Here is a 274,563-nt window from a genome sequence, read left to right as displayed (position 1 = left end):
GTTACACACAGGGCTCCCACTGCGCGTTCAGATACAGCTGCTCCACTACTGCTCTACTGTTACACACAGGGCTCCCACTGCGCGTTCAGATACAGCTGCTCCACTACTGCTCTACTGTTACACACAGGGCTCCCACTGCGCGTTCAGATACAGCTGCTCCACTACTGCTCTACTGTTACACACAGGGCTCCCACTGCGCGTTCAGATACAGCTGCTCCACTACTGCTCTACTGTTACACACAGGGCTCCCACTGCGCGTTCAGATACAGCTGCTCCACTACTGCTCTACTGTTACACACAGGGCTCCCACTGCGCGTTCAGATACAGCTGCTCCACTACTGCTCTACTGTTACACACAGGGCTCCCACTGCGCGTTCAGATACAGCTGCTCCACTACTGCTCTACTGTTACACACAGGGCTCCCACTGCGCGTTCAGATACAGCTGCTCCACTACTGCTCTACTGTTACACAGAGGGCTCCCACTGCGCGTTCAGATACAGCTGCTCCACTACTGCTCTACTGTTACACACAGGGCTCCCACTGCGCGTTCAGATACAGCTGCTCCACTGCTGCTCTACTGTTACACACAGGGCTCCCACTGCGCGTTCAGATACAGCTGCTCCACTACTGCTCTACTGTTACACACAGGGCTCCCACTGCGCGTTCAGATACAGCTGCTCCACTACTGCTCTACTGTTACACACAGGGCTCCCACTGCGCGTTCAGATACAGCTGCTCCACTACTGCTCTACTGTTACACACAGGGCTCCCACTGCGCGTTCAGATACAGCTGCTCCACTACTGCTCTACTGTTACACACAGGGCTCCCACTGCGCGTTCAGATACAGCTGCTCCACTACTGCTCTACTGTTACACACAGGGCTCCCACTGCGCGTTCAGATACAGCTGCTCCACTACTGCTCTACTGTTACACAGAGGGCTCCCACTGCGCGTTCAGATACAGCTGCTCCACTGCTGCTCTACTGTTACACACAGGGCTCCCACTGCGCGTTCAGATACAGCTGCTCCACTGCTGCTCTACTGTTACACACAGGGCTCCCACTGCGCGTTCAGATACAGCTGCTCCACTGCTGCTCTACTGTTACACACAGGGCTCCCACTGCGCGTTCAGATACAGCTGCTCCACTACTGCTCTACTGTTACACACAGGGCTCCCACTGCGCGTTCAGATACAGCTGCTCCACTACTGCTCTACTGTTACACACAGGGCTCCCACTGCGCGTTCAGATACAGCTGCTCCACTGCTGCTCTACTGTTACACACAGGGCTCCCACTGCGCGTTCAGATACAGCTGCTCCACTACTGCTCTACTGTTACACACAGGGCTCCCACTGCGCGTTCAGATACAGCTGCTCCACTACTGCTCTACTGTTACACACAGGGCTCCCACTGCGCATTCAGATACAGCTGCTCCACTGCTGCTCTACTGTTACACACAGGGCTCCCACTGCGCGTTCAGATACAGCTGCTCCACTGCTGCTCTACTGTTACACACAGGGCTCCCACTGCGCGTTCAGATACAGCTGCTCTACTACTGCTCTACTGTTACACACAGGGCTCCCACTGCGCGTTCAGGTACAGCTGCTCCAGCTGCTCCAGCTGCTCCACTACTGCTCTACTGTTACACACAAATCGCTGAGCTACAACTACTGCTCCTGCTGCAGCTCTCACAGCTGCTCCTAGAGGAGTAAATACCACGGCTACTTCTGTTGACACTCCTGTTCCTGCTACTGCAGCTACTGCAGCGATCACCACTGCTGTTTCTCATAGTGCAGTTCCTGCTGCTACTACTGCATCTCCTAATACTACAGCTCCAGCAGCTGCAGAAGCCACTCCTACATCTAATACAACTACTATTGGCACTACATCCACTACTACTACCTCATCTGTTACAACTACATCCACTAGTACAACTACTACTACGACCACTTCAACTACAGCTACTCCTACAAATACAACCACTACTACAACAACCACTATTACAGCCACCACTACTACAACTACAACCACAACCACCACTACTACAGCCACTACCACAACTACAACTACCACTACTACAACAACTACTACAACTACCAATACTACAGCCACCACTACTACTACAACTACAACCACCACTACTACAGCCACTACCACAACTACAACTACCAATACTACAGCCACCACTACTACTACAACTACAACCACCACTACTACAACAACTACTACAACTACCAATACTACAGCCACCACTACTACAACAACTACTACAACTACCAATACTACAGCCACCACTACTACTACAACTACAACCACCACTACTACAGCCACTACCACAACTACAACTACGAATACTACAGCCACCACTACTACAACTACAACCACTACTACAACAACAACTACAACTACCAATACTACAGCCACTACAACTACAACCACAACCACCACTACTACAGCCACTACCACAACTACAACTACCAATACTACAACTACAACCACTACTACAACAACTACTACAACTACCAATACTACAGCCACCACTACTACAACTACAACCACCACTACTACAACTACAGCCACTACTGCTGCAATTACAACCGCTACTACCACCGCTACTACAACTACAAGTCCAAGCACTGCAGCAGCAGCCATGTCTGCAGTGTCCAGTGCCACTCCTGCAGTCTGCCCTCCAGCTGCCCCTGCAGCGGTTCGGCCCGGGAGGCCCGATCCGGACAGCACCGCCAGGGCAGGAAGGACACTCCGGAGCACGGGCCGACCGCCGATCCTGAAAGACGGGCCCGGCCGACCCGACGGACTTCTTCAGAGTCGGCCGCAGGGCAGGACCCGAGGGGCACAGGCGGAAAAGCAGCGGAAATGCTTCTAGAACTGCAAGCGGGAGGCAGGTCTTTACGCAGAGGGCTGTGGGGGCGTGGAGCAAGTTAGTGAGCCACGCTGCTCGTGTAATTAAAGGAAGCGTCAGGCATGGAACTGCAGGAAGTGTGTGTGTGTTTTGTAAAAGAGCTTTGTTTTCCCAGGGTGTCAGGACACACACAGACACACTCTCACACACCCTGGACAGGACACCAGTCCATCACAGGACACACACAGACACACACTCTCACACATCCTGGACAGGACACCAGTCCATCACAGGACACACACAGACACACACTCTCACACACCCTGGACAGGACACCAGTCCATCACAGGACACACACAGACACACACTCTCACACACCCTGGACAGGACACCAGTCCATCACAGGACACACACACACACACACACACACACACACACACACACACACACACACACACACACACACACACACACACCCTGGACAGGACACCAGTCCATCACAGGACACACAGACACACAGACACGCACTCACACACCCTGGACAGGACACAGACACACTCTCACACACCCTGGACAACTCAGCAGACCCAGTACCCATGACACCTGGGAAACTGCAGCGCTGTGTCAGCAAGAGACCAGAGAGAACTTCGGTGCCTCATCATCTCACTCCGCTGAGGGCGATCAAGTAGTGCTGGAGAACACGCACTCGCCTACACCTGCTCTTCAGAAGGAGGAGCACTACACTGACGGCACTGCGCCTACGGGTGAGAATCGGAAGAAGCATTTGGAGTTCGCAGACTCTACAGAGCCCAGACAGCAGTGGCCTGGGGTTCGACATGGCTGAACCCAATGTGGGTAACCGGCTATTCCCCAACTCTCACAAAGTATCCACCACCAGGGGGCGCTCATCGTGAGAGGACATCTCCCTGCTGACAGGTGACCTGAGTCTCTTTAGTCTGAAGGGGGTGTCCCACACTGACAGGCTGGAGGAACTGAGTCTCTACAGTCTTGAAAACTGAAAACAACTTGAGCAGCCAGAGTGCAAAAGCAGAGACTACGTGGAAGAGCATTTAAAACTGAGCAGAGGGAAAAAGATAAGATTGCAGGACTGAAGCACGTCTCTCCACTGCTGGTATTTTAATGAGTTTAACTCAGGTTACGCTGTGTGAAACCGTGTGATATCAGAACAATTCTACCATCCCCAGCGACCACTCTGTCTCTTATCAATGATAAACGAAACCTTGTGTGCAGCAACAACAGTATTCGCTGATCCAATCAGCAGTTTCCCTGTGACAGAATTTCTGCAGAGAAATTCACAGGACACACACAGACACCGACACACACTCTCGCACCAGGGCCAGCTGTCCCAGAAGCCAATCAGCCCACCAGCATGTCTTCAGACTGTGGGAGGACACTGGATCACCCAGAGGAAACCCACACAAACCCAAGGTGAACATGCAAACTCCACACAAACAGCACCCCAGGAATTGAGCACAGAGCAATGCTCCCCACCGTTCCAATTACACAAACACGTCTCGCTTCGCTTCACAGGCCACGGTGAAGCCCAGCTGCTGTTCTGTGGTCGTGTTGTGTTTGCGGTGCTAGCGTCAGCCTGCCGTTTCCCACCAGCGACGCGCTGACAGGAGTTCAAAGGTCATCCCTGGGCCCAGGGCCGTCACCGGCTCGTTGGTGACTCGTTCACCCGAGCGTTAATCAGTGTTGATCAGCGCTCCGTGGTCTCCAGCGCTCCTCGGACCTGAACTTCAGATCAGAGCGGGGATCAGAGTTCAGATAAACAGCCCCACGCGCACACACACACACACACGCGCACGCAGCCTGGCACCGACCTGCGCGTGCGTGACCGGCCCCAGCTCTTCCTCTCTAGTCCTGGGGTCTCTCTCTCTTGGGGTTCAGTCTGTGTGTGTGAAGGGTGACGGGGGGATTGGGGTGTCTCTCTCTTTCTCGGGGTTCAGTTTGTGTGTGTGAAGGGTGACGGGGGGATTGGGGTGTCTCTCTCTCTCGGGGTTCAGTTTGTGTGTATGAAGGGTGATGGGGGGATTGGGGTGTCTCTCTCTCTCGGGGTTCGGTCTGTGTGTATGAAGGGTGATGGGGGGATTGGGGTGTCTCTCTCTCTCGGGGTTCAGTCTGTGTGTGTGAAGGGTGAGTGGGGGATTGGGGTCTCTCTCTCTCTCTCGGGGTTCAGTCTGTGTCCGTGAACATTTTGAAGACATGACCTATCAGTGACATTGTGTCCTGGGGTCGTCTGTGTTGTCGATATGTGTGTTGTAGTGATACAGTATGTGTTGTTGTGGATATGTGTGTTGTAGTGACACAGTATGTGTTTTTTTGTGTATTTGGATATGTGTGTTATAGTGCTACCGTATGTGTTGTTGTGCGTGTTTGGGATATTTGTGTTACAGTGTGTGTTGTTGTATGTTTTAGTGATACAGTGTGTGTTGTTGTGGATATGTGTGTTTTAGTGATTCAGTGTGTGTTGTTGTAGATGTGTGTTTTAGTGATTCAGTGTGTGTCGTTTGTGCTGATCTAAGCTCTGTAGCAATCTCAGGGCTGAAGTCTAACTGGAGCTATCAGCCTGTTTACCTCTTGTGAAACTTACAGGAGTCGGACCAGCTCAGTGTGGCCACTCACTCTCACTGGAAGAGAGAGTTTGTGTGTCAGTGTGTGTGTATCAGTGTGTGCATCGTGTGTATGTGCCAGTATGTGTGTATCAGTGTGTGTGTCAGTATGTGTGCATTAGTGTGTGTGTCAGTTTGTATGTCAGTATGTGTGTATAAGTGTGTATGTCAGTATGTGTCCATTAGTGTGCGTGTCAGTTTGTATGTCAGTATGTGTGCCTTAGTGTGTATGTCAGTTTGTATGTGTCAGTGTGTATTAGTGAGTACGTGTCAGTATGTGTGTATCGGTTTGTATGTCAGTATGTGTGCATTAGTGTGTGTCAGTGTTTATCAGTGTGTATGTGCAGGTATGTGTGCATTAGTGTGTATCAGTGTGTATGTGTGTGTCAATGTGTGTCAGTATGTACACAGTGCCCTAGAAAACATGTCCTGGGACAAGAGATCCAATTAGCCCTTTGTACTGTAGCTGTAGGCTCAGGAAATCTGGATTTCAAATCACAAGACGAACATGAGACACAAACAGAAAGTATCCTCTTTCACCTGTGGGTATTGTTATGCATAAATGTTTTACCATAATACAACAACAGCACTTTTCTGGTTCGACCGCAAGTACTGGGACAAACGAGTCCACAGGTGTTTCTGATTGACCAGGGGTTCCACATCGCCTACATTTCACACCCATAGAAGAGCTGGGAAGGTGGAGGCATGGACCTGCTCCTGAAATCTTTCCCTTGCACTAGTCTGCAAAAACCAGGACGGAGACAAGAGAAGAGAGAGAGAGAGGTCACCTTATTGGCTGTTACGTCCCAGTGTGTGTTCTGTGTGTGTTTTTTCTGTTATGTCCACACTGCTGACCCTTGATTGTTCTCCCTTCCCCATTGGCCCACCATTACACCACACTTTCAGTATGATGTAATCATCAATAAGCTCTCAGCCAATCAGAACACATTTTATTTACTATATAACATGGCGGTTTTCAGCAAGGAGAGGCCTTTCGTTTGACTTTGGTCCCGTTTGGTTTTGGTTTTCGCTTCGCTTCGCTTCGCTTCGCTTCTGGTTGCAACAGCGAGCAAAGAGTGCTGGAGTTGTTAAGACTGTTTCCCGTCCTGCTATTCCTTTGTCTAGTGAAAACAGTCTCCCTGACCCTAGTTATCAACCATTTATTATGGAAGGATTGGTTTCGCTAACAGGTAAACCAGAAGACCAGAAAACAATTCAAATATTAAGAGATACAGGTGCAGCCCAGTCATTTATTGTTGCGGATGCACTGCCCTTGTCTGATCAGTCTTTTTGTGGTTCAAATGTATTAGTTCAAGGCATCCAAATGGGTTTTATGAAAGTGCCTTTACACCATGTACATCTACAATGTGGTTTAGTTACTGGATTTGTTAGAGTTGGGGTACATCCTTCGCTACCCGTTAAAGGGGTAAGATTTATACTGGGAAATGACCTGGCTGGGGGTAAAGTCTAGCCTATTGTTTGATTGGTTTTGTGGTTTTCGCTTTGTCCAAACATTAGATGTTTGTTTTTATGGGTGGGGGTGTTACGTCCCAGTGTGTGTTCTGTGTGTGTTTTTTCTGTTATGTCCACACTGCTGACCCTTGATTGTTCTCCCTTCCCCATTGGCCCACCATTACACCACACTTTCAGTATGATGTCATCATCAATTAGCTCTCAGCCAATCAGAACACATTTTATTCATTATATAACATGGCGGTTTTCAGCAAGGAGAGGCCTTTCGTTTGACTTCGGTCCTGTTTGGGTTTTGGTTATCGTGTTGCTTCTGGTTATTGCTTCGGCTTCGTTTGTTGTGTTGTGTTGTGTTGTGTTGTGTTGTGTTGTGTTGTGTTGTGTTGTGTTGTGTTGTGTGTGTATAGCTTTGGCTTCGTTGTTTTGTTGTTTTTTTGTACTTTCGTTTGTTTGTGTGTTCATCCTTGTTTTGCCATTTCCTTGCCCCAGTGTTACATGTTCAACGTTTGTGTTCTTTTGTACCCTGCTCCTGTTTATTACTCTTGTTTTCCCTTATTTGTCTTCCTGGTTCACTTGTGTTTTTGTGTGAACTTTTGTATATAAGGTTAGTTAAGGTTGTTGGGTACACTTTACACACTTAGTTGATTTTGTATTAGTACACTAGTTAGTACGGGTGAGTGCCGTTTGTCTTGTAGGGTTTTGGGTAGTCAGTGCAGGTTAGCTAGGGTGTCGAAGACGCAGAAGACCGTGTGTTTCGGGTTTTCTTTTGTAGTCAGGTTAGCTTTCCCTCACTGTCCTAGCCAGCTCCATTTTGTTTGTTTTCTTTTCTTTGGCACCACTCTAGTTCCTTACCCTTGTTATCACGCTTCCTAGTCCCTCACCAAAACCCCCCTGCTTCCAAAAGAATTATCCTAAATGTTACACCCCTTTACCCCTAGACACTTGGGGTCGTAACATTGGCCCTATACAATCTCTTGTATCAGGAATGTGTCTTTTCACAGACCCCAGCTTGCTCTCCATGAGACACACAGACAGGGAGAGAGAAGCTGGGGGTCAGAGCGCAGGGTCAGCCATTTATACAGCAGCCCTGGAGCAGCTGGGGTGAAGGGCCTCGCTCAGGGGCCCATAGAAGTAGGATTCCTCTGCCGGCCGTGGGGTTCGAACTGGCAACCTTCCAGCACACAGGCACAGCTCCTGAGCCACAGAGCCACCACTCCGCCTGTCCCCGAAAGCGGAGAGTCGTGGCGTGGGTTTGTATCCCTGCTCCTGGAACAGGCTCACTGCTCTCTGTAGACGACTTAACTGGAGATGGCAGCAGCAGCAGGAGGAGTTCAGCGGTTTAAAAAAACAAAATCGTAAGATACTGTATTTCCATAGCACTGTCTCACAAAGGAAACCTTCTCACCCACCTGGTGAACGGTCTGACGAGGTGCGAGCTTCACAAGCCCTGACGACTGTCCGAGTGGGGGTGATGGTCCGTCATCAACCCGTGCAGGTGGACCACGGGGACGGACTCGCGCTTAAAGAGTCGCTCCAGGCCCTGCCGCTCGCCGACGTCCGCTAGTCCCCGTACCGCGGTATACGGGACGAGTCCAGGGACATACCGACAGATCCCGCCTGCGGCTGTGAGAGTTCCCGTACCGCGGTATACGGGACGGGTCCAGGGACATACCGACAGATCCCGCCTGCGGCTGGAAGAGTCCCTGTACCGCGGTATACTGGACGAGTCCAGGGACATACCAGCAGATCAGGTTTTTTGTCCCAATACTTTCAGGCACTGTTTATCAGTGTGTATGTGTCAGTGTGAATGTATCAGTGCAAACACACTCTATTGTTGCTGTACTATCACACTCTAATCTCCCACAGTGCACTATGGACTCTGCAGGGCTGTACACCACACACACATGGTCTTATACTGCATTTAGAACAGGGGTCTCCTAGGACCCCCAATCCAGTTTGCACATGGGTCCCCAAGGCTGAGACTAGAGACCCCTGCACCGACTGCACTGGGGCTCTCTCTGACTGGGGTTGGGGGTCTCTCTGCGCAGGGCTTGGGTCCTCTGTACTAACTGGACTGGGGCTCTCTCTGACTGGGGCTGGGGTCTCCTGTACTAACTGGACTGGGGCTCTCTCTCACTGGGGTTGGGGTCTCCTGTACTTACTGGACTGGGGCTCTCTCTGACTGGGGCTGGGGTCTCCTGTACTTACTGGACTGGGGCTCTCTCTGACTGGGGCTGGGGTCCCCTGTACTAACTGGACTGGGGCTCTCTCTGACCGGGGCTGGGGTCTCCTGTACTAACTGGACTGGGGCTCTCTCTGACCGGGGCTGGGGGCTCCTGTACTAACTGGACTGGGGCTCTCTCTGACTGGGGCTGGGGTCCCCTGTACTAACTGGATTCGGGATCTCCAGATCATTTGCCCAAGATTCCTGATCAATTATTTACTATTGATCAATAAAAAGAGAGGAGTGAATGATCTCCTCAACCCTTGGAGCCGTTCCATACCGAGCGATTGTAAAGCCGTGTTTGATAAAACCCCCAGTTCGGTGAGAGGACAATGAGATCCCTGAGCTATTGAGCAACAGCTGTGAGTGAGTGGAGCCCGGGACTGCGTCAGCCCAGAGACTGAGCAGATAAGGTTACATTCTGCTTGCAGAGTCATGACAGAGAGGGGCTTGCAGAATCTGCCTTGAGGCAGGGCTGTCCAGCTCCAGTCTGGGAGAGACAGAGACAATCAGTGTGTCTGCAGCAGGAATCTCTCCACTAGAGAGACTGTAGTGAATCCTGTTCACTAGAGGAACTGTAGTGAGTCCTGTTAACCAGAGAGACTGTAGTGAATCTTCTTCACTAGAGGAACTGAAGAGAATCCTCTTTACTAGAGGAACTGTAGAGAATCCTCTTTACTAGAGGAACTGTAGAGAATCCTGTTCACTAGAGGGACTGCAGTGAATCCTCTTTACTAGAGGAACTGTAGTGAATCCTGTTCACTAGAGGAACTGTAGTGAATCCTCTTTACTAGAGGAACTGTAGTGAATCCTGTTCACTAGAGGAACTGTAGTGAGTCCTGTTCACTAGAGAGACTGTAGTGAATCTTCTTCACTAGAGGAACTGAAGAGAATCCTGTTCACTAGAGAGACTGTAGAGAATCCTCTTTACTAGAGGAACTGTAGAGAATCCTCTTTACTAGAGGAACTGTAGAGAATCCTGTTCACTAGAGGGACTGTAGTGAATCCTCTTTACTAGAGGAACTGTAGAGAATCCTGTTCACTAGTGGGACTGTAGTGAATTCTCTCACTAGAGGGAATGTAGTGAATTCTCTCACTAGAGGGATGTAGAGAATCCTCTTTACTAGAGGGAATGTAGTGAATCCTGCTCACTAAAGGGACTGAAGTGAATTCTCTAGAGAGTGTAGATAATCTTCCATGAAGTAGCTGACATGGAAAAGGTGTGTTGGTACCAAAGAGTGGAGAGTCTGTTAAGCGAGGTCATTTAACATGAATATTTTAGTTGATCATTTCAGGTGATTAACTGCGCAAAGCCAAAATCTGAATAATAAATTCAAATAACAGAAGCAGAAATTCTTTATTTTGTGAAAGAGAATTATCTGATTCTGCAGTCTTGACCTAATTCATCAGTGGCAACGTGTTATCTCCAGATCACTCCCCTTCAGCCACGTCCGGTCGCTCGGTGTCCCGGAACGACGTGGGCGGGTGACGCCTCTGCCACCTGGTGGACAACCCGGCAAACTACAGCTCGGTCCCGGAGCGCACTGCAGCTTGTGAAGACGTGACACGCGGCACGAAGCGCGCCCTGCCGCTCTGCAGTTGAGACACGGCGTCGCAGGCACCGCCGCAGGTGCTCGGGTCCGAAACAGGGTCACTCACAAGATCAGGGGTTCCAGTCCTGGTCTTGGGGAGCCCCAGTCCCCAGTCCCCAGTCTTGTAGGTCAGAGGTTCCAGTCCTGGTCCTGGGGACATAATTACAAATCTGGGGTGAGTTTCCCCGAAAACGCTGAATCATAGAGACTAACGAGCAGCATTACGATGTACGTACTACTTTTTCGCGCGTTTCCCAAACCCCCCCTTAATCGGTCATTTTAGAGCGAGTATAAAGTACTTCTTTGCTCACCCCGCCCCTGAAGTCGCTTAGCAAAATTGCTGATAAAACAATCGATCGACGATACGTTCATTATATGGTGTCGGTTTTGGTCCTTCAGTGGGTTGAAATGAAGTTGTGAAAAGGAATATGAAGTAAACACGACATCATAATTTAACAGCCATTCAAGCGAAAGCGTATCGATAGGCACAAAATGGGACACTTATTGTTTCTAAGAGAAAAGAAAATAAATGACTGACGTGCCGTAAAAGAAAACCAAGACTGACTGTGTGGAGAGTGTATGCATCCTGCACGGCGTCTTCGATTTAAAGCAATATTTTTTTAGCGCGCTGCCGCTGTTAAGAATCACAGTGTTTCATGAGAAAATACTGCTGTTATTAATAGTTATTGGGTGTATTTGAACTAACCAGGCTTGGCACTAAACTCAACAAATACAGGACCAATAATCAAGTTTGAAAAGAAGCAGGTCTAAGCTTTACCGTCATCAATCACGACAGAACATAAAACGGTATTGGACTTTTAAATATGGCATCGACCGCGGGTTTCGGTAGGGAAAGGAGCGGGCGTGGGACTCGGGGAATGGGGTTGAACAACACATTTAATCACCAGAAACGAGGAAAGGTGCATACACAGGGACAGGGGTTACAGCGCTGAACCGGCACTGACACACACACACACAGGGGCTGGGTCCAGAGTGAGCCCGGGGCTGAGGGGGGAGAGAGAGGAACTCTAACACTCTCACACTCTAACACACACACACACGAAGGGAAGAGAGTGTCTCCCAGCCTCCGCCCGGCTCTACACAGCCCCGCAGTCCCGCCCCCGGGCGCTGTTCTCAGTCCGCCCTGCGTGCGCCTGCTTACGCGCCCTGCGTGGCGCAACAGTATAAATACATGTGAGACCCAATGATTTCACTTAAATAAGGCATTACTGCATTTCATCGCGGCAATCATATCATCTAGTCAAGTATAAGACTTAGCCGTTTTTATTTTTTAATGAAGTGTATTGTAACGGATTGGGGTTCTCTGGGCATGCGCCCTCGCCGCTCCCGTACAAACAGGTAGAGGGGAAATACAGATGAAAGACAGACAACATAAACAGAACAAAAACACAATTAACTGCCAGCGGGAATGAGGTGAATATTTATGTAACCAAGCTAAATGTTTACAAATATCAAATGTTTTCCTTGCTTAAGCATTTTTGCACGTTCTTTATGGAATTTAAATCCAGTTTAAACTCCACCTCAAAGGTACTAAAGGAGGGAGTATTTTTGGACCATTTGACTAATAAATTCATTACTGTATAAATAAATGTTCTTTTTCCAAATTTCCTCTTACATGGTACAGCAAAATATCAAACTCCTTCATATAAACTCTTAGTGTCCTATATTCCCAGAGGATGCCCCTGCCGTGAAGTGACGGTGCTCTGTCTGGGATCTCTGGCGCTCAGGGTGGGCAGGAGGAGGCCAGTTTAAGAAGCCCTTAGTGATGAAGGAGCGGGTCGTGGAGCACGTCGAGTGCGAAGGGTTTAACGTGCTACTTCAGTAACGACGGATTTGGGGAAACACTCGTCAATTAACGATCGATCTTAAGCTCGAGTTTACGATGTTCTCAGCGTCTTTATAGTGTATGGCTTAAGCAATAGCTCATCTCCAGCGTTAGAGTTAGAAGCGGGGAGTAGCATCGGAGCCTTTTTTATTTGTTTTTTATTAAACATATAAAGAATTTACAAATACAACTACAACCATAGGATCCGAAACAGACAGGTACGAGAGAAAAAAACACAAACAGAAAAAAAAACATTTAACCGCCAGAGGTAGTGAAGTAAATGATGTGATCAAATTGTATTTTTATATATATCATGTGTTTTCCTTGCTTCATTATTTCTCAAATTTATTATAGAATTTAAAAAGTGTTTCAGCTCCACTTCAAAAGCACTAAAAAGGGGAGTACTATTAGACCATTTTGATTTATGAATGTGACATTTACCATGAATGACTTATAGATTTTCTTTAAATAAATGCTCTTTTTCCAAATTTTCTATTCAACAGTACAATAAGCGTCGGAGCTTGTGGGGACAGGGACGTCACAGGGTGCCTCGGTCGCCGTGACGTCACGACAGCAGCGAGCCGCCGAGACGCTCTCGGGTACCGGAGCGAGTTCAGAGACTCTCCCCCCGCACGTAACACGAAAAGTGATTATTCAGCCTCTTATAAATAAATATTGCTCCTAAATCAATGCGGGTTGGCATAAGATCACAAAAGACTATTACTGAAGAAATAAATACCTGTATAATATGCACATGATTTAGAAAGTTAAAGATACGGACGAAGCTAGGCATGGGAGTTGTAGTTCCTTTGCGCCGCTTTCGACGCTTCAGTCAACCGGGACGGCCGGGGCTAGAAGACTACAAGTCCCTTCGTGCCTTGCGCAAAGAGGGCGATGCTCAGAGTCGAAGTCGGAAATCCCCATGAGTGAAGTTGAGTTTTTTGTTCTGTTAGTTCGTATGTTCGGGTTTCTCCATAACTTTCGGTTTCACTTCGACAGTGCTGACTAACCGTGTCTGTCGAGGCCTGCAGCAGCGCACATCTTCAGATAACATTCACCTTCGAAGGGGGTATAATCGCACGGTAAATTGCACGATAGCCAATTGTAACGCAGGTGAACTTGCTGTCGTGATAATAGCGATAGTCGTGACAGTAATCGGTGTTTCCAGCAGCAAAGCCCGGACGAGACCTTACTCAAGTACCGCACCGCGATGAATCCGCTGGAAATGAAGCCAGAGACGAAGAAACAGGTTATTGTTGTTGTTGTTGTTGTTATTATTATTATTATTATTATTATTATTATTATTATTATTATTGAGAGATGAGGGGGCAGTAGTCTAGGAAAGAGAGAGACAGACAGATCTCGGAGTGTGCGAGTGTAATCCGACTCTCTGTGTCTGCACCTCCTGAGCTACACCTGTCAAAACACTGACTCCTAGACTGGGAGAGAGGAGGAGGGGGTTGTGAGGGGTCTGGAGAGGAGAGAGGGGTGGGGAGGAGGAGAGAGAGATGAGAGAGGGGATGTGAGGGGTCTGGAGAGGAGAGAGGGGTGGAGAGGAGGAGAGAGGGGGGTTGTGAGGGGTCTGGAGAGGAGGAGAGAGGGGTTGTGAGGGGTCTGGAGAGGAGAGAGGGGTGGAGAGGAGGAGAGAGGGGGGTTGTGAGGGGTCTGGAGAGGAGAGGAGGAGGGAGAGTGGAGAGAAGGAGGGAGAGGGTTTGTGAGGGGTCTGGAGACCCTCTGGAGAGGGATTAGAGAGGAGAGAGGGGAGAGACTGAGGAGAGAGGGGAGGGATTGGAGAGGGGAGAGACTGAGGAGAGAGGAGAGGGATTGGAGAGGAGAGAGGAGAGAGGGATTGGAGAGGAGAGAGGGACTGGAGAGGGGAGAGAGTGAACTGTGAGGAGTTGGACGATGATGTGTCTCGCTGTGTTTTGCAGGTCGATGGATTCTGTGCACAGCTGTCCAAAGAGGTGAGCCCACTCAGAGCGCATGGCAGGTCACAGGAGTCCCCGCTGTCTGCTCGGCTGCTGTGTATCAGCTGTGTGTCGCGTCTGTGCTGTGTGCATTTTTGCTGTGTTGTGTTAACTGTGGGTCACGTGGACTTGTGCATTAGCTGTGTGCAGTGTTCGTGGGGTGTTATAGTTGTGTGTTAATTGTGTGTTGTGTGTTGTCTCTGTGTTGTGTTAACTGTGTGTCACTTGTAGACTTGTGCATTAGCTGTCGCCAGGTGTCGGGGGCTGTCCTGTGGTCAAGCTCCTGCGGTTCAGAGAGGGGCAGCGTGGGGCTGTCGTGTGGTCAAGCTCCTGCGGTTCAGAGAGGGGCAGCGTGGGGCTGTCGTGTGGCCGAGCTCCTGCGGTTCAGAGAGGGGCAGCGTGGGGCTGTCGTGTGGTCAAGCTCCTGCGGTTCAGAGAGGGGCAGCGTGGGGCTGTCGTGTGGTCGAGCTCCTGCGGTCCAGAGAGGGGCAGCGTGGGGCTGTCGTGTGGTCGAGCTCCAGCGGTTCAGAGAGGGGCAGCGTGGGCCCCAGCGAGCCGGACTCCTGCACCCCTCCAGCAGACAGGAGAGGCTGGCGAAGTGTTTTGTTCAGGGAACTGTCGCTCTCAGAGGGAGGTGCACCCAGACTGGGGGATGGCTCCGTTGCCTAGTTGTGTGAAGTCCTGGGGTGGGCGCTGGTGAGGGCAGAGTAGTTGGAAATTGGGGTGTAAACGTGCTACAGCTGAGCAAGGCGCCCCAGAAGGCCTCCGAAGAGACAGAACAAAAATTGTGTGGTGGTGTGGTCTATCTCTCCGGTAGTGTGGTCAGGCTCTCCAGTGGTGTGGTCAGGCTCTCTGGTGGTGTGGTCAGGCTCTCTGGTGGTGTGGTCAGGCTCTCTGGTGGTGTGGTTAGGCTCTCTGGTGGTGTGATCAGGCTCTCTGGTGGTGTGGTCAGGCTCTCTGGTGGTGTGATCAGGCTCTCTGGTGGTGTGATCAGGCTCTCTGGTGGTGTGGTCAGGCTCTCTGGTGGTGTGGTCAGACTCTCTGGTGGTGTGATCAGGCTCTCTGGTGGTGTGATCAGGCTCTCTGGTGGTGTGGTCAGGCTCTCTGGTGGTGTGGTCAGACTCTCTGGTGGTGTGGTCAGGCTCTCTGGTGGTGTGGTCAGACTCTCTGGTGGTGTGGTCAAGCTGTTTGGGAAGGGAAGCCAGGCTGCGGTGCAGTCAGGTTACTCCTGAAAGGGTGTCCTGGGGGAGGGAGAGCCAGGGCTTGGGGGCGCCCTGGAGCTGGAGCTGGAGCCCATGTGAGCGGTTTGGGGTCCGAGCAGGCCCCTCCGCGCCCGGCCGGTCGGGTGGCGCGCTGGTGTGGGGGATCTGCCTGCAGGAGCGTGCTCACGGGCTGCCCTGACGTGTCTCTCCTCGCAGGCCGAGAATCTGGTCGCCTCCTTCTTCCCCCAGAAGATCGCGGAGATGGAGGCCCTGCTGCTGGTACGGACTGTGTGACTGTGTGTGTGTCCTGGTGCAGTTCAGTGTGTGGTACAGCGCAGTGGAGTTCCCTGCCCACTGCTGTGCTCTGTGCGACTGCACAGTATAGTGTGTTATACTGCAGTACAGTACAGTGTAGTACAGTGCAGTGTAGTGTAGTATACTACAGTGTAGTGCAGTGTAGTGTAGAATACTGTAGTACAGTGTAGTGTGTTATGCTGCTGTAGTATATTGCAGTACAGTGTACAGTACAGTGAGGTGTGCAGTGTAGTGTATTGCAGTACAGTGTGTACAGTACAGTGAGGCGTGCAGTGTAGTATTTTGCAGTACAGTGTACAGTACAGTGAGGTGTGCAGTGTAGTGTACTGCAGTACAGTGTACAGTACAGTGAGGTGTGCAGTGTAGTGTACTGCAGTACAGTGTACAGTACAGTGAGGTGTGCAGTGTAGTGTACTGCAGTACAGTGTACAGTACAGTGAGGTGTGCAGTGTAGTGTATTGCAGTACAGTGTGTACAGTACAGTGAGGTGTGCAGTGTAGTGTATTGCAGTACAGTGTGTACAGTACAGTGAGGTGTGCAGTGTAGTGTACTGCAGTACAGTGTACAGTACAGTGAGGTGTGCAGTGTAGTGTATTGCAGTACAGTGTACAGTACAGTGAGGCGTGCAGTGTAGTATTTTGCAGTACAGTGTACAGTACAGTGAGGTGTGCAGTGTAGTGTACTGCAGTACAGTGTACAGTACAGTGAGGTGTGCAGTGTAGTATTTTGCAGTACAGTGTACAGTACAGTGAGGTGTGCAGTGTAGTGTACTGCAGTACAGTGTACAGTACAGTGAGGTGTGCAGTGTAGTGTACTGCAGTACAGTGTACAGTACAGTGAGGTGTGCAGTGTAGTGTATTGCAGTACAGTGTACAGTACAGTGAGGCGTGCAGTGTAGTATTTTGCAGTACAGTGTACAGTACAGTGAGGTGTGCAGTGTAGTGTACTGCAGTACAGTGTACAGTACAGTGAGGTGTGCAGTGTAGTATTTTGCAGTACAGTGTACAGTACAGTGAGGTGTGCAGTGTAGTGTACTGCAGTACAGTGTACAGTACAGTGAGGTGTGCAGTGTAGTGTATTGCAGTACAGTGTACAGTACAGTGAGGCGTGCAGTGTAGTATTTTGCAGTACAGTGTACAGTACAGTGAGGTGTGCAGTGTAGTGTACTGCAGTACAGTGTACAGTACAGTGAGGTGTGCAGTGTAGTGTACTGCAGTACAGTGTACAGTACAGTGAGGCGTGCAGTGTAGTATATTGCAGTACAGGGTACAGTACAGTGAGGTGTGCAGTGTAGTGTACTGCAGTACAGTGTACAGTACAGTGAGGTGTGCAGTGTAGTGTACTGCAGTACAGTGTACAGTACAGTGAGGTGTGCAGTGTAGTGTACTGCAGTACAGTGTACAGTACAGTGAGGTGTGCAGTGTGTTATACCGCCCCGATCAGCTGGGCTCTGTGCTCTGTGCACCAGGAGGCGACGCTCAATGTAGGAGACCTGTCCACCCTGAGGGCTGAGCTGGACATCCCCATCCCTGACCCGGCCAAGGAGGAGCTGAAGAAGAAGAAGGAGGAGGTGGGGCAGCCAGCCTGTTTCTCCTGTCCCTCTTTCCTATCCCTCTCTCCCCTCTCCCCTCTCCCCTCTCTCCTCTCCCCCCTTTCTCTCTCCTCTCTGTCTTCTCTCTCCTCTCTCTCTGTCCTCCCTGTGATGTCCTGCTCTGCTTCCTCACAGAAAGCAGAGAAGGAGGGGAAGGACGGCAAGAAGGACAAAGACAAGGACAAGGACAAGGATGAGGAAGATGAAGGTGAGGGATGAAGCTGTGCAGTGGCTTTTACACTGGGGCCTGTCTGCAGTGTTACTGTACTGTAACAAACTCCACCCGCCTTTCCTGTACAATACTGGAGATACTGGACTGGAGTGCACTGCACTGAACTAGCTGTGAGGTGGTGCTGTGCTCTTACTGCACTGCCCTGTGCTGTAGTATAGCCCACTGGCCTGTGCTGTAGTATAGCCCACTGCCCTGTGCTGTAGCATAGCCCACTGCCCTGTGCTGTAGTATAGCCCAGTGCCCTGTGCTGTAGTATAGCCCAGTGCCCTGTGCTGTAGTATAGCCCACTGCCCTGTGCTGTAGTATAGCCCACTGCCCTGTGCTGTAGTATAGCCCACTGCCCTGTTCTTTAGTATAGCCCAATGCCCTGTGCTGTAGTATAGCCCACTGCCCTGTGCTGTAGTATAGCCCACTGCCCAGTGCTGTAGTATAGCCCACTGCCCTGTTCTTTAGTATAGCCCACTGGCCTGTGCTGTAGTATAGCCCACTGCCCTGTGCTGTAGCATAGCCCACTGCCCTATGCTGTAGTATAGCCCAGTGCCCTGTGCTGTAGTATAGCCCAGTGCCCTGTGCTGTAGTATAGCCCAGTGCCCTGTGCTGTAGTATAGCCCAGTGCCCTATGCTGTAGTATAGCCCACTGCCCTGTGCTGTAGTATAGCCCAGTGCCCTGTGCTGTAGTATAGCCCAGTGCCCTGTGCTGTAGTATAGCCCACTGTCCTGTGCTGTAGTATAGCCCACTGCCCTGTTCTTTAGTATAGCCCACTGCCCTGTTCTTCAGTATAGCCCACTGCCCTGTTCTTCAGTATAGCCCAGTGTCCTGTTCTTTAGTATAGCCCAGTGTCCTGTTCTTTAGTATAGCCCACTGCCCTGTGCTGTAGTATAGCCCACTGCCCTGTTCTTCAGTATAGCCCACTGCCCTGTGCTGTAGTATAGCCCAGTGTCCTGTTCTTTAGTATAGCCCAGTGTCCTGTTCTTTAGTATAGCCCACTGCCGTGTGCTGTAGCATAGCCCACTGCCGTGTGCTGTAGCATAGCCCACTGGCCTGTGCTGTAGTATAGCCCACTGCCCCGTTCTGTAGTATAGCCCTCTGGCCTGTGCTGTAGTATAGTCCACTGCCCTGTGCTGTAGTATAGCCCACTGCCCTGTGCTGTAGTATAGCCCTCTGGCCTTTGCAGTGCATGGTGATACAGTACACTGTACTGAAGTTGTATTGTTCTCTCAGCAGCGCCCCCTTGTGGTCCTGTCAGCTCTAACGAGAAAGTGGAGTCTCTGCTGAAACGAGTCAAACCTGAGATCCAGACACTGAAGGAGAAACTGAATGTGGTCTGTCTAATCTACATCTTTTACAGCATACCTGTTACTAACCCTCTCTCTCAGTGCAGTGTTAATGTACTGGAGTGTCCAGTCAGTGTGTCTGTATGAACCCCTCTCTCTCAGTGCAGTGTTAATGTACTGGAGTGTCCAGTCAGTGTGTCTGTATGAACCCCTCTCTCTCAGTGCAGTGTTAATGTACTGGAGTGTCCAGTCAGTCAATGTGTCTGTATGAACCCCTCTCTCTCAGTGCAGTGTTAATGTACTGGAGTGTCCAGTCAGTCAGTGTGTCTGTATGAGCCCCTCTCTCTCAGTGCAGTGTTAATGTACTGGAGTGTCCAGTCAGTGTGTCTGTATGAACCCCTCTCTCTCAGTGCAGTGTTAATGTACTGGAGTGTCCAGTCAGTCAGTGTGTCTGTATTAACCCCTCTCTCTCAGTGCAGTGTTAATGTACTGGAGTGTCCAGTCAGTGTGTCTGTATTAACCCCTCTCTCTCAGTGCAGTGTTAATGTACTGGAGTGTCCAGTCAGTGTGTCTGTATTAACCCCTCTCTCTCAGTGCAGTGTTAATGTACTGGAGTGTCCAGTCAGTGTGTCTGTATTAACCCCTCTCTCTCAGTGCAGTGTTAATGTACTGGAGTGTCCAGTCAGTGTGTCTGTATTAACCCCTCTCTCTCAGTGCAGTGTTAATGTACTGGAGTGTCCAGTCAGTGTGTCTGTATTAACCCCTCTCTCTATCCAGGTATCCATGTGGGTTCAGCTTCAGGTTCCGAAGATAGAGGATGGGAACAATTTTGGAGTGGCAGTGCAGGTCAGCACAGAACCGGTCTCAGCAGTGTGTTTGGATGGAGACAGTGGGATCCACAAAGTGTTTTATTGGATTGTCACTGGAGAGTGTGGGCTGTATGTGTATGTAATGATTTTGGGTTGTGGGTATAAATGTGCAGCATGGCGGCACAGTGGTGAGCACTGCTGCCTCACAGCGCTGGGGCCCTGGGTTCAATTCCTGGGGTGCTGTCTGTGTGGAGTCTGCATGTTCTCCCCGTGTTCGTGTGGGATTCCTCCTGGGTGCTTCAGTTTCGTCCCCACAGTCCTAAGACCTGTTGGTAGGTGAGTTGGCTTCTGGGAAGATTGCCCCTGGTGTGAGTGTCTGCATTCGTGTTTGTGTGTCTGTGTCGTGCGATGGACTGGTGTCCTGTCCAGTGTGTGTCCTGCCTTGTGCCCAGTGCTTGCTGGGATTGGCTCTGGCCCCCCCGCTAGCCTGTACTGGAAGATGTATCAGGAAAGTGGGAATGGATATATCATGTTTCTAGACCTATGTACAGTACAGGTTTGGTCTGCTGATACTTTTGGTGTGCTGACACTGTGTTGTTGTGTTGCAGGAGAAGGTGTTTGAACTGATGACCAACACGCGCACTAAAATAGAGGGATTCCAGACCCAGATCTCAAAGTACAATTTAATTGATTATATTCCCAGTGTGCTGGTGTGTCAGTACAGGTGCTCAGTGTGGAGTGTGTGCTGTGTGTTGTGTGTTCCAGGTGTGTCAGGTGATTATTATGATATTCTCAGTGTGGAGTGTGTGCTGTGTGTTGTGTGTTGTGTGTTCCAGGTGTGTCAGGTGATTATTATGATATTCCCAGTGTGCTGGTGTGTCAGTACAGGTGCTCAGTGTGTGCTGTGTGCTGTGTGTTGTGTGTTCCAGGTCTGTCAGGTGATTATTAGGATATTCCCAGTGTGCTGCTGTGTCAGTACAGGTGCTCAGTGTGGAGTGTGTGCTGTGTGCTGTGTGTTCCAGGTGTGTCAGGTGATTATTATGATATTCTCAGTGTGGAGTGTGTGTTGTGTGTTCCAGGTATTTCAGTGAGAGGGGAGATGCTGTAGCTAAGGCCTCCAAACAGCCGCATGTGGTAAGTTGTGTGTCGTCTTGTTAACCTGCTACGTGCCACTCTCATTTTTCTTTTAAGTCTTTGTTGTTGTGTTTTGCTTAGTGTTGTGTTGAGTTTGGATTGTGGCTACAGTCCCATGTTGTTTTTGTACTGTGCTCAGTGTTTTTAACTCTGTGCTGTGTGCTGCGCTCAGTGCAGTGTTAATTGTGTTGTGTGCTGTGCTCAGTGTCGTATTAACTCTTTGTTGTGCGCAGTGCTCAGTGTTGTGTTAACTCTTTGTTGTGTGCAGCTGGCTCTGTGTTGCGTTAACTCTGTGTTGTGTGCTGGGCTCTTTGTTGTTAACTCTGTGTTTGTGTTACAGGGGGATTACAGACAGCTGGTACACGAGCTGGATCAGAACCAGTACTGTGAGATCCGGATCATGGTCCTGGAGGTTCGGAACACCTATGTGAGTGTGACTCTCATTCAGAAGTTCTTGTCTGATCTCTAGATGAATTCATCAGCCTCTTGGAGATCTGCAGTTTGACTTCTTTTCCTGGGAGCTGCATTTCTCCCGCTGAGCCACTGTGGGGCGCTGTGCCTCAGTGACTCACTGTAATGACGCTTAGTGCCAGGACTGTCGGCCCTGACCCTGGGTCCTGTCTGTATCTAGTGCAGTACTTGGTTGCCATTAACATCAGCAGTCCTATAACGGGGGAAATGGTAAAAACAAAACATGAACGCTGGAAAATATCCATTACAGCGTCTGTAAGTATTCCTGCTGTTCTACTGAGGACTGATCACACGGTTTACGGACATACACAGGCTACTGAACACAGCTCTGATACAGCGCCCGGTAACTACACACCCACACCTACTGAAACCAGGGACTGCACACGGTCTGAGAAGAATGAACAGATCTCATGAAGTATGGCGTCGTATTTCGGTGATGTGGCGGCTGTGGTGATGTAATAGTGATGTCCCTCTTGGCTCGCTCCCTGCAGGCAGTGCTCTATGACATCATCAGCAAGAACTTCGACAAGATCAAGAAGCCCAGAGGAGACGGAAAGGCCCTCATATACTGAGACCCACGCCGAAACACACAACCCCACTCTCGCCAACTCACACTGACGCTGGAGAAGGAGCCCACTGTCCATGCAGTTCAAGAATAAAGCAGAAACCTTTGATTAAACCCCTGCCTGTGTCTGTGTTTGTAACCGTCTGTGTGTATGCGTGTGTGACTGTGTGTAACCATGTGTGTGTTTGTGACCGTCTGTGTGTATGTGTGTGTGACTGTGTGTAACCATGTGTGTGTTTGTGACCGTATGTGTGTGTGACTGTGTGTAACCGTGTGTGTGTGTGACCTTTTGTCTGTCTGTATGTGTGACCTTCTGTCTGTCTGTGTATATGTTTGTGTGTGACCTTTTGTCTGTGTGTATGTGTGTGTGACTGTGTGTAACCATGTGTGTGTGACCTTCTGTCTGTGTGTATGTGTGTGTGACTGTGTGTAACCGTGTGTGTGTGACCTTCTGTCTGTCTGTGTATGTGTTTGTGTATCTGTGTGTATGTATTTCTCTCCATGCACATATACACGTGTGTGTGTTAGTGTGCAGTGTGCGGGTCACGCACTGTCTGTAAGCGTCAGGCTCTCAGGAAGCTGATTAGTCTGTCACACTCATGAGGTGCCTCATGGGGAATCTCAGCCCCACGTGTGGATCTTGAGGGATCAGCTTTCCCAGTGTGCGGATGAGCCTCCACACTTTGTGTCTTTCCGAGTGTGCGGATGAGCCTCCACACTTTGTGTCTGCTTTCCCAGTGTGTGGATGAGCCTCCACATCTTGTGTCTGCTTTCCCAGTGTGTGGATGAGCCTCCACACATAGTGTCTATAAGTGCCTGTGGACCTCCGTCTGTCCTCACTTCAGGAAGAGCTTATCATCTCCTGAGTCTGAGGAGGATGTTTCTTGTCTTATTTTGAGGGGGTTAATCCTCTCATTGCTCAATGGTCATTTCTCTTCCTCAGATGAAGCTTGGGTCAGCACGGCCGATAATATTGATCAGTCTGATCTCTCGTTCTGACTGATCACACTGTGGAAAAATAAAGCTCACAGACAGCATTGCTGTATTAGATCCTCTTTAATTCAATCATTGTTGCACATTATTCTGTTTGGTATTGGGGGACCTCATTTTCCATAACAGTCATACAAGACACGGGACAGTCAGTAATGCCCTCCGAGTGGGTCTGCCACTCTCACAGTGTTGTCTGAGCCCTGATTGGACCATATTCACTCCTTTCTGAAGTGAGCTCAGGTCTCACAGCTCTGTCTGAGTCCTACTGTACACTGACAGTCCCAATTCAGCACAGATTCACTCCTCTCTCAGCCCTGTATTGTACTCAGCACTGTCCGATCCCTAGTTCTGCGCTAATTCACTCCTCACACCCCTGAACTGAACTCATCACAATCTGATCCCCCAATTCAGCAGATTCACTCCTCTCTCAGCCCTGAACTGAACTCAGCACTGTCTGATCCCCAGTTCTGCACTGAGTCACTCCTCACAGCCCTGAACTGAACTCCGCACTGTCTGATCTCCAGTTCTGCACTGATTCACTTGTCTCTCAACCCTGAACTGAACTCAGCACTGTCTGATCTCCATTTCTGCACTGATTCACTTGTCTCTCAACCCTGAACTGAACTCAGCACTGTCTGATCCCCAGTTCTGCACTGATTCACTCTGAATTGATGTTAGTTTTCACGCAGTGTCAAGGAATTATACAGTTGTCAGTAGTGCCGATCAGGAGGATGAGCCTCCCTGCTCTCTCTCTCGATCTAGTGGGAGGGCAGTGCAGTGGCCCAGTTCCGGACAGCTGCAGTCTGGAGGCTCAGCTCCCAGGAAAGGGTATCGGAGTCGGTGTTTGTCCGCGCCACCTTGAGTCCCTTTCTCCTGAGTCCAGCGTGACCCGTTAGGATCAGAAGTGCTGGGGGGGGGGGGCAGTTGTGGGAGGGGAGGGGGAGGTCTGCTGTGAACCTGTGTTTGCCCTGTCCCCCCACCCCTCCTGCCCCTCCTGCCCCTCCACGCTCAGTCCGCAGTGAAGAGCCCCACGCCGGGCCGGCCCGGGCACAGCCAGCCTGGCGGCCAACGGTACCAGCCCTGGTACAGCACCCTCCAGCCCAGGCAGCCTAGAGCGCCCCCTAGCAGCTGGGTGGGGAAGCGTGGGAAGTGGGCCAGGAGGCAGAGGAGGAGGAAGAGCCAGAGGCCGAGCAGAGCCACGCAGAAGAGGAAGAGCAGGCGCAGGGGGGCCCCTCCGGAGCCGCCCAGGGCCAGGTAGGGCCCGAACACGGCGGTCTCCTCCGCGATCAGCAGCGCGCACAGGCAGAGCAGGAAGGCGTCCTCGGAGACCTCGTACCCGCGCCACACCAGCCCCGCCACCTGGCAGCTGGCCTTGTTCTCCCCCTCCCGGAGCAGCAGCAGGGGCAGATCCGGGTCGCCAGGGGCGCCGCCCGAGCCGAGCCCCAGGGTGGTGCCGGCGGACAGGGGCTCGTAGCAACTGCCCGTGGCGTTCTCCAACGCCGCCATCCCCCGCCGGAAACCGGCCCACATGGCCGCGGCCACCGCCAGGCGGGACAGGTGGCGCAGAGTGACCGACAGGCTGCCCCGACTGCAGTAGGACAGCAGGAACACGAAGGAGCCGCAGAAAACACAGGTCCACCCCCACCCTGATCGCAGGAACGCACTGAGACAGGGAGAGAGAGAGAGGGGTTCATACAGACACACTGACTGGACACTCCAGTACATTAACACTGCACTGAGAGAGAGGGGTTCATACAGACACACTGACTGACTGGACACTCCAGTACATTAACACTGCACTGAGAGAGAGGGGTTCATACAGACACACTGACTGGACACTCCAGTACATTAACACTGCACTGAGAGAGAGGGGTTCATACAGACACACTGACTGACTGGACACTCCAGTACATTAACACTGCACTGAGAGAGAGGGGTTCATACAGACACACTGACTGGACACTCCAGTACATTAACACTGCACTGAGAGAGAGGGGTTCATACAGACACACTGACTGACTGGACACTCCAGTACATTAACACTGCACTGAGAGAGAGGGGTTCATACAGACACACTGACTGGACACTCCAGTACATTAACACTGCACTGAGAGAGAGGGGTTCATACAGACACACTGACTGACTGGACACTCCAGTACATTAACACTGCACTGAGAGAGAGGGGTTCATACAGACACACTGACTGACTGGACACTCCAGTACATTAACACTGCACTGAGAGAGAGGGGTTCATACAGACACACTGACTGGACACTCCAGTACATTAACACTGCACTGAGAGAGAGGGGTTCATACAGACACACTGACTGACTGGACACTCCAGTACATTAACACTGCACTGAGAGAGAGGGGTTCATACAGACACACTGACTGGACACTCCAGTACATTAACACTGCACTGAGAGAGAGGGGTTCATACAGACACACTGACTGACTGGACACTCCAGTACATTAACACTGCACTGAGAGAGAGGCGTTCATACAGACACACTGACTGGACACTCCAGTACATTAACACTGCACTGAGAGAGAGGGGTTCATACAGACACACTGACTGACTGGACACTCCAGTACATTAACACTGCACTGAGAGAGAGGGGTTCATACAGACACACTGACTGACTGGACACTCCAGTACATTGACACTGAAAGTGCCAATAGCAGGGATTAATGCTATAATACATCAGTTAAATAAGTCAACTTTAGCAATGAGAAAGAGCTAGAGTGAGTGTTCTCACCGATAGAGGTACTGCCCCCTGTTGGCAAAGATGCTGTATTGTGAGACCCAGAGACTGAGTGCCGGGCCAAACAGAACCAGTCCTGACAGGAGCAGGTGGAAGTGGCGCCGGAATGAGGCGTTGCTGAGGATCCGGGCCGCGCAGTTCGTCACCAGCACCAGCAGCGTGTACAGGAACATGACTGGACCTCCACAGCACCGGGCCTCGGTGTAGTCTTCTCTAGTGGCCCTGTTCGGTGCGGTTCTGAATTGGAGTGCTACCGGACTGCGTGGTGTTCCGGACCCGAACGGACCTCTGTGAAGGTGGGCAGTAATCCAGTGATGGTAATCCAGGAGTCTCGGCAGTCAAGGCGCAGTGATCCAGTGAGCCTCAGTAATCCTGCGGCAGTCTCTGTGATCCCGGAGAAACCCTGTGAGGCAGGAACACACAGTGAGATCAAGATGGAACAAGATGGAATGTGGATTTGTCTTTGAGATTCAGTTACAGTGATCTTGTGGGTCACAGTGGTCCAGATTCTGTGATCCGGTAAATGTGATCCAGTCAGTGTCACCGAGCTATTCCCAGTGATCCGGTGAGTGTTGGTGATCCAGTCTCAGAGGTCCAGACTCAGTGCCTCCATGATGAAGTGGAGTCTCAGGGATCCGCCCTATGTAGTCCAGGGGCAGTAATCCAGTGAGTGTTAGTGATCCAGTCTCAGAGGTCCAGACTCAGTGCCTCCGTGATGAGGTGGAGTCTCAGTGATCTGCTCTAAGTAGTCCAGGGACAGTAATCCAGTGAGTGTTGGTGATCCAGTCTCAGAGGTCCAGACTCAGTGCCTCTGTGATGAGGTGGGGCCTCAGGGATCCAGTCTCAGTGATCTGCCCTATGTAGTCCAGGGACAGTAATCCAGTGAGTGTTGGTGATCCAGTCTCAGAGGTCCAGACTCAGTGCCTCCGTGATGAGGTGGAGTCTCAGGGATCCAGTCTCAGTGATCTGCTCTAAGTAGTCCAGGGACAGTAATCCAGTGAGTGTTGGTTATCCAGTCTCAGAGGTCCAGACTCAGTACCTCTGTGATGAAGTGGAGTCTCAGGGATCCAGTCTCAGTGATCTGCTCTAAGTAGTCCAAGGACAGTGTCTGTGTGAGCCTGGAGCAGTGATCTGTTAATCTAACTTGTGTCTCTTGCCGACATAGTTCTGAAACAGCGTCTCTAGCGACGATGAAGATAGTCCTTTGCAGTCTGTCTCCCTCCTCCTCTTCTGCTCTGTCTTCTCCGTCTCTGTGGAAGTTAGAAAGAGGACTCTCTGTCCGCCCCCTGTCCCTCTCTCTCCCTTCTCTGCCTCTCTCTCTCAGGGGAAGTACAAAAAAAGACACATGCCCTCTCCTCTCTCTCCACCCATCTGTCTTTCAGCGCAAAGGTCACAGCTGACTGCTGTGTGTGTGTGAGACCACAGTCTCAGACGAGGGAGACTGTACTGCACTGTAGCACTCCACAGTGCCTGTACAGAGTGCCACAATACTGTGTTTTACTGCATTCAGCATGTACACTGTATAGTACTGTAATGATACTGAGAGACACTGAGATAATACTGTATTGTATTGATAACTGATGATGCTGTAGTGCACTGTCACTAATGATGCTGTGTGCTGTATTGAACTGTACTAGACTATAGTACACTGTCACTGATGATGCTGTGTGTGCTGTAGTGCACTGTACTATACTATAGTACACTGTAACTGATGATGCTGTAGTGCACTGTACTGTAGTACACTGTCACTGATGATGCTGTGTGCTGTAGTGAACTATACTAGACAATAGTACACTGTCACTGATGATGCTGTAGTGAACTGTACTAGACTATAGTACACTGTCACTGATGATGCTGTGTGCTGTAGTGAACTATACTAGACAAAAGTACACTGTCACTGATGATGCTGTGTGCTGTAGTGCACTGTCCTAGACTATAGTACACTGTCACTGATGATGCTGTGTGCTGTAGTGCACTGTACTAGACTATAGTACACTGTCACTGATGATGCTGTAGTGCACTGTACTGTAGCACATTGTCACTGATGATGCTGTGTGCTGTAGTGAACTGTACTAGACTATAGTACACTGTCACTGATGATGCTGTGTGTGCTGTATTGAACTTTACTAGACTATAGTACACTGTCACTGATGATGCTGTGTGTGCTGTAGTGCACTGTACTATACTATAGCACACTGTCACTGATGATGCTGTGTGCTGTAGTGCACTGTACTAGACTATAGTACACTGTCACTGATGATGCTGTGTGTGCTGTAGTGCACTGTACTATACTATAGTACACTGTCACTGATGATGCTGTGTGCTGTATTGAACTGTACTATACTATAGCACACTGTCACTGATGATGCTGTGTGTGCTGTAGTGCACTGTACTAGACTATAGTACACTGTCACTGATGATGCTGTGTGTGCTGTAGTGCACTGTACTAGACTATAGTACACTGTCACTGATGATGCTGTGTGCTGTAGTGCACTGTACTAGACTATAGTACACTGTCACTGATGATGCTGTGTGTGCTGTAGTGCACTGTACTATACTATAGTACACTGTCACTGATGATGCTGTGTGCTGTATTGAACTGTACTATACTATAGCACACTGTCACTGATGATGCTGTGTGCTGTAGTGCACTGTACTAGACTATAGTACACTGTCACTGATGATGCTGTGTGTGCTGTAGTGCACTGTACTAGACTATAGTACACTGTCACTGATGATGCTGTGTGCTGTAGTGAACTGTACTAGACTATTGTACACTGTCACTGATGATGCTGTGTGCTGTAGTGAACTGTACTAGACTATAGTACACTGTCACTGATGATGCTGTGTGTGCTGTAGTGCACTGTAATGTACTACACTCTGCTGTAATTGGTGCTAGCTTTCTTGCGCTTGAAAGCAGTTTGCTGCCCTTCACACGGCCCTGCTCCGCGCTGTGCTGCAGCTCAGTGTGTGTTTTGTAAAACACTCAACACTGCTGCATTGCAATGCCAGCGCGGTACCCCACCTGCCCCCATCTCCATTCCCGGGCACAGAGCTCTCTGTGTGTCCTGGACGTCTGTCTCCGTCAATCACCCCTCCCTCCCTGACACGAGCAGCTGGAGATGTCTGCCGCCCCCCAAACACTTCATTCCCTCACTCCCACGTCCCACAACCCCAAACTGTCGCTGTATTTTTAGTCTAGAACCTGCAGTCCTCCCATTCCAACACTCTCTCCGTGTGGGAGTTCGCTGTTGTGCTTCTGTGTCTCTGCTACGTTTCAGATTTCACCAGCTCCTTCTTTTGGGAGATGGTAACATCCGCGCCGACTCACAGCCTCCCAGCTCAGCGAAGGACATTAACGGCACTTGTTCTCAATCCAGCTCACCGAAAAAAAAAGGACAGGCCTTGGACTTAGTCATGGTCAACAACTCCTTCGTTTCCCACTTCTCTTCTCCTGAATCCGTGACTCCTGAGCTCTTGGCTGTTCTCTTTGATGTAGGATTTCCTGCCTCAGGCTCTTCAGCCTCACATTGTCGCAGCCGGGGATCAGCTGTTCATAATCATCATCATCATCATCATCTTTTATTTACAAAGTGTCTTTCCAAGCCCAAGGATACTGTATATAATAAAAAGTTAAAAAAAACAAAAACAAAAGAAGTGTATCCAGGTTTATACAGATAGAACGGAGGGCGGTCAGACTTGAACTTGAACTTGAACTTGAACTTTATTGCCATATGTAACCGGTACTGGTACAATGGAATTCTTACTTACAGAAAGTCTCTCGATTATAAAACAAGTGTAAAAAACAAAACAAAGTGCAAACAGTGCATCAAGACAATGTACAAACAAACAATAGACAATGTGCAAGTAAACATGCAGACAGTTTGACTGTAAACAATACAGACGTGTAAACAATGACTGGAGACGTACAATAAATAAATTACAATGAGGTAGATGGTGATGGAGTAGGTGTGGTCCGAGGGGGATGGCTAAATGTGTTCGCCAGTCTCACTGCTTGTGGATAGAAGCTATTGAAGAATCTAGTGGTAAGTGTCCGTATGCTCTTATATCTCTTGCCTGAGGGCAGTGGGGTGAAGAGCTCATGCCCGGGGTGGTGACTGTCCTCTGTGATGGCCAGAATTCTACCACGGCAGCGGTCCTCATAGAGCTGTTTAATCTCGGTGAGACCGCAGCCGATGATCTTCTGGGCCATATTGACCATTCTCTGCAGTGCCTTTCTTTCTCGCGAAGAGGTGTTGCCATACCACACGGTGATCCCGTTGGTGAGGACGCTCTCGATAGTGCAGCGGTAGAAGTTCACCAACACATGTATTGGCATCCCCCATCGCTTGAGGCACCTCAAGAAATAAAGGCGCTGCTGAGCCTTCTTCATGATGGAGTCAGTGTTCACAGTCCAGGTTAGATCTTGAGAGATGTGAATTCCCAAAAACCTAAAGCTGGTGACTGTTTCCACTTCCGTTCCATCAATACTGAGTGGGCTGTGAGTGTGTGGCCTGTGTCTCCGAAAGTCCACTATTAGCTCTTTCGTTTTCTTTATGTTCAAGTCCAGGTTATTGCTATGACACAGACCCTGGTTAAAAGGTGCGTTTCGAGTTTGGATTTGAAGAGAGTCCAAGACTCCTGTGGGGTCCGAGGAAGGTCATTCCACTGCACACTGCAGCGGCGACGGAAAAAGGCTCGGTCTCTGAAAGTCTGAGAGCTAGTCCTGGGGACAGCAAGCAGAGCACCCGCCTACAGATGAGCGGAGCCTACAGATAAGATCAGATCACTTTATTGGCTATATGCAATTTCCTGCATCAGGAATGTGTCTTTTCTCAGACCCCAGCTTGTTCTCCATGAGACACACAGACAGGGAGAGAAGCTGGGGGTCAGAGCGCAGGGTCAGCCATGTATACAGCACCCCTGGAGCAGCTGGGGTGAAGGGCCTTGCTCAGGGGCCCAACAGAGTAGGATTCCTCTGCCGGCCGCGGGATTCGAACCGGCAACCTTCTTGCACACAGGCGCAGATCCTGAGCCACACAGCCACCACTCCGCCCTGCAAAGGGAGGGTGGAAGGGAGGTTTGACACGGAGGAGCTCCGAGATGAATGATTATGAGCCATTAAACAAGCTCTGTGGAAAAGATCAGATCTGACGTCTCTCTGTTAACTACAGAGATGCTCGATACTCTGGCTTTTCTGAAATCTCAAGCCATCTCTTCTGATGTCAGAAGGTCCCTGGGGCTGATCTTCCAGCCCCCTCTCCTCCGTCTCTCATTCACGTGTTTCGCGAAAAGCAAAATCCATCTGGGACGATCCTTCACCCCCCTTGTTTAATCATTTCCAGTTAAACCCATCAGAACACAGATACCGACTCCCCAGCTCCCAAACCAGCAGACTCAAGTCCTCATTCGCACCTGCATCCATATCCTTACTTGACACTTGAGCTTCTGTGGACATACGTGTGTCTATCGCAAAGGAACAAGTAAAGGTTTATTCCATAACTCAAAAAAGGCAGAAAGAAAACACAACGTTTCGGCCGCTGAGCCTTCGTCAGGTGTGAGCAGGCTCCACGGCCGAAACGTTGTGTTTTCTTTCTTCTTTTTTTCAGCCTGGAATAAACCTTTCCTTGTCCCTTTGCAGCCTGCGCCTGCTGACGCAGCTCCCCGCCTGATGTGTGTATTTGACGTTCCTGTCGTTTGTCTTCTTCTGTCCGTCTGTCCACCAACACTGCTGCTGTAAAACAACTCCCCCCCCAGGGATGATCAAGACACTCTCTCTCTCTCTCTCTCTCTCGGCTGCGCTCGTCCTGCTGCAGGTACACTGACCAGCCGTGCGCAGTCTGTCGCACACCAGAACTTCAGGCTGGAACGCACATCTACAATCCTGCCAGGAGCTCTGGACTGAATACAAGAGAGGCAGCAGAGTCTGCTAGATCCTGCTACTTCTCCCACATCATGGAGGACGACCTGAACGACCCCAGACAGGTCTCCTCCACCATCACCAGACTGACTGGCCCCACCCGCATTTCGGCACCTGGCTCACCCCGGCTTTCTTGCAGGGTTTCACAGGCCGGATCGCCCTCGTGCAAGGTCACACTCTCTCCACCACGCGCGTCACTCCCACACCTCCTCCTGTTGTCCGTCTCCACGGGGTCTCTGCCTTCCTTCCAGCGTCTCTCTGCTCGACACCGCGTGCCTCAGGAAACCGCTGTCACGTATGAACATCCGCCAGCCGCCTGCGAGATCGTGTTCCTACTGTCTGGTTTCAGTCCTGTTTTCCTGCTCTCTGCCCTCTCGCACTGGGCATGATCACTGCGTCCTTAAGCACTGCTATGGTACAGAAGGCCTTAAAAATGGCTTCAGTTACAAACACGAGTTAACAAACACGGCTCTGGACAACCTCCACAATTCTCGTCCTATATCTAATGTGCCCTTTTTTTTTTTACAAACATTTTATAACGTGCTGTTGCAATTCAATTGAACAGTCATTTTATTGCAAATATCCTCTCCAATCTGGTTTCTGACAATCACACAGCGCTGCCTCTGCCCTCGTTTAAGCTACCAACACTCTTCCTGTGGCTTCTGGTTCTGTCCTTCTTCCTCACCTCTGGGTTTCCTGGCTGGTGAGGATGTGGGCCTCTGGGACGCCCTGCTAGTATGTTCACGCTGTAAATAGTGTAGCGTGTGTGCGCTGGATGTTCACGTCGTGTGCAGTGTAGTGTGTTAGTACATTAGTACGCTCCACGCCACAGATCACTCGCACACCCCCCTCTCCCAGCGCCAGGGCAGACCGGGGCACGGGCTCCACACCACTAACCCCTCGCACACCCCCCTCTCCCAGCGCCAGGGCAGACCGGGGCACGGGCTCCACACCACTGACCCCTCGCACACACCCCTCTCCCAGCGCCAGGGCAGACATGGGCACGGGCTCCACACCACTGACCCCTCGCACACCCCCCTCTCCCAGCGCCAGGGCAGACCGGGGCACGGGCTCCACGCCACTGACCCCTCGCACACACCCCTCTCCCAGCGCCAGGGCAGACATGGGCACGGGCTCCACGCCACTGACCCCTCGCACACCCCCCTCTCCCAGCGCCAGGGCAGACCGGGGCACGGGCTCCACGCCACTGACCCCTCGCACACCCCCCTCTCCCAGCGCCAGGGCAGACATGGGCACAGGCTCCACGCCACTGACCCCTCGCACACCCCCCTCTCCCAGCGCCGGGGCAGACATGGGCACAGGCTCCACACCACTGACCCCTCGCACACACCCCTCTCCCAGCGCCAGGGCAGACATGGGCACGGGCTCCACGCCACTGACCCCTCGCACACCCCCCTCTCCCAGCGCCAGGGCAGACATGGCCACGGGCTCCACACCACTGACCCCTCGCACACCCCCCTCTCCCAGCGCCGGGGCAGACCGGGGCACGGGCTCCACGCCACTGACCCCTCGCACACCCCCCTCTCCCAGCGCCAGGGCAGACCGGGGCACGGGCTCCACGCCACTGACCCCTCGCACACACCCCTCTCCCAGCACCAGGGCAGACATGGGCACGGGCTCCACGCCACTGACCCCTCGCACACACCGCTCTCCCAGCGCCAGGGCAGACCGGGGCACAGGCTCCACACCACTGACCCCTCGCACACCCCCCTCTCCCAGCGCCAGGGCAGACCGGGGCACAGGCTCCACACCACTGACCCCTCGCACACCCCCCTCTCCCAGCGCCAGGGCAGACCGGGGCACGGGCTCCACGCCACTGACCCCTCGCACACCCCCCTCTCCCAGCGCCAGGGCAGACATGGGCACGGGCTCCACGCCACTGACCCCTCGCACACACCCCTCTCCCAGCGCCAGGGCAGACATGGGCACGGGCTCCACGCCACTGACCCCTCGCACACACCCCTCTCCCAGCGCCAGGGCAGACCGGGGCACGGGCTCCACGCCACTGACCCCTCGCACACCCCCTCTCCCAGCGCCAGGGCAGACCGGGGCACGGGCTCCACGCCACTGACCCCTCGCACACCCCCTCTCCCAGCGCCAGGGCAGACCGGGGCACGGGCTCCACGCCACTGACCCCTCGCACACCCCCCTCTCCCAGCGCCAGGGCAGACCGGGGCACGGGCTCCACGCCACCGCCTGCTCGTACACCCCCCCTTGGCCTTGGAAGAGTAGAGCGAATGTTTCTAGACCAGACCCGCCACAGAGCAGCGCGGACACCTGGGAGTCTGGGGCCGAACCAGACAGCAGAGGCGTGCCTCAAGGGACAGGCCTGGGGACCCACAGTGCAGGACGCTCCACTGATCCACACACCTCCAGCGCCTGCCGCGTCTCTCTCACCACACAGACAACAGGGGATACGGGAAATATCTTGTGAATTTTATTATTAATGTACATTTTAAAGGTGAGACCCACACACACTGAAACCTGGTACCTCTTGCAGTGAATATACACTGACACGCTGACATACACACACACTGATCCACACAAATAGACCCACATTCACTCGCACAAACACAAACGCGGGTGTACTCTAACACTACACACAACCTGATAGAAACACTCAGATGCGCTCTCTACACACTCACAATGATTGATCGCATACACACCTGCACACTCGCGCACACCAACACAAGGTCAAACACACTGGCACGGTCAAACGCACACTGATCAATGTGCTCAAACACACGCACTCACTCACACAGACCTGTGCTCAAACACACTGACCCACACCTACACACAGACCTGCGCTCAAACACACTGACCCACACCTACACACAGACCTGCGCTCAAACACACTGACCCACACCTACACACAGACCTGCACTCAAACACACTGACCCACACCTACACACAGACCCGAGCTCAAACACACTGACCCACACCTACACACAGACCTGCGCTCAAACACACTGACCCACACCTACACACAGACCTGAGCTTAAACACACTGACCCACACCTACACACAGACCTGCACTCAAACACACTGACCCACACTTACACACAGACCTGCGCTCAAACACACTGACCCACACCTACACACAGACCTGCACTCAAACACACTGACCCACACCTACACACAGACCTGCACTCAAACACACTGACCCACACCTACACACAGACCCGAGCTCAAACACACTGACCCACACCTACACACAGACCTGCGCTCAAACACACTGACCCACACCTACACACAGACCTGCACTCAAACACACTGACCCACACCTACACACAGACCCGAGCTCAAACACACTGACCCACACCTACACACAGACCTGCGCTCAAACACACTGACCCACACCTACACACAGACCTGCGCTCAAACACACTGACCCACACCTACACACAGACCTGAGCTCAAACACACTGACCCACACCTACACACAGACCTGCGCTCAAACACACTGACCCACACCTACACACAGACCTGCGCTCAAACACACTGACCCACACCTACACACAGACCTGCGCTCAAACACACTGACCCACACCTACACACAGACCTGCGCTCAAACACACTGACCCACACCTACACACAGACCTGCGCTCAAACACACTGACCCACACCTACACACAGACCTGCGCTCAAACACACTGACCCACACCTACACACAGACCTGCGCTCAAACACACTGACCCACACCTACACACAGACCTGCGCTCAAACACACTGACCCACACCTACACACAGACCTGCGCTCAAACACACTGACCCACACCTACACACAGACCTGAGCTCAAACACACTGACCCACACCTACACACAGACCTGCGCTCAAACACACTGACCCACACCTACACACAGACCTGCGCTCAAACACACTGACCCACACCTACACACAGACCTGCGCTCAAACACACTGACCCACACCTACACACAGACCTGCGCTCAAACACACTGACCCACACCTACACACAGACCCGAGCTCAAACACACTGACCCACACCTACACACAGACCCGAGCTCAAACACACTGACCCACACCTACACACAGACCTGAGCTCAAACACACTGACCCACACCTACACACAGACCTGAGCTCAAACACACTGACCCACACCTACACACAGACCTGCGCTCAAACACACTGACCCACACCTACACACAGACCTGAGCTTAAACACACTGACCCACACCTACACACAGACCTGCGCTCAAACACACTGACCCACACCTACACACAGACCTGAGCTTAAACACACTGACCCACACCTACACACAGACCTGCACTCAAACACACTGACCCACACTTACACACAGACCTGCGCTCAAACACACTGACCCACACCTACACACAGACCTGCGCTCAAACACACTGACCCACACCTACACACAGACCTGCACTCAAACACACTGACCCACACCTACACACAGACCTGCACTCAAACACACTGACCCACACCTACACACAGACCTGCGCTCAAACACACTGACCCACACTTACACACAGACCTGCACTCAAACACACTGACCCACACCTACACACAGACCTGCACTCAAACACACTGACCCACACCTACACACAGACCCGAGCTCAAACACACTGACCCACACACACTATTGCCCACGTTTGCTGCCATCTATAGGCAGGAGAATTTTACAATAGTTTACAAAATATTGTGTTCAGCCCTCCAAGTATTTTCTTTATAATAAAACACTGAACATGAAACCCTACATAAAAGATCAGAAGAGCATCTCTCCAGCTGCTCGTTAACTCCCCCTCCGTTCTCCGTCCTGCAGTTCTGTGTTCGGGGGTAGCGGTCCTGCACACCCCACTCTCACTCCGTCTCCCCCTCCTCCTCCTCCTCCATGTCAGGCGCCCTCTCCCTCTCCCGCTCCTCGTCAAACAGGTGGCTCTGCCTGTGCTCCCAGAGACGCACCCCTCCGTCCCACTGCGGGAGAGACAGACAGGGAGGCAGAGAGGTCAGGCGCGAAAACAGACCGCAACACCGGAACACACGGACACCAACAGGGCACACATACAGTCGGGCACACAATCAGACATGCATACAGCCCGACATGCATACAGCCAGACACACAATCAGGCACGCATACAGCCAGAAACACAATCAGGCATCCATACAGTCAGACATGCATACAGTCAGAAATGCTTACAGTCAGAAATGCTTACAGTCAGACACACAATTAGGCGTGCATTCAGTCAGATGTACAATCGGGCAAGCATACAGTCAGACACGCACGCATACAGTCAGAAATGCAATCAGGCACGCACAAATTCGGACATGCATACAGCCAGACACACAATCAGGCACTCATACAGCCAGACACGCATATAGTCAAATGCACAATCGGACAAGCATACAGTCAGACACACAATTGAGCAGCCATAAAGTCAGAAGCGCACAGCCACACAATCAGGCATGCATACAGTCAGACACTTGCACAATCACGCACACCTACAGTTAGACATGCACAACCAGACATGCATGCATTTAGATACACACACGAGCAGACACACTATTGGGCATGCACACGGACAGATTTACAGTCGGAAATGCACAGAGTCAGACACACACAGGCGGAAAGGCACGAGGGCATGAGGAGAGAGAAGATATGAACAGTCAAACACATGATCAGCCACACACAGAACTCACAGAACTGCTTATGATGTTTGCCTCATAGGGGTGCCAGCTGACATCTCGAACACAGGCATCATGGTCGGAGAGCCGGGATACTACGCAGCCAGTCAGCACATCGTAGACTGAGATTGAGAGAGAGGGGTTAATACAGACACACTGACTGGACACTCCAGTACATTAACACTGCACTGAGAGAGAGGGGTTCATACAGACACACTGACTGACTGGACACTCCGGTACATTAACACTGCACTGAGAGAGAGGGGTTCATACAGACACACTGACTGACTGGACACTCCAGTACATTAACACTGCACTGAGAGAGAGGGGTTCATACAGACACACTGACTGGACATTACAGAACACCTTTAGGACCTGAGACAGACAGCAGTCAGCAGAGAGACGGGGAAAGACGGGGAGAGACGGACTCACTGACGACTCTGCCAGTCGAGCACCCTGTGTAGATGAAGCGCTGTCCGGTGCTGAACTCCGGAGAGAATCGGCAGCGAATGAGTGTGTGCAGGACCCCGTGACCCCGGTAGGTCATGACCGAGGTGTCACCCGTCAGCTTGTGTCTCTTCAGGGCTGAGGGGGGAGAGAGAGACAGGGCATGAGGAGAGAGGTCCTGCCGCTTGCGCGGTCCTCTGTGACCCGGAGCAGCACAACAACTGTCCAAATCACGGCGATCTGACAAAATCACCCCCAGTCTGAGAGACACAGAGGTGCCGGTCTATGAGGGTGCAAATCGGAGGAGAGACAGAGCACACACTGGCAGCCTGGTGCAGGACTGGCCCAGAGCCCTGCCGAACCCCAGCCCCCCGTCGCCGCCTCGGCCTACCTCTCTGGGGGACCTGCTGCCAGCGGTAGTCCCAGTTCTGCTGCGTGACGGCCAGGCGCGAGGCAGCCAGGCCCTCCTTGGGGGAGAAGCGCCGCACGTCCCACAGCTTGATGGACTGATCCTTAGAGTTACTGATCAGGTAGCGACCATCACCCTGACAGAGAGAGAGGGGTTCATACAGACACACTGACTGACTGGACACTCCAGTACATTAACACTGCACTGAGAGAGAGGGGTTCATACAGACACACTGACTGGACACTCCAGTACATTAACACTGCACTGAGAGAGAGGGGTTCATACAGACACACTGACTGGACACTCCAGTACATTAACACTGCACTGAGAGAGAGGGGTTCATACAGACACACTGACTGACTGGACACTCCAGTCCATTAACACTGCACTGAGAGAGAGGGGTTCATACAGACACACTGACTGACTGGACACTCCAGTACATTAACACTGCACTGAGAGAGAGGGGTTCATACAGACACACTGACTGACTGGACACTCCAGTACATTAACACTGCACTGAGCGAGAGGGGTTCATACAGACACACTGACTGACTGGACACTCCAGTACATTAACACTGCACTGAGAGAGAGGGGTTCATACAGACACACTGACTGACTGGACACTCCAGTACATTAACACTGCACTGAGAGAGAGGGGTTCATACAGACACACTGACTGACTGGACACTCCAGTACATTAACACTGCACTGAGAGAGAGGGGTTCATACAGACACACTGACTGACTGGACACTCCTTATGTATTGGTATATTAACCCCACCCTGGAGAGTACCTTGCTGTGTATGAAGGTGATGCCATCCCGGTGTCCGGCCAGCTGGCCCACAGGCTGTGGCCTGTCCTCTCTGAGGGTCCGCCTGTCCCAGACCTTGCACAGCGCGTCGTCGCTGCCCGACAGCACGATCTGCGAGGAGCCGTCGGCGAACGCCACGGCGTTCACATCGTCCTCGTGGGCGTCGATCTGGGGCGCAGAGAGGGAGAGCGGTCAGCGCCACGCCCACCGACAGCACCACTCACACTGATCACACTGACCCCGGGGACACTGCTGGACGTCACGGGCACCTTCAGTGTCCTCCTGTTCTGCTCCCGGTCGTAGACGTACAGGCAGCCATCGTTGGCCCTGAAAGAGAGAGACAGGCAGCTGACTGAGTGCCCCGAGAGAGAGAGACAGGTGAATGAGAGAGAGAGACAGGCAGTTATCTGACTGCTCTGCGAGAGAGACAGGAATCCGTCTGACTGCTCAGAGAGAGAGAGAGACAGGCAGCTGACTGAGTGCCCTGAGAGAGAGACAGGTGAATGTTAGACTTCTCTGAGAGAGAGAGAGACAGGCAGTTATCCGACTGCTCCGAGAGAGAGACAAGAATCTGTCTGACTGCTCCGAGAGAGAGAGACAGGCGTCTGTCTGACTGCTCCGAGAGAGAGAGACAGGCGTCTGTCTGACTGCTCCGGGAGAGAGAGAGAGGCAGCTGTCTGACTGCTCAGAGAGAGAGAGACAGGCAGCTGACTGAGTGCCCTGAGAGAGAGAGACAGGTGAATGAGAGAGAGAGACAGGCAGTTATCTGACTGCTCTGAGAGACAGGAATCCGTCTGACTGCTCAGAGAGAGAGAGACAGGCAGCTGACTGAGTGCCCTGAGAGAGAGAGACAGGTGAATGTTAGACTCCTCTGAGAGAGAGAGAGACAGGCAGTTATCTGACTGATCCAAGAGAGAGAGACAAGAATCTGTCTGACTGCTCCGAGAGAGAGAGACAGGCGTCTGTCTGACTGCTCCGAGAGAGAGAGACAGGCGTCTGTCTGACTGCTCCGAGAGAGAGAGACAGGCGTCTGTCTGACTGCTCCGAGAGAGAGAGACAGGCGTCTGTCTGACTGCTCTGAGAGAGACAGGTGAATGTTAGACTTCTCTGAGAGAGAGACAGGCAATTATCTGACTGCTCTGAGAGAGAGAGGCGGGCAGCTGTCTGAGTGCCCTGAGAGAGAGAGACAGGCAGACAGACAATAGAGGATAGATCTAAGGACTGTGAAAGCTACCCAGCACACACAACACAGAGACAGTGACACTTGCACACACAAAAAACAGAAAGTGACACGCAAACGGCTACAACACAGAGACAGTGACACGCACATGCACAACACAAACGCAGATAGGAACACACACAACACATTCATGAGATTGTGAAAAGACACACACAACACACAAGCTCTGAGAAAATGACACACACAGTTACAGCAAGACAACACAAAACACATACAAACAGAGATAGTGACACTCAAAGACAGAGTCAGTGATGTTCAAAACATACACAGCACAGAGACACAGTAACACAGAGAGACACTGACAAACACAGATAATTCACATAATGGCAGAAGAGCACACAAACACACACCCTTAGATAAGAGCTAGGCAAAGAGAAAGACATTCACAGAGACACAACAGACGCAGAGAGACAACAACACACAGACCTACCCTCCCAGAATCTCTTTTCCATCCGACGACACGGTCAGAGAAAAAACGCAGAATCTTCTCTCGTCGGGACTGAGACACAGAGAGAGAAACACAACTCCTTCAGCAGCAGCACACAACACCACACAACACCCCACAACTCCTTCAGCAGCAGCACACAACACCACACAACACCCCACAACTCCTTCAGCAGCAGCACACAACACCACACAACTCCTTCAGCAGCAGCACACAACACCACACAACTCCTTCAGCAGCAGCACACAACACCACACAACTCCTTCAGCAGCAGCACACAACACCCCACAACACCCCAAAACTCCTTCAGCAGCAGCACACAACACCACACAACACCCCACAACTCCTTCAGCAGCAGCGCACAACACCACACAACACCCCAAAACTCCTTCAGCAGCAGCACACAACACCACACAACACCCCACAACTCCTTCAGCAGCAGAACACAACACCACACAACACCCCACAACTCCTTCAGCAGCAGCACACAACACCACACAACACCCCAAAACTCCTTCAGCAGCAGCGCGCACAACACCACACAACACCCCACAACTCCTTCAGCAGCAGCACACACAACACCACACAACACCCCACAACTCCTTCAGCAGCAGCACACAACACCCCACAACTCCTTCAGCAGCAGCATGCACACCACCACACAACTCCTTCAGCAGCAGCGTGCACAACACCACACAACTCCTTCAGCAGCAGAACACAACACCACACAACTCCTTCAGCAGCAGAACACAACACCACACAACACCCCACAACTCCTTCAGCAGCAGCGCACAACACCACACACCACCCCACAACTCCTTCAGCAGCAGCGCACAACACCACACAACTCCTTCAGCAGCAGCACACAACACCACACAATACCCCACAGCTCCTTCAGTAGCAGCACAAAACACCACACAACACCCCACAACTCCTTCAGCAGCAGCACACAACACCCCACAACTCCTTCAGCAGCAGCGCGCAACACCACACAACACAACTCCTTCAGCAGCAGCGCGCACAACACCACACAACACAACTCCTTTAAAAGCAGTGCGTACAACACCACACAACGCAACCCCTTCAGCAGCAGCGTACATCAGCACACACAATACAACACAACTCCTTCAGCAGCAGCCCGTACAACACCACACAACACAACTCCCTCAGCACCGGCGCACATCAATATACAACACAACACAGCTTCTTCAGCAGGAGCTTGCACACATCAGTACACAACACACCACAACTCCTTCAGCACCAGGGCACATCACCACACAACACAACTCCTTCAGCACCAGCACACACATCAGCACACAACAACTTCTTAAGCACCAGCACACACATCAGCACACAACACAACTCCTTCAGCACCAGAGCGCACATCACAACAAAACCCAACATATCACAACATACAAGTACAAAACAAGTACTTCACAAAACAACACACCACAACTTCTTCAGTACAACACATCACAACACAACTACTTCAATACCAGCGTGGATGACCTCCATCACAACAGAACACAACTTCTTCAGTAAAAACATGCACACCAACCATCACAACACAACAGATCACAACGTAACTACTTCAGTACCAATGCACACAACCACCGAGTGTCAACACAAAACACCATACCACAGTCAGCACAGGACTTCCAGATTACACAACACACCCAGTAAAGGATTATTAATACAACACACAAAACCTAACAACACAACCGGCCATCGATCATTCACACAATACAGCTGACTCAGGATCACTCAGACAACAAAATTAGCCCAGGATGATTCTGCTGTAAGCAAATCACTCTTCCACACACAACACAACACAACACACACTCCTGTTGTTCAACATGACACTATACTCACTTGAGATCCAGCGCTGTGTGAGTCTCATTGTCGCCATCCAGGCTGCACACATGAACTGCAATCAGAGACGCAAAATCACCCACTGGGCTTCCTCCATTCCCAGCCTGCACCTGCGATTCCAACCAATATCCCAACCTGGACCCACGATTCCCACAGACATCCCAACCTGGACCCCCGATTCCACAGACATCCCAACCTGGACCCCCGATTCCACAGACATCCCAACCTGGACCCCCGATTCCCACAGACATCCCAACCTGGACCCCCGATTCCCACAGACATCCCAACCTGGACCCCTGATTCCACAGACATCCCAACCTGGACCCCCGATTCCACAGACATCCCAACCTGCACCTGCGATTCCACAGACATCCCAACCTGGCCCCCCGATTCCCACAGACATCCCAACCTGGACCCCCGATTCCACAGACATCCCAACCTGGACCCCCGATTCCCACAGACATCCCAACCTGGACCCCCGATTCCCACAGACATCCCAACCTGGACCCCCGATTCCCACAGACATCCCAACCTGGACCCCCGATTCCCACAGACATCCCAACCTGGACCCCCGATTCCACAGACATCCCAACCTGGACCCCCGATTCCACAGACATCCCAACCTGGACCTGCGATTCCACAGACATCCCAACCTGGACCCCCGATTCCACAGACATCCCAACCTGGCCCCCCGATTCCACAGACATCCCAACCTGGCCCCCCGATTCCACAGACATCCCAACCTGGACCCGCGATTCCACAGACATCCCAACCTGCACCTGCGATTCCACAGACATCCCAACCTGGACCCCCGATTCCACAGACATCCCAACCTGGCCCCCCGATTCCACAGACATCCCAACCTGGACCCCCGATTCCCACAGACATCCCAACCTGGACCCCCGATTCCACAGACATCCCAACCTGCACCTGCGATTCCACAGACATCCCAACCTGGCCCCCCGATTCCACAGACATCCCAACCTGGCCCCCCGATTCCACAGACATCCCAACCTGGACCCCCGATTCCCACAGACATCCCAACCTGGACCCCCGATTCCACAGACATCCCAACCTGGACCCCCGATTCCACAGACATCCCAACCTGCACCTGCGATTCCACAGACATCCCAACCTGGACCCTCGATTCCACAGACATCCCAACCTGGACCCCCGATACCCACAGACATCCCAACCTGGACCCCCGATTCCCACAGACATCCCAACCTGGACCCCCGATTCCACAGACATCCCAACCTGGACCCCCGATTCCACAGACATCCCAACCTGCACCTGCGATTCCACAGACATCCCAACCTGGACCCGCGATTCCACAGACATCCCAACCTGGACCCCCGATTCCACAGACATCCCAACCTGCACCTGCGATTCCACAGACATCCCAACCTGGACCCTCGATTCCACAGACATCCCAACCTGGACCTGCGATTCCACAGACATCCCAACCTGGACCCCCGATTCCCACAGACATCCCAACCTGGACCTGCGATTCCACAGACATCCCAACCTGGACCCGCACCAAACAAAACCCAAAGCTGGACCTGTAAATCCAACCTGGACACGCGATTCCAACGGAAAACCCAACCGTCACCTGCGATTCCAAGTGAAATCCCAACCTGGACCCACGATTCCAACTCAAACTGTCCTTCGAAGCAGACTAAAACTTGATTAAATACCATGAACAAGGGGCTCTTATTTACAAAAGGGCCGTTCCCGACTCGATATCCGGGGATTCCACAAGGACAGGCTGATGGATCGCTATTGGTAACCCAACATGCTGGTGGAATTTTGGGAGCCCCCTCCCCCTCTCCCCATCGCAACTCACTGTAGTCAGACCAGCTGGAGTACAACAGGTTGTGTCCGTCTGGGGTGAAGGCGACATCCAGCACACTCCAGCCAACATCACGGGCCTTCACTGTACGGATCACTCGGAACCGGCCGGAGCTGGTGTCATACAGCCGCACGTTCTGATCTGAGAGAGACAGGAGGGTAAGACGAGAGGGGTTCATACAGACACACTGACTGACTGGACACTCCAGTACATTAACACTGCACTGAGAGAGAGGGGTTCATACAGACACACTGACTGACTGGACACTCCAGTACATTAACACTGCACTGAGAGAGAGGGGTTCATACAGACACACTGACTGGACACTCCAGTACATTAACACTGCACTGAGAGAGAGGGGTTCATACAGACACACTGACTGGACACTCCAGTACATTAACACTGCACTGAGAGAGAGGGGTTCATACAGACACACTGACTGACTGGACACTCCAGTACATTAACACTGCACTGAGAGAGAGGGGTTCATACAGACACACTGACTGACTGGACACTCCAGTACATTAACACTGCACTGAGAGAGAGGGGTTCATACAGACACACTGACTGACTGGACACTCCAGTACATTAACACTGCACTGAGAGAGAGGGGTTCATACAGACACACTGACTGGACACTCCAGTACATTAACACTGCTCTGAGAGAGAGGGGTTCATACAGACACACTGACTGGACACTCCAGTACATTAACACTGCACTGAGAGAGAGGGGTTCATACAGACACACTGACTGACTGGACACTCCAGTACATTAACACTGCACTGAGAGAGAGGGGTTCATACAGACACACTGACTGACTGGACACTCCAGTACATTAACACTGCACTGAGAGAGAGGGGTTCATACAGACACACTGACTGGACACTCCAGTACATTAACACTGCACTGAGAGAGAGGGGTTCATACAGACACTGACTGGACACTCCAGTACATTAACACTGCACTGAGAGAGAGGGGTTCATACAGACACACTGACTGACTGGACACTCCAGTACATTAACACTGCACTGAGAGAGAGGGGTTCATACAGACACACTGACTGACCGGACACTCCAGTACATTAACACTGCACTGAGAGAGAGGGGTTCATACAGACACACTGACTGACTGGACACTCCAGTACATTAACACTGCACTGAGAGAGAGGGGTTCATACAGACACACTGACTGGACACTCCAGTACATTAACACTGCGCTGAGAGAGGGGTTCATACAGACACACATTCAGAAGGAGAGAGACACTGACCCTGGCAGGCCGAGAGGAACAGTCTGCCATCCTCAGAGTAAACTCCACAGAACACCTTCTGCTGATAGATGTCCTTGTACGTCACATAGTTGGGCAGGAAACTGGAAGGAGAGCAGATGAGCAGACGTGACTCCCGGCCGCTCGCTGTGGGATCGGGCCACTGTGGGAGCGCAGGGGCAGGTCACAGGAGCGACACCTAGAGGACGAGCTCTACGGCCCAGGGCAACAGCAAACAGCGCCCCCTGCAGCCAGGAGCTTCCTGCGCAGGCTTGCCAGGCAGTGTGCGCTGTGCAGTGCTGTGTGCTGTGCAGAGATGTGTAGCAGTGTGTGTTGTGTATCAGTGTGCGTTGTACAGTGTTGTGTGCTGTGCAGAGCTCTGTATCAATGTGTGTTGTGTATTAGTGTGCGCTGTACAGTGTTGTGTGCTGTGCAGAGCTGTGTATCAGTGTGTGTTGTGTATTAGTGTGCGCTGTACAGTGTTGTGTGCTGTGCAGAGCTCTGTATCAATGTGTGTTGTGTATTAGTGTGCGCTGTACAGTGTTGTGTGCTGTGCAGAGCTGTGTATCAGTGTGTGTTGTGTATCAGTGCATGTTGCACAGTGTTGTGTTCTGTGCAGAGCTGTGTATCAATTTGTATTGTGTATCAGTGTGCGCTGTACAGTGCTGTGTGCTGTGCAGAGATGTGTAGCAGTGTGTGATGTGTAGCAGTGCCGTGTAGCAGTGTGTGTTGTGTATAAGTGTGCGCTGTACAGTGTTGTGTGCTGTGCAGAGCTGTGTATCAGTGTGTGTTGTGTATCAGTGCATGTTGCACAGTGTTGTGTTCTGTGCAGAGCTGTGTATCAATGTGTATTGTGTATCAGTGTGTGCTGTACAGTGCTGTGTAGAGATGTGTAGCAGTGTGTGATGTGTAGCAGTGCCGTGTAGCAGTGTGTGTTGTGTATCAGTGTGCGCTGTGCAATGTTGTGTGCTGTGCAGAGCTGTGTATCAGTGTGTGTTGTGTATCAGTGCATGTTGTACAGTGTTGTGTTCTGTGCAGAGCTGTGTATCAATTTGTATTATGTATCAGTGTGCGCTGTACAGTGCTGTGTGCTGTGCAGAGATGTGTAGCAGTGTGTGATGTGTAGCAGTGCCGTGTAGCAGTGTGTGTTGTGTATCAGTGTGCGCTGTACAGTGTTGTGTGCTGTGCAGAGCTGTGTATCAGTGTGTGTTGTGTATCAGTGCATGTTGTACAGTGTTGTGTTCTGTGCAGAGCTGTGTATCAATGTGTATTTTGTATCAGTGTGCGCTGTACAGTGCTGTGTGCTGCGCAGAGATGTGTAGCAGTGTGTGTTGTGTATCAGTGTGCGCTGTATAGTGTTGTGTGCTGGGCATCAGTATGTTTTGTGTATCAGTGCTGTGTATCAGTGTGTGTTGTGTATCAGTGTGCGCTGTACAGTGTTGTGTGCTGTGCAGAGCTGTGTAGCAGTCTGTTGTACTGTATATCAGTGTGTGCTGTGCAGAGTTGTGTGCTGTGCAGTGTTGTGCAGCAGCATGTGTAGTGCAGGGCTGTGTAGCAGTGTGTGCTGTACAGCAGTGTGTGCTGTGCAGTGTTGTGCGTACAGTGTAGCAGTGTGTGTTGAGTATGCTGTGCAGGTTGTGTACTCACTGTGAGCGGATGTTGCTGCACTCTCCGTGAGAGAAACTGGAGCCCAGGCAGCGACCCTGCTCCCTCTGGAACAACAACACAACAGTCACACAACACAACCATCACACAGGGAGGTCACTGAACCACAGCACAACAAATAACCGCACAACTGAAGAAAAACAACCACCACACAACGCTGCCCTGAAACTGCCGGCGCACACAAACACACAATTACACCAATACCCACCCATCCCTGAGCTCTCACCTCTCTGAGCATCTGAGTGAAGCTGCGGGGACTCCGGGACCCTGAGGAGGCCGTGGCCAAGAGGATCCGAGTCCTGATCTCACTGCAGTCCACTTCCTGCGTGTCAGGGTGAGCGTCCACTGACACAGACAGAGGGGTTAATACACACTGCACTGAGAGAGAGGGGTTCATACAGACACACTGACTGACTGGACACTCCAGTACATTAACACTGCACTGAGAGAGAGGGGTTCATACAGACACACTGACTGACTGGACACTCCAGTACATTAACACTGCACTGAGAGAGAGGGGTTCATACAGACACACTGACTGGACACTCCAGTACATTAACACTGCACTGAGAGAGAGGGGTTCATACAGACACACTGACTGACTGGACACTCCAGTACATTAACACTGCACTGAGAGAGAGGGGTTCATACAGACACACTGACTGACTGGACACTCCAGTACATTAACACTGCACTGAGAGAGAGGGGTTCATACAGACACACTGACTGACTGGACACTCCAGTACATTTACACTGCACTGAGAGAGAGGGGTTCATACAGACACACTGACTGACTGGACACTCCAGTACATTAACACTGCACTGAGAGAGAGGGGTTCATACAGACACACTGACTGACTGGACACTCCAGTACATTAACACTGCACTGAGAGAGGGGTTCATACAGACACCCTGACTGACTGGACACTCCAGTACATTAACACTGCGCTGAGAGAGAGGGGTGAATACAGACACACTGACTGGACACTCCAGTACATTAACACTGCACTGAGAGAGAGGGGTTCATACAGACACACTGACTGACTGGACACTCCAGTACATTAACACTGCACTGAGAGAGAGGGGTTCATACAGACACACTGACTGACTGGACACTCCAGTACATTAACACTGCACTGAGAGAGAGGGGTTCATACAGACACACTGACTGGACACTCCAGTACCATAACACTGCACTGAGAGAGAGGGGTTCATACAGACACACTGACTGACTGGACACTCCAGTACATTAACACTGCACTGAGAGAGAGGGGTTCATACAGACACACTGACTGACTGGACACTCCAGTACATTAACACTGCACTGAGAGAGAGGGGTTCATACAGACACACTGACTGACTGGACACTCCAATACATTAACACTGCACTGAGAGAGAGGGGTTCATACAGACACACTGACTGGACACTCCAGTACATTAACACTGCACTGAGAGAGAGGGGTTCATACAGACACACTGACTGACTGGACACTCCAGTACATTAACACTGCACTGAGAGAGAGGGGTTCATACAGACACACTGACTGACTGGACACGCCAGTACATTAACACTGCACTGAGAGAGGGGTTCATACAGACACCCTGACTGACTGGACACTCCAGTACATTAACACTGCGCTGAGAGAGAGGGGTGAATACAGACACACTGACTGGACACTCCAGTACATTAACACTGCACTGAGAGAGAGGGGTTCATACAGACACACTGACTGACTGGACACTCCAGTACATTAACACTGCACTGAGAGAGGGGTTCATACAGACACACTGACTGACTGGACACTCCAGAACATTAACACTGCACTGAGAGAGAGGGGTTCATACAGACACACTGACTGACTGGACACTCCAGTACATTAACACTGCACTGAGAGAGAGGGGTTCATACAGAAACACTGACTGGACACTCCAGTACCATAACACTGCACTGAGAGAGAGGGGTTCATACAGACACACTGACTGACTGGACACTCCAGTACATTAACACTGCACTGAGAGAGAGGGGTTCATACAGACACACTGACTGGACACTCCAGTACATTAACACTGCACTGAGAGAGAGGGGTTCATACAGACACACTGACTGACTGGACACTCCAGTACATTAACACTGCACTGAGAGAGAGGGGTTCATACAGACACACTGACTGACTGGACACTCCAGTACATTAACACTGCACTGAGAGAGAGGGGTTCATACAGACACACTGACTGGACACTCCAGTACATTAACACTGCACTGAGAGAGAGGGGTTCATACAGACACACTGACTGACTGGACACTCCAGTACATTAACACTGCACTGAGAGAGAGGGGTTCATACAGACACACTGACTGACTGGACACTCCAGTACATTAACACTGCACTGAGAGAGAGAGGGGTTCATACAGACACACTGACTGACTGGACACTCCAGTACATTAACACTGCACTGGGAGAGGGGGGTTCATACAGACACACTGACTGACTGGACACTCCAGTACATTAACACTGCACTGAGAGAGAGGGGTTCATACAGACACACTGACTGACTGGACACTCCAGTACATTAACACTGCACTGAGAGAGAGGGCTTCATACAGACACACTGACTGGACACTCCAGTACATTAACACTGCACTGGGAGAGGGGGGTTCATACAGACGCAGGATATGAGCACTGCACTGTGTGTGTCAGTATCATTTTACAAGGCACTTAAGGTCAGAGGTGAAAGGACGCAGCAGTGTGAGCGCAATCACAGCACAGAAGGAATACCTGAGCTCTGTGCGATATAGGTCAGAGGTGAAAGGTCACAGCAGTGTCAGCACAGTCTGAACACACGAGTCGTGAAGCACGTGAGGGGGCAGGGCAGAGGGAAAACAGCGCTCTGCTCTACTGGACAGAGGAACCAGAGGCAGCGGTGGGAACGGCCTGTGGACAGGAGCACGCTGCCGTACTGGGTCTGTGTGCGCGCGCGGGTGTGAGATCAGGTCGCGGTCGGCGAGCTACCGGGCGGGTTGTAGCGGTCTCCGAGGCGGCCCTCCCACGCCCCCTCGCTGTCATCGTCGGAGTCGGAGTACGATTGGACGAGCTGCAGCCCCGTGGCCCCGCTCCCATGGACCAGCCGCACCTGTCCCCTCCAATCAGGAAGAGGGGCGGAGACAGAGGGAGCAAGGGAAGACACCCACTAAACACCACAGAGACGACCGGGTGTCAGGGTGCCAGTGTGTCTGCACAGTGTGTCAGGGTGCCAGTGTGTCTGCACAGTGTGTCAGTGTGTCAGTGTGTCTGCACAGTGTGTCAGTGTGTTCTCCTAGACTCAGTGTCTGGACAGTGTGTCAGTGTGTTCTCCTAGACTCAGTGTCTGGACAGTGTGTCAGTGTGTTCTCCTAGACTCAGTGTCTGGACAGTGTGTCAGTGTGTCAGTACAGTGTGTCAGTGTGTTCTCCTGGGCTCAGTGTCTGGACAGTGTGTCAGTGTGTTCTCCTAGGCTCAGTGTCTGGACAGTGTGTCAAGTGTGTTCTCCTAGGCTCAGTGTCTGGACAGTGTGTCAGTGTGTTCTCCTGGGCTCAGTGTCTGGACAGTGTGTCAGTGTGTTCTCCTAGACTCAGTGTCTGGACAGTGTGTCAGTGTGTTCTCCTAGACTCAGTGTCTGGACAGTGTGTCAGTGTGTTCTCCTAGGCTCAGTGTCTGGACAGTGTGTCAGTGTGTTCTCCTAGACTCAGTGTCTGGACAGTGTGTCAGTGTGTTCTCCTAGACTCAGTGTCTGGACAGTGTGTCAGTGTGTTCTCCTAGACTCAGTGTCTGGACAGTGTGTCAGTGTGTTCTCCTAGACTCAGTGTCTGGACAGTGTGTCAGTGTGTCAGTACAGTGTGTCAGTGTGTTCTCCTGGGCTCAGTGTCTGGACAGTGTGTCAGTGTGTTCTCCTAGGCTCAGTGTCTGGACAGTGTGTCAAGTGTGTTCTCCTAGGCTCAGTGTCTGGACAGTGTGTCAGTGTGTTCTCCTGGGCTCAGTGTCTGGACAGTGTGTCAGTGTGTTCTCCTAGACTCAGTGTCTGGACAGTGTGTCAGTGTGTTCTCCTAGACTCAGTGTCTGGACAGTGTGTCAGTGTGTTCTCCTAGGCTCAGTGTCTGGACAGTGTGTCAGTGTGTTCTCCTAGACTCAGTGTCTGGACAGTGTGTCAGTGTGTTCTCCTAGACTCAGTGTCTGGACAGTGTGTCAGTGTGTTCTCCTAGACTCAGTGTCTGGACAGTGTGTCAGTAGTGTGTCAGTGTGTTCTCCTGGGCTCAGTGTCTGGACAGTGTGTCAGTGTGTCTGGACAGTGTGTCAGTGTGTTCTCCTGGACTCAGTGTCTGGACAGTGTGTCAAGTGTGTTCTCCTAGGCTCAGTGTCTGGACAGTGTGTCAGTGTGTCAGTACAGTGTGTCAGTGTGTTCTCCTGGACTCAGTGTCTGGACAGTGTGTCAAGTGTGTTCTCCTAGGCTCAGTGTCTGGACAGTGTGTCAGTGTGTTCTCCTAGACTCAGTGTCTGGACAGTGTGTCAAGTGTGTTCTCCTAGGCTCAGTGTCTGGACAGTGTGTCAGTGTGTTCTCCTAGGCTCAGTGTCTGGACAGTGTGTCAGTGTGTTCTCCTAGACTCAGTGTCTGGACAGTGTGTCAGTGTGTTCTCCTAGACTCAGTGTCTGGACAGTGTGTCAGTGTGTTCTCCTAGACTCAGTGTCTGGACAGTGTGTCAGTAGTGTGTCAGTGTGTTCTCCTGGGCTCAGTGTCTGGACAGTGTGTCAGTGTGTCTGGACAGTGTGTCAGTGTGTTCTCCTAGACTCAGTGTCTGGACAGTGTGTCAGTGTGTTCTCCTAGGCTCAGTGTCTGGACAGTGTGTCAAGTGTGTTCTCCTAGGCTCAGTGTCTGGACAGTGTGTCAGTGTGTCAGTACAGTGTGTCAGTGTGTTCTCCTGGACTCAGTGTCTGGACAGTGTGTCAAGTGTGTTCTCCTAGGCTCAGTGTCTGGACAGTGTGTCAGTGTGTTCTCCTAGGCTCAGTGTCTGGACAGTGTGTCAGTGTGTTCTCCTAGACTCAGTGTCTGGACAGTGTGTCAGTGTGTTCTCCTAGGCTCAGTGTCTGGACAGTGTGTCAAGTGTGTTCTCCTAGGCTCAGTGTCTGGACAGTGTGTCAGTGTGTCAGTACAGTGTGTCAGTGTGTTCTCCTGGACTCAGTGTCTGGACAGTGTGTCAAGTGTGTTCTCCTAGACTCAGTGTACAGTGTGTCTGGACAGTGTGTCAGTGTGTTCTCCTAGACTCTGTGTCTGTACAGTGTGTCAGTGTGTTCTCCTAGACTCTGTGTACAGTGTGTCAGTGTGTCTGTACAGTGAGTCAGTGTGTCAGTGTTTCTGGACAGTGTGTTCTCCTAGACTCAGTTTCTGGACAGTGTGTCAGTGTGTCAGTGTGTTCTCTTAGACTCAGTGTCTGGACAGTGTGTCAGAGTGTCTGCACAGTGTGTCAGTGTGTTCTCCTAGACTCAGTGTCTGGACAGTGTGTCAGTGTGTCTGGACAGTGTGTCAGTGTGTTCTCCTAGACTCAGTGTCTGGACAGTGTGTCAGGATGTCTGGACAGTGTGTCAGTTTGTTCTCCTAGACTCAGTGTCCCTGCAGGAAGCCCGTGAGAGACACAGTGCTGCACTCTTACCTCCTCAGTAGGTACGCCAGCACTTGCGCTAAGTCGACGTCCTCCTCTGCTGCGGACCCTCTGTCGCTCTGCTCCTCTGCCCCTCTGTCCAACTGTCTCCTCGCCTGTCTGCGGCTTTGCTGGCCCCGGTTCTGGCTGCGTTCTGGCTCTGTCTCGTCTGGGTCACCACTGGAGGCCCGACCGGACATCCCAGAACTGGACTGAGAGCCCATAGACCGACACTTTGAGAAAGGTAAAGACAGGAATTAACACAGACACACTGACTGACTGGACACTCCAGTACATTAACACTGCACTGAGAGAGAGGGGTTCATACAGACACACTGACTGACTGGACACTCCAGTACATTAACACTGCACTGAGAGAGAGGGGTTCATACAGACACACTGACTGACTGGACACTCCAGTACATTAACACTGCACTGAGAGAGAGGGGTTCATACAGACACACTGACTGACTGGACACTCCAGTACATTAACACTGTACTGAGAGAGAGGGGTTCATACAGACACACTGACTGGACACTCCAGTACATTAACACTGCACTGAGAGAGAGGGGTTCATACAGACACACTGACTGGACACTCCAGTACATTAACACTGCACCGAGAGAGAGGGGTTAATACAGACACACTGACTGGACACTCCAGTACATTAACACTGCATTGAGAGAGAGGGGTTCATACAGACACACTGACTGGACACTCCAGTACATTAACACTGCACTGAGAGAGAGGGGTTCATACAGACACACTGACTGGACACTCCAGTACATTAACACTGCACTGAGAGAGAGGGGTTAATACAGACACACTGACTGACTGGACACTCCAGTACATTAACACTGCACTGAGAGAGAGGGGTTCATACAGACACACTGACTGACTGGACACTCCAGTACATTAACACTGCACTGAGAGAGAGGGGTTCATACAGACACACTGACTGACTGGACACTCCAGTACATTAACACTGCACTGAGAGAGAGGGGTTCATACAGACACACTGACTGACTGGACACTCCAGTACATTAACTCTGCACTGAGAGAGAGGGGTTCATACAGACACACTGACTGACTGGACACTCCAGTACATTAACACTGCACTGAGAGAGAGGGGTTCATACAGACACACTGACTGGACACTCCAGTACATTAACACTGCACTGAGAGAGAGGGGTTCATACAGACACACTGACTGACTGGACACTCCAGTACATTAACACTGCACTGAGAGAGAGGGGTTAATACAGACACACTGACTGACTGGACACTCCAGTACATTAACACTGCACTGAGAGAGAGGGGTTCATACAGACACATTGACTGACTGGACACTCCAGTACATTAACACTGCACTGAGAGAGAGGGGTTCATACAGACACACTGACTGACTGGACACTCCAGTACATTAACACTGCACTGAGAGAGAGGGGTTCATACAGACACACTGACTGGACACTCCAGTACATTAACACTGCACTGAGAGAGAGGGGTTCATACAGACACACTGACTGGACACTCCAGTACATTAACACTGCACTGAGAGAGAGGGGTTAATCAGTAATTCGTCTAGTTTCCTCACTCGCCAAAATCGAAACGGCAGTTGTTCAGTGTCAAAATGCTTTCCTTATACTCCTCGACTAATTAACCAAGCTAATTATCTAATCAAATTAAATGTATCGTTATGTTACACCGACGACACGGGAAGACTCGCGTCTATTTCAGTGAATTAATCCCCTTCCGAAAATGACAATCATAAAAAGGCTCAATGAACACTTAACAAGAAACTCAACAGATAAATAGAAAATACAGTACCTGGTGAAATTTGTATTTAGGGCTTCGTTCGCGGATCGCGTTGTTGTCTTGCACGTTCTTCCTTTAACAATCAATAAGCTTATCAATACTAGCGAATCGATACTGCTTGGGTTTTTTTTATTGTCACTGCTTGAGTTTACGTTAAGGAATAATCCCCAGGTAGGCCCCGGTCTTTTCTCTCCGAGTCGCCATGTTGTTTACATCGACGAGCTTTGCCCCCGCCGCGGTCACATGACCGGCCCATCGCCAAGGACACCCAGCCACCGAAGGGCGCCATTTTGCTTCCTCGTTGACATGGATTGCCAGCGCGCAGTTGGAAACTGGAGCCAAAATGGCCGTCCGACGGGTGGAAGCGGAGCTCCAGAACTGTCACTCTCTGAAGTGACATCAATCCGTCTGTCACCGTATCCCACACGGTGATTGGCTGATCCTGACGTCACCTCGCAGTAAGTGGAAGGATATGGTCCAGTTAATTTATTTTTCCTCTTTTCTGGTTACAAATTCAAGAGTTAACTGAAATGTGATACATAAGTGCAATTAATTTAAATTCATCAGACAATGTGCAATAGATATTGCAACCTGATACATTCTGGGGTTTGACAGTTTCGTACACTGACAAATAGAGAAGCCTATGAGTTTTCCCTTCTTTACACAAAGAGTGGTGGGAGTGTGTAACAAGCTGCCCAGCCATGTTCCTGAAACCGATACCCTGGCTGCTCTCAAGAAACAGCTGGATGAGCTCTTGGGGTTAATGAGCCACTAATTACAAAACTAATTACCAAACAGGTTGGATGAACCGAGTGGCCTCGTCTCGTTTGAGACCTGTCTTGTGTTCCATCCAACTTTATCAGGTACAGGGTCGTGTGGGAGAGCTGCAGCAGGCAAGGGCCACAAGGAAGAACACACCCTGGGCAGGACACCAGTCCATCACAGGACACACACAGACACACACTCTCACACACCCTGGGCAGGACACCAGTCCATCACAGGACACACACAGACACACACTCTCACACACCCTGGACAGGACGCCAGTCCATCACAGGACACACACAGACGCACACTCTCACACACCCTGGACAGGACGCCAGTCCATCACAGGACACACACTCACACACACTCTCACACACCCTGGGCAGGACACCAGTCCATCACAGGACACACACAGACACACTCTCACACACCCTTGGCAGGACACCAGTCCATCACAGGACACACACAGACACACGCTCTCACACACCCTGGACAGGACATCAGTCCATCACAGGACACACACAGACACACACTCTCACGCACCCTGGACAGGACGCCAGTCCATCCCAGGACACACACAGACACACACTCTCACGCACCCTGGACAGGACCCCAGTCCAGGTCAGGTGTGTGGGAGCCCCTGCAGTAGACATTATTATATTATTATTATTATTATTATTATTATTATTATTATTATTATTGTTGTTGTTATACCAGGACTTGGAGCCCTGCTGTAGACACTAGTCTACAGCAATAACAGATTATTATTATTGTTGATGATAATAATAATAATTGACTGGGAGCCCCTGCTGTAGACACTGGTCTAGCTGCTGTCTCATCATCCAGCTGCACATTGTCCCATATAAGTGTAAGGAATTATTTTATTATTATTATTATTATTATTATTATTAATCCAGGACTGGGGGCCCCTGCTGTAGACACTGGTGCTGTCTGGTGGGCAGTGGGCTGTTCGGAAGCTCTAGACACCCGTACCCGTTCCTAAGAGGACTAGACTTGACTTGAGGCCAACAGCTCTGGCTCCATGAGCGAGCAGGACTCTTGAAGAAGCAGGCCAGTCCCATACCATGGTATACCGCAGTACAGTCAGGTCCCGACCCCCTCCAGTTGGCCTGCCGTCCTGGAAGGGGAGCCCATGATGCTAAGATTTTTCTTTTAGAAGTCCAGGTCCATTCTCGAGGACCCCAGTCATCCCAGTCACAAACTGTTTTCTCTTACGCATTCGGTCAAAGTCCGACAGATCAGGGAACAGCTTCTACCTCCAGGCAATAAGACTGCTGAACAGCCAAGCTGCAGCTCCTTCAGCAAATCACCTGTACTGGCTACAGGGACACACAGTTTCACTGTATTCAGCATAACTGCACTACTGGGACACACTGTACTGCACACACCCTGGACACAGAGCAGCTCCATTTATATCTATACTGAGCTCTGTCTGACTTTATCTCATTCAATTTCTAGTGCACTATTATCGATCATTATGTCACCTCATTTTGCAACTTTAATTTTGTGATTCCCCCCCCCGTGAGCTTGTAGAACAGACATTTCACTGCCAGCAACTACTGCTGCACGTGGTATTGTTGTGCGTTTGATAAATAAACTCTGACTGATTGATTGAACCTTTGATTGATTCTGTATAAGCACTTAGAATAAATCAGCTGCCAGACTTGTGTTTGCTGTGTCCTCATCAGCCTTTCACACAATGCAGCCACACATTTTGGTTGAAAACCTAATCACAGGTTTCAAATGGGATCATCAGCTGATCATGTGCATCGTTAGTTTTCTGGCCAATAAAACACAAAATGTATCTGTTAATGGTTTGGCCTCTGACTCCATTTGTAGTTCTGCTGGATCACCACCAGGCGGTGCTATTTCCCCCATCTCTTCCTCTTATATACCGATGGCGGTAGCCATCGAAGCAACTCTGAAAATCATTACATCACCAGGCCTGCTGGTGAGAGTGTACTAGTGTCCCTCCTCTCAGAGCCTGGATGAGCACACAGACCCAGTCCGGACGAATTCGGCAACTGGTCTGATACTTCTTACCAGGAGATGAAGTGTGGTGTGGTGGCTCTGTGGCTCAGGATCTGCGCCTGTGACTGGAAGGCTGCCGGTTCGAATCCCACGGCTGGCAGAGGAATCCTACTCTGTTGGGCCCCTGAGCGAGGCCCTTCACCCCAGCCCCTCTAAGGGTGCTGTACAAATGGCTGACCCTGCGCTCTGACCCCCCAGCTTCTCTCCCTGTCTGTGTGTCTCATGGAGAACAAGCTGGGGTCTGGGAAAGACAAATTCCTAATGCAAGAGATTGTATAGGGCCAATAAAGTGATCGTATCTTATTTTATAAAGGTGTCAGAAACAAAAGAAATGACTGTTGATTTGAAAAACATCATTCCCACAGCGATCCATGGTGGGGGGTCTGGTGGTGTAGTCCACTGCGTCGGACGATGAACTCAAGTTTCTTGTGGAGTAATCGCATACAGCGCTGGTGTGGTCTGAGACACCGAACTCCTTCGGAGCCCGCAAAAGACTTCTCTCACCATTCTGTAGCACTTTTATCCCAAAGTATTTTAGATCACATCAGATCACATCAGATCGAACGTCTGCTGGTTCACATCACTCGGCCACCATTGACCAACTCGGCCTTAGAACACTGTGGCCCTCAGCTGTCGAGGCCCTGGAGGGCCTTTCAGACCCCTGTGGCAGCTGGGAGCCCAGCAGGACGCCACCACTGAGCACCCACCTCGATCCCACAGCCCTCTGCAGGCTCCCGGGCAACGGGCTTCGGGAAGAGCTTTCCTCTGTCCGCAGGGCAGGACGAGCAACGGGACCTTCAGCTTGGTTTCCAGAGGCCAGCCGGCTCTCAACCGATCAACAGGTGTAAGTAAAGAAGTTTCAATAATCCTTACTCTTCATAATCCTTAATCCTAAATAATCTATAGCGCTTTTCTGGACACTCCCCTCAAAGCTCTTCACAGGTAATGGGGATCCCCTCCACCACCAGCACCAGTGTGCAGCCCCACCTGGATGATGCTCCAGTCTGCTCACACACACCAGCTCTCAGTGGGGAGGAGAGCAGAGTGATGAAGCCAGTTCAGAGAGGGGGGTTATCAGGAGGCCATGACTGGTAAAGGCCAGGGGGAAATTTGGGCAGCGTGCTGGGGTAACACCCCTACTCTCTCCGAGAAACACCCTGGGGTTTTTAATGACCACAGACAGTCAAGACCTCCGTTTTGTGTCTCATCCAAAGGACGGTGCCTGTTTACAGTCTAGTGTCCCCGTCACTGTCCTGGGGCATTAGGACCCACACAGACCGCAGGGTGAGCGCCCCCCAACCAAATGTACACATACTTTTATACTTTCTTAAATATCAAATGATCTGATTATTATTTCACTTGTAGTATAGGACAGAGTCCTCACCATGCACACAGCTACCTTCTTGATCATTTTATGGTCTGTTTGCTGTTTGTGTTATTTTTCTCTCTCTGTGTATTTTTTCTACTATGTGTTTTTACGTATCATGTCTTTTTCACGTATTCTTTTTCTTCAAAGTGTTGTGATACTGTGTTCCTCAGCAGCTGTATTTATAATGTGTTGTACAGTACAGCATGTTGCACTGCTTGCTGTGTAAGTCATCCACCCCCCGCCACCGGGCACGATTGAAGTAGTTTGAATTGAATTGAAAAACAAATGGAGAAGTGGAGGGGGAGGGGCCGTGTGCCGAGGAGGCGGGGGTTAACGCCGGTTGGCACGATCTGACTGGATGGTGAGAGCACACGGGGGCGGGGCATGCCAGCCCCGGGGACAAAGGGGCGTGTCTTAGATACGCAGCCGTATCTGCCGTCACAGGGCTTTCTAGTCGTTACGCTTCTAACTAACTCGCTTTCTGTCTGCAGGTGCTCTGGAGATGCGAGATACTGGCACATGGCACACGCGCACGTGCTGTTTTCTCTCCTGGTTTTTTTGGGGGGGATGTGTACACCCCGGTCCTTTGAGTCACTCCGTTTTGGTTCAAACCTGGTATGTCGGTGGAAACACAAGACAAGACACCTGAGGTGCTCTCTCATCTTACTGGCGTTTGCACCGCAGCCCACTGTCCCGGGTCACGTTTCTCTCTGTAAAAACTGGTATGTCCACTCCCACTGGTAACAGCGGGCAGCCGCAGTAACGGGAGTTCAGTTCACACGCAGGAGGACACTCGCACCCGGACACACACAGCTGTGGGGGGGTGTGAGGTTGTGAGTGTGTGTGTTGTATGGGTGTGACTTTGAGGTTATGGGTCTGTGTATGTCGTGGGTGAGGTTGTGAGTGTGTGCGTCATGTGTGAGGTTATGAGTGTGCGTGAAGTTGTGAGTGTGTGTTGTTTGGCTGTAAATTTGAGGTTATAGGTGTGTGTGTCATGTGTGAGGTTGTGATTGTGTGTGTCACGTGTGAGATTGTGAGTATGAGTGTCGCGTGTGAGGTTGGGGGTGTGTGTGAAGTTGCAGGTGTGTGTCACGAGTGAGATTGTGAGTATGAGTGTCGCGTGTGAGGCTGTGGGTGTGTGTGAAGTTGCAGGTGTGTGTCAAGAGTGAGATTGTGAGTATGAGTGTCGCGTGTGAGGCTGTGGGTGTGTGTGAAGTTGCAGGTGTGTGTCACGAGTGAGATTGTGAGTATGAGTGTCGCGTGTGAGGTTGGGGGTGTGTGTGAAGTTGCAGGTGTGTGTCACGAGTGAGATTGTGAGTATGAGTGTCGCGTGTGAGGCTGTGGGTGTGTGTGAAGTCGCAGGTGTGTGTCACGAGTGAGATTGTGAGTATGAGTGTCGCGTGTGAGGCTGTGGGTGTGTGTGAAGTCGCAGGTGTGTGTCACGAGTGAGATTGTGAGTATGAGTGTCGCGTGTGAGGCTGTGGGTGTGTGTGAAGTTGCAGGTGTGTGTCACGAGTGAGATTGTGAGTATGAGTGTCGCGTGTGAGGCTGTGGGTGTGTGTGAAGTTGCAGGTGTGTGTCACGAGTGAGATTGTGAGTATGAGTGTCGCGTGTGAGGCTGTGGGTGTGTGTGAAGTTGCAGGTGTGTGTCACGAGTGAGATTGTGAGTATGAGTGTCGCGTGTGAGGCTGTGGGTGTGTGTGAAGTTGCAGGTGTGTGTCACGAGTAAGATTGTGAGTATGAGTGTCGCATGTGAGGTTGTGGGTGTGTGTGAAGTTGCAGGTGTGTCACAAGTGAGATTGTGAGTATGAGTGTCGCGTGTGAGGTTGGGGGTGTGTGTGAAGTTGCAGGTGTGTGTCACGAGTGAGATTGTGAGTATGAGTGTCGCGTGTGAGGTTGGGGGTGTGTGTGAAGTTGCAGGTGTGTGTCACGAGTGAGATTGTGAGTATGAGTGTCGCGTGTTAGGCTGTGGGTGTGTGTGAAGTTGCAGGTGTGTGTCACGAGTGAGATTGTGAGTATGAGTGTCGCGTGTGAGGCTGTGGGTGTGTGTGAAGTCGCAGGTGTGTGTCACGAGTGAGATTGTGAGTATGAGTGTCGCGTGTGAGGTTGGGGGTGTGTGTGAAGTCGCAGGTGTGTGTCACGAGTGAGATTGTGAGTATGAGTGTCGCATGTGAGGTTGTGGGTGTGTGTGAAGTTGCAGGTGTGTGTCACGAGTGAGATTGTGAGTATGAGTGTCGCGTGTGAGGCTGTGGGTGTGTGTGAAGTTGCAGGTGTGTGTCACGAGTGAGATTGTGAGTATGAGTGTCGCGTGTGAGGCTGTGGGTGTGTGTGAAGTTGCAGGTGTGTCACAAGTGAGATTGTGAGTATGAGTGTCGCGTGTGAGGTTGGGGGTGTGTGTGAAGTTGCAGGTGTGTGTCACGAGTGAGATTGTGAGTATGAGTGTCGCGTGTGAGGTTGGGGGTGTGTGTGAAGTTGCAGGTGTGTGTCACGAGTGAGATTGTGAGTATGAGTGTCGCGTGTTAGGCTGTGGGTGTGTGTGAAGTTGCAGGTGTGTGTCACGAGTGAGATTGTGAGTATGAGTGTCGCGTGTGAGGCTGTGGGTGTGTGTGAAGTTGCAGGTGTGTCACAAGTGAGATTGTGAGTATGAGTGTCGCGTGTGAGGTTGGGGGTGTGTGTGAAGTTGCAGGTGTGTGTCACGAGTGAGATTGTGAGTATGAGTGTCGCGTGTGAGGCTGTGGGTGTGTGTGAAGTTGCAGGTGTGTGTCACGAGTGAGATTGTGAGTATGAGTGTCGCGTGTGAGGTTGGGGGTGTGTGTGAAGTTGCAGGTGTGTGTCACGAGTGAGATTGTGAGTATGAGTGTCGCGTGTGAGGCTGTGGGTGTGTGTGAAGTTGCAGGTGTGTGTCACGAGTGAGATTGTGAGTATGAGTGTCGCGTGTTAGGCTGTGGGTGTGTGTGAAGTTGCAGGTGTGTGTCACGAGTGAGATTGTGAGTATGAGTGTCGCGTGTGAGGCTGTGGGTGTGTGTGAAGTTGCAGGTGTGTGTCACGAGTGAGATTGTGAGTATGAGTGTCGCGTGTGAGGCTGTGGGTGTGTGTGAAGTTGCAGGTGTGTCACAAGTGAGATTGTGAGTATGAGTGTCGCGTGTGAGGTTGGGGGTGTGTGTGAAGTTGCAGGTGTGTGTCACGAGTGAGATTGTGAGTATGAGTGTCGCGTGTGAGGTTGGGGGTGTGTGTGAAGTTGCAGGTGTGTGTCACGAGTGAGATTGTGAGTATGAGTGTCGCGTGTTAGGCTGTGGGTGTGTGTGAAGTTGCAGGTGTGTGTCACGAGTGAGATTGTGAGTATGAGTGTCGCGTGTGAGGCTGTGGGTGTGTGTGAAGTTGCAGGTGTGTGTCACGAGTGAGATTGTGAGTATGAGTGTCGCGTGTGAGGTTGGGGGTGTGTGTGAAGTTGCAGGTGTGTGTCACGAGTGAGATTGTGAGTATGAGTGTCGCGTGTGAGGCTGTGGGTGTGTGTGAAGTCGCAGGTGTGTGTCACGAGTGAGATTGTGAGTATGAGTGTCGCGTGTGAGGCTGTGGGTGTGTGTGAAGTCGCAGGTGTGTGTCACGAGTGAGATTGTGAGTATGAGTGTCGCGTGTGAGGCTGTGGGTGTGTGTGAAGTCGCAGGTGTGTGTCACGAGTGAGATTGTGAGTATGAGTGTCGCGTGTGAGGCTGTGGGTGTGTGTGAAGTTGCAGGTGTGTGTCACGAGTGAGATTGTGAGTATGAGTGTCGCGTGTGAGGCTGTGGGTGTGTGTGAAGTCGCAGGTGTGTGTCACGAGTGCAGAGTGATTGCAGTGGTCAAAGTGCAGGAGGGCAGGGAGCAGAAGTCACATTCGAGAGGAGACAGAGAGAAACATGAAAGAAGAGAAACAGAGCAGAACTCAGAGACAACACAAAAACAGTAAGTGATTTTAACATCTCTTTGCTTGTGCATCTCTCAGCGCATCACTAATTTACTGTAATATCCAATCAGTGTGTCTGTATGAACCCCTCTCTCAGTGCAGTGTTAATGTACTGGAGTGTCCAGTCAGTGTGTCTGTATGAACCCCTCTCTCTCAGTGCAGTGTTAATGTACTGGAGTGTCCAGTCAGTCAGTGTGTCTGTATGAACCCCTCTCTCTCAGTGCAGTGTTAATGTACTGGAGTGTCCAGTCAGTCAGTGTGTCTGTATGAACCCCTCTCTCTCAGTGCAGTGTTAATGTACTGGAGTGTCCAGTCAGTCAGTGTGTCTGTATGAACCCCTCTCTCTCAGTGCAGTGTTAATGTACTGGAGTGTCCAGTCAGTGTGTCTGTATGAACCCCTCTCTCTCAGTGCAGTGTTAATGTACTGGAGTGTCCAGTCAGTCAGTGTGTCTTTATGAACCCCTCTCTCTCAGTGCAGTGTTAATGTACTGGAGTGTCCAGTCAGTCAGTGTGTCTGTATGAGCCCCTCTCTCTCAGTGCAGTGTTAATGTACTGGAGTGTCCAGTCAGTGTGTCTGTATGAACCCCTCTCTCTCAGTGCAGTGTTAATGTACTGGAGTGTCCAGTCAGTCAGTGTGTCTGTATGAGCCCCTCTCTCTCAGTGCAGTGTTAATGTACTGGAGTGTCCAGTCAGTCAGTGTGTCTGTATGAACCCCTCTCTCTCAGTGCAGTGTTAATGTACTGGAGTGTCCAGTCAGTGTGTCTGTATGAACCCCTCTCTCTCAGTGCAGTGTTAATGTACTGGAGTGTCCAGTCAGTGTGTCTGTATGAACCCCTCTCTCTCAGTGCAGTGTTAATGTACTGGAGTGTCCAGTCAGTCAGTGTGTCTGTATGAACCCCTCTCTCTCAGTGCAGTGTTAATGTACTGGAGTGTCCAGTCAGTCAGTGTGTCTGTATGAGCCCCTCTCTCTCAGTGCAGTGTTAATGTACTGGAGTGTCCAGTCAGTCAGTGTGTCTGTATGAACCCCTCTCTCTCAGTGCAGTGTTAATGTACTGGAGTGTCCAGTCAGTGTGTCTGTATGAACCCCTCTCTCTCAGTGCAGTGTTAATGTACTGGAGTGTCCAGTCAGTCAGTGTGTCTGTATGAACCCCTCTCTCTCAGTGCAGTGTTAATGTACTGGAGTGTCCAGTCAGTGTGTCTGTATGAACCCCTCTCTCTCAGTGCAGTGTTAATGTACTGGAGTGTCCAGTCAGTCAGTGTGTCTGTATGAACCCCTCTCTCTCAGTGCAGTGTTAATGTACTGGAGTGTCCAGTCAGTCAGTGTGTCTGTATGAACCCCTCTCTCTCAGTGCAGTGTTAATGTACTGGAGTGTCCAGTCAGTCAGTGTGTCTGTATGAGCCCCTCTCTCTCAGTGCAGTGTTAATGTACTGGAGTGTCCAGTCAGTGTGTCTGTATGAGCCCCTCTCTCTCAGTGCAGTGTTAATGTACTGGAGTGTCCAGTCAGTCAGTGTGTCTGTATGAACCCCTCTCTCTCAGTGCAGTGTTAATGTACTGGAGTGTCCAGTCAGTGTGTCTGTATGAACCCCTCTCTCTCAGTGCAGTGTTAATGTACTGGAGTGTCCAGTCAGTGTGTCTGTATGAACCCCTCTCTCTCAGTGCAGTGTTAATGTACTGGAGTGTCCAGTCAGTCAGTGTGTCTGTATGAACCCCTCTCTCTCAGTGCAGTGTTAATGTACTGGAGTGTCCAGTCAGTGTGTCTGTATGAACCCCTCTCTCTCAGTGCAGTGTTAATGTACTGGAGTGTCCAGTCAGTGTGTCTGTATGAACCCCTCTCTCTCAGTGCAGTGTTAATGTACTGGAGTGTCCAGTCAGTCAGTGTGTCTGTATGAGCCCCTCTCTCTCAGTGCAGTGTTAATGTACTGGAGTGTCCAGTCAGTCAGTGTGTCTGTATGAACCCCTCTCTCTCAGTGCAGTGTTAATGTACTGGAGTGTCCAGTCAGTGTGTCTGTATGAACCCCTCTCTCTCAGTGCAGTGTTAATGTACTGGAGTGTCCAGTCAGTCAGTGTGTCTGTATGAACCCCTCTCTCTCAGTGCAGTGTTAATGTACTGGAGTGTCCAGTCAGTCAGTGTGTCTGTATGAACCCCTCTCTCTCAGTGCAGTGTTAATGTACTGGAGTGTCCAGTCAGTGTGTCTGTATTGACCCCTCTCTCTCTCAGTGCAGTTTGTGATCAGGAAGTACCAGCCTTCAGACCACGATGCTGTTGTCACTCTATTCCGCTCCGGGATCACCGAGCACGTCCTCCCAGCGTTCCGGCAGGCGCTGTTCCACCCTGACAACGTGGGCTGGGCCCTGGGCCTGGCCGTGGCGGCTGTGGTGGTGTCCCGGGGCAGCCTGTGGCCGGCCGCGGCGGCCGTGGCGGCGTGGGCCGGCCTGCTGCTCCTCGTGTGCCACGAGACGTTCCACGGCTACGTCCGGGCGAAGCTGCGCACGGACATGAGCGACATCCCGGCCCACTTCCTGTCCCGCCCCGACCGCTGCTTCTGGGTGGCGGAGGCCGAAGAGGCGGGGGGGTCCAGGGTGGTCGCCGGGACGGTTGCCGTGGCGAGGCGGGGAGAGTGCGGGGAGGTGTTCCGGCTGAACGTGTCTCCCGCGTTCCGCCACCGAGGCCTGGGGTCCCGCCTGACCCAGGTCGCCCTGGAGTTCTGCCGGGCCCGGGGGTTCTCGCGCGTCGCCCTGGAGACCTCCAGCATCCAGACGGACGCCTGCCGCCTGTACCGCGCGCTGGGCTTCACGCACGTCCGCACTCAGCTCACCCCCACCCTCCCCCAGTGGGCGGCCAGACTGAGCCGTGTCACTGTCCTGAGCCTGGAGAAGCTGCTGTGACACTCCCTGCGCCACGTCTCCTGGGACAGGACTGTTCTCCTGTACTGGACTGTAGCTCCTACTGTAACAGGACTGTTCTACTGCACTGGACTGTAGCTCCTATTGTAACAGGACTGTTCTCCTGTACTGGACTGTAGCTCCTATTGTAACAGGACTGTTCTACTGTACTGGGACTGTAGCTCCTATTGTAACAGGACTGTTCTCCTGTACTGGACTGTAGCTCCTATTGTAACAGGACTGTTCTACTGTACTGGGACTGTAGCTCCTATTGTAACAGACTGTTCTCCTGTACTGGACTGTAGCTCCTATTGTAACTGGTCTGTTCTCCTGTACTGGACTGTAGCCCCTATTGTAACAGACTGTTCTACTGTACTGGACTGTATCCTTTATATCAACTATACTTGTATCACTCCTCACTGCTGTTATATGACAGGCAGACCTCTCTGTGTTGGGGGGTCTGGATGTCTAAAAGCACTAATAAAAAACAACTGAAGAGCAGTCTGAGCTGCAGCCGTGTGATCGCAGGAGTATGGACGCGCCGTGCTGGAGTACTCTCAGTCTGTGTATGCTGGGACACTGACCTGTGGGCCTGTGTTGGCGTTCGCGCGATCTGTCATGTTCTAGCGACAGTAGAAATCACAGGCTGGGAGACACCACTCCGTGGCCACATGCTCTTTTATTTCATCCTCTGATGTCACTGAGCTTGACCTTGGCCAAGGAAAGCAGTCTGAACAGACAAGTGGAGAACTAGGGAATTTCCTATGAATAAGAATGATTAACATCTACGCTGCATGGAGCCCATGTTACTTCCGACTCCTGCTGTCAGAGCACGTGGGCAGAAAGCAGTTTCCCATAATGCTCTGGGCGGAACTTCTGTAAATAAGCGTCCATCTTCCCTGGAACCTTCTGATCCCCAGACAGACCTGCAGACACACAGCCAGACAGAGAGTTAATACAGACCTGAGACACACAGTCAGCCAGACAGAGTTAATACAGACCCTCAGACACACAGTCAGCCAGACAGAGAGTTAATACAGACCCTCAGAGACAGTCAGCCAGACAGAGAGTTAATACAGACCCTCAGACACACAGTCAGCCAGACAGAGTTAATACAGACCCTCAGACACACAGTCAGCCAGACAGAGAGTTAATACAGACCCTCAGAGACAGTCAGCCAGACAGAGTTAATACAGACCCTCAGACACACAGTCAGCCAGACAGAGTTAATACAGACCCTCAGACACACAGTCAGCCAGACAGAGTTAATACAGACCCTCAGAGACAGTCAGCCAGACAGAGTTAATACAGACCCTCAGACACACAGTCAGCCAGACAGAGAGTTAATACAGACCCTCAGACACACAGTCAGCCAGACAGAGAGTTAATACAGACCCTCAGAGACACAGTCAGCCAGACAGAGAGTTAATACAGACCCTCAGAGACAGTCAGCCAGACAGAGTTAATACAGACCCTCAGACACACAGTCAGCCAGACAGAGTTAATACAGACCCTCAGACACACAGTCAGCCAGACAGAGAGTTAATACAGACCCTCAGAGACACAGTCAGCCAGACAGAGTTAATACAGACCCTCAGACACACAGTCAGCCAGACAGAGAGTTAATACAGACCCTCAGACACACAGTCAGCCAGACAGAGAGTTAATACAGACCCTCAGACACACAGTCAGCCAGACAGAGAGTTAATACAGACCCTCAGACACACAGTCAGCCAGACAGAGTTAATACAGACCCTCAGACACACAGTCAGCCAGACAGAGAGTTAATACAGACCCTCAGAGACAGTCAGCCAGACAGAGAGTTAATACAGACCCTCAGACACACAGTCAGCCAGACAGAGAGTTAATACAGACCCTCAGAGACAGTCAGCCAGACAGAGTTAATACAGACCCTCAGACACACAGTCAGCCAGACAGAGTTAATACAGACCCTCAGACACACAGTCAGCCAGACAGAGAGTTAATACAGACCCTCAGAGACACAGTCAGCCAGACAGAGAGTTAATACAGACCCTCAGAGACACAGTCAGCCAGACAGAGAGTTAATACAGACCCTCAGAGACACAGTCAGCCAGACAGAGAGTTAATACAGACCCTCAGAGACACAGTCAGCCAGACAGAGAGTTAATACAGACCCTCAGAGACACAGTCAGCCAGACAGAGAGTTAATCCAGACCCTCAGAGACACAGTCAGCCAGACAGAGAGTTAATCCAGACCCTCAGAGACACAGTCAGCCAGAGTTAATCCAGACCCTCAGACACACAGTCAGCCAGACAGAGTTAATACAGACCCTCAGAGACACAGTCAGCCAGACAGAGAGTTAATACAGACCCTCAGAGACACAGTCAGCCAGACAGAGTTAATACAGACCCTCAGACACACAGTCAGCCAGACAGAGTTAATACAGACCCTCAGAGACACAGTCAGCCAGACAGAGAGTTAATACAGACCCTCAGAGACACAGTCAGCCAGAGTTAATCCAGACCCTCAGACACACAGTCAGCCAGACAGAGTTAATACAGACCCTCAGACACACAGCCAGCCAGACAGAGAGTTAATACAGACCCTCAGAGACACAGTCAGCCAGACAGAGAGTTAATACAGACCCTCAGACACACAGTCAGCCAGACAGCCAGTCACACAGACTCATTCACAGTCACACAGACAGTCAGTTACCCAGTCTCTGGGCTGTCCTCTCAATCTTCCTGAGTGCAGAATCCATCTCCTCTGGGCTCTGGACCAGCACCTCGATCTCACCAACACAGAACCCAAAATCTGTCCGGTCCAGATCGATCCGCGTCCCCCCTCCCTCCACCTCTTCCTCCTCCCCCTCCATGGGCAGGATGTAAGAGCACCTCTCAGTGGTGAACTGAGCAAAGGGGAAGAGGCCGAGTTCTCGAACCCAGGAGGGGCTACTATTCTCCTCCTCTCCCCCTGACACCTGACTTCCTGTGGGAGGGTCTTCTGTATCACTTGTCTTGATGTCACTTCCCGTGGGTGGGATTTCTGCATTTCCTTGCCCGATGTCACTTCCTGTCCCAAGGCGGGCTCCAGTTCCAGTCACCTGTGTCTCTGTTGAAACTGGGCTTTTTCCTTCTCCCCCTCCATCTTCCCTCATCTGTCCGTCTCGAACCCTCGCTGCTTGCTCGTGGTCTCCCTCTCGCAGCTCCTCTCTCACCCTGGCGATGACCTCTGCCAGCTCTGTGATCTCCCGGTAGCGGGTGCAGAGCGCGTCCCCTCCTCTCTCCTGTTGGCGGCTCTCCGCGGCGCTCCGGCGCCTTGTCGCTCCGTCGCGACACTTCAGCTCCCAGCTGCCCTGGCGGCGGCGCAACCAGACGTCCCGGAGCGTGAGGCGACAGTCAGGAGTGTCAAAATACTGGTCCAGGAACTGAGCGCGTCCCAGAAACACTGCTACTGTCAGAGAGGGGAGAGAGGCGAGATGGGCGAGAACGCGAGGAAAGAGAGAGGGGAGAGAGAAGGCAGAGAGGGGGCGGAGATTTAAATTACAGCTACTACCCTGTTCCTGTCTCCAGGATTTGTGATGTCATTTGTGATGTCATTTTCTATGTCACTGTTATGTCACCTTTTAGGTCAATTGTCAGGTGAGGAAAACATGCAAGTAAGCACTTCATAGAACTCAGGTACACGTGACAGACTTGAACTTGAAAGGAGAGAGCGAGAGCAGTGACAGGGAGCGAGAGGAGAGAGCAGGGGAGTATTAACTACATGAGCATGACGCCTGGACACAACAAGCATTTTAACTGTGGCTCTGACAGCCAGCAAGCAGTAACCTCCTCCTTTACATTTTGTGAAACACTCTCCCCTGTCCCCGTTTCGGGGCTGACTTGGACCGGGGAATAGGGCAGAGCGGACGTCCAGCTCATCTTCCCACACTCTCGGGGCTCCGCCGGGGAGGAGGGAGAGCCGCCGCGACGATCCGAGAGAGCCCGCGCTAACCTGGTCACGGATAATCCGATTCATCCGCATTTGATTACAATTCCTGGCTAGACCCGCGGGAGCTCACCTGCCAAATCGTTCAGTCTGGTCTGGATATCCGGGCCGCACACAAACTTCCTCTCCACCTCCACACTCATCCTCCCAGTGCGCTCTCTCCTGCACAGCAACATTGATATCTGACAGCCCAGAACAAGATAAGGACGAGTCCAGTCCAGCCTGGAGAGTCTCACACTGCCCTGTCAGTGTCAGTGGAGTCTGATTATAATCCCAGTTAATCACTAATCAAGATCACAGTCCAGTCAGTCCAGTCCAGCCTGGAGAGTCTCACACTGCTCTGTCAGTGTCAGTGGAGTCTGATTATAATCTCAGTGAATCACTAATCAAGATCACAGTCCAGTCAGTCCAGCCTGGAGAGTCTCACACTGCTCTGTCAGTGTCAGTGGAGTCTGATTATAATCTCAGTGAATCACTAATCAAGATCACAGTCCAGTCAGTCCAGTCCAGCCTGGAGAGTCTCACACTGCTCTGTCAGTGTCAGTGGAGTCTGATTAAAATCTCAATTAATAACTGATCAAGATCACAGTACAGTCAGTCCAGTCCGGCCTGGAGTGTCTCACACTGCTCTGTCAGTGTCGGTGGAGTCTGATTCTAATCTCAGTCAGTTACTAATCAAGATCACAGTACAGTCAGTCCAGTCCAGCCTGGAGAGTCTCACACTGCTCTGTCAGTGTCTGATTATAATCCCAGTTAATCACTAATCAAGATCACAGTACAGTCAGTCCAGTCCGGCCTGGAGAGTCTCACACTGCTCTGTCAGTGTCAGTGGAGTCTGATTAAAATCTCAATTAATAACTGATCAAGATCACAGTACAATCAGTCCAGTCCAGCCTGGAGAGTCTCACACTGCTCTGTCAGTGTCAGTGGAGTCTGATTATAATCTCAGTTAGTAACTAATCAAGATCACAGTACAATCAGTCCAGTCAGGCCTGGAGAGTCTCACACTGCTCTGTCATTGTCAGTGGAGTCTTATTCTTATCTCAGGTAATAACTAATCAAGATCACAGTACAGTCAGTCCAGTCCAGTCTGGAGAGTCTCACACTGCTCTGTCAGTGTCAGTGGAGTCTGATTATAATCTCAGGTAATAACTAATCAAGATCACAGTACAGTCAGTCCAGTCCAGCCTGGACTGTCTCACACTGCTCTGTCAGTGTCAGTGGAGTATGATTATAAATCTCAGTTAATAACTAATCAAGATCACAGTAAAGTCAGTCCAGTCCAGCCTGGATTGTCTCAGACTGCTCTGTCAGTGTCAGTGGAATCTGATTATAATCTCAATTAATAACTAATCAAGATCAAAGTAAAGTCAGTCCAGCCTGGAGAGTCTCACACTGCTCTGTCAGTGTCAGTGGAGTCTGATTATAATCTCAGTTAATAACTAATCAAGATCACAGTACAGTCAGTCCAGTCCAGTCTGGAGAGTCTCACACTGCTCTGTCAGTGTGAGTGGAGTCTGATTATAATCTCAGTTAATAACTGATCAAGATCACAGTCCAGTCAGTCCAGTCCAGCCTGGAGTGTCTCACACTGCTCTGTCAGTGGAGTCTGATTATAATCTCAGTTAATAACTAATCAAGATCAGAGTAAAGTCAGTCCAGTCCAGTCTGGAGAGTCTCACATTGCTGTCAGTGTCAGTGATTATGATCTCAGCTACTAACTAATCAAGATCACAGTAAAATCAGTATCAGTTCATAAAAAGAATGAATGCATTAAAAGAGTATACAGGTATTTCTACCTTTCTGAAGAGTTTAAATTGAACTCATCTGTTGTTTTACGGCGGTACGATTATTATTATTATTATTATTATTGTTGTTGAAGTAGCTGCATAATAGAATCGTTGTTTTTAATATAACTGCATGTCTATCATCGCAGTAACTTGGACTCGTCTCTTTAACAAACCACAAGTAATATCAGTACATACCAAAATACACAGGCAAATACCGACACACCAGTGCACCTTGAAACTATTCAGGCAATAATCGGGCACCCCAGCTCGGGGCCTCACTGGCCGTTTCCATGTGCCTTGTGGGATTGTAGTTTATTTTAGATCGTAGACTAAACAAATAAATTGTGAATTCAGATCGCAGTTGCGCCTACAATCTCGGGGGCGTGTTGTTTCGCTCTCGCAATATGCTTTGAAAAAAAAAACATTTTTAAAAATTACATTTGGGCTTTACCGTTTTAATGCCGACCTTAAACTACAGTTCCCAACAGGAATCGCGCCTCCAACATTTCTACTTCCGTCTCACGGAGCCTCCGCATCGCGGGGCCTTCTGGTCAATGTAGTTTGCGCCGGTGGGATTAATGGAGCTTTACGGCGGAGAGGAATGGCAAGGAAATGTGTACGAAGTGAACGGGTTCATTGAGGCATAGAGGCCAGTTATTGACACGTGAACCGCAAGGTGTCGGGAGAAAGGAGAACGGAAACACCGATATGGAAAGGAAAATTATATATATATACATGGGATGTTATCATAGGAACGTACATACTCTGTATGACTCCAGAGGCACACGGAGACTCGCTTTACCACCGCCGGCTTCGTTTAAATAAAACGTTTTCTCGTGCGTCTCCAAACAGAGAAGCTGGGGGAAAAAAAAACCCAACCACTTGTGCCCACGATTTAATTTCCCCTCCCCTCCATAGCCAGAGCAGATGCGCGTTCGCCTTTTCCGACACCTCCCCGCCGGTATCGCGCAGAGCGGGGGGGACGTACCTCGGTCTCTCCGGCGGCAGCTCAGCGGCTGCTTTCCAGAGTCGCCCAGACTTGAGCCCAAGCGGGGTCTTTTTCTTTTTTTTTTTATTCCGGCGTTTTTTTTTTCTTGCCTGCGCCTCGGGAGCTGGGGCACTTTAATGGGAGGTGTCGGGAGGGGGCGAGGGGGGCGTGAGGTGTGAGGTGGGGAGGCGGCCGCACTGGGGAGCTGTCGTCTGTTTACTACGACAGAGAGGGGAAAGACGGGAGAAAGAGAGAGAGAGAGAGAAAAAAGTTTTCAGTAGGTTTTAAAGAGCAAGAGGAAGCGTGCGGGCTGAACCGCCGACCATGCAGGTAACTGGGCTCCCGTTGCGCTGCCGCTAATTAAACCAGAATAGCGCCGCTCCTAAAACCGGGGGAGTCCGACGGATCCTGCTTGCGCCGTGCAGCCGCCGGGAGACCATGAGCGCCGGACCCGAAAACGTAAATTTGGACGTGTGTATTTCGGTGCGTGTGTGTGCGTTTTGTGCAATCGTGTGCCTGCCTGCCAGAAATTCCCAAACTTTTTCTCCTCTTTTCCGTCTCTCCGAGCTGAGCTCCCCTCCTCCTCCTCCTCCTCCTCTCTCTTCCCTCCCCCGGGTCGCGCCGTGTCCGGGCGAGATCGGGCTCGACCTGGCGGTGCGTGTTTCTCCCCTCTTCCCCGACACGGTTGCTGGGACGTGGGGTGGGGGGGCTCCGTGGGGTTGGGAAGCCGTCAAAAGTAAATGAACAGACCCGCACGGTCGCTTTTTTTTTCCCTCCGAGAGAGGTGGTAGTACCGGGAGCGGAGGGTATTCGGGGGGAGGGAGACAGTTGAGGAGGGGGGGTGTTAATAAAAATATATTTTTATGTTTTTGGAGGTGGTCGTAGGGTGGGGGTGCGTGGATATATATGTGTGTGTATTTGTGGAGGAGCGGTGAGGGGGGATCGAGAGTGTTTTTTTCGCGGCACATCTGCACGGAGCCAAATTTATTAATTACAGCAGGAGGCGAGCCGACGGTAGGCCTCCGCTGGTGTCGGCGCCCGGCCGGCGGTCGGTGAAGCGCCGCTCGCCGGCTGACAGCGCTCAGCCGCGGGGTGAGGGCACTACTCGAGGCCCAGGATGGGAGAGGGTCCCCTTGCTGGTCAAGGAGGAGAGGGGGGGGGACGTTATGTTGTTTTTAATTTTGGAAGTCGTCCGTGTTATATAACCCTGCTTGTGGTTTGATGCCTTTTTCTGTGGTTATGTTTTCAATATGTGTGTTTAATCTGGGCTGGTTTTGATAACATTGGACGGAGTTGTTGTTGTTGAGTTGTAAGTGTGAATTGGGGTTGTTGTTTTTTAAAAAAAAACATTTTCCCCCGATTTCTCATTAACGCGATGTGGTCACTGTTAAGTTAAAAAAAGATCGGTATTCCTTACGCAAACCGAGGCTGCGGTCTCCCCGCTGATGGTACGGTAATCCGGGTGTTCCGTCCCCGACCGAGACGGCTGCCGGGCGGGACTCGGGAGAGACTCTGACCCGGCCGGGTCCCCGCGTCTCCTCGGTCCCTACCTGGTATGTGGAAATCGCGGTGAACCGGTTGGGTTGAAGATACGGGCGAGAAAAACCGGTATCCTTGTCGCTTTGATGGCAAGACCACCCGTCAAGCTTTTTAAAAAGCATTCTTGTGACCTTTTTTTTTTGTAGTGAGAAAAGAAAACGGTCGTAGGCGCCCTCGCAAGAAAATAAAGCCGAGGAAACATTAGGCAATTAGGCAAGGTGGGATGAATTAATTAAGCCCTGGTTTAATTGGCAGTGGGGCGTCTGTCGTTCGCAGGCTGTTGTGCTTGGGAGTCGGTGCCGTATTTTGAAGGGGTTAAGTGTCCTCAACTGGCAGATTGCGGTGCGATGGCGATTATATGATAATTTCTCTTTCAGCGGGACGTTATCACATTGCGAAATTTCCCTGCTGTTCAGTAAAAAATAACAGCGAGAGAGAGAGACAGCCACGCGTTTATGAGCCTGTTTTAATTTACTGGAGCACACCGGCGGCGAGTTTTTATGTAACACTTCCCACATTGAGTTATAATGCCCCACTCCAATTCTTAACTTGTAAAGTCGAGAGACTGGGGGGGGGGGGGTTGGATAATCAGGGACAGATTTGTCTTTTTTTGTGTGTGTGTGCGCGCCGGAATCGTGACACTTCAATGTCGCCCCCGACGCGACTTCGTCTGGAGTGAAAATGCGAGTTCGGGATCGGTTTATTTTATTTTTTTTACATTTTCTTTTTCTTCTTTCTAGTTGTTGATCTGTGCGGTCGGGGCGCTCTGTGGTGTCTGCGGGCTCCTGGGCCGCTCTCTCTCTCGGATTGTGTTTGTTTGTGTTTGTTGTTGTTGTTGTTGTTGTTGTTGTTGTTGGCGGCGGTTGCAGTTGCGGTGTTTGAAATCGGAGGCGAAGGGCAGTTCTGTTCACGCGGCCCGGCGCGTTCCCAGCCGATCCGGTCCCGCGCCGGGCTTTGATCTCCCCGGCCCGGCCGGGCTGGAGAGGGAGAGAGGGAGGGGGGGCGGCTGATGACGCGGTTACTGTAAGGAGACCCTTCCTCCCCCGGGGCTGGGCTCCCGTCACGGGCCGCTCATCACCTGTCCCACCCACCCCGCCTGTCGCGCGCGCGGGTGTAGAGAGGTCATGAATGCACGCGCCGCGCCGGGGAGGCTGCTGGAGAGTCCGTGGGTGCGGTGGGGGGGGCTCGATTCCCAAACTTTCCCAACTCTTGTGTCGGTGTGAAAACTCGGGATTTGAGGAAGACGACGTCGACTGGGAGGGAGTTCGACTCGAGCGTCCGGCTTTGGGGATCAGAGTTGCGGGGGTCGGCTGGGCCCGCCCCTCCCGCCGGCTTAATGACTTAATGGGTTCAATTACGTGCGCAATTGGATCTGTTTCGGCTGCGTCCGTGTTTCTCTCTCTCTCTGTGTGTGTGGGTGAGAGGGAGAGAGATGTGCCGGTTCAGGAGAAGCGGGAGAGACGCACCTGTCCGGTCTGGCGCGGTGATGAAGTATAACTGAGATCTCCGGATCTCTCCTCTACTCTTGGCTTTTCAGCTCGTCTTCCTCTGTGGGCTTCTGTGCCGGGTTCTGGTGTTTTTTAAAAGGGATAATCTGATAACTGTTTTCCGCGGAATTTGAGCTCTGAAAGAGAGCTTTAAAAAAAAAAAGTTTTAATGCATTCCCTAACGTTATTCTTTTAGTATTCAGTAAAATAAAGAATTACAGCAGTGCTGTTTTTTCAGCAGTTTTAAGGACAAGAATAGAGATTTAGACTTCTGTGTCCTGACTGGTCAGTACAGACCCCAGGACACTGTCAGTAAGAGTAGGTGTGTCCTGACTGCTGGTCAGTCCAGATCCCAGGACACTGTCAGTAAGAGTAGGGGTGTCCTGACAGCTGGTCAGTCCAGATCCCAGGACACTGTCAGTAAGAGTAGGGGTGTCCTGACTGGTCAGTCCAGATCCCAGGACACTGTCAGTAAGAGTAGGGGTGTCCTGACTGGTCAGTCCAGATCCCAGGACACTGTCAGTAAGAGTAGGGGTGTCCTGACTGCTGGTCAGTCCAGATCCCAGGACACTGTCAGTAAGAGTAGGGGTGTCCTGACTGGTCAGTACAGATCCCAGGACACTGTAAGTGTAGGGGTGTTTTGAGATTTTGTGAGGGGTGGACAGACAGAGCTGTCTGGAGGACAGATTCTGCGATTAGATCTGAAAGAAACCAGTATCCGCTTTCAGCAAAGTGTGGTCAGTCGGGGTGTCTGTATTAACGTCCCCTCTCTCTCTCAGGAGGTCTCGGGTGCGAGTGTGGACGGCCGTGGCGATAGGGCGACTGTGTGGATCTGCCCCCTGTGTCAGCGCAGCCTTGGGGACAGGCAAGCCCTCTCTGACCACCTGACTGTGGGACACAGCGTGCTGCCTTCCTGTCTGAACAGACTGCTGGAAACTGTGAGGCTCGCTCTGTCTGTCTGTCTGTCTGTCTGTCTGTCTGATCTCAGTGGTGGGACAGTGAGTCACTGGTGTGTCAGTGGTGGGACAGGGTGTCTCAGTGGTATCTCAGTGGTAGGACAGGGTGTCAGTGGTGGGACAGCAAGTCAGTGGTGTCTCAGTGGTGGGACAGGGTGTCTCAGTGGTATGTCAGTGGTGGGACAGGGTGTCAGTGGTGGGACAGCGAGTCAGTGGTGTCTCAGTGGTGGGACAGGGTGTCTCAGTGGTATGTCAGTGGTGGGACAGGGTATCAGTGGTGGGACAGCGAGTCAGTGGTGTCTCAGTGGTGGGACAGGGTGTCAGTGATGTCTTAGTGATGGGACAACATGTCTCAGTGGTGGGACAGCGTGTCAGTGGTGGGACAGCGTGTCAGTGGTGTCTCAGTGGTGGGACAGGGTGTTTCAGTGGTGGGACAGGGTGTCAGTGGTGGGACAGCGAGTCAGTGGTGTCTCAGTGGTGGGACAGGGTGTCTCAGTGGTATGTCAGTGGTGGGACAGCGAGTCAGTGGTGTCTCAGTGGTGGGACAGGGTGTCTCAGTGGTATGTCAGTGGTGGGACAGCGAGTCAGTGGCGGGACAGCGAGTCAGTGGTGTCTCAGTGGTGGGACAGCGTGTGTCAGTGGTGTCTCAGTGGTGGGACAGCGTGTGTCAGTGGTGTCTCAGTGGTGGGACAGCGTGTGTCAGTGGTGTCTCAGTGGTGGGACAGTGTGTCTCAGTGGCAGTCAGTGTTGTGTGGTGATTTTACAGTCTTTCTCCCTCTGCAGGCAGCCCCAGTGTCCCGGGCCACTGGAGAGGAAGAGACCGGGGCAGCCAGCAGCGGAGGTGAGGGACTTCTTGGGGTCAGGTGTTATGAAGAGACGGCTACCTATGCTTGATTCTGCTGCATGTCTTCCAACTGTCCCTGTCCATCAGCTGTTTCTCTGTTCGTGTCCAATTCTCTTCTCATCTCGGTCAGTATGTGGGTCAGTCTGCCCTCTCTCTCTCTCAGTGCAGTGTTAATGTACTGGAGTGTCCAGTCAGTCAGTGTGTCTGTATGAACCCCTCTCTCTCAGTGCAGTGTTAATGTACTGGAGTGTCCAGTCAGTCAGTGTGTCTGTATGAACCCCTCTCTCTCAGTGCAGTGTTAATGTACTGGAGTGTCCAGTCAGTCAGTGTGTCTGTATGAACCCCTCTCTCTCAGTGCAGTGTTAATGTACTGGAGTGTCCAGTCAGTGTGTCTGCTACCAAATATCCATCTCCTTTTAGGAATGCCAATAAAGGCCAAGATAAGCTGCCTTCTAAACCAAACCTGTGGTTAAATCTTTCTCTGTCGACCCAGACGCCCCCCAGTGACATGGAACCCATCTCCCTTTCCTAAAAATACACTCGCAGGCCGGGAGAGGCCATTTTTAACTGAGGGATTCTTCATACAGGAAATCAGACTTCCCTAAAATCCCCAGAATAGCAAGCTCTGTTCACAGGGTTCAAAGTTCTTGGCTCCAGCCTGGTCTTGCCAGGTGATCTCTCTCTCTCTCTGTCTCTTGTCCCTTATCCTCCTTCCCTTCATTCTGTCATTCCCCTCTTCCTGTCGTCTTGTACCCGGAGGCGAGTGACCCAGGGTGAATCAAGGAGAGCTTCAGGAGTGCTGTGATGGGTGGGGCTGGGGCGTGAAGCTGGAGATGGTGACACAGGCCAGGCGTTACCCCTCACGGTGTTGTGATGTCTCCCCCTCTGCCTCTCAGGTGCTCCCCCTTCCCAGACCGTCTCCGATCCTCCGCCCTCAGTCACAGCGGCTCGGCCCTGCTCCCCCTCGCCCCCTGAGCCGCTGCAGAGGTCCCCGGACCCCGGGGAGGGGGGTCCCACCAGCCCGGACGGGGAGGGAACGCGGGTCACAGTAGCCGCCCGCCCAGACAGCCCCGCCGAGGAAGAGGAGAAGGTGGAGGACGGCGCCGTGGCCCCCGCGGGAGTGGACGGGTCCCGGAGCGAGCCCGCGGCGTCCCCCGGCGCCCCCGAGGGCGAGCCCCTGAACCCCGCGAGGACCGGGGCGCCCCCGCCGGACGCCGCGCGCCCCTTCAAGTGCAACGCCTGCCTGGAGTCCTTCCCCTCCAAGAGCGCCCTGGGGGTCCACTACAGCTCCCCCGGCCACCTGCAGCGCATGCACGCGGGCGAGGAGGGCGCCGCGGCGCCGCCCCGCCCCTTCCTGTCCAGCAAGCCCTACCAGTGCGCGCTCTGCCGCGTCTCCTACAACCACGCCTTCACGCTGGAGAGCCACCTGCGCTCCGTGCTGCACCAGACGCGCTGCCGCGACGCCGGGAATTCTGGGAGCGCCAAGGGCGCCGCCGGGGACCAGCAGCAGGCGGCGGCGGCGCCCGTGACGACCAAAGAGGGGGACAGGCGGCGCTCCGCTGCACTCCCTGCGCCCCTGCTGTCTTCCTCCCCGGCCCTCTCGCTCCTCTCCTCCCCCGTGGCCTCCGCCCAGGCCGTGTCCGCCTTCCTCACCCTCCTCACCTCCTCCTCCTCCTCCTCGCCCTCGCCCTCCCCCTCCGCCCCCGCCGCCGCCGCCCCCCCGCAGCAGCTGCTGCTGCCCCTCTTCCTGAACGGGCTGGCGGCCGGCGCCGGCCAGGACTCCCCCGCGGTCCTGGCCCAGTCCCTGCCCCTGCTGGGGCTCGGCCCGGCCCAGCAGGCCCTGCTGAACCAGAGGCAGGCCTGCGCGGCGGCGGCGGCGGCGGGAACCGCAGCACCGCCCCACACGCCGGAGGAGAGGGGCGGGGCCGAAGGGGCGGGGTCCACAGAGCCTGAAGGGGAGGGGCCGCCAGAGGGGCGGAGTCCCGAGCTCGGGGGCGAGGCGGAGGGAGAGGAGGGAGGGGAGGAAGGAGCGGGAGCCGAGGCGGAGAGAGAAGAGGGCGAGGCGACCCCCGCGGGAGAGCAAAGGAGCCCGGAGCCCGGCGGGAAGGAGAGGGAGGAGGAGGAGGAGGAGGAGGAAGAGGAGCAGCAGCAGCAGCAGGAGGAGGAGGAGGAGGAAGAAGAGGAGCAGCAGCAGCAGCAGGAGGAAGAGGAGAGGTTGGAGGGAGAGGAAGATCGCGATCCTGACGCCAGCGGTGAGGGAGAGAGCAGGAGCGCGGCGGCGGCGGCGGTGGCGGCGTGCCGGGAGGCGGGAGAGGGCCGTCCCGGGACCCGGCCCGAGCTGTCGGAGTTCCAGTCGCAGGTGCTGTGGGCCTTCCTGGAGTCGCGGCGTGGGGCCGCCAGCCCCCTGCGCGACGAGGACTGCGAGGCGCTGGCCCGGGTGGCCGGCATGAGGCAGGGCGAGGTCAGGCAGTGGCTGGAGGCCGCCCGGAGCTGGGGCGGGGCCAGGGAGGAGAGCCCCGCCTGCGGGGGCGGGGCCAGGGAGGAGAGCCCCGCCTGCGGGGGCGGGGTCAGGGAGGAGGGCCCCGCCTGCGGGGGCGGGGCCAGGGAGGAGGGGGCGGGGGACCAGCTGGCCATGGACCTGTCGCGCGGCCGGGAGCGGGGCCGGGAGAGCCCGCCGGAGTCCTGCCTGACCTCGGACTCGGAGCTGGACGGCGTGTACACCTCGGTCATCGTCACGGACGACGAGGGCAGCTCGGAGGGCTCGCTGAGGGAGGGGCCCCCCAGCCCTGGGGCCGAGGCGGAGGACAAGGGGCGGGGCCGGGGCATGGTGCTGCGCTCCTCCACCGTCTTCCTCTCGGACGCCGAGGAGGAGGAGGAGGAGGAAGAGGGGGAGGGCGGGGGCGAGAGGGCGGCAGCCCCCCGGCGGGCGAGGAGGAAGAGGAAGGAGGAGGATGAGGAGGAGGCGGCCCTGAAGAGGGAGCGGATGGACTCGGACGTGGACCTGGAGCTGGATGCCGTGGCCGACCCCCCCGCGCCGCCGCCGCCGCCGCCCCCCCCGCCGGGCGCCGTGGTCTTCGTCCCGCAGCGCGGGGTGCTGCAGCCCCTGCCCCTGCGGCTGCCCTTCCTCAGCCCCTACATCATCTCCGTGCCGCCGGGCGCCGTGGCGCTGGGGGGGCTGGCCGACGCCAAGCGGGACGGGGGGCGCGGCCGCAGGAGGCCCGGGGGGCCCCCCGCCTTCCCCACCCCCCCGGCCATCACCCGCTGCTCGGCGCCCTTCCCCGACCCCCTGAACGCGCCCCCGCCCGCCCCGCCGGGCCCCGCCACGCCGCCACCGCTCCCGCCGCTGCCCAACGGCGCGGCCTGCGAGACGGCGCTGGACCTCAGCCTGGGCAAGAGCCACGGCTCCTCCTCTTCCTCTTCCTCCTCCTCCTCCTCCTCTTCCTCCTCGGGCTCTGCCGGCGAGCGGGCGGCCGCGACGACGACGGCGGCGGTGGCGAGGACGACGACGGCGGCGGCGACAGCGGCTCCGCCCCGCAGGGGGACGGGGGCGGCCGACGGCCCGCCGCTGAGCACCGCGGCCGCGCGGCTGAAGCCGGAGCCGGTTGGCGGGAGCAGCAACGGCGCGGGAGGCGGCGGGAGGGCCGGCGCGCTCCTGCTGCGGGACGAGCGGGACAAGGAGCGGGAGCGGGAGCCCAGCCAGAGGCACCCGCGGGCCCGGCGGTACCGGGACATGCGGCGCTCGCGGACCATCATCCAGAGCGAGCAGCTGGACGTGCTGTACGGCTGCTACTTCAAGGACCCGAACCCGGGCAAGCACGAGTTCGAGCGCATCTCCGAGTGGGTGCAGCTGCCCAAGAAGGTGGTCCAGATCTGGTTCCAGAACATGCGGGCCCGCGAGCGCAAGGGCGAGGTCCGCTTCATCAGCGACGGCACGCTGGCGGCCGTGGGCAAGCCGCTCATCAAGTTCACCTGGCCGCTCACGCTGCCCATCTTCACCAGCAGCCCCGGCGCCACCGCCGCGCTGGGCCCGCCCGCCCGCCGGCCCGAGCCCGGGGGCGCCGAGGGGGACGAGGCCTCGGGCAGCTGCGCGCGCGCCGGCGCCAGGGCCGCCAAGCCCGAGGGCGCCAGCCCCGGCCCCGTCGCCCTGGCGCCCAAGCCCCTGCCGGACGGCTCCTCCGTGCTGGTGGTGGCGCCCAAGCCGCTGGCCCGCCCCGCCGCGCCCCCCTGCCCCGCGCCCAAGCGGAAGAGGGGCGCCGGCGCGGGGCGGGGGGGGGCGGAGGAGGAGGACGACGAGAAGAGCGAGGAGGAGGAGGAGGAGGAAGGCGCCACCGAGAGACGAGGAGGGGGGAGCGGCCGGGCGCCGGCGAGGGCGCCCCCCGCGGCCGAGCACCGCTCGGCGTGGCCCAGGAGGAACGGCTGGCCGGCGAGCGGCGGCGGCGGCGGAGGGGACTGGGGCCGGACCTCCAGCTTCAAGATCAACACGCTGTCCCGCGAGCAGCTGGGCCTGTCGGCCGCCCGGGCCGCCGCCCCCGCGCCCAGCCCCGCCCCCGCCAAGCCCCAGCCGCCGGCCCGCGCCGCGGCCGGCCCGCAGGGGGGGGGCCTGCTCGTGCAGCAGGCCGCGCCGCGCCGGCCCCGCACCCACCTCACCTCGCTGCAGCTCTCCATCCTGCAGTCCTGCTACGAGACCTGCCCCAACCCCAACGCGCTGGAGTGCGAGACGGTGGGCGGCGAGCTGGGCCTGCCGCTGAAGGTCGTGCAGATCTGGTTCCAGAACACGCGCGCCAAGGAGAAGCGCTGGCGGCTGCAGCAGCAGAAGCAGGTGAGTCCGCTCCGGTGCGCCGCGACCCGCTCCGGGTCTTACAGTGCTGTAGTCAGACTCCAGTGTGCAGCTCCTCTCCGCTCTGATCCGCTCCGGGTCTTACAGTGCTGTAGGTCAGACTCCAGTGTGCAGCTCCTCTCCGCTCTGATCTGCTCTGGGTCTTACAGTGCTGTAGCTCAGACTCCAGTGTGCAGCTCTGCTCCAGGTCTTACAGTGCTGTAGCTCAGACTCCAGTGTGCAGCTCCTCTCTGCTCTGATCTGCTGCGGGTCTTACAGTGCTGTAGCTCAGACTCCAGTGTGCAGCTCCTCTCCACTCTGATCTGCTCTGGGTCTTACAGTGCTGTAGGTCAGACTCCAGTGTGCAGCTCCTCTCTGCTCTGGGTCTTACAGTGCTGTAGGACAGACTGCAGTGTGCAGCTCCTCTCCGCTCTGATCCGCTCCGGGTCTTACAGTGCTGTAGGTCAGACTCCAGTGTGCAGCTCCTCTCCGCTCTGATCCGCTCCGGGTCTTACAGTGCTGTAGCTCAGACTCCAGTGTGCAGCTCCTCTCCACTCTGATCTGCTCTGGGTCTTACAGTGCTGTAGGTCAGACTGCAGTGTGCAGCTCTGCTCCAGGTCTTACAGTGCTGTAGGTCAGACTCCAGTGTGCAGCTCCTCTCCACTCTGATCCGCTCCGGGTCTTACAGTGCTGTAGGTCACACTCCAGTGTGCAGCTCCTCTCTGCTCCGGGTGTTACAGTGCTGTAGGTCACACTGCAGTGTGCAGCTCCTCTCTGCTCTGGGTCTTACAGTGCTGTAGGTCAGACTCCAGTGTGCAGCTCTGCTCCAGGTCTTACAGTGCTGTAGCTCAGACTCCAGTGTGCAGCTCTGCTCCAGGTCTTGCAGTGCTGTAGCTCAGACTCCAGTGTGCAGCTCTGCTCCAGGTCTTGCAGTGCTGTAGCTCAGACTCCAGTGTGCAGCTCTGCTCCAGGTCTTGCAGTGCTGTAGCTCAGACTCCAGTGTGCAGCTCTGCTCCAGGTCTTGCAGTGCTGTAGCTCAGACTCCAGTGTGCAGCTCTGCTCCAGGTCTTGCAGTGCTGTAGCTCAGACTCCAGTGTGCAGCTCTGCTCCAGGTCTTGCAGTGCTGTAGCTCAGACTCCAGTGTGCAGCTCTGCTCCAGGTCTTGCAGTGCTGTAGCTCAGACTCCAGTGTGCAGCTCTGCTCCAGGTCTTGCAGTGCTGTAGCTCAGACTCCAGTGTGCAGCTCTGCTCCAGGTCTTGCAGTGCTGTAGCTCAGACTCCAGTGTGCAGCTCCTCTCTGCTCTGATCCGCTCCAGGTCTTACAGTGCTGTAGGTCAGACTCCAGTGTGCAGCTCCTCTCTGCTCTGGGTCTTACAGTGCTGTAGCTCAGACTCCAGTGTGCAGCTCTGCTCCAGGTCTTGCAGTGCTGTAGCTCAGACTCCAGTGTGCAGCTCTGCTCCAGGTCTTACAGTGGTGTAGCTCAGACTCCAGTGTGCAGCTCCTCTCTGCTCTGATCCGCTCCAGGTCTTACAGTGCTGTAGGTCAGACTCCAGTGTGCAGCTCCTCTCTGCTCTGGGTCTTACAGTGCTGTAGCTCAGACTCCAGTGTGCAGCTCCTCTCTGCTCTGGGTCTTACAGTGCTGTAGGTCAGACTCCAGTGTGCAGCTCCTCTCCGCTCTGATCCTCTCCGGGTCTTACAGTGCTGTAGCTCAGACTCCAGTGTGCAGCTCCTCTCCGCTCTGATCTGCTCCGGGTCTTACAGTGCTGTAGGTCAGACTCCAGTGTGCAGCTCTGCTCCAGGTCTTACAGTGCTGTAGCTCAGACTCCAGTGTGCAGCTCTGCTCCAGGTCTTGCAGTGCTGTAGCTCAGACTCCAGTGTGCAGCTCCTCTCCGCTCTGATCCGCTGCGGGTCTTACAGTGCTGTAGCTCGGACTCCAGTGTGCAGCTCTGCTCCGGGTCTTACAGTGCTGTAGCTCAGACTCCAGTGTGCAGCTCTGCTCCAGGTCTTACAGTGCTGTAGGTCAGACTCCAGTGTGCGGCTCCTCTCCGCTCTGGGTCTTACAGTGCTGTAGCTCAGACTCCAGTGTGCAGCTCTGCTCCAGGTCTTACAGTGCTGTAGCTCAGACTCCAGTGTGCAGCTCCTCTCTGCTCCGGGTCTTACAGTGCTGTAGCTCAGACTCCAGTGTGCGGCTCCTCTCCGCTCTGGGTCTTACAGTGCTGTAGCTCAGACTCCAGTGTGCAGCTCTGCTCCAGGTCTTACAGTGCTGTAGCTCAGACTCCAGTGTGCAGCTCCTCTCTGCTCCGGGTGTTACAGTGCTGTAGGTCACACTGCAGTGTGCAGCTCTGATCCGCTCCGGGTCTTACAGTGCTGTAGCTCAGACTCCAGTGTGCAGGTCTGCTCCGGGTCTTACAGTGCTGTAGGTCAGACTGCAGTGTGCAGCTCCTCTCCGCTCTGATCCGCTCCGGGTCTTACAGTGCTGTAGGTCAGACTGCAGTGTGCAGCTCCTCTCCGCTCTGATCCGCTGCGGGTCTTACAGTGCCGTAGTTCAGACGCTGGCCTGTGCTTGTGATGTAGAAAGTGACCTCTGACCTGTATCTCTCCCTCGCGCAGGGCTCGGGCTCCAGCCCGGGGGAGGCGGGCCGCAAGGTGGACACCAGCTCGGGCGGCTTCCTGCTCTACAACGCCCTGCGCGCCAACCGGCCCATCCTGCCCAAGCCCGTGCAGCTGACGGTGGTGGAGCCGGCGCAGCCGCCGGCGCTGGGCCAGCCCCCGGGCCGCGAGACGCTGCGGGGGCGCTGCGAGGCCTGCGGCGTGAGCTTCGAGTCGCGGGCGGCCGGCCGGGCCCACGTCTTCTCGCCCGAGCACCTGGCCACGCTGCGCAAGACCAACTTCGGCCAGCCGCCCGCCCTGCTGCCCGCCGGCGCCGGCGCTGGCGCCCTCTCGTCCTCCGCCTCCTCCTCCCCGGCCACCAGCGCCAGCTAGGGCCCGCGGCGCGGCCCTCTCAAGCGGTACTGACTCTGGTACTGGTCCGAGCCCCGGCGCCGCGCGGCGGCTCACAGGCAGTGGCGACGCCCGGAGGTTTAAGAGGTACCCGCGCGGATCTGTTTTTAATCGCGTCGTGAACTGGCCTCCAGCTGACCTTCGACCCCTGCCTTTGAACACCCCCCACCCCCACCCCCCCGACTCCCCTTGATTTTTGTATTTATTAACTATCGGCCGACTGTGGGGGTGATCACGTGACACCTGGGTTTGTTCTGGGGTCCCTCTTGGTGTTACCGGACCGGCCTGTGATGGGTTCGAGCAGCCCCTTCCGGAACGCGAGACCGCCTGAGCCGACATCCTCACGCCCTCCCCCCCACCCCACCACCCCCCTGCGTTTTAGCGAAGACTAACGGGATTAATATTTTTACGAGTTTCCTTCACGTTTCCACGCCCGCTTCCTGGACCTGGACTCGATTCTTTTCTCTTGTTTTTAAAACCAGTTCTTCAGATGGGTCTCGTCTGTACACACTACCGGGCCCCAGCAGAACTGGACCGGGCCCCCAGCGGGCACCACGACTCGCCCCGTGCAGAACTGACCCAGATGGGACTGGATGTGGACAATCTTGTCTTTTATAAGAAAGTATATATATAAAATGTGTATGTATGTTTAAATATTGATTCTAAACGGGGGTTCAGACAGAACTTTTTGAAAAAAAACTGGGTCAACTTGTCACCCCCACCCCCCTGCGCCCCCTCTCCTCTATCCCCGACCTCTGACCCCTCTGAGCCCCCCTCTGGTGCGCTGGAGGGAACTCTTTTTTTAAAAGAAAAAAACGGGTCGACCCATTGTACCCCAAAAACAAACTAAAGAACTACCTGCACCTACCTGCTCCGAAACCAAACCCAGATGAGAACGAAGGAAAGTGAGGTAACCGAATGAGCAAGCACCCCCACTCTGTCTCCGTCTGCCTCAGATTAATGGGGTTCACAGATGCACCCCCACTCTGTCTCCGTCTGCCTCAGATTAATGGGGTTCACAGATGCACCCCCACTCTGTCTCCGTCTGCCTCAGATTAATGGGGTTCACAGATGCACCCCCACTCTGTCTTTTTCTGCCTCAGATTAATGGGGTTCACAGATGCACCCCCACTCTGTCTCCATCTGCCTCAGATTAATGGGGTTCACAGATGCACCCCCACTCTGTCTCTGTCTGCCTCAGATTAATGGGGTTCACAGATGCACCCCCACTCTGTCTCCATCTGGCTAAGATTAACGGGGTTCACAGATGCACCCCTACTCTCTCTGTCTGGCTCAAAATAATGGGGTTCACAGATGCACCCCTACTCTGTCTCGATCTGGCTCAGATTAATGGGGTTCACAGATCCACCCTTACTGTCTCTCTGTCTCCGTCAGGCTCGGGATGATGGGGTTCACAGGCACCCCCACTCTCTCTGTGTCTCGTTTTTTTTGGGGTGGTTCTCTCAGGAGGACGGGGTGGTGTCACGGGCTAGTATAGGCACGTGGTCATGTGACACAGCTCAGCCACTCACAGGCTGCGGTTTCGCATGTGTCCCCATCAGCTGGGTCTTGTGTGTCTCCTGTGGACCTGGAGGGCAGGGAGATGCCTGGTCTGGCAGGCCTGTCCTCACACGGGCATGTCCACTGACTGACATGTCCACACTCGCGTGCTGGCCTGTCCACACACTGACATGTCCACACTGTTTATTTAAAAGACTCCTCTCTGCTGTCCGGCATTCAGAAGGGGACCTTTTTTATGACCCGCCCTGTCATAAAAAAGGGGGTCACCTACTCTTGGGACACCTGTGACCTAGCTGGTCACATGACACAGGCCCGGCCTGCCCCCGGTGCGATGCGATTAAGTCAATTAAACAGTGGGGGCTGGTCACATGAGCCAGGCTCGAACCTGGGTCTGCTCGCGCGGGAGGCTCCAGATCTTGCCTGCTGCCCGTTAGGAACGCGTCGTCTCCGCGCACACGGCCTGTCCCCCAGGAGCAGAGCCTGTGCCCCACGTGCACTTGTACCATTTCCCAGCTCCTGCAGCCCAAGCGCCGCTGCTCGTTCACCACTTTCATTACAGGAGAGCTCTCTTCACTGACGCACACAGCCCCATCTGCTCAGCGTGGTCCCCCGCAGAGTCCACGCACTACAGGACAGGAGACACAGTGAGAGAGAGGAGATCACCGAGAGGCCCTCAGTAATAGACACACACAACAGGACAGGAGACACAGTGAGAGAGAGGAGATCACAGAGGGGCCCTCTGTAATAGACACACACAACAGGACAGGAGACACAGTGAGAGAGAGGAGATCACAGAGGGGCCCTCTGTAATAGACACACACAACAGGACAGGAGACACAGTGAGAGAGAGGAGATCACAGAGGGGCCCTCTGTAATAAACATGCAACAGGACAGGAGACACAGTGAGAGAGAGGAGATCACAGAGGGGCCCTCTGTAATAAACATGCAACAGGAGAGGAGACACAGTGAGAGAGAGAGGAGAATCCCTTAGTAATAAACACAACAGGACATGAGACAGTGAGAGAGGAGATCCCAGGGAATTCCTTAGTAATAAACATGCAACAGGACAGGCCGTAAGGGAGATCGACACTAATGAAAATCCTTTAACACTTGATTCTCACACTACAGTATGTCACAGCTGGGCTGAGAGAGACACGGGTGGAGGAGAGATTCTTTGAAGGACACATCAATAAAAAATACTAAAGATAATTTTTGGTTTTAAGTTGTATATTATTGTTATTAATAATATTGCTGTTAGTAATAAAACAGACAAACCATGTTTTCATTTTTTTAAAACTATAAAAGCCTGTTATTCCAAAGTTGTTATGTTCTTCTGCTGTTTTCTGTTGTTGAGAAAACCAAAAAAAACCAATCGATGATGGTGAGGAAGATGTCTTATGCGCCGTGATGGCGGTCTGTGGTCCGCCCGGCCTGTGCATCAACTTTATACTCTAATCGAACTGTTTTCCATCGTTAGCCACACTATTCTAATGACTGCGACTGTGGACGATCGGACTGGCATTGCAGCCTGGGACCTCAGAATAATTCGTCTTTCTTTTCCTCCACTTGTAACTTTTTTGTGTTCGATCTGTTTTGCTTTTGGTTTTCGAAGAAATGAAAAATAAAAAAACTGTTCTGACTCTTTTTTTTTTTGGAGAAAAGCAGTAGTGCTGCAGCGTGTTTTGTCTGTGTGGCAGCTGGTCTGCTCTCTGCAGGGACAGTGCTCTATCTGTCTGGCCTGCTCCGGCCTCGGGTAGGTCACCTGTTTGTCTGAAACCCTTGTGTTGGCTGTTGCAGCTGTGTTTGTACAAGGCTATTGTCTGTCTGCTTGTTCCCCCGGAGACACTGCCCCTCCACTAAGATCTCACTCTGTCAGTGAGACACACTGCTCCTCCAATCAGGGCTCACTGTTACTGGGAGACACACTGCTCCTCCAATCAGGGCTCACTCTGTCAGTGAGAGACACACTGCTCCTCCAATCAGGGCTCACTCTGTCAGTGACAGAGACACCCTGCTCCTCCAATCAGGGCTCACTCTGTCAGTGAGAGACACACTGCTCCTCCAATCTGGGCTCACTCTTTCAGTGAGACACACTGCCCCTCCAATCAGGGCTCACTCTGTCAGTGAGACACCCTGCTCCTCCAATCAGGGCTCACTCTATCAGTTTGACACACTGCTCCTCCAATCAGGGCTCACTGTTACTGGGAGACATACTGCTCCTCCAATCAGGGCTTACTCTGTCAGTGTGACACCCTGCTCCTCCAATCAGGGCTCACTCTATCAGTGTGACACCCTGCTCCTCCAATCAGGGCTCACTCTGTCAGTGAGACACACTGCTCCTCCAATCAGGGCTCACTCTGTCAGTGAGACACACTGCTCCTCCAATCAGGGCTCACTCTGTTAGTGAGACACACTGCTCCTCCAACTGGGGCTCACTCTGTCAGTGAGAGACACTGCTCCTCCAATCAGGGCTCACTGTTACTGAGAGACACACTGCTCCTCCAATCAGAGCTCACTCTGTCGGTGAGAGACACTGCTCCTCCAATCAGAGCCCACTCTGTCAGTGAGAGACACTGCTCCTCCAATCAGGGCTCACTCTGTTAGTGAGAGACACACTGCTCCTCCAATCAGGGCTCACTCTGTCATTGAGAGATGCACTGCTCCTCCAATCAGGGCTCACTCTGGGGTCAGTGTGTCTGCAGCAGGGCTGTCCAGTCCTGGTCCTGAAGGGCTGGTCAGTGTGTCTGCAGCACCTGTCAGACTGGGGGTTGGTTGGTTCCCCAGGATCAGGACCTGTTACAGTAAGTCAGCAGCCTTGTAAGGTTTAATAACTATATGTTTACAGTAGTGTGTTTCTGTAACCAGGGACTGAGCATTGGAAGCAGTTAGCAAAAGGCCTAATCAAGAAAGCAGTTTAATTATGGAGATCAATAAGCTTGCTCAGCTGGAGGACACAGGGGTCCTGAAGAAACAGTCATTTATTTTCATGACTGCACTCCTCCAGAGTGGCCAGCAGGTGGCAGTAAAGCACAGCTTGAGTCCTCCTGGGTGTCTGTGACTGTAAGTTTATATAGATAGATAATACTTTATTAATCCCGTAGGGAAATCGATGTGTTACAGCAGTCCAGCCCAAGACAAGCAAAACAGACATCAGAATAGTTATAAAAAGAAAAGACAACAAAATAAATACAAATAAATAAATACATAGGTGTGTGCGAAATGTGCTGATCATAGTCACTGTAAAAACAATAAAATATGTGCAAAGTGTGCATAGGTTTATACAGACTGATTGTCCAAAAAGTACAATGGAGGAACATGCTGTCCATAGAGGAGCAGACGAAGGGCTAACAGTCCTAGCCAAGGGCAGTGTTACACACCCTGACAGCCACCGGGAGGAAAGACCTGCAGAAATGTTCCCTTGAACACCGTAGCTGGAGCAGTCTGTTGCTAAAAGTGCTCCGCTGCCCAGTAACAGTCCCATGAAGCGGATGAGAGGTGTTGTTCATGATGGCTGAGAGCTTGGTCAGCATTCTCCTGTCAGTCACCACCTCCATGGGGTCAAGGCTCATCCCCAACACAGAGCCAGCCTTCTTAATGAGTTTATTGAGCCTATTTGCATCTCTTGTCATGATGCTGCTGCCCCAGCACACAACAGCGTAGAAGATGAACGGCGCCACCACTGATTCATAAAAAATGTGTAGCAGTGTTCCACACACACCAAAGGACCTGAGTCTCCTAAGAAAATAGAGTTGGCTCTGACCTGATATACACTGGTGACATCTGTCCGGCAACACAAGCCCTCAGTCTCAACACCTGAAGAGACCAGGTCCTAAATGAGGACATATCAGAACTTGAACAGTATGGAAACACGAGCCCCACAAAACAGAATCCGGCCTCTTGCACCTCCACAATCCAAAAGCTACAAAGACAGCTTGACGCTCAGAGGAGCGCTCAGAAAGCGCAGCCCCGCCCTGCTCCTGCCCGCCTCAGAGCGACACTGGACAGGGTCAGTGTGGCCTTCTGGGGCAGGACCAGGAGCAAGCTGATCTCCGGACGGGCTGGTGCAACATGGGGCTCTGTCACCCTACATCGTATTGTCCCATTGTATGGGCGACAGGGCCTTCTCCTGTGATGCCCCCAAGCTCTGGAACTCTCTCCCAAGGATATCAGAGAGTCACCTTCTCTAAACTCCTTCAAATCCAGACTCAAAACCCTCTTCTTCAGAAGAGCCTTTACTGAACTGGTTCCATTCTTCACCCCTCTGCTCTTCTTAGTACCACCTTCCACGGTCTCCTCTGTATATTGTAATTGTGTTTAATCTTGTGTATTATTTTTATTTATTGTTGTTGTCATCCTGTAAAGCGCTTTGAGAAGCCACCTTTAAAGGCGCTATATAAAATACAGTTTATTATTATCGTCACCCCCCTGCGGCCCTCGTCAGGTCAAGATCACGGCGTGCTCCCAGAGCCCACAGCCACTCTCGTCCTCACGGGAGCCCTACTCTCCGCCCAGTCCTCCGGCTCGTCCCGGCGATCCCGATGATCCCCCATCCCCTGTGCTGTGAACCAGCGCGGCGATGAGAGAGAGAGAGAGAGAGAGAGAGAGAGAGAGAGAGACAGTTTGAAAGAGGGAAGTGGGAGGGAGGCAGGCCCGGGACAGCCCGGGGCGTTTGAGGAAGTCCCGTGGGGAGGTTGGGTAAGGGGGGGCTGGCCTGATCGAGCACTGCTGCTCTTATAGAGCGGTGTGCCGCCCCTGCGGGACACAGAGAGACGCTGGGACGGGCGCAGAGACGCTGGGAGCAGACGCACTAGGTGAGCCACCGCCGCCGCCGCCGCCTCACACGGAGGGGTGACACCCCCCCACTGCTCCCACACCACCAGGTGATTCAGGGTCCCTCGGGGGTACGGGGGGCACAACAGCAGGACTGCTGCTGTCTTCACTTCCAGCAGCGGGAGAAAGTCCTTAGTAACAGTAACAGTAACAAATAGTCAAAGAGCTCAGAGTGCTTCTGCTGCAGAGTCTCTGTGCTCAGACTTGCAGTATAGCTCACCGCTGCCCTGCGCTGCTCCTGCAGAGTCTCTGTGCTCAGACTTGCAGTATAGCTCACCGCTGTCCTGCGCTGCTCCTGCAGAGTCTCTGTGCTCAGACTTGCAGTATAGCTCACCGCTGCCCTGCGCTGCTGTAGTCAGAGTCTCTGTGCTCAGACTTGCAGTATAGCTCACCGCTGCCCTGCGCTGCTGTAGTCAGAGTCTCTGTGCTCAGACTTGCAGTATAGCTCACCGCTGTCCTGCGCTGCTGTAGTCAGAGTCTCTGTGCTCAGACTTGCAGTATAGCTCACCGCTGCCCTGCGCTGCTCCTGCAGTCTCTGTGCTCAGACTTGCAGTATAGCTCACCGCTGTCCTGCGCTGCTGTAGTCAGAGTCTCTGTGCTCAGACTTGCAGTATAGCTCACTGCTCTCCTGCGCTGCTGTAGTCAGAGTCTCAGTGCTCAGACTTGCAGTATAGCTCACCGCTGCCCTGCGCTGCTCCTGCAGAGTCTCTGTGCTCAGACTTGCAGTATAGCTCACCGCTGTCCTGCGCTGCTCCTGCAGTCTCTGTGCTCAGACTTGCAGTATAGCTCACCGCTGCCCTGCGCTGCTCCTGCAGTCTCTGTGCTCAGACTTGCAGTATAGCTCAGCGCTGCCCTGCGCTGCTGTAGTCAGAGTCTCTGTGCTCAGACTTGCAGTATAGCTCAGCGCTGCCCTGCGCTGCTGTAGTCAGAGTCTCTGTGCTCAGACTTGCAGTATAGCTCACCGCTGTCCTGCGCTGCTCCTGCAGAGTCTCTGTGCTCAGACTTGCAGTATAGCTCACCGCTGCCCTGCGCTGCTGTAGTCAGAGTCTCTGTGCTCAGACTTGCAGTATAGCTCACCGCTGCCCTGCGCTGCTGTAGTCAGAGTCTCTGTGCTCAGACTTGCAGTATAGCTCACTGCTGCCCTGCGCTGCTCCTGCAGAGTCTCTGTGCTCAGACTTGCAGTATAGCTCACCGCTGCCCTGCGCTGCTGTAGTCAGAGTCTCTGTGCTCAGACTTGCAGTATAGCTCACCACTGCCCTGCGCTGCTCCTGCAGTCTCTGTGCTCAGACTTGCAGTATAGCTCACCGCTGCCCTGCGCTGCTGTAGTCAGAGTCTCTGTGCTCAGACTTGCAGTATAGCTCACCGCTGTCCTGCGCTGCTGTAGTCAGAGTCTCTGTGCTCAGACTTGCAGTATAGCTCACCGCTGCCCTGCGCTGCTCCTGCAGTCTCTGTGCTCAGACTTGCAGTATAGCTCACCGCTGCCCTGCGCTGCTGTAGTCAGAGTCTCTGTGCTCAGACTTGCAGTATAGCTCACCGCTGCCCTGCGCTGCTGTAGTCAGAGTCTCTGTGCTCAGACTTGCAGTATAGCTCACCGCTGCCCTGCGCTGCTGTAGTCAGAGTCTCTGTGCTCAGACTTGCAGTATAGCTCACCGCTGCCCTGCGCTGCTCCTGCAGAGTCTCTGTGCTCAGACTTGCAGTATAGCTCACCGCTGCCCTGCGCTGCTGTAGTCAGAGTCTCTGTGCTCAGACTTGCAGTATAGCTCACCGCTGTCCTGCGCTGCTGTAGTCAGAGTCTCTGTGCTCAGACTTGCAGTATAGCTCACCGCTGTCCTGCGCTGCTCCTGCAGTCTCTGTGCTCAGACTTGCAGTATAGCTCAATGCTGTCCTGCGCTGCTCCTGCAGAGTCTCTGTGCTCAGACTTGCAGTATAGCTCACCGCTGCCCTGCGCTGCTCCTGCAGTCTCTGTGCTCAGACTTGCAGTATAGCTCAGCGCTGCCCTGCGCTGCTGTAGTCAGAGTCTCTGTGCTCAGACTTGCAGTATAGCTCAGCGCTGCCCTGCGCTGCTGTAGTCAGAGTCTCTGTGCTCAGACTTGCAGTATAGCTCACCGCTGTCCTGCGCTGCTCCTGCAGAGTCTCTGTGCTCAGACTTGCAGTATAGCTCACCGCTGCCCTGCGCTGCTGTAGTCAGAGTCTCTGTGCTCAGACTTGCAGTATAGCTCACCGCTGCCCTGCGCTGCTGTAGTCAGAGTCTCTGTGCTCAGACTTGCAGTATAGCTCACTGCTGCCCTGCGCTGCTCCTGCAGAGTCTCTGTGCTCAGACTTGCAGTATAGCTCACCGCTGCCCTGCGCTGCTGTAGTCAGAGTCTCTGTGCTCAGACTTGCAGTATAGCTCACCACTGCCCTGCGCTGCTCCTGCAGTCTCTGTGCTCAGACTTGCAGTATAGCTCACCGCTGCCCTGCGCTGCTGTAGTCAGAGTCTCTGTGCTCAGACTTGCAGTATAGCTCACCGCTGTCCTGCGCTGCTGTAGTCAGAGTCTCTGTGCTCAGACTTGCAGTATAGCTCACCGCTGCCCTGCGCTGCTCCTGCAGTCTCTGTGCTCAGACTTGCAGTATAGCTCACCGCTGCCCTGCGCTGCTGTAGTCAGAGTCTCTGTGCTCAGACTTGCAGTATAGCTCACCGCTGCCCTGCGCTGCTGTAGTCAGAGTCTCTGTGCTCAGACTTGCAGTATAGCTCACCGCTGCCCTGCGCTGCTGTAGTCAGAGTCTCTGTGCTCAGACTTGCAGTATAGCTCACCGCTGCCCTGCGCTGCTCCTGCAGAGTCTCTGTGCTCAGACTTGCAGTATAGCTCACCGCTGCCCTGCGCTGCTGTAGTCAGAGTCTCTGTGCTCAGACTTGCAGTATAGCTCACCGCTGTCCTGCGCTGCTGTAGTCAGAGTCTCTGTGCTCAGACTTGCAGTATAGCTCACCGCTGTCCTGCGCTGCTCCTGCAGTCTCTGTGCTCAGACTTGCAGTATAGCTCAATGCTGTCCTGCGCTGCTCCTGCAGAGTCTCTGTGCTCAGACTTGCAGTATAGCTCACCGCTGCCCTGCGCTGCTCCTGCAGTCTCTGTGCTCAGACTTGCAGTATAGCTCACCGCTGTCCTGCGCTGCTGTAGTCAGAGTCTCTGTGCTCAGACTTGCAGTATAGCTCACCGCTGCCCTGCGCTGCTCCTGCAGTCTCTGTGCTCAGACTTGCAGTATAGCTCACCGCTGCCCTGCGCTGCTGTAGTCAGAGTCTCTGTGCTCAGACTTGCAGTATAGCTCACCGCTGTCCTGCGCTGCTGTAGTCACAGTCTCTGTGCTCAGACTTGCAGTATAGCTCACCGCTGCCCTGCGCTGCTGTAGTCAGAGTCTCTGTGCTCAGACTTGCAGTATAGCTCACCGCTGTCCTGCGCTGCTCCTGCAGAGTCTCTGTGCTCAGACTTGCAGTATAGCTCACCGCTGCCCAGCGCTGCTCCTGCAGTCTCTGTGCTCAGACTTGCAGTATAGCTCACCGCTGCCCTGCGCTGCTCCTGCAGAGTCTCTGTGCTCAGACTTGCAGTATAGCTCACCGCTGCCCTGCGCTGCTGTAGTCAGAGTCTCTGTGCTCAGACTTGCAGTATAGCTCACCGCTGTCCTGCGCTGCTGTAGTCACAGTCTCTGTGCTCAGACTTGCAGTATAGCTCACCGCTGCCCTGCGCTGCTGTAGTCAGAGTCTCTGTGCTCAGACTTGCAGTATAGCTCACCGCTGCCCTGCGCTGCTGTAGTCAGAGTCTCTGTGCTCAGACTTGCAGTATAGCTCACCGCTGTCCTGCGCTGCTGTAGTCAGAGTCTCTGTGCTCAGACTTGCAGTATAGCTCACCGCTGTCCTGCGCTGCTGTAGTCAGAGTCTCTGTGCTCAGACCTGCAGTATAGCTCACTGCTGCCCTGCGCTGCTGTAGTCAGAGTCTCTGTGCTCAGACTTGCAGTATAGCTCACCGCTGCCCTGCGCTGCTCCTGCAGTCTCTGTGCTCAGACTTGCAGTATAGCTCACTGCTGCCCTGCGCTGCTGTAGTCAGAGTCTCTGTGCTCAGACTTGCAGTATAGCTCACTGCTGTCCTGCGCTGCTCCTGCAGTCTCTGTGCTCAGACTTGCAGTATAGCTCACCGCTGTCCTGCGCTGCTCCTGCAGAGTCTCTGTGCTCAGACTTGCAGTATAGCTCACCGCTGTCCTGCGCTGCTCCTGCAGAGTCTCTGTGCTCAGACTTGCAGTATAGCTCACCGCTGCCCTGCGCTGCTGTAGTCAGTCTCTCTGTGCTCAGACTTGCAGTATAGCTCACCGCTGCCCTGCGCTGCTGTAGTCAGAGTCTCTGTGCTCAGACTTGCAGTATAGCTCACCGCTGTCCTGCGCCGCTGTAGTCAGAGTCTCTGTGCTCAGACTTGCAGTATAGCTCACCGCTGTCCTGCGCCGCTGTAGTCAGAGTCTCTGTGCTCAGACTTGCAGTATAGCTCACCGCTGCCCTGCGCTGCTGTAGTCAGAGTCTCTGTGCTCAGACTTGCAGTATAGCTCACCGCTGTCCTGCGCTATTCCTGCAGAGTCTCTGTGCTCAGACTTGCAGTATAGCTCACCGCTGTCCTGCGCTGCTCCTGCTGTCTCTGTGCTCAGACTTGAAGTATAGCTCACCGCTGCCCTGCGCTGCTCCTGCAGTCTCTGTGCTCAGACTTGCAGTATAGCTCACTGCTGCCCTGCGCTGCTGTAGTCAGAGTCTCTGTGCTCAGACTTGCAGTATAGCTCACCGCTGTCCTGCGCTGCTCCTGCAGAGTCTCTGTGCTCAGACTTGCAGTATAGCTCACCGCTGCCCTGCGCTGCTGTAGTCAGAGTCTCTGTGCTCAGACTTGCAGTATAGCTCACCGCTGTCCTGCGCTGCTCCTGCAGTCTCTGTGGTCAGACTTGGAGTATAGCTCACCGCTGTCCTGCGCTGCTCCTGCAGTCTCTGTGCTCAGACTTGCAGTATAGCTCACCGCTGTCCTGCGCTGCTCCTGCAGTCTCTGTGCTCAGACTTGCAGTATAGCTCACCGCTGTCCTGCGCTGCTCCTGCAGAGTCTCTGTGCTCAGACTTGCAGTATAGCTCACCGCTGCCCAGCGCTGCTCCTGCAGTCTCTGTGCTCAGACTTGCAGTATAGCTCACCGCTGCCCTGCGCTGCTCCTGCAGTCTCTGTGCTCAGACTTGCAGTATAGCTCACCGCTGCCCTGCGCTGCTGTAGTCAGAGTCTCTGTGCTCAGACTTGCAGTATAGCTCACCGCTGCCCTGCGCTGCTGTAGTCAGAGTCTCTGTGCTCAGACTTGCAGTATAGCTCACCGCTGCCCTGCGCTGCTCCTGCAGAGTCTCTGTGCTCAGACTTGCAGTATAGCTCACCGCTGCCCTGCGCTGCTGTAGTCAGAGTCTCTGTGCTCAGACTTGCAGTATAGCTCACCGCTGCCCTGCGCTGCTGTAGTCAGAGTCTCTGTGCTCAGACTTGCAGTATAGCTCACCGCTGCCCTGCGCTGCTGTAGTCAGAGTCTCTGTGCTCAGACTTGCAGTATAGCTCACCGCTGCCCTGCGCTGCTCCTGCAGAGTCTCTGTGCTCAGACTTGCAGTATAGCTCACCGCTGCCCTGCGCTGCTGTAGTCAGAGTCTCTGTGCTCAGACTTGCAGTATAGCTCACCGCTGTCCTGCGCTGCTCCTGCAGAGTCTCTGTGCTCAGACTTGCAGTATAGCTCAGCGCTGCCCTGCGCTGCTCCTGCAGAGTCTCTGTGCTCAGACTTGCAGTATAGCTCACTGCTGCCCTGCGCTGCTCCTGCAGTCTCTGTGCTCAGACTTGCAGTATAGCTCACCGCTGTCCTGCGCTGCTGTAGTCAGAGTCTCTGTGCTCAGACTTGCAGTATAGCTCACCGCTGTCCTGCGCTGCTGTAGTCAGAGTCTCTGTGCTCAGACTTGCAGTATAGCTCACTGCTGCCCTGCGCTGCTCCTGCAGTCTCTGTGCTCAGACTTGCAGTATAGCTCACCGCTGCCCTGCGCTGCTCCTGCAGTCTCTGTGCTCAGACTTGCAGTATAGCTCACCGCTGTCCTGCGCTGCTGTAGTCAGAGTCTCTGTGCTCAGACTTGCAGTATAGCTCACCGCTGTCCTGCGCTGCTCCTGCAGTCTCTGTGCTCAGACTTGCAGTATAGCTCACCGCTGTCCTGCGCTGCTCCTGCAGAGTCTCTGTGCTCAGACTTGCAGTATAGCTCACCGCTGTCCTGCGCTGCTCCTGCAGAGTCTCTGTGCTCAGACTTGCAGTATAGCTCACTGCTGTCCTGCGCTGCTGTAGTCAGAGTCTCTGTGCTCAGACTTGCAGTATAGCTCACCGCTGTCCTGCGCTGCTGTAGTCAGAGTCTCTTTGCTCAGACTTGCAGTATAGCTCACCGCTGTCCTGCGCTGCTCCTGCAGAGTCTCTGTGCTCAGACTTGCAGTATAGCTCAGCGCTGCCCTGCGCTGCTGTAGTCAGAGTCTCTGTGCTCAGACTTGCAGTATAGCTCACCGCTGTCCTGCGCTGCTCCTGCAGAGTCTCTGTGCTCAGACTTGCAGTATAGCTCACCGCTGCTCTGCGCTGCTGTTGTCAGAGTCTCTGTGCTCAGACTTGCAGTATAGCTCACCGCTGCCCTGCGCTGCTCCTGCAGTCTCTGTGCTCAGACTTGCAGTATAGCTCACCGCTGTCCTGCGCTGCTGTAGTCAGAGTCTCTGTGCTCAGACTTGCAGTATAGCTCACCGCTGCCCTGCGCTGCTCCTGCAGTCTCTGTGCTCAGACTTGCAGTATAGCTCACCGCTGTCCTGCGCTGCTGTAGTCAGAGTCTCTGTGCTCAGACTTGCAGTATAGCTCACCGCTGCCCTGCGCTGCTCCTGCAGTCTCTGTGCTCAGACTTGCAGTATAGCTCACCGCTGCCCTGCGCTGCTCCTGCAGTCTCTGTGCTCAGACTTGCAGTATAGCTCACCGCTGCCCTGCGCTGCTCCTGCAGTCTCTGTGCTCAGACTTGCAGTATAGCTCACCGCTGTCCTGCGCTGCTCCTGCAGAGTCTCTGTGCTCAGACTTGCAGTATAGCTCACCGCTGCCCTGCGCTGCTGTAGTCAGAGTCTCTGTGCTCAGACTTGCAGTATAGCTCACCGCTGCCCTGCGCTGCTGTAGTCAGAGTCTCTGTGCTCAGACTTGCAGTATAGCTCACCGCTGCCCTGCGCTGCTCCTGCAGTCTCTGTGCTCAGACTTGCAGTATAGCTCACCGCTGTCCTGCGCTGCTGTAGTCAGAGTCTCTGTGCTCAGACTTGCAGTATAGCTCACCGCTGTCCTGCGCTGCTGTAGTCAGAGTCTCTGTGCTCAGACTTGCAGTATAGCTCACCGCTGTCCTGCGCTGCTCCTGCAGTCTCTGTGCTCAGACTTGCAGTATAGCTCACCGCTGTCCTGCGCTGCTGTAGTCAGAGTCTCTGTGCTCAGACTTGCAGTATAGCTCACCGCTGCCCTGCGCTGCTCCTGCAGTCTCTGTGCTCAGACTTGCAGTATAGCTCACCGCTGTCCTGCGCTGCTCCTGCAGTCTCTGTGCTCAGACTTGCAGTATAGCTCACCGCTGTCCTGCGCTGCTGTAGTCAGAGTCTCTGTGCTCAGACTTGCAGTATAGCTCACCGCTGCCCTGCGCTGCTCCTGCAGAGTCTCTGTGCTCAGACTTGCAGTATAGCTCACCGCTGCCCTGCGCTGCTGTAGTCAGAGTCTCTGTGCTCAGACTTGCAGTATAGCTCACCGCTGCCCTGCGCTGCTGTAGTCAGAGTCTCTGTGCTCAGACTTGCAGTATAGCTCACCGCTGCCCTGCGCTGCTGTAGTCAGAGTCTCTGTGCTCAGACTTGCAGTATAGCTCACTGCTGCCCTGAACTTTAATTTTGGAATAACGTTGACTGAAATATGAATTCTGATGATTCTGATGTTTTGCAGGACCGGGACTCTCTGGAGAAGGATCGCTTTTCACAACCCATTTCACAAGGACGACACGGCCCGGGCGCTCGTCGTGCTCGGACTCTCTGCGCCCCTCACTCCGCATGTCCAGCGGGCCGAGCTCCTCCCCTGCCACCATGTTTGTCTCCTCCGGGCCTCTGCCCGCCTTCAGCGCCTCCAGGATGCCGGCGCGGCCCCTGGCGCCGGACGCCTCCGCTTTCGGGGACCACATGGCTCCGGCCCTCGAACCCTGCACCCTCGCCGAGCCCCCCTTCTCCTCCGCAGCCGCTCAGCCCTTCCGGATGGACAGGATGCCTCGCACCCAGGTCTCAGCAAGCGGCGTGACTCTGTCTCCCCCTGCTGTCTCCAGTGGGAACTGTGGGTGGGAGAGGGAGAGGGTATCTGAAGGGGCCGTGATGGGGGGCAGGGTTCTGGGGTACACCTCCCTGCCCTACTCACTGGGCTCCCCACCCTTTATCACTCCCAACACTAAAGACAGAGCTGGGCAGCTAAGACAAGTGTTGCAGCAGGTCAGTCTAACTTACTACACCCTCAGTGCAGTGTTAATGTACTGGAGTGTCCAGTCAGTCAGTGTGTCTGTATGAACCCCTCTCTCTCAGTGCAGTGTTAATGTACTGGAGTGTCCAGTCAGTGTGTCTGTATGAACCCCTCTCTCTCAGTGCAGTGTTAATGTACTGGAGTGTCCAGTCAGTCAGTGTGTCTGTATGAACCCCTCTCTCTCAGTGCAGTGTTAATGTACTGGAGTGTCCAGTCAGTCAGTGTGTCTGTATGAACCCCTCTCTCTCAGTGCAGTGTTAATGTACTGGAGTGTCCAGTCAGTCAGTGTGTCTGTATGAACCCCTCTCTCTCAGTGCAGTGTTAATGTACTGGAGTGTCCAGTCAGTCAGTGTGTCTGTATGAACCCCTCTCTCTCAGTGCAGTGTTAATGTACTGGAGTGTCCAGTCAGTCAGTGTGTCTGTATGAACCCTTCTCTCTCAGTGCAGTGTTAAAGTACTGGAGTGTCCAGTCAGTCAGTGTGTCTGTATGAACCCCTCTCTCTCTCAGTGCAGTGTTAATGTACTGGAGTGTCCAGTCAGTGTGTCTGTATGAACCCCTCTCTCTCAGTGCAGTGTTAATGTACTGGAGTGTCCAGTCAGTCAGTGTGTCTGTATGAACCCCTCTCTCTCAGTGCAGTGTTAATGTACTGGAGTGTCCAGTCAGTCAGTGTGTCTGTATGAACCCTTCTCTCTCAGTGCAGTGTTAATGTACTGGAGTGTCCAGTCAGTCAGTGTGTCTGTATGAACCCCTCTCTCTCTCAGTGCAGTGTTAATGTACTGGAGTGTCCAGTCAGTGTGTCTGTATTAACCCTTCTCTTTTAGTACAGTGTTAATGTACTGGAGTGTCCAGTCAGTCAGTGTGTCTGTATGAACCCCTCTCTCTCAGTGTAGTGTTAATGTACTAGAGTGTCCAGTCAGTGTGTCTGTGTGAACCCCTCTCTCTCAGTGCAGTGTTAATGTACTGGAGTGTCCAGTCAGTCAGTGTGTCTGTATGAACCCCTCTCTCTCAGTGCAGTGTTAATGTACTGGAGTGTCCAGTCAGTTAGTGTGTCTGTATGAACCCCTCTCTCTCAGTGCAGTTAATGTACTGGAGTGTCCAGTCAGTCAGTGTGTCTGTATGAACCCCTCTCTCTCAGTGCAGTGTTAATGTACTGGAGTGTCCAGTCAGTCAGTCTGTCTGTATGAACCCCTCTCTCTCAGTGCAGTGTTAATGTACTGGAGTGTCCAGTCAGTCAGTGTGTCTGTATTAACCCCTCTCTCTCAGTGCGGTGCTAATGTACTGGAGTGTCCAGTCAGTGTGTCTGTATGAACCCCTCTCTCTCAGTGCAGTGTTAATGTACTGGAGTGTCCAGTCAGTCAGTGTGTCTGTATGAACCCCTCTCTCTCAGTGCAGTGTTAATGTACTGGAGTGTCCAGTCAGTCAGTGTGTCTGTATGAACCCCTCTCTCTCAGTGCAGTGTTAATGTACTGGAGTGTCCAGTCAGTCAGTGTGTCTGTATGAACCCTTTTCTCTCAGTGCAGTGTTAATGTACTGGAGTGTCCAGTCAGTCAGTGTGTCTGTATGAACCCTTCTCTCTCAGTGCAGTGTTAATGTACTGGAGTGTCCAGTCAGTCAGTGTGTCTGTATGAACCCCTCTCTCTCAGTGCAGTGTTAATGTACTGGAGTGTCCAGTCAGTCAGTGTGTCTGTATGAACCCCTCTCTCTCAGTGCAGTGTTAATGTACTGGAGTGTCCAGTCAGTGTGTCTGTATTAACCCCTCTCTCTCAGTGCAGTGTTAATGTACTGGAGTGTCCAGTCAGTCAGTGTGTCTGTATGAACCCCTCTCTCTCAGTGCAGTGTTAATGTACTGGAGTGTCCAGTCAGTCAGTGTGTCTGTATGAACCCCTCTCTCTCAGTGTAGTGTTAATGTACTAGAGTGTCCAGTCAGTGTGTCTGTGTGAACCCCTCTCTCTCAGTGCAGTGTTATTGTACTGGAGTGTCCAGTCAGTCAGTGTGTCTGTATGAACCCCTCTCTCTCAGTGCAGTGTTTATGTACTGGAGTGTCCAGTCAGTCAGTGTGTCTGTATGAACCCCTCTCTCTCAGTGCAGTGTTAATGTACTGGAGTGTCCAGTCAGTGTGTCTGTATTAACCCCTCTCTCTCAGTGCAGTGTTAATGTACTGGAGTGTCCAGTCAGTCAGTGTGTCTGTATGAACCCCTCTCTCTCAGTGTAGTGTTAATGTACTAGAGTGTCCAGTCAGTGTGTCTGTGTGAACCCCTCTCTCTCAGTGCAGTGTTAATGTACTGGAGTGTCCAGTCAGTCAGTGTGTCTGTATGAACCCCTCTCTCTCAGTGCAGTGTTAATGTACTGGAGTGTCCAGTCAGTCAGTGTGTCTGTATGAACCCCTCTCTCTCAGTGCAGTTAATGTACTGGAGTGTCCAGTCAGTCAGTGTGTCTGTATGAACCCCTCTCTCTCAGTGCAGTGTTAATGTACTGGAGTGTCCAGTCAGTCAGTCTGTCTGTATGAACCCCTCTCTCTCAGTGCAGTGTTAATGTACTGGAGTGTCCAGTCAGTCAGTGTGTCTGTATGAACCCCTCTCTCTCAGTGCAGTGTTAATGTACTGGAGTGTCCAGTCAGTCAGTGTGTCTGTATGAACCCCTCTCTCTCAGTGCAGTGTTAATGTACTGGAGTGTCCAGTCAGTCAGTGTGTCTGTATGAACCCCTCTCTCTCAGTGCAGTTAATGTACTGGAGTGTCCAGTCAGTCAGTGTGTCTGTATGAACCCCTCTCTCTCAGTGCAGTGTTAATGTACTGGAGTGTCCAGTCAGTCAGTCTGTCTGTATGAACCCCTCTCTCTCAGTGCAGTGTTAATGTACTGGAGTGTCCAGTCAGTCAGTGTGTCTGTATGAACCCCTCTCTCTCAGTGCAGTGTTAATGTACTGGAGTGTCCAGTCAGTCAGTGTGTCTGTATGAACCCCTCTCTCTCAGTGCGGTGCTAATGTACTGGAGTGTCCAGTCAGTGTGTCTGTATGAACCCCTCTCTCTCAGTGCAGTGTTAATGTACTGGAGTGTCCAGTCAGTCAGTGTGTCTTTATGAACCCCTCTCTCTCAGTGCAGTGTTAATGTACTGGAGTGTCCAGTCAGTGTGTCTGTATGAACCCCTCTCTCTCAGTGCAGTGTTAATGTACTGGAGTGTCCAGTCAGTCAGTGTGTCTGTATGAACCCCTCTCTCTCAGTGCAGTGTTAATGTACTGGAGTGTCCAGTCAGTCAGTGTGTCTGTATGAACCCCTCTCTCTCAGTGCAGTGTTAATGTACTGGAGTGTCCAGTCAGTCAGTGTGTCTGTATGAACCCCTCTCTCTCAGTGCAGTGTTAATGTACTGGAGTGTCCAGTCAGTGTGTCTGTATGAACCCCTCTCTCTCAGTGCAGTGTTAATGTACTGGAGTGTCCAGTCAGTGTGTCTGTATGAACCCCTCTCTCTCAGTGCAGTGTTAATGTACTGGAGTGTCCAGTCAGTCAGTGTGTCTGTATGAACCCCTCTCTCTCAGTGCAGTGTTAATGTACTGGAGTGTCCAGTCAGTGTGTCTGTATGAACCCCTCTCTCTCAGTGCAGTGTTAATGTACTGGAGTGTCCAGTCAGTCAGTGTGTCTGTATGAACCCCTCTCTCTCAGTGCAGTGTTAATGTACTGGAGTGTCCAGTCAGTCAGTGTGTCTGTATGAACCCCTCTCTCTCAGTGCAGTGTTAATGTACTGGAGTGTCGGGTCAGTGTGTCTGTATGAACCCCTCTCTCTCAGTGCAGTGTTAATGTACTGGAGTGTCCAGTCAGTGTGTCTGTATGAACCCCTCTCTCTCAGTGCAGTGTTAATGTACTGGAGTGTCCAGTCAGTGTGTCTGTATGAACCCCTCTCTCTCAGTGCAGTGTTAATGTACTGGAGTGTCCAGTCAGTGTGTCTGTATGAACCCCTCTCTCTCAGTGCAGTGTTAATGTACTGGAGTGTCCAGTCAGTCAGTGTGTCTGTATGAACCCCTCTCTCTCAGTGCAGTGTTAATGTACTGGAGTGTCCAGTCAGTCAGTGTGTCTGTATGAACCCCTCTCTCTCAGTGCAGTGTTAATGTACTGGAGTGTCCAGTCAGTCAGTGTGTCTGTATGAACCCCTCTCTCTCAGTGCAGTTAATGTACTGGAGTGTCCAGTCAGTGTGTCTGTATGAACCCCTCTCTCTCAGTGCAGTGTTAATGTACTGGAGTGTCCAGTCAGTCAGTCTGTCTGTATGAACCCCTCTCTCTCAGTGCAGTGTTAATGTACTGGAGTGTCCAGTCAGTCAGTGTGTCTGTATGAACCCCTCTCTCTCAGTGCAGTGTTAATGTACTGGAGTGTCCAGTCAGTCAGTGTGTCTGTATGAACCCCTCTCTCTCAGTGCGGTGCTAATGTACTGGAGTGTCCAGTCAGTGTGTCTGTATGAACCCCTCTCTCTCAGTGCAGTGTTAATGTACTGGAGTGTCCAGTCAGTCAGTGTGTCTTTATGAACCCCTCTCTCTCAGTGCAGTGTTAATGTACTGGAGTGTCCAGTCAGTGTGTCTGTATGAACCCCTCTCTCTCAGTGCAGTGTTAATGTACTGGAGTGTCCAGTCAGTCAGTGTGTCTGTATGAACCCCTCTCTCTCAGTGCAGTGTTAATGTACTGGAGTGTCCAGTCAGTCAGTGTGTCTGTATGAACCCCTCTCTCTCAGTGCAGTGTTAATGTACTGGAGTGTCCAGTCAGTCAGTGTGTCTGTATGAACCCCTCTCTCTCAGTGCAGTGTTAATGTACTGGAGTGTCCAGTCAGTGTGTCTGTATGAACCCCTCTCTCTCAGTGCAGTGTTAATGTACTGGAGTGTCGGGTCAGTGTGTCTGTATGAACCCCTCTCTCTCAGTGCAGTGTTAATGTACTGGAGTGTCCAGTCAGTCAGTGTGTCTGTATGAACCCCTCTCTCTCAGTGCAGTGTTAATGTACTGGAGTGTCCAGTCAGTCAGTGTGTCTGTATGAACCCCTCTCTCTCAGTGCAGTGTTAATGTACTGGAGTGTCCAGTCAGTCAGTGTGTCTGTATGAACCCCTCTCTCTCAGTGCAGTGTTCATGTACTGGAGTGTCCAGTCAGTCAGTGTGTCTGTATGAACCCCTCTCTCTCAGTGCAGTGTTAATGTACTGGAGTGTCCAGTCAGTGTGTCTGTATGAACCCCTCTCTCTCAGTGCAGTGTTAATGTACTGGAGTGTCCAGTCAGTGTGTCTGTCTGAACCCCTCTCTCTCAGTGCAGTGTTAATGTACTGGAGTGTCCAGTCAGTGTGTCTGTATGAACCCCTCTCTCTCAGTGCAGTGTTAATGTACTGGAGTGTCCAGTCAGTGTGTCTGTCTGAACCCCTCTCTCTCAGTGCAGTGTTAATGTACTGGAGTGTCCAGTCAGTGTGTCTGTATTAACCCCTCTCTCTCGGTGTGGTGTTAATGTACTGGAGTGTCCAGTCAGTGTGTCTGTATGAACCCCTCTCTCTCAGTGCAGTGTTAATGTACTGGAGTGTCGGGTCAGTGTGTCTGTATTAACCCCTCTCTCTCTGTATTATCTCTCTGTCTTCTCAGAGTTCCATCAGAGTTGACTTCTCCAGCCCTTACACCTCCCTCCTCCCTCCTCCTCCACCTGCTCCTCCTGCTCACCCCTCTGTCCTGCGGTCGCGGAGGGGCGTGGCGAAGGACAGCCCCGAGTACCGCCTGCGCCGCGAGCGGAACAATGCAGCCGTCAGGAAGAGCCGAGACAAGGCCAAGCGCAGGATTCTGCTCACCCAGCAGAGGGCGCTGGAGTTGCAGGTGGACAACCAGCGGCTGCAGGACCTGATCGAGAGGCTGTCCCGCGAGCTGGAAACTTTGAGGCAGCTGCTCCTGCAGCGCCCCCCGCAGCATGGGGACAGAACTGCGCACAAGCTGGACTCTGAGGACCATAGCTAGAGAGGCTCCTATTGAAACTGGACTGTAGCTCCTATTGTAACAGACTGTTCTCCTGTACTGGACTGTAGCTCCTATTGTAACTGGACTGTTCTACTGTACTGGACTGTAGCTCCTATTGTAACAGACTGTTCTCCTGTACTGGACTGTAGCTCCTATTGTAACTGGACTGTTCTCCTGTACTGGACTGTAGCTCCTATTGTAACAGGACTGTTCTCCTGTACTGGACTGTAGCTCCTATTGTAACAGGACTGTTCTCCTGTACTGGACTGTAGCTCCTATTGTAACAGACTGTTCTCCTGTACTGGACTGTAGCTCCTATTGTAACAGGACTGTTCTCCTGTACTGGACTGTAGCTCCTATTGTAACAGGACTGTTCTACTGTACTGGACTGTAGCTCCTATTGTAACAGACTGTTCTCCTGTACTGGGACTGTAGCTCCTATTGTAACAGACTGGTCTCCTGTACTGGACTGTAGCTCCTATTGTAACAGGACTGTTCTCCTGTACTGGACTGTAGCCCCTATTGTAACAGGACTGGTCTACTGTACTGGACTGTAGCTCCTATTGTAACAGGACTGTTCTACTGTACTGGACTGTAGCTCCTATTGTAACAGGACTGTTCTACTGTACTGGACTGTAGCTCCTATTGTAACAGACTGTTCTCCTGTACTGGACTGTAGCTCCTATTGTAACAGGACTGTTCTACTGTACTGGACTGTAGCTCCTATTGTAACAGACTGTTCTCCTGTACTGGACTGTAGCTCCTATTGTAACAGACTGTTCTACTGCACTGGACTGTAGCTCCTATTGTAACAAGACTGTTCTACTGCACTGGACTGTAGCTCCTATTGTAACAGGACTGTTCTACTGTACTGGACTGTAGCTCCTATTGTAACAGACTGTTCTCCTGTACTGGACTGTAGCTCCTACTGTAACAGACTGTTCTCCTGTACTGGACTGTAGCTCCTATTGTAACAGGACTGTTCTACTGCACTGGACTGTAGCTCCTATTGTAACAAGACTGTTCTACTGTACTGGACTGTAGCCCCTATTGTAATGGGACAGTTCTCCTGTACTGGGACTGTAGCTCCTATTGTAACTCAGTGGGGAGGAGAGCAGAGTGATGAAGCCAGTTCAGAGAGGGGGGTTATCAGGAGGCCATGACTGGTAAAGGCCAGGAGGAAATTTGGCCAGGACACAGGGGTAATACCCCTACTCTCTTCGAGAAACACCCTGGGGTTTTTAATGATTCAGGACCACGGTTTTATGTCTCAGTCAAAGGAAGGTGCCTTTTTACAGTAGAGTGTCCAATCAGTATACTGGGGCATTAGGACCCCCACAGACTGCAGGGTGAGCGCCCCCTACTGGCCCCACTAACACCTCTTCCAGGAGCAACCTCAGATTTTCCCAGGTTTCTCCCCTCCAGGTACTGACCAGACTCACACCTGCTGAGCTTCAGGTGCTGAGAGGTGTGAGTTGCAGTATAATATGTATGCTGGCAACCTGATGAAATAAGGCTCATTCTTTGAGGAATGGGAAGTAAAAATATTAATTGATTTTGTAAAGTTTGACTTGTTAATATTTCGTTGGTGTCACACATGCAGTCATATGAAGTTTGTTTTAAATCTTTTTATTAAAATTTCTGTATTAAAAATTTCGTGAGACTCTGTTTAGTGTAGAAGTATTTGAGTTAGTGCTGATGTGTGAGAATCAGTGTATTAGTGAATGTCAGCACAGACGTGTGAGAATCGTGTATTAGTGAGTGTCAGCGCAGAAGTGTGAGAATCAGTGTATTAGTGAGTGTCAACACAGACGTGTGAGAATCGTGTATTAGTGAGTGTCAGCACAGACGTGTGAGAATCGTGTATTAGTGAATGTCAGCGCAGAAGTGTGAGAATCAGTGTATTAGTGAGCGTCAGTGCCGAAGTGTGAGAATCAGTGTATTAGTGAGCGTCAGTGCCGAAGTGTATGAATCAGTGTGTTAATGAGTGTCCGTGTATCACTGTGTTACTATTCTGCATCAGTGGGTCAGTGCCACAATGCAGTATCAGTAGGTCACTGTATTGAATCAGTGCATCAGTGTGCCACAGTTCTGGGTGAGTGTATCAGTGGGACAGTGTATCAGTGTGTCACTGTGCTGGGTCAGTGTGTCAGTGGGTCCTGTGCTGGGTCAGTGTGTCAGTGCATGGGTGTGTAACTGTGCTGGGTCAATGTATCAGTGGGTCAGTGTGTCAGTGGGTCCTGTGCTGGGTCAGTGTGTCAGTGCATGGGTGTGTAACTGTGTTGGGTCAATGTATCAGTGCGTCAGTGTGCAGGGTCAGTGTGTTAGTGCGTCAGTGTGTCACCATTCTGGGTCAGTGTGTCAGTGGGTCACTGTGTTGAGTCAGTGTGTCAGTGCATCAGTGTGTCACCGTGCTGGGTCAGTGTGTCAGTGGGCCACTGTGCTGTGTCAGGGTGTCAGTCGAACACAGTGCTTTGTCAGTGCATCTGTGGGTCACTGTGCTGTACAGGGAATCTGTTACTTGTCTCGGCTGCCCCAGGTTGCTAACAGACATGATGACAGGGGAGTTTTTTGGTGGCAGAGCTGTTTGTGGGACGGGTAAGATTTCAACACCATGGGACAGAGAGAATGAGATAGCATCAGCACAGAGGAGTGCAAGAGCCTTCCTGTGGGTTTGCACTGTACTGACAGACCTACACACAGGGGGACAGACAAAACAGCACTGTACTCCTCACACATCAACAGGTGCAGATCGGTGTCTAACTCAAGAGAGTTATAATCCACAGATTCTGGTAGCGTCGGTACTGACTCTCATTGGACACACTCTGATGGTGTTTCTATTGTTGCAGGCGATTTTAATCAGGGAAACCTTAAATAAGTTCTACCTAGCTACCACCAACATGTTGATTGCCCCACCAGAGGAAACAACACACTAGACCACATTTATACCTGCGCCTACAAAGCAGTACCTCACCCCTCTCTTGGACAACCGGACCACATCTCCCCGTTCCTACTCCCGGCCTACAGACAGCTTCTGAAACGCACCAAGGCTTCAGTTAGAACTGTAACAGCATGGACTGAGTGCACAGACTGGAGTGTGTTCAAAGATGCAGCCCCCCATGGATCCCACACCGATATCTGGAGACAGTATTACTGGAGACACTGTACACACACACCTGTACAGACTCTTACTGAAGACACTGTATATACACACACACACCTGTACAGACTCTAACTGGAGACACTGTATATACACATACCTGTACAGGCTCTTACTGGACACACTGTATACACACACACACACACACACACACACACACACACACACACACACACACACACACACACACACTTGTACAGACTCTCACTGGACACACTGTATACACACACACACCTGTACAGACTCTAACTGGAGTCACTGAATACACACACACACCTGTACAGGCTCTAACTGGAGACACTGTATATACACACACCTGTACAGACTCTTACTGGAGACGGTGTTTATACACAGTACAACTCCAGGATACCTCTTACTGGAGAATGGAAATAAAGCTGTCTTACTCTTGGCAGTGAGATGTTTGAATTTCAGTAATATGGCTCACAGTGGCGAGCTGCTGCAGATCAGTGTTTTGTGACACAGGGTTTATGAGAGTGTTTTTAACGATCCTGTGTGGGGCAATCTGTGGTCCCGGGACTGAAATTTGTCCACAGAATTAGGAAAGACACTACTGCTCCCCTCAGGGTGTTGCATAATCCTGAAAGAGAGCACAGAGAGAGCAGACAGGGGGAGAGAGACGAATCAGACTTCTCTCTGCCCCAGTACACTAAAACAGTCCCATTACAGTAGGAGCTACAGTCCCAGTACACTAGAACAGTCCCAGTATAGTAGAACAGTCCCATTACAATAGCAGCTACAGTCCCAGTACAGTAGAACAGTCCTGTTACAATAGGGGCTACAGTCCAGTACAGGAGAACAGTCCTGTTACAATAGGGGCTACAGTCCAGTACAGGAGAACAGTCCTATTAAAATAGCAGCTACAGTCCTGTTACAGTAGGAGCTACAGTCCCAGTACAGGAGAACAGTCCTGTTACAATAGGAGCTACAGTCCCAGTACAGGAGAACAGTCTGTTACAATAGGAGCTACAGTCCAGTACAGGAGAACAGTCTGTTACAATAGGAGCTACAGTCCCAGTACAGTAGAACAGTCCTGTTACAATAGGAGCTAAAGTCCAGTACAGGAGAACAGTCCTGCTCCAGTAGGAGTTACAGTGACTGCCTTAGTCATTCTGATGTTTGTGTCGCCACTCTGTGGCAACAGAAAGTTCCTGTTGTTCTTAGTAAACTGGAAATGAATGTTGAGGCAGGTTTCCCTGAAAACCCACACCTCCAAGAGTATTTTGCTGTCCGGACAGCTTGATAAACAGGCGAAGCCTGAAGAAATTAAGAACACGACTCAGCCTGACTAAAGTTTCTAAAAGTTTTTTTTTTTTTAAGAATGACTAAGCTTAAATTTGTTTTAAAAAAATACCTCTGAAATAAGAACCAGGGGTTTTACGGGTTTCGGAAGCCAAAGGTTTTTCAAACTTTTCAGCCCCTCGGTCCAATTACAGAAATCTAAAAACCGGAGGGCCCACCGCCGGGCCGTGACGTTGTCCCGAGCTGGAGCCGCCTCACCTGCCCGGCGACACACGGGGCTCTCGCGCGTGCGCCTGGCTCGCGCCTGAGGAGAGGGCGCGCAGAGCGACGCCTCAGCGAACCCGTTTATATTTTCAAATCGCGTTTTATTCCGTTTATTTTATATATATATACACATAGTTTTCTCCTCAGGCAACCTTTCGAAAACGCTGCAGGAAACACCGAGTCGTGACGGGAGCCACCTGGTGTGGAGAAGCTCAGACGGAGACACATCTCCAGAGCCCGATATTATTCTACCCGGCCTACTGGCGATGATGAGGTGTGCTAAACTCATCCAGCAGTCACTGAAGAAGGGGGAGAAATTACTCAAGAAATCGGTTTTTCTGTTCCAGGTAGTTCCGGAAACAAAGAGGCACCAGCGTCATAGTGTATCCCAATCCCTGAGGTTGTCTTTAATCCAAGTGAGAATTTCCTTACGCTGGTATCTGTCCTCCATCCAAGACCCGTTTAGGATTTTGCCATCAGCCCTCTGTAAACGGTGAGCGGTAGTTGTTACCTGATGTCCGGTCACTGGGGTGTGCGGCCGGATCTCTACAGAGAGACCCCTTCTCTCCGAGCAAGCGTTTGAGACGCTCATCCTCGGGGGTCTGTCCACAGCCTCACCACCCTCGCTAGCTGCGAACACACAGGCTGCAGGAGGTGGATTTCAAAGCTTCTGTGTGAAATTTAATAACTCACCGCAACACAGGGCTTAAGTTAAAAAAATAACTTTTTATCAACAATATTTCTCAATTCAGTTTCATCCAAAAAAAGCTTCAAATGTTCTCCCCCACCTGTTTGAATCAAGTCACAGAGACCTGTGTACATTTTTAAAGAGTACAAGATTTAAACGATGCAAAACCCCACACCATTCCTCACGAAGTGCAAAATAAAACAAATGGTACATCATTTTAAAGAGGAAAACATTAACAAGGCTTCGTCAGTTTCCGGAGAAGGTGAAGAACTGTGGTTCACCACTCCCTCCTGGGGGGCGCGGCAGAGGTCTGGGGCTGATCCCCCAGCAGTACCTGGGTAGTGTCGCACTACAAGACAGACACTGTGGGTTTCGAACACGGAGGAGGAGAACTTTTCAACTACAACAGCCAGCATCAAAAGTTGTCTGCCACATAAAAAGTAGGTATATTTCACACAAAGGTTACAAAATACAATATCACAACGTGACTCGTTGCTGAAGTTAAAAAAATAAAAACATTTAAGCACAAGATGTCATCATCCAGTGTCATCCAACAAAGCCTTACAAGTTCGCCGCCACTCCATGTACACACCCTTTAACTTGTTAAAAAAGTTACAACTATACAATAGACTACACCCACCCATCCACCCCCCAACACTTAAAGTCATAAAAATGGGTGTGTACTTAAAAAAAGGAAAAGACGTGAAAAGTGCAGAATTCACTTCCTGAAGGAAGCCGGGATCTGCAGCTCCTCTCCTCCCCACTGGGGGAGCGTGGCAGAGGCCTGGGGCTGGAGAGGAGCAGCGCTGCACTCGTAGCCGATGACTTTGCCGCTGTATCTAATGGGACCGTTCAGGCTGCCATACTTGAAGCGCCCAGCAGAAGGCAGCGCCCAGCTCTCCAGAGACCCAGCGGCCACATTCACACGGGAGGGATAACAGGGCTGAGAGGGGTAGTAGGGTGGTGGATTCTTCTTGAAATACCCCTGGTTCCCAAACCGGCTTGTGGAGTAAAAGCCCCGAAACTGAAAAAGATAAAGAACTGTTAATACAGACACACTGACTGGACACTCCAGTACATTAACACTGCACTGAGAGAGAGGGGTTCATACAGACACAGACTGGACACTCCAGTACATTAACACTGCACTGAGAGAGAGGGGTTCATACAGACACACTGACTGACTGGACACTCCAGTACATTAACACTGCACTGAGAGAGAGGGGTTCATACAGACACACTGACTGGACACTCCAGTACATTAACACTGCACTGAGAGAGAGGGGTTCATACAGACACAGACTGGACACTCCAGTACATTAACACTGCACTGAGAGAGAGGGGTTCATACAGACACACTGACTGACTGGACACTCCAGTACATTAACACTGCACTGAGAGAGAGGGGTTCATACAGACACACTGACTGACTGGACACTCCAGTACATTAACACTGCACTGAGAGAGAGGGGTTCATACAGACACACTGACTGGACACTCCAGTACATTAACACTGCACTGAGAGAGAGGGGTTCATACAGACACAGACTGGACACTACAGTACAGACTCTCTCATCCAGACACAAAAGTCACACAGCCAGGCTGATTCATCAAGAAACACAGAGCTGGGGCTTACCTGCGGTGGAATATAGGGATACGCAGAGCTGGGGCTTTCTGAGATACGAGGTGGAATACTGGGATAACAACAGCTGGGGTTTACCAAGACCTGAGGTGAAATATTGGGGTACACAGAACTGGAGCTTTCCAGGGGCTGATGTGGAATACTGGAGTAAGGACAGGTGGGATCTGTCAACATCTGAGGTGAAATATCAGGGTACACAGAGCTGAGGCTTTCTGAGGTCTGTGGAGAAATCTTAGGGTACACAGAGCTTGGCCCTTTTGATGCCTGAGCTTGAATACTGGGATAGACAGAACTGAGGACCAGCTCCCCCCCACTGGTCATTTTCTTCTGCAGCCTCTTTTCTCTCATCCTGCGGTTCTGAAACCAGGACTTAACCTGCAAACACACACACACAGAGGGTGATAGGGTGCTCTGTACTGGTCTGTCACACAGACACACAGACAGGGTGCCCTGTTCTGGTCTATCACACACAGACACAGACAGGGGGTGACGGGGTGCCCTGTACTGGTCTATCACACACAAACAGACAGACAGGAGGTGATAGGGTGTGACAGACCAGTACAGAGCACCCCGTCACCCCCTGTCTGTGTCTATGTGTGACAGACCAGTACAGAGCACATAGACACACAGACAGGGTGCCCTGTACTGGTCTATCACACACAGACACAGACAGGGGGTGACGGGGTGCTCTGTACTGGTCTCACACATACACACAGACAGGAGGTGACAGGGTGCCCTGTACTGGTCTGTTACAGACAGACACAGACAGGGGGTGACGGGGTGCTATGTACTGGTCTCACACACATACACACAGACAGACAGGGTGCTCTGTACTGGTCTCACACACATACACACAGACAGACGGAGGGTGACAGGGTGCTCTGTACTGGGGGATGGAGTGACTCCGTTACCTGTTTGTAAGACAGTCCGATCTTGTCAGCCAGGCTCTTCATCTCTGCTGGAGTGAGGTACATCTTGATCATGTAGCACTCGCACAGCACCATGACCTGTCTCTCCGAGTAGGCCATGCGGAGTCTGTGGGAGCGTTTCCCGGCCGCCAGAGCCGGGCCTGGCTCCAGCAGAGCCCCCTGCTCCCCTACACCTTCAGCCTGGCTGCTGGACGCGGGCTCAGCCCAGGCAATCTCAGCCGGGCTGCAGGGCGCGGGCTCGGCGCAGGCAGTCTCAGCCGGGCTGCAGGGCGCGGGCTCGGCGCAGGCAGTCTCAGCCGGGCTGCAGGGCGCAGGAGGGGGCCTCAGGGCGTAGCTCTCGTCGGTGCTGGGCGAGCTCCAGGAGTCTGGGACACAGAGAGTGGAGGAGAGGGTCAGGGTCAGTGTCCACACGGAGCCTGCAGGGACCCTCTCCCCTGTCCCAGGGGGGCCTTGGACCAACTAGTCCAGGGGTCTTCAGCCCCATTCCTGGGGAGACCCATAATAAACAGCTGGATCAGGGATCCCCAGGACACATAAAAGCAATGTAAATAGACACACAATCGTCTAAAGTGACGGATTCATTCCAACTGGAGACAAAGAGTTATCGGCCCTCTCTCTGTTCCCACTGAGTTCTCTTACTATCCTACTACATACTTTTTGTCAAATTGCCCGTCTCCTCTCTGTCCCCCAAGCCCACCTACGCTCTGGGGGTGACAGGGCCTTCTCCTGCTGCGCTGCAGAGCTCTGGAACTGTCTCCCCAGGGGTATCGGAGAGTCACCTTCCCTAAACCCCTTCAAATCCAGACTCAAAACCTTCTTCTTCCTCCTGCTGTATTCCAAACCCTTATTGTGATCGTGTAGTCCTGCTGTCTGTCTCTCTTCTCATTGTGCGTTTCTGACTGTAAAGCGCTTTGAGAAACCACTTCTCCAAGATCGAAATGAAAGTTTTACATTTGGGATTGTTGTGCTTCTCCCTACGGGCACGGGGGGGGAGGGGGTTGGGCGCCAGACTCCACACTGTCCGCATCAAGGAGTGGCGGCAGCCGAGCCTCCGCGTAACGGAAAGAGACGAAGAAGACAGGGAAAAACAGGAAAAGAGAGAGAGATGGACGCATCGCCACCTGATCCCTCCGAGGACGGCGTGAGGTACCGCGGCGTGGAAAACGCACGCACCCCGTGTCCAGCAGGAGGACAGGCGCTGCAGGTGGGTGAATCCACGAACTGACCCACACAGCGAGACAGAAAGCTATCGCTGCGCTGTGGAGATGCGGGATTGCTTCCCGATAAAACCGGTTTAATCGGCCGCGCACGGTCCAGTTAGTTCGGTTTCCCTCAAAAGACTGACGCCGACCTGCAAACTAGAGGCCGCAGCGCTTTTCACACGCACAGCTACATCGTGCGACTTTTACGCGAAAATCCGGCGCTTTCAAATACAAAACCAACTCGGGCAAGAAAGACACGCAGCCGGTGAAGGCGGCAGAGAAAGTCTGAGAAACGCGTCTCCCTGCTTTTCCACGCCGCCGGCAGTGCGGATAAACAACCGTGTCTCTGGGAACCGCCGGAGACCCAGACTCGGAAAACACGCGTGTACAGAAACACTCAGATGCGAATAAAAAGTGACAATACGGGATATTAGAGAGAAAGGGCTCGCCGGGGACTCACCGGGGGTGCTGGGCTCCGTCTCGCTGGAGGAGTCGCTCGGGGATCCAGCCAGCGGGACCCCGGGAACACGGGTGGCGTCCTGAGGCAGGGCATTCTGGGGTGCCGTCGGCGGGACGTCTAGGAAGAGGCCGTCCGAGCCGGAGGGGGTGAAGCCGGTGCCGCTCCAGCCCAAGGACGGGTGATTCTGGACGGGCGGCGGCGGGTAGGTCATGCCGTAAGCGTAGGTGTGATAGGCGGAGCTGTAGTTCGGCAGCGAGTTCCATTCCTCCATTTCTCCCGGTTCCGTCGAAAAACCGAAACTTGATTTTTTTTTTGTTAGTTTGTTATACAAATTAGTCGAATCTGCCGTCATTAACCGCCTCTTCGTCTCGGTGTCCTCGGAAAGCAGAGACAGGCGGGGAGCAGCCGTGGTGTCAAAGGCGACTCCGGGTTCGTTCCGACAGCACTGCGGTGGCCGGCGGCGCCGCGGGTGTTTAAGGGCCGAGGCGGCGTGCGGGGCCTGCGGGGGAGGGGGGGTTGTCTGTGTGCGCGTTACCTGTCATCATTTTGGATTTGACCGAGGGTGGTAGATGACCACACCTCCGAACCACACCCACACTTGCGCCACGGCGTCGCTGGGTCCCTGCATTGAGCCTCAGTCAGATTAAAGAGCTCTGAATTGGTTCAGAAATTCGTGTCGCTTGGCACCATTTAGTTTGAAGATGTGGAAAAGAGGTTGAAAGAAATATTGTTGCTTGTAAAAGCAAACTCCAGTTTGAAGCATAGGTATTAATACAAATAGAGCAGAATCAACAATGACTTTTATTAAGCAAAGTGTGTTATCGAATGCCTTTCTTGTTATCAGGTGCCTTTCGAATGGGCAGTGTTTCACCATTTCACAGCCTGGGGGTCACACAGTAGTATCCCTGCACAGAGACATAACTGGGGCTCACAGTCTTAGTGTGGGACTCTCCCTTCAGACCAAAGAGACTCAGTTCCTCCAGGCTGTCAGTGTGGGACACTCCCTTCAGACTAAAGAGACTCAGTTCCTCCAGGCTGTCAGTGTGGGACACTCCCTTCATACAAAAGAGACTCAATTATTCCTGCCTGTCAGTGTGGGGAACCCACTTCAGACTAAAGATAAACTAAAGTTTTCTGACCCATCTAATTAGGTATCATCTGCAGAACTGACTAGTTCACCTGTGAACCTGACTAGTTCACCAGCTCACTAGTTTGCAGTTGACTCAAGTTGCTGGTGTGTAGGGTCTGAACAGTGGGAATGTTTCCCGCTGTTCTCAGACAGGGAGTCCTGCGTTGGGTAGATACTGGGGGCTCTGCTCTGCAGAATCGGGGGTGACGACGGGGGAATAATCTCAGCTGGACGTGCTGTGGGTGAGACCGGCTGCCCTGGAGCCTCTCAGTGCTGATGTCTGACCAGGCCTGTATTTTCTGCAATGATAATCGTGACATATTTTACATGGTGAATGTGAAATAATGTTTTTGTGTAAATGTCCTGTTAATTGTAGATATATCCATGTGTGAATTTACGCACATAGTTTTAAAATCTAGTTTTTTTGTTGTTTTAATACAGTTTGTGAATCTAATGTTGACGTAAATATGTTGCAGGTGAAATGCAAGTTATATTGTAGTTGAACTGGGTTAAATAAACATGTACTGTGCTCACAGGACTGGAGAGGGTCCGCGTTTGCATCCCCAGAGGAAAAACAAACAGACAGAGAGCGCGCGTATCACGGCAGCAGGGTGGGGAGATCGGCCCGCGGGTCCGCGGGGCGGGAGGCTGGGAATCTAAAGGACAGCTGGAGGAAAGGAGGAGAGATTACGGGGAACAGAGAGGAAGTGGAGGGGCGATACCGGATTGGGGTTGGGAAAACTTGTGGAGGGGCTGCAACACCGTTCAAGGCAAACACATTCCTTCTGCAACGAGAAGAAACCGGGGATCTGCGGATCGCAGCGGAGAGGGCAGCGAGCTTCCCGATCGTCAGAGGTTGTGAGTAAACCCGCCGGCTCACAGCTGGCAGCGCTGGACACGGGAGGCATATTATTTTCCCTGGACTGCTTGATTTGTGTGAGTAGGGACTTAAATCTGTTTTACCGTATTAATAATAATAATAATAATAATAATAATAATAATAATAATAATAAACTTTATTTTATATAGCGCCTTTAAAGGCGGCTTCTCACAGTGCTTTATAGAGTGGATTATCACGGACGAGCGTGTTTTTTTGGTCTGACTTGACTTTCACTGTCCAGTATTAACAAAACACGTTTCTTTGGAACAAAGATAGTTTGTGACATAACACAAGTTGGGGACGTCAGCCTTTCTCCCCTCCACAAGCGCACCCACAAATTTAGTTTTGGTTTGGTTTAAGAGACTGAGTGCATTCCTTTATGGTAAATGTTTGTTTTTTTATGGGGGGGGGGGTCTCTAATGGTTATTTATATATGTTGTTGGGTTTGGGAACTTGCACAGTGTAACGTGGTCCATACGTGTTTTTGAAGTTTGTATTACAGAAAGTAAGGAGGTTGTTTGTTGATTTGTAATATACCGCACAGTAGAGGGTAAAACTGGGCGCACACACCTGAGGTCGGGTGGAGTCATCCTGTGATCAGTCGTAGAATTACGGTTGAAATTCCTGAGAAGCCTGATACGGTTACAGATTGATTCATAGGCTGTTGCAGGTGGAGGCACTGCCAAATTAAAGTTTCATTTTTTTGTGCGATTGACTGAAGTGGACCACAGCATCTGCCACATTAAGAGCCATGTATTGTGCCATGTATTATATACTATTATTATATTATGTACTGTCTGAGTTTAATTTTATACCTCCGGTTATGGTAACATGAATATTCTGCAACACTGTAATTCATTGATCACCTCAATGAAGTGCTTTCAATCTGACAGGTGGAGAGAGAGTGCCCCCTACTGGTGCTTTCCAGGACCAGCTTTAACATTCAGAGTTCTGATGTGACCTGGCTAAGGAGAAAAGCAGCTCAATTAATAATTTTTAATTAAATCTCAAACAATAAAGTTTAAAAAATAAAATGGGAAAAATAATGTTGATTATCCAAACCTGTACGTTTCCACTTCTATGTGAGACCCACTGGAAGCATCGTTTTCAGATTAAAAACAATTTGAATGGAAAGACTGTCTGATTAATGATTAAAGACATGTCTCTGTGCGCTCCCCTGCCTGTCTGTCTGCCCTCTGCAGAGACAGGGGGCACTGTGCAACAGGTTGGGGGCTGGTCAAACTGTCTTGGGAGCTCTGTGTTCTTGGAATTTTGGTGGGCTTTCCTCTCTCTTCAGTACAGTCCTGTTACAATAGGAGCTACAGTCCAGTACAATAGAACAGTCCTGTTACAATAGGAGCTACAGTCCAGTACAGGAGAACAGTCTGTTACAATAGGAGCTACAGTCCAGTACAGGAGAACAGTCTGTTACAATAGGAGCTACAGTCCAGTACAGTAGAACAGGCTGTTACAATAGGAGCTACAGTCCCAGTACAGGAGAACAGTCTGTTACAATAGGAGCTACAGTCCAGTACAGGAGAACAGTCCAGTTACAATAGGAGCTACAGTCCAGTACAGGAGAACAGTCCTGTTACAATAGGAGCTACAGTCCAGTACAGTAGAACAGTCCTGTTACAATAGGAGCCACAGTCCAGTACAGGAGAACAGTCCTGTTACAATAGGAGCTACAGTCCCAGTACAGTAGACCAGTCCTGTTACAATAGGAGCTACAGTCCAGTACAGTAGAACAGTCCTGTTACAATAGGAGCTACAGTCCAGTACAGGAGAACAGTCCTGTTACAATAGGAGCTACAGTCCAGTACAGTAGAACAGTCTGTTACAATAGGAGCTACAGTCCCAGTACAGTAGACCAGTCCTGTTACAATAGGAGCTACAGTCCAGTACAGTAGAACAGTCCTGTTACAATAGGGGCTACAGTCCAGTACAGTAGACCAGTCCTGTTACAATAGCAGCTACAGTCCAGTACAGGAGAACAGTCCCGAAACAATAGGAGCTACAGTCCCAGTGCAATAGAACAGTCCAGTTACAATAGGAGCTACAGTCCCAGTACAGTAGAACAGTCCTGTTACAATAGGGGCTACAGTCCAGTACAGTAGACCAGTCCTGTTACAATAGGAGCTACAGTTCAGTACAGGAGAACAGTCCCGAAACAATAGGAGCTACAGTCCCAGTGCAATAGACCAGTCCCGTTACAATAGGAGCTACAGTCCAGTACAGGAGAACAGTCTGTTACAATAGGAGCTACAGTCCAGTACAGTAGACCAGTCCTGTTACAATAGGAGCTACAGTCCAGTACAGGAGAACAGTCCCGAAACAATAGGAGCTACAGTCCCAGTGCAATAGAACAGTCCAGTTACAATAGGAGCTACAGTCCCAGTACAGTAGAACAGTCCTGTTACAATAGGAGCTACAGTCCAGTACAGGAGAACAGTCTGTTACAATAGGAGCTACAGTCCAGTACAGTAGAACAGTCCTGTTACAATAGGGGCTACAGTCCAGTACAGTAGACCAGTCCTGTTACAATAGCAGCTACAGTCCAGTACAGGAGAACAGTCCCGAAACAATAGGAGCTACAGTCCCAGTGCAATAGAACAGTCCAGTTACAATAGGAGCTACAGTCCCAGTACAGTAGAACAGTCCTGTTACAATAGGGGCTACAGTCCAGTACAGTAGACCAGTCCTGTTACAATAGGAGCTACAGTTCAGTACAGGAGAACAGTCCCGAAACAATAGGAGCTACAGTCCCAGTGCAATAGACCAGTCCCGTTACAATAGGAGCTACAGTCCAGTACAGGAGAACAGTCCTGTTACAATAGGAGCTGCAGTCCCAGTACAGGAGAACAGTCCTGTTACAATAGGAGCTACAGTCCAGTACAGGAGAACAGTCCTGTTACAATAGGAGCTACAGTCCAGTACAGTAGACCAGTCTGTTACAATAGGAGCTACAGTCCAGTACTGGAGAACAGTCCTGTTACAATAGGAGCTACAGTCCAGTACAGGAGAACAGTCCCATTACAAGAGGGTCTACAGTCCAGTACAGTAGACCAGTCCTGTTACAATAGGGGCTACAGTCCAGTACAGTAGAACAGTCCTGTTACAATAGGAGCTACAGTCCAGTACAGGAGAACAGTCCTGTTACAATAGGAGCTTCAGTCCAGTGCAGTAGAACAGTCCTGTTACAATAGGAGCTACAGTCCAGTACAGGAGAACAGTCTGTTAAAATAGGAGCTACAGTCCAGTACAGGAGAACAGTCTGTTACAATAGGAGCTACAGTCCCAGTACAGGAGAACAGTCCTGTTACAATAGGAGCTACAGTCCAGTACAGGAGAACAGTCTGTTACAGTAGGAGCTACAGTCCCAGTACAGGAGAACAGTCCTGTTACAATAGGAGCTACAGTCCAGTACAGTAGAACAGTCTGTTACAATAGGAGCTACAGTCCAGTACAGGAGAACAGTCTGTTACAATAGGAGCTACAGTCCAGTACAGGAGAACAGTCTGTTACAATAGGAGCTACAGTCCCAGTACAGGAGAACAGTCTGTTACAATAGGGGCTACAGTTCCAGTACAGGAGAACAGTCTGTTACAATAGGAGCTACAGTCCAGTACAGGAGAACAGTCTGTTACAGTAGGAGGATTTTCATGAACACCCGCCACGCCTTTGAGCGTACTGCATTTGCCCGTGTTATTTCGCAGACACGCGTGTTCCTCTGACTCGTCAAGGCGGGCGAAGGAGAAGGATGGAAAGCAAAGGCCGAAATCTCCTGCTCGCTGAAGACAAACGGAAGATCACCCCTCAGAGGGAACAAAGCTTCTTCGGAACCAATACCAGTAGAAAGGGCTGGAGGTTTACGGGACCTGGAAGCAGGTGTTATGCGGTCTTTTCCGTCCCCACCGGACGGAACTGCACGGCCCATCGCCCACAGACACACAGACACCAAACACGGCCAACCCGTGAAGTTGTCACGACTCACCGGTCCGGCTCGCTGTCGCGCGAGCGCCGCGCTTCCCGCTCTGCGCCTGGCGCGCGCCTGTGGAGAGGACGCGCAGAGCGCCGCCTCGGCGAACCCGTTACCGTACACGAGCCGCGTTTTATTCCGTTTATTTTTTTGTTTATATATATTTATAAAGTTTTCTCCTCAGGCGACTTCTGGAAACCGCAGCAGAAGATAGCGAGTCGTGACGGGAGGCACCTGCTGTGGAGAAGCGCTGACGGAGTGTTATTCCACTCGAGAGGGGGTTGAAATTACTCGGGAAGGCAGTTTTCCTGGTCCAGATAGTTCTGGAAACAGTGTGGGACTAGAGTCACAATATATCCCCCCCTGGACCTTGTCTTTATTCCAGGTGAGTTCATTGCAGGCGCAGGTTACAGCTCAACACCCACACTGTGGTCTGTAACAAGGACGGACGCTGGCAGTCAGTGTGACGACGATAAACATTTATTTTTAAGGAGGGCGCCCCCTTGAACAGATTCGAATCGAGGAGTAAAACGTCAAAGCTACCCCACAGGATGCAGGTAAAAAAGTATGAGACAACATTTCACCGCGAAATGGAGCTGAGGTGAATTTTCAAGAACAAGATTTTTTAATCCAGTTTCGTCCAACAGCTTGATTCTGTTCTCCTCAGTCCGTTTCGGTCTCCGGTTCAGTTGATACACCCTTGAACATTTTTTAAAGTACAGAATTGTAACGATACAATAAAAACACAACCCCCCTCCCCCCAAAGAAAAATTGAGATGGCATATTTTTAAATAAATTTGGCATATTTTTTTTAAAATGAAAAGCATTAAAAGAGGAGTATTCACTTCTGGGAGGAAGTGAAGAGCTGCAGCTCACTCTCTATCCACTGGGGAGGCGGTAGAGGTCTGGGGCTAATTCCCCATTAGTACCAGCACAAGACTGGTGCCAGCAATTCCACCGCCAGCTCTGCAAACAACGAGGGGCGCTCTAGCTCACCTCTAGGACAATTTAAAGACTTCTTCTGATTCCCCATGTACAAGAATCGGGGGCAAAAAGTTATCTACCACGTAGGTATGTACATCTGACACAGAGGTTACACATTACAATGACTCACCCCAACTCGGTGGTGAAGTTCATTTTTAAGATTTCTTAATCCAGTATAATCCAAAACAGTTTTAAAATGTCTCTGCACTCACTGGTCATACAGTCCATTTCTGTCTCCGTGACTTCATTAACAAGCCTTGAGCGTTTTTATTTACAAAATTCTAAAAACGGCAACTCCTTCTCTCCTCCCCCACAGAAGCCAAAAAGATGTGCAATTTCTAAAAATAGGCGTTTAATTTAAACAATTAAAAACGTGACAAGTGCAGAATTCACTTCCTGAAGGAGGCCGGGATCTGCAGCTCCTCTTCTCCCCACTGGGGGAGTGTGGCAGAGGCCTGGGGCTGGAGAGGAGCAGCGCTGCACTCGTAGCCGATGACTTTGCCGCTGTATCTAATGGGACCATTCAGGCTGCCATACTTGAAGCGCCCAGCAGAGGGCAGCGCCCAGCTCTCCAGAGACCCGGCACCCACATTCACACGGGAGGGATAACAGGGCTGAGAGGGGTAGAAGGGTGGTGGATTCTTCTTGAAATACCCCTGGTTCCCAAACTGGCTTGTGGAGTAAAAGCCACGAAACTGGAAAAAAAAAAAAAAGAACTGTTAATACAGACACACTGACTGACTGGACACTCCAGTACATTAACACTGCACTGAGAGAGAGGGGTTCATACAGACACACTGACTGACTGGACACTCCAGTACATGAACACTGCACTGAGAGAGAGGGGTTCATACAGACACACTGACTGGACACTCCAGTACATTAACATTCCACTGAGGGGTTAATACAGACACACTGGACACTACAAGAGAGACTCTCTTATCCAGACACACAACTCACACAGTCAAGCAGAATTATCAAGAGAAGAAGAGCTGGGGCTTACCTGCGGTGGAATATTGGGGTACGCAGAGCTGGGGCCTTCCAAGATATTAGGTGAAACATTGTTGTACAGAGAGCTGGGGATTTCCGAGGTGACAAGTGGAATATTGGGGTAGGGACAGTTGGGGTTTACCGAGAACTGCAGTGAAATATTGGGGTACACCGAACTGGAGCTTTTTGAGGTCTGAGGTGAAACATTGGGGTACACAGCAGTGGGGCTTTCTGAGGTCTGAGGTGAAACACTGGCGTGCACAGAGGTGGGGCTCTCCAACGTCTGAGCTTGAAAGTTGGGGTAGACAGAGCCCAAGTCTTCGAATGACTGAGTTTGAATACTGGGGTACGGAGAGCTTTCTGAGGCCTCAGCTTGAGCATTGGGGTACGCAGAGCTTTCCGATGTCTGAGCCTGAATATTGGTGTAAGCAGAGCTAGTGCTTACCAAGGCAAGAGGTGGAATATTGGGGTACGCAGAGCTGGAGCTCTCCAAGAGGAGAGGCTGAATAATGGGGTACCCAGAGCTGGGGACCTGCTCCTCTCCCTCGGTCAGAGTCTTCTGCTGCCTCTTTTGTTTCATCCTGCGGTTCTGAAACCAGGTCTTAACCTGCAAACAGACAGGGGATGGTGAGAGGGCGCTCTGCACTGGTCTGTCCCACACACACAGACAGGGCGCTCTGTACTGGGGGATGGAGTGACTCCGTTACCTGTTTGTAAGATAGTCCGATTTTGTCAGCCAGGCTCTTCATCTCTGCTGGAGTGAGGTACATCTTGATCATGTAGCGCTCGCACAGCGCAGTCATCTGCGTCTCGGAGAAAGCCGTGCGGAGCTTGCGGGCACGTTTCCCAGCTGCTGGGGCCGCACCTGGGTCCATGTCCAGCAGAGCCCCCTGCTGCTGCCCCTGCTCTTCTGCACCTTTGGCCCAGCTGCAGGGAGCAGGCACGGGCTCGGCGCAGGCAGTCTCAGCCGGGCTGCAGGGCGCAGGAGGGGGCCTCAGGGCGTAGCTCTCGTCGGCGCTGGGCGAGCTCCAGGAGTCTGGGACACAGAGAGCGGAGGAGAGGGTCAGACCCCAGGACACATAAAAGCACCGTAAATAGACACACAATCGTTTAAAGTGACGGATTCATTCCAACTGGAGACAGAAGATCCACCGAAACGTGTTACATCCCCTCCCGTTTACCGCCCCTCTCTGTTCCCACCGAGTTCTCCCGGCGGCCACGGGGGGGCGCCAGACTCCACACTGTCCGCACCAAAGAGTGGCGACATAACGGAAAGAGACGGAGAAGAGAGGGAAAAAGAGGAAAAAGAGAGATGGACGCGTCGCCACCTGATCCCTCCGAGGACGGCGTGAGGCACCGCGGCGTGGAAAACGCACGCACCCCGTGTTCAGCAGGAGGACAGGCGCTGCAGGTGGGTGAATCCTTGATTTGACCCACACAGCGGGGGCACAGTACTACATCTCTCGCTGCGCTGTGGAAATGCGGGATTGCTTCCCGATAGAAACCGACAACGCCGACCTGCAGTCTAGGGGCCGCAGCGCCTCTCTCTGAAACACGCAGCGCTTTTCACACGCACAGCTACATCGTGCGACTTTTACGCGAGAATCCGGCGCTTTCAAATACAAAACCAACTCGGGCAAGAAAGACACGCAGCCGGTGAAGGCGGCAGAGAAAGTCTGAGAGAAACGCGTCTCCCTGCTTTTCCACGCCGCCGGCAGTGCGGATAAACAACCGTGTCTCTGGGAACCGCCGGAGACCCAGACTCGGAAAACACGCGTGTACAGAAACACTCAGATGCGAATAAAAAGTGACAATACGGGATATTAGAGAGAAAGGGCTCGCCGGGGACTCACCGGGGGTGCTGGGCTCCGTCTCGCTGGAGGAGTCGCTCGGGGATCCAGCCAGCGGGACCCCGGGAACACGGGTGGCGTCCTGAGGCAGGGCATTCTGGGGTGCCGTCGGCGGGACGTCGAGGAAGAGGCCGTCCGAGCCGGAGGGGGTGAAGCCGGTGCCGCTCCAGCCCAAGGACGGGTGATTTTGGACAGGCGGCGGCGGGTAGGTCATGCCGTAAGCGTAGGTGTGATAGGCGGAGCTGTAGTTCGGAAGCGAGTTCCATTCCTCCATTTCTCCCGGTTTAGAAGCGTTACAAAATACGTTTTTTTTTAATTTAAAGAAAAACGCGTTCTTTCCACCCCACCACCACCACTCCTCAGAAAGAACTGATGCCAAATCCGTCGTCTTGAACCGCCTCTCCCCGCCGGTCTTCCCAGAAAGCAGAGACGGGCGGCGAGCGTCCGCGGTTTCCAACTGCCGGGGCCCTGCAGACGCCAAGTGTCAGTTCGTCCTCGCCGCTCGACTCCGGGTTCGTTCCGACAGCACTGCGGTGTCCGGCGGCGCCGCGGGTGTTTAAGGGCCGAGGCGGCGTGCGGGGCCTGCGGGGGCGTGTGCGTGCGCGGTACCCGTCGCAGCCAATCCGCGAGTGGGGCGAGGCCTCCCGCCATTTGCATCTGTTTGGACTTGACCGAGGCCGAGAGACGGCCCCACCTCCACACCACTCCCACTCCCACTCCCACGCCCACTTCTGAGCGGCTGTGCTGGTGGCTGCTGTCGTCCCGTTTTATTCAAATTGAAATTCACTGTAATGGCTCTTGACAAAGGGGGTGGAGACCAGAAACTCATGTTTTCATGTTTTTGGGCACTATTCGGTTTGAACTTCTGGAAAGCGAGCGTGTTACCCGCTGCGGTTGTTAATAATATTCCTGTAGGTTAGTGAGGATTCTGCTGTTGTTGCATTAGATAGATAATACTTTATTAATCCCGTAGGGAAATTGATGTGTTACAGCAGTCCAGCCCAAGACAAGCAAAACAGACATCAGAATAGTTATAAAACAAAAGACAAACAAGATAAATAAAAATAAATACATAGGTGTGTGCAAAATGTGCTGATCATAGTCACTGTAAAAACAATAAAATATGTGCAAAAGTAATTCCTATGCTTAAAACTGGAGTGTGCTCTCACAAGCAAGAACTTTTTTTTTCGGATTTCTTCTGCTTTTTTAGATCTTCAGATTGAAAAGTGTCCAAAAAGATGAGATTCCAGTCCCTCCCCCCTCCCCCTTCGCGGAGAGCCGTCCCGGGGAATTTTAATCTGAAAGAGATTTTTGTAAAGGCAGGCCTCGTGGTCTCAGCTGTGAGTGCTGTACCTTGTTCAGGTACAACAATCGCACCGATTAGTTCCTGAAAATGTCTGCTCACAGGCGAAAACTCACACGAGCGACACTAAATCCCCATTAAAATCCATGTAGAAGACTCTGAATTGTTCCAACTGCTCACGACTGGACACGAACCAGCCAAGCTCAGGTGCTCTTCTGGTTATGTGAGCAGGTTGGCACCACCAGTTGTTAAGAGTGTGTTACAGCGAGTCGAAAGCACCACTGTGTCTCCTTTCTGCCAGCTGCTCTGTTCAAGTGGGTGACAAAGCAGGAGTGTGGAGCGATCCCTAGTGCACGTGAACAAGAAATATGATGTGAACTAACCAGAAGTTCACAAAACTACCAAACAAAAATGGTTGATTATGTTTGTGAATAAATCCTGCCCAGTTGAAGGTGGAATAATGCCGAATACAACTGTAAAAGACAGAGCACCAAGCTCCCTGTCAATACTGTGTGTTCGTGGAGGACATAATAATAATAATTGCTTACACTTATATAGCGCTTTTCTGGACACTCCACTCAAAACGCTTTACAGGTAATGGGGACTCCCCTCCACCACCACCAATGTGTAGCATCCACCTGGATGATGCGACGGCAGCCATAGTGCACCAGAACACTTTTTATAATCAAAATATGATCAGGCCATGAGGCTCTTATTCAGTCACTTCCCAGCGTCTCCCCGTTTCTCCTGGCTCTCTGACGGCAGGAACAAGTGTTCCTGGTTCTCCTGTGTCCAGACTCCTCTCTCACACCAGGGCCTCTGCACAGATCTGAGAGGCAGTGTGCCTTGCCGGTCCCGGGTTTCACTGTGTGTTTGAACAGAGGAGCTGACTGGAGCTCAAAGGGGTGAGAGAGCAGCGCTCGTGAGCCACAGACTCAGAGCTGTTAGTGTCGTGTTCGGCTGTACTGGACCCACCGGTACTGTACTGATCACACACGGCTGGGCCGGCTGGCCAGCTCTCCTTCTCCCTTTCTCACATTCTCCCTCCCAGCCTCCCACACACACACACGCACACACAAACACACACCGGGGCCAATTGTCCCAGCAGCCAGTCACGGGAAAGAAGGGAAGAACATGCAAACTCCACACAGACAGCACCCCAGGAATTGTACCCAGGGCCCCAGAGCTGGGAGGCAGCAGTGCTCACCACTGCTTATAATGCACCAAAACGAGTACACTAGAATGTTATGTAGAATAAGATATCACGCATAATAGATCTGAATTCTAATATCTGAGTGGGAAGCTGTGTTGGCCAGGAGGGAAAGTGGGGATGGGAAAGACGTTTGGAGAGGGTGTGGAGACTCCTTTATTTTTTTTAATTGTATGATGTTAGCGTGCCCAGAGGGGTGGGCAGCCAGTGGACCTTGGACCTCTAGAGGTTTTTTTCTCCTTACTGAGGAGTTTTTGGTTCCTCTGCTCCGTTGTCTTCTGGTCTTTTCTGCTCTGTATCCACAGCCTGCCTGGTCACTTGCTTTGTCAAGCGCCTTGGGGCAGCCTTGTTGTTGTGTGGCGCTATATAAGAATACACTGAATTGAATTGACTCCTTCAGGGGTCTGAAGAAGGCCCAGCGGACCACACACAGTCCTCTCCTTTCTTCTCTCCCCTTTCTCTCCTCTCTCCTTTCTTCTCTCCCCTCACTCCTTTCTCCCCTCACTCCTTTCTCCCCTCTCCCTTTTCCTCTCTCCTTTATCCTCACTCCTTTCTCCTCTCCCCCCTTTCTCCTTCCCCCCCTCTCTCCTTTCTCCCCTCTTTCCTCTCCCCTTTCTCCTCTCCCCTCTCTCCTCACTCCTTTCTCCTCTCCCCTCACTCCTTTCTCCTCTCCCCTCTCTCCTTTATCCTCACTCCTTTCTCCTCTCCCCTCACTCCTTTCTCCCCCCTTTCCTCTCCCCTCTCTCCTTTCTCCACCTCTCTCCTCTCCCTTCCCCGGCGCAGGAGCAGTCTTCTTGTGGCTGTTGTAATGAAGACCACACGGCCCGCTCCGCAGCAGGCGTGAGGCGTGAGGGGTTCCCACAGTCAGAAATGACAGGACTGGGATATGGCCGTTCAACAGCCGCGGCGCTCGGGGTCCATTTCAAGCCCCTAATTTGCTCAAATGACCTTATTGCGGTAACGAGCTGTGATCGACTCGAGCCTCCGGACTCCCCGGCGTCGCAACAAACCGCTCACGACCTGTTCTCACCTATAACGCTGGCTGAGCCCCCCAGGCGCACCAAGAGTTTAACACCTTTCTCGGACCCGACTCAGGGGCCGGCGGGCACAAAAGCAGCGCCGGCGAACAATGCGCGGGCGATCACGGCCGCGGGTTTGAAACACCACCGCCGGAGGGCGGCCGAGAAAGAGCGAAACGGCGGGTTTTGTTCTTCGAGTCGGGTTTGAATTCCTGAATTCCGGGGTGGCGGTTTTTTTTCTTTTTGAAAATACTGGAAGAAAGGAGGAGGGGGGCGCGAGGTCATTAGCATGTAGAGAGCGGCCGGAGAGCACCTGACCGGAACAATTACAGGCTCATAGGGGAGCATTACTTGCTCAAACCCGAAAACCGCAGACACCGTTTCTTGAAAGCCCCCTCGTCTTCAAAATAACTACAGCTATTCTAAGGTAGAGTGAGGAGGAAGGGCGGGTCTGTTCTGTGGAATGACGGGCCAGGAATTGTGAAATATAGGGAAAAAAGACAGCCTATATCACAGTCGGATGAGCTAGTACAAGCTTATCTCTCAATATAATAATTCAAATGACTCAGTACTCCAAAATCAAGGATTTGTTATTGAGTACCTAGATACACTAAGTGAGTTTAATAATAAAATACAAATGATATGTATACTACGTTCATATTCGAATTCATTTTAAGCATTACATTCATTTTAAAAATAAATACGATAGTAACTACACTATGAGTAAACGGAAACCACCGTGAAAATGAGCAGTGGAGTTGTTTTAACTGATTGAAGGCAGTTTGCCAGGAGGGACAGATGCAAGAGAAGGTGAAACAGAGCCGGATAAAGATTTATTCCTTGGAAACACAGTGACATGTTTGGGGCCTTGGGTGGCGGGCGTCGAAATTTCAGAAAAGAAAAGAGAGGAAACAGATTTTTTTTTGCGCTTGTTGAGTTTTTTATGCCTGAAATCGAGCCTGAGACCCGCAGCCACTCGACTCGGGACACTGGCTGGACTCTGTCTGCTCTCGTTCGCAACACGAAGCAGAGGGGTCAGATTTTCGTTTCGTTTGTCCTGCCTGCCAGTACCCAGATCAGAGCTGGCAGACCTGACACAGCACCGGGCAAAGATCTTCTGATCCCTGCGTTCAGCGCTGAGGCTCCTGCTTCTGGAAGACACGGGTGTTTTAATAATAATAATAATAATAATAATAATAATGGAGAAGTAAAGGTTTGTTCCAGGCTGAAAAGAGAAGAAAGGGGACACAACGTTTCGGCTGTGGAGCACCACAGATGAAATGTTGTGTTTTCTCTCTTCTCTTTTCAGCCTGGAACAAACCTTCACTTGTTCCTTTGCAGCCTGCACATGCTAATGCAGCGATATCCACCTGGACTAATAATAATAATAATAATAATAATAATAATAATAATAATAATCATAATCATAATCATAATAAATATACTGTGAGGTCACATGAGATAATAATTCTTGCCTCTATACAAGGGAAGATGGGAGCTCCAGCACATGGTGAGGTTTGGTTACTCATGGGTGCTAATGGGTCCTCCCCAGGACAGAGCAGGGGGAAAGAGCGCTTGTTTCCTGACACCGCGCAGCAGAACGGTTCTCAGGGCTGTGGACGGTCTCCTGTCCTAAATGTGTTTACAGTCATCGCAGGGACGAGCAAAGCAGCCCTGGACAGGCCGGCAGTCCAGGCCGCTCGTGTGTCTTCGGTAAAGGTCCTTCTCCGGACCCCTGGGAGGGTTCAGGCTCTGGAAGCCGACTGTCCACAGGTAGGCAGCGGCCCTGGAAGACTGAGCTCGGGAGGCAGGGGGCGCAACGGGCTCTGAGCAGAAAGACGGGAGTGGGGTTGCAGAGCCCGGCCCCCTTCTGCTTGGGCGCACCGCGAAGCCCAGGCTGTCCAGCCGCGGACGGCCGGTGTCCGTGCGGCCCGCGGAGCGCGCGCTCTCCCGCGGCCCGCCTCTCTGCCCCTGTGAGGCCCGTTCCCTTGTGAATCTCTGGGTTTGTTTCCGTATCCCTGCTCCGTCGGCCCACGCAAAACGGCTCTCGTTCCAATTTCAGGGCATCTGATAGAAACGCAGTTTCTGGTTTTAAGGTTTGAGTGTAAGAAAAACTGAGACGTGAGCTCTTAATTCCCCGGAGAGACTCTGTTTTTCTCCCTGCGTTTGGATATTCCTGGCCTGTTATTCCGTGGAGAAGACCTGTCCTTCCTTGCCATTCCCCTGTTTTTTTTTGTGTACATTTAGGGGATTTACCAGAAACGGTGTCTTTGGTTTTAAGGTTTGAGTCAGGTATTATAATCCTTCAGCTGTTTTTCTCTCTGTTCCAGGATAGCCTGTGGGCACTGCTTTTCCATTGTACTGCAGTGTATGAGCACTCCTGCTCTATTATACTGTCGTCTGTGGGCACTCCTGCACCATTGTAGCCTATGAGCATTGCCTCTCCATTGTAACCTATGAGCATTGCCTCTCCATTGTAACCTATGAGCATTCCCTCTCTATTGTACTCTATTAGCATTCCCTCTCCATTGTACTCTATTAGCATTCCCTCTCCATTGTACTCTATGAGCACCCCATTTTGTCATTCATTTTTAGTCTGACCCGACAGCTGGCAGGAGGGGAGACCGTCAAAAATAACTTGAACTTTCTCTCCCCTGGGAAAAGGTGTTTCTCCAGACCCCGGACTGCACCCGGCACGTTTGGTGTTTTATGCTCTAAATGCTGACTGTCCGAGTTCGGGGGCTCTAGACCGCAGCGGGCAGTCTCCTCTAGGAGAGGTGTGTCAGAGCTGGGGGGCGCTGGGAGTGTTTATGATACTAAACGCCAGACAAGCTTGAAATGCTCTTCCTTCTGGTGCGGTGGGGACGGTGTGTCGCTGTCTTGCCCAGCACTCCCAGTGTTGTCTTCTGCAGGGTGTACAGGATGTCCGAGGGCGGTTTCTCCTGCTCGTCACCGGCTCGTTACACAGTAATCAACTGGTGACAGAGAACACACAGCAGCATCGGTCGTGACTTTCACAGACACCCGAGGTCCATCGGGCTGTATCTGACCCTCTTCACCTGTCTCTTGAGCAATCCCGAGATATTTAAAACGAGCGCTTCTTAATGCGCGCGACATTTCCAATATCTTCAGACTCCTGTGTCTCCTCTCCTCCCGAGAGAGCCGTACTCTGAATTCCAGGGTCCCGTTCTCATCCGGCGGAGACGATCTCGGGCGTTTCCCCGAGAGTCTGCCCCCGGTATGCCTTCATCACGTGCGCGATTCGCCAGGAGCTGTTCCCCACGAGTCCTAACTCTCTGGCCGGTCACGCCTGGCTGGTAGCGGGGCCGTCCCGAGCTCCCAGCTATGAAGACTGTGCGTGTCCTCTCCACGCAGGAGAGCTGGTGGTCTCCTGCGGTAGTCTAACAGCATGCCTGTGCCTGCCTCAGTTGCTGGTGCTCACCTCCTTTTCCCATTTGGATCTTCCTCCTGCCTCTCCCATGCCTCCTGTATTTGCTGATATATTTATAATAATAATAATAATAATAATAATAATAATAATAATAACAACAATTGCTTACACTCATATAGCGCTTTTCTGGCCAATCCACTCAAAGCTCTTTACAGGTAATGGTGATCCCCTTCACCACCACCAGTGTGATGATGCTCCAGTCTGCTCACACACACCAGCTCTCAGTGGGGAGGAGAGCAGAGTGATGAAGCCAGTTCAGAGAGGGGGGTTATTAGGAGGCCATGATTGGTAAGGGCCAATGGGAAATGTGGCCAGGACACAAGGGGTAACACCCCTACTCTCTTCGAGAAACACCCTGGGATTTTTAATGACCACAGTGAGTCAGGACCTTGGTTTTACATCTCACCCGAAGAACGGCGCCTGTTTACAGTCTAGTGTCCCCCGTCACTATACTGGGGCATTAGGACCCACACAGACCACAGGGTGAGCGCCCCCTACTGGCCCCACTAACACCTCTTCCAGCAGCAACCTTAGTTTGTCCCAGGAGTCTCCTCTCCAGGTTACTGAACAGACTCACACCTGCTGAGCTCCAGTGGGCTGACAGTGTGTGATCTGCAGGGTGACATGGCTGCTGGCCTGATATCTCGTATACACCACCTGATAACAGAGCGCCTGGCGGTCTTGCTCCCTCGGCTTCCCAGCCTGTGTTGCGCCAGGGGGTCGGCGCGCTCCGGCCCGGCCCGGCCCGGTTTCCGAGACGCCTTCTGCGCCGTAACTCCTGTGGAAATGAGAGAGCCGGGGCCAGGTTTCTCTCCCAGTGGGCTGCGCCACACTGCCTCCTTTGTCCATGAGCTGACGGCACACACTGACCGTTCCTTAAGAAGATGGATAGATCAGGCTTTATCAATCCCGTAGGGAAATTGACGAAACCCCTCTGTTCTACCGGATATAAGCAACAGGGCGCTGTGCTGTTTCTCCCACAGGTGTTCTACCCTGCTGTGGATTTTTAATTATTTTATTTCTGGGGCGCGTTCTTCTGCCTGTGTGTTTAGCACGTTGTGCGCTCCCCGGTCTCTGCGTGCGCTGGAAGGGCTGTTGTCTGAAGCGAGATGTCTGCTGCTTCCCCCTGTGGGCGCGTTCCTGTCCGTAGTGCTGAGGAGGCCGGGCTGCGGCCCTCGCCCAGCGACACCTCCCTTCTCTTTGGAGAGTGTGAGCGTGTCAGGTCTTACCGCTGGTGGTCTGGCCTCCCTGGAGGAAGCCAGACGAGCGTCGCTCCCTCCATCTGCATGTATCCAGCCCGACTGGGATCGGTGAGGTCTGGAACACAAGCAGAAATGCGGGAAGGGAATTCCTGTGGAGGAGCCTCCATTCCTTCCCCAGAGCGGGATTCTCCGACCTGTGTACACGATGGCCTCAGCTGTCTTTCCCACACTTCGGCTGGTTCCGGGGAAATCTGTTTTCCAGCTTTCTGGGTGTCGGAACTGCAGAATCTTTTCTCTGATCCCGACCCTGATTGTTCTGGGAATTTCATTTGGGATCTGGAAAGGTAGGGTCTCCCGCTAACCACGGCTCCGGGCTTTTCCCTGTTTCATTTTCTATCCCGAGAATCTCCCGTGCTCCCTCCGGGAGAACAGGGAGGGATGTTGTTGGAGTTGTGGTGTTATCGAAGGACATCGTCTTCTCTGTGTTTCTCCTGCTGCTGGATATCGGTTCCCTCTGCGTCCCCCTGCTGTCTTCTGCTGAGTGAGATCAGTGGAGACCTTGTCTCGTTCCCCATGTGTGATATTACAAGGCTCTCCGACTGAGTCTCATTCGACAGCCAGTACAGAACCAGATTGTCCACAAGTTTCAAGCATTAAAAGGCCCCTTTGCTCTGCATCCAGAGTCAATGCCAGAGCTTGTGTTTTGATTTGGGCTGCACACATCAGGTTGTTAATTTTCTGTGGCTCAGGATCTGTGCCTGTGTGCTGGAAGGTTGCAGGTTCGAATCCCGCAGCTGGCAGAGGAATCCTACTCCGTTGGGCCCCTGAGCGAGGCCCTTCACCCCAGCTGCTCCAGGGGTGCTGTATAAATGGCTGACCCTGCGCTCTGACCCCCAGCTTCTCTCCCTGTCTGTGTGTCTCATGGAGAACAAGCTGGGGTCTGGGAAAAGACACATTCCTCATGCAAGAGATTGTATATGGCCAATAAGGTGATCTCATATCTGATTTTGTTTTTTAAATGTTTTATTTATGCTTAACAAAAGAACACAAATTACAATACGAACAAGAGGACATATAACAATTCAAGACAAAAATATAGTCAGGGGTACATATTACTACATAAATTCAAGTTATGAATAAAGATTAAACAAATTAAATAAAAATTACGTCCGCACTGCTTTCAGATTTTTACACTTCGAAATAGTCTTATCTCATATCTGATTGATGGTTAATTTTTAATGACCTCTCTCGCCGCTCTCTCCTGCCCGTCTATCCGCCCTCCCCTCCGCCAGGGGGCGCTGTGGCGGAGGCTCGGGGCCCCGGCGCTCTGTGTTCCTCTCGGACTTTCTCTGGTCTTTCCTGCCAGCCGGGCCATGTGCGTCCGCGCTGAGGCTCTCGCTCAGCCCGGCACGCGAGTCGTCCCCCGAGGCTTGAATCTCAACCGCCGCCGCTCGGGCAGCCTCAGTCTCTCTCGGCCAGGCGGAGAGAGCGGTCAGATAGGGGAGTCCCGCCGCACTTGGCCCGCTGCCGTCCATCCGTCTTACCGTACAGCCGCCGAGCGGGCTTACTGCCGTGACTTCGGGATACTTTTATTTCATTTACCGTTGAGAAACCACCGCCTCCGGCAATGACCGAAGAGCTTGAACACATCCTCTCCCAGCTCACCCAGCCGGACAACGCCGTCATCCGACAGGTACAGCGCCGGCCCCCGCCCGGTTGTTCCTCCACACAACTTTAATTTAAGCTTTTTTAAAAAAAAGTCCTCGGTGTGGAGGGCTGATATGTGTTTCTTTTAGTTATTTGTTAACTCGAATGGCCAGTGAATGTGTGAAAGTTCGAGAAGTTTGAAATCTAAGGTGCCTGTCACCACCGACTGAAATGGAAAATCCTGTAGTTTAATACTTCATACGTGACGTGAAGAGTCGGTGTTGTACCGCAGAAAGTGGTTTCACACGGGCTCTGTAAAGACGGTTTTCATTTCTTTGAATATTTAGGCCGAGGAACAGTTATCCGTCCAGTGATCTGAGTCATTCGTCTGGTCGCTGTCTGACCAGTGGTCTGCCCGTCTCTGTCACTGTGTGTCACTGTCTGACCAGTGATTTGTCTGTCACTGTCACTGTCTGTCCTGTCACTGTCTGACCTGTGATCTGTCTGTCACTGTCACTGACTGACCAGTGGTCTGCCTGAGTCTTTTTAGACTCTCTGAAGGGAGTGTCCCACACTACAGGCTGGAGGAACTGAGTCTCTTTAGTCTGAAGGGAGTGTCCCACACTACAGGCTGGAGGAACTCTTTAGTCTGAAGGGAGTATCCCACACTGACAGGCTGGAGGAACTGAGTCTCTTTAGTCTGAAGTGTGGAGAGTGGAAGCAGCTGCCCTGTGAAGTTGTTGAAGCCGATACCCAGGTTTCTTTCAAGAGATGGGTCCTCTTGTTTGTGACCTGTGTTATGTTCACAGACACAGCTGATCCAGACCATGAGGAAAAGTACCCAGTCAGAGCCAGGTGTGGGGAGTCCTGATTGACTTTATACCCCCAGTTTATAAGCCTTAGCAATGATTTAATTATCTACAGAATGTCTCCCTATCTCTTCACGTTCCTTCTTTCACGGGCAATATTTCTAATGTCTAATGTGCAGGGTGTGTGAGAGTGTTTGTCTGTGTGTGTCCTGCGATGGACTGGTGTCCTGTCCAGGGTGTGTGAGAGTGTGTGTCTGTGTGTGTCCTGTGATGGACTGGTGTCCTGTCTAGGGTGTGAAACCCGGGACCGGCAAGGCACACTGCCTCTCAGATCTGTGCAGAGGCCCTGGTGTGAGAGAGGAGTCTGGACACAGGAGAACCAGGAACACTTGTTCCTGCCATCAGAGAGCCAGGAGAAACGGGGAGAAGCTGGGAAGTGACTGAATAAGAGCCTCATGGCCTGATCATATTTTGATTATGTCCTCCACGAACACACAGTATTGACAGGGAGCTTGGTGCTCTGTCTTTTACAGCTGTATTCGGCATTATTCCACCTTCAACTGGGCAGGATTTATTCACAAACATAATCAACCATTTTTGTTTGGTAGTTTTGTGAACTTCTGGTTAGTTCACATCATATTTCTTGTTCACGTGCACTAGGGATCGCTCCACACTCCTGCTTTGTCACCCACTTGAACAGAGCAGCTGGCAGAAAGGAGACACAGTGGTGCTTTCGACTTGCTGTAACACTCTTAACAACTGGTGCTGCCAACCTGCTCACATGACCAGAAGAGCACCTGAGCTTGACTGGTTCGTGTCCAGTCGTGAGCAGTTGGAACGAATCAGAATCGTGGCGGACATCATCAAAATAAATAATTTCCCTGACCCACTCCTTTCACAGCCACAGATGTCACAGCGAGCTTTCAGCAGCTAGTCCGCGAGTGCAGTGACGGTTCTCAGGGCAGACAGGGCCGTGGGGCTCTCATTCAGTTTCCCCGTTCTCTCAACGAGCTCGCGGACAAAGCATTTCATTTGCCGACAACACCGCTGTGTGCTGTACTGCTCGTGCCTTGATAAATAAACCTTGATTGATTGATTGACACGAGCTGTGAAGTGAGTAGGCTGTGGTGGGCGGAGGTCTCTGCAGGTGAAGTCTCAGTGGGTGAAAAACAACATCGGAACGCGTTCCCTCCCCTCGCTGTGCAAACGGCCCTAGGCTTCACTGCGGCGCGTGGCCTCTGTACGGCCGCTGGAGAGGCGAAGAGCCCCCCCCCCTGCTGTGACCCTCCTGTCCCCAGAGGGCGAGAGCCCTCCGGCAGGACGTGTCTATAGCAGGGCTGTGCTGCTGGAGTGTGCAGTTAGCACTCCCATTCACAGCTCTAACTGGCTCGTTAGCATCTGAATGCGGGCAGCTGTGAGGGTGATGGGCCCCCGGGCTCGAGAGAGGCTCTCCCCTGCTGTGCCAACCCCGGGCCCTGTTCCGTTTGCCCTGCTAATGTGAGCGTGCGGACACCTCGGAGTTCCTCGGCACAACAAACAAACTCTCCTCCGCTCGGAGGCCGGTCTGCCTCGGGGCCTTGAGTGTCTTGACGGTTTCCGTGCCGGTCTGGTTAGGGCAGGCAGGCAGGAGCGGATGTACAGTAGTTCAGGTGGGGAGCTGTGTCAGGCTGCAAAGGAACGGCTAAAAGGTTTGTTCCTGCATCTGTGGGTGAAACAAAACGTTGCGTTTCTTCTCTTTTCAGCCAGGAATAAATCTTTTACCTGGTCCACTCAGGAGAGGAGACAGCTGGAGAGAGTGGTCCACACTGCCTTGGAACAACTGGCTGTGGCCCTCTAGTGCTCTGATATAGGCGACACACTTCCAGCGGAAAGCTCTGAGGACTATGAGTTTCCGCTGTTTGAGCTGCCTAGGGTGTATCAAGTCTAGAACAGAGCACCTATCCTGAGGCTGTCGTCTCTCAACTCGACACTCTTAGAAAAGTATTGAAGTATTTGGGGTTCGCTGTATTTTCACTGTAAGCGTCATCTTGTGTTTTGTATGTCATTCTTATGGTTTGTCTTTCTCTTCTTGTATCTGTCCTTTTGTATCTCTTTTATTTCGAGCTCCCCACAGAAAGTTCCCGACGAGCCCAAGGGAGGGCTTGCGTCTTGCTGAGTGACCGCTGTGAGGTCCGGCGCGCGGTCTCCACTTCCCAGACCAAGCTGCTGCCACTCAGTCCCCCCTTCTGGTCCCAGTTATCAGACATCTCTTTGTGTTTCCCCCCCCAGTCTGGCCTAACCCAGACTTGATTACTGGGCCTGGCCACTGAATTCCCCCCTTTGGAAGAGAACTGGGTACAGCACAATAATCCCACCCGTCCCTGAACGATGAATTACTGCCATTCCAACAGCTCCAACCAAACTTCAGGCTCCAGGGTGGTACAGTACATTCCCACCGAAGACATGCGCTGAATAGAGCTAGAAATGTCAACCCGCTTTCACAGCAGCCTTCCCCCTTACTTCAGGACCTTATCCACGTGTCTGAAGGATCGGGGGAAAAGACATGATCAAATGTATACAATTCTGCTTTCTCCCACAGAGTCCACGGCTGGTCCTTCAGCGAAATGGGAAAGGGGATACAGTAAAACACAGTAATTCCACATATCATTGGTTTCATTTGATGTCTGAACGCTTCTCTTTCGATGAGCTCGTCACAAGAGTATTGGTCCGCTTGGTGCAGCTCGGTCACCTTATGTGTAATAGTCTGCTAATACACATCCTCTGAGCCCTTGCTTCACCTTGAACTAGCCTGATCTCTGTCTTTAACTCACAAGTGCTCAGCACTCATCTTCTGTGTTCAGTTTTCTCAGTGGGGTCCTCTAGTTGTGGCTTGACTTTTGTGTTTGATATTGTGTATGCTGTTAGGTGTGTGCGGTGTAATATAAAAAAAGGAGGCCATCCAGTCTCTTGGCTTTCAGACTGCTGGAGTGTGTCCCCTTACTGGTGTCGAATCTGTGCCCCAGAGCACTTCAGTGGAAGGGCTGTGTGATCAGTGATTCGTGTTCCATGCTGTGCTCTCCCCTGCCTGGCGGAGGCGCTGTGGAGAGGCTGGGGGCTGCTTGAGGTGCCTGTACAGGTTATACAGCAGGAGCGTGTCGAACCCGCGCTCCAGAGGTGGCGAATGAAGAATCGGGTGGGAGGCCAAAGCCTCGCTTGACGCTGGTGTAATCCACTTGATGGCAGAGTGTCCCAACACGGATGGGCACTGAACTCAAACATTTCTACCCTGCTGTGGTTTAAGCTGAGCGTACTAAAATCCTCCCCAAACAGAGCTGAAATTCTCCACATTCCACACCCCTGTGCAGCTTTGGATCTGGAGTAGACATTTCTCTGGTACAAGGCAGACACGACGAGTTTCACTTTGCCCTCCCGCTACCTCTGCTTGTCCCAGTAGAGGCCCTGCCGTGGGAAGGAGGGCAGAGCAGACCCCAGTGGGTGTTGACCGCGCGCTGCTGTTTCTCCGCAGGCCACGGCCCAGCTGAAGCAGGCTTTCAAAGACCCGGCAGTGATCCCGGCCCTGTGCGCCGTCATGACCGGCTCGCAGAACCCCCAGGTGACTGACCCCGCCCCCCCCACCCCGGCTCGCCGGCACCGCGCCAGCGTCGCCGTGCCGCCACGCGCTCACGGGCTCCTCTCGTCTCGTCTCGTCTCTCCGCCAGGTCCGGCAGTCCGCCTCGGTGATGCTGAGGATGAGGGTGAGCAAGCACTGGAAGAAGATCGACCCGGAGCACAGGGAAAGGTCTGAGCTTCTGCCTCTCCCGCTGGCTCTCCAGTGTCCCGGGCCTCCGGATTGAATCCTCCACCTTCGAGCATCTCCGTCTTTCACATCGTCATTACTGCACTTTCTGTAATTGCTTCTCTGAGCTTGTCCCCGGGAGCAGTGGGCACAAGGCGGGATACACCCTGAAGGGGGCGCCAGTGTCCAGGTCCTCCAGGGGGACATGAGGTCACTGGCCGGACAGTTCGGTCAATCAGTCAGTCAGAGTTTATTTATCAAACGCACAACAATACAGCGTGCAGCAGTAGAAATGTCTTTTCTACGAGCTCACCTAGGAGATATAAATATCACAAAATTAAAGTTAGAAAATGAGGTGACATAATGATAGATAATAGTGCACTAGAAATTGAATGAGATAAAGTCAGACAGAGCTCAGTACAGATATAAATGGAGCTGCTCTGTGTCCAGGGTGTGTGCAGTACAGTGTGTCCCAGTAGTGCAGTTATGCTGAATACAGTGAAACTGTGTGTCCATGTAGCCAGTAGAGGTGATTTGCTGAAGGAGCTGCAGCTTGGCTGTTTAGCAGTCTTATTGCCTGGAGGTAGAAGCTGTTCTGTAATCTGTTGGACTTTGACCGAATGCTTCGGTACCGTTTACCGGATGGTAGGAGAGAAAACAGTTTGTGACTGGGATGACTGGGGTCCTCGAGAATGGACCAGTTCCGAGGACGCGAACAGAGCCTCCACACGGGATCGTCCTGTTAGCACCCTGGCCGAACGGGGTACAGTTCAGGGGTTTCCTGCAGTTGAGTGCAGGTGAGAGCTGGCCAAACAAACGCATGAGCGCCCATAAAAAGGTTCACAAGAATCCGTAGTGGAATACTGTTTCACAGTAATCCGCAGGTCTTCGCCACACAAGCTAAACTTGTTCCTGTGGAAAAGCTCTACTGTACAGCGATCTGGGCACTCCTAGAGTGTGCCGGATGTAGGAACACAGCCCACCGGCTGTGACCCCGGCCTAAAAAAGTCCTTTGCGTTGCAGAATCTCTTGGCGGGACAGGAGAGATCTGTTTCCGTCCAGGCGGGTGGAGTGGAACAGTAGGTGTAATGAAGTGGAAGGGGCAGCAGGTCGCAGAGTTCACTGCACAAGCCCCGAGAGAATGGGCTGGCTCACTCGGGACTGGCACTGTCCAGTCATCACTCCGAGGCCCCGTCACCCGAGCGATAACCTCTCATCCCGCGTGAGGGCCTGAGGAATCGCATGCACGTTGCTTGTGCAATCGCACTGTGACTTACTGATTATATCTCTGATTGTTGATCTGATTTACCACTCCATACCTTCCCACAGCAGAGGTAAACAGAGTGTTCTGTGGACTGTGAGCCGAGCTCAGATCTCTGCGGCTCTCCCTGTCTGTCAGTCTGAACCCTTTCTCCTCTCTCCCTCCCCAGCCTGAAGTCCGTGGTCCTGCAAGCTTTCCAGCAGGAGACAGAGTGAGTACTGCCCGCGTCCAAGTCTTTCTCCCGTGCTGGCGTTGCGCTTGCTCACCCTGTGTCCCCCCCCCCCCCCCCCCCACGCTCTGCTTGCAGGCACAAAGTGCGTCACTCTCTGTCCCAGCTGGCTGCCGTCCTGGTGAAGCACGAGACCCCCGACCGCTGGCCCGCCCTCCTCGCTCTGCTTAACCAGTCAACGAAGAGCAACAACCCGCAGGACAGACAGGTACCCACTCCCTGTCTGGACAGACAGACACACAGCTACAGCGCCCCCTGCCTGGACACAGACACACAGCTGCAGCGCCCCCTGCCTGGACACAGACACACAGCTACAGCGCCCCCTGCCTGGACACAGACACACAGCTACAGCGCCCCCTGCCTGGACACAGACACACAGCTACAGCGCCCCCTGTCTGGACACAGACACACAGCTACAGCGCCCCCTGCCTGGACACAGACACACAGCTACAGCGCCCCCTGTCTTGACACAGACACACAGCTACAGCGCCCCCTGTCTGGACAGACAGATACACAGCTACAGCGCCCCCTGTCTGGACACAGACACACAGCTACAGCGCCCCCTGCCTGGACACAGACACACAGCTACAGCGCCCCCTGTCTGGACACAGACACACAGCTACAGCGCCCCCTGTCTGGACAGACAGACACACAGCTACAGCGCCCCCTGCCTGGACACAGACACACAGCTACAGCGCCCCCTGTCTTGACACAGACACACAGCTACAGCGCCCCCTGTCTGGACAGACAGATACACAGCTACAGCGCCCCCTGCCTGGACACAGACACACAGCTACAGCGCCCCCTGCCTGGACAGACAGACAGACAGACAGACAGACAGACAGACAGACAGACAGCTACAGCGCCCCCTGTCTGGACAGACTGACAGCTACCGCGTCCCCTGCCTGGACAGACAGACACACAGCTGCAGCGCCCCCTGCCTGGACAGACAGACACACAGCTACAGCGCCCCCTGCCTGGACAGACAGACACACAGCTACAGCGCCCCCTGCCTGGACAGACAGACACACAGCTACAGCGCCCCCTGCCTGGAGACAGACACACAGCTACAGCGCCCCCTGCCTGGAGACAGACACACAGCTACAGCGCCAGATAGGCAGGCACCCCTCTCTCTCAGAGTGAGCAGGTCAGTATTGTCCATATTAACCCCCCGCATTTCTCTCCCTGTCACTCAGGTGGGCCTGCTGTTGCTCAGCAAGGTAGTGGAGTCGAACCCGGAGCCGTTCAAGCCGCACTACCGGCAGCTGCTGCAGCTCTTCCACAGCACCCTGCAGGACCTGGCCAACCCCACGGCGCTGTACTACAGCATCCAGACGCTGACCGCCATGAGCGCCTACACCGGCACGCAGGAGCTGGTGAGAGCTCGGGCGTCGGGGACTGTGCCGCGTTCGTGTCTGCTGGCTGGGGCAGTGCTGGCATGACAAAGAGGCCTTCGAGAAAGAGTGTGGCTGTAGTTTGAACCTGGCAGGCTTGTGTCCCTGCTTTTCAGAAAAGAGCCCTTATGTGAGTTTAAAATCTCTTCAAAACGTCATAGAGCTACACCGTGACTGCACAATGTCCTACTGCAGAGTGGGATTCCTGTGTGTGTGTTAGGAAGTGTGTAATTATGGGATGTACTAGTGCACAGTGTGGTTTCACTGTGTGTACAGTGTATTGAGAGTGTGGGTAAGAAAGTGTGCGATTATGGGATGTACTAGTGCACAGTGTGGTTTCTCCGTATCTACAGTGTATTGAGAGTGTGTTAGGAAGTGTGTGATTATGGGATGTATTAGTGCACAGTGTGGTTTCACTGTACAGTATTGAGAGTGTGTGTTAGGAAGTGTGTAGTTATGGGGTGTACTAGTGCACGGTGTGGTTTCTCTGTGTGTACAGTGTATTGAGAGTGTGTGTTAGGAAGTGTGTAGTTATGGGGTGTACTAGTGCACGGTGTGGTTTCTCTGTGTGTACAGTGTATTGAGAGTGTGTGTTAGGAAGTGTGTGATTATAGGATGTACTAGTGCACAGTGTAATTTCTCTGTGTTAGTGTGCGGTGTGTGTGTGAGGGCTGTGTGAGCAGTGTGTGTGTGAGGGCTGTGTGAGCAGTGTGTGTGTGAGGGCTGTGTGAGCAGTGTGTGTGTGAGGGCTGTGTGAGCAGTGTGTGTGTGAGGGCTGTGTGAGCAGTGTGTGTGAGAACGGTGTGTACAGTGTGCAGAGTGTGTGTAAGGGTGGTGTGTACAGTGTGCAGTGTGTACAGTGTGCAGTGTGAGGGCGGTGTGTACAGTGTGCAGTGTGAGGGCGGTGTGTACAGTGTGCAGTGCGTGTGTGAGGGCGGTGTGTACAGTGTCCAGTCTTTCATTGCTGTGTGTTTTTCAGAACCTCATGAGGTCCATTGTCCCCAAGCTGATTGTGGCCATTCAGGAGCTGATCAAGACTGACCAGGTAAACACACTACAGCCGGACTGGGGGGCGCTCTTGGTGCAGACCTCATTGTAGATCACTCAAATGTCATGCCATGTACAGAGCTTGTGGAGGTTTGGCTCCTTTATTCTGGGTTGATTTCCTCCAGCACGGGCGAGCTGAAAGCCAGTACTGGCTGGTGAAGGAACTGTGCCTCGCACGTCTCCCACCAGCTTACTGCAGCCACTTCAGACTGAGCTCCTGACGGTCCCCAGAGCGTCCGGGGCTTCGCTCACAGGGCTGTCCTGAGCTCTGACACAGCTTGGTCTGAAAACTCTTGTGTCCAGCTGTGTCGTGTGAGACATGGTACTGGGAACTGAGCAGGTCTCCAGTGTGATTCCTGACCAGCATCACAGGGTTGTCTTACTCTTCTGTTCGGAATGGCTCTGCCTGCCCGAATCCCTGTCCCTGCTCGGCTCAGACAGGCCACAACTGAGAAAAGATCCTTCTTTACAAATAATTCTGTTTTATGCAGCGTGTGAGTAAGCTCGTCTCAGTAAATACATTTTCTCTTTGGTGTTGGTTGTAGTAAAATAACATGTCAAACTCTCTTGAGTTCATCATGAGATCAATTCAAATGCTAAAGCACTGCACTTGCACGTTCAGCCAAAGTCGTTTTCCAAGACCTCGTTGTAAAAAGCAGCGTGTTCCAGGTGAGGGTGGTGTGTAGAAACGTGGGTGTCCTATCATAGGTGAGATGGGTGGTTCCCAGGCCACACACGCAGGGGAACACTTTAGAGACACCAGTTTTTCACACCAGCATGTCCTTGGAAAGTGGATGAAACTTGGTGCCCCCAGTGAAAACCCACATAAACACAAGGGAACCTGCAGAGTCCACTGAGAAGGTGTCCCAGTCCGGACTCAAGTCTGGAACCAAAGAGCCATGACATGGCAGTGCTACACACCCCACCACCTCGTTGCCCACAAGACCTTACTTGAGATCAAATCTCCAATAGTTGTTCATCAGAAAGACTCAAAAGATGCTCTGTAAAGGGCATCTTCATTTGCATGCCTTCTGTCTCAGTCCCAGGCCAGCGAGGCGATGGAGGTGTTTGACGAGCTGATGGAGAGCGAGGTGTCCATCATCGTCCCCCACATCTCTGACATCGTTCACTTCTGCCTGGAGGTCAGTTCTGCTGCTCTAGCAGTCGATGGCGGATCAGGTTTGACTCTGTGAGCCGGACATCTCCAGTCTGAGGCTGGGCCGTGCCTTTGGCATGCCTTTGGGGGCTCTCAGTGGGCCAAGTGCCAATGGGAGCAAGGTTGGGATTCATCTACCAGGACTCTGTGCTCTCTGGCAAATTGGTGGCTCCTTGAACAGGCTGGGTGCAAGATCACAGTCCAGTTAGTCCAGTCCAGCCTGGAGAGTCTCACACTGCTCTGTCAGTGTCAGTGGGATTGTGTTTATAATATATTAACTAATTGGGCTAGTGGTAACGTTAGTCTGTGATGTATAGAGGTTGCGCGGCACGTGGTGCAGGACAGTGATTTAAACTGTGTGTTGGCAGGTGAGTGCGGACTCGACCCTCAGCGACTCAGTGCGTGTGAAGGCTCTGTCCTGCATCGCCTTTCTTATCAGGCTGAAGAGCAAGGTAACTCGCTCCCACAGTTTCATCCTGTCACCGTCTCCTCATCTGCCTCAGTGCAGTGTTAACGACGAGCTGGCAATAACTCCCCCCCTCCGGTCCTTGCGCTCCCCAGACCGTGCTGAAGCAGAAACTGCTGGCCCCGATCCTGCAGACCGTGTTCCCCGTGCTGAGCGCGGCGCCCCCTCCTGGCCAGGAGGACCCCGAGGACGAGGAGCATGACAATGAGGAGCTGGGGGAAGAGAGCGAGACGCCCAAACACTACGCCGCCCAGGTACGGGGGTCTGTTCCACGGTCGCCGGCGACGCCGCCACCTGGTCTGAAATCAGGATCGGTGACAAATACAGGCCGGCCAGTAGCCGCGGTGCTCTGCTACGGCAGTGACCGCTAGTCCCTGGTGGAGTGTCTGACCGCCTGCCTCACTCGATATCTCCGTCCGCAGGTCATCGACACCCTCGCTCTCCACCTGCCTCCCGAGAAGCTCTTCGGCCAGCTGGTCAGTGCACGCGTCCGCCGTCGCTCCGCCCGCCGCGGCCGGCTGTCCGCGCGCTAACCCCGCCCCTCCCCTCTGCCCCCAGACTCCCCTGACGCAGGCGGCTCTGGTCAGCGAGAACCCGTACCAGAGGAAGGCCGGCCTGATGTGCCTGGCCGTGCTGGCGGAGGGCTGCGCCGACCACATCCGCACCAAGTGAGGCTCCGCTCGCCAGCGGGTTTCCCGTCGGATCACGATCCGTACCCCTCTCCTGGCTCCCGGGGACGGGGGTAAAATGTGAAAGGGATCTCCAGTGACCGGCTGCGATTTCCGGCAGCAGGAGTTTGTTGTTTGAGAGCCCACAGCTGGTAAGACCTGGAGTGACCAGGCCTGTTCCTCGCTGTGGGTCTCGTGCCCACTGTCACCAACCTGGTGCCCCGTGGCAGAAAATCAAATAAGAAGTGAGGTTTCTTGACTGAAAAAACTACCGTTTCCACAGTGACGATCCAGCAGTTTTCATTATTCTAATTGACGTAATGTTTTGGTCCTGCTGCACGAGTCGGACCCCAGCTGTGTGGGTGGGGGGGTGCAGGGACACTGTGGTGGTGAATTTGGGCAGGAGGTAGAATAAAACCCTTCTGCTTTCCTTGTATCTCTGTATCTCCTCCTTCTGCGGCTGAGTAGAGGGGCTTGGACTCCTCCGATTGTCGCGGGAAGCTGTCCAAGCCGCCGGCAGGCCTGGCGTTCCTGTGCGGGAGGCACGCTCCTCTTTCTTCTTGAAAGCGCACTGTCCGCAGTAACCCCCCCCCCCGTCTCTCTGTGTCTCCCAGGCTGCTGTCCTCTCTGCTGCAGGTGGTGTGCCGTGCGCTCGAGGACGAGAGCCAGGTGGTGCGCAGCGCGGCTCTCTTCGCCCTGGGGCAGTTCTCCGAGCACCTGCAGGTATCGCACCCCCCAGTCCAGTCCAGCCTGGAGAGTCTCACACTGCTCTGTCAGTGTCAGTGGAGTCTGATTATAATCTCAGTGAATCACTAATCACGATCACAGTCCAGTCAGTCCAGTCCAGCCTGGAGAGTCTCACACTGCTCTGTCAGTGTCAGTGGAGTCTGATTATAATCTGTTAATAACTGATTAAGATCACAGTCCAGTCAGTCCAGTCCAGTCTGGAGAGTCTCACACTGCTCTGTCAGTGTCAGTGGAGTCTGATTATAATCTCAGTTAATCACTAATCACGATCACAGTCCAGTCAGTCCAGTCCAGCCTGGAGAGTCTCACACTGCTCTGTCAGTGTCAGTGGAGTCTGATTATAATCTCAGTTAATCACTAATCAAGATCACAGTCCAGTCAGTCCAGTCCAGTCTGGAGTGTCTCACACCCCCCCTCCCCTTCCTCCGCCCACGTCTGCCTGGAGAGTCTCTTCCAGTCCCACAGCGCCGCTCTCCCTCTTTCCTCCTGTCTGGCAGCCGGACATCAGCAAGTTCAGCGAGGAGCTGATGCCCCTGCTGCTGGGGTATCTGTCGGGGCTGGACGAGCGGAGAAGCAGCCACGTCACTAAGGCCTTCTACGCCCTGGAGAACTTCGTAGAGAACCTGGGTGAGACAGGTGGTCTCTCTCTCTCTCTGGACGGTGTCCGGCTGCGGTACGTGTTGACTCTGACTCTGCGCTCCTGCCCCTGTGTCCCCCAGGAGAAGGCATCCAGCCCTACCTCCCCACCCTGATGGAGAAGATGCTGTCGGCTCTGAGCTGCAGCGAGAGCCTGCGGATCAGAGAGCTGGCCGTCAGCGCCATCGGGGCCATCGGTAACTCAGGTCCACCCACTGTCTCTCCACTGCTGACGCAGGACAGGCGCCGGGCGCCGGCCTCGCGCTCCTCAGGGCTCCGGGGTCGGCTCACTGGCCCCTGTCTGGGACCTGGACGACAAGCAGTTCTGTCTGATGGCTGATCTGCAGCAGACAAACCGTGTAAGGCTCAGGATCTGCGCCTGTGGCTGGAAGGTTGCAGGTTCGAATCCCGCAGCCGGCAGAGGAATCCTACTCCGTTGGGCCCCTGAGCGAGGCCCTTCACCCCAGCTGCTCCAGGGGTGCTGTATACATGGCTGACCCTGCGCTCTGACCCCCAGCTTCTCCCCCTGTCTGTGTGTCTCATGGAGAGCAAGCTAGGGTCTGTGAAAAGACAAATTCCTAATACAAGACGTTGTATATGGCCAATAAAGTGATCTTCTAAAGTGATTATGTAAGAGATATACGTCTCTTATATAATAGTGTCCGCCAGTGTCTCTGAATCAGCTTGCCCCTGCGTGTGTTTGTGTCTGAATTACCGCACACGTGCGCGTGCACGCCCTCTCATTGGCCGGCAGGCCCTCTGATCCCTCCCTCTGTGTGCCTCTCAGCCAATGCGGCGAAGGAGTCTCTGGTGCCGTTCTTCCCCCCGGTGATTGACAGCCTGAAGGGCTTCCTGACGGACACGCGGGAGGAGATGAGGTCCCTGCAGACGCAGGCCCTGGGTACGGACAGCAGCTTTCAACTTCCTGTACTGTTTCCGATGCGTCTCTTTCGTGTCTGTGCTGAGAGGGAGTGTCAGTATTGCCAGTGATTGTCAGTGCTGTCTTCTTGCCTGTGAGCGGCAGTTCACCCTGTACATACTGACGTGCTGCAGTGTGGTCAGTCAGTCTCGCCCCCTCTCTCTGTAGATACCCTGGGTGTCTTGGGGAGGACTGTGGGCAAAGAGGTGTTCAGTCCTCTGGCTCCGGAGTGTGTTCAGCTCGGCCTCAAACTCACCGACACTGTGGACGACCCTGACCTGCGGCGCTGCACGTGTGTATCCTGTCCGAGCAACCCGTCTGTCTGTCTGCATCCTGTCTGAGCACCCCGTCTGTCTGTCTGCATCCTGTCTGAGCACCCCGTCTGTCTGTCTGCATCCTGTCTGAGCACCCCGTCTGTCTGTCTGCATCCTGTCTGAGCACCCCGTCTGTCTGTCTGCATCCTGTCTGAGCACCCCGTCTGTCTGTCTGCATCCTGTCCGAGCACCCCGTCTGTCTGCATCCTGTCCGAGCACCCCGTCTGTCTGTCTGTATCCTGTCCGAGCACCCCGTCTGTCTGTCTGCATCCTGTCCGAGCACCCCGTCTGTCTCTGTCTGCATCCTGTCCGAGCACCCCGTCTGTCTCTGTCTGTATCCTGTCCGAGCACCCCGTCTGTCTGTCTGTATCCTGTCCGAGCACCCCGTCTGTCTGTCTGTATCCTGTCCGAGCACCCCGTCTGTCTCTGTCTGTATCCTGTCCGAGCACCCCGTCTGTCTGTCTGCATCCTGTCCGAGCACCCCGTCTGTCTGTCTGTATCCTGTCCGAGCACCCCGTCTGTCTGTCTGTATCCTGTCATCCTGAAGACTGTGAGTAACTCCCTCCCTCTCTCCGCCCGTCTGTCTCAGGTACAGCCTGTTCTCGGCAGTGTCTACAGTCTGCCCGGAGTGCCTTACTCCTCACCTGTCCTCCATCACCACCCTGATGCTGATGTCTCTGAAGTCCACTGAGGGCGTCACTGTGAGTCACAGGCCCTCTCCTTAGTCTCCTCTCTTCTCTTGCATGTCAGCATGCCAGCACCTTGTGCTTCACCACCCCATTACTCCAGCTCTTCAGCCAGTGTGTCTGTTCTGCCCTCAGGCTCACCTGGATGAGGAGCATCGGTCATTTCTGCTCCTGGACGAGGAAGACGAAGATGACGACGAAGAGAAAGAGGTGGTCGTGGAGGACGAGAGTGGACGAGACAGCGAGGGAGAGGAGAGAGACATTGCTGGGTGCGTACATCCGTCCTGCTCCATCTGGAAGAGCAGCGTTAGTGAAAGACAGATGGCTTCTGAGCTTCTGTTGTCCGTCGACGATACTGAATTTTTATAATGGCCACGTTGTGTCTGCAGACGATCTCAGTGTATTTTTGCTCGTGTGTTGGCAGGTTCAGTGTGGAAAACGCCTATATCGACGAGAAGGAGGATGCCTGCGATGCTCTGGGGGAGATCGCCTACAACACAGGGTGAGATGGACAGGCTGACTCCTTGCAGCGGCAGGCTTGTCCGAGCACACTGCTGCGCTGTGCTAACTCTCACTCTCACTCTCACTCTCCCTCTCCCAGCTCTGCCTTCCTGCCCTTCCTGGAGTCCAGCTTCCAGCAGGTGTACGAGCTGCGTGACGTGAGTGTGCCCCTTTCTGGTGCTGTGTGTCTGTCTGTGTGTGTGTGACTGCGACTGTCCGTCGGGGTGTGTCTGGGCGTGTGTGTGACTGTGACTGTCTGTCAGATGTGTCGGGGCGTGTTACTGTGACTGTCTGTCAGATTTGTCAGGGCGTGTGTTAGTGAGTGAGTGTGTTAGTGAGTGACTCCGACTGTGTGACTCTGACTGTCCGTCGGGGTGTGTCTGGGCGTGTGTGTGTGTGACTGTGACTGTCTGTCAGGGTGGGTGGGTGTGTGTGTGTGTATGTGACTGTGACGGTCTGTCAGGGTGTCTGTGTGTGCGTGACTCTGACTGTCCGTCAGGGTGTGTCTGGGTGTGTGTTACTGTGACTGTCTGTCAGATGTGTCGGGGCGTGTGTGTGTTAGTGAGTGACTCTGACTGTCCGTCGGGGTGTGTCTGGGTGTTTGTTAATGTGATTGTCTGTCAGTTGTGTCAGGGCGTTTGTGTGTTAGTGAGTGACTCTGACTGTGTGACTGACTGTCCGTCAGGGTGTGTCTGGGTGTTTGTTAATGTGATTGTCTGTCAGTTGTGTCAGGGCGTGTGTGTGTTAGTGAGTGACTCTGACTGTGTGACTCTGACTGTCCGTCAGGGTGTGTCTGGGCGTGTGTTACTGTGACTGTCAGATGTGTCAGGGCGTGTGTGTGTGTGACTGTGACTGTGTGTCAGGGCGTGTGTGTGTGTGACTGTGTGTCAGGGTGTGTTTGTTCAGTGATACTCTGTGAGATCTGTTCTTTATCCCCTGTCTTTCCCTGCTCCCCTCAGTTCCCCCATGAGAACGTGCGGAAGGCAGCCTATGAGGCTCTGGGTCAGTTCTGCAGGGCCCAGCACCGGGTGTGGGAGGAGAGCCCCACTGAGAGCAACCATCAGGGTAACGCCTGTGTGCGTCTGTCTGTCCCTATCTGTGTCGGCTCTTCTGTCTCTGCGGTACTTGTCTGTCCCTGTCTGTGTCTCTGTGCTACTTGTCTGTCCCTGTCTGTGTCTCTGTGCTACTTGTCTGTCCCTGTCTGTGTCTCTGTGCTACTTGTCTGTCCCTGTCTGTGTCTCTGTGCTACTTGTCTGTCTCTGCCCTTGTGTCTCTGTGCTACTTGTCTGTCTCTGCCCTTGTGTCTCTGTGCTACTTGTCTGTCTCTGCCCTTGTGTCTCTGTGCTACTTGTCTGTCCCTGTCTATGTGTCTCTGCCCTTGTGTCTCTGTGGTACGTGTCTGTCCCTGTCTATGTGTCTCTGCCCTTGTGTCTCTGTGCTACTTGTCTGTCCCTGTCTATGTGTCTCTGCCCTTGTGTCTCTGTGGTACTTGTCTGTCCCTGTCTATGTGTCTCTGCCCTTGTGTCTCTGTGCTACTTGTCTGTCCCTGTCTATGTGTCTCTGGCCTAGTGTCTCTGTACTACTTGTCTGTCCCTGTCTATGTGTCTCTGGCCTAGTGTCTCTGTACTACTTGTCTGTCCCTGTCTATGTGTCTCTGCCTTTGTGTCTGTGTGGTACTTGCCTGTCCCTGTCTGGACTGTGCTGTCTTGCTGTGTACAGTGCCCTGCAGCGTGTGTGTCTCCCCCAGCTCTGCACAAGCTGCTGTCAGTGGTGACCACCTGCTTCCTGAAGGCGGTGCGGGAGGAGAAGGAGAGGCAGGTGGTGATGGCGGTGCTGGAGTCTCTCAATGCTGTCCTCAAGTCCTGCAAAGGGGAGGCGCTGCAGGAGAACGGCCGCCTGCAGGAAATCAGCCACACCATCCGCGACGTGCTGAAGAAGAAGGTGCTCACCGATCAGTAAATTACCACTCAGTGTGTCTGTATTGACCCCTCTCTCTCAGTGCAGTGTTAATGTACTGGAGTGTCCAGTCAGTCAGTGTGTCTGTATGAACCCCTCTCTCTCAGTGCAGTGTTAATGTACTGGAGTGTCCAGTCAGTGTGTCTGTATGAACCCCTCTCTCTCAGTGCAGTGTTAATGTACTGGAGTGTCCAGTCAGTGTGTCTGTATGAACCCCTCTCTCTCAGTGCAGTGTTAATGTACTGGAGTGTCCAGTCAGTCAGTGTGTCTGTATGAGCCCCTCTCTCTCTATTGCAGACAGCTTGTCAGGATGCAGGAGATGATGGAGATGATGACGAGCAGCAGGTATGGAGTTTGTCTCTGTCTCTCTGTCAGTAGAAGGCTCTGCTAGCAGCAGTGGCTCCCTCAGTTCCTCTCCCTGTCTGCCTGTGTCCCTGTGATCCTGGAGTGCTGTCTGCTGGGAGTGTTCTCTTTGCTGTGGAGCCACGTGCTTTGTCTTCTGAGCAACGGAGGACGCTCATAGACGAGTCCCCTGCCACGCTGAAGCACAGACGAGGACAGGTGTCGGCTTAAGGTGTTTCATGACTGGAGGAGAGTGCTGTAGCGGGAGCCTGGAGGAGCTCTGGCAGTGGGAAGGAGCTGCTGTTGAAGTGCTTGAGGTTCTTCAGGACTTGGCCACGAGAAGAAGAGAGTCAGCCAGTGGGCCGTCTCTGTTTTATACCGTTTTAGCACTGCTTGGAACTGGTTTCTCCCCCTGCCTCTCCGTAGACTGAGGAGATTAATCTCCTCTGACCTGGGAGGCTGGCAGCACAGCAGCTCAGGGGTGACCATTGCCTCCTCACAGCCCTGGGCCCTGGGTTCAGTTCCAGTGGTGCTGTCTGTGTGGAGTCTGCTTGTTCTCCCTGTGTTCATGGGATTTCCTCTGGGTGAACCAGTTTTCTCCCACAATCCAGAGACATACTACCGGTTGATTGGCTTCTGGGAGAACTGGGCCTGGTGTGTGTGTGTGTGTGTGTGTGTGTGTGTGTGTCTGTCTCTGCTGTGTGCTGGACGGGCGTCCCCTTTAGGCTGTACCCTGCCTTGCACCCAGTGCTTGCTGGGATAGACTCCATCTCCCCTGTGATCCTGTATTGGGAGAAATAGATAGAAAATGAATGGATGGATGTTTCTCAGGGTATATTACGATCTCCTGACGGGAACCAGGAATCATGCCTATTGATCTTCTTTAAACTCTTTCCAAGGCTGCAGTGTGTTTGTGTGCTATGCTGGCCAGACCGAACCTGTGTGTTGTGAGCTTCAGTGTGAGCTCTACGCTTTGCACTGTAGACCCTGGTGATCCCCGGCTGGTCCAGACAGGCCAGTAATGCCCTGAGTCACGCGTTGACCTGGGCGGGGCGCTGCTGACTGCGCTGTGCTGCCGCCCTGTGTTCCAGGCAGAGTATGACGCCATGCTGCAGGAATTCGCTGGCGAGGGTATTCCCCTCCTCGCAGCCGCTGTGCCAGGAGAGACCTTCTCCCCCTACCTGAACGAGCTGCTGCCCCTGCTGATCAACAAGACTGTGAGTCTGTCAGACGCACACACTGCATCACACACTGTTACTGTATAACGCACAGTTTCACACAATCTTAGACACTATCAAACTAACACACTGTATCACACTCCCACTCTTACACACTGTATCACACTCACACACGCTCTGTTTCATTCTGTCACACTATCGCACACACTCTGTTACTCTTTTCTCTGTCTGAAAGAACACTCTTGGCACACATGTTGTATTCACAAGCTCGTGTTAGTGTGCTGTGGTGCGCAGTTGGGGTGAGTGTGTTCACACCTCCCCTGCCCTCTGTCTCTCCCTGGCAGAAGCCCTCCTGCACGGTGGCTGACCGCTCCTTCTCTCTGGGCACGCTGGCCGAGATCCTGCAGGCACTCGGGGGGGTGTCGGGTGGCGCGCCCGTCGCCGTCCAGCTGGCCAGTCGACTGCTGCCAGTGCTGGTGGGCGGCGTGAGGGACAGCGATGCCGAGGTGCGCAGCAACAGTGTGTTTGGAGTGGGGGCGCTAGCTCAGGCCTGCGGGCCTGCCCTCTCACAGTATCCTGCCTGCTGTCTGCACACTGAGCTGTAGGGAGTGTGAGTGGGAGAGGTGCAGTTCCACTGTGCTCAGGGTGGGGGCGCTAGCGCAGGCCTGCCCTCTCACAGTATCCTGCCTGCTGTCTGCACACTGAGCTGTAGGGAGTGTGAGTGGGAGAGGTGCAGTTCCACTGTGCTCAGGGTGGGGGCGCTAGCGCAGGCCTGCCCTCTCACAGTATCCTGCCTGCTGTCTGCACACTGAGCTGTAGGGAGTGTGAGTGGGAGAGGTGCAGTTCCACTGTGCTCAGGGTGGGGGCGCTAGCGCAGGCCTGCCCTCTCACAGTATCCTGCCTGCTGTCTGCACACTGAGCTGTAGGGAGTGTGAGTGGGAGAGGTGCAGTTCCACTGTGCTCAGGGTGGGGGCGCTAGCTCAGGCCTGCCCTCTCACAGTATCCTGCCTGCTGTCTGCACACTGAGCTGTAGGGAGTGAGTGGGAGAGGTGCAGTTCCACTGTGCTCAGGGTGGGGGCGCTAGCTCAGGCCTGTGGGCCTGCCCTCTCACAGTATCCTGCCTGCTGTCTGCACACTGAGCTGTAGGGAGTGTGAGTGGGAGAGGTGCAGTTCCACTGTGCTCAGGGTGGGGGCGCTAGCTCAGGCCTGTGGGCCTGCCCTCTCACAGTATCCTGCCTGCTGTCTGCACACTGAGCTGTAGGGAGTGTGAGTGGGAGAGGTGCAGTTCCACTGTGCTCAGGGTGGGGGCGCTAGCGCAGGCCTGCCCTCTCACAGTATCCTGCCTGCTGTCTGCACGCTGAGCACACATTAGCGCAGGCCTGCAGGATGCCGTCTGGAAGGAGCGGGATGTTTTTGCGGAATCTGCGGTGCCCTTTGCCCCCCTCCTCTCCCGTCTCCGTCGTTGCCTTGACTCCCTGTCTCAGAGACTACCCCGCCATGCTGGCGCTGTTCTCCTCCCTGCTGTCCCGGGAGTCTGACCGCAGGGTGATCGACAACCTGTGTGCCGCGCTGAGCCGCATGATCCTGGCCAACACCGAGTGTGTCCCGCTGGAGCAGGTGAGTGCGCATGCGATCTCCTGCCTCTCTCCCCCTCCGGGGCTGAAGCACGTTCATGCTAAATCCCATCCTCGTCCTCCACTTCCGGACACATTGTGGATTCATCTCCCAGCAATGTGATGAGACGTAAACCCTGAGGTCCTGACTCTCTGTGGTCAGTAAAAACCCCAGGGTGTTTCTCGAAGAGAGTAGGGGTGTTACCCCAGCATGCTGCCCAAATTTCCTCCTGGCCTTTACCAGTCATGGCCTCCTGATAACCCCCCTCTCTGAACTGGCTTCATCACTCTGCTCTCCTCCCCACTGAGAGCTGGTGTGTGTGAGCAGACTGGTGCATCATCACACTGGTGGTGGAAGAGGGGATCCCCAGTACCTGCAAAGAGCTTTGAGTGGAGTGTCCAGAAAATGTGATATATAAGCGTAAGGAATATTATTACATACAAAAGAAAATGGTTTGTACTACATACATGGACTGCTTAACTCTGCCCTCTGTCAGGAGTGTCAAGAATGATGAAACTGTTGCTTGTCGCTGTGAAGTGTCTCTGCTTGTGGAGGTAATATTTTGCAGCTCTTTTGTCAGATGTACATTTCCGATGATCAAGAACCTGTCCCTCTTCTCTGTCCCCTGTCTGCTGTCTCAGGTACTCCCTGCCGTGCTGTCATGTCTCCCCCTGAAGGAGGACCTGGAGGAGAACAGCACCGTGTTCAGCTGCCTGGCCTTCCTCTACACCCACACACAGCCGCTGGTGAGACGGCAGGGAACGGGGCACGTCAACCCGAGCTCGGGGGCCGGCCTCGACCGCTCCGTGGGTCTCGGGGCCCCAGCCTGTGATGGACGCATGTATGAGCTCACTTTATTGGCCACATACATATACAATTTCTCCAAAACGTATACAATTCTTTTCTCAGACCCCAGTTTGCTCTCCATGAGACACACAGACAGGGAGAGAAGCTGGGGGTCAGAGCGCAGGGTCAGCCATTTATACAGCACCCCTGGAGCAGCGGGGCTGAAGGGCCTTGCTCAGGGGCACAGTGGCGTAGGATTCCTCTGCCGGCTCTGGGATTTGAACCGGCAACCTTCCAGCCACAGGCGCAGATCCTGAGCCACAGAGCCACCACACCACACTTCTGCTTTTGCTTTTTCCCCGTTTCCTCCCTCTGACCTGACACCAGAAAAAGACACATTCCTAGTGCAAGAAATTGTATATGGCCAATAAAGTGATCTTAAAAAAAGTCTAAAAGCACACTGCTTTGCACAGTGGCGTCCATCTGGGGGATAAAAGAAACTTCTTGGGACAGCAGTGTCCAGTCTGGACTGTCCCTGTTTAGCGGGGTCCACACTGGAAGAGAAAGAGCCCAAGACAACAGAAAAGGTATCATCACAGTGGGACAGGAGAAAATAATTCATTCCAAAATAAGGAGTTCGGTCTCATTCCTTCTCGGATTTTGAGTTGGATTAAAGTTCTGGGTCTCTAAATTGCAGGATTGCTGGAGTTTATCAAAGGTATTTTCTGAGCACAGCGCCGTACGGGCGGGTTGCTAGTACAGGCCTCCTCTCTCTGTGCTGACGTTACAGTGCCAATACAAGCCAGGGAGCAGCAACACAGGGGGCAGAATCACAGCCAGCACAGCCTGTGGTGAAAACAGGCCAAATGACTTCAGTGCTACTGACGCTGGGAGAGAATACTTCCAGTGCACAAACACCAGGCATCAAATGGGGAGGGAGTGAAGTTAGTGATTTTGTGAAACAAAAATTGAGTCGAAGCCATAATGGACATAGAAGCTGAAATCGCCTGTATGAAGTGCAGTTCTCTATGAACGTGCTACTGAACGGTCTATTGACGTCATTACCGGTTTAGTTATGTTTTGAAAATCATAAATGCCTGAAAATTGACGCCCTTTTTGGATGTTTCTTTAATAGCCAGAAATACTGAAATAATTACACTAACCATAAAAACACCTCCCAGAGTGATGTAGCAGTGTACAGCCTGAGTAAGTGTTCTCCTGTGCTGTGTTGTGCAGGTTGTGGGACACCTGAAGCCAGTGGTGTCTGCAGTCAGTCAGGTCCTGGGAACCAAAGAACTCAAGCCTGGTGAGGCGTCATCTGTTGTTGTCTGTCACTCTGTGTGTGTCTGTGTCTGTCATCTGTGCTGTACTGTCGTACTGCAATTCACTGTTTCAGGTTCTTGAGCTGTTTAACCCACTGTGTCATGGTGTGCTCGTCAGGAGCGCGGTGGCTGGACTGTTCACCGGTGACAGGACGTCACTGTGTGCTCGTCAGGAGTGTGTTGGCTTGACTGTTCACTGGTGACAGGACGTCACTGTGTGCTCGTCAGGAGTGTGTTGGCTTGACTGTTCACCGGTGACAGGACGTCACTGTGTGCTCGTCAGGAGTGTGTTGGCTTGACTGTTCACCCGTGACAGGACGTCACTGTGTGCTCGTCAGGAGTGTGTTGGCTTGACTGTTCACCCGTGACAGGACGTCACTGTGTGCTCGTCAGGAGTGTGTTGGCTTGACTGTTCACTGGTGACAGGACGTCACTGTGTGCTCGTCAGGAGTGTGTTGGCTTGACTGTTCACTGGTGACAGGACGTCACTGTGTGCTCGTCAGGAGTGTGTTGGCTTGACTGTTCACCCGTGACAGGACGTCACTGTGTGCTCGTCAGGAGTGTGTTGGCTTGACTGTTCACTGGTGACAGGACGTCACTGTGTGCTCGTCAGGAGTGTGTTGGCTTGACTGTTCACCCGTGACAGGACGTCACTGTGTGCTCGTCAGGAGCGCGGTGGCTTGACTGTTCACCCGTGACAGGACGTCACCGTGTGCTCGTCAGGAGCGCGGTGGCTCGACTGTTCACCGGTGACAGGACGTCACGGTGTGCTCGTCAGGAGTGCGGTGCACTTTTAAACATTAGTGGACATTTGAGGGATATTTTCTTTGTTATTGTGTGGATCACAGGAAACAATACTTGCATTACTGTACTGTAGTACAACAATAGTTAAATCTGCATGGATTTTTTTGGTTTATCCAAGAATGTTGTAGTGGGTATTACTTTGTCTTCATTTCATCATTATTTATTGTCTGCTTTATGTCTGAAAGAGAATGAGCAGAGATGTGAAAAGGCTGTGACAATCTGATGCCCTTTGCTTTTGTAATGCAGTGTAATGGCTGTTCTGTCAGGGTGTCTATATTGGCTGTTGTTCTCTGTTTCAGATATCCAGAACACTTTGCTTCTGTTGCTCAGAGACGTCGCCCAGCGTTATCCACAGGAGTTCCAGACCGCTGTGATGTCACTTCCTGCTCAGGGGAGGGCCACGGTGACCTCTGCTGTTACTGCCTCCTAGCCCCGCCCACATCGGTGGAAGCTCTCTCTTCATTGGCTGTCTGCCAAATCAGTATCTTCAAGTTTAGCCAATGAGGTTGGGCGCTCAGTAGCTATTTAATTTATACCATCAATCTTCGTACTATCAATTGAAACACAGAGAGCCAAAGTTCAGACTTAATGCAAAGACTGTTTAGTTCTAATTTTTACTTTAATTTTATCCTTTGTTGTTGCTGTTTAATATTTCACTTTCTTCTATGAAGGGGAGTGCTTTTGGAGTTGCTGGGTGTTTTTCAAACCATTAACCAGTTTAGAGAGGTTTGTAATGTGGAGAGCAGAAAGACGACAGGAGTCAAGGTATCTTTCACATTTACTTTCCCTCTGTTAGAGTATTATTATTATTGTTGTTTTGAAGTTGTTTTCATTTACTGACTGATAAACACATTTCCAATGAGAATTTTCTCTGTGTGAAAATTGCTGCAGAACTCAAGTAGTACAAAATAAAATTTTCCTAGGCACTTAATCCACTGCTCTCTGCATGTCTTTCACCTGTTTTCTCTTTCCTGTACTCCCATCCCCTGTCCTGCCCCTGCAGGCTTGCACCCGCTCCATTGTCTAAGCATTGGTACACCCTGGACAGGACACCAGTCCATCGCAGGGCAGAGGCACACACAATCACACCCTCACACACCCTGGACAGGACACCAGTCCATCGCAGGGCAGAGGCACACACAATCACACCCTCACACACCCTGGACAGGACACCAGTCCATCGCAGGGCAGACACGCACACACAATCACACCCTCACACACCCTGGACAGGACACCAGTCCATCACAGGGCAGAGGCACACACAATCACACCCTCACACACCCTGGACAGGACACCAGTCCATCGCAGGGCAGACACGCACACACAATCACACCCTCACACACCCTGGACAGGACACCAGTCCATCACAGGGCAGAGGCACACACAATCACACCCTCACGCACCCTGGACAGGACACCAGTCCATCACAGGGCAGACACGCACACACAATCACACCCTCACACACCCTGGACAGGACACCAGTCCATCACAGGGCAGAGGCACACACAATCACACCCTCACACACCCTGGACAGGACACCAGTCCATCGCAGGGCAGACACGCACACACAATCACACCCTCACACACCCTGGACAGGACACCAGTCCATCACAGGGCAGAGGCACACACAATCACACCCTCACACACCCTGGACAGGACACCAGTCCATCGCAGGGCAGAGGCACACACAATCACACCCTCACACACCCTGGACAGGACACCAGTCCATCGCAGGGCAGATGTGCACACAATCACACCCTCACACACCCTGGACAGGACACCAGTCCATCGCAGGGCAGACACGCACACACAATCACACCCTCACACACCCTGGACAGGACACCAGTCCATCGCAGGGCAGATGTGCACACAGTCACACTCTCACACACCCTGGACAGGACACCAGTCCATCGCAGGGCAGACACGCACACACAATCACACCCTCACACACCCTGGACAGGACACCAGTCCATCGCAGGGCAGATGTGCACACAGTCACACTCTCACACACCCTGGACAGGACACCAGTCCGTCGCAGGGCAGACGCGCACACAGTCACACTCTCACACCACGGCCCATTTTCCCTGAAGCCAGTTAACCTACCAGTATGTATTTGGACTGCGGAGAAAACCCACATGCGCATGGGGAGAACATGCAAACTCCACACAGATAGTACCCCAGGAATTGAACTGAGAACCCCAGCAAGGCGAGTAGCAACGCTCACCACTGTGCCACCCTGCCCCCACTGGTTCTGTAGTGCTACACTGAGACTCATCGCGGACTGACGGGGACACGTGACTATCATCTGTTTGAATGCTGACCTCTGATACTGATGAGAGAGACTGCAGTTATTAGTGGCAAAGCAGGAAAATTGTTTATTGTTTATTTCAAATCATGTAAGTCAGGTGTTAATGTACATCACTGAACAGAGTTAAGAACTTCTTACACTGGGAAACTATTTCTTGCAATAATCCCAGTGCAGTAGTGCTGTAGAACAGTCCTGTTACAATAGGAGCTACAGTCCAGTACAGGAGAACAGTCTGTTACAATAGGAGCTACAGTCCAGTACAGTAGAACAGTCCCGTTACAATAGGAGCTACAGTCCAGTACAGTAGAACAGTCCTGTTACAATAGGGGCTACAGTCCCAGTACAGGAGAACAGTCTGTTACAATAGGAGCTACAGTCCAGTACAGTAGAACAGTCCCGTTACACTAAGGCCTACAGTTACAGCATAGTAAAGAATTACATTTCAGATTGGTCAACAGCACTGAGAACTAGATGCCCATAGAGCCCATAGATAAAGGTCTTTAGCTGAAGGGTTCACTTGCAGGAAAGCTCATTACTAAATCTTGTTTTTTGCTTCAGAAGTCATCTTTGCTAATTCAGGACCAAATTTCCTTTGGTTTCTTTGGTTTTCTGCCAGTTTGGATGTGATTCTGTATCCACAGCAACAACCATCTCCACTGTCTTGTCACTGTTCTCTGGCAGCCCTTCTAGGAGAGAAAGAGGGGTTAATAATACACTGACTGACTGGACACTCCAGTACATTAACACTGCACTGAGAGAGAGGGGTTCATACAGACACACTGACTGACTGGACACTCCAGTACATTAACACTGCACTGAGAGAGAGGGGTTCATACAGACACACTGACTGACTGGACACTCCAGTACATTAACACTGCACTGAGAGAGAGGGGTTCATACAGACACACTGACTGACTGGACACTCCAGTACATTAACACTGCACTGAGAGAGAGGGGTTTATACAGACACACTGACTGGACACTACAGTACGTTTAGAATGCAGCTGGAGAGTGAGTTGTAAATATGTTGATACATTCAGTTGGAAGATGCTGGCTTGAAATGTAATTTTTTTCATTTTCCTGCAGTGAAGTGTCCGTCTCACCCGGGTGTGTTATTTCACAGCCTGGGGAACGGAATGAGATCAGATTAATCCATCATTAATGCTGTCTGAGATCTAACAGCCTGGCCCCACTCACCTCTCTGGGTGTGTCTCCAGGGCAGCACCGACACACAGCTCCTGCAGTAACTGCGGTCCGTGTGCGTCTCGGTGCTGTACAGGATCTCCTGCTCCAGCGGGTCGCCGGTCCTCTGCACTCGGACCCGGGCCTCCACGACCAGGACCTCCTTCTCCCGCAGCTGGCTGGGGCCCTTCCGGACCCGAGTCTTCGTGCTGTCCACCCAGAACACCTTCTCCTTTACTGCAGACCTGCGCAGACACACCCTCACTAGATTACGATCTATAACACTGCTGACTGGTAGTAACGTAAGTTGGGGCTGTGGTGCTCTCCTCGTGCGGTGCACACGGGTCACGAGGCGCACGCCCGCTCACCGACTCGTGTGTTGCACGTGGGTCCCTAGGCGCCTGCTCACCGACTCGTGTGGTGCACATGGGTCCCGAGGCGCCTGCTCACCGACTCGTGTGGTGCACATGGGTCCCAAGGCGCACGCCTGCTCACCGACTCTCTCTCCCAGCCCCATATCCCCCAGTGTCTCTCTCTCCCAGCCCCAAATCCCCCAGTGTGTCTCTCTCTCTCTCTCTCTCTCTCCCACCTGCTCACTGTGAGATCCCCAGGTCCCCCAGTGTCTCTCTCTCCCTCCCAGCTCCAGATCCTCCAGTGTCTCTCTCTTTCCCAGCCCCAGGTCCTTCAGTGTGTCTCTCTCTCCCCGCCCCAGGTCCCTCAGTGTCTCTCTCTCTCCCCCAGCCAGACTCACTGTGAGATCCCCAGGTCCCTCAGTGTCTCTCTCTCTCTCTCTCTCTCCCCCAGCCAGACTCACTGTGAGATCCCCAGATCCCTCAGTGTCTCTCTTTCCCAGTCAGACTCACTGTGAGATCCCCAGGTCCCTCAGTGTCTCTCTCTCTCCCCCAGCCAGACTAACTGTGAGATCCCTAGGTCCCTCAGTGTCTCTCTTTCCCAGTCAGACTCACTGTGAGATCCCCCAGTGTTTCTTTCCCAGTCAGACTCACTGTGAGATCCCCAGGTCCCACAGTGTCTCTCTCTCTCCCCCAGCCAGACTAACTGTGAGATCCCTAGGTCCCTCAGTGTCTCTCTTTCCCAGTCAGACTCACTGTGAGATCCCCAGGTCCCTCAGTGTCTCTCTCTCTCCCCCAGCCAGACTAACTGTGAGATCCCTAGGTCCCTCAGTGTCTCTCTTTCCCAGTCAGACTCACTGTGAGATCCCCCAGTGTTTCTTTCCCAGTCAGACTCACTGTGAGATCCCCAGGTCCCACAGTGTCTCTCTCTCTCCCCCAGCCAGACTAACTGTGAGATCCCTAGGTCCCTCAGTGTCTCTCTTTCCCAGTCAGACTCACTGTGAGATCCCCAGGTCCCTCAGTGTCTCTCTCTCTCCCCCAGCCAGACTAACTGTGAGATCCCTAGGTCCCTCAGTGTCTCTCTTTCCCAGTCAGACTCACTGTGAGATCCCCAGGTCCCTCAGTGTCTCTCTCTCTCCCCCAGCCAGACTCACTGTGAGATCCCTAGGTCCCTCAGTGTCTCTCTTTCCCAGTCAGACTCACTGTGAGATCCCCAGGTCCCTCAGTGTCTCTCTTTCCCAGTCAGACTCACTGTGAGATCCCCCAGTGTTTCTTTCCCAGTCAGACTCACTGTGAGATCCCCAGGTCCCACAGTGTCTCTCTCTCTCCCCCAGCCAGACTAACTGTGAGATCCCCAGATCCCTCAGTGTCTCTCTTTCCCAGTCAGACTCACTGTGAGATCCCCCAGTGTTTCTTTCCCAGTCAGACTCACTGTGAGATCCCCAGGTCCCACAGTGTCTCTCTCTCTCCCCCAGTCAGACTCACTGTGAGATCCCCAGGTCCCTCAGTGTCTCTCTTTCCCAGTCAGACTCACTGTGAGATCCCCCAGTGTTTCTTTCCCAGTCAGACTCACTGTGAGATCCCCAGGTCCCTCAGTGTCTCTCTCTCTCTCTCCCCCAGCCAGACTAACTGTGAGATCCCTAGGTCCCTCAGTGTCTCTCTTTCCCAGCCAGACTAACTGTGAGATCCCCAGGTCCCTCAGTGTCTCTCTTTCCCAGTCAGACTCACTGTGAGATCCCCAGGTCCCTCAGTGTCTCTCTCTCTCTCTCTCCCAGCCAGACTCACTGTGATCCCCAGGTCCCTCAGTGTCTCTCTTTCCCAGTCAGACTCACTGTGAGATCCCCAGGTCCCTCAGTGTCTCTCTCTCTCCCCCAGCCAGACTAACTGTGAGATCCCTAGGTCCCTCAGTGTCTCTCTTTCCCAGTCAGACTCACTGTGAGATCCCCAGATCCCTTAGTGTCTCGCTCTGTCCCAGCCAGACTCACTGTGATCCCCAGATCCCTCAGTGTCTCTCTCTCTCCCCCAGCCAGACTCACTGTGAGATCCCCAGGTCCCTCAGTGTCTCTCTCTCTCTCTCTCCCCCAGCCAGACTCACTGTGAGATCCCCAGATCCCTCAGTGTCTCTCTTTCCCAGTCAGACTCACTGTGAGATCCCCCAGTGTTTCTTTCCCAGTCAGACTCACTGTGAGATCCCCAGGTCCCACAGTGTCTCTCTCTCTCCCCCAGCCAGACTAACTGTGAGATCCCTAGGTCCCTCAGTGTCTCTCTTTCCCAGTCAGACTCACTGTGAGATCCCCCAGTGTTTCTTTCCCAGTCAGACTCACTGTGAGATCCCCAGGTCCCTCAGTGTCTCTCTCTCTCTCTCCCCCAGCCAGACTAACTGTGAGATCCCTAGGTCCCTCAGTGTCTCTCTTTCCCAGTCAGACTCACTGTGAGATCCCCAGATCCCTCAGTGTCTCTCTTTCCCAGTCAGACTCACTGTGAGATCCCCAGGTCCCTCAGTGTCTCTCTCTCTCTCTCTCCCAGCCAGACTCACTGTGAGATCCCCAGATCCCTCAGTGTCTCGCTCTGTCCCAGCCAGACTCACTGTGATCCCCAGATCCCTCAGTGTCTCTCTCTCTCCCAGCAGACTCACTGTGAGATCCCCAGGTCCCTCAGCGTCAGGTCCAGGAAGGGAAAGGCCTCCTCCACGCTCAGCAGTTCGATGGGCAGGGAGACGCAGAGGGGCAGATCCCTCTCCAGATCGGAGCGCACCATCCCTGCACCCCACAGCTGGGAGACAGGTGTGCGCAAATACCTCTCTTCCTCACCCGCGTGTCCGAGTTAAACTGGTCGGAATGTGAGAAAACTGGAAAATAAATTCTCCTCTGTCTCTGTGTGTGGACCACTCGCTCGTCAGTGTGGAGTGGGACTGGGTCTCTGTCTCTGTGTGGGGCTGAGTCTCTCTCTGAGGTGGTGCTGTCAGCTCTCTGCCTCTTGTTCTTGGGGGCAGATATATGTCACGCATGTGAAAGTGTGTAATTTGGCGCTTGGCTGTGGAGCTCATTAAACTGTCAAGACTGACATGTCAGTCCACCTTGACAGCAGAATCACAGTCTGTGTCACCAGCTCTGCTCCCGGTCTCACCTCTCCTCTCTCACTGACTCTTGTCCTTGAGAAACCCCCACTAGGACAGGAGACACAGTGAGAGAGGAGATGACACAGAATCCCTCGGTAATAAACACAACAGGACAGGAGACACAGTGAGAGAGGAGAGGAGATCACAGAGAATCCCTCAGTAATAAACACAGCAGGACAGGAGATGTTCTGTTAGTGTCAAATCTGGCAGAATATTATGGCATAATAAAGACTGCCCATGACTTTGCTACAGTGTGTTTATTTAACCATGTTGATATTTCTTTGTAATTAAAATATTTCAGCTATAGCAGATAATAACGGTTTGATCTCACATGCACTCTCTCTCTCTGTGTGATGAGTCAGAGTGCGTACTGACTGATTTATTGAATTCTCACACAGATGCGCCACATTTTAAACATTTTAAAAATCTGTTCAAATAACCCTTACACTCCCCTCACACCCCCTTGGACACTTGGCTTGGAGCAGTGTTAATTTACTGCAGTGTCCAGTCAGTCAGTGTGTCTGTATGAACCCCTCTCTCTCAGTGCAGTGTTAATGTACTGGAGTGTCCAGTCAGTCAGTGTGTCTGTATGAACTCCTCTCTCTCAGTGCAGTGTTAATGTACTGGAGTGTCCAGTCAGTGTGTCTGTATGAACCCCTCTCTCTCAGTGCAGTGTTAATGTACTGGAGTGTCCAGTCAGTCAGTGTGTCTGTATGAACCCCTCTCTCTCAGTGCAGTGTTAATGTACTGGAGTGTCCAGTCAGTCAGTGTGTCTGTATGAACCCCTCTCTCTCAGTGAAGTGTTAATGTACTGGAGTGTCCAGTCAGTCAGTGTGTCTGTATGAACCCCTCTCTCTCAGTGCAGTGTTAATGTACTGGAGTGTCCAGCCAGTCAGTGTGTCTGTATGAACCCCTCTCTCTCAGTGCAGTGTTAATGTACTGGAGTGTCCAGTCAGTCAGTGTGTCTGTATGAACCCCTCTCTCTCAGTGCAGTGTTAATGTACTGGAGTGTCCAGTCAGTCAGTGTGTCTGTATGAACCCCTCTCTCTCAGTGCAGTGTTAATGTACTGGAGTGTCCAGTCAGTCAGTGTGTCTGTATGAACCCCTCTCTCTCAGTGCAGTGTTAATGTACTGGAGTGTCCAGTCAGTCAGTGTGTCTGTATGAACCCCTCTCTCTCAGTGCAGTGTTAATGTACTGGAGTGTCCAGCCAGTCAGTGTGTCTGTATGAACCCCTCTCTCTCAGTGCAGTGTTAATGTACTGGAGTGTCCAGTCAGTGTGTCTGTATGAACCCCTCTCTCTCAGTGCAGTGTTAATGTACTGGAGTGTCCAGTCAGTGTGTCTGTATGAACCCCTCTCTCTCAGTGCAGTGTTAATGTACTGGAGTGTCCAGTCAGTCAGTGTGTCTGTATTAACCCCTCTCAGTGCAGTGTTAATGTAGTGTTCACAAGCCCTACCTGCTCACCAATCAGACACAGAGATGGGCTCTTTAACATGGATCTTTAATCTAGAAGAATCCTGAGCCATAATATGTACAGTGTGGTTTGGACAAAAAATAAGTAGAAAAACAGAATTTCTTGTTATAAGAAATGTGTCTTTAATGTCTACTTTCTTGTCTTGTAATGTCTACACTTAGAACAGTAAGTGAGAAAAATCATAGCAACCACTTCTGAAACACAGAGTGAGCACTGCATCCTGAGCCTTTCTGTACACTAAACCCTAATCTCTCTCTCTATTGTACCCCTTACCCTTCTACTTTGTACCCCTAACTCCTCTACACTGAGTGTGTGTGTAACCCTAGACTCTCCACACTGTAACCCTAGCCTCTCTACACTGAGTATGTGCGTGACCCTAGCCTCTCTACACTGAGTGTGTGTGTGACCCTAGCCTCTCTACACTAAGTGTGTGTAACCCTAGCCTCTCTACACTAAGTGTGTGTAACCCTAGCCTCTCTACACTAAGTGTGTGTAACCCTAGTCTCTCTACACTGAGTGTGTAACCCTAGCCTCTCTACACTGTGTGTGTAACCCTAGCCTCTCTACACTGTGTGTAACCCTAGCCTCTCTACACTGAGTGTGTGTGTGACCCTAGCCTCTCTACACTGAGTGTGTGTGACCCTAGCCTCTCTACACTGTGTGTACCCCTAATTTCTCTGCACTGTAACTCCATCCTCTCTACATTGTAACCCTGTAACACTGTAATCATAAGCTCTCTACACTGAGTATGTGTGCAATCATAACCTCTCTACACTGAGTATGTGTGCAATCATAACACCTCTACACTGAGTATGTGTGTAATCATAACACCTCTACACTGAGTATGTGTGTAATCATAACCTCTCTACACTGAGTATGTGTGCAATCATAACCTCTCTACACTGAGTATGTGTGTAATCATAACACCTCTACACTGAGTATGTGTGTAATCATAACACCTCTACACTGAGTATGTGTGCAATCATAACCTCTCTACACTGAGTATGTGTGCAATCATAACACCTCTACACTGTCACCATAACCTCTTTACACGGAGTATGTGTGTAACCCTAACCTTTCTACGCTGTAAGCCTGATCTCTGTACACTGTGTGTGTACCCCTAACATCTCTAAACTGTAGCTCTTACTCTCTACACTGTGTGTGTACCCTTAACCTCTGTATACTGTAGCCCTAACACTTCACACTGTAATCACATTAAATGTGTGTGTAACTGTCACCTCCCAACACTGAGTGTGTGTCAATTGTTGTAGCGGTATATCACTGTGTGTCAGTGTGAGTGAGTGTGTTAGTATGAGTACAGCTCTCCAGGTGTCACAATGATGACGCTGTAGGGTTCAGCCTGATACACTTTCAGGATTCTTGCAGACACCAACTCTGAAAAACACACACATTCAGTTAATATACACTGTACACACCTGGATATTTCTACACCTCCAGTTTCTATGGGCAGTTTGTGGACACTGAGTGTGTCCTCTCTGGACAGCCAGGTCTGTCTGTGTCCAGGCTGTGGATACTGAGTGTGTCCTCTCTGGACGGCCAGGTCTGTCTGTGTCCAGGCTGTGGACACTGAGTGTGTCTTCTCTGGACAGCCAGGTCTGTCTGTGTCCAGGCTGTGGACACTGAGTGTGTCCTCTCTGGACAGCCAGGTCCCAGTGTGAGGGAAGGATGAAAGGTGTCTCTTACCCAGCAGTCTGTAGAAGAAGAGGGCTGCAGTTCTTCTGTCACAGTCAGGGGGCAGCAGCGAGTCGAAGGCCACCTGCCTGAACTGCCTGAGCGCCGCGGCCGCCAGGCTGCAGACAGTGAACATGTGGGTCTTGTTAGTGGCCAGTACTATACTACTGCCCCACTACTAAACCACTACTCGCCCAGTACTATACTACTGCCCCACTACTAAACCACTACTCGCCCAGTACTATACTACTGCCCCACTACTAAACCACTACTCGCCCAGTACTATACTACTGCCCCACTACTAAACCACCACTCGCCCAGTACTATACCACTACTGCCCCACTACTAAACCACCACTCGCCCAGTACTATACCACTACTGCCCCACTACTAAACCACTACTCGCCCAGTACTATACCACTACTGCCCCACTACTAAACCACCACTCGCCCAGTACTATACTACTGCCCCACTACTAAACCACCACTCGCCCAGTACTATACCACTACTCGCCCAGTACTATACCACTACTGCCCCACTACTAAACCACCACTCGCCCAGTACTATACCACTACTGCCCCACTACTAAACCACTACTCGCCCAGTACTATACCACTACTGCCCCACTACTAAACCACCACTCGCCCAGTACTATACTACTGCCCCACTACTAAAACACCACTCGCCCAGTACTATACCACTACTGCCCCACTACTCGCCCAGTACTATACTACTGCCCCACTACTAAACCACCACTCGCCCAGTACTATACTACTGCCCCACTACTAAACCACCACTCGCCCAGTACTATACCACTACTGCCTCACTACTCGCCCAGTACTATACTACTGCCCCACGACTAAACCACTCCTCAACACTACTTCCCCATTACTCTACACTACTACCCCCACTACTATGCGCTAGGCTGCGGACAGTGAACAGGTCACTACTGCCCCACTATTAAACCACCACTCTACACTACTGCCCCACTACACACTACTCACCCACTACTACTCCACTGCTCCCACAGTACTCCACACTCCTCCCCCTCTGCTCCACCCTGCTTCCCTGAGCTCGTGTGCTGAATGAGCTCCAGTATGACGAGTCTCTACAGCAGCTGACTCTCTTACCCGAGGACAGTCTCAGCCATCAGACCCTCCTCCGGCTCTCTCTCCCTGCGGCCCGGGATCTCCTCTGGGATCCCCTCCAGAGGGATCAGCACCTCCGGCACTGGAGACCTGCAGACACACACACCCCCTGACCCTGACTCTGACCCTCCAGAGGGATCAGCACCTCCGGCACTGGAGACCTGCAGACACACACACACACACACCCCCTGACCCTGATCTGACCCTCCAGAGGGATCAGCACCTCCGGCACTGGAGACCTGCAGACACACACACACACCCCCTGACCCTGATCTGACCCTCCAGAGGGATCAGCCCCTCCGGCACTGGAGACCTGCAGACACACACACACACACCCTGACTCTGACCCTCCAGAGGGATCAGCACCTCCGGCACTGGAGACCTGCAGACACACACACACACACACACACACACACACACACACACACACACACACACACACACACACACACACACACACACCCTGACTCTGACCCTCCAGAGGGATCAGCACCTCCGGCACTGGAGACCTGCAGACACACACACACACACACACACACACACACACACACACACACACACACACACACACACACACACACACACCCCCTGACCCTGACTCTGACCCTCCAGAGGGATCAGCGCCTCCGGCACTGGAGACCTGCAGACACACACACACACACACACACACACACACACACACACACACACACACACACACACACCCTGACCCTGACCCTGACTCTGACCCTCCAGAGGGATCAGCGTCTCCAGACACACACACACACACACACACACACACACACACACACACCCTGACTCTGACCCTCCAGAGGGATCAGCGTCTCCACACACACACACACACACACACACACACACACACACACACACACACACACACCCTGACCCTGACCCTGACTCTGACCCTCCAGAGGGATCAGCGTCTCCAGACACACACACACACACACACACACACACCCTGACTCTGACCCTCCAGAGGGATCAGCACCTCCGGCACTGGAGACCCGCAGACACACACACACACACACACACACACACACACACACACACACACCGCCTGCAGTCCTGACTCTTAGCCTTCGGGGGGCTGCAGCTCCGACTCGAGTCAGCAGAAATCAGGACTGCTCACGCCTGCCCCAGCGCCCCGGCCACGCCCACGCCCCGCCAGGCCACGCCCCGCCCCGCCAGGCCACGCCCCCTCTCACCACTTGGTCTCCGGGGTGACCAGGATGCGGGAGCGCTCCTCCTCGGACACCTCCAGCGTGGGCTCTGAGGGCACTGCCACAGACAGGACAACGGGTCAGCCAGGTGGTCACACTGACACTGTAAGAGCAGGGGTGTCCTGACCGCTGGTCAGTACAGATCCCAGGACACTGTCAGTAAGAGTAGGGCTGTCCTGACTGGTCAGTCCAGATCCCAGGACACTGTCAGTAAGAGTAGGGCTGTCCTGACTGGTCAGTCCAGATCCCAGGACACTGTCAGTAGGAGTAGGGGTGTCCTGACTGCTGGTCAGTCCAGATCCCAGGACACTGTCAGTAAGAGTAGGGGTGTCCTGACTGGTCAGTTCAGATCCCAGGACACTGTCAGTAAGAGTAGGGGTGTCCTGACTGGTCAGTACAGATCCCAGGACACTGTCAGTAAGAGTAGGGGTGTCCTGACTGGTCAGTCCAGATCCCAGGACACTGTCAGTAAGAGTAGGGGTGTCCTGACTGGTCAGTCCAGATCCCAGGACACTGTCAGTAAGAGTAGGGGTGTCCTGACTGCTGGTCAGTTCAGATCCCAGGACACTGTCAGTAAGAGTAGGGGTGTCCTGACTGGTCAGTCCAGATCCCAGGACACTGTCAGTAAGAGTAGGGCTGTCCTGACTGGTCAGTCCAGATCCCAGGACACTGTCAGTAAGAGTAGGGGTGTCCTGACTGCTGGTCAGTACAGATCCCAGGACACTGTCAGTAAGAGTAGGGGTGTCCTGACTGGTCAGTCCAGATCCCAGGACACTGTCTGTAAGAGTAGGGGTGTCCTGACTGCTGGTCAGTACAGATCCCAGGACACTGTCAGTAAGAGTAGGGGTGTCCTGACTGGTCAGTCCAGATCCCAGGACACTGTCAGTAAGAGTAGGGGTGTCCTGACTGGTCAGTCCAGATCCCAGGACACTGTCAGTAAGAGTAGGGATGTCCTGACCGGTCAGTACAGACCCCAGGACACTGTCAGTAAGAGTAGGGGTGTCCTGACTGGTCAGTACAGATCCCAGGACACTGTCAGTAAGAGTAGGGGTGTCCTGACTGGTCAGTACAAATCCCAGGACACTGTCAGTAAGAGTAGGGGTGTCCTGACCGCTGGTCAGTCCAGATCCCAGGACACCGTCAGTAGGGTAAGTGTCCACTCTGGGGTTGAGGTGCGGTTTCTCTCAGGCCCAGCTCCTGTGTGTAAGAGCTCAGGGATGGAGATGTTTTTCTGTACCAGTGTGAGGAGTTAATTAGAAGCTGTTCTTACCGGACACTTCAACTTGAGACACTCCCAGCTCCACCATCTCTCTGAGCTCCTGCGCACACATGATCAGAGTGAGACACAGCGACACACACATGATCAGAGTGAGACACAGCGACACACACATGATCAGAGTGAGACACGGCGACACACACATGATCAGAGTGAGACACAGCGACACACACATGATCAGAGTGAGACACAGTGACACACACACATGATCAGAGTGAGACACGGCGACACACACATGATCAGAGTGAGACACAGCGACACACACACATGATCAGAGTGAGACACGGCGACACACACACATGATCAGAGTGAGACACGGCGACACACACACATGATCAGAGTGAGACACACACAAGTGATCAAGACCACATGAGAAAAATACACAGACACTCACCGTCACGATAACATAAGGCATCAAACACATCGCGAGACATACAGATAGACAGGTTCACAGGTGACCAGGCACAGAGACAGACAGGCCCTGAGAATCAGACAGACACTGAGACAGACAGGCCCTGAGAATCAGACAGACACAGACAGACACGCACAGAGACAGACAGGCCCTGAGAATCAGACAGACACAGAGAATCAGACAGACACAGGTGACCAGGCACAGAGACAGACAGGCCCTGAGAATCAGACAGACACAGGTGACCAGGCACAGAGACAGACAGGCCCTGAGAATCAGACAGACAGATAGACAGGCACAGAGACAGACAGGCCCTGAGAATCAGACAGACACAGACAGACAGGCACAGAGACAGACAGGCCCTGAGAATCAGACAGACACAGACAGACAGGCACAGAGACAGACAGGCCCTGAGAATCAGACAGACACAGACAGACAGGCACAGAGACAGACAGGCCCTGAGAATCAGACAGACACAGGTGACCAGGCACAGAGACAGACAGGCCCTGAGAATCAGACAGACACAGAGAATCAGACAGAGGGATTGTACCTCTCTCTCGCTGATCTCCGCTCTCTCCTCCTCCCTCTCCCTCCAGACAGACAGCGGGGTGGGGGTGACGAAGGCACAGCGCTTCCACAGAGCCAAGATGTCGGGGTGCAGGTCTGGGGAGGGCGGGAGAGAGAGCTGTTAAGAATGGGGTGACACAACAGCAGGAGCCCGTGGGGCCACAGACACAAGCACAGAGCAGCGGCACCGAAACACAGGAGACGGCAATACGAGCACTGCTGCCAACACAGGGTGGCACGACCTCTCTGTCGCCTCCCTGCTGGTCAAGCACAAACAGGGCAACTGGGACTTCCTTCCCACGACCAGTGCTCGATTATGACATGAAAAACTGCACTAAAGTCTCTTTAGCATGAAGGAAGTGTCCCACACTGACAGGCTGGAGGAACTGAGTCTCTTTAGTCTGAAGTGAGTTTCCTGCACTGGCAGGCTGAAGGAACTGAGTCTCTTTAGTCTGAAGGGAGAGTCCCACACTGACAGGCTGAAGGAACTAAGTCTCTTTTGTCTGAAGGGAGTGTCCCACACTGACAGGCTGGAGGAACTGAGTCTCTTTAGTCTGAAGGAGTTGTCCCACACTGACAGGCTGGAGGAACTGAGTCTCTTTAGTCTGAAGGGAGAGTCCCACACTGACAGGCTGAAGGAACTAAGTCTCTTTTGTCTGAAGGGAGTGTCCCACACTGACAGACTGGAGGAACTGAGTCTCTTTAGTCTGAAGGGAGTGTCCCACACTGACAGGCTGGAGAAAATGTTTATCTCACTCACAGGTACAAGGTCTGTTGAAGAGATCTGATGGAGGCTCTCTCCGGAGCAAAGGATCCTGTACCAAGAGCTGAGACTGAAAGAGAGAGAGAGGGGTTCATACAGACACACTGACTGACCGGACACTCCAGTACATTAACACTGCACTGAGAGAGAGGGGTTCATACAGCCACACTGACTGACTGGACACTCCAGTACATTAACACTGCACTGTGAGAGAGGGGTTCATACAGACACACTTGACTGACTGGACACTCCAGTACATTAACACTGCACTGAGAGAGAGGGGTTCATACAGACACACTGACTGACTGGACACTCCAGTTTAATATCACTGAAAGAGACAGTGGATCAAACTCAGTGAACGCTCACACTCATACCGGACGCTGGGTCTCAGCCAGAGGGTCTTCAATCTGCTCACGCAGTGCATCCTGGCTTATCTGGGTTTCTGGATCAATGAACTGTAGCTGACGCCTTCGTCTCTTAGGAGTGACAAGATCAAGTTCAGGGAGCTACATAGAGAGAGAGAGAGGTTAATACAGACACACTGACTGGACACTCCAGTACATTAACACTGCACTGAGAGAGAGGGGTTCATACAGACACACTGACTGACTGGACACTCCAGTACATTAACACTGCACTGAGAGAGAGGGGTTCATACAGACACACTGACTGACTGGACACTCCAGTACATTAACACTGCACTGAGAGAGAGGGGTTCATACAGACACACTGACTGACTGGACACTCCAGTACATTAACACTGCACTGAGAGAGAGGGGTTCATACAGACACACTGACTGGACACTCCAGTACATTAACACTGCACTGAGAGAGAGGGGTTCATACAGACACACTGACTGACTGGACACTCCAGTACATTAACACTGCACTGAGAGAGAGGGGTTCATACAGACACACTGACTGGACACTCCAGTACATTAACACTGCACTGAGAGAGAGGGGTTCATACAGACACACTGACTGGACACTCCAGTACATTAACACTGCACTGAGAGAGAGGGGTTCATACAGACACACTGACTGACTGGACACTCCAGTACATTAACACTGCACTGAGAGAGAGGGGTTCATACAGACACACTGACTGGACACTCCAGTACATTAACACTGCACTGAGAGAGTAACTGACCTCTGGACTGACCACCCTCTCCCTGTCCTCCTCTCTCTCGGGTGGCAGGGGTGGGAGAGAGACGCTGACCGGGGGTGTGACCTCCAGGACGAGCTCTGCAGGAATGGTGATGGGCAGCCCCGTCTCCTCGTCCAGCAGGAGGACGATGTCCTGCTCTGGGGCCGTGTCCACAAGCCTGTGAGAGAGGGGTCACACAGGTCACAGAGGTCACTCAGGCCCCTCGAGTGCAGTCTGACCTGTGTCTTTCCCTCCTGCATAGACAGCCCAGTGTGCCCCTCAGGCTGTGACAGGGTGAACCCCAGGGGTACCTCTGGACAGAACCCCAGCGTCCCTCGGGCTGTGACAGGGTGAACCCCAGGGGTACCTCTGTACAGAACCCCAGCGTCCCTCGGGCTGTGACAGGGTGAACCCCAGGGGTACCTCTGTACAGAACCCCAGTGTCCCTCGGGCTGTGACAGGGTGAACCCCAGGGGTACCTCTGTACAGAACCCCAGTGTCCCTCGGGCTGTGACAGGGTGAACCCCAGTATCCCCCAGGCTGTCACTCACTGCTCCACCGTGGGCAGGGGCTCCAGCAGCTCCAGGTCTCTCTCTCTCTCCCTCTCTCTCTCCCTCTCCTCCGGCCCTGCAGGAGAGAGTCCAGTCACTCTGTGGCCTGGCAGCTGCTCCCTGTCCCTCTCTTCACCTCACACCACTGCTGTCCACCTGTCTCACTCTCTCTCAGGGCCTGTCTCACCACTGCAGCTCAGGTCAGCTGCTCCCTGTCCCTCTCTTCACCTCATGCCACTGCTGTCCACCTGTCGCCCTGCCTTTCTAAGGGCCTGTCTCACTCTATATTCTCACACTGCTTCTCTCTGGGCCTGTCTCACTCTCTCTCTGGGCCTGTCTCACTCTCTATTCTTACACTGCTTCTCTCGGGGTCTGTCTCACTCTCTATTCTCACACTGCTTCTCTCTGGGCCTGTCTCACTCTCTCTCTGGGCCTGTCTCACTCTCTATTCTCACACTCCTTCTCTCGGGGCCTGTCTCACTCTCTATTCTCACACTGCTTCTCTCTGGGCCTGTCTCACTCTCTCTCTGGGCCTGTCTCACTCTCTATTCTCACACTGTTTCTCTCAGGGCCTGTCTCACTCTCTATTCTCACACTGCTTCTCTCTGGGCCTGTCTCACTCTCTTTCAGGGCCTGTCTCACTCTCTATTCTCACACTGCTTCTCTCAGGGCCTGTCTCACTCTCTCTCAGGGCCTGTCTCACTCTCTATTCTCACACTGCTCCTCTCGGGGCCTGTCTCACCCTCGGCCTCCCTCTCTGGCTGTAGCAGAACGAGCTCTGGCTGCTCGATCAGCAAGTCTAACTCTCTGGCTGTGACCTCGGGCAGCTCCACTCCTTCAAACTGCGACAGGGGGAGAGGAGAGAGAGGGAGAGGAGAGAGAGGAGAGTCAGACAGAGGGAGAGAGGGGAGAGAGGAGAGAGAGAGAAGAGAGGAGAGTGAGAGAGAGGGGACAGGAGAGAGAAGAGTGAGAGGGAGGAGTGAGAGAGGGGACAGGAGAGAGGAGAGTGAGAGAGAGGGGACAGGAGAGAGGGAGAGAGGGAGGAGTGAGAGGAGAGAGGAGAGTTAGAGGGAGAGAGAGAAGAGAGAAGAGGGGAGAGGAGAGAGGAGAGTGAGAGGGAGGAGAGGGAGAGAGGGGAGGAGAGGGAGAGATGGAGAGAGAAGATAGGGAGAGAGGAGAGTGAGAGTGAGAGGAGAGAGGAGAGAGGAGAGAGGAACGAGGAGAGAGAGACAGTGTCTCCTGTACCTCAGGAGCTGGTGTCACAATGGGCTCCTTCTCCCTCAGGGTGATGGACTCTGGAGAGGCTGTCAGGGCTGCAGGCACAACACACACAGACGATGGGTACTGTCTGAAACCCCACCCTCGCGGGAGACGACCCCACACTGGGGCAAATATCCCAGCCCTCCTGTGAGATAACCCCACCCTCGCGGGAGACGACCCCACACTGGGGCAAATATCCCAGCCCTCCTGTGAGATAACCCCACCCTGGCGGGAGACAACCCCACACTGGGGCAAATATCCCAGCCCTCCTGTGAGATAACCCCACCCTGGCGGGAGATGGCCCCACCACCTGTGAGATGGCCCCACCCTCGTGAGATAGCCCCGCCCTGATTAGAACCTACCACACCCTCCTGGGAGATAACCCCACCCTGATGTAAGACTGCCACATCCTCTCAGGAGATGACCCCGCCCCCATGTGTGATAGCCACACCCTCAAATGAGACAGCCACAGCCTCTCAGCAGGCGGCCCCGCCCTTCTCACAAGATAACTCCGCCCATCTTGACACCAAAGCCCAAGTCCAGACATTTAGAGGGCACACTTAGAAACCACACTTACAGTCATTCTTGTTCAGTGCTGTATTAACTCATCTCTCACTGTAGTTCTAACTCCAGACTCTCTCTCACTGCAGTATTAACCTCTCACTGCAGTATTAACCCCTCTCTCTCACTGCAGTATTAACCCCCTCTCACTGTAGTGTTAACCGCCTTCTCTCTCTCACTGCAGTATTAACCTCTCTCTCTCACTGCAGTATTAACCTCTCTCTCTCACTGTAGTATTAACCTGTCTCTCACTGCAGTATTAACCCCTCTCTCTCACTGTAGTATTAACCCCCTTCTCTCTCTCACTGCAGTGTTAACCCCCTTCTCTCTCTCACTGTAGTATTAACCTGTCTCTCACTGCAGTATTAACCCCTCTCTCTCACTGTAGTATTAACCCCCTTCTCTCTCTCACTGCAGTGTTAACCCCCTTCTCTCTCTCACTGCAGTATTAACCTCTCTCTCTCACTGCAGTATTAACCCCTCTCTCTCACTGTAGTATTAACCCCCTTCTCTCTCTCACTGCAGTATTAACCTCTCTCTCTCACTGCAGTATTAACCCCTCTCTCTCACTGTAGTATTAACCTCTCTCTCTCACTGCAGTATTAACCTCTCTCTCTCACTGCAGTATTAACCCCTCTCTCTCACTGTAGTATTAACCTCTCTCTCTCACTGTAGTATTAACCTCTCTCTCTCACTGCAGTATTAACCTCTCTCTCTCACTGCAGTATTAACCTCTCTCTCTCACTGCAGTGTTAACCCCCTTCTCTCTCTCACTGTAGTATTAACCTCTGTCTCTCACTGCAGTATTAACCCCTCTCTCTCACTGTAGTATTAACCTGTCTCTCACTGCAGTATTAACCTGTCTCTCACTGCAGTGTTAACCGCCTTCTCTCTCTCACTCCAGTATTAACCCCTTTCTCTCTCTCACTGTAGTATTAACCTCTCTCTCTCACTGTAGTATTAACCTGTCTCTCACTGCAGTATTAACCCCCTTCTCTCTCTCACTGCAGTATTAACCCCTCTCTCACTGTAGTGTTAACCCCCTTCTCTCTCTCACTGCAGTATTAACCTCTCTCTCTCTCACTGTGGTATTAACCCCTCTCACTGCTGTATTAACCCCCTTCTCTCTCACTGAAGTATTAACCCCTCTCTGTTCTCGCTGGGACTGACCCTCTGGTGAGATTCGAGGAGACTCCACAGGTGAGCGCTCTGGGGTTGCTGCTTCCAGGATGTGTTGAATCTGCAATCACACACACACAGGCTGTTCATGTGAGTGGTTGTAGATATTGCTTACAGTGTCAAAAACCTCAGCAGCTGCACTCTCTTGTGTCAGTGTGTCTCTCCTGGGGCAGTCTCAGTGTGAGGTCAGTGTCAGTGTGTCTCTCCTGGGGCAGTCTCAGTGTGAGGTCAGTGTCAGTGTGTCTCTCCTGGGGCAGTCTCAGTGTGAGGTCAGTGTCAGTGTGTCTCTCCTGGGGCAGTCTCAGTGTGAGGTCAGTGTCAGTGTGTCTCTCCTGGGGCAGTCTCAGTGTGAGGTCAGTGTCAGTGTGTCTCTCCTGGGGCAGTCTCAGTGGACTGGGCAGTGTGGGATCAGTGTCAGTGTGTCTCACCTGGGGCAGTCTCAGTGGACTGGGCAGTGTGAGGTCAGTGTGTCTCACCTGGGGCAGTCTCAGTGGACTGGGCAGTGTGAGGTCAGTTTGTCTCTCCTGGGGCAGTCTCAGTGTGAGGTCAGTGTCAGTGTGTCTCTCCTGGGGCAGTCTCAGTGTGAGGTCAGTGTCAGTGTGTCTCTCCTGGGGCAGTCTCACTGTGAGGTCAGTGTCAGTGTGTCTCTCCTGGGGCAGTCTCAGTGTGAGGTCAGTGTCAGTGTGTCTCTCCTGGGGCAGTCTCACTGTGAGGTCAGTGTCAGTGTGTCTCTCCTGGGGCAGTCTCAGTGGACTAGGCAGTGTGAGGTCAGTGTGTCTCACCTGGGGCAGTCTCAGTGGACTGGGCAGTGTGAGGTCAGTTTGTCTCTCCTGGGGCAGTCTCAGTGGACTGGGCAGTGTGAGGTCAGTGTGTCTCACCTGGGGCAGTCTCAGTGTGAGATCAGTGTCAGTGTGTCTCACCTGGGGCAGTCTCAGTGTGAGATCAGTGTCAGTGTGTCTCTCCTGGGGCAGTCTCAGTGGACTGGGCAGTGTGAGGTCAGTGTGTCTCACCTGGGGCAGTCTCAGTGGACTGGGCAGTGTGAGGTCAGTGTGTCTCACCTGGGGCAGTCTCAGTGGACTGGGCAGTGTGAGGTCAGTGTGTCTCTCCTGGGGCAGTCTCAGTGGACTGGGCATTGTGAGGTCAGTGTGTCTCACCTGGGGCAGTCTCAGTGTGAGATCAGTGTCAGTGTGTCTCACCTGGGGCAGTCTCAGTGTGAGATCAGTGTCAGTGTGTCTCTCCTGGGGCAGTCTCAGTGGACTGGGCAGTGTGAGGTCAGTGTGTCTCTCCTGGGGCAGTCTCAGTGGACTGGGCAGTGTGAGGTCAGTGTGTCTCACCTGGGGCAGTCTCAGTGGACTGGGCAGTGTGAGGTCAGCACTCATGACCCCGAAGAATGGGTCAAGGGCCCCCTCAGTGTCCATGAGGAGAGACAGTGGGTCCGGCAGGTTCACGTTGACCCTGGAGGGAGACACAGAGCAGACTGTGTGCCAGGATACCAGTGACAGCAGTGTGGGCGCCATGGCAATAGAGTCACAGTGATGTCATTGGTAGAAATTGAGACTTTATTACTACAGCTTATTGGTGCACGTACAGGTGTACCCCGCTTACAGGTGCATGTACAGGTGTACCCCACTTACAGGTGCATGTACAGGTGTACCCCGCTTACAGGTGCATGTACAGGTGTACCCCACTTACAGGTGCATGTACAGGTGTGCCCCCCCTTATTGGTGCATGTACAGGTGTATCCCACTTACAGGTGCATGTACAGGTGTACCCCACTTACAGGTGCATGTACAGGTGTATCCCTCTTATTGGTGCATGTACATGTGTACCCCACTTACAGGTGCATGTACAGGTGTACCCCACTTACAGGTGCATGTACAGGTGTATCCCTCTTATTGGTGCATGTACAGGTGTACCCCACTTACAGGTGCATGTACAGGTGTATCCCACTTACAGGTGCATGTACAGGTGTACCCCCCCTTATTGGTGCATGTAGAGGTGTGCCCCCCCTTATTGGTGCATGTACAGGTGTATCCCTCTTATTGCTGCATGTACAGGTGCACCCCCCTTATGGGGGCATCTGCAGGTGTGCCCCCCTTATAGGGGTGTGTACAGGTGTAGCCTGCTTACAGGTGTACCCCCCTTATAGTTGCATATACGGGTGTACCCCCCTTATAGGTGCATATAAAGGTACCCCACTTATAGATTGCCGTTCTCTGTCAGGACTGAGACAGTGAGACAGATGGGTCTCAGTGTTGCTCTTGACCTCTAACCTCTCTGGCTCTGTCATATCGATCCTCAGGTGCTTCTCAGAGCGAATCAGCCTCTCCAGAGTATGTTGGATCTCCTCTACAGCCAGGCAGAAAGAGAGTGCAGTGTTAATGTACTGGAGTGTCCAGTCAGTCAGTGTGTCTGTATGAACCCCTCTCTCTCAGTGCAGTGTTAATGTACTGGAGTGTCCAGTCAGTCAGTGTGTCTGTATGAACCCCTCTCTCTCAGTGCAGTGTTAATGTACTGGAGTGTCCAGTCAGTGTGTCTGTATGAACCCCTCTCTCTCAGTGCAGTGTTAATGTACTGGAGTGTCCAGTCAGTCAGTGTGTCTGTATGAACCCCTCTCTCTCAGTGCAGTGTTAATGTACTGGAGTGTCCAGTCAGTCAGTGTGTCTGTATGAACCCCTCTCTCTCAGTGCAGTGTTAATGTACTGGAGTGTCCAGTCAGTCAGTGTGTCTGTATGAACCCCTCTCTCTCAGTGCAGTGTTAATGTACTGGAGTGTCCAGTCAGTGTGTCTGTATGAACCCCTCTCTCTCAGTGCAGTGTTAATGTACTGGAGTGTCCAGTCAGTCAGTGTGTCTGTATGAACCCCTCTCTCTCAGTGCAGTGTTAATGTACTGGAGTGTCCAGTCAGTGTGTCTGTATGAACCCCTCTCTCTCAGTGCAGTGTTAATGTACTGGAGTGTCCAGTCAGTCAGTGTGTCTGTATGAACCCCTCTCTCTCAGTGCAGTGTTAATGTACTGGAGTGTCCAGTCAGTGTGTCTGTATGAACCCCTCTCTCTCAGTGCAGTGTTAATGTACTGGAGTGTCCAGTCAGTCAGTGTGTCTGTATGAACCCCTCTCTCTCAGCGCAGTGTTAATGTACTGGAGTGTCCAGTCAGTCAGTGTGTCTGTATGAACCCCTCTCTCTCAGTGCAGTGTTAATGTACTGGAGTGTCCAGTCAGTCAGTGTGTCTGTATGAACCCCTCTCTCTCAGTGCAGTGTTAATGTACTGGAGTGTCCAGTCAGTCAGTGTGTCTGTATGAACCCCTCTCTCTCAGTGCAGTGTTAATGTACTGGAGTGTCCAGTCAGTCAGTGTGTCTGTATGAACCCCTCTCTCTCAGTGCAGTGTTAATGTACCCAGCAGGTAGTTGCACTGGCGGTGGTAGACCAGGACGACTCCATACTGCAGCAGACAGGACAGGTAGAGGGAGAATCGGGGTCGGGGGAGGTCAGGCAGGAGGGGCTCCACTCGCACCAGCACGTAGTCCATGATGTCATCACTGTAGACACAGGAAGTGAGGTGTTATGTCACAATGAGCCCACATGTTCCTCTCAATAATAAATAAGCAATAATAAACTCCCTGAGAGACAAGTAATGGTACTTTTGAGTAAAATAGTTGTTGAAGAATCTCTTCATTTCTTATGCATAAAACAGACAGACGCTCTCTCTCACACTGAGACTGACACACCTGGACACACACAGCAGCACACAGACACACACAAAGACAGACACAAGCTCATGAACTTAAACTTACACACAGAAACGCACACTGAGAGACGTACACACACGCACACTGAGAGATGTGTTCACTCACAGACACACACACACAGAAACACACACTGAGAGACATACGCACACACTGACCTAGAGAAACACACACACTGAGAGACGTACTTACACTCACATACAGGAACACACAATGAGACATACACACAAACAGAAACACACACTGAGAGACATACGCACACACAGACACACACTGACCTAGAGAAACACACACACTGAGAGACGTACTTAAACACAAACACACACTCACACACACACACTGAAAGATGTGCTCACTCACAGACACACACACAGAAACATACACTGAGAGACGTACTTACACACAAACACTCACACACAGAAACATACCCTGAGAAACACGCAGACAGACACACACTCACATAGAGAAAACACACAATGAGACATATGCTCACACAGACATACACAAACTGAGATAAATAATCACACACAAACACACCGAGAGACATTCGCACACACAGACAGACAGCAACACACACTGAGAGACGTACTTACACACAGACTCACACAGAAATACACACTGAGAGACGTGCTCACACACAGAGAAAGACGCACAGTGACAGACTCTCAAGCTCGTTGTGCTGCAAACAGCCGCACACAGGGAGAGACAGAGCCTCACCATGTCTGCCCGACGTTCACTTTGAGACACTCGCGGCGGGTGACCTGGATACCTTTCGTGGCAGCGAGCCTGAACACAACAAAAACACACATTACACCATTACACAGCTGTTATACAACACTGGGCCAGCAGGGGGAGACACACTGGGATACACAGCTCTTCTACAACACTGGGCCAACAGGGGGAGACACACTGGGATACACAGCTCTTTTACAACACTGGGCCAGCAGGGGGAGACACACTGGGATACACAGCTCTTCTACAACACTGGGCCAGCAGGGGGAGACACACTGGGATACACAGCTCTTTTACAACACTGGGCCAGCAGGGGGAGACACACTGGGATACACAGCTGTTATACAACACTGGGCCAGCAGGGGGAGACACACTGGGATACACAGCTCTTCTACAACACTGGGCCAGCAGGGGGAGACACACTGGGATACACAGCTCTTCTACAACACTGGGCCAGCAGGGGGAGACACACTGGGATACACAGCTGTTATACAACACCGGGCCAGCAGGGGGAGACACACTGGGATACACAGCTCTTCTACAACACTGGGCCAGCAGGGGGAGACACACTGGGATACACAGCTCTTCTACAACACTGGGCCAGCAGGGGGAGACACACTGGGATACACAGCTGTTATACAACACTGGGCCAGCAGGGGGAGACACACTGGGATACACAGCTCTTCTACAACACTGGGCCAGCAGGGGGAGACACACTGGGATACACAGCTGTTATACAACACTGGGCCAGCAGGGGGAGACACACTGGGATACACAGCTCTTTTACAACACTGGGCCAGCAGGGGGAGACACACTGGGATACACAGCTCTTCTACAACACTGGGCCAGCAGGGGGAGACACACTGGGATACACAGCTGTTATACAACACTGGGCCAGCAGGGGGAGACACACTGGGATACACAGCTGTTATACAACACTGGGCCAGCAGGGGGAGACACACTGGGATACACAGCTGTTATACAACACTGGGCCAGCAGGGGGAGACACACTGGGATACACAGCTGTTATACGACACTGGGCCAGCAGGGGGAGACACACTGGGATACACAGCTCTTCTACAACACTGGGCCAGCAGGGGGAGACACACTGGGATACACAGCTGTTATACAACACTGGGCCAGCAGGGGGAGACACACTGGGATACACAGCTCTTTTACAACACTGGGCCAGCAGGGGGAGACACACTGGGATACACAGCTGTTATACAACACTGGGCCAGCAGGGGGAGACACACTGGGATACACAGCTGTTATACAACACTGGGCCAGCAGGGGGAGACACACTGGGATACACAGCTCTTTTACAACACTGGGCCAGCAGGGGGAGACACACTGGGATACACAGCTGTTATACAACACTGGGCCAACAGGGGGAGACACACTGGGATACACAGCTCTTCTACAACACTGGGCCAGCAGGGGGAGACACACTGGGATACACAGCTGTTATACAACACTGGGCCAGCAGGGGGAGACACACTGGGATACACAGCTCTTCTACAACACTGGGCCAACAGGGGGAGACACACTGGGATACACAGCTCTTTTACAACACTGGGCCAGCAGGGGGAGACACACTGGGATACACAGCTCTTCTACAACACTGGGCCAGCAGGGGGAGACACACTGGGATACACAGCTGTTATACAACACTGGGCCAGCAGGGGGAGACACACTGGGATACACAGCTCTTTTACAACACTGGGCCAGCAGGGGGAGACACACTGGGATACACAGCTGTTATACAACACTGGGCCAGCAGGGGGAGACACACTGGGATACACAGCTCTTCTACAACACTGGGCCAGCAGGGGGAGACACACTGGGATACACAGCTCTTTTACAACACTGGGCCAGCAGGGGGAGACACACTGGGATACACAGCTGTTATACAACACTGGGCCAGCAGGGGGAGACACACTGGGATACACAGCTCTTTTACAACACTGGGCCAGCAGGGGGAGACACACTGGGATACACAGCTCTTCTACAACACTGGGCCAGCAGGGGGAGACACACTGGGATACACAGCTGTTATACAACACTGGGCCAGCAGGGGGAGACACACTGGGATACACAGCTCTTTTACAACACTGGGCCAGCAGGGGGAGACACACTGGGATACACAGCTGTTATACGACACTGGGCCAGCAGGGGGAGACACACTGGGATACACAGCTCTTTTACAACACTGGGCCAGCAGGGGGAGACACACTGGGATACACAGCTCTTCTACAACACTGGGCCAGCAGGGGGAGACACACTGGGATACACAGCTCTTCTACAACACTGGGCCAGCAGGGGGAGACACACTGGGATACACAGCTCTTCTACAACACTGGGCCAGCAGGGGGAGACACACTGGGATACACAGCTGTTATACAACACTGGGCCAGCAGGGGGAGACACACTGGGATACACAGCTCTTCTACAACACTGGGCCAGCAGGGGGAGACACACTGGGATACACAGCTGTTATACAACACTGGGCCAGCAGGGGGAGACACACTGGGATACACAGCTCTTCTACAACACTGGGCCAGCAGGGGGAGACACACTGGGATACACAGCTGTTATACAACACCGGGCCAGCAGGGGGAGACACACTGGGATACACAGCTCTTCTACAACACTGGGCCAGCAGGGGGAGACACACTGGGATACACAGCTCTTTTACAACACTGGGCCAGCAGGGGGAGACACACTGGGATACACAGCTCTTCTACAACACTGGGCCAGCAGGGGGAGCTGGAGACACACTGGGATACACATTCCATATAACACAATCTGATATGCCATATACGTACACAATCCACAGGCCACTCCTACAGGTACTGTACACTCTCACACACCTCACTTAAATCCTATAGGTACTGTGCACTCACACACACCCCACCTCAATCCTATAGGTACTGTACACTCACACACACCCCACCTCAATCCTATAGGTACTGTACACTCACACCACCTCAATCCTATAGGTACTGTACACTCACACCACCTCAATCCTATAGGTACTGTACACTCACACACTCAACCTCAATCCTATAGGTACTGTACACTCACACACACCACCTCAATCCTATAGGTACTGTACACTCACACACACCACCTCAATCCTATAGGTACTGTACACTCACACACACCACCTCAATCCTATAGGTACTGTACACTCACACACACTCCACCTCAATCCTATAGGTACTGTACACTCACACACACTCCACCTCAATCCTATAGGTACTGTACACTCACACACACTCCACCTCAATCCTATAGGTACTGTACACTCACACACACTCCACCTCAGTCCTATAGGTACTGTACACTCACACACACTCCACCTCAATCCTATAGGTACTGTACACTCACACACACCCCACCTCAATCCTATAGGTACTGTACACTCACACCACCTCAATCCTATAGGTACTGTACACTCACACACACCACCTCAGTCCTATAGGTACTGTACACTCACACACACTCCACCTCAATCCTATAGGTACTGTACACTCACAACACCTCAAACCTATAGGTACTGTACACTCACACACACCACCTCAATCCTATAGGTACTGTACACTCACACACACCCGACCTCAATCCTATAGGTACTGTACACTCACACCACCTCAATCCTATAGGTACACTCACACACACTCCACCTCAATCCTATAGGTACTGTACACTCACACACACCACCTCAATCCTATAGGTACTGTACACTCACACACACTCCACCTCAATCCTATAGGTACTGTACACTCACACACAACACCTCAATCCTATAGGTACTGTACACTCACACACTCCACCTCAATCCTATAGGTACTGTACACTCACACACACTCCACCTCAATCCTATAGGTACTGTACACTCACACACACCACCTCAATCCTATAGGTACACTCACACACACTCCACCTCAGTCCTATAGGTACTGTACACTCACACACACTCCACCTCAATCCTATAGGTACTGTACACTCACACACACCCCACCTCAATCCTATAGGTACTGTACACTCACACCACCTCAATCCTATAGGTACTGTACACTCACACACACCACCTCAGTCCTATAGGTACTGTACACTCACACACACTCCACCTCAATCCTATAGGTACTGTACACTCACAACACCTCAAACCTATAGGTACTGTACACTCACACACACCACCTCAATCCTATAGGTACTGTACACTCACACACACCCGACCTCAATCCTATAGGTACTGTACACTCACACCACCTCAATCCTATAGGTACACTCACACACACTCCACCTCAATCCTATAGGTACTGTACACTCACACACACCACCTCAATCCTATAGGTACTGTACACTCACACACACTCCACCTCAATCCTATAGGTACTGTACACTCACACACACCACCTCAATCCTATAGGTACTGTACACTCACACACACACTCCACCTCAATCCTATAGGTACTGTACACTCACACACAACACCTCAATCCTATAGGTACTGTACACTCACACACACTCCACCTCAATCCTATAGGTACTGTACACTCACACACAACACCTCAATCCTATAGGTACTGTACACTCACACACACCCCACCTCAATCCTATAGGTACACTCACACACACACCACCTCAATCCTATAGGTACTGTACACTCACACACACACTCCACCTCAATCCTATAGGTACTGTACACTCACACACAACACCTCAATCCTATAGGTACTGTACACTCACACACAACACCTCAATCCTATAGGTACTGTACACTCACACACTCCACCTCAATCCTATAGATACACTCACACACACTCCACCTCAATCCTATAGGTACACTCACACACACTCCACCTCAGTTCTAAAGGAAAGTTTAGTAGCCGGACGATGATCTCACCAGATGGTGGCGAAGCAGCCGGTGTGCCTCTGCAGCACGTTAGGGTAGTAAAACATGGTCCCGGGTCTCTGTTTCTGATCGGTGATTGGCGGTCGACCGCTTCTGTCCCAGCACGAGATACTAATCGATGGTCAGATCGACCTGCGCCCTGTCTGCACTGATATTCCCTGAGAGATTTTTTAAAGGACCCTTGTTAAAACGTACCCATAGAGAAATGCGCAACAGTGTTGAGTTTTCCGTTTAAAATCCCAGCGTCAAGCTGGGCGAAATCATTTCGATCAGTTTTTAAAAGTTATTCCGATATTCGGATCAATATTCCCCTCTCTCGAGATCCCAACTGAAACTTCGGTTGTATAGTTGAGCGCAGAGCCAGAACGTAAAATAGCTGAACAACAATAACGATTCCTTTCCGTCTGTACGGAGTCTTAGTTTTTTTTTAATTTCAGTATATTGTGAACACAATATCGAAAGATTAACCAGCGAGATGATATTGAAAGCAATACTGAGCGACTAAAAGTTTTGTTTCTCCTGCGAAGGTTTTTTTTTAATTAACAATTCCAGGAGTATTGAAGTCATTTACAAAAAGCGTTAAAAAGCGCTGAATAAAATAATAATCCGCAGTGTTATCTCAGTGGCTGAGGGCGAGTCGAACTGACGCCTCTCGTCTCCCGCCTGACAGCTGCGGCACTAGGGCTTCTGAGGGGGCGGGGCCCCCGTCGGGTCTGTCTTCTTCCATCCAATCAGCTGTCGGTGCGCTCGTTTTAGAGACAGGGTCCTGGCCAATAGCGTCACTGTATTTGCTTCTCCTGCCAGGTAACAGCTACCAATCAGGTGACAGCTTTATTCAAACTCGCTCCGCCTGCCGGAATCCTCCTGGAGACCGTGACGTCACGGCCGGCGGCAGCCAATGACAGTCCCGGCGGCGAGCCGGCAAGCCAATCAGGAAACTAGTGCGGGTCCACTGTGTCCACAACACACACACAAAAAATCGAAGTCCGAAATTAGAAAGTCCGATCCTCACTAGTAAAGACAATCAGATGAGTTTAGTAAAAGGCAGATGCGTGCAGTTTTAAACCATCTCACGCCATTTTAACTGAATAATCGATTCTCATAATGGCCGGTGATACTCATGGCGCTTGTGCGGTTGTGAGCCGTGAGCCGTGGGTGTCGGCACGGTAGAAGAGCATCGCTTTATTTTAATGCGAGGGATGTGTACATTAACCGATTAATCGCGTATCAACGATTATGTAGTTAAATCACGCTTCCTAGGGGTAGGTAACAGTACAGTACTGATCTCAGAACAGTCTTAAGGTAACATCAATCGCGTTAAGGTGTCGTTCTTTGATCGATAAATCGGTTCAGAAGTTTCCAGCTAATCGCCAGCAACTTCTGTGTAATGAAGAGCCTCCTGTCCTGACTGGAGGGTCTCATTCAACTGTGTCTGGAGAGAAGCCAGGGTATCGGCTTCAACAACGTGGCTGGGCAGCTTGTTCCCCACCCCCACCACCCTCTGTGTAAAGAAGAGCCTCCTGTCCTGACTGGAGGGTCTCACCCAGCTGTGTCTGGAGAGAAGCCAGGGTATCGGCTTCAACAACAGGGCTGGGCAGCTTGTTCCCCACCCCCACCACCCTCTGTGTAAAGAAGAGCCTCCTGTCCTGACTGGAGGGTCTCACCCAGCTGTGTCTGGAGAGAAGTCTGGGTATCGGCTTCAACAACAGGGCTGGGTAGCTTGTTCCACACCCCCACCACCCTCTGTGTAAAGAAGAGCCTCCTGTCCTGACTGGAGGGTCTCACCCAGCTGTGTCTGGAGAGAAGCCAGGGTATCGGCTTCAACAACAGGGCTGGGCGGCTTGTTCCCCACCCCCACCACCCTCTGTGTAAAGAAGAGCCTCCTGTCCTGACTGGAGGGTCTCACCCAGCTGTGTCTGGAGAGAAGCCAGGGTATCGGCTTCAACAACATGGCTGGGCAGCTTGTTCCCCACCCCCACCACCCTCTGTGTAAAGAAGAGCCTCCTGTCCTGACTGGAGGAGCTCACCCAGCTGTGTCTGGAGAGAAGCCAGGGTATCAACAACATGGCTGGGCAGCTTGTTCCCCACCCCCACCACCCTCTGTGTAAAGAAGAGCTTCCTGTCCTGACTGGAGGGTCTCACCCAGCTGTGTCTGGAGAGAAGCCAGGGTATCAGCTTCAACAACATGGCTGGGCAGCTTGTTCCCCACTCCCAGCCGTGCCCTGCTGCTCTCAGATTTAAAGGCACTTTCATGTGTTTTTCACTTGTGTCCTCATGTTTCACTCTTCACTGGGAAGGACTCCACTGTGTTGGCAGTGTCTTTGAAGATCCTAAACGCTTGAATCAGGTCCTCTCGAAGTCTCATGTATGCACTCATGTAATGATACTTAGTTCCTCCAGCCTGTCAGCGTGGGACACCCCCCTCAGACTAAAGAGACTCAGTTCCTCCAGCCTGTCAGTGTGGGACACTCCCTTCAGACTAAAGAGACTCAGTTCCTCCAGCCTGTCAGCGTGGGACACTCCCTTCAGACTAAAGAGACTCAGTTCCTCCAGCCTGTCAGTGTGGGACACTCCCTTCAGACTAAAGAGACTCAGTTCCTCCAGCCTGTCAGTGTGGGACTCTCCTATGAGCCTCAGGACAGGATGGGTAGTTGAAGAGGTAGGTGGGATAGCCCCACGCTGTGCAGCAGAGAGGCCTCAGTGTACTGTAAAAGGGGAAACGATCTGTCACATCGGGATCACACTTCTCCCCGGGCGGTAATATTGCTGAGAAAAACGCCCCAGTACTGTCAGATCGCCCTGCCCTGGGGGTTTACAGCAGAAAGAGCTGCTGCTCATGATGACACGATCGATACAAGCAGTGAGTGAGTCCAGGAGCCGGGCATTCTGGGAGCTATGTTTTATTTGTGTAAAACTGAAGCCTTAAAACACTACTGCAGACTGTAAAACTGTGGTACAGGTGACAGAACAGCAACTGTCACGGGAAATGAGGGTGACTCACGCCACTGAAAGCCAACCATGGGACCCCACTGTCTCTCTGTCCCCCTCACTCTTTCTGCCCCAGGCCTGCCACCCCCCGCTAAGCACAGGGGTGGTTTCTCCCTCTCCTCCTCCCCCCGCTCTCAGTACATAGATGGTTTCTCCTCGCCCTTGGGGTTGGTCACCTTGTCCTGGTTCTTGCTGATGATGTCATACAGCTCCGCCTGCAGTAAGAGACAGATCAACAGGTTAATTGTAGAATGAAATCCACTGAAAATCAGAAACTGGGAAACCAGCTTGCATACAGTCTAAAAACAGTCACATATTAAACTGACACACTGAGTGCACGTCCACACCAACTGACTGACGACACCGTGACTGACCAACACACCGACTGTACCGATACAGTGACTGACCGACACACCGTCTGTACTGACAGAGACTGTACCGACAGCGTGACTGACCGACACACCGTCTGTACTGACAGAGACTGTACTGATACAGTGACTGACCGACACACCGATTGTACTGACACAGTGACTGACCGAAACAACGACTCTGCTGACACAGTGACTGTACTGACACAGAGAGTGACCGACACACCGACTGTACTGATATAGCGATTGACCGACACACCGACTGTACTGACACAGTGAGTGATCGACACACCGGCTTTACCAATACAGTAACAGACCAATACATCGGCTGTACCAATACAGTGACTGTACTGACACTCCGACTGTACCGATACAGTGACTGTACTGACACAGTGAGTGACCGACACACCATCTGTATCGATATAGCGATTGACCGACACACCGACTGTACTGACACAGTGAGTGATCGACACACCGGCTGTACCAATACAGTAACAGACCAATACATCGGCTGTACCAATACAGTGACTGTCCAACACACCGACTGTACTGATACAGTGACTGTCCGATACATCGGCTGTACTGATACAGTGACTGTCCGATACATCGGCTGTACTGACCCACCGACTATGCTGACACAGTGAATGACTGACACACCGACTGTACCGATACAGTGACTGACCGACACACCGACTGTACCGATACAGTGACTGACCGACACACCGACTGTACTGACAGAGACTGTACCGACACCATGACTGACCAACACAGCGACTGTACTGACACAGTGACTAACCAACACACAGATTGTACCGACACAGTGACTGACCGACACACCAGCTGTACTGACCCACCGACTGTACTGACACAGTGAATGACCGACATACAGACTGTACTGAAACAGTGACTGACACACCGACTGTACTGATACAGTGACTGCCCGGCACACTTACTGTACTGATACAGTGACTGCCCGGCACACCGACTGTAGTGACACAGAGATTGTACTGATACACTGACTGTACTGACAAATGCTCTAGCTGACAGATGCCCTGGACCACATTTGCTCTCTGAGGAAGACCTGCTGACCACATTCAGCAGCAGTCTTCCTCCTCTCCCTCAGTCTCGACGCCCCCAAATGTCTCCAAAACTCACGTAGAAGCCGCGGATGTCCAGCAGGATGACCCTGATCTCAGAGTACACTGCCTCGTCCCTCTCATGAACCAGAACGCGGTAGTCCATCTGAGAGAGACAGGGAGAGACAGAGAGATAGAGAAAGGTTATTAACATGAGACAGGTGAGAAGAGACCAGTCCAGCACATTGATCAGGGATTGTAAAGGGATGTAGTGGCCTGATGGCGTCAATAAAGATCAGAAAACTGTCCTCTGGCAGTATTTACTGATCCAGAATGACTGACAAGCTTTAGACTGATTCCAGAGCAGTCAGTGTGTCTGTATGAACCCCTCTCTCTCAGTGCAGTGTTAATGTACTGGAGTGTCCAGTCAGTCAGTGTGTCTGTATGAACCCCTCTCTCTCAGCGCAGTGTTAATGTACTGGAGTGTCCAGTCAGTGTGTCTGTATGAACCCCTCTCTCTCAGTGCAGTGTTAATGTACTGGAGTGTCCAGTCAGTCAGTGTGTCTGTATGAACCCCTCTCTCTCAGTGCAGTGTTAATGTACTGGAGTGTCCAGTCAGTCAGTGTGTCTGTATGAACCCCTCTCTCTCAGTGCAGTGTTAATGTACTGTAGTGTCCAGTCAGTCAGTGTGTCTGTATGAACCCCTCTCTCTCAGTGCAGTGTTAATGTACTGGAGTGTCCAGTCAGTCAGTGTGTCTGTATGAACCCCTCTCTCTCAGTGCAGTGTTAATGTACTGGAGTGTCCAGTCAGTCAGTGTGTCTGTATGAACCCCTCTCTCTCAGTGCAGTGTTAATGTACTGGAGTGTCCAGTCAGTGTGTCTGTATTAACCCCCCTCTCTCTCGGTGCAGTGTTAATGTACTGGAGTGTCCAGTCAGTGTGTCTGTATGAACCCCTCTCTCTCAGTGCAGTGTTAATGTACTGGAGTGTCCAGTCAGTGTGTCTGTATGAACCCCTCTCTCTCAGTGCAGTGTTAATGTACTGGTGTGTCCAGTCAGTGTGTCTGTATGAACCCCTCTCTCTCAGTGCAGTGTTAATGTACTGGAGTGTCCAGTCAGTCAGGGTGTCTGTATGAACCCCTCTCTCTCAGTGCAGTGTTAATGTACAGGAGTGTCCAGTCAGTCAGTGTGTCTGTATGAACCCCTCTCTCTCAGTGCAGTGTTAATGTACTGGAGTGTCCAGTCAGTCAGTGTGTCTGTATGAACCCCTCTCTCTCAGTGCAGTGTTAATGTACTGTAGTGTCCAGTCAGTCAGTGTGTCTGTATGAACCCCTCTCTCTCAGTGCAGTGTTAATGTACTGGAGTGTCCAGTCAGTCAGTGTGTCTGTATGAACCCCTCTCTCTCAGTGCAGTGTTAATGTACTGGAGTGTCCAGTCAGTCAGTGTGTCTGTATGAACCCCTCTCTCTCAGTGCAGTGTTAATGTACTGGAGTGTCCAGTCAGTGTGTCTGTATTAACCCCCCTCTCTCTCGGTGCAGTGTTAATGTACTGGAGTGTCCAGTCAGTGTGTCTGTATGAACCCCTCTCTCTCAGTGCAGTGTTAATGTACTGGAGTGTCCAGTCAGTGTGTCTGTATGAACCCCTCTCTCTCAGTGCAGTGTTAATGTACTGGTGTGTCCAGTCAGTGTGTCTGTATGAACCCCTCTCTCTCAGTGCAGTGTTAATGTACTGGAGTGTCCAGTCAGTCAGGGTGTCTGTATGAACCCCTCTCTCTCAGTGCAGTGTTAATGTACAGGAGTGTCCAGTCAGTCAGTGTGTCTGTATTGACCCCTCTCTCTCAGTGTGGTGTTCATGTTAAGACTAAAACTTACCACATGAGTTTCTTTGGAAGCTTTAGCCACAGCATCACCTCTCTCTGAGAAATACCTGCAATAATAATAACCATCGTTATGTAAAAAAACTCCCTCTAATCACCAGTGAAAATGCACATATACAGAATATCAGACAGCTCTTACTTTGAGATGTTGGTCTGAAAGCCCTCTACTTTAGTCTTGACAGCAGTTATTCTCTCCAGAATCTTCTCCTGAAAACACAGCAGCAGTGAGTAACACTGGAGTAGAGCAGCAGTAGCAGCAGCACTGAGAGTAGTAGCACTGAGAGAAGTCAAGCACAGTAGAAAGAGCAGTGAGTAACACTGGAGTAGCAGCAGCACTGAGAGAAGTCAAGCACAGTAGAAAGAGTAGTGAGTAACACTGGAGTAGCAGCACTGAGAGAAGTCAAGCACAGTAGAAAGAGCAGTGAGTAACACTGGAGTAGCAGCAGCACTGAGAGAAGTCAAGCACAGTAGAAAGAGCAGTGAGTAACACTGGAGTAGCAGCACTGAGAGAAGTCAAGCACAGTAGAAAGAGCAGTGAGTAACACTGGAGTAGCAGCACTGAGAGAAGTCAAGCGCAGTAGAAAGAGCAGTGAGTAACACTGGAGTAGCAGCACTGAGAGAAGTCAAGCGCAGTAGATTAATTAATGCCTAACTGACTGGTTACCTGTATTGCAACTCCAAAGTCATTCCCATCTTCGATTTTGGGAATGAGGTGCTGAATCCAGCAGGAGACCTGAGAGATGGCAGGAGAGGTCACTGGAGTCAGACCAAGTCTCAGAGAGAAGCCGACAACTTTACACACACAGTCACGCACAGTGGGCTTCAACGCACGCACGCGGCTGCCCAGCGCCTGTAGTCCAGCACACCGACGCACAGTTGCGCGCAGCGCCTGTAGTCCAGCACACAGACGCACAGTCGCGCGTAGCGCCTGTAGCCCAGCACACAGACGCACAGTCGCGCGTAGCGCCTGTAGCCCAGCACACAGACGCACAGTCGCGCGCAGCACCTGTAGCCCAGCACACAGACGCACAGTCGCGCACAGCGCCTGTGGTCCAGCACACAGACGCACAGTCGCGCGCAGTGCCTGTAGCCCAGCACACAGACGCACAGTCACGCGCAGCGCCTGTAGTCCAGCACACCGACGCACAGTCGCGCGCAGCGCCTGTAGTCCAGCACACCGACGCACAGTCGCGCGCAGCGCCTGTAGTCCAGCACACAGACGCACAGTCACGCGGAGCTGCTGTAGTCCAGCACACCGACGCACAGTCGCGCGCAGCACCTGTAGTCCAGCACACAGACGCACAGTCGCGCGCAGCACCTGTAGTCCAGCACACCGACGCACAGTCGCGCGCAGCGCCTGTAGTCCAGCACACAGACGCACAGTCGCGCGCAGCGCCTGTAGTCCAGCACACAGACGCACAGTCGCGCGCAGCGCCTGTAGTCCAGCACACCGACGCACAGTCGCGCGCAGCACCTGTAGCCCAGCACACAGACGCACAGTCGCGCGCAGCGCCTGTAGTCCAGCACACCGACGCACAGTCGCGCGCAGCGCCTGTAGTCCAGCACACCGACGCACAGTCGCGCGCAGCACCTGTAGTAGAGGTTCTGTTCCAGCTCCTCTCCGAATGAACCTACAAGAGTAAACCCTCAGCCAGACACACGGGCACTTACTCACCTCCCGACACTCAGTCCCCCTACACCAGCCCCACTGTCCCGTACCCTGGCCATGAAGGGTCAGGGACCCTGGGGCCATGGAGAGCACAAGCCCTTGTCACGTTCTCTGTCCAACACCCCCCTGTTATGACAACGCTGAGTCCTGTAGTGTAACTACAGGCTTATTACAAGGTTATGACAGTGTAATTACTGCACGGGATGCCCGCTGCTCACCACAATGCAAGTCTCCTTCAGGGCTCTGATCTCTGGCTTCACCCTGTCCAGCAGAGCCACGATGCGCTCGTTGCCTTTGAGGTAGCCACACTTGGGAGCTGCGCGAGGGGAGAGGGGAGAGAGGAGAGAGGGGGGTTGATACAGACACACCTTCCGGAGCCACGGACTTGAAACAGCACAGGGCAGGGCTCACTCACGCTTCTTCTTCTTCTTCTCCTCTTCATCCTTGTCTGTCTCCATTTCCTGCAGTATCAGAAGACATCAGGAGCATCAATAATTTTGATCATAATCACAGACTCCCACTGACACTGACAGAGCAGTGTGAGACTCTCCAGGCTGGACTGGACTGACTGGACTGTGATCTTGATTAGTGATTCACTGAGATAATAATCAGACTCCACTGACACTGACAGAGCAGTGTGAGACACTCCAGGCTGGACTGGACTGACTGGACTGTGATCTTGATTAGTGATTCACTGAGATTATAATGACACTAACTCTACATTTACTTGACTGGATGGACTGTAATTTCAGAAGCTGACCTCATCGTCGGATTTTGGAGGGTCGGGAATGGGAATGTCCAGCGGCGCGTGGAGAGAAGAAAGGTCCTGTACATTGAGCTCATCCTCCTGAGATGGACAGAGTGGGGTTAATACAGACACACTGACCCAACACTACGGTACATTACACACTGACCAGACACATTAACACTGACTGTAGTCACTCATAAAGTGGTACCTTCAGCAGGTTGTCCAGCTGTATGATCTTCTTGGGAATTTCATCAGAGAACAGATTATCTGCCTGGAACATCAAAGTGTACAGTCATCAGCTAAACCCACAGCATCACCGTCACAGTGTACAGACGTCAGCCAAACTTACAGCATCACCGTCAGTGTACAGACATCAGCTAAACCCACAGCATCACCGTCAGTGTACAGACGTCAACTAAACTTACAGCATCACGTCACAGTGTACAGTCATCAGCTAAACCCACAGCATCACCGTCAGAGTGTACAGACGTCAGCCAAACTTACAGCATCACGTCACAGTGTACAGTCATCAGCCAAACTTACAGCATCACCGTCAGTGTACAGATGTCAGCCAAACTTCAGCCAAGACGTCAGCCAAACTTATAGCATCACCGTCACAGTGTACAGTCATCAGCTAAACCTACAGCATCACCGTCACAGTGTACAGACGTCAACTAAACTTACAGCGTCACGTCACAGTGTCCAGACATCAGCGTCTCCTACAGCGTAACTGTCACAGTGTCCAGACGTCAGTGTCTCCTACAGCGTCACGTCACAGTGTCCAGATGTCAGCGTCTCCTACAGCATCATCATCACAGTGTACAGACGTCAGCGTCTCCTACAGCATCATCATCACAGTGTACCGACGTCAGACGCTTAACACAGTCCTTGGAAACACCCCACGGTGTCCTCGGTCTCTCACTGACCTGCTTGAACAGAGACTGCCGGAAGTTTTCCACCTGGAAGACAAGCAGAGAAACACAGAGATGGGCTTGTGGCATTTCAGCATGAGCAGAGCAGCAAGGCACCAGAGTGTGTGGGTGTGGGTTTGGGTGTGCGCATGGGTGTGCTCCCGGTCTGCTATTAGCGTTAAACAGAGCCTGGTGCACTTTAACCCTTTACACTCAGTCTTCCACCTTCACTGTGAGTGGTGCTGGTCACACTGTAGAAAGACACCCTGGAGTCTTCTACACGGCAAGAAATACAGGACCTTCTACCTGAGTGACTCTGTGGTGCAAATCACTCTGATTCACTTCCCAATGGCTTCATCCAGTACACAGTCGGGGGGGCGGGGGGGAGCCAGGAAGACACACAGACACACACACTCACACACTCACACCAGGGCCAGTTAACCCACCAGCATGTCTCTGGACTGCGGGAGGAAACTGGAGCCCCAGGAGGAATCCCACACGAACACGGGGAGAACATGCAGACTCCACACAGACAGCACCCCAGGAACTGAACCCAGGGCCCCAGCGCTGCGAGGCAGAGGTGCTCACCACCACGCCACCTCGCACTCTGTCTCCTCCCCTCACAGATCAGCCTTTCTCACCTTCTTCCTTCTCTGCCACAGACACGGCCAGCCTGTGCCAAAGCACAGGAGCCGCAGGACTGGCTGTGCGATCTGGGCTCTCTGAGCCCTCACTCTCTGCCACCCCCGCAGGGCCTGGACACAGACCCCTGTCCTGGTCCTGCTGGCTGCGGCTCACTGCTCCTGGGCAGGGCCAGGCACCCCAGAGAGAGATTACCCAGAACCACCCAGGGCCAGTCACCCCCAGAGAGAGATTACCCAAAATCACCCAGGGCCAGTCACCCCCTGAGAGAGATTACCCAGATTCACCCAGGGCCAGTCACCCCCAGAGAGAGATTACCCAGAACCTCTCTCTGAGATTCACCCAGGGCCAGTTACCCCCAGAGAGAGATTACCCAGATTCACCCAGGGCCAGTCACCCCCAGAGAGAGATTACCCAGATTCACCCAGGGCCAGTCACCCCCAGAGAGAGATTACCCAGAACCACCCAGGGCCATTCACCCCCAGAGAGAGATTACCCAGAACCACCCAGGGCCATTCACCCCCAGAGAGAGATTACCCAGATTCACCCAGGGCCAGTCACCCCCAGAGAGAGATTACCCAGAACCACCAGGGCCAGACACCCCCAGAGAGAGATTACCCAGAATCACCCAGGGCCAGGCACCCCCAGAGAGAGATTACCCAGAATCACCCAGGGCCAGGCACCCCCAGAGAGAGATTACCCAGAACCACCCAGGGCCAGTCACCCCCAGAGAGAGATTACCCAGAACCACCCAGGGCCAGACACCCTCAGAGAGAGATTACCCAGAATCACCCAGGGCCTGTTACCCCCAGAGAGAGATTACCCAGAACCACCCAGGGCCAGGCACCCCCAGAGAGAGATTACCCAGATTCACCCAGGGCCAGTCACCCCCAGAGAGAGATTACCCAGATTCACCCAGGGCCAGTCACCCCCAGAGAGAGATTACCCAGAACCACCCAGGGCCATTCACCCCCAGAGAGAGATTACCCAGATTCACCCAGGGCCAGTCACCCCCAGAGAGAGATTACCCAGAACCACCAGGGCCAGACACCCCCAGAGAGAGATTACCCAGAATCACCCAGGGCCAGGCACCCCCAGAGAGAGATTACCCAGAACCACCCAGGGCCAGTCACCCCCAGAGAGAGATTACCCAGAACCACCCAGGGCCAGGCACCCCCAGAGAGAGATTACCCAGAACCACCCAGGGCCAGACACCCCCAGAGAGAGATTACCCAGAACCACCCAGGACCAGACACCCCCAGAGAGAGATTACCCAGAATCACCCAGGGCCTGTTACCCCCGGAGACAGATTACCCAGAACCACCCAGGGCCCGGGTGTGTGACTGTGCCGGTGCCGCAGGAGGGGAATTCCAGCAGACCAGCCGCACAGACGGATCTACTTTCACTTTCGCCGAGAGCGCCGAAACCCACCCAGCAGCGCGAGGGACTTTTTCCCCCCCACGAGCCACGCCGAGGCCAAGGCTCCTGCGCGCGCCCAGCGGCTGCAGTTGGCCCGCGGGGGAGACGCGCTCGTGCGCCTTCACCGCGTGCCGACCCGTGCCGTCCGCCGGGCGCGACCGGAAGAGCCGGTCCCTCGAGCCGGAGCCCGCCGTGTCAGGTCCCCGCTCTCTCTCCCGGCGGAGAAACTCCCGGGAGCGTCCGCCTGTCCCCTCCTCTCTCTCCCGTGTCGCCGTGGGGAGGGAGCAACGCTTCCCGGTGATGAACCCCACCTCACACTGACCCCACGACACTCCGTGGGCAGAGAGCTCGGGGGTGGGACGTGAGCTCCTCCCGTCTCAGGTCCACCGCACGAGTGCAGAGTCACGCACCGACCCCCCCCTCCTCCTCCGTCCCGCTGCATTATCCGGGAGAGATACCGTCCACGCACGACCGCGACCTTTTTCTCCCAGCAGCCACGCACACGTCACGGCGCGCCCACCGGCCCTGCGTGTCTCAGCGAGCCCTACCTTCAGCAGGTTGGCTTTGCCGGCCTTGAGTACGGCGGTCTTGGACATGCTGGCGGCGCGTTCAGTGACCTGCTCCCGAGAAACGGCGGAACTGCGCTTTCCACGGCCCGGGCTGCCCCTGGTGCAAACCTGCGCGTCCTGTTAATGATACTTTCTGCCCGGCAGAACTATTCTGACCACACGGGAAGAAAAGAAAGCTAGCCGGCGATGCAGGTCGTCTCCACCCTCCCCTTCTCTCTCTCTTTCTGTCCTGTTTCGTGTCGGTTCTTGATCAACTTTCGGTTTCGGCCCCGGTTACAAGGCACCTGATTGGCGCGCAGGGACCGTCCGCAAACGGAGGCGCCGCTGTCAGCCGCAGAGGCGCTTCTCGGAGTCGACAGCCGCAGCCGGAACTGCCGCCGGTCCGGATCTCCGAGTCTGGACCCGCAAGGACGTTTCGGGGTGAAAAGGTCCCCCCCAAATTTCCGCCTCCCGGGACGGACGGGCGTTTAGTGCTAAAATCTTCATAAGGGCTTATCGCCAAACTCTTTCTAATGTACGAAGGCGGACGCTGTGCGTACCCGACCTTTAATTCGCTTCATCTAACCTTCATTTGTAAGAGGCCGCTGGCGTGGGCCCCAGATGATGTTCTATGTGCTCTTGCGTGCGTTGTGTGTGTGTGTTACTGCTGTTGTAATTAAAGAAAAGGGGCACAAGACGATATGCGCCTAGGTAGGGACCATCTATAAAGAGACGTCTCGCCACTGCAACGTGCAATAACCCTCCCAGCTGACGGGCAGACAGTAGGTCGTGGAGGGGTGTGCGCGTCTCCCTCTGATGTCTGATGTGTGAAATAATCCTGTTTATTCCTTTAAATAAAAACTTGGCGAACTACATAGACGTGAGCCCACCGAAGGCAAAACCAACGCGTCTAACAGGAAGCAGACGCAATGGTCTTTGATCTCCTGTTGTTTTTTTGTGCTTATATCCCCAGTTCTTTAGTGGATAAATGAAATGCAGCATCCTTCTTTTATTTGGCTTTACGCCTCACGAGGACCAAACGGGAAATTCCGCATGCTCGATTCCAGTTAAAGGGATGGAGGAACTAGGCTCCCTCCCGCAGGCGTTTCACACGCCGACAGAAAACGGGAGCTCTGCGACTGCGTTTCCTTTAAGAGCCATCGGCCGCGGGGTGGGCGGGGAGGCAGGGCCGGGAGCCATTTTGGCTCACATTCCGTTGCTGTCGCGGTAGGTAAACGGTCAAACTGGGGTTGTGTTAGAGCCAAGATGGAGGACGCAAGGGGGCGGGTCGCCGTTTCAGCAATCGAAAGTAAACCCTTTGCACTTTGTACGTGTGCGCTTCGGAAACTTGAAAACATTTCGGTTTCCGGTCTGGCCCGCGTAGGGGGCTCTGTTCGTGTCTCTTTAAAAGTCCCCGGAGGAAACACGGAAAGAGTTGTGTCACAGTGTCGCTCCCGGGTGTAAAAGCTCGGTTCGGGACAGGGATCGGGGTTAATCGCTTTAATTACGCGGGTAAGTGAACCAGCGGCCACCTTCCGGTTAAACTCGGCACCAGGAAAGTCCCTGTCAGGGCAGTAACGAGAACCAGTCCGCTGGTCGTCGCCTCGGCGGGCCGCGTCGGTATTTTTAGCCTCGTCTCCCTGTCACCTGACTCGGGTCTGACACGCACACTCCCCACTCCCACGCCCGGGGCCGGACCCTGGCCTGGGTTTAACCCCGTCACACAGAAGGGGTACATTTAGGGGGACCCCTGCCAGAACCACGGGCCCAGGTTCCGGTCCGAACTGGGCCCGGTAGGTCCGCTTGAGCCCGGCTGTCCGGCTACAGTAAGGCTTCAGGACCGGGAGAGACAGCCGCCGCTCTGGTGGGGAAACACTGCAGTGACCTTTCAGGAAGCGACTAACAACGTCATTGCGCCCTGGCTGGGTACCCCAGGGGTGTCCCTCGGGCTGTGACAGGGTGAACCCCACTTCTGACACACAGATTGCAAACCCACAGAGCTCGTTGTGGATTGTGGGGTGGGGCAGGTGGGGACCACACCCCTGTTCCCATCCATGGGGTGGCTGTGGAGATGTAGGGTTCCTGGGTACCTTCGTCACTGGTGATTTAACGGGGTCCCAGCGTGTAACTGGAGCTGCAAAGGAGGTGCAACAGCGCCTTCACTTCCTCAGACAGTGAAAAAAAGTGGTCTGTCTTCAGCTGGCCTGGCCACATGTGACAGGAGCGGGACTGAGAGTGTGCTCCCGTGCGGGATCACAGTGTGGTTGGGCAGCAGCTCGTCGTCTGAGCGGAAGACGTTCCGGGGGGTGATCGGGTCGGCCCAGCCCCTCACTGCAGTACAGCTCCCCTCTGTTTCAGACATTTCTACAACTCGCTGTCTCAGGAGGGCTGGCAGTATGGCTAAGGACACCAGTCAGCCTGGTTCCTCACTGTTCTCCCCTTCCCTCTGGTGGGCGACAGGAGTATAAAGGCAGGAACCTCCGGATTCAGAGACACTTCCTCCCCGCAAGCTGTCAGATGAGAAGTCTACCCCTCCCACTGGCGCACACTGATGTTGTTTTCTCTAAGATGTGTGATGAAATAAGCATTTCATTGCACTTGTGCATATGACAATAAACTGAACTGAACAGGGGTACCTCTGTACAGAACCCCAGCGTCCCTCGGGCTGTGACAGGGCGAACCCCAGGGGTACCTCTGTACAGAACCCCAGCTTCCCTCGGGCTGTGACAGGGTGAACCCCAGGGGTACCTCTGTACAGAACCCCAGCGTCCCTCGGGCTGTGACAGGGTGAACCCCAGGGGTACCTCTGTACAGAACCCCAGCGTCCCTCGGGGTGTGACAGGGTGAACCCCAGGGGTACCTCTGCTTGCTCGATCCCTGCAGGAGAAGACTTCATGGGCTCCTGAGCAGCTTTCTCTCCCTCTCTGAGTACAGAGGTTCTGGTCCGGGTTCTCAGTGGAACTGGCAGCCCAGTATGTGATCTCCTGTCACAGCCTGAGGAACAGTGAGTCTGTCTCCCAATAATGCTCCAGCCGCCTACAGTATATGTCAATATTTTATAATATGTCTTTGTTGTAAATGTCTGTAATATGTCTGTAGATTTGATTTTACTTCTATTTATTGTTTTGTTTCATGTGAATTTCATTATTTGTATTTGCCTTGGCGACAAGGATTGCACCCTTCGGTCACGCTAATACAGCACCTTGAACTGAATCGAATTGACATTGAAAATGTCTCTCTCCCGGGTGTCCCAGAGTGATGACGTCATCAGCAGTGGCCCGGCTGGAGGAGCTGAGGGATGGGGCCGTGGCCTTCCTGGCCACGGGCTCCACTCAGGAAGTCCGCCCGGCGGTGGAAGAGATGGCCTCCCTGCCCCTCCCCCTGGCCGTGAAGTACAGCCAGATCAGCGCGGAGGCGATGGTTCGAGAGAACTGTGCCGGGGCCAACCACACGGAGGTGAGAGCACGGGCCGGCCCCCCCCCGCCCTCCGGGAGTGGCCCCTGGGTGTCTGTGTTGACCCCCTCTCCTCTCCCGCAGCGGCTGTCCTCTCTCCAGAAGCTCTCCACGGCTCTCAACATCCTGGAGAAGTACGGCTGTAACCTGGTCAGCCCCAGCCGGCCGCGCTACTGGAGGACTGTCAAGCACAACAACCCTGTGTTCAGAGCCACCGTGGACTCCATCCAGGTGGGCGCCCGCAGTTCGTGAGCTCTTTCGTCACCCCTCCCTCTCTCTGTACCCCTCTTTTCCCCCCCGTCTCTCCCACTCTCTTTCCCTCTCTCTGGAAGAGCCATGCACGTGCGCTCGGAGAGGCGGGGGCGTGGCGCAGCTCGCCCCCGCCTTGCTGCCGGCTTCTCGCGGGAGCCCCGGGGCGGCCGCGGGATCGAGGCGCGGATCCGCCTTCCCGTCTGTGACCCGTCGCGCGTTCCCCTCTGAGACCCGTCGCGCGTTCCCGTCTGAGACCCGTCGCGCGTTCCCGTCTGAGACCCGTCGCGCGTTCCCGTCTGAGACCTGTCCCGCGTTCCTGTCTTCTCTCCCAGGGGGGGCGGGCGGTGCTGTATCTCTACGGCTACGCCAACCAGCAGGCGGACGGCCTCAGCTTCCCAGATGATGTGCTCGAACCCGACACCCAGAAAGTGGCTGCTGTGACCTTAGAGGTCATGTGCCTCCGCCTGGAGCTCGACCTCCTTATCAAGGTACTTCGACTCCCCCAGTCGTGGACTGACAGAGCAGTGTGAGACTCTCCAGGCTGGACTGGACTGACTGGACTGACTGGACTGTGATCTTGATTAGTGATTCACTGAGATTATAATCAGACTCCACTGACACTGACAGAGCAGTGTGAGACTCTCCAGGCTGGACTGGACTGACTGGACTGTGATCTTGATTAGTGATTCACTGAGATTATAATCAGACTCCACTGACACTGACAGAGCAGTGTGAGACTCTCCAGGCTGGACTGGACTGACTGGACTGTGATCTTGATTAGTGATTCACTGAGATTATAATCAGACTCCACTGACACTGACAGAGCAGTGTGAGACTCTCCAGGCTGGACTGGACTGACTGGACTGTGATCTTGATTAGTGATTCACTGAGATTATAATCAGACTCCACTGACACTGACAGAGCAGTGTGAGACTCTCCAGGCTGGACTGGACTGACTGGACTGTGATCTTGATTAGTGATTCACTGAGATTATAATCAGACTCCACTGACACTGACAGAGCAGTGTGAGACTCTCCAGGCTGGACTGGACTGACTGGACTGTGATCTTGATTAGTGATTCACTGAGATTATAATCAGACTCCACTGACACTGACAGAGCAGTGTGAGACTCTCCAGACTGGACTGGACTGACTGGACTGTGATCTTGATTAGTGATTCACTGAGATTATAATCAGACTCCACTGACACTGACAGAGCAGTGTGAGACTCTCCAGGCTGGACTGGACTGACTGGACTGATCTTGATTAGTGATTAATACAATCAGATGGGTAAACTTACTTAACAAGATTCCTTAAAGGCCAAATTGGAAAACATTTTGTAAGAGGTTCCAGTTACTGGAAGAAAGAAAGACTGCTTCTTTTCTGGACAGGATAAGATAAGATAAGCTCACATTATTGGCCATATACAATCTCTTGCATCAGGAAAGTGTCTTTTCCCAGACCCCAGCTTGCTCTCCAGGAGACACACAGACAGGGAGAGAAGCTGGGGGTCAGAGCGCAGGGTCGGCCGTGTATACAGCACCCCTGGAGCAGCTGGGGTTCAGGGCCTCGCTCAGGAGATCCTGAGCCACAGGGCCACCGCTCCGCCCCAAAAGCTTACAGCCCCTGGTCTCCCATGCGGGTACTAGCCAGGCCCGACCCAGCGCGGCTCCCGAGACCAGCTCAGGGTGGAGTGGCTGTTAGCAAGGGGGTAGCTGCTGTCACCCCTCTCCTTAAAGTGGGGCAGGAGACTTCCCCGGCGGTGGAGCTGTGACCGGGGGCCCCTGTCTGTGTTGCAGGGCGCGCACTCCCACCCGGAGGCGTTCGGGGACGCCCTGCCGCCCCGCGAGCGGGAGACGGAGCCGCCCGAGCAGGTGAGCCGCGGCCGGGGGGGTGGCTGGGCTCGGGCGGGGCTGCTCTTGTCGCACCGCCGTCGTGAGCGACACAGCTGTTCCGCTGTTCCACAGGAGGAAGCGGGGTTCAGCCCGGACGCGGGGGCGCTCGCAGAGCCCGGGGACCCTAAACCGCTGGTAGACAGACAGCTGCCCCCCCCTGCCCTCTCCAGACCAGCAGAGCCCCCGAAACCAGAGCCCTGCCCAGGCTTCACCCCCAAAGGCACAGGTAAACTCTCTCAGTGCAGTGTTACTGTACTGGAGTGTCCAGTCAGTCAGTGTGTCTGTATGAACCCCTCTCTCTCAGTGCAGTGTTAATGTACTGGAGTGTCCAGTCAGTGTGTCTGTATGAACCCCTCTCTCTCAGTGCAGTGTTAATGTACTGGAGTGTCCAGTCAGTCAGTGTGTCTGTATGAACCCCTCTCTCTCAGTGCAGTGTTACTGTACTGGAGTGTCCAGTCAGTCAGTGTGTCTGTATGAACCCCTCTCTCTCAGTGCAGTGTTAATGTACTGGAGTGTCCAGTCAGTGTGTCTGTATGAACCCCTCTCTCTCAGTGCAGTGTTAATGTACTGGAGTGTCCAGTCAGTGTGTCTGTATGAACCCCTCTCTCTCAGTGCAGTGTTAATGTACTGGAGTGTCCAGTCAGTCAGTGTGTCTGTATGAACCCCTCTCTCTCAGTGCAGTGTTAATGTACTGGAGTGTCCAGTCAGTCAGTGTGTCTGTATGAACCCCTCTCTCTCAGTGCAGTGTTAATGTACTGGAGTGTCCAGTCAGTGTGTCTGTATGAACCCCTCTCTCTCAGTGCAGTGTTAATGTACTGGAGTGTCCAGTCAGTCAGTGTGTCTGTATGAACCCCTCTCTCTCAGTGCAGTGTTAATGTACTGGAGTGTCCAGTCAGTCAGTGTGTCTGTATGAACCCCTCTCTCTCAGTGCAGTGTTAATGTCCTGGAGTGTCCAGTCAGTCAGTGTGTCTGTATGAACCCCTCTCTCTCAGTGCAGTGTTAATGTACTGGAGTGTCCAGTCAGTCAGTGTGTCTGTATGAACCCCTCTCTCTCAGTGCAGTGTTAATGTACTGGAGTGTCCAGTCAGTCAGTGTGTCTGTATGAACCCCTCTCTCTCAGTGCAGTGTTAATGTACTGGAGTGTCCAGTCAGTCAGTGTGTCTGTATGAACCCCTCTCTCTCAGTGCAGTGTTAATGTACTGGAGTGTCCAGTCAGTCAGTGTGTCTGTATGAACCCCTCTCTCTCAGTGCAGTGTTAATGTCCTGGAGTGTCCAGTCAGTCAGTGTGTCTGTATGAACCCCTCTCTCTCAGTGCAGTGTTAATGTACTGGAGTGTCCAGTCAGTCAGTGTGTCTGTATGAACCCCTCTCTCTCAGTGCAGTGTTAATGTACTGGAGTGTCCCGTCAGTGTGTCTGTACTGACCTGTCTCTTTCTCAGAGGGAATGTGTAATGTCTGTGGTGGGACTCCATCTGTCTCCTGTCCTCCCTGTGATGCCAAGCTCTTCTGTGAGAAGTGTGACGTTGTAATCCACCGGCATCCTGGGAGAGCCAGTCACATTCGAGAGCCCATCTCCAGAGCACCTGGTGAGTCTCGGCCATGGGCATCGCAGTTCCAGTCACTGTTTCATCAGTTCTGTCTGTTCTCCACAGTTCTGTTTCTTCATCCAGTCAGTGTGTGTGTGTGAGACACACAGGCGGGATGTACCTGGTTAGAAACACAGGCAGGCAGTGTGTGTGTGTTAACACAGGCGGGCAGTGCGTGTGTGTGTGTGTGACAGACAGGTGGGCAGTGCGTGTGTGTGTGTGACAGACAGGCGGGCAGTGTGTGTGTGTGTGTGTGTGTGTGTGTGTGTGTGTGTGTGTGCTCTTGCGCTGTGACAGCAGCAGTCAGTCCCTCTGCTCCTCTCCCCAGTGGAGAACTGCACGCTGTGTGTGTGTGTGTGTGTGTGTGTGTGTGTGTGTGTTGTGTGTGCTCTTGCGCTGTGACAGCAGCAGTCAGTCCCTCTGCTCCTCTCCCCAGTGGAGAACTGCACGCTGTGTGTGTGTGTGTGTGTGTATGTGTGTGTTGTGTGCTCTTGTGCTGTGACAGCAGCAGTCCCTCTGCTCCTCTCCCCAGTGGAGAACTGCACGCTGTGTGTGTGTGTGTGTGTGTGTGTGTGTGTGTGTGTGTGTGTGCGCTCTTGTGCTGTGACAGCAGCAGTCCCTCTGCTCCTCTCCCCAGTGGAGAACTGCACGCTCTGTGTGTGTGTGTGTGTGTGTGTGTGTGTGTGTGCTCTTGCGCTGTGACAGCAGCAGTCCCTCTGCTCCTCTCCCCAGTGGAGAACTGCACGCTGTGTGTGTGTGTGTGTGTGTGTGTGTGTGTGTGTGCTCTTGCGCTGTGACAGCAGCAGTCCCTCTGCTCCTCTCCCCAGTGGAGAACTGCACGCTCTGTGTGTGTGTGTGTGTGTGTGTGTGTGTGCGCTCTTGTGCTGTGACAGCAGCAGTCCCTCTGCTCCTCTCCCCAGTGGAGAACTGCACACTGTGTGTGTGTGTGTGTTGTGTGTGCTCTTGCGCTGTGACAGCAGTCAGTCCCTCTGCTCCTCTCCCCAGTGGAGAACTGCACGCTGTGTGTGTGTGTGTGTGTGTGTGTGTGTGTGTGTGTGCTCTTGTGCTGTGACTCCAGCAGCAGTCCCTCTGCTCCTCTCCCCAGTGGAGAACTGCACACTGTGTGTGTGTGTGTGTGTGTGTGTGTGTGTGTGTGCTCTTGTGCTGTGACAGCAGCAGTCCCTCTGCTCCTCTCCCCAGTGGAGAACTGCACGCTGTGTGTGTGTGTGTGTGTGTGTGTGTGTGTGTGTGTGTGTGTGTGTGTTGTGTGCTCTTGCGCTGTGACAGCAGTCAGTCCCTCTGCTCCTCTCCCCAGTGGAGAACTGCACGCTGTGTGTGTGTGTGTGTGTGTGTGTGTGTGTGTGTGTGTGTGTGTGTGTGTGTGCTCTTGTGCTGTGACTCCAGCAGCAGTCCCTCTGCTCCTCTCCCCAGTGGAGAACTGCACGCTGTGTGTGTGTGTGTGTGTGTGTGTGTGTGTGTGTGTGTGCTCTTGTGCTGTGACAGCAGCAGTCCCTCTGCTCCTCTCCCCAGTGGAGAACTGCACGCTCTGTGTGTGTGTGTGTGTGTGTGTGTGTGTGTGTTGTGCGCTCTTGTGCTGTGACAGCAGCAGTCCCTCTGCTCCTCTCCCCAGTGGAGAACTGCACACTGTGTGTGTGTGTGTGTGTGTGTGTGTGTGTGTGCTCTTGCGCTGTGACAGCAGTCAGTCCCTCTGCTCCTCTCCCCAGTGGAGAACTGCACACTGTGTGTGTGTGTGTGTGTGTGTGTGTGCTCTTGTGCTGTGACTCCAGCAGCAGTCCCTCTGCTCCTCTCCCCAGTGGAGAACTGCACGCTGTGTGTGTGTGTGTGTGTGTGTGTGTGTGTGTGTGTGCTCTTGCGCTGTGACAGCCGCAGTCCCTCTGCTCCTCTCCCCAGTGGAGAACTGCACACTGTGTGTGTGTGTGTGTGTGTGTGTGTGTGTGTGTGTGTGTGCTCTTGTGCTGTGACAGCAGCAGTCCCTCTGCTCCTCTCCCCAGTGGAGAACTGCACGCTGTGTGTGTGTGTGTGTGTGTGTGTGTGTGTGTGTGTGTGTGTGTGTGTGCTCTTGTGCTGTGACTCCAGCAGCAGTCCCTCTGCTCCTCTCCCCAGTGGAGAACTGCACGCTGTGTGTGTGTGTGTGTGTGTGTGTGTGTGTGTGTGTGTGTGTGTGCTCTTGCGCTGTGACAGCCGCAGTCCCTCTGCTCCTCTCCCCAGTGGAGAACTGCACACTGTGTGTGTGTGTGTGTTGTGTGTGCTCTTGCGCTGTGACAGCAGTCAGTCCCTCTGCTCCTCTCCCCAGTGGAGAACTGCACGCTGTGTGTGTGTGTGTGTGTGTGTGTGTGTGTGTGTGTGTGTGCTCTTGCGCTGTGACAGCCGCAGTCCCTCTGCTCCTCTCCCCAGTGGAGAACTGCACGCTGTGTGTGTGTGTGTGTGTGTGTGCTCTTGTGCTGTGACTCCAGCAGCAGTCCCTCTGCTCCTCTCCCCAGTGGAGAACTGCACACTGTGTGTGTGTGTGTGTGCTCTTGCGCTGTGACAGCCGCAGTCCCTCTGCTCCTCTCCCCAGTGGAGAACTGCACGCTGTGTGGGATGTTCCCCGTGTCCCTGCACTGCCCCTCCTGTGTCCAGTGGCTCTGCACCGACTGCGACAGGCTGTACCACACTCACCCCAGCAGGGGGCAGCACCGGCGCAGCTCCACCACCTCGCTCCGCGCCCCCGCCCGCCTCCCGCAGACCAGCAGGTGAGGGGGCGCCCCGAGGCGCCGTGACCGCCGTCGAGCGGTGCTCGGGCATCCGCCACTGGGACACGCCTGCCTGTCCGTGTGGAGTTCGCACGGTCTCGGCCGGCTCTCCTCCCACCTCCCCAGGGGAGCGGGCCCCGCCGGGCCGGCTGTGTGAGGTGGGACAGGGTGGGCTGGACCCCGCGAGACCGTGCCAGGGTCCCACACCCACCCGCCCCTGCTCCGCTGTGCACACTCTGTGCGGTCCGGGGGGCTTCTGGGGGAGAAGACGGGTCGTTTCCCCCTTCGGGTTAATTCTTCTGTGTAAAGAAGAGCCTCCTGTCCTGACTGGAGGAGCTCACCCAGCTGTGTCTGGAGAGAAGCCAGGGTATCGGCTTCAACAACATGGCTGGGCAGCTTGTTCCCCACCCCCACCCCCCTCTGTGTAAAGAGGAGCCTCCTGTCCTGACTGGAGGGTCTCACACAGCTGTGTCCTGAGAGAAGTCTGGGTATCGGCTTCAACAACATGGCTGGGCAGCTTGTTCCCCACCCCCACCACCCTCTGTGTAAAGAAGAGCCTCCTGTCCTGACTGGAGGGTCTCACACAGCTGTGTCCTGAGAGAAGTCTGGGTATCGGCTTCAACAACGTGGCTGGGCAGCTTGTTCCCCATCCCCACCCCCCTCTGTGTAAAGAGGAGCCTCCTGTCCTGACTGGAGGGTCTCACCCAGCTGTGTCCTGAGAGAAGTCTGGGTATCGGCTTCAACAACATGGCTGGGCAGCTTGTTCCACATCCCCACCTCCCTCTGTGTAAAGAGGAGCCTCCTGTCCTGACTGGAGGGTCTCACCCAGCTGTGTCTGGAGAGAAGCCAGGGTATCGGCTTCAACAACATGGCTGGGTAGCCTGTTACACGCCCCCACCACTCTTTGCGTACAGGAACACCTGCTGATCTCGGTTGTAAATGCACATACACCTGGTTCCCATTCTGGGTCTTTGCCCCTGGGGCAGGAAAGGCAGCCTCATTCACCCGCAGTGTTTGTATTGACCCCTCTCTCTCCCAGCCCCCCGCAGTCTCTGTCTGTGCGCTCCCCCTCCGCGCCCTGGACCTGTGTCTCCTGTACCTGTCGGAACGAGAGCCTAGCCGTGCTGTGTGTGAGCTGTGAGAGGCCTCGGACTGCCCCTCCTGCTGGCAGAGATGATGTACTGCAGGCTTCCCAGGTCTCAGGTCAGTGTGTCTGTATGAACCCCTGTCTCTCAGTGCAGTGTTAATGTACTGGAGTGTCCAGTCAGTCAGTGTGTCTGTATGAACCCCTCTCTCTCAGTGCAGTGTTAATGTACTGGAGTGTCCAGTCAGTCAGTGTGTCTGTATGAACCCCTCTCTCTCAGTGCAGTGTTAATGTACTGGAGTGTCCAGTCAGTCAGTGTGTCTGTATGAACCCCTCTCTCTCAGTGCAGTGTTAATGTACTGGAGTGTCCAGTCAGTCAGTGTGTCTGTATGAACCCCTCTCTCTCAGTGCAGTGTTAATGTACTGGAGTGTCCAGTCAGTGTGTCTGTATGAACCCCTCTCTCTCAGTGCAGTGTAAATGTACTGGAGTGTCCAGTCAGTCAGTGTGTCTGTATGAACCCCTCTCTCTCAGTGCAGTGTTAATGTACTGGAGTGTCCAGTCAGTCAGTGTGTCTGTATGAACCCCTCTCTCTCAGTGCAGTGTTAATGTACTGGAGTGTCCAGTCAGTGTGTCTGTATGAACCCCTCTCTCTCAGTGCAGTGTTAATGTACTGGAGTGTCCAGTCAGTCAGTGTGTCTGTATGAACCCCTCTCTCTCAGTGCAGTGTTAATGTACTGGAGTGTCCAGTCAGTGTGTCTGTATGAACCCCTCTCTCTCAGTGCAGTGTTAATGTACTGGAGTGTCCAGTCAGTCAGTGTATCTGTATGAACCCCTCTCTCTCAGTGCAGTGTTAATGGACTGGAGTGTCCAGTCAGTCAGTGTGTCTGTATGAACCCCTCTCTCTCAGTGCAGTGTTAATGTACTGGAGTGTCCAGTCAGTCAGTGTGTCTGTATGAACCCCTCTCTCTCAGTGCAGTGTTAATGTACTGGAGTGTCCAGTCAGTGTGTCTGTATGAACCCCTCTCTCTCAGTGCAGTGTTAATGTACTGGAGTGTCCAGTCAGTCAGTGTGTCTGTATGAACCCCTCTCTCTCAGTGCAGTGTTAATGTACTGGAGTGTCCAGTCAGTGTGTCTGTATGAACCCCTCTCTCTCAGTGCAGTGTTAATGTACTGGAGTGTCCAGTCAGTGTGTCTGTATGAACCCCTCTCTCTCAGTGCAGTGTTAATGTACTGGAGTGTCCAGTCAGTGTGTCTGTATTAACCCCTCTCTCTCAGTGCAGTGTTAATGTACTGGAGTGTCCAGTCAGTCAGTGTGTCTGTATGAACCCCTCTCTCTCAGTGCAGTGTTAATGTACTGGAGTGTCCAGTCAGTGTCTGTATGAACCCCTCTCTCTCAGTGCAGTGTTAATGTACTGGAGTGTCCAGTCAGTCAGTGTGTCTGTATGAACCCCTCTCTCTCAGTGCAGTGTTAATGTACTGGAGTGTCCAGTCAGTGTGTCTGTATGAACCCCTCTCTCTCAGTGCAGTGTTAATGTACTGGAGTGTCCAGTCAGTCAGTGTGTCTGTATGAACCCCTCTCTCTCAGTGCAGTGTTAATGTACTGGAGTGTCCAGTCAGTCAGTGTGTCTGTATGAACCCCTCTCTCTCAGTGCAGTGTTAATGTACTGGAGTGTCCAGTCAGTCAGTGTGTCTGTATGAACCCCTCTCTCTCAGTGCAGTGTTAATGTACTGGAGTGTCCAGTCAGTCAGTGTGTCTGTATGAACCCCTCTCTCTCAGTGCAGTGTTAATGTACTGGAGTGTCCAGTCAGTCAGTGTGTCTGTATGAACCCCTCTCTCTCAGTGCAGTGTTAATGTACTGGAGTGTCCAGTCAGTCAGTGTGTCTGTATGAACCCCTCTCTCTCAGTGCAGTGTTAATGTACTGGAGTGTCCAGTCAGTGTGTCTGTATGAACCCCTCTCTCTCAGTGCAGTGTAAATGTACTGGAGTGTCCAGTCAGTCAGTGTGTCTGTATGAACCCCTCTCTCTCAGTGCAGTGTTAATGTACTGGAGTGTCCAGTCAGTCAGTGTGTCTGTATGAACCCCTCTCTCTCAGTGCAGTGTTAATGTACTGGAGTGTCCAGTCAGTGTGTCTGTATGAACCCCTCTCTCTCAGTGCAGTGTTAATGTACTGGAGTGTCCAGTCAGTCAGTGTGTCTGTATGAACCCCTCTCTCTCAGTGCAGTGTTAATGTACTGGAGTGTCCAGTCAGTGTGTCTGTATGAACCCCTCTCTCTCAGTGCAGTGTTAATGTACTGGAGTGTCCAGTCAGTCAGTGTATCTGTATGAACCCCTCTCTCTCAGTGCAGTGTTAATGGACTGGAGTGTCCAGTCAGTCAGTGTGTCTGTATGAACCCCTCTCTCTCAGTGCAGTGTTAATGTACTGGAGTGTCCAGTCAGTCAGTGTGTCTGTATGAACCCCTCTCTCTCAGTGCAGTGTTAATGTACTGGAGTGTCCAGTCAGTGTGTCTGTATGAACCCCTCTCTCTCAGTGCAGTGTTAATGTACTGGAGTGTCCAGTCAGTCAGTGTGTCTGTATGAACCCCTCTCTCTCAGTGCAGTGTTAATGTACTGGAGTGTCCAGTCAGTGTGTCTGTATGAACCCCTCTCTCTCAGTGCAGTGTTAATGTACTGGAGTGTCCAGTCAGTGTGTCTGTATGAACCCCTCTCTCTCAGTGCAGTGTTAATGTACTGGAGTGTCCAGTCAGTGTGTCTGTATTAACCCCTCTCTCTCAGTGCAGTGTTAATGTACTGGAGTGTCCAGTCAGTCAGTGTGTCTGTATGAACCCCTCTCTCTCAGTGCAGTGTTAATGTACTGGAGTGTCCAGTCAGTGTCTGTATGAACCCCTCTCTCTCAGTGCAGTGTTAATGTACTGGAGTGTCCAGTCAGTCAGTGTGTCTGTATGAACCCCTCTCTCTCAGTGCAGTGTTAATGTACTGGAGTGTCCAGTCAGTGTGTCTGTATGAACCCCTCTCTCTCAGTGCAGTGTTAATGTACTGGAGTGTCCAGTCAGTCAGTGTGTCTGTATGAACCCCTCTCTCTCAGTGCAGTGTTAATGTACTGGAGTGTCCAGTCAGTCAGTGTGTCTGTATGAACCCCTCTCTCTCAGTGCAGTGTTAATGTACTGGAGTGTCCAGTCAGTGTGTCTGTATGAACCCCTCTCTCTCAGTGCAGTGTTAATGTACTGGAGTGTCCAGTCAGTGTGTCTGTATGAACCCCTCTCTCTCAGTGCAGTGTTAATGTACTGGAGTGTCCAGTCAGTGTGTCTGTATGAACCCCCCTCTCTCAGAGCAGTGTTAATGTACTGGAGTGTCCAGTCAGTGTGTCTGTATGAACCCCTCTCTCTCAGTGCAGTGTTAATGTACTGGAGTGTCCAGTCAGTGTGTCTGTATGAACCCCTCTCTCTCAGTGCAGTGTTAATGTACTGGAGTGTCCAGTCAGTCAGTGTGTCTGTATGAACCCCTCTCTCTCAGTGCAGTGTTAATGTACTGGAGTGTCCAGTCAGTGTGTCTGTATGAACCCCTCTCTCTCAGAGCAGTGTTAATGTACTGGAGTGTCCAGTCAGTGTGTCTGTATGAACCCCTCTCTCTCTCAGTGTCTCAGTGGCAGTGTCAGAGCTGTACCATGGTCAATCCCAGCAGCAGTGTGCTGTGTGAGGTGTGTGAGCGTCCCCGCCTGGCGTCCCGTCCACCGGTGACCTCAGCCCAAGCCCAGATCCCTCCTGTGGCTGCAGCTTCCCAGCTACAGGTACTGAGGCATAGGGATTGACTCTCAGTCTAGCGTTAGTCTTCATTGTAAACTAAGGGCTGTGTGTGTGTGTTTCACTACGTCACAGCAAAGCTCAGGGCTGTGTGTGTGTGTGTGTGTGTGTGTGTGTGTGTGTGTGTGTGCGTGTGTGTTTCACTGGCTCACAGCAGAGCTCAGGGCTGTGTGTGTGTGTTTCACTACGTCACAGCAGAGCTCAGGGCTGTGTGTGTGTGTGTGTTTCACTACGTCACAGCAGAGCTCAGGGCTGTGTGTGTGTGTGTGTTTCACTGGGTCACAGCAGAGCTCAGGGCTGTGTGTGTGTGTGTGTGTTTCACTGCCTCACAGCAGAGCTCAGGGCTGTGTGTGTGTGTTTCACTGGCTCACAGCAGAGCTCAGGGCTGTGTGTGTGTGTGTGTTTCACTGGCTCACAGCAGAGCTCAGGGCTGTGTGTGTGTGTTTCACTGGCTCACAGCAGAGCTCAGGGCTGTGTGTGTGTGTTTCACTGGCTCACAGCAGAGCTCATGGCTGTGTGTGTGTGTTTCACTGGCTCACAGCAGAGCTCAGGGCTGTGTGTGTGTGTTTCACTCCGTCCCAGCAGAGCTCAGGGCTGTGTGTGTGTGTTTCACTCCGTCCCAGCAGAGCTCAGGGCTGTGTGTGTGTGTTTCACTGGCTCACAGCAGAGCTCAGGGCTGTGTGTGCTGTCCTGTACTCTGACCTGTCTCTCTGTTTCCCTCAGTGGGAGTGCCAGTACTGCACCTTTGCGAACACCATGACCAGCAGCGTTTGCGAAGTCTGCAACCTCAGCCGCTATGACCCCACCCCCCACGTCTCCCTGCCCTGCCCACAACCGTCTCCAGCCCTGCTGGATGGCCCTGCGGTGGCCACGCCCCCCAAGGTCCCGCCCACGCCCCTCCCCAAGCCGATGGAGGACGCTGATTGGGCGCGACAGAACAAGATGAAAGAGGAGGGGCTTCAGCTGGTCAAGATGATCAGAGTGGGTGCAGTTCTAGAGGCTCTTGTGCATGTGCGATGTGAGTGTTGCTGATCATGGCACGGTGGCGCTGTGGACAGCGCTGCCGCGTGCGATTCCAGATCTGAGGTGCTGTCTGCGTGGAGCTTCCCCAATCCCTCCAACACCTTCCCGACTCCCTCCTGCTGCTTCCCCAATCCCTCCCACACCTTCCCGACTCCCTCCTGCTGCTTCCCCAATCCCTCCCACACCTTCCCGACTCCCTCCTGCTGCTTCCCCAATCCCTCCCACACCTTCCCGACTCCCTCCAGCTGCTTCCCCAATCCCTCCCACACCTTCCCGACTCCCTCCTGCTGCTTCCCCAATCCCTCCCACACCTTCCCGACTCCCTCCAGCTGCTTCCCCAATCCCTCCCACACCTTCCCGACTCTCTCCTGCTGCTGCTTCCCCAATCCCTCCCACACCTTCCCGACTCTCTCCTGCTGCTTCCCCAATCCCTCCCACACCTTCCCGACTCTCTCCTGCTGCTTCCCCAATCCCTCCCACACCTTCCCGACTCTCTCCTGCTGCTGCTTCCCCAATCCCTCCCACACCTTCCCGACTCCCTCCTGCTGCTGCTTCCCCAATCCCTCCCACACCTTCCCGACTCCCTCCTGCTGCTTCCCCAATCCCTCCCACACCTTCCCGACTCCCTCCTGCTGCTTCCCCAATCCCTCCCACACCTTCCCGACTCCCTCCTGCTGCTTCCCCAATCCCTCCCACACCTTCCCGACTCTTCTGCTGCTTCCCCAATCCCTCCCACACCTTCCCGACTCCCTCCTGCTGCTGCTTCCCCAATCCCTCCCACACCTTCCCGACTCCCTCCTGCTGCTGATTCCCCAATCCCTCCCACACCTTCCCAACTCCCTCCTGCTGCTTCCCCAATCCCTCCCACACCTTCCCGACTCTCTCCTGCTGCTGCTTCCCCAATCCCTCCCACACCTTCCCGACTCCCTCCTGCTGCTTCCCCAATCCCTCCCACACCTTCCCGACTCCCTCCTGCTGCTTCCCCAATCCCTCCCACACCTTCCCGACTCCCTCCAGCTGCTTCCCCAATCCCTCCCACACCTTCCCGACTCCCTCCTGCTGCTTCCCCAATCCCTCCCACACCTTCCCGACTCCCTCCAGCTGCTTCCCCAATCCCTCCCACACCTTCCCGACTCTCTCCTGCTGCTGCTTCCCCAATCCCTCCCACACCTTCCCGACTCTCTCCTGCTGCTGCTTCCCCAATCCCTCCCACACCTTCCCGACTCTCTCCTGCTGCTTCCCCAATCCCTCCCACACCTTCCCGACTCCCTCCAGCTGCTGATTCCCCAATCCCTCCCACACCTTCCCGACTCCCTCCTGCTGCTTCCCCAATCCCTCCCACACCTTCCCGACTCCCTCCAGCTGCTGATTCCCCAATCCCTCCCACACCTTCCCGACTCTCTCCTGCTGCTTCCCCAATCCCTCCCACACCTTCCCGACTCCCTCCAGCTGCTGATTCCCCAATCCCTCCCACACCTTCCCGACTCTCTCCTGCTGCTGCTTCCCCAATCCCTCCCACACCTTCCCGACTCCCTCCTGCTGCTTCCCCAATCCCTCCCACACCTTCCCGACTCCCTCCTGCTGCTTCCCCAATCCCTCCCACACCTTCCCGACTCCCTCCTGCTGCTTCCCCAATCCCTCCCACACCTTCCCGACTCTTCTGCTGCTTCCCCAATCCCTCCCACACCTTCCCGACTCCCTCCTGCTGCTTCCCCAATCCCTCCCACACCTTCCCGACTCTTCTGCTGCTTCCCCAATCCCTCCCACACCTTCCCGACTCTCCTGCTGCTTCCCCAATCCCTCCCACACCTTCCCGACTCCCTCCTGCTGCTGCTTCCCCAATCCCTCCCACACCTTCCCGACTCTCTCCTGCTGCTTCCCCAATCCCTCCCACACCTTCCCGACTCCCTCCTGCTGCTGCTTCCCCAATCCCTCCCACACCTTCCCGACTCCCTCCTGCTGCTTCCCCAATCCCTCCCACACCTTCCCGACTCCCTCCTGCTGCTGCTTCCCCAATCCCTCCCACACCTTCCCGACTCTCTCCTGCTGCTTCCCCAATCCCTCCCACACCTTCCCGACTCCCTCCTGCTGCTTCCCCAATCCCTCCCACACCTTCCCGACTCTCTCCTGCTGCTGCTTCCCCAATCCCTCCCACACCTTCCCGACTCTCTCCTGCTGCTTCCCCAATCCCTCCCACACCTTCCCGACTCCCTCCTGCTGCTGCTTCCCCAATCCCTCCCACACCTTCCCGACTCTCTCCTGCTGCTTCCCCAATCCCTCCCACACCTTCCCGACTCTCTCCTGCTGCTGCTTCCCCAATCCCTCCCACACCTTCCCGACTCCCTCCTGCTGCTGCTTCCCCAATCCCTCCCACACCTTCCCGACTCCCTCCTGCTGCTGCTTCCCCAATCCCTCCCACACCTTCCCGACTCCCTCCTGCTGCTTCCCCAATCCCTCCCACACCTTCCCGACTCTTCTGCTGCTTCCCCAATCCCTCCCACACCTTCCCGACTCCCTCCAGCTGCTGATTCCCCAATCCCTCCCACACCTTCCCGACTCTCTCCTGCTGCTGCTTCCCCAATCCCTCCCACACCTTCCCGACTCTCTCCTGCTGATTCCCCAATCCCTCCCACACCTTCCCGACTCCCTCCTGCTGCTTCCCCAATCCCTCCCACACCTTCCTGACTCTCTCCTGCTGCTTCCCCAATCCCTCCCACACCTTCCCGACTCCCTCCAGCTGCTGATTCCCCAATCCCTCCCACACCTTCCCGACTCCCTCCAGCTGCTTCCCCAATCCCTCCCACACCTTCCCGACTCCCTCCTGCTGCTTCCCCAATCCCTCCCACACCTTCCCGACTCTCTCCTGCTGCTTCCCCAATCCCTCCCACACCTTCCCGACTCCCTCCAGCTGCTGATTCCCCAATCCCTCCCACACCTTCCCGACTCCCTCCAGCTGCTTCCCCAATCCCTCCCACACCTTCCCGACTCTCTCCTGCTGCTGCTTCCCCAATCCCTCCCACACCTTCCCGACTCTCTCCTGCTGCTGCTTCCCCAATCCCTCCCACACCTTCCCGACTCTTCTGCTGCTTCCCCAATCCCTCCCACACCTTCCCGACTCCCTGCTGCTGCTTCCCCAATCCCTCCCACACCTTCCCGACTCTCTCCAGCTGCTTCCCCAATCCCTCCCACACCTTCCCGACTCTCTCCTGCTGCTGCTTCCCCAATCCCTCCCACACCTTCCCGACTCTCTCCTGCTGCTTCCCCAATCCCTCCCACACCTTCCCGACTCTCTCCTGCTGCTTCCCCAATCCCTCCCACACCTTCCCGACTCTCTCCTGCTGCTGCTTCCCCAATCCCTCCCACACCTTCCCGACTCCCTCCTGCTGCTGCTTCCCCAATCCCTCCCACACCTTCCCGACTCTCTCCAGCTGCTTCCCCAATCCCTCCCACACCTTCCCAACTCCCTCCTGCTGCTGCTTCCCCAATCCCTCCCACACCTTCCCGACTCTCTCCTGCTGCTGCTTCCCCAATCCCTCCCACACCTTCCCGACTCCCTCCTGCTGCTGCTTCCCCAATCCCTCCCACACCTTCCCGACTCTCTCCTGCTGCTTCCCCAATCCCTCCCACACCTTCCCGACTCCCTCCTGCTGCTGCTTCCCCAATCCCTCCCACACCTTCCCGACTCTCTCCAGCTGCTTCCCCAATCCCTCCCACACCTTCCCGACTCCCTCCTGCTGCTGCTTCCCCAATCCCTCCCACACCTTCCCGACTCTCTCCTGCTGCTGCTTCCCCAATCCCTCCCACACCTTCCCGACTCTCTCCTGCTGCTTCCCCAATCCCTCCCACACCTTCCCGACTCTCTCCAGCTGCTTCCCCAATCCCTCCCACACCTTCCCGACTCTCTCCTGCTGCTGATTCCCCAATCCCTCCCACACCTTCCCGACTCTCTCCTGCTGCTTCCCCAATCCCTCCCACACCTTCCCGACTCTCTCCTGCTGCTGCTTCCCCAATCCCTCCCACACCTTCCCGACTCTCTCCTGCTGCTTCCCCAATCCCTCCCACACCTTCCCGACTCCCTCCTGCTGCTTCCCCAATCCCTCCCACACCTTCCCGACTCTCTCCTGCTGCTTCCCCAATCCCTCCCACACCTTCCCGACTCTCTCCTGCTGCTTCCCCAATCCCTCCCACACCTTCCCGACTCTCTCCTGCTGCTTCCCCAATCCCTCCCACACCTTCCCGACTCCCTCCAGCTGCTTCCCCAATCCCTCCCACACCTTCCCGACTCTCTCCTGCTGCTGCTTCCCCAATCCCTCCCACACCTTCCCGACTCCCTCCAGCTGCTGATTCCCCAATCCCTCCCACACCTTCCCGACTCCCTCCAGCTGCTTCCCCAATCCCTCCCACACCTTCCCGACTCTCTCCTGCTGCTGCTTCCCCAATCCCTCCCACACCTTCCCGACTCTCTCCTGCTGCTGCTTCCCCAATCCCTCCCACACCTTCCCGACTCTCTCCTGCTGCTGCTTCCCCAATCCCTCCCACACCTTCCCGACTCTCTCCAGCTGCTTCCCCAATCCCTCCCACACCTTCCCGACTCTCTCCTGCTGCTGATTCCCCAATCCCTCCCACACCTTCCCGACTCTCTCCTGCTGCTTCCCCAATCCCTCCCACACCTTCCCGACTCTCTCCTGCTGCTGCTTCCCCAATCCCTCCCACACCTTCCCGACTCTCTCCTGCTGCTGCTTCCCCAATCCCTCCCACACCTACCCGACTCCCTCCAGCTGCTTCCCCAATCCCTCCCACACCTTCCCGACTCCCTCCTGCTGCTGCTTCCCCAATCCCTCCAACACCTTCCCGACTCTCTCCTGCTGCTGCTGCCCCAATCCCTCCCACACCTTCCCGACTCCCTCCTGCTGCTTCCCCAATCCCTCCCACACCTTCCCGACTCTCTCCTGCTGCTTCCCCAATCCCTCCCACACCTTCCCGACTCTCTCCTGCTGCTTCCCCAATCCCTCCCACACCTTCCCGACTCTCTCCTGCTGCTGATTCCCCAATCCCTCCCACACCTTCCCGACTCTCTCCTGCTGCTGATTCCCCAATCCCTCCAACACCTTCCCGACTCTTCTGCTGCTTCCCCAATCCCTCCCACACCTTCCCGACTCTCTCCTGCTGCTTCCCCAATCCCTCCCACACCTTCCCGACTCTCTCCTGCTGCTTCCCCAATCCCTCCCACACCTTCCCGACTCCCTCCAGCTGCTGATTCCCCAATCCCTCCCACACCTTCCCAACTCCCTCCTGCTGCTTCCCCAATCCCTCCCACACCTTCCCAACTCCCTCCTGCTGCTTCCCCAATCCCTCCCACACCTTCCCGACTCTCTCCTGCTGCTGCTTCCCCAATCCCTCCCACACCTTCCCGACTCTCTCCTGCTGCTTCCCCAATCCCTCCCACACCTTCCCGACTCTCTCCTGCTGCTGCTTCCCCAATCCCTCCCACACCTTCCCGACTCTCTCCTGCTGCTGCTTCCCCAATCCCTCCCACACCTTCCCAACTCCCTCCTGCTGCTGCTTCCCCAATCCCTCCCACACCTTCCCGACTCTCTCCTGCTGCTGCTTCCCCAATCCCTCCCACACCTTCCCGACTCTCTCCTGCTGCTTCCCCAATCCCTCCCACACCTTCCCGACTCTCTCCTGCTGCTTCCCCAATCCCTCCCACACCTTCCCGACTCTCTCCTGCTGCTTCCCCAATCCCTCCCACACCTTCCCGACTCTCTCCAGCTGCTTCCCCAATCCCTCCCACACCTTCCCGACTCCCTCCTGCTGCTGCTTCCCCAATCCCTCCCACACCTTCCCGACTCCCTCCTGCTGCTGCTTCCCCAATCCCTCCCACACCTTCCCGACTCCCTCCTGCTGCTGCTTCCCCAATCCCTCCCACACCTTCCCGACTCTCTCCTGCTGCTGCTTCCCCAATCCCTCCCACACCTTCCCGACTCTCTCCTGCTGCTTCCCCAATCCCTCCCACACCTTCCCGACTCTCTCCTGCTGCTGCTTCCCCAATCCCTCCCACACCTTCCCGACTCTCTCCTGCTGCTTCCCCAATCCCTCCCACACCTTCCCGACTCCCTCCTGCTGCTTCCCCAATCCCTCCCACACCTTCCCGACTCTCTCCTGCTGCTTCCCCAATCCCTCCCACACCTTCCCGACTCTCTCCTGCTGCTTCCCCAATCCCTCCCACACCTTCCCGACTCTCTCCTGCTGCTTCCCCAATCCCTCCCACACCTTCCCGACTCCCTCCTGCTGCTGCTTCCCCAATCCCTCCCACACCTTCCCGACTCCCTCCTGCTGCTTCCCCAATCCCTCCCACACCTTCCCAACTCCCTCCTGCTGCTGCTTCCCCAATCCCTCCCACACCTTCCCGACTCTCTCCTGCTGCTTCCCCAATCCCTCCCACACCTTCCCGACTCTCTCCTGCTGCTGCTTCCCCAATCCCTCCCACACCTTCCCGACTCTCTCCTGCTGCTTCCCCAATCCCTCCCACACCTTCCCGACTCCCTCCTGCTGCTTCCCCAATCCCTCCCACACCTTCCCGACTCTCTCCTGCTGCTTCCCCAATCCCTCCCACACCTTCCCGACTCTCTCCTGCTGCTTCCCCAATCCCTCCCACACCTTCCCGACTCTCTCCTGCTGCTTCCCCAATCCCTCCCACACCTTCCCGACTCTCTCCTGCTGCTTCCCCAATCCCTCCCACACCTTCCCGACTCTCTCCTGCTGCTGCTTCCCCAATCCCTCCCACACCTTCCCGACTCCCTCCTGCTGCTGCTTCCCCAATCCCTCCCACACCTTCCCGACTCCCTCCTGCTGCTGCTTCCCCAATCCCTCCCACACCTTCCCGACTCTCTCCAGCTGCTGCTTCCCCAATCCCTCCCACACCTTCCTGACTCTCTCCTGCTGCTGCTTCCCCAATCCCTCCCACACCTTCCCGCCTCTCTCCTGCTGCTGCTTCCCCAATCCCTCCCACACCTTCCCGACTCTCTCCTGCTGCTTCCCCAATCCCTCCCACACCTTCCCGACTCTCTCCAGCTGCTGCCCCAATCCCTCCCACACCTTCCTGACTCCCTCCAGCTGCTTCCCCAATCCCTCCCACACCTTCCCGACTCTCTCCTGCTGCTTCCCCAATCCCTCCCACACCTTCCCGACTCCCTCCTGCTGCTTCCCCAATCCCTCCCACACCTTCCCGACTCTCTCCTGCTGCTGCTTCCCCAATCCCTCCCACACCTTCCCGACTCTCTCCTCCTGCTGCTTCCCCAATCCCTCCCACACCTTCCCGACTCCCTCCTGCTGCTTCCCCAATCCCTCCCACACCTTCCCGACTCTCTCCTGCTGCTGCTTCCCCAATCCCTCCCACACCTTCCCGACTCCCTCCTGCTGCTTCCCCAATCCCTCCCACACCTTCCTGACTCCCTCCTGCTGCTTCCCCAATCCCTCCCACACCTTCCCGACTCCCTCCTGCTGCTTCCCCAATCCCTCCCACACCTTCCCGACTCTCTCCAGCTGCTTCCCCAATCCCTCCCACACCTTCCCGACTCTCTCCTGCTGCTGCTTCCCCAATCCCTCCCACACCTTCCCGACTCTCTCCTGCTGCTGCTTCCCCAATCCCTCCCACACCTTCCCGACTCCCTCCTGCTGCTTCCCCAATCCCTCCCACACCTTCCCGACTCTCTCCTGCTGCTGCTTCCCCAATCCCTCCCACACCTTCCCGACTCTCTCCTGCTGCTTCCCCAATCCCTCCCACACCTTCCCGACTCTCTCCTGCTGCTGCTTCCCCAATCCCTCCCACACCTTCCCGACTCTCTCCTGCTGCTTCCCCAATCCCTCCCACACCTTCCCGACTCCCTCCTGCTGCTTCCCCAATCCCTCCCACACCTTCCCGACTCCCTCCTGCTGCTTCCCCAATCCCTCCCACACCTTCCCGACTCCCTCCTGCTGCTTCCCCAATCCCTCCCACACCTTCCCGACTCTCTCCTGCTGCTTCCCCAATCCCTCCCACACCTTCCCGACTCTCTCCTGCTGCTGCTTCCCCAATCCCTCCCACACCTTCCCGACTCTCTCCTGCTGCTTCCCCAATCCCTCCCACACCTTCCCGACTCCCTCCAGCTGCTTCCCCAATCCCTCCCACACCTTCCCGACTCCCTCCTGCTGCTGCTTCCCCAATCCCTCCCACACCTTCCCGACTCCCTCCTGCTGCTGCTTCCCCAATCCCTCCCACACCTTCCCGACTCTCTCCTGCTGCTTCCCCAATCCCTCCCACACCTTCCCGACTCTCTCCTGCTGCTGCTTCCCCAATCCCTCCCACACCTTCCCGACTCTCTCCTGCTGCTTCCCCAATCCCTCCCACACCTTCCCGACTCCCTCCAGCTGCTTCCCCAATCCCTCCCACACCTTCCCGACTCTCTCCTGCTGCTTCCCCAATCCCTCCCACACCTTCCCGACTCTCTCCTGCTGCTTCCCCAATCCCTCCCACACCTTCCCGACTCTCTCCTGCTGCTGCTTCCCCAATCCCTCCCACACCTTCCCGACTCTTCTGCTGCTTCCCCAATCCCTCCCACACCTTCCCGACTCTCTCCTGCTGCTTCCCCAATCCCTCCCACACCTTCCCGACTCCCTCCTGCTGCTTCCCCAATCCCTCCAACACCTTCCCGACTCTCTCCTGCTGCTGCTTCCCCAATCCCTCCCACACCTTCCCGACTCCCTCCTGCTGCTGCTTCCCCAATCCCTCCCACACCTTCCCGACTCCCTCCTGCTGCTTCCCCAATCCCTCCCACACCTTCCCGACTCCCTCCAGCTGCTTCCCCAATCCCTCCCACACCTTCCCGACTCTCTCCTGCTGCTTCCCCAATCCCTCCCACACCTTCCCGACTCTCTCCTGCTGCTTCCCCAATCCCTCCCACACCTTCCCGACTCCCTCCTGCTGCTTCCCCAATCCCTCCCACACCTTCCCGACTCCCTGCTGCTGCTTCCCCAATCCCTCCCACACCTTCCCGACTCTCTCCTGCTGCTTCCCCAATCCCTCCCACACCTTCCCGACTCCCTCCTGCTGCTTCCCCAATCCCTCCCACACCTTCCCGACTCTCTGTGGGACCCCGGGGCCAGCAGCAGGTCCGCCCCGCGGTGACGCCCCCCTCTCCTCTCCCCCTCTGTGTGGCAGGAGGCGGAGGCGCGGGGCGTGAGCCCGGAGGAGGTCTTCGCCGCGGTCAGCTACTCCGGGACCCGGGAGCCGTGCCGCTGGCTGTGCTCGGAGCTGCCCATGGCGCTGGACCTGCTGTGCGACATGGCCAGCGGCAGCCTGGGGGGGGCCCGGCTGTCCCGCCAGGAGGCCCGGCAGGCCTGGGTCAGCGCCGGCGGAGACCTGGAGAAGGCAGTGAGGCAGGCACTGAGAGACAGACAGGCCAAGGTGAGGCTACAGGGAGAGAACCCCTCTCAGTGCAGTGTTATTGTACTGGAGTGTCCAGTCAGTCAGTGTGTCTGTATGAACCCCTCTCTCTCAGTGCAGTGTTAATGTACTGGAGTGTCCAGTCAGTGTGTCTGTATGAACCCCTCTCTCTCAGTGCAGTGTTAATGTACTGGAGTGTCCAGTCAGTGTGTCTGTATGAACCCCTCTCTCTCAGTGCAGTGTTAATGTACTGGAGTGTCCAGTCAGTCAGTGTGTCTGTATGAACCCCTCTCTCTCAGTGCAGTGTTAATGTACTGGAGTGTCCAGTCAGTCAGTGTGTCTGTATGAACCCCTCTCTCTCAGTGCAGTGTTAATGTACTGGAGTGTCCAGTCAGTCAGTGTGTCTGTATGAACCCCTCTCTCTCAGCGCAGTGTTAATGTACTGGAGTGTCCAGTCAGTGTGTCTGTATGAACCCCTCTCTCTCAGTGCAGTGTTAATGTACTGGAGTGTCCAGTCAGTCAGTGTGTCTGTATGAACCCCTCTCTCTCAGTGCAGTGTTAATGTACTGGAGTGTCCAGTCAGTCAGTGTGTCTGTATGAACCCCTCTCTCTCAGTGCAGTGTTAATGTACTGGAGTGTCCAGTCAGTCAGTGTGTCTGTATGAACCCCTCTCTCTCAGTGCAGTGTTAATGTACTGGAGTGTCCAGTCAGTCAGTGTGTCTGTATGAACCCCTCTCTCTCAGTGCAGTGTTAATGTACTGGAGTGTCCAGTCAGTCAGTGTGTCTGTATGAACCCCTCTCTCTCAGTGCGGTGTTAATGTACTGGAGTGTCCAGTCAGTCAGTGTGTCTGTATGAACCCCTCTCTCTCAGTGCAGTGTTAATGTACTGGAGTGTCCAGTCAGTGTGTCTGTATGAACCCCTCTCTCTCAGTGCAGTGTTAATGTACTGGAGTGTCCAGTCAGTCAGTGTGTCTGTATGAACCCCTCTCTCTCAGTGCAGTGTTAATGTACTGGAGTGTCCAGTCAGTCAGTGTGTCTGTATGAACCCCTCTCTCTCAGTGCAGTGTTAATGTACTGGAGTGTCCAGTCAGTGTGTCTGTATGAACCCCTCTCTCTCAGTGCAGTGTTAATGTACTGGAGTGTCCAGTCAGTCAGTGTGTCTGTATGAACCCCTCTCTCTCAGTGCAGTGTTAATGTACTGGAGTGTCCAGTCAGTCAGTGTGTCTGTATGAACCCCTCTCTCTCAGTGCAGTGTTAATGTACTGGAGTGTCCAGTCAGTCAGTGTGTCTGTATGAACCCCTCTCTCTCAGTGCAGTGTTAATGTACTGGAGTGTCCAGTCAGTCTGAGTGTCTGTATGAACCCCTCTCTCTCAGTGCAGTGTTAATGTACTGGAGTGTCCAGTCAGTGTGTCTGTATGAACCCCTCTCTCTCAGTGCAGTGTTAATGTGCTGGAGTGTCCAGTCAGTCAGTGTGTCTGTATGAACCCCTCTCTCTCAGTGCAGTGTTAATGTACTGGAGTGTCCAGTCAGTCTGAGTGTCTGTATGAACCCCTCTCTCTCAGTGCAGTGTTAATGTACTGGAGTGTCCAGTCAGTCAGTGTGTCTGTATGAATCCCTCTCTCTCAGTGCAGTGTTAATGTACTGGAGTGTCCAGTCAGTCAGTGTGTCTGTATGAACCCCTCTCTCTCAGTGCAGTGTTAATGTACTGGAGTGTCCAGTCAGTCAGTGTATCTGTATGAACCCCTCTCTCTCAGTGCAGTGTTAATGTACTGGGGTGTCCAGTCAGTGTGTCTGTATGAACCCCTCTCTCTCAGTGCAGTGTTAATGTACTGGAGTGTCCAGTCAGTCAGTGTGTCTGTATGAACCCCTCTCTCTCAGTGCAGTGTTAATGTACTGGAGTGTCCAGTCAGTCAGTGTGTCTGTATGAACCCCTCTCTCTCAGTGCAGTGTTAATGTACTGGAGTGTCCAGTCAGTCAGTGTATCTGTATGAACCCCTCTCTCTCAGTGCAGTGTTAATGTACTGGGGTGTCCAGTCAGTGTGTCTGTATGAACCCCTCTCTCTCAGTGCAGTGTTAATGTACTGGAGTGTCCAGTCAGTCAGTGTGTCTGTATGAACCCCTCTCTCTCAGTGCAGTGTTAATGTACTGGAGTGTCCAGTCAGTCAGTGTGTCTGTATGAACCCCTCTCTCTCAGTGCAGTGTTAATGTACTGGAGTGTCCAGTCAGTCTGAGAGACTGTATTCAAACTTCTCTTTCAGGTACGGGAGCTTGCGACTCTGGGGTTCACTGATATGTTGGGGTGTCACGATGCTCTGCGACTTAGTGGGGGGGAGGTGAGGGGAGCACTCTCTCTCTTGCAACGCCCCCTGTTGGAACCCTTTCATCAGCGTGTCTGGAGTGAACAACCTGAGTCCCACATTGACGTTCATCACCAAGACAAACAGGTTAGAGAAACCCAATATCTCTTAGTGCAGTGTTAATGTACTGGAGTGTCCAGTCAGTCAGTGTGTCTGTATGAACCCCTCTCTCTCAGTGCAGTGTTAATGTACTGGAGTGTCCAGTCAGTCAGTGTGTCTGTATGAACCCCTCTCTCTCAGTGCAGTGTTAATGTACTGGAGTGTCCAGTCAGTCAGTGTGTCTGTATGAACCCCTCTCTCTCAGTGCAGTGTTAATGTACTGGAGTGTCCAGTCAGTCAGTGTGTCTGTATGAACCCCTCTCTCTCAGTACAGTGTTAATGTACTGGAGTGTCCAGTCAGTGTGTCTGTATGAACCCCTCTCTCTCAGTGCAGTGTTAATGTACTGGAGTGTCCAGTCAGTGTGTCTGTATGAACCTCTCTCTCTCAGTGCAGTGTTAATGTGCTGGAGTGTCCAGTCAGTCAGTGAGTGCTGTCATCTCTCTTCAGAGGGTGCTGCGGAGGTTGCTGGCAGTGTATGAGCTGCCCAGCTGGGGGCGCTGTGAGTTGGCTCTCTCTCTCCTCCTGGAGCCTGGTGCCTCTTACAGCCTGGAAGACGTGGTGCAGGCTGTACGCGAGTCGCAGGACCGTGACTTCATCCGACGCCTCCTCTCCAAAGAGTGTCCTATCTGTTTTTACAGCTTCCCTCAGAGCAAGGTAAGTGATCTCCGTAGTGTCCTCTACGATACAGATTCTGACCCCTCTCTCTCTCCTGGTTTCTCAGATACAGGCTCTGATCTGTCAGTACAGTGTGTGTATGAACCACTCTCTCTCCTGGTTTCTCAGATACAGGCTCTGATCTGTCAGTACAGTGTGTGTATGAACCCCTCTCTCTCTCCTGGTGTCTCAGATACAGGCTCTGATCTGTTAGTACAGTGTGTGTATGAACCACTCTCTCTCCTGTTGTCTCAGATACAGGCTCTGATCTGTTAGTACAGTGTGTGTATGAACCACTCTCTCTCCTGGTGTCTCAGATACAGGCTCTGATCTGTCAGTACAGTGTGTGTATGAACCCCTCTCTCTCTCCTGGTGTCTCAGATACAGGCTCTGATCTGTTAGTACAGTGTGTGTATGAACCACTCTCTCTCCTGTTGTCTCAGATACAGGCTCTGATCTGTTAGTACAGTGTGTGTATGAACCACTCTCTCTCCTGGTGTCTCAAATACAGGCTCTGATCTGTCAGTACAGTGTGTGTATGAACCCCTCTCTCTCTCCTGGTGTCTCAGATACAGGCTCTGATCTGTTAGTACAGTGTGTGTATGAACCACTCTCTCTCCTGTTGTCTCAGATACAGGCTCTGATCTGTTAGTACAGTGTGTGTATGAACCACTCTCTCTCCTGGTGTCTCAGATACAGGCTCTGATCTGTCAGTACAGTGTGTGTATGAACTCCACTCTCTCTCTCCTGGTGTCTCAGATGCAGGCTGTGACCTCCTGTCAGTACAGTGTGTGTATGAACTCCTCTCTCTCTCTCCTGGTGTCTCAGATGCAGGCTCTGATCTCCTGTCAGTGCAGTGTGTGTATGAACCCCTCTCTCTCTCTCCTGGTGTCTCAGATGCAGGCTCTGATCTGTCAGTACAGTGTGTGTATGAACCCCTCTCTCTCTCCTGGTGTCTCAGATACAGGCTCTGATCTGTTAGTACAGTGTGTGTATGAACCACTCTCTCTCCTGTTGTCTCAGATACAGGCTCTGATCTGTTAGTACAGTGTGTGTATGAACCACTCTCTCTCCTGGTGTCTCAGATACAGGCTCTGATCTGTTAGTACAGTGTGTGTATGAACCACTCTCTCTCCTGGTGTCTCAGATACAGGCTCTGATCTGTCAGTACAGTGTGTGTATGAACCCCTCTCTCTCTCCTGGTGTCTCAGATACAGGCTCTGATCTGTTAGTACAGTGTGTGTATGAACCACTCTCTCTCCTGGTGTCTCAGATACAGGCTCTGATCTGTTAGTACAGTGTGTGTATGAACCACTCTCTCTCCTGGTGTCTCAGATACAGGCTCTGATCTGTCAGTACAGTGTGTGTATGAACCCCTCTCTCTCCTGGTGTTTCAGATGCAGGCTGTGACCTCCTGTCAGTACAGTGTGTGTATGAACCCCTCTCTCTCCTGGTGTTTCAGATGCAGGCTCTGATCTCCTGTCAGTACAGTGTGTGTATGAACCCCTCTCTCTCTCTCCTGGTGTTTCAGATGCAGGCTCTGATCTCCTGTCAGTACAGTGTGTGTATGAACCCCTCTCTCTCTCTCCTGGTGTTTCAGATGCAGGCTCTGATCTCCTGTCAGTGCACGGTGTGCTCAGCCTGTTTCCAGCAGCACTTCACGATTGCAGTCAGAGACAAACACATCAGGGACATGGTGTGCCCAGTGTGTGGAGAGCCAGACATCAACAACCAGGACCAGTTCAACAGCTACTTCTCTACCCTGGACATACAGGTGCTCTTATAGGAACACAGGAACTCTAGGAAAGAAAACAACACGTGCTGTCTGCCTACTGATTTTGGCCAGCTGTTCCTTCAGAACCCCATGGTATCGTATTCCACGCTCTGTGCAAACAAGTACCTTCTGTCCTCGGTCCCAAATGCACAGTTTCCGTTTTTGATGTGTACTGAAGTGGTCCTCTGGGGGGGACCGTATCAATGATATTTCAGTATTTTATACATTTGCAACCAATCCTCTGGTCATCTTGCTTACGACTAAAGAGATTCAGTTCCTCAACCTGTTCTTTTAGCCCGTGAATTGCTAGTTGCCCTTCTTTCAATTGGTTGCAGGTCTACCGAATGCATTTTCTGTTTTTAACATGGAAAATTACAATTGTGAACGCTTTTGTACCCTTATGGCACACTGTACTGTGCAGTTGTGTACGTGTTGTGTGGGGCTGTGCTGAGCTGCTGTGTGTCTGTGTGTTGACAGCTGCGAGACTGTCTGGACTCTGAGGTGTACGAGCTCTTCCATAAGAAGCTGACAGAGCAGGCACTCCTCAAGGATCCCAAATTCCTCTGGTGTAGTCATGTGAGTACACCCGCACTGACTGAGTACACCTGCACTGACTCCCTTACTGACTGAGTACACCTGCACTGACTCCCTTACTGACTGAGTACACCCGCACTGACTCCCTTACTGACTGAGTACACCCGCACTGACTCCCTTACTGACTGAGTACACCCGCACTGACTCCCTTACTGACTGAGTACACCTGCACTGACTCCCATACTGACTGAGTACACCTGCACTGACTCCCTTACTGACTGAGTACACCTGCACTGACTCCCTTACTGACTGAGTACACCCGCACTGACTCCCATACTGACTGAGTACACCTGCACTGACTCCCTTACTGACTGAGTACACCCGCACTGACTCCCATACTGACTGAGTACACCTGCACTGACTCCCTTACTGACTGAGTACACCCGCACTGACTCCCTTACTGACTGAGTACACCCGCACTGACTCCCTTACTGACTGAGTACACCTGCACTGACTCCCTTACTGACTGAGTACACCTGCACTGACTCCCTTATAAACTGACTAAGTACACCTGCACTGACTCCCATACTGACTGAGTACACCTGCACTGACTCCCTTACTGACTGAGTACACCCGCACTGACTCCCTTACTGACTGACTACACCTGCACTGACTCCCATACTGACTGAGTACACCCGCACTGACTCCCATACTGACTGAGTACACCCGCACTGACTCCCTTACTGACTGAGTACACCCACACTGACTCCCTTACTGACTGAGTACACCTGCACTGACTCCCTTACTGACTGAGTACACCCGCACTGACTCCCTTACTGACTGAGTACACCCGCACTGACTCCCTTACTGACTGAGTACACCTGCACTGACTCCCATACTGACCGAGTACACCTGCACTGACTCCCTTACTGACTGAGTACACCTGCACTGACTCCCTTACTGACTGAGTACACCTGCACTGACTCCCTTACTGACTGAGTACACCTGCACTGACTCCCTTACTGACTGAGTACACCCGCACTGACTCCCATACTGACTGAGTACACCAGCACTGACTCCCTTACTGACTGAGTACACCCGCACTGACTCCCTTACTGACTGAGTACACCCGCACTGACTCCCTTACTGACTGAGTACACCCGCACTGACTCCCTTACTGACTGAGTACACCTGCACTGACTTCCTTACTGAGTACACCTGCACTGACTCCCTGACTGACTGAGTACACCCGCACTGACTCCCATACTGACTGAGTACACCTGCACTGACTGCCTTACTGACTGAGTACACCCGCACTGACTCCCATACTGACTGAGTACACCCGCACTGACTCCCATACTGACTGAGTACACCCGCACTGACTCCCATACTGACTGAGTACACCTGCACTGACTCCCATACTGACTGAGTACACCTGCACTGACTCCCATACTGACTGAGTACACCTGCACTGACTCCCTTACTGACTGAGTACACCTGCACTGACTCCCTTACTGACTGAGTACACCTGCACTGACTCCCTTACTGACTGAGTACACCTGCACTGACTCCCTTACTGACTGAGTACACCTGCACTGACTGCCTTACTGACTGAGTACACCCGCACTGACTCCCATACTGACTGAGTACACCTGCACTGACTCCCTTACTGACTGAGTACACCTGCACTGACTCCCTTACTGACTGAGTACACCCCCACTGACTCCCATACTGACTGAGTACACCTGCACTGACTCCCTTACTGACTGAGTACACCTGCACTGACTCCCTTACTGACTGAGTACACCCGCACTGACTCCCTTACTGACTGAGTACACCCGCACTGACTCCCTTACTGACTGAGTACACCTGCACTGACTCCCTTACTGACTGAGTACACCTGCACTGACTCTCTTATAAACTGACTGAGTACACCTGCACTGACTCCCTTACTGACTGAGTACACCTGCACTGATTCCCTTACTGACTGAGTACACCCGCACTGATTCCCTTACTGACTGAGTACACCCGCACTGATTCCCTTACTGACTGAGTTCACCTGCACTGACTCCCTTACTGACTGAGTACACCTGCACTGACTTCCTTACTGAGTACACCTGCACTGACTCCCTGACTGACTGAGTACACCTGCACTGACTCCCTTACTGACTGAGTACACCCGCACTGACTCCCTTACTGACTGAGTACACCCGCACTGACTCCCTTACTGACTGAGTACACCTGCACTGACTCCCTTACTGACTGAGTACACCCGCACTGACTCCCATACTGACTGAGTACACCTGCACTGACTGCCTTACTGACTGAGTACACCTGCACTGACTGCCTTACTGACTGAGTACACCCGCACTGACTCCCATACTGACTGAGTACACCCTTACTGACTCCCTTACTGACTGAGTACACCTGCACTGACTCCCTTACTGACTGAGTACACCTGCACTGACTCCCTTACTGACTGAGTACACCTGCACTGACTCCCTTACTGACTGACTACACCCGCACTGACTCCCTTACTGAGTGAGTACACCCGCACTGACTCCCTTATAAACTGACTGAGTACACCTGCACTGACTCCCTTACTGACTGAGTACACCCGCACTGACTGAGTACACCTGCACTGACTCCCATACTGACTGAGTACACCAGCACTGACTCCCTTACTGACTGAGTACACCCGCACTGACTCCCTTACTGACTGAGTACACCTGCACTGACTCCCTTACTGACTGAGTACACCTGCACTGACTCCCTTACTGACTGAGTACACCCGCACTGACTCCCATACTGAGTACACCAGCACTGACTCCCTTACTGACTGACTGAGTACACCTGCACTGACTCCCTTACTGACTGACTGAGTACACCTGCACTGACTTCCTTACTGACTGACTGAGTACACCTGCACTGACTCCCTTACTGACTGAGTACACCTGCACTGACTTCCTTACTGACTGAGTTCACCTGCACTGACTCCCTTACTGACTGAGTACACCCGCACTGACTCCCTTACTGACTGAGTACACCTGCACTGACTCCCATACTGACTGAGTACACCCGCACTGACTCCCTTACTGACTGAGTTCACCTGCACTGACTCCCATACTGACTGAGTACACCCGCACTGACTCCCTTACTGACTGAGTACACCTGCACTGACTCCCTTACTGACTGAGTACACCCGCACTGACTCCCTTACTGACTGAGTACACCCGCACTGACTCCCATACTGACTGAGTACACCTGCACTGACTCCCTTACTGACTGAGTACACCCGCACTGACTCCCTTACTGACTGAGTACACCTGCACTGACTCCCTTACTGACTGAGTACACCCGCACTGACTCCCTTACTGACTGAGTACACCTGCACTGACTCCCTTACTGACTGAGTACACCCGCACTGACTCCCTTACTGACTGAGTACACCCGCACTGACTCCCATACTGAGTACACCCGCACTGACTCCCTTACTGACTGACTGAGTACACCTGCACTGACTCCCATACTGAGTACACCCGCACTGACTCCCTTACTGACTGACTGAGTACACCTGCACTGACTCCCTTACTGACTGAGTACACCTGCACTGACTTCCTTACTGACTGAGTTCACCTGCACTGACTCCCTTACTGACTGAGTACACCCGCACTGACTCCCTTACTGACTGAGTACACCTGCACTGACTCCCTTACTGACTGAGTACACCCGCACTGACTCCCTTACTGACTGAGTACACCCGCACTGACTCCCTTACTGACTGAGTACACCTGCACTGACTCCCTTACTGACTGAGTACACCCGCACTGACTCCCATACTGAGTACACCCGCACTGACTCCCTTACTGACTGACTGAGTACACCTGCACTGACTCCCTTACTGACTGAGTACACCTGCACTGACTCCCTTACTGACTGAGTACACCTGCACTGACTTCCTTACTGACTGAGTTCACCTGCACTGACTCCCTTACTGACTGAGTACACCCGCACTGACTCCCTTACTGACTGAGTACACCTGCACTGACTCCCTTACTGACTGAGTACACCCGCACTGACTCCCTTACTGACTGAGTACACCCGCACTGACTCCCATACTGACTGAGTACACCTGCACTGACTCCCATACTGACTGAGTACACCAGCACTGACTCCCTTACTGACTGAGTACACCCGCACTGACTCCCTTACTGACTGAGTACACCCGCACTGACTCCCTTACTGACTGAGTACACCTGCACTGACTCCCTTACTGACTGAGTACACCTGCACTGACTCCCTTACTGACTGAGTACACCCGCACTGACTCCCATACTGAGTACACCCGCACTGACTCCCTTACTGACTGACTGAGTACACCTGCACTGACTCCCTTACTGACTGACTGAGTACACCTGCACTGACTTCCTTACTGACTGACTGAGTACACCCGCACTGACTCCCTTACTGACTGAGTTCACCTGCACTGACTCCCTTACTGACTGAGTACACCTGCACTGACTTCCTTACTGACTGAGTTCACCTGCACTGACTCCCTTACTGACTGAGTACACCCGCACTGACTCCCTTACTGACTGAGTACACCCGCACTGACTCCCTTACTGACTGAGTACACCTGCACTGACTCCCTTACTGACTGAGTACACCCGCACTGACTCCCTTACTGACTGAGTACACCCGCACTGACTCCCATACTGACTGAGTTCACCTGCACTGACTCCCATACTGACTGAGTACACCCGCACTGACTCCCTTACTGACTGAGTACACCTGCACTGACTCCCTTACTGACTGAGTACACCCGCACTGACTCCCTTACTGACTGAGTACACCTGCACTGACTCCCTTACTGACTGAGTACACCTGCACTGACTCCCTTACTGACTGAGTACACCCGCACTGACTCCCTTACTGAGTACACCTGCACTGACTCCCTTACTGACTGACTGAGTACACCTGCACTGACTCCCTTACTGACTGAGTACACCCTTACTGACTCCCTTACTGACTGAGTACACCTGCACTGACTCCCTTACTGACTGAGTACACCCGCACTGACTCCCTTACTGACTGAGTTCACCTGCACTGACTCCCATACTGACTGAGTACACCCGCACTGACTCCCTTACTGACTGAGTACACCCGCACTGACTCCCTTACTGACTGAGTACACCCGCACTGACTCCCTTACTGACTGAGTACACCCGCACTGACTCCCATACTGACTGAGTTCACCTGCACTGACTCCCATACTGACTGAGTACACCCGCACTGACTCCCTTACTGACTGAGTACACCTGCACTGACTCCCTTACTGACTGAGTACACCCGCACTGACTCCCTTACTGACTGAGTACACCTGCACTGACTCCCATACTGACTGAGTACACCCGCACTGACTCCCTTACTGACTGAGTTCACCTGCACTGACTCCCTTACTGACTGAGTACACCCGCACTGACTCCCTTACTGACTGAGTACACCCGCACTGACTCCCATACTGAGTACACCCGCACTGACTCCCTTACTGACTGACTGAGTACACCTGCACTGACTCCCTTACTGACTGAGTACACCTGCACTGACTTCCTTACTGACTGAGTTCACCTGCACTGACTCCCTTACTGACTGAGTACACCCGCACTGACTCCCTTACTGACTGAGTACACCTGCACTGACTCCCTTACTGACTGAGTACACCCGCACTGACTCCCTTACTGACTGAGTACACCTGCACTGACTCCCATACTGACTGAGTACACCCGCACTGACTCCCTTACTGACTGAGTTCACCTGCACTGACTCCCTTACTGACTGAGTACACCCGCACTGACTCCCTTACTGACTGAGTACACCCGCACTGACTCCCATACTGAGTACACCCGCACTGACTCCCTTACTGACTGACTGAGTACACCTGCACTGACTCCCTTACTGACTGAGTACACCTGCACTGACTTCCTTACTGACTGAGTTCACCTGCACTGACTCCCTTACTGACTGAGTACACCCGCACTGACTCCCTTACTGACTGAGTACACCTGCACTGACTCCCTTACTGACTGAGTACACCCGCACTGACTCCCTTACTGACTGAGTACACCCGCACTGACTCCCATACTGACTGAGTACACCTGCACTGACTCCCATACTGACTGAGTACACCCGCACTGACTCCCTTACTGACTGAGTTCACCTGCACTGACTCCCATACTGACTGAGTTCACCTGCACTGACTGCCTTACTGACTGAGTACACCTGCACTGACTGCCTTACTGACTGAGTACACCCGCACTGACTCCCTTACTGAGATAGTACACCCGCACTGACTCCCTTATAAACTGACTGAGTACACCTGCACTGACTCCCTTACTGACTGAGTACACCCGCACTGACTGAGTACACCTGCACTGACTCCCATACTGACTGAGTACACCCGCACTGACTCCCTTACTGACTGAGTTCACCTGCACTGACTCCCATACTGACTGAGTACACCTGCACTGACTCCCTTACTGACTGAGTACACCTGCACTGACTCCCTTACTGACTGAGTACACCCGCACTGACTCCCATACTGACTGAGTACACCTGCACTGACTCCCTTACTGACTGAGTACACCTGCACTGACTCCCTAACTGACTGAGTACACCCGCACTGACTCCCTTACTGACTGAGTACACCTGCACTGACTCCCTTACTGACTGAGTACACCTGCACTGACTCCCGTACTGACTGAGTACACCTGCACTGACTCCCGTACTGACTGAGTACACCTGCACTGACTCCCTTACTGACTGAGTACACCCGCACTGACTCCCGTACTGACTGAGTACACCCGCACTGACTCCCGTACTGACTGAGTACACCCGCACTGACTCCCATACTGACTGAGTACACCCGCACTGACTCCCTTACTGACTGAGTACACCTGCACTGACTCCCTTACTGACTGAGTACACCTGCACTGACTCCCATACTGACTGAGTACACCCGCACTGACTCCCTTACTGACTGAGTACACCTGCACTGACTCCCTTACTGACTGAGTACACCAGCACTGACTCCCTTACTGACTGAGTACACCCACACTGACTCCCTTACTGACTGAGTACACCCGCACTGACTGAGTACACCTGCACTGACTCCCTTACTGACTGAGTACACCCGCACTGACTCCCATACTGACTGAGTACACCTGCACTGACTCCCATACTGACTGAGTACACCTGCACTGACTCCCTTACTGACTGAGTACACCTGCACTGACTCCCTTACTGACTGAGTACACCTGCACTGACTCCCTTACTGACTGACTACACCTGCACTGACTCCCTTACTGACTGAGTACACCTGCACTGACTCCCTTACTGACTGAGTACACCTGCACTGACTCCCTTACTGACTGAGTACACCCGCACTGACTCCCTTACTGACTGAGTACACCTGCACTGACTCCCTTACTGACTGAGTACACCTGCACTGACTCCCTTACTGACTGACTGAGTACACCCGCACTGACTCCCATACTGAGTACACCTGCACTGACTCCCTTACTGACTGAGTACACCCGCACTGACTCCCTTACTGACTGAGTACACCTGCACTGACTCCCTTACTGACTGAGTACACCTGCACTGACTCCCTTACTGACTGACTGAGTACACCTGCACTGACTCCCTTACTGACTGAGTACACCTGCACTGACTCCCTTACTGACTGAGTACACCTGCACTGACTCCCTTACTGACTGACTGAGTACACCTGCACTGACTCCCTTACTGACTGAGTACACCTGCACTGACTCCCTTACTGACTGAGTACACCTGCACTGACTCCCTTACTGACTGAGTACACCCGCACTGACTCCCATACTGAGTACACCTGCACTGACTCCCTTACTGACTGAGTACACCTGCACTGACTCCCTTACTGACTGAGTACACCCGCACTGACTCCCTTACTGACTGAGTACACCTGCACTGACTCCCTTACTGACTGAGTACACCCGCACTGACTCCCTTACTGACTGAGTACACCTGCACTGACTCCCTTACTGACTGACTGAGTACACCTGCACTGACTCCCTTACTGACTGAGTACACCCGCACTGACTCCCTTACTGACTGAGTACACCCGCACTGACTCCCTTACTGACTGAGTACACCTGCACTGACTCCCTTACTGACTGAGTACACCTGCACTGACTCCCTTACTGACTGAGTACACCCGCACTGACTCCCTTACTGAGATAGTACACCCGCACTGACTCCCTTATAAACTGACTGAGTACACCTGCACTGACTCCCTTACTGACTGAGTACACCCGCACTGACTGAGTACACCTGCACTGACTCCCATACTGACTGAGTACACCCGCACTGACTCCCTTACTGACTGAGTTCACCTGCACTGACTCCCATACTGACTGAGTACACCTGCACTGACTCCCTTACTGACTGAGTACACCTGCACTGACTCCCTTACTGACTGAGTACACCCGCACTGACTCCCATACTGACTGAGTACACCTGCACTGACTCCCTTACTGACTGAGTACACCTGCACTGACTCCCTAACTGACTGAGTACACCCGCACTGACTCCCTTACTGACTGAGTACACCTGCACTGACTCCCTTACTGACTGAGTACACCTGCACTGACTCCCGTACTGACTGAGTACACCTGCACTGACTCCCGTACTGACTGAGTACACCTGCACTGACTCCCTTACTGACTGAGTACACCTGCACTGACTCCCGTACTGACTGAGTACACCCGCACTGACTCCCGTACTGACTGAGTACACCCGCACTGACTCCCATACTGACTGAGTACACCCGCACTGACTCCCTTACTGACTGAGTACACCTGCACTGACTCCCTTACTGACTGAGTACACCTGCACTGACTCCCATACTGACTGAGTACACCCGCACTGACTCCCTTACTGACTGAGTACACCTGCACTGACTCCCTTACTGACTGAGTACACCAGCACTGACTCCCTTACTGACTGAGTACACCCACACTGACTCCCTTACTGACTGAGTACACCCGCACTGACTGAGTACACCTGCACTGACTCCCTTACTGACTGAGTACACCCGCACTGACTCCCATACTGACTGAGTACACCTGCACTGACTCCCATACTGACTGAGTACACCTGCACTGACTCCCTTACTGACTGAGTACACCTGCACTGACTCCCTTACTGACTGAGTACACCTGCACTGACTCCCTTACTGACTGACTACACCTGCACTGACTCCCTTACTGACTGAGTACACCTGCACTGACTCCCTTACTGACTGAGTACACCTGCACTGACTCCCTTACTGACTGAGTACACCCGCACTGACTCCCTTACTGACTGAGTACACCTGCACTGACTCCCTTACTGACTGAGTACACCTGCACTGACTCCCTTACTGACTGACTGAGTACACCCGCACTGACTCCCATACTGAGTACACCTGCACTGACTCCCTTACTGACTGAGTACACCCGCACTGACTCCCTTACTGACTGAGTACACCTGCACTGACTCCCTTACTGACTGAGTACACCTGCACTGACTCCCTTACTGACTGACTGAGTACACCTGCACTGACTCCCTTACTGACTGAGTACACCTGCACTGACTCCCTTACTGACTGAGTACACCTGCACTGACTCCCTTACTGACTGACTGAGTACACCTGCACTGACTCCCTTACTGACTGAGTACACCTGCACTGACTCCCTTACTGACTGAGTACACCTGCACTGACTCCCTTACTGACTGAGTACACCCGCACTGACTCCCATACTGAGTACACCTGCACTGACTCCCTTACTGACTGAGTACACCTGCACTGACTCCCTTACTGACTGAGTACACCCGCACTGACTCCCTTACTGACTGAGTACACCTGCACTGACTCCCTTACTGACTGAGTACACCCGCACTGACTCCCTTACTGACTGAGTACACCTGCACTGACTCCCTTACTGACTGACTGAGTACACCTGCACTGACTCCCTTACTGACTGAGTACACCCGCACTGACTCCCTTACTGACTGAGTACACCCGCACTGACTCCCTTACTGACTGAGTACACCTGCACTGACTCCCTTACTGACTGAGTACACCCGCACTGACTCCCATACTGAGTACACCCGCACTGACTCCCTTACTGACTGAGTACACCTGCACTGACTCCCATACTGACTGAGTACACCCGCACTGACTCCCATACTGAGTACACCTGCACTGACTCCCTTACTGACTGAGTACACCCGCACTGACTCCCATACTGACTGAGTACACCTGCACTGACTCCCTTACTGACTGAGTACACCTGCACTGACTCCCTTACTGACTGAGTACACCCGCACTGACTCCCTTACTGACTGAGTACACCTGCACTGACTCCCTTACTGACTGAGTACACCCGCACTGACTCCCTTACTGACTGAGTACACCTGCACTGACTCCCTTACTGACTGAGTACACCTGCACTGACTCCCTTACTGACTGAGTACACCCGCACTGACTCCCTTACTGACTGAGTACACCTGCACTGACTCCCTTACTGACTGAGTACACCCGCACTGACTCCCTTACTGAGTACACCCGCACTGACTCCCTTACTGACTGAGTACACCTGCACTGACTCCCTTACTGACTGAGTACACCTGCACTGACTCCCATACTGACTGAGTACACCCGCACTGACTCCCATACTGACTGAGTACACCTGCACTGACTCCCTTACTGACTGAGTACACCCCCACTGACTCCCATACTGACTGAGTACACCCGCACTGACTCCCATACTGACTGAGTACACCTGCACTGACTCCCTTACTGACTGAGTACACCTGCACTGACTCCCATACTGACTGAGTACACCCGCACTGACTCCCATACTGACTGAGTACACCTGCACTGACTCCCTTACTGACTGAGTACACCTGCACTGACTCCCATACTGACTGAGTACACCCGCACTGACTCCCATACTGACTGAGTACACCTGCACTGATTCCCTTACTGACTGAGTACACCCGCACTGACTCCCTTACTGACTGAGTACACCTGCACTGACTCCCATACTGACTGAGTACACCCGCACTGACTCCCTTACTGACTGAGTACACCTGCACTGACTCCCTTACTGACTGAGTACACCCGCACTGACTCCCATACTGACTGAGTACACCTGCACTGACTCCCTTACTGACTGAGTACACCTGCACTGACTCCCTTACTGACTGAGTACACCCGCACTGACTCCCTTACTGACTGAGTTCACCTGCACTGACTCCCTTACTGACTGAGTTCACCTGCACTGACTCCCATACTGACTGAGTACACCTGCACTGACTCCCTTACTGACTGAGTACACCCGCACTGACTCCCTTACTGACTGAGTACACCTGCACTGACTCCCTTACTGACTGAGTACACCTGCACTGACTCCCTTACTGACTGAGTACACCTGCACTGACTGCCATACTGACTGAGTACACCCGCACTGACTCCCTTACTGACTGAGTACACCCGCACTGACTCCCTTACTGACTGAGTACACCTGCACTGACTCCCTTACTGACTGAGTACACCTGCACTGACTCCCATACTGACTGAGTACACCCGCACTGACTCCCATACTGACTGAGTACACCTGCACTGATTCCCTTACTGACTGAGTACACCCGCACTGACTCCCTTACTGACTGAGTACACCCGCACTGACTCCCATACTGACTGAGTACACCCGCACTGACTCCCTTACTGACTGAGTACACCTGCACTGACTCCCTTACTGACTGAGTACACCCGCACTGACTCCCTTACTGACTGAGTACACCCGCACTGACTCCCTTACTGACTGAGTTCACCCGCACTGACTCCCATACTGACTGAGTACACCCGCACTGACTCCCTTACTGACTGAGTACACCCGCACTGACTCCCTTACTGACTGAGTTCACCTGCACTGACTCCCTTACTGACTGAGTTCACCTGCACTGACTCCCATACTGACTGAGTACACCCGCACTGACTCCCTTACTGACTGAGTACACCCGCACTGACTCCCTTACTGACTGAGTACACCTGCACTGACTCCCTTACTGACTGAGTACACCTGCACTGACTCCCTTACTGACTGAGTACACCTGCACTGACTGCCATACTGACTGAGTACACCCGCACTGACTCCCTTACTGACTGAGTACACCTGCACTGACTCCCTTACTGACTGAGTACACCTGCACTGACTCCCTTACTGACTGAGTACACCCGCACTGACTCCCTTACTGACTGAGTACACCTGCACTGACTCCCTTACTGACTGAGTACACCTGCACTGACTCCCTTACTGACTGAGTACACCTGCACTGACTCCCTTACTGACTGAGTACACCTGCACTGACTTCCTTACTGAGTACACCTGCACTGACTCCCTTACTGACTGACTGAGTACACCTGCACTGACTCCCTTACTGACTGAGTACACCTGCACTGACTCCCTTACTGACTGAGTACACCCACACTGACTCCCTTACTGACTGAGTACACCTGCACTGACTCCCTTACTGACTGAGTACACCCACACTGACTCCCTTACTGACTGAGTTCACCTGCACTGACTCCCTTACTGACTGAGTACACCCGCACTGACTCCCTTACTGACTGAGTACACCCGCACTGACTCCCTTACTGACTGAGTACACCTGCACTGACTCCCTTACTGACTGAGTACACCTGCACTGACTCCCTTACTGACTGACTGAGTACACCTGCACTGACTCCCTTACTGACTGAGTACACCTGCACTGACTCCCTTACTGACTGAGTACACCCGCACTGACTCCCATACTGACTGAGTACACCTGCACTGACTCCCTTACTGACTGAGTACACCTGCACTGACTCCCATACTGACTGAGTACACCTGCACTGACTCCCTTACTGACTGAGTACACCTGCACTGACTCCCTTACTGACTGAGTACACCTGCACTGACTCCCATACTGACTGAGTACACCTGCACTGACTCCCTTATAAACTGACTGTCTGCCTTACAATCGGCTGTGCTGACTTAGAGAGCTTACTCCACCAGTGTCAGAGCTCAGGGAGCCTGTGCCTGATCACCCTCTGGGACATAACAGGTGTACTGTGGGACCATGGGAAGGAGGTTTCTACATCTCAGGGGGACCCTGTCTTCCAGGAGTAAGGAGTCATGACTTCTCTGTTGCTCTCCCTTTCCATATTAGTGCACCTTTGGGTTTATCTACGATGGTGACCAGCTGAAAGTGACCTGTCCACAGTGCAGGAAAAGCTTCTGTGCCCAGTGCAAGAAACCAGTGAGTATTCACACAGGGTGTGTGATACAGTGTGAGCGTTAGACATACAGGCTGTAGTGTGCACATCTGTTTATAAGTACTGTATTGTACTGGTTGTATTGTGTATGTGCTGGATGTACAGGCTGTGCTGTACAGGCTATAGTGTGTGTTATGCATCATGTTACATAGTGTGTGATCTGTATTGCAGGGTTAGTGTGTTGATCTGATGTTTGTGTGTTTTATACAACTTCTTACATGGTGTGTTATACACTATATACAGTGTGCGTGTTATACAGAGTATGGCAGTTTGTGTTAGTGTGTGTTATGTAGCGTATGTATGGGTTTAGCATACGTCACACACTCTCTAACATGCCTATCGTGTCACACACACGATATAACAACAGTTGTATAATATTCCTGCTGTGCTGCCCACACTATCATACACAGTGCTGTTACAGTTTTTGCTGTGTGTGTTTTACACAGTGGGAACAGCAGCACGCTGGTTTGACCTGCGATCAGTTCCAGCTGTGGAAGAGAGAGAACGACCCAGAGTACCAGAGGCAGGGCTTGGCTGGCTATCTCCGTGACAACGGCATCAGTAAGAAACAACACTGTTGATTTTACTGCTCACTGTCTCTGCAACAACCTCATCATTACAGTCACTGTTACTGTTGCTGTTTATTCTGGCTGTCTCCATGACAACTGCATCAGTACAGCCACTGTTTCTGTAGCTGATGATTCTGGCTGTCTCCATGACAACTGCATCAGTACAGCCACTGTTACTGTAGCTGATGATTCTGGCTGTGACAGCAGCACCGGTACAGACACTGTTACTGTTGCTGTTTATTCTGGCTGTCTCCATGACAACTGCATCAGTACAACCACTGTTACTGTAGCTGATGATTCTGGCTGTCTCTGTGACAACTGCATCAGTACAGCCACTGTTACTGTAGCTGATGATTCTGGCTGTCTCTGTGACAACTGCATCAGTACAACCACTGTTACTGTAGCTGATGATTCTGGCTGTCTCTGTGACAACTGCATCAGTACAGCCACTGTTACTGTTGCTGTTTATTCTGGCTGTCTCTGTGACAACTGCATCAGTACAACCACTGTTACTGTAGCTGATGGTTCTGGCTGTCTCTGTGACAACTGCATCAGTACAGCCACTGTTACTGTAGCTGATGATTCTGGCTGTCTCTGTGACAACTGCATCAGTACAGCCACTGTTACTGTTGCTGTTTATTCTGGCTGTCTCCATGACAACTGCATCAGTACAGCCACTGTTACTGTAGCTGATGATTCTGGCTGTCTCCGTGACAACTGCATCAGTACACCCACTGTTACTGTAGCTGATGATTCTGGCTGTCTCCATGACAACTGCATCAGTACAGCCACTGTTACTGTAGCTGATGATTCTGGCTGTCTCTGTGACAACTGCATCAGTACAGCCACTGTTACTGTAGCTGATGATTCTGGCTGTCTCTGTGACAACTGCATCAGTACAGCCACTGTTACTGTTGCTGTTTATTCTGGCTGTCTCTGTGACAACTGCATCAGTACAGCCACTGTTACTGTAGCTGATGGTTCTGGCTGTCTCTGTGACAACTGCATCAGTACAGCCACTGTTACTGTAGCTGATGGTTCTGGCTGTCTCTGTGACAACTGCATCAGTACAGCCACTGTTACTGTTGCTGTTTATTCTGGCTGTCTCTGTGACAACTGCATCAGTACAGCCACTGTTACTGTAGCTGATGGTTCTGGCTGTCTCTGTGACAACTGCATCAGTACAGCCACTGTTACTGTAGCTGATGATTCTGGCTGTCTCTGTGACAACTGCATCAGTACAGCCACTGTTACTGTAGCTGATGGTTCTGGCTGTCTCTGTGACAACTGCATCAGTACAACCACTGTTACTGTAGCTGATGATTCTGGCTGTCTCTGTGACAACTGCATCAGTACAGCCACTGTTACTGTAGCTGATGATTCTGGCTGTCTCTGTGACAACTGCATCAGTACAGCCACTGTTACTGTTGCTGTTTATTCTGGCTGTCTCCATGACAACTGCATCAGTACAGCCACTGTTACTGTAGCTGATGATTCTGGCTGTCTCCATGACAACTGCATCAGTACAGCCACTGTTACTGTAGCTGATGATTCTGGCTGTCTCTGTGACAACTGCATCAGTACAGCCACTGTTACTGTAGCTGATGATTCTGGCTGTCTCTGTGACAACTGCATCAGTACAGCCACTGTTACTGTTGCTGTTTATTCTGGCTGTCTCCATGACAACTGCATCAGTACAGCCACTGTTACTGTAGCTGATGATTCTGGCTGTCTCTGTGACAACTGCATCAGTACAGCCACTGTTACTGTAGCTGATGATTCTGGCTGTGACAGCAGCACCAGTACAGACACTGTTACTGTTGCTGTTAGCTGTGGCTGTCTCTGTGACAGCAGCACCGGTACAGACACTGTTACTGATGGAGGGCGTGTGGGGTATTTGTGTTTGTACCCCGTGTCTTGTGTAGACTTCCTGCTGCTGTGGCTGGCTGTGGAAGTCCTGACTCCCCTCTCTCTTAGCCTGTCCCAACTGCAGGTTCCAGTACGCTCTGTCGAAGGGGGGCTGCATGCACTTCACCTGCTCCCAGTGCCGGCACCAGTTCTGCAGCGGCTGTAACAACCCCTTCCACACCGTGAGTCTCCGTGTCTTAGTTACCGACAGTGTACAGTCTGTATGAACCCCTCTCTCTCAGTGCAGTGTTAATGTACTGGAGTGTCCAGTCAGTCAGTGTGTCTGTATGAACCCCTCTCTCTCAGTGCAGTGTTAATGTACTGGAGTGTCCAGTCAGTCAGTGTGTCTGTATGAACCCCTCTCTCTCAGTGCAGTGTTAATGTACTGGAGTGTCCAGTCAGTCAGTGTGTCTGTATGAACCCCTCTCTCTCAGTGCAGTGTTAATGTACTGGAGTGTCCAGTCAGTGTGTCTGTATGAACCCCTCTCTCTCAGTGCAGTGTTAATGTACTGGAGTGTCCAGTCAGTGTGTCTGTATGAACCCCTCTCTCTCAGTGCAGTGTTAATGTACTGGAGTGTCCAGTCAGTCAGTGTGTCTGTATGAACCCCTCTCTCTCAGTGCAGTGTTAATGTACTGGAGTGTCCAGTCAGTGTGTCTGTATGAACCCCTCTCTCTCAGTGCAGTGTTAATGTACTGGAGTGTCCAGTCAGTCAGTGTGTCTGTATGAACCCCTCTCTCTCAGTGCAGTGTTAATGTACTGGAGTGTCCAGTCAGTCAGTGTGTCTGTATGAACCCCTCTCTCTCAGTGCAGTGTTAATGTACTGGAGTGTCCAGTCAGTGTGTCTGTATGAACCCCTCTCTCTCAGTGCAGTGTTAATGTACTGGAGTGTCCAGTCAGTGTGTCTGTATGAACCCCTCTCTCTCAGTGCAGTGTTAATGTACTGGAGTGTCCAGTCAGTCAGTGTGTCTGTATTAACCCCTCTCTCTCTCTCAGACGGCCTGCTCAGTTCCTCAGTGCTCCTTGACTGGTCTCCATGCCCATCACCCTCGTGACTGCTTCTTCTACCTACGGGACTGGGAGCCCGCCAGGCTGCAGGCCTTGTTGCAGGTAAGGAGCTCTGTCTCATCTGTGGGAGGGGACTGGTTCTGTGTCCTTGGATCTGGACTGACCAGTCAGGACACCCCTACTCTTACTGACAGTGTCCTGGGATCTGGACTGACCAGTCAGGACACCCCTACTCTTACTGACAGTGTCCTGGGATCTGGACTGACCAGTCAGGACACCCCTACTCTTACTGACAGTGTCCTGGGATCTGGACTGACCAGTCAGGACACCCCTACTCTTACTGACAGTGTCCTGGGATCTGGACTGACCAGTCAGGACACCCCTACTCTTACTGACAGTGTCCTGGCATATGCTGAGCTGCTAAGACGTGATGAAATGGGAGTATCAGAAATGAATATGCAGTATTTGTGCTGGTTCTGCTGTTTCTGATCCACAGTCTGTATTTCTGTTGTGCAGAAAAACAACGTGGAGTTTAACACTGAGCCTCCACCTGGATCGCAGGCAGGTAGGAGTCTCACCTTCTGAATGAAACTACATTCCAAATACAATCAAGTCAGTCTGTATGAACCCCTCTCTCTCAGTGCAGTGTTCATGTACTGGAGTGTCCAGTCAGTCAGTGTGTCTGTATGAACCCCTCTCTCTCAGTGCAGTGTTCATGTACTGGAGTGTCCAGTCAGTCAGTGTGTCTGTATGAACCCCTCTCTCTCAGTGCAGTGTTAATGTACTGGAGTGTCCAGTCAGTCAGTGTGTCTGTATGAACCCCTCTCTCTCAGTGCAGTGTTAATGTACTGGAGTGTCCAGTCAGTCAGTGTGTCTGTATGAACCCCTCTCTCTCAGTGCAGTGTTAATGTACTGGAGTGTCCAGTCAGTCAGTGTGTCTGTATGAACCCCTCTCTCTCAGTGCAGTGTTAATGTACTGGAGTGTCCAGTCAGTCAGTGTGTCTGTATGAACCCCTCTCTCTCAGTGCAGTGTTAATGTACTGGAGTGTCCAGTCAGTGTGTCTGTATGAACCCCTCTCTCTCAGTGCAGTGTTAATGGACTGGAGTGTCCAGTCAGTGTGTCTCTATTAACCCCTCTCTCTCTCACAGGCTTGTGTGGGGTGATGGAGCAGAAGGAGGAGGGAGTCCGGTTCTTTGACGCCCCCTGTGGTGCCCAGACTCAGGCGGGGCAGGCCGGCCTGTGCGAGTGAGTGCAGTTGTGAGCTGTGAGCAGGAACGCAGGTGTTAGATCTCTGTTGCTTGCCTTGCTAATCGCCTGAGCAGTGAGATGTGTAGCGATCAGGGCGGTGCCGTGTTCATTGTGATTGCACCCGTGGGGGCAGCGCGAGCAGCGCCCGCAGTTCCCCCGCCGAGCCTGCGGCGCGCAGGGGGGCGCTGTTTCCCACGTGACGCGGCCGGTCCCTCCGCAGGAAGCACTACCGGGAGTACCTGGTCAGCCTGATCAACGGGCACTCGCTGGACCCCGCGCCCGTGTACGACCTGGCCGAGCTCGGCGCCGCCTGCAGGAGGTACCAGCTGGACGGCGTGCGCGGGGACGCGGAGGACGACGGGGCCTACAGCGCGCGACTGCTGAGGGTGAGGGCCGGGTCCGAACCGGGCCGGCGCACACAGGGGGCGGGGAGGAAGAGGAGGAGGAGGAGGGGGGGGATTGAACAGGGAGGAAGAGGAGGAGAGAACAGGGAGGAAGAGGAGGAGAGGACAGGGAGCAGATGGAGGAAGAGGAGGAGGGAACAGGGAGCAGACAGAGAGGAAGAGGAGGAGGGAACAGGGAGCAGACAGAGAGGAAGAGGAGGAGAGGACAGGGAGCAGACAGAGAGGAAGAGTAGGAGAGGACAGTGAGCAGACAGGGAGGAAGAGGAGGAGAGGACAGGGAGCAGAGAGAGGAAGAGGAGGAGAGAACAAGGACAGGGAGGAAGAGGAGGAGGGAACAGGGAGCAGACAGGGAGGAAGAGGAGGAGAGAACAGGGAGGAAGAGGAGGAGAGGACAGGGAGCAGACAGAGAGGAAGAGGAGGAGAGAACAGGGAGGAAGAGGAGGAGAGGACAGGGAGCAGACAGAGAGGAAGAGGAGGAGAGAACAGGGAGGAAGGGGAGGAGAGGACAGGGAGGAAGGGGAGGAGAGGACAGGGAGCAGACAGAGAGGAAGAGTAGGAGAGGACAGTGAGCAGACAGGGAGGAAGAGGAGGAGAGGACAGGGAGCAGACAGAGGAAGCGGAGGAGGTGGAGAGTGAAGACTCCTGGGACAGTGCCTCATGTTCCTGCCTGTCTCTCTCTCTGTCTCAGAAGCTGATGGCTGACGTCCCCCTCGGGGACAAAGTCCCACGGAAGAAGTGACCGCCCAGCGCGCGGCCGGGGGTCCGCTGGACTGCGGGGCAGGAGGACACTGCAGCCGGGGGTCCGCTGGACTGCGGGGCAGGAGGACACTGCAGCCGGGGGTCCTCTGGACTGAGGGGCAGGTGGACACTGCAGCCGGGGGTCCGCTGGACTGAGGGGCAGGTGGACACTGCAGCCGGGGGTCCGCTGGACTGAGGGGCAGGAGGACACTGCAGCGCCCGGCCCAGGACAGGCTGCCAGTCGGTGCCGCTGGAGAGGCAGAGGACTCAGCTTGGCTTAGCTTGGCTCGGCCCGGCTCAGCTCAGCTCAGCTCAGTCCAGCTGAGAGAAACCAGGGTGTCACGTGACTGGGCAGGCTGTTCCACTCTCCTACCACCCTCTGTGTAAAGAAGCGCTTCCTGTCCTGACTGGAGGACCTCACCCAGCTCTGTCTTGCCAGGGTAACACCACTGATGTGGTTTCAGAGGGCTTCTCCTCGGCGAGGATGCCCACTCGTGGCGGGTGGGGGGTGGCGGGTGACGGGTGACGGGTTCGGATCAGTGTGTTCGATTGGAGATCCAGTGTTCACACAGTAGGGGTGCTGATTTACTACTCATTGTCGTTGTCGGCCGGTTTAATTCAGGACATCCCTTTCTCTGTCCTTTCCGGGGTAAACACAGAATAAACTGGGGTAATGCTCAAGTGTCTGTTGGCTTCTCATTGCGTTATGTCCCTGTGAGGCAGCTTATCGGGGTGTCATTGTCTAATCGGGGTGTGTGTTTCACTCTGGAGGGAGTCAGACTCCCATTTGATTGGCTCCAGGCCTTCAACCAAGGTACAGCACCAAGCACAGAGCTGAGGAGGCTCTAACACAGATACTGACACAACCCCAAGCACAGAGCTGAGGAGGCTCTAACACAGATACTGACACAACCCCAAGCACAGAGCTGAGTAGACTCTAACACAGATGCTGACACAACACCAAGCACGGAGCTGAGCAGGCTCTAACACAGATACTGACACAACCCCAAGCACAGAGCTGAGGAGACTCTAACACAGATGCTGACACAACACCAAGCACGGAGCTGAGCAGGCTCTAACACAGATACTGACACAACCCCAAGCACAGAGCTGAGGAGACTCTAACACAGATGCTGACACAACACCAAGCACGGAGCTGAGCAGGCTCCAATACAGATGCTGACACAACACCAAGCACGGAGCTGAGCAGGCTCCAACACAGATACTGACACAGCACCAAGCACAGAGCTGAGGAGACTCTAACACAGATACTGACACAACCCCAAGCACAGAGCTGAGGAGACTCTAACAGGGACACAGCACCAAGCACAGAGCTGAGCAGGCTCCAACACAGGACTACCTGACAAAGCTGGCTCTGTCGGGAGCTACAGTGATCGGTGTCACTCGCTGTGTGAGAATCTGTCGATCGAAGGTGATGGTCAATCAGAAAGCGATTCGATTTTTAAAAAAAGCAGACTATTGACAATGATCCAGCTTCGTCACGGCCTGACCCGATGCCCAGGGGTGCCTCCCGGAGCCGGGTGTCGGGTCTGCAGCCGGCTGACGGGGGCCAGCGCGCCCTCTGGCGGCCGCGGCCGCGGTACTGCAGGAAGAGGGAGGTCCGGACCGAGCGCTTGCCGGGGAGTCACGTGATTTCTGGGAAAAGGAGCAGCTCCGCTGTGCTGTATCTGAGAATCTGCCGGGGGGGGGATGAGCGGAGAAGGCAGAAGGCGAGAAGCGCACAGACAGGCGCATCAGCACGGGCTCAGCTACGGGACCAGTCCCGTCTACAGCACCGGACTCGCCGATCAGACCGCGGTTCTCCTCGACGGGTCAATACACCTCCTTCGTCCGTCTCGCAAAGACAACTTTCATCTCCCCCCGCGGAAGTTATTATCAGGACTTGATCGACGTCGCTCTCCTGCGAAGCCCTCTTGAATTGTACTTTACAGACATTAATTGCAAGATAGGCAAAGTTTGACATTATTTTTGTTCCCGAGGAGATCGGTTGACAGGTGTGACCTGGTGTGACCTGTCTTCTGCAGTCTTCAGTCGATAATTCGTCGTGTAGGTGCTGTTATGTAGTAGAGAGAAAGTTTTGACGACGGTGCGAACTTTATCACAGTGTTTGGACGGATACTGGAGCGTCGAAGAAAAAGTTCTTCATTGCGAACAGAGTCCATCGTTCCTTATCGGGTGAGAAGTGCTTTCTGCGTCTGTCTCCCTCACTACCTCCGATAACAGCTCTTGTCATTGTCTTCAGCACCGTTTATTCTTCTAAATGTTATTATTATTATTGCTTTTTATGCATACAGCCGGAGGGGGGCGGTAGTTCCCTCGGGCCCAGTGCAGTGTTAATGGACTGGAGTGTCCAGTCAGTCAGGGTGTCTGTATGAACCCCTCTCTCTCAGTGCAGTGTTAATGTACTGGAGTGTCCAGTCAGTCAGTGTGTCTGTATGAACCCCTCTCTCTCAGTGCAGTGTTAATGGACTGGAGTGTCCAGTCAGTCAGTGTGTCTGTATGAACCCCTCTCTCTCAGTGCAGTGTTAATGTACTGGAGTGTCCAGTCAGTGTGTCTGTATGAACCCCTCTCTCTCAGTGCAGTGTTAATGTACTGGAGTGTCCAGTCAGTGTGTCTGTATGAACCCCTCTCTCTCAGTGCAGTGTTAATGTACTGGAGTGTCCTGTCAGTGTGTCTGTATGAACCCCTCTCTCTCAGTGCAGTGTTAATGTACTGGAGTGTCCAGTCAGTGTGTCTGTATGAACCCCTCTCTCTCAGTGCAGTGTTAATGTACTGGAGTGTCCAGTCAGTCAGTGTGTCTGTATGAACCCCTCTCTCTCAGTGCAGTGTTAATGTACTGGAGTGTCCAGTCAGTGTGTCTGTATGAACCCCTCTCTCTCAGTGCAGTGTTAATGTACTGGAGTGTCCAGTCAGTCAGTGTGTCTGTATGAACCCCTCTCTCTCAGTGCAGTGTTAATGGACTGGAGTGTCCAGTCAGTCAGTGTGTCTGTATGAACCCCTCTCTCTCAGTGCAGTGTTAATGTACTGGAGTGTCCAGTCAGTGTGTCTGTATGAACCCCTCTCTCTCAGTGCAGTGTTAATGTACTGGAGTGTCCAGTCAGTGTGTCTGTATGAACCCCTCTCTCTCAGTGCAGTGTTAATGTACTGGAGTGTCCTGTCAGTGTGTCTGTATGAACCCCTCTCTCTCAGTGCAGTGTTAATGTACTGGAGTGTCCAGTCAGTGTGTCTGTATGAACCCCTCTCTCTCAGTGCAGTGTTAATGTACTGGAGTGTCCAGTCAGTCAGTGTGTCTGTATGAACCCCTCTCTCTCAGTGCAGTGTTAATGTACTGGAGTGTCCAGTCAGTGTGTCTGTATGAACCCCTCTCTCTCAGTGCAGTGTTAATGTACTGGAGTGTCCAGTCAGTCAGTGTGTCTGTATGAACCCCTCTCTCTCAGTGCAGTGTTAATGTACTGGAGTGTCCAGTCAGTGTGTCTGTATGAACCCCTCTCTCTCAGTGCAGTGTTAATGTACTGGAGTGTCCAGTCAGTCAGTGTGTCTGTATGAACCCCTCTCTCTCAGTGCAGTGTTAATGTACTGGAGTGTCCAGTCAGTCAGTGTGTCTGTATGAACCCCTCTCTTTCAGTGCAGTGTTAATGTACTGGAGTGTCCAGTCAGTGTGTCTGTATGAACCCCTCTCTCTCAGTGCAGTGTTAATGTACTGGAGTGTCCAGTCAGTGTGTCTGTATGAACCCCTCTCTCTCAGTGCAGTGTTAATGTACTGGAGTGTCCAGTCAGTCAGTGTGTCTGTATGAACCCCTCTCTCTCAGTGCAGTGTTAATGTACTGGAGTGTCCAGTCAGTGTGTCTGTATGAACCCCTCTCTCTCAGTGCAGTGTTAATGTACTGGAGTGTCCTGTCAGTGTGTCTGTATGAACCCCTCTCTCTCAGTGCAGTGTTAATGTACTGGAGTGTCCAGTCAGTGTGTCTGTATGAACCCCTCTCTCTCAGTGCAGTGTTAATGTACTGGAGTGTCCAGTCAGTCAGTGTGTCTGTATGAACCCCTCTCTCTCAGTGCAGTGTTAATGTACTGGAGTGTCCAGTCAGTGTGTCTGTATGAACCCCTCTCTCTCAGTGCAGTGTTAATGTACTGGAGTGTCCAGTCAGTCAGTGTGTCTGTATGAACCCCTCTCTCTCAGTGCAGTGTTAATGTACTGGAGTGTCCAGTCAGTCAGTGTGTCTGTATGAACCCCTCTCTTTCAGTGCAGTGTTAATGTACTGGAGTGTCCAGTCAGTGTGTCTGTATGAACCCCTCTCTCTCAGTGCAGTGTTAATGTACTGGAGTGTCCAGTCAGTGTGTCTGTATGAACCCCTCTCTCTCAGTGCAGTGTTAATGTACTGGAGTGTCCAGTCAGTCAGTGTGTCTGTATGAACCCCTCTCTCTCAGTGCAGTGTTAATGTACTGGAGTGTCCAGTCAGTGTGTCTGTATGAACCCCTCTCTCTCAGTGCAGTGTTAATGTACTGGAGTGTCCTGTCAGTGTGTCTGTATGAACCCCTCTCTCTCAGTGCAGTGTTAATGTACTGGAGTGTCCAGTCAGTGTGTCTGTATGAACCCCTCTCTCTCAGTGCAGTGTTAATGTACTGGAGTGTCCAGTCAGTCAGTGTGTCTGTATGAACCCCTCTCTCTCAGTGCAGTGTTAATGTACTGGAGTGTCCAGTCAGTGTGTCTGTATGAACCCCTCTCTCTCAGTGCAGTGTTAATGTACTGGAGTGTCCAGTCAGTCAGTGTGTCTGTATGAACCCCTCTCTCTCAGTGCAGTGTTAATGTACTGGAGTGTCCAGTCAGTCAGTGTGTCTGTATGAACCCTTCTCTCTCAGTGCAGTGTTAATGTACTGGAGTGTCCAGTCAGTCAGTGTGTCTGTATGAACCCCTCTCTCTCAGTGCAGTGTTAATGTACTGGAGTGTCCAGTCAGTGTGTCTGTATGAACCCCTCTCTCTCAGTGCAGTGTTAATGTACTGGAGTGTCCAGTCAGTCAGTGTGTCTGTATGAACCCCTCTCTCTCAGTGCAGTGTTAATGTACTGGAGTGTCCAGTCAGTGTGTGTGTACTGACCCCTCTCTCTCTCTCAGTGGGATGGCGACAGGTCGTGTTCGTTCCACTCGCCGGCTGCGCTCCTGGCTGGTGGAGCAGGTGAGCAGTGGCCGCTATCCCGGCCTGGTCTGGGATGACCCGGAGAAAACCATGTTCCGCATCCCCTGGAAACACGCCGGGAAGCAGGACTTCCGCTCCGACGAGGACGCTGCCATCTTCAAGGTGAGACGGGGCGAGGGAGGAGGTCCTGGGATCGGGGCGTGGGGGAGCCAGGGTGCGCCCCAAACAGGAGCAACCGTCAGTGAGAATGACTGTAGTTACAGCCTCGAGAGAAACAGCGCCCCCCCTCTGTGTGCAGGCTGACTGGGGAACTGCAGCAGCCGCAGGAGCTGTACTCAGGGGGGTAGAGGAGTTTCTCATCGTGTGGACATGTACTTTGGAGTTCTTATTCGCGCTCTTCTCTCGGGACACAGTACAGCAGCACACCATGTAAACCGCACAATGCTGTGGAGCAATATGTTTTGGGGACGGGGGAGGGCGGTGGCTCTGTGGCTCAGGATCTGCGCCGGTGTGCTGGGAGGTTGCCGGTTCGAATCCCGCGGCCGGCAGAGCAATCCTCCTCCGTTGGGCCCCTGAGCGAGGCCCTTCACCCCAGCTGCTCCAGGGGTGCTGTATAAATGGCCGACCCTGCGCTCTGACCCCCAGCTTCTCTCCCTGTCTGTGTGTCTCATGGAGAGCAAGCTGGGGTCTGGGAAAAGACACATTCCTGATGCAAGAGACTGTATAGGGCCAATAAAAAGGGGTCTGATCTTATGTTGTGGGATATGTATGTCGTCACAACCAGGTCAGTGCGATTCAGGTTTTCGTGCCACCCAGCCACTTGTCCCAGACTCCCTGCGCCAGTTCGTGTCTTTAGTCCTTCCTCCTCTCCCTCCCTCCCTCCCTCCCTTCGGGCCAAATCTGCCCCCAGCCTTGACCCACCGTGGCCTCCTTAGCCCCTCCTCTCCCTGAACTGGCTCCACCTCTCTGCTCTCCTGCCCCCCGAGAGCTGGCGTGTGGGGAGTGTCCTAGCGGGTGGGGCGACACGCTGGCGGTGGAGGGGATCCCTCCCACCTGTACGGCACGGTGGGAGGAGCGACGAGGGAGACGCTACAGAAGTGTGACTGTGTTTATCACTCTTCCTTCCCTGTGGCCCGACCCCCTCAGGCGTGGGCGGAGTTCAAGGGGAAGCTGAGGGCGGGGCAGAAGGACGACCCCGCCTGCTGGAAGACCCGCCTCCGCTGCGCCCTCAACAAGAGCCCGGAGTTCAGCGAGGTCAGAGACCGCTCGCAGCTGGACATCTCCGAGCCCTACAAGGTGTACCGCCTCGTGCCCCTGTCCGAGCAAGGTACCGCCCGCCCGCCGGCCCGCCGGCCCGCTCGCCCGCTCGCCCGCGCGCCCCCGTGGCGCCGGGTCAGCTCGCTTGTTGCCCCGCGCGCGATCACCACATCTCGGCCTCTCTCCCCCCCCCCCCACCCCGTCTCGTGCTGCAGCGCCTCCGGCTCGAGGGAGGAAGATGAAGACGGGAGCGAGGGCCGGGAAGAGGAAGAGGGTGAAGAGCGAGTCCGAGTCTGAGTCGGAGGAGGAGGAGGAGGAAGAGGAGGAGAAGAAACGGATGAGGACAGAGAATGTCATCGCCATGGAGCCCACCACCGTGGTGAGACAATGAGCCGTTTCTGTTCACAATAGCGCCCCCCCAGGCAGAGCAGGGGAACTGCGGCTGGTGTTATCAGTGATTATAATTGTATAGAGAGACACAACAGCGCCCCCTCTGTGTGTACAGGCAGAGCAGGGGAACTGCGGCTGGTGTTATCAGTGATTATAATTGTATAGAGAGACACAACAGAGCCCCCTCTGTGTGTACAGGCAGAACAGGGGAACTGCGGCTGGTGTTATCAGTGACTATAATTGTATAGAGAGACACAACAGCGCCCCCTCTGTGTGTACAGGCAGAACAGGGGAACTGCGGCTGGTGTTATCAGTGACTATAATTGTATAGAGAGACACAACAGCGCCCCCTCTGTGTGTACAGGCAGAACAGGGGAACTGCGGCTGGTGTTATCAGTGACTATAATTGTATAGAGAGACACAACAGCGCCCCCTCTGTGTGTACAGGCAGAGCAGGGGAACTGCGGCTGGTGTTATCAGTGATTATAATTGTATAGAGAGACACAACAGCGCCCCCTCTGTGTGTACAGGCAGAGCAGGGGAACTGCGGCTGGTGTTATCAGTGACTATAATTGTATAGAGAGACACAACAGCGCCCCCTCTGTGTGTACAGGCAGAACAGGGGAACTGCGGCTGGTGTTATCAGTGACTATAATTGTATAGAGAGACACAACAGCGCCCCCTCTGTGTGTACAGGCAGAACAGGGGAACTGCGGCTGGTGTTATCAGTGACTATAATTGTATAGAGAGACACAACAGCGCCCCCTCTGTGTGTACAGGCAGAGCAGGAGAACTGCGGCTGGTGTTATCAGTGATTATAATTGTATAGAGAGACACAACAGCGCCCCCTCTGTGTGTACAGGCAGAGCAGGGGAACTGCGGCTGGTGTTATCAGTGACTATAATTGTATAGAGAGACACAACAGCGCCCCCTCTGTGTGTACAGGCAGAACAGGGGAACTGCGGCTGGTGTTATCAGTGACTATAATTGTATAGAGAGACACAACAGCGCCCCCTCTGTGTGTACAGGCAGAACAGGGGAACTGCGGCTGGTGTTATCAGTGACTATAATTGTATAGAGAGACACAACAGCGCCCCCTCTGTGTGTACAGGCAGAGCAGGGGAACTGCGGCTGGTGTTATCAGTGACTATAATTGTATAGAGAGACACAACAGCGCCCCCTCTGTGTGTACAGGCAGAGCAGGGGAACTGCGGCTGGTGTTATCAGTGATTATAATTGTATAGAGAGACACAACAGCGCCCCCTCTGTGTGTACAGGCAGAGCAGGAGAACTGCGGCTGGTGTTATCAGTGACTATAATTGTATAGAGAGACACAACAGCGCCCCCTCTGTGTGTACAGGCAGAGCAGGGGAACTGCGGCTGGTGTTATCAGTGACTATAATTGTATAGAGAGACACAACAGCGCCCCCTCTGTGTGTACAGGCAGAACAGGGGAACTGCGGCTGGTGTTATCAGTGACTATAATTGTATAGAGAGACACAACAGCGCCCCCTCTGTGTGTACAGGCAGAACAGGGGAACTGCGGCTGGTGTTATCAGTGACTATAATTGTATAGAGAGACACAACAGCGCCCCCTCTGTGTGTACAGGCAGAGCAGGGGAACTGCGGCTGGTGTTATCAGTGACTATAATTGTATAGAGAGACACAACAGCGCCCCCTCTGTGTGTACAGGCAGAGCAGGGGGAACTGCGGCTGGTGTTATCAGTGATTATAATTGTATAGAGAGACACAACAGCGCCCCCTCTGTGTGTACAGGCAGAGCAGGGGAACTGCGGCTGGTGTTATCAGTGATTATAATTGTATAGAGAGACACAACAGCGCCCCCTCTGTGTGTACAGGCAGAGCAGGGGAACTGCGGCTGGTGTTATCAGTGACTATAATTGTATTGAGAGACACAACAGCGCCCCCTCTGTGTGTACAGGCAGAGCAGGAGAACTGCGGCTGGTGTTATCAGTGACTATAATTGTATAGAGAGACACAACAGCGCCCCCTCTGTGTGTACAGGCAGAGCAGGGGAACTGCGGCTGGTGTTATCAGTGACTATAATTGTATAGAGAGACACAACAGCGCCCCCTCTGTGTGTACAGGCAGAGCAGGGGAACTGCGGCTGGTGTTATCAGTGACTATAATTGTATAGAGAGACACAACAGCGCCCCCTCTGTGTGTACAGGCAGAGCAGGGGAACTGCGGCTGGTGTTATCAGTGATTATAATTGTATAGAGAGACACAACAGCGCCCCCTCTGTGTGTACAGGCAGAGCAGGGGAACTGCGGCTGGTGTTATCAGTGATTATAATTGTATAGACAGACACAACAGCGCCCCCTCTGTGTGTACAGGCAGAGCAGGGGAACTGCGGCTGGTGTTATCAGTGACTATAATTGTATTGAGAGACACAACAGCGCCCCCTCTGTGTGTACAGGCAGAGCAGGGGAACTGCGGCTGGTGTTATCAGTGATTATAATTGTATAGAGAGACACAACAGCGCCCCCTCTGTGTGTGCAGGCAGAGCAGGGGAACTGCGGCTGGTGTTATCAGTGACTATAATTGTATTGAGAGACACAACAGCGCCCCCTCTGTGTGTACAGGCAGAGCAGGGGAACTGCGGCTGGTGTTATCAGTGACTATAATTGTATTGAGAGACACAACAGCGCCCCCTCTGTGTGTACAGGCAGAGCAGGGGAACTGCGGCTGGTGTTATCAGTGACTATAATTGTATTGAGAGACACAACAGCGCCCCCTCTGTGTGTACAGGCAGAGCAGGGGAACTGCGGCTGGTGTTATCAGTGATTATAATTGTATAGAGAGACACAACAGCGCCCCCTCTGTGTGTACAGGCAGAGCAGGGGAACTGCGGCTGGTGTTATCAGTGATTATAATTGTATAGAGAGACACAACAGCGCCCCCTCTGTGTGTGCAGGCACAGTGGGGGAACTGCAGCCCAGACTCCAATTAATATAGAAACTGCAAGAAACAGCGACCCCTGACTTGGCTCAGGCCTAGCCATGACAAGAAAAAGAATGAGTTTGGCCTTGACAATAATTCTGTCTCTGTCTGTGTGCAGCAGGTGGAGACAGTCAGTGATGTCACTGCGCAGCTGGAGAGCATGGTCCACTCACCCGCCATTCTGAAACCGGTGGAGAGCCTGGATCCAGGTGAGTGTCAGTGTGTGTGTCTCAGTGTGTCTGTGGGTGTGTGTGGGGCTCATCTTATTGTCAGGACAGTGAGGGGTTCAGGGTTTGGGGTTCATCCTGTTGTCAGGACAGTGAGGGGTTCAGGGTTTGGGGTTCATCCTATTGTCAGGACAGTGAGGGGTTCAGGGTTTGGGGTTCATCCTATTGTCAGGAGAGTGAGGGGTTCAGGGTTTGGGGTTCATCTTATTGTCAGGAGAGTGAGGGGTTCAGGGTTTGGGGTTCATCCTATTGTCAGGACAGTGAGGGGTTCAGGGTTTGGGGTTCATCCTATTGTCAGGAGAGTGAGGGGTTCAGGGTTTGGGGTTCATCTTATTGTCAGGAGAGTGAGGGGTTCAGGGTTTGGGGTTCATCTTATTGTCAGGACAGTGAGGGGTTCAGGGTTTGGGGCTCATCTTATTGTCAGGACAGTGAGGGGTTCAGGGTTTGGGGTTCATCTTATTGTCAGGACAGTGAGGGGTTCAGGGTGGGGGTTCATCTTATTGTCAGGACAGTGAGGGGTTCAGGGTTTGGGGTTCATCCTATTGTCAGGACAGTGAGGGGTTCAGGGTTTGGGGTTCATCTTATTGTCAGGACAGTGAGGGGTTCAGGGTTTGGGGTTCATCTTATTGTCAGGACAGTGAGGGGTTCAGGGTTTGGGGTTCATCTTATTGTCAGGACAGTGAGGGGTTCAGGGTTTGGGGTTCATCTTATTGTCAGGACAGTGAGGGGTTCAGGGTGGGGGTTGATCTTATTGTCAGGACAGTGAGGGGTTCAGGGTTGGGGCTCATCTTATTGTCAGGACAGTGAGGGGTTCAGGGTTTTGGGCTCATCTTATTGTCAGGACAGTGAGGGGTTCAGGGTTTGGGGTTCATCCTGTTGTCAGGACAGTGAGGGGTTCAGGGTTGGGGCTCATCTTATTGTCAGGACAGTGAGGGGTTCAGGGTTTGGGGTTCATCCTGTTGTCAGGACAGTGAGGGGTTCAGGGTTTGGGGTTCATCCTATTGTCAGGAGAGTGAGGGGTTCAGGGTTTGGGGTTCATCTTATTGTCAGGAGAGTGAGGGGTTCAGGGTTTGGGGTTCATCCTGTTGTCAGGACAGTGAGGGGTTCAGGGTTTGGGGTTCATCCTATTGTCAGGAGAGTGAGGGGTTCAGGGTGGGGGTTCATCTTATTGTCAGGACAGTGAGGGGTTCAGGGTTTGGGGTTCATCCTGTTGTCAGGACAGTGAGGGGTTCAGGGTTTGGGGTTCATCCTATTGTCAGGACAGTGAGGGGTTCAGGGTTTGGGGTTCATCCTATTGTCAGGAGAGTGAGGGGTTCAGGGTTTGGGGTTCATCTTATTGTCAGGAGAGTGAGGGGTTCAGGGTTTGGGGTTCATCTTATTGTCAGGACAGTGAGGGGTTCAGGGTTTGGGGCTCATCTTATTGTCAGGACAGTGAGGGGTTCAGGGTTTGGGGTTCATCTTATTGTCAGGACAGTGAGGGGTTCAGGGTTTGGGGTTCATCCTGTTGTCAGGACAGTGAGGGGTTCAGGGTTTGGGGCTCATCTTATTGTCAGGACAGTGAGGGGTTCAGGGTTTGGGGTTCATCTTATTGTCAGGACAGTGAGGGGTTCAGGGTTTGGGGCTCATCTTATTGTCAGGACAGTGAGGGGTTTGGTGATATAACTGAGCGCTCACCTGGCGGGCGTGGGTTCCCAGGACGAAGATTACGAACCCCTGCTGCGGGTTTATTGGACGAAACCCCAGTGCCTCCAGCAGAGTGAGCGGTTACCCTCACGGTACCCGGCGGCCGTAACCTTCTAACATGGCTGCTAACGAGCTGATGACCTGATTGTGAGCAGCTCCAGCACAGAGCTGCTGACGGTTCCCCACCTGTCCTTATCGCCCCTGTCTGTCTGTCTGTCAGTCTGGGGGCTGGGCTAATAGACTGACAGGTCTGTTCGCCGATGGACGAGCTTGTCTGTGCACACGAGGGAATCCTGGTTAACTGTGCTCTGTCTCCTGCAGCAGTCAACGAGATCGAGGTGAACTTCAGGATTGAGACCTCCCCGCACATCACAGGTAATGAGTACGGGGATGACAGAGGAGCAGCGGCGCTGCAGCTGTTGTGTGTGGATGGAGTGTATTAATTTTTGTCCATTTATGTCTCTCTCCCTCTCCCTCTCTCTCCCTCCCTCTCCCTGTACCTCTCTCCCTCTCTTTCCCTGTATCCCCACTCCCTCTCTCTCCCTGTCCCTCAGCTCTTCCCTCTCTCCTGGTCTCTGTGCTGTATGGAGGTGAGGAGGTCCTGAGGAGGGAGGTCCAGAGTCGCGACGTGAGGATCGCCTACTCCCCCTCCCACTGCCCCTCTTCCCCTCCCAGCTCGCTGGCGCCCTTCGCCGTCTCGGACACGGAGCGCATCTCTCTCCCAGAGCCCAGTGCGGTAGAAGACCCGTCGCGCCGCAGCGCGCTGATGGCCCTGCTGCCCTACCTGGAGAGGGGCATCATGCTGGCTTCCACCAATGGGGGCATCCACGTGCAGAGGTTCTGCCAGGGGCGGGTCTTCTGGACAGGCCCCACCCTCCACATGGAGAACCACGCCCCCCGGAAACTGGAGAGGACGCCAAACCCAGTGACGCTGTTCGACAGACAGGCCTTCCGGCAGGGTGAGTCACTGCTTCTGTTGCTACACATTATATATAATACAAGAAACCAATGATGGTGATGAAGTGATAAACATAATGATGAGGGTGATGATAGTGGTGATAATGATGGTGGTGCTGATGGCTGATGATAATGACGGTGATGACAGTGAGGATAATGTTGGTGAAGGTGATGATAATGATGGTGATGACAGTGATGATAATGATGGTGATGGTGATGACAGTGATGATAACGATGGTGACGGTAATGATAGTGATGATTGATGGTGATGACAGTGATGATAGTGATGGTTGATGGCAGTGACAGTGATGATGTTGACGGTGATGATGGTGACAGTGATGATAATGAAGGTGATGACAGTAGTGATAATGATGGTGATGGAAGTGATGATAACGATGGTGACGGTAATGATAGTGATGATTGATGGTGATGATAGTGATGGTTGATGGCAGTGACGGTGATGATGGTAACGATGATGATGATGTTGACGGTGATGATGATGACGGTGATGACAGTGATGATAATAATGGTGACGACGATGATGATGATATTGACGGTAGTGATGGTGATGACAGTGATGATAATGATGTTGATGGTGATGGCAGTGATGATAACAATGGTGATGGTGATGACAGTAGTGATGATGTTGATGGTGATGATAGTATTGGTGACGGTGATGTTGATGACAGTGATGATAATGATGGTGATGACGGTAATAATAATGTTGATTTGACATGATGATGAGAGTGACGATGGTGATAATAAACATAATGGTGGTAATAAAGATGATTGTGCTGATGATGATGGCAATGATGACGGAGATGATGATGATGATGCTCTATATGTTTCAGAGCTGGAGCTGTTCCGCTCAGAGGGAGGAAGCCCTCCTCAGTACAAGGTGACACTGTGCTTTGGGGAAGAGCTTACAGACTCTGACAACTGTGCTGACAAGCTCATCACTGTGCAGGTACCTGTCTGTGGGTAGTGGACCCTCTCAGTCTTTCTGATTCACCCCTCTCTCTCGGTGCAGTGTTAATGTACTGGAGTGTCCAGTCTGTCAGTGTGTCTGTATTTACCCTCTCTCTTAGTGCAGTGTTAATGTACTGTAGTGTCCAGTCAGTCAGTGTGTCTGTATTCACCCCTCTCTCTCAGTGCAGTGTTAATGTACTGGAGTGTCCAGTCAGTGTGTCTGTATGAACCCCTCTCTCTCAGTGCAGTGTTAATGTACTGGAGTGTCCAGTCAGTCGGTGTGTCTGTATGAACCCCTCTCTCTCAGTGCAGTGTTAATGTACTGGAGTGTCCAGTCTGTCAGTGTGTCTGTATTAACCCTCTCTCTCAGTGCAGTGTTAATGTACTGGAGTGTCCAGTCAGTGTGTCTGTATGAACCCCTCTCTCTCAGTGCAGTGTTAATGTACTGGAGTGTCCAGTCAGTCGGTGTGTCTGTATGAACCCCTCTCTCTCAGTGCAGTGTTAATGTACTGGAGTGTCCAGTCTGTCAGTGTGTCTGTATTAACCCTCTCTCTCAGTGCAGTGTTAATGTACTGGAGTGTCCAGTCAGTGTGTCTGTATGAACCCCTCTCTCTCAGTGCAGTGTTAATGTACTGTAGTGTCCAGTCAGTCAGTGTGTCTGTATGAACCCCTCTCTCTCAGTGCAATGTTAATGTACTGGAGTGTCCAGTCAGTGTGTCTGTATGAACCCCTCTCTCTCAGTGCAGTGTTAATGTACTGGAGTGTCCAGTCAGTCAGTGTGTCTGTATGAACCCCTCTCTCTCAGTGCAGTGTTAATGTCCTGGAGTGTCCAGTCAGTCAGTGTGTCTGTATGAACCCCTCTCTCTCAGTGCAGTGTTAATGTACTGGAGTGTCCAGTCAGTGTGTCTGTAGTGACCCCTCTCTCTCAGTGCAGTGTTAATGTACTGGAGTGTCCAGTCAGTCAGTGTGTCTGTATGAACCCCTCTCTCTCAGTGCAGTGTTAATGTACTGTAGTGCCTAGTCAGTCAGTGTGTCTGTATTAACTCCTCCTTGCTTTCTCTTGTCAGGTGTATCAGCCATGGGCTCAGCAGCAGGTATTAGAGGTGTCTTCTGTTCGTGATTCAATAACCCTCCTGCAGGACCTGGCCAGCCAATCACCATTCGGCGAGGTGACCCTTAGCCTCATTGAAATGGAGGACTGAGGAAGGAGATTCCAGCACACAAAACCTTCACATCCAATGTTTGATGATGTTTCATTCCAGTCTGTTGACATTTGGCTCCAAATGGCTACAGAGGGAATTGTTAGGATTCTTTTTCTGCTCTAGCCTGGGTCACTGGGACAAGAAACACACACACACAGCCCTGAGCTCTGCTGTGAGCCAGTGAAACACACACACACACACAGCCCTGAGCTCTGCTGTGACCCAGTGAAACACACACACACAGCCCTGAGCTCTGCTGTGACCCAGTGAAACACACACATACACAGCCCTGAGCTCTGCTGTGACCCAGTGAAACACACACACACACGGCCCTGAGCTCTGCTGTGACCCAGTGAAACACACACACGCACAGCCCTGAGCTCTGCTGTGAGCCAGTGAAACACACACACACACACAGCCCTGAGCTCTGCTGTGACCCAGTGAAACACACACACGCACAGCCCTGAGCTCTGCTGTGAGCCAGTGAAACACACACACACACAGCCCCGAGCTCTTCTGTGACCCAGCAGTGAAACACACACACAGACACACAGAATACTCTATATTTCATAAGGCACATTGACAAACTCATTATTAATTGAAAGGATTTGTTTATTAATGACTTCGTAAGAGCCACTTTCCCATTACTAAGTGCAAATCGTCCTTTAAGGTCAAATTACACTTTAATAATTACTTGCACTTTTTAATAACGTAAAAGTCTTGGAATTAAACTATTGTTACTACAACTGCCCTACAATGCAACAGCGACTGAAGAGCAGTGTGGACTTGTGTACCTAGGACATAGAGCATTCGTGGTAGTTAAGGTTCCGCAAACAAATGTTTAATATTTAATTTTAGTCCCTTCTCTTCCTCTTCAGATTTAGTTTTATTTATTTTACACAAAGATTGTTCTTGTTTGCCTGTGTATCTGATCAGCTCCACTGATATGTGAACGGGAATGTTTTCCTCTCCTACTGTGTCACCGCACGGAGCTGCGGACTGAGCCCTTTAAACACTTTGTGCTCGTACTGTGTGTGCGCCTGACGGTTTTGCTGGGAGGCGTGGTCTTGTCATCAAAACAGACACTAATCTTATTTCATCAATAGGTTATCGCAATCATTTTGCTACAGTCTAAAGCAGCATCTAAATGTCTGAAGCAAGATATAGCTCTTGAGGAACAGCCAAGAATGCTCCAGGCCAAACCAGCATACCAGTGAGAGAGCAAGGCTTCACCGCCAGACCCGTTTAATCGAACAAAGACGAATTAGACCTGTTGTGTCGATAGCCGAGGTTTCACTGCGAAGGTATCCATTCCAGATGCACTTGACCAGGAGCCCCAGCCCGAACAAAGATGTTGTGCGAAATGGTCGGGCGATCAATCCCATTATTCCAATTTCTTTCCCATTATTTAGTTTTACCAGCCTTGGCAGCCGGACAATACCAGACACAAGTAAGGAGCAGGCATAAGCACTGGATTGTATGGGCCTGGCATGATTCTGGCCTTCTATGCCTTATGTGGGGACTGACACATATGCTCGTGGCGGAAGCGGTTACTTGCGCCACAAAGCACAGAGGCCTTGCGTGACAGCTGGTGTTTAGCGAGGGCTGTGCATTTGTAAATATTTGCCTTCTTTATCGATATGTACTCTTCATTACTGTTTGTTCTCTCGATATCTGTGTATCACTCATCATTGCCTAGGCAATAAATATGATTTATTATACCTGAACAAGTGTTGCTTTCTGTGTGTCTATACAACGTAAATGTGCAGTGTACACATACACTCTGTAAATCTGTGCATACTATCATTTAGTGCTTCAATCATAGCCTTGCATTCTGCAGTTGGGCGGGCTAATGTACATTCCCATGATGTCACCTAATTCTCTAGCCAGGGAGTAGGAGCTTTCCTGCCGGAGAATTGGACCACATCACTGTGAGTCAGGGTACAGTCCAGGTCTGCCTAGCAACAGCCTGGATTTGAAGACATTCATGGGGTGGGCTGTCCATAAGGCAGTTGTCATTAATCCTTGGCCCCCCCAATGTTAATTCAGGTAACTGGGTTGGGAGAGTCTGGAAGAAGCCGCCCAGCCCTGCTGCTGAAGCTGACACCTTGGCTTCTCTCAAGCAACAGCTGGGAGGGATCCTCCGGTCAGCACACCTTTACACAAAGAGTGGCGGGAGGGTGGAACAGGCAGTCCAGGAGCCCCGGGGTGCGTTAACCTTTCATGGTCCGTCGGGACGTGAAAGTCCTGGCAGTAGGAAAGATGTCCGAGCCCGGAATCTGGCTTGGGGGTGGGGGGGGGACTGTAGGGCCAAGATGAACGCCAGGCAGAGCTCTTCTTCCGAAGAGCCAGCTGGGCATGACGCACCCCTAAAATAAGAGATCTAATAACCGAGATGGATGCCTCCTCTACAAAGTTTGGTCTTGCGGGAATGAAAATATAAACTTTAAAATATAAAAGTTTCACCACATAAAACGATTTTTCCCCCCACAGATTTATCACATTAAGGGGCTTATCGTAGCCTCAGTAACCAAGCTGCGGTTGCAAATGTAGAAAAACTCTTTACACGTTAACTTGGCTGTTTTTCGAGGAAAGGTTAAAAACCACTCTTGTCTCGATGATTCCTGATCGACGTTGACAGTTATTTTTTAACATAAGTTTTTATTTAAACATCAGAAATACAAAAAAAAAAAGAGGCAGAATATTGAAATGGATACAAGGAGGAATTCACAATTGTAAAAACACAAAATGATACTTTTTACACATTTCCATTGCATGTCTCGCCTTTTGATTCTTTAAATTTCTAATAGAATTTATATTAAAAATGAATTCAACTTTAAAAGTGTGAATAGAGGGAGCAGTATTATATATTAGAGCAGTATTAGACCATTTACTTTTGTGGATGAAGTAAATAGCCCAAATAATTAAGATTAACAATAAAAACATACCCTATATCCAAACCAGATCTAACGAACTATAAAAAAACATCACAATCTTTCAATTTAAAAGATACCTTTAAATAGTTCAGGTGGGGAGCTGCGTCGGCTCGCGTAGGCTGCAAAGGAACAAGTAAAGGTTTGTTCCTTCTGAAAAGAGAAGAGAAAACACACCTGAAGGAGGCTCCACGGCCGAAACGTTGTGTTCTCTTTCTTCCCATGGAATAAACCTATTACTTGTCCCTTTACCTTTAAATGTTTAACAATAACATTTTGCAAATCTATCCAAACCAGTTTTGTATATATACAGTTAAAAAAATGTAACAGAGCTTCCTTCTCATTACAAAATACACATGAGTCATCGCGTTCGTGTTGAAATCTAGAAAGTGGTCAATTGAACAGGATACAATCTATGACCGATCTTAAATTAAATTTCTTTAACTTTATTTGTAAGATTGTATCTCTCAGCAATTGTCCAAACTAATTTCCAATTTATACTCCTCAACACAGTATTCCGAAAGGAGACACAAGAAGGTATAAAACATGAATCGCACACGTGCCTAAAAACGTTAACACTGTTCACACAACTAGTGGAATACAGGTCCTTGCCAAAGCAGCCGACAACTAACACGTTAACCACTAATACCTCTTTCTCCTCCTCCGGCGGCGGCGCAGGAAGAGCTTGTAAACTTCCGGTTCCGGTTCCTGACATTACAAGACTTTACCCTTAAGAGGCAGGACCAGAAAAGCCCTTTAAATCGAGGAGGAGGAGGGACGGCCGCGGAGCTTTTCATCCAATCATCGCCTCGGAACGCGTTTCAGCGAATGAGGGCCGCTGCTGAAGGAGACGACCCGCCTTCAATGATGAATTCTATCCAATCGGTGACCGAAGCTCATCTGAGTGATGTAAGAAAAGGCCAGTAAAAAGAGGAGAACAAAACCCATTGAATGCTTTTTCAGCCAATGCTACCGCAGTTGAGTAACGCTGTTGTCAGGCAGAAAATAAGCTTTTCGGGACGTCGTTTTTACCAGTTCGAGACCACAGAACGGCTTGAAATCAGCGATAATTGTTTCGAAAATTTAGAAATGACGTTACCAGCTGCATAATGAATTAAAAGATTGTGTTATTTTATACCTGGAAACGCATGACGGATATTTTATTTAGCAGATACTACCGAACATCAACACAGTAAGAATTATATCTGAATTCTGTTATGATATGTTGTAGTTTTTGTTGAAGTATATTGTAGTTGTTTCTTAACTCTCTTCAGTCCAGTCAGTCAGTGTGTCTGTATGAACCCCTCTCTCTCAGTGCAGTGTTAATGTACTGGAGTGTCCAGTCAGTCAGTGTGTCTGTATGAACCCCTCTCTCTCAGTGCAGTGTTAATGTACTGGAGTGTCCAGTCAGTCAGTGTGTCTGTATGAACCCCTCTCTCTCAGTGCAGTGTTCATGTACTGGAGTGTCCAGTCAGTCAGTGTGTCTGTATGAACCCCTCTCTCTCAGTGCAGTGTTAATGTACTGGAGTGTCCAGTCAGTCAGTGTGTCTGTATGAACCCCTCTCTCTCAGTGCAGTGTTAATGTACTGGAGTGTCCAGTCAGTGTGTCTGTATGAACCCCTCTCTCTCAGTGCAGTGTTAATGTACTGGAGTGTCCAGTCAGTCAGTGTGTCTGTATGACCCCCTCTCTCTCAGTGCAGTGTTAATGTACTGGAGTGTCCAGTCAGTCAGTGTGTCTGTATGAACCCCTCTCTCTCAGTGCAGTGTTAATGTACTGGAGTGTCCAGTCAGTGTGTCTGTATGAACCCCTCTCTCTCAGTGCAGTGTTAATGTACTGGAGTGTCCAGTCAGTCAGTGTGTCTGTATGAACCCCTCTCTCTCAGTGCAGTGTTAATGTACTGGAGTGTCCAGTCAGTCAGTGTGTCTGTATTAAGCCCTCTCTCTCAGTGCAGTGTTAATGTACTGGAGTGTCCAGTCAGTCAGTGTGTCTGTATTAAGCCCTCTCTCTCAGTGCAGTGTTCATGGACTCTGTCTCTCTCTCAGCGATGGTGGAGGTGGAGCTCTCCTGTCTCTCCTATGTGAAGATGTTCCTTCATGCCTGTCGTTACCCTCACTGTGCAGTGAATGGGCTCCTGCTCTCCTCCAGTCCTGCTGAGGGCGCCATGTGTGTGTCAGACTGCATTCCCTTGCTGCACTCTGGCCTGTCTCTCTCGGCCATGACGGAGGTCGCTCTGAATCAGGTAATGAACTTGCTAGGCTTAGTTCTCGAAGTGCGAGTTTCCCTGTCTCCATCGTGGAGAATCACCGTGACCTGTGTTTTGTACTCTGAGCTCTTACAACACCTGGTTTATTAATCGGATCAGTTCATTCTTTCCAGCTGTGTTCAGACCCTGGTTTCAGTAGCTGGGGGTGTGTAGTTACTGAGCGCTGTATCAGAGCTGTGTTCAGACCCTGGTTTCAGTAGCTGGGGGTGTGTAGTTACTGAGCGCTGTATCAGAGCTGTGTTCAGACCCTGGTTTCAGTAGCTGGGGGTGTGTAGTTACTGAGCGCTGTATCAGAGCTGTGTTCAGACCCTGGTTTCAGTAGCTGGGGGTGTGTAGTTACTGAGCGCTGTATCAGAGCTGTGTTCAGACCCTGGTTTCAGTAGCTGGGGGTGTGTAGTTACTGAGCGCTGTATCAGAGCTGTGTTCAGACCCTGGTTTCAGTAGCTGTGAGTGCTCAGTAACTACACACTGCAGCGGAGCTGTGCTCAGTCAGTCTGTTCTTGCAGTGTTCAGTTCTAACTTCCCTGTGCGTAACCACTCAGCAGGACAGTTAGCTCTGCAGACACAGGTGGGGGAGACTCTACCTCACTCTCCCTCAGTCCTGACTGCGTCTGCTTCGAGACCCTGTGCTTACTGAGGGGGTACACCTGACAGAGCGGATCTTGAGACAGCCCTCAGTCCAGGCTCAACACTCACCCTGAACGTACACCATGAAGACCTCAACACGGGTGAAGTATAGATCAGGCAGTCAATTTAAAAAATCCCAATCAGTCTTCTCTCTCGGGGTGTTGAGTGAATTGGTAATAATGTCTATGTTACCGAATGTACACACCCAGATCACCACAGACAGAAGATTGAGTGTACTGTGAGCTTGATTACTCCTGATGTTTCATCAGAGTTTTACCATTATTGAGGTTATTAATATTAAAACATATTTTTTTTGTTTCAATTGTAATTAAGGTTGATGTTTGGTGTGCCCAGAATCAGCAGAGAATCGTGGGATACTACCAGGCCAACGCAAGTGTATCTGACAACAGGTAATGAAGAAATATAGTAAACACAATTGCACATTGTCTCACTGTGTCCAGTCAGTGTGTCTGTATGAACCCCTCTCTCTCAGTGCAGTGTTAATGTACTGGAGTGTCCAGTCAGTCAGTGTGTCTGTATGAACCCCTCTCTCTCAGTGCAGTGTTAATGTACTGGAGTGTCCAGTCAGTCAGTGTGTCTGTATGAACCCCTCTCTCCCAGTGCAGTGTTAATGTACTGGAGTGTCCAGTCAGTCAGTGTGTCTGTATTAACCCCTCTCTCTCAGTGCAGTGTTAATGTACTGGAGTGTCCAGTCAGTCAGTGTGTCTGTATGAACCCCTCTCTCTCAGTGCAGTGTTAATGTACTGGAGTGTCCAGTCAGTGTGTCTGTATGAACCCTTCTCTCTCAGTGCAGTGTTAATGTACTGGAGTGTCCAGTCAGTCAGTGTGTCTGTATGAACCCCTCTCTCTCAGTGCAGTGTTAATGTACTGGAGTGTCCAGTCAGTCAGTGTGTCTGTATGAACCCCTCTCTCTCAGTGCAGTGTTAATGTACTGGAGTGTCCAGTCAGTCAGTGTGTCTGTATGAACCCCTCTCTCTCAGTGCAGTGTTAATGTACTGGAGTGTCCAGTCAGTCAGTGTGTCTGTATGAACCCCTCTCTCTCAGTGCAGTGTTAATGTACTGGAGTGTTCTGTCAGTCAGTGTGTCTGTATGAACCCCTCTCTCTCAGTGCAGTGTTAATGTACTGGAGTGTCCAGTCAGTGTGTCTGTATGAACCCCTCTCTCTCAGTGCAGTGTTAATGTACTGGAGTGTCCAGTCAGTGTGTCAGTATTAACCCCTCTCTCTCTCTCAGTCCTACCCCTTGTGCTGTGAAGATTGCTGATAAGATTGCGGAACAGTGTAGCAGTGCTGTCCTTGTGATGGTGAGAGACTCTTGTATACCTTCACTGTGTCCAGTGTTGCAGTTCACTGCCCAGAACCACTGTGTACAGACTGGAGTCCTGTGTCTGTAGTTAATACGTACAGTCAAAAGAAACCAAGTATCACCCCGATATCAAGTACCGGCGGTTTGTAGGTATTTGCCGTTGTTTTTAATAAATTCCTCAGAGTTTACTGAGGTCATTGACTATAGTAAGAAGAAGAGAAGGTTTTCTGAGCCAGACTTTCCAGAGCCAGTTTCATTCTGTATTTGAGACTCTGTGGGCACCTCTTGCACTCTGAGACGGAGAGCTAGCCCGTCCTGTCTCATTCGGCCTTTGTTGTGTGATTTGCTGATCCCTTTGGTAGATTGTAGCCAATTGATCTGAGTGTCTCGGAGTGAAACCAGAGCATCGGCTTCAGTAGCGTGGCCGAGAAGCTCATTAAACACTCTTATCACCCTTCGTGTAAAGTAGCATCTCCTGTTCTTGGTTTTAAATAATAATAAACTTTATTTTATATAGGGCCTTTAAAGGTGGCTTCTCAAAGCGCTTTACAGAATGACAACAACAACAATAAATAAAAAGAATACACAAGATAAAACACAATTACAATATATAGAGGAGACCGTGGAAGGTGGTACTAAGAAAAGCAGAGGGGTGAAGAATGGAACCAGTTCAGTAAAGGCTCTTCTGAAGAAGAGGGTTTTGAGTCTGGATTTGAAGGAGTTTAGCGAAGGTGAAATGAACGTACACACAGACAGGGCCAGCTGTATCACCCTGCAGCTCACACTGTCAGCCCACTGGAGCTCAGCAGGTGTGAGCCTGGTCAGTACCTGGATGGGAGACTCCTGGGACAAACTAAGGCTGCTGCTGGAAGAGGTGTTAGTGGGGCCAGCAGGGGGCGCTCACCCTGCAGTCTGTGTGGGTCCTAATGCCCCAGTATAGTGACACTTTACTGTCAAAAGGCACTGTCCTTCAAATCAGCCGTAAAACCAAGGACCAAGGGGAACCAAATTTCCCCCTGGCCTTTACCAGTCATGGCCTCCTGATAACCCCCCTCTCTGAACTGGCTTCATCACTCTGCTCTCCTCCCCACTGAGAGCTGGTGTGTGAGCAGACTGGAGCATCATCCAGGTGGGGCTGCACACTGGTGGTAGAGGAGGGGATCCCCAAAACCTGTAAAGCTCTTTGAGTAGAGTGTCCAGAAAGTGCTATAGAAGAGTGGGGCATAACACCAATCTCATTGTGCAGCCGGGGACACTTCTGAGGGGAGGGGGTGGGGTGCGCGGCTCGCTCACGGGCTGTGGCGCTGTGTGCTTGGCAGGTGGAGAACTCGAAGGTGTCGGCGGAGTACGGCGCGCCCCCCATCGTGGTCTACGAGAAGAGAGACGCGCGCTGGACGCTGAAGGACAAGCACCAGTGAGTGAGCTCTCTCTCTCCGCCCGCCTGGTCACCCCCGCTGATGATGGGCTGGAGTGTGTGCTGCCCTCGTCCGTGAGGGAGCGCCCCCTGGTGGTCGCGGGTGTGTGCAAAGGGCTGTGGGATCTGTCCGGATGGACGGTGCTGCGGTTTAATCAATGAATCGGTGTTTCCTGTCAAGACCGTTAAGAGAGGCTGTTCGTTACCGGTTCGGTGGCTGAGGCTCGTTAAAAATCTGAGCTGGAAGTGGAAGGAGGAAACGCTGGGGCCCTGGGGGCCCCTGGCCCTGGGATTCTCTCCTCCAGCTGTCTGGCCAGTCCCTGAATCCGGTGTGTGTGTTTGTGTCCCAGGATCATGCTGCGGCACTGGGAGCAGACGCGCGCCGTCGCCGAGGAGCTGCGGGCGGACAGGGCCCAGGCGCTGCTGGTGGACTTCGACAGCCACCTGGACGACCTGCGCCGCGACTGGACCAACCCGGAGCTCAACGCCAGGATCGCCGAGCTCCGCGCGCCGGCCGGCGCCGGCCTCTGAGCGGGGGCGGGAGTCCGGGGGGCGATCAAGCGGCATGCTGGGGCGCAGAAGCAGCGGGTTCCCTCCTCTTCCCCCCCCAGAGAGGCCAGTGGGTTCTCTCTGCAGGGCGGGGCAGGGGTCAGAGTTCACGGCCCGAGTTCTGCGCTCTGCACGCCCCTCGCGAGCTGGGCTTTTCCCACGGTGGCAGGGGGGGGCTACAGCCTGCTGTTCGGCCTCCTCCGCCAGTCAACGCCCCCAAACAGAGAGAGACTGGGTGGGAGGGTCTCCTCCGGGCTGTGGGCGAGCAGGGGGAGAATCTGTGTCTGGGGCTGGGGCAGAGTTCTCTTGTGCCAGGAGGGAGGAGGTCAGGGCACAGTGGGGGAGGTGTTGGGAAAGTGGGGTGTGGGCTGTAGAGATGCTTTGTGAATGTCCTGTTTCAAGACGATAATAAAGCAAAGCGATTCAACACCTGGGCTGAGCTGCTGGAGGACCAGCGGAGTGTGGAGGAGAGGATTAATCGGACCAGCCCGCGTCACGTCATCCGGTTCTCCGAGTCTTACAGTCGCTTCCCACGGTGCCGGAAGAGGGGGTTTAAATCCTGTTCCTGTCTCCCTGAGCACGCGCGCTGCCCCAGACACCCCCCTGCAGGCTGGGGGCGCGAGGGTGCAGGGACCCCAACTCAGCGGTCAGTGCGCCAGCCCCAGAGCGAGAGAGCTCCTGCGGA

The 274,563-nt window shown here is 53.0% G+C and overlaps 16 protein-coding genes across 58 annotated transcripts; 8 read left to right on the top strand and 8 right to left on the bottom strand.

Moving 5' to 3' along the window:
* Positions 1-13,566: 13,566 nt before the first annotated feature.
* On the top strand, positions 13,567-22,304 carry psme1 (proteasome activator subunit 1). 6 transcript variants are annotated; one of them, XM_088637982.1, is made up of 12 exons: positions 13,567-13,711; positions 13,801-13,878; positions 14,561-14,593; positions 16,015-16,077; positions 17,582-17,683; positions 17,840-17,912; positions 19,159-19,259; positions 19,989-20,057; positions 20,629-20,696; positions 21,100-21,154; positions 21,495-21,581; positions 22,117-22,304. In XM_088637982.1, exons 2-12 carry the CDS (start codon positions 13,840-13,842, stop codon positions 22,195-22,197), a joined length of 771 nt encoding a protein of 256 aa, XP_088494108.1. In that variant the 5' UTR covers positions 13,567-13,711; positions 13,801-13,839; the 3' UTR covers positions 22,198-22,304. The 6 variants fall into 6 exon arrangements, with proteins under 6 accessions (XP_088494108.1, XP_088494109.1, XP_088494107.1 ...); XM_088637983.1 differs by having other exon boundaries at positions 13,798-13,878; XM_088637981.1 differs by having other exon boundaries at positions 13,584-13,878.
* Positions 22,305-23,227: 923 nt separating this feature from the next.
* On the bottom strand, positions 23,228-29,008 carry fitm1 (fat storage inducing transmembrane protein 1). Its single transcript, XM_088637978.1, has 2 exons — positions 25,940-29,008; positions 23,228-24,843 (listed from the first exon to the last, which is right to left on the bottom strand). Exons 1-2 carry the CDS (start codon positions 26,116-26,118, stop codon positions 24,189-24,191), a joined length of 834 nt encoding a protein of 277 aa, XP_088494104.1. The 5' UTR covers positions 26,119-29,008; the 3' UTR covers positions 23,228-24,188.
* A 5,293-nt stretch (positions 29,009-34,301) lies between these two features.
* On the bottom strand, positions 34,302-55,290 carry dcaf11 (ddb1 and cul4 associated factor 11). 5 transcript variants are annotated; one of them, XR_015939785.1, is made up of 16 exons: positions 55,051-55,290; positions 53,232-53,452; positions 50,563-50,690; positions 47,778-47,896; positions 47,534-47,598; positions 45,890-45,990; positions 44,616-44,762; positions 42,770-42,824; positions 40,883-40,951; positions 39,452-39,539; positions 39,195-39,380; positions 38,385-38,538; positions 37,979-38,131; positions 37,562-37,668; positions 34,895-36,838; positions 34,302-34,790 (listed from the first exon to the last, which is right to left on the bottom strand). XR_015939785.1 is itself a non-coding variant. In XM_088637901.1 (15 exons), exons 2-15 carry the CDS (start codon positions 53,441-53,443, stop codon positions 36,725-36,727), a joined length of 1,698 nt encoding a protein of 565 aa, XP_088494027.1. In that variant the 5' UTR covers positions 53,444-53,452; positions 55,051-55,290; the 3' UTR covers positions 34,302-36,724. The 5 variants fall into 5 exon arrangements, 2 of the variants coding, with proteins under 2 accessions (XP_088494027.1, XP_088494028.1); XR_015939786.1 differs by having other exon boundaries at positions 34,302-34,878; positions 34,917-36,838; XR_015939787.1 differs by having other exon boundaries at positions 34,302-36,158; positions 36,197-36,838.
* A 7,627-nt stretch (positions 55,291-62,917) lies between these two features.
* Positions 62,918-66,550, top strand: LOC148660470 (N-acetyltransferase 8B-like). Its single transcript, XM_088637991.1, has 2 exons — positions 62,918-63,164; positions 65,385-66,550. Exons 1-2 carry the CDS (start codon positions 63,119-63,121, stop codon positions 66,050-66,052), a joined length of 714 nt encoding a protein of 237 aa, XP_088494117.1. The 5' UTR covers positions 62,918-63,118; the 3' UTR covers positions 66,053-66,550.
* A 159-nt stretch (positions 66,551-66,709) lies between these two features.
* Positions 66,710-74,546, bottom strand: thtpa (thiamine triphosphatase). 15 transcript variants are annotated; one of them, XM_088637936.1, is made up of 4 exons: positions 74,218-74,546; positions 72,801-73,019; positions 69,136-69,482; positions 66,710-66,975 (listed from the first exon to the last, which is right to left on the bottom strand). In XM_088637936.1, the coding sequence occupies exons 1-4, from the start codon at positions 74,459-74,461 to the stop codon at positions 66,856-66,858; spliced, it is 930 nt and encodes a 309-aa protein (XP_088494062.1). In that variant the 5' UTR covers positions 74,462-74,546; the 3' UTR covers positions 66,710-66,855. The 15 variants fall into 15 exon arrangements, with proteins under 15 accessions (XP_088494062.1, XP_088494054.1, XP_088494065.1 ...); XM_088637928.1 differs by having other exon boundaries at positions 68,748-69,482; positions 74,218-74,535; XM_088637939.1 differs by lacking the exon at positions 72,801-73,019 and adding an exon at positions 70,096-70,184 and having other exon boundaries at positions 68,748-69,485; positions 74,218-74,338.
* On the top strand, positions 72,388-85,566 carry zfhx2 (zinc finger homeobox 2). 8 transcript variants are annotated; one of them, XM_088637866.1, is made up of 5 exons: positions 72,388-72,428; positions 76,606-76,764; positions 77,566-77,623; positions 78,523-82,445; positions 85,052-85,566. In XM_088637866.1, the coding sequence occupies exons 1-5, from the start codon at positions 72,414-72,416 to the stop codon at positions 85,421-85,423; spliced, it is 4,527 nt and encodes a 1,508-aa protein (XP_088493992.1). In that variant the 5' UTR covers positions 72,388-72,413; the 3' UTR covers positions 85,424-85,566. The 8 variants fall into 8 exon arrangements, with proteins under 8 accessions (XP_088493992.1, XP_088493993.1, XP_088493991.1 ...); XM_088637867.1 differs by lacking the exon at positions 72,388-72,428 and adding an exon at positions 72,975-73,130; XM_088637865.1 differs by lacking the exon at positions 72,388-72,428 and adding an exon at positions 73,013-73,259.
* A 6,145-nt stretch (positions 85,567-91,711) lies between these two features.
* Positions 91,712-107,960, top strand: cebp1 (CCAAT/enhancer binding protein (C/EBP) 1). Its single transcript, XM_088637987.1, has 3 exons — positions 91,712-91,773; positions 99,782-100,311; positions 105,932-107,960. The coding sequence occupies exons 2-3, from the start codon at positions 99,886-99,888 to the stop codon at positions 106,292-106,294; spliced, it is 789 nt and encodes a 262-aa protein (XP_088494113.1). The 5' UTR covers positions 91,712-91,773; positions 99,782-99,885; the 3' UTR covers positions 106,295-107,960.
* Positions 107,961-111,684: 3,724 nt separating this feature from the next.
* Positions 111,685-116,380, bottom strand: LOC148660466 (uncharacterized). Its single transcript, XM_088637922.1, has 4 exons — positions 115,900-116,380; positions 114,220-114,602; positions 113,303-113,683; positions 111,685-112,690 (listed from the first exon to the last, which is right to left on the bottom strand). Exons 1-4 carry the CDS (start codon positions 116,249-116,251, stop codon positions 112,385-112,387), a joined length of 1,422 nt encoding a protein of 473 aa, XP_088494048.1. The 5' UTR covers positions 116,252-116,380; the 3' UTR covers positions 111,685-112,384.
* Positions 116,381-122,351: 5,971 nt separating this feature from the next.
* Positions 122,352-126,978, bottom strand: nanog (nanog homeobox). The gene is made up of 4 exons (XM_088637920.1): positions 125,715-126,978; positions 124,569-124,897; positions 123,875-124,468; positions 122,352-123,566 (listed from the first exon to the last, which is right to left on the bottom strand). The coding sequence occupies exons 1-4, from the start codon at positions 125,983-125,985 to the stop codon at positions 123,261-123,263; spliced, it is 1,500 nt and encodes a 499-aa protein (XP_088494046.1). The 5' UTR covers positions 125,986-126,978; the 3' UTR covers positions 122,352-123,260.
* On the top strand, positions 125,155-159,084 carry ipo4 (importin 4). Of its 2 annotated transcripts, none has more exons than XM_088637882.1 (30): positions 125,155-125,272; positions 139,858-139,944; positions 140,051-140,130; positions 141,558-141,599; positions 141,696-141,825; positions 142,814-142,993; positions 143,991-144,056; positions 145,099-145,200; positions 145,583-145,666; positions 145,776-145,934; positions 146,103-146,156; positions 146,239-146,348; positions 146,963-147,071; positions 147,593-147,722; positions 147,815-147,928; positions 148,519-148,632; positions 148,819-148,942; positions 149,554-149,665; positions 149,786-149,919; positions 150,075-150,152; positions 150,252-150,309; positions 151,111-151,216; positions 151,899-152,092; positions 152,405-152,452; positions 153,541-153,666; positions 153,972-154,198; positions 155,112-155,244; positions 155,883-155,987; positions 157,264-157,333; positions 158,453-159,084. In XM_088637882.1, exons 1-30 carry the CDS (start codon positions 125,174-125,176, stop codon positions 158,581-158,583), a joined length of 3,306 nt encoding a protein of 1,101 aa, XP_088494008.1. In that variant the 5' UTR covers positions 125,155-125,173; the 3' UTR covers positions 158,584-159,084. The 2 variants fall into 2 exon arrangements, with proteins under 2 accessions (XP_088494008.1, XP_088494009.1); XM_088637883.1 differs by lacking the exon at positions 125,155-125,272 and adding an exon at positions 135,243-135,589.
* A 1,417-nt stretch (positions 159,085-160,501) lies between these two features.
* On the bottom strand, positions 160,502-166,140 carry LOC148660463 (uncharacterized). Of its 2 annotated transcripts, none has more exons than XM_088638000.1 (3): positions 164,629-166,140; positions 161,659-161,888; positions 160,502-161,147 (listed from the first exon to the last, which is right to left on the bottom strand). In XM_088638000.1, the coding sequence occupies exons 1-3, from the start codon at positions 164,748-164,750 to the stop codon at positions 161,032-161,034; spliced, it is 468 nt and encodes a 155-aa protein (XP_088494126.1). In that variant the 5' UTR covers positions 164,751-166,140; the 3' UTR covers positions 160,502-161,031. The 2 variants fall into 2 exon arrangements, with proteins under 2 accessions (XP_088494126.1, XP_088494127.1); XM_088638001.1 differs by having other exon boundaries at positions 160,502-161,144.
* A 453-nt stretch (positions 166,141-166,593) lies between these two features.
* rec8b (REC8 meiotic recombination protein b) lies at positions 166,594-189,101 on the bottom strand. 3 transcript variants are annotated; one of them, XR_015939788.1, is made up of 19 exons: positions 187,750-189,101; positions 182,820-182,888; positions 181,753-181,895; positions 180,631-180,706; positions 179,692-179,812; positions 178,349-178,418; positions 176,603-176,670; positions 176,100-176,199; positions 175,358-175,433; positions 174,810-174,984; positions 174,034-174,165; positions 173,657-173,729; positions 172,880-172,992; positions 171,915-171,963; positions 170,630-170,702; positions 169,407-169,514; positions 168,290-168,396; positions 166,993-167,980; positions 166,594-166,934 (listed from the first exon to the last, which is right to left on the bottom strand). XR_015939788.1 is itself a non-coding variant. In XM_088637904.1 (18 exons), the coding sequence occupies exons 1-18, from the start codon at positions 187,803-187,805 to the stop codon at positions 167,892-167,894; spliced, it is 1,698 nt and encodes a 565-aa protein (XP_088494030.1). In that variant the 5' UTR covers positions 187,806-189,101; the 3' UTR covers positions 166,594-167,891. The 3 variants fall into 3 exon arrangements, 1 of the variants encoding a protein (XP_088494030.1); XR_015939789.1 differs by having other exon boundaries at positions 166,594-167,002; positions 167,153-167,980; XM_088637904.1 differs by having other exon boundaries at positions 166,594-167,980.
* A 1,541-nt stretch (positions 189,102-190,642) lies between these two features.
* psme2 (proteasome activator subunit 2) lies at positions 190,643-200,263 on the bottom strand. The gene is made up of 11 exons (XM_088637990.1): positions 200,002-200,263; positions 197,408-197,440; positions 196,690-196,752; positions 196,494-196,580; positions 196,149-196,194; positions 195,952-196,049; positions 194,729-194,797; positions 194,204-194,271; positions 194,060-194,114; positions 192,270-192,356; positions 190,643-190,961 (listed from the first exon to the last, which is right to left on the bottom strand). The coding sequence occupies exons 1-11, from the start codon at positions 200,047-200,049 to the stop codon at positions 190,881-190,883; spliced, it is 735 nt and encodes a 244-aa protein (XP_088494116.1). The 5' UTR covers positions 200,050-200,263; the 3' UTR covers positions 190,643-190,880.
* A 73-nt stretch (positions 200,264-200,336) lies between these two features.
* On the top strand, positions 200,337-250,645 carry rnf31 (ring finger protein 31). 6 transcript variants are annotated; one of them, XM_088637880.1, is made up of 24 exons: positions 201,307-201,513; positions 203,256-203,457; positions 203,539-203,685; positions 204,039-204,194; positions 205,505-205,579; positions 205,673-205,826; positions 207,039-207,185; positions 209,764-209,938; positions 210,978-211,141; positions 214,657-214,808; positions 215,545-215,802; positions 225,044-225,289; positions 227,528-227,713; positions 228,174-228,380; positions 229,981-230,154; positions 230,632-230,730; positions 243,985-244,074; positions 244,537-244,651; positions 246,637-246,749; positions 247,562-247,675; positions 248,090-248,138; positions 248,723-248,819; positions 249,043-249,208; positions 249,915-250,645. In XM_088637880.1, the coding sequence occupies exons 2-24, from the start codon at positions 203,260-203,262 to the stop codon at positions 249,963-249,965; spliced, it is 3,333 nt and encodes a 1,110-aa protein (XP_088494006.1). In that variant the 5' UTR covers positions 201,307-201,513; positions 203,256-203,259; the 3' UTR covers positions 249,966-250,645. The 6 variants fall into 6 exon arrangements, with proteins under 6 accessions (XP_088494003.1, XP_088494007.1, XP_088494005.1 ...); XM_088637877.1 differs by lacking the exon at positions 201,307-201,513 and adding an exon at positions 200,337-200,450 and having other exon boundaries at positions 203,256-203,685; XM_088637876.1 differs by having other exon boundaries at positions 201,305-201,513; positions 203,256-203,685.
* Positions 250,646-251,611: 966 nt separating this feature from the next.
* On the top strand, positions 251,612-266,496 carry irf9 (interferon regulatory factor 9). Of its 4 annotated transcripts, none has more exons than XM_088637927.1 (9): positions 251,612-252,160; positions 255,096-255,279; positions 256,264-256,444; positions 256,590-256,753; positions 259,850-259,937; positions 261,963-262,013; positions 262,193-262,597; positions 263,447-263,562; positions 264,632-266,496. In XM_088637927.1, exons 2-9 carry the CDS (start codon positions 255,100-255,102, stop codon positions 264,764-264,766), a joined length of 1,320 nt encoding a protein of 439 aa, XP_088494053.1. In that variant the 5' UTR covers positions 251,612-252,160; positions 255,096-255,099; the 3' UTR covers positions 264,767-266,496. The 4 variants fall into 4 exon arrangements, with proteins under 4 accessions (XP_088494053.1, XP_088494052.1, XP_088494051.1 ...); XM_088637926.1 differs by having other exon boundaries at positions 251,614-252,160; positions 261,960-262,013; XM_088637925.1 differs by having other exon boundaries at positions 251,616-252,160; positions 259,847-259,937.
* Positions 266,497-268,671: 2,175 nt separating this feature from the next.
* On the top strand, positions 268,672-274,305 carry emc9 (ER membrane protein complex subunit 9). Its single transcript, XM_088637996.1, has 6 exons — positions 268,672-268,891; positions 269,743-269,939; positions 270,924-271,000; positions 271,844-271,913; positions 273,235-273,329; positions 273,680-274,305. Exons 2-6 carry the CDS (start codon positions 269,745-269,747, stop codon positions 273,858-273,860), a joined length of 618 nt encoding a protein of 205 aa, XP_088494122.1. The 5' UTR covers positions 268,672-268,891; positions 269,743-269,744; the 3' UTR covers positions 273,861-274,305.
* The last annotated feature ends 258 nt before the right edge of the window (positions 274,306-274,563 follow it).

This window comes from Lepisosteus platostomus, chromosome 6 (genome assembly GCF_059453375.1).
Source record: "Lepisosteus platostomus isolate fLepPlt1 chromosome 6, fLepPlt1.hap1, whole genome shotgun sequence".
NCBI lineage: Eukaryota > Metazoa > Chordata > Actinopteri > Semionotiformes > Lepisosteidae > Lepisosteus > Lepisosteus platostomus.
The sequence above is the reverse complement of the archived record's forward strand: the minus strand, read 5'-3'. Positions and strand labels throughout refer to the sequence as shown.

Excerpts from the sequence above, each read along its gene's own strand:
- psme1 (XM_088637982.1), top strand. The coding sequence starts at position 13,840 with ATGAATCCGCTGGAAATGAAGCCAGAGACGAAGAAACAG. Across the intron at positions 16,078-17,581 it reads AGATGGAGGCCCTGCTGCTG|GAGGCGACGCTCAATGTAGG; the intron begins GTACGGACTGTG and ends TCTGTGCACCAG. Across the intron at positions 19,260-19,988 it reads TGAAGGAGAAACTGAATGTG|GTATCCATGTGGGTTCAGCT; the intron begins GTCTGTCTAATC and ends CTCTCTATCCAG.
- fitm1 (XM_088637978.1), bottom strand. The coding sequence starts at position 26,118 with ATGTTCCTGTACACGCTGCTGGTGCTGGTGACGAACTGCGCGGCCCGG. Across the intron at positions 24,844-25,939 it reads AGGGGGCAGTACCTCTATCG|TGCGTTCCTGCGATCAGGGT; the intron begins GTGAGAACACTC and ends TCCCTGTCTCAG.
- dcaf11 (XM_088637901.1), bottom strand. The coding sequence starts at position 53,443 with ATGGGCTCTCAGTCCAGTTCTGGGATGTCCGGTCGGGCCTCCAGTGGT. Across the intron at positions 45,991-47,533 it reads TGCAGCAACATCCGCTCACA|TTTCCTGCCCAACTATGTGA; the intron begins GTGAGTACACAA and ends CTCTCCTTCCAG. Across the intron at positions 39,381-39,451 it reads CGTCCAGCAGTGTCCCCGGG|ATCGACGCCCACGAGGACGA; the intron begins GTCAGTGTGATC and ends TCTGCGCCCCAG.
- LOC148660470 (XM_088637991.1), top strand. The coding sequence starts at position 63,119 with ATGAAAGAAGAGAAACAGAGCAGAACTCAGAGACAACACAAAAACA. Across the intron at positions 63,165-65,384 it reads TCAGAGACAACACAAAAACA|TGCAGTTTGTGATCAGGAAG; the intron begins GTAAGTGATTTT and ends TCTCTCTCTCAG.
- thtpa (XM_088637928.1), bottom strand. The coding sequence starts at position 74,461 with ATGCTTTTTAAAAAGCTTGACGGGTGGTCTTGCCATCAAAGCGACAAG. Across the intron at positions 73,020-74,217 it reads AGACCGCAGCCTCGGTTTGC|TAAACAGACGACAGCTCCCC; the intron begins GTAAGGAATACC and ends TCTCTGTCGTAG. Across the intron at positions 69,483-72,800 it reads CTGCCGCCGGAGAGACCGAG|CAGTGTTTCTGGGACGCGCT; the intron begins GTACGTCCCCCC and ends CTCTGACAGTAG.
- zfhx2 (XM_088637868.1), top strand. The coding sequence starts at position 75,684 with ATGGGTTCAATTACGTGCGCAATTGGATCTGTTTCGGCTGCGTCCGTG. Across the intron at positions 75,831-76,605 it reads CGGTCTGGCGCGGTGATGAA|GAGGTCTCGGGTGCGAGTGT; the intron begins GTATAACTGAGA and ends TCTCTCTCTCAG. Across the intron at positions 82,446-85,051 it reads GGCTGCAGCAGCAGAAGCAG|GGCTCGGGCTCCAGCCCGGG; the intron begins GTGAGTCCGCTC and ends TCCCTCGCGCAG.
- cebp1 (XM_088637987.1), top strand. The coding sequence starts at position 99,886 with ATGTCCAGCGGGCCGAGCTCCTCCCCTGCCACCATGTTTGTCTCCTCC. Across the intron at positions 100,312-105,931 it reads TAAGACAAGTGTTGCAGCAG|AGTTCCATCAGAGTTGACTT; the intron begins GTCAGTCTAACT and ends CTGTCTTCTCAG.
- LOC148660466 (XM_088637922.1), bottom strand. The coding sequence starts at position 116,251 with ATGACGGCAGATTCGACTAATTTGTATAACAAACTAACAAAAAAAAAA. Across the intron at positions 113,684-114,219 it reads TCGGACTGTCTTACAAACAG|GTTAAGTCCTGGTTTCAGAA; the intron begins GTAACGGAGTCA and ends GTGTGTTTGCAG. Across the intron at positions 112,691-113,302 it reads ATCCCTATATTCCACCGCAG|TTTCGGGGCTTTTACTCCAC; the intron begins GTAAGCCCCAGC and ends TATCTTTTTCAG.
- ipo4 (XM_088637882.1), top strand. The coding sequence starts at position 125,174 with ATGGACGCGTCGCCACCTGATCCCTCCGAGGACGGCGTGAGGCACCGC. Across the intron at positions 146,157-146,238 it reads AGAAGCTCTTCGGCCAGCTG|ACTCCCCTGACGCAGGCGGC; the intron begins GTCAGTGCACGC and ends CTCTGCCCCCAG. Across the intron at positions 154,199-155,111 it reads TGCGGGCCTGCCCTCTCACA|AGACTACCCCGCCATGCTGG; the intron begins GTATCCTGCCTG and ends TCCCTGTCTCAG.
- nanog (XM_088637920.1), bottom strand. The coding sequence starts at position 125,985 with ATGGAGGAATGGAACTCGCTTCCGAACTACAGCTCCGCCTATCACACC. Across the intron at positions 124,898-125,714 it reads GACGGAGCCCAGCACCCCCG|ACTCCTGGAGCTCGCCCAGC; the intron begins GTGAGTCCCCGG and ends TCTGTGTCCCAG. Across the intron at positions 123,567-123,874 it reads ACCCCAATATTCCACCGCAG|TTTCGTGGCTTTTACTCCAC; the intron begins GTAAGCCCCAGC and ends TTTTTTTTCCAG.
- LOC148660463 (XM_088638000.1), bottom strand. The coding sequence starts at position 164,750 with ATGGTGCGCTCCGATCTGGAGAGGGATCTGCCCCTCTGCGTCTCCCTG. Across the intron at positions 161,889-164,628 it reads AGGGACCTGGGGATCTCACA|GTCTGCAGTAAAGGAGAAGG; the intron begins GTGAGTCTGCTG and ends GTGTCTGCGCAG. Across the intron at positions 161,148-161,658 it reads CTGGAGACACACCCAGAGAG|AAGGGCTGCCAGAGAACAGT; the intron begins GTGAGTGGGGCC and ends TTTCTCTCCTAG.
- rec8b (XM_088637904.1), bottom strand. The coding sequence starts at position 187,805 with ATGTTTTACTACCCTAACGTGCTGCAGAGGCACACCGGCTGCTTCGCC. Across the intron at positions 175,434-176,099 it reads GCCAGAGAGGGAGGCCGAGG|GGCCGGAGGAGAGGGAGAGA; the intron begins GTGAGACAGGCC and ends TCTCTCCTGCAG. Across the intron at positions 173,730-174,033 it reads TGGCTGAGACCCAGCGTCCG|TCTCAGCTCTTGGTACAGGA; the intron begins GTATGAGTGTGA and ends TCTCTCTTTCAG.
- psme2 (XM_088637990.1), bottom strand. The coding sequence starts at position 200,049 with ATGTCCAAGACCGCCGTACTCAAGGCCGGCAAAGCCAACCTGCTGAAG. Across the intron at positions 197,441-200,001 it reads GCAAAGCCAACCTGCTGAAG|GTGGAAAACTTCCGGCAGTC; the intron begins GTAGGGCTCGCT and ends CTTGTCTTCCAG. Across the intron at positions 196,050-196,148 it reads GGAGAAGAAGAAGAAGAAGC|CTCCCAAGTGTGGCTACCTC; the intron begins GTGAGTGAGCCC and ends CCCCTCGCGCAG.
- rnf31 (XM_088637877.1), top strand. The coding sequence starts at position 203,260 with ATGACGTCATCAGCAGTGGCCCGGCTGGAGGAGCTGAGGGATGGGGCC. Across the intron at positions 203,686-204,038 it reads CCACCGTGGACTCCATCCAG|GGGGGGCGGGCGGTGCTGTA; the intron begins GTGGGCGCCCGC and ends CTTCTCTCCCAG. Across the intron at positions 244,652-246,636 it reads TCTCCGTGACAACGGCATCA|CCTGTCCCAACTGCAGGTTC; the intron begins GTAAGAAACAAC and ends CCTCTCTCTTAG.
- irf9 (XM_088637923.1), top strand. The coding sequence starts at position 255,100 with ATGGCGACAGGTCGTGTTCGTTCCACTCGCCGGCTGCGCTCCTGGCTG. Across the intron at positions 255,280-256,263 it reads AGGACGCTGCCATCTTCAAG|GCGTGGGCGGAGTTCAAGGG; the intron begins GTGAGACGGGGC and ends CGACCCCCTCAG. Across the intron at positions 256,754-259,846 it reads CCATGGAGCCCACCACCGTG|CAGGTGGAGACAGTCAGTGA; the intron begins GTGAGACAATGA and ends GTCTGTGTGCAG.
- emc9 (XM_088637996.1), top strand. The coding sequence starts at position 269,745 with ATGGTGGAGGTGGAGCTCTCCTGTCTCTCCTATGTGAAGATGTTCCTT. Across the intron at positions 269,940-270,923 it reads CGGAGGTCGCTCTGAATCAG|GTTGATGTTTGGTGTGCCCA; the intron begins GTAATGAACTTG and ends ATTGTAATTAAG. Across the intron at positions 271,914-273,234 it reads GCAGTGCTGTCCTTGTGATG|GTGGAGAACTCGAAGGTGTC; the intron begins GTGAGAGACTCT and ends TGTGCTTGGCAG.